Source organism: Diadema setosum, chromosome 1, assembly GCF_964275005.1.
Source record: "Diadema setosum chromosome 1, eeDiaSeto1, whole genome shotgun sequence".
NCBI lineage: Eukaryota > Metazoa > Echinodermata > Echinoidea > Diadematoida > Diadematidae > Diadema > Diadema setosum.
Genome location: NC_092685.1, coordinates 17,647,928 through 17,926,379, shown reverse-complemented (window position 1 = coordinate 17,926,379; position 278,452 = coordinate 17,647,928). Strand labels below are relative to the sequence as shown.

The window sequence follows — 278,452 nt, the reverse complement described above, 5'->3', positions numbered from 1 at the left end:
ATGGATGTCAGCTTTTCATATCAAAGACTATACACCCCTCCGTGTAGGCCTATATACTACGGCCTAGTAGGTCCTAGTCTGGCTTCCAGACCCTCTGCCCATACTATTTCGCTATCCATGATATTAACGCCCTCAACGTCGAAAACTAGTATAGTTTAAGTTGATTTTCTCGCGTTCGGCAAAGGCGGCGACTTCGTCGCGGGGCGGCGACTTCGTCGCCGCGGAGTCCAGTTGGCAAAGGGTCTGGAAACCAGACTAAGTAGGTCCCTATTTTCTTATCGTCCTCGCGGTCCAGGGTCATGACCCTGTTACGTAATGATTATGAACTGCAGTTCTTTTATTGCAATGAGGTGACTCCATGCCTTTCAGATAGGCTTCAAACATTTTATAGACCAAATTTCATCTTCAAAATGGACCTAAAATTTTATGGATCTGCCCACAGAACTCTATAGAGTTCTGTGATACTTGAATATGAGACCATTCTGAAGCAAATAATTCCACAAGGATTGGAACAATCATCCTCCAGCATTCCCACTGATTCCCACTGATCAGTTACTAGCCATCCCCTTTAAAGGGTCAACGTGCCCTCAGTCACACCCCTCCTCTGCCTTCTCCTCCTCGGACTTTTTTTTTTCTTCTTTGTATACTGGTAGCACCCCCCCCCCTCCAAAATAAGGGGGTGGCGGACCATGATATTGAACCCACCGATAACAGATCAGTGAATGAACCCCATTTTCCATAGACTCTGAACTTGGCAAAATCACCTGACAGTATACTCAGTAGTATGTCAAAAGGAGACGCGGGCTAGCCAGTCTAGATCCTGGACAAATGTCATAACCACTGGATTGACGTCTGTCAGAATTGTGGCAATGCGCCATCCTTGACTTGTAGTGTTCCATGACCATGTTTGTCGCGCTCTTCGCTTTAAAAATAATAATAAACTAAAAATTAAAATTAAAATTAAAATTAAAAAAAGTCTGGAATGTAGACTAGGTGCTCGTACGCATGTGCCGCCTTGCGCATGCCCATCTCCGTCCGCGTGCAAGCTATCCGCCATATTAGATTGGAAAGCTGTGTTGTGTGCGTACGTGAGTAAGGGTGCTCTGAAATCGTTGAGCTTTCGTTTTAACCATCACCCTCTAGTTTTTCAACAAGCAATATGTGAGTACATTAACTAAGTGATTTGTAGATGACATAGAGTCATGGCTATCAACTGATCTTTTAAAAAAGTGTTTGCAAGGTAATCTGTTCTATAATGAATTGCGTTTGAGACACCGTCTTGAGTTGCAAGCGGCTTGCATGCCGTGTCTTTACATGGTAGAGGGAGCGTCTGCACAGATCAGAATTAAAGAATGCGATGTTGCATGTCGATGTGTGAGAGAGAGAGAGAGTTGACTCTTGGCAGAACGCACCAACTGACAAAAGTCTTGAGTCTAATCTTACATACACTACTGTATAACTATGAATTTTAAGAATGGTAGCCTTTCAGAATATCTACCGTTCAAATTTATATGTTTGTAATCCTGTCTGTAGGCCTAACCCAAATGCTAACCGTTACATGTATCTTCCTGGTGGTGTTGTTTCTACTGTATGGTCATGGTTGGACCTACTACTAATCGACCGCCTAATGTTTATTTGCTTGATAAGAATATTTAACACTGAAATTCACGTAAAAAACTTGACCTACATGATTGAGAAAATCCAGCTCTATCAAATGCCGTTGTTCCCTTTTCGATTCGAAGTTTCAGTGCAAAAATATCGCCGACGAACTTGCGTGGCCTCGTTTCAGCTCCCTGCGGTAAATCGCGTTATTAGGATCGACCGCTGTTTTTGCATTGACAATGCACGTAAACCGAGTTGTATTGAACACCGTGTTGTACGAAGCTTTTGAGAAGCCTTTTAGAAACTTCCATAGACATTACATTGTGCTGTCATTACGATTCGGTGAAAATATTCATTCAAAATTTTGTCCTTGATTAAAACCATTAATTAACAGTGAATTATCGCGTTTTCCCAAACCATCCTCATCTACATTCAAAGCCAATCCATTTTTATGTGCTTTGCGCGCAGGGAAGTGCGTACTTAGTGTTCAGTGCGCGAATTATACGCGGTCAGTTTCAATAAGGGTGGTCGATATGTAGTAGGGCTACCATATACTGGGCATCCTTTCTAACGTTTCTACTGTAAACATGGTAAAAGTGGAAATTTTCGCGCATTTCGTGCAACCCGAAACTAGCGCGAAAATAAAAGCATGCGAATTTTTTTGTTTGTCACATGTTCCAACAGTTGATGACTTGATTCTGCGGAATTAAAAACACCTGAAACTCTTCTTACCCCGCCGAGCGCAAAAATATCCATTTTTACAGTAATGTTACCCTTGCAACTACTGTATATGCTGAATATTTCAAGAGGTTTTTATTTTCGCGAATTTCGTGAGTCGGGTGCAATTCGCGAAATTAAAGACACGCGAAAATGTTGACTCTGATCCTGAGGTGAATATGACGTACGCGTGTACGATCGCGAATTTAACCACTCGCGAATTTAACCACTCGCGAAATCGTCGGGAATTCCCGATTCGCGAAAATTTAGACTTGCAAAATATATGGCGTATAGGAGGTCGACAGTAAATTACCTTGGACAATCCAGGCCTCTGGGCGTAGGGATGAAGCCACTCACTCAGTCAAAATGACACAGTTTTATTTGATGAGCAGAATGGTATTTTATCATCATGTAAGAGTAAGATTTGAACAAGCCACAACATCTAAATCTTGGGTTATTGATATTATATTGCTCTCCTATATTGACTCACTGGTTTGTCCTTTATATTTAACAATATCAAATTATTGGACATGTTTGTTGGTCTATGAGGTTTATGTAGTATTCATACATTCCTACTTTGCTCCTCCTTCCTTAGAAAATGTCAAGCAGCAGAGTGTATGTTGGTAGGTTAAGCTACCAAGCCAGAGAACGAGATGTTGAGCGCTTCTTCAGAGGGTTTGGAAGAATACGAGAAATCAACTTGAAGAATGGATTTGGTTTTGTGGTAAGTATTGAATAAGAGTTGCTTGCGTGGTTTAACACTTGCTCTTTTTTTTTCCCTGGACATAGATGTGTTGATAAAAAGTTGAATGAGATCATGTTCAATGCAATTCTTGCAATCACATGTGGCAAGTGGATTGGTTGGTTTGTGGATGAACATTTTGCAATTTGAAGAAGGAGAAAGTTTGAGGGTTGGTGAAGTTCAGAGTGCATGTTTATCTCTCCCCCCCCCCCCCCCAAAAAAAAAAAAAATGTGATGGTGTAATTACAAAGATTGCATACTGCTGGATAGGTGGTGTGTGTAAATGTTTTATTACACACAGTAGTTGTTGCTACATGGGCATAGTGACTTAGCATGAAACTCTCATACTCTTATAACAGACATCAAGTTTGGTCCTTTTGTCCTCATAATAAACCCCCATCAGCCACACCCTGCCATCAATATACTTAACAATATTTTGTTAATATAATTTCCTAAGAAACTTCTCTCTGTTCTGTGCAGTAACATTAGAGAGAATGCTCACATGTCAGTGGTGTTGTTTCAAAAATACACTAAGCATAAAACAACTCCTTTGTCTTAAAACTTGTTTTCTTGCATCAGGAATTTGAAGACTACAGAGATGCTGATGATGCTGTTTATGATTTGAATGGCAAAGAGCTGTGTGGAGAAAGGTTTGTATACTTCATATTGAGTAATCTATTGATATTGTACTGACTTTTAAAAAAATATCAGTGTTTCAGGTCAGTATATAGTAATCAAGATTTTATTTTGTTTGTTTTTCATGTTATTTGTTTGTAGCAATTGTGCTGCCCTGTTGCAAAATCATTTCAACTTGATAAGCTACAAACATGTAAAATTTGGTTTTGAATTCATTGAAAGGGGATATTTAATATAGATGTGCAAGACCCTGGACTTGTGAGAACATGAGAACATTGTGGCCTTGTTAAATTGCAGTGCGATACTGATATGAGTTTCACATCAAAAACCTTTAATTTCCATATCTATTGTGTTTGTATCAATGTCTATACTGGGTCTGTTCTTCCACTGATTGGTCAGTTTTGTCAGATTTTGTGCTCTGAAATCAACATGGAATCAACTTAAGCATGTCCCAAGTTACAGCACCCAAGTCTTGGGGTAAAGTAAGCAAGACTCTGACCTATGATTGTGAGTTTCAGTACACGGATTGATGCAATAACACATAAGCACTTAATTCCAGGTCATCCTTTATATTTTAGCCAGTAGAAATGGCGCATGCAGTCAGAGTCGGTATAGAACATGGAACAGAACACTTGAAACTCCTTTGTAAGCTGCCAATCAGGGCTGGAGTGGGGTGTAGAGAGTCCCTATAGGGTGGGGAGAAGACTGGTTGAACAATGATTTAAAGTGCATGAATATATTACTTCAGTTTACATAGAATGACAGAAGATTGATGCTTGCTAGTGCATGATGGATATTAAGCAGGGATGTGTTCTATATTTTTGAAGATGAAAGTTCTGACATTTTGACTTTGTTAATGACCACTAGGCAGGATCACTGAAAGGCAACATACTGGAAAATGGTGGTCAAGTGTTGTCCATTTGCCTGAAACAAGAAGGGTATGCTTAGAAGGCTGGATAGTGCTCTTTGGGAATTGCTCACTTTTCCAAATTAACCACTTGTTGGGTAGTTTCTGGATTCAAGGGAGGAATGTGTGAAAATGACTGAAAATGACCAAATATATAGTTTTCTGTCTAAAGGGAGGATTGTACATTTTCAGTTATGTGTAAGTAAATGTGGTTTATTTGTATCTTTATTGAAACATGTAAGTAACTATTAAATTAGAGTAGCATGTAATCCCGGATATTTTGTTTTCGTCAGGGTTATTATAGAGCATGCAAGGGGTCCAGCGCGTGGCCGGGATGACTACAGGTATGGTTACAGAAGGAGAGGAGGTATTGACAAGTGAGTAGCCATTGTTTGCCAAACCGCTTGTGCCATTCCTTAATGTGCTTTTTTTCTTCCTCTTATTTTTACAAGTCATCAAGTTTCCTTGTTCCATTCTCATTTGCATGAAAGTCAGGGTGCTTTCCACCTTACTCAGATTCGGCTGTGCTCATCTTGGGCCTTCATACAAACTAGAAGCTCTTCAAGTCTGGATGAGATATGAATTTGCCAAAGTTTGGTTGAGAGATAACATTTTTATTTTTTCTTCGCGTTTTGTTCCCCCTGCAACACATTCAGGTACTTGTATTTCATTTTGAAGGAATCTTCATGTTTTGATAGGTGCATAGAAAATGATGCATAGAAAATTTGCAAAGGTTGCATAACTGAAAGAAAAAAAAAATCATGTAATTTGATTTAGCAATGTGAAGTACATACTGTGAGTTCACATCAGTTTGTAGGAACCACAGCAGATTCTTTTCCTTGCATGAAGCACTTCCTGATAGAGTCACTTGCCATGAAAGAATACATGTATTCTTTGTAAGAACACGTTACCGAGTATTGGCTATCCGTAAGTACCAATCCCTAAAAAAGGAAAACGGGAAAAAAAGGAAACAGATGCTTAGAAACTGTGTATTAGGTGCAATATAAATGTTAATTATTATTAAAAATTATTATTATAAAAGACTTGATAGGAGACTCCAGTTCTAGTTCATTAAGTGTTACATGCATGAAAGTGATTGTTACAGGAATCAGATATATTAGTTACTTGCTTTGGACACTTGTGATTATAGAACCTAATCAGTCAACTACTCTTTGGGTCGTCTTTTTTTTTAAAGTTTTAACCTAGTTTTCTGTAGAGTTCTTCAGATGCATGGTGGTCGTAGCATGTTTGTCTATTACATCTTTAACAATGATCTGCAAATGTCTTAAGCTCCAAGATGATGGCATGATGCCTCACCAGGAACTTATGCACAGAATTGTGCACAGGAGGTTCAATTGTCTGAAAAGCAACTTTATCAAGGTGTACTTTAGCAGGTATGTGGCAAGTGAAGTGCTCGGTAGGGTTTAGTAGTGAGCAGCAGGCAAAAGTACAAATGTGATCGGTCCACCTGTACTTGAGTAAATGACTGAAGAAACATGACACAGGCAATTGCTGCAGTGGGATTATGTTTCTTTATGACACCGTCACCCAGCCTACAATGGTACAAATGCATGTTTCCAAATTTGTATACTCATAAATTGTTGCAATGTGGCAAGACAATGGCAGACACCTACTCATTTGTCAACTCCTCCATGAATGACAGCTTGTTTTGAAGGCAGAGTAGAGTATTGCCAATGGTCACTCGCACGCACACACATAAAGCAAAAACAACAAAAACCACATACACACAAAAAAAATTGGACTTTATTACTACAGGATTATCATAATTTATGTATATCTTATGACAGATATCTAGCAGAGAACAACAGAAAGATATTTAGAGCTGATGGAAGTGCATCATTGATAGAGCAAAGGAAAAAAAAAATGTGTTCCCATAAGTGCAACAACTGGGAAAATAATGCAAAATGCTTAGACCAAGGCAAAACTCTACTTTGTGTTTGGTGTGAAGTGTTGTTGATATTTGTTACAGTTTTTCTTTTTTTTTAATCGCTGCATATTTGTAATAGAGTAGGATTTTTTTATCAATCTCATCTACCAGAAATCATTTTGTTTTGTTGTCTATTTCATCCTTATTTTTCAGGGTAAGAAAAAAATAATTATTATGAAATGTTATTACAGTTGCAGTCGTTGCTAAACAATTATTCATGGTGGTAATGTATAACAAGAACTTTCTCTCATTACATGACTGTGTTATACCTACAAAATGTTGTCTCCAGTTCTCAATACTTAACGTGGCATTTTCATGTGTGTTGAAAAAGTGCTTTTGTTCCATGCTACAAGTGTGATACAATATGTGATATGCATACTTTATTTGATGTCCACGCTAGCAGAAGAAACAATACTTTCGTAAAAGAGCACATACAATCAGGCTTTTCCTCAAGTTAACCCCTGTTATAGGTACTGGTAATACTACTGGAAATTTTCTCTAAGACATATTACATCACATATAGCAAAAACAAAAGTGCTGAGAATGTATGATTGTGTGCATCATGTCATTTTGTATCTTTTGTGATGATTTCATACCATGTATTGTATTTACTCCAATATCACAGGTTCGGGGGATCTAGGAGCTCACAAAGGCAAGAATTTATATTTGTATTGATGATACATTTGATTCACTTCAGCTTTGCACTTCAACTCTACCACACTATATAACATATCAAAAGCCTCATGCCACTTATCTCTTGTTGCCTGATAGGGCAAAACAGATGGTATTCCACACTGCATGTTGATAAAATATATATATTATTTAGCAAAATTACAGAAGGCATAATTTTGTAAAATGCATATGCCCATCAGCTTGAAGGCAGTGCATGAAATAACAGTTTATATTGGTAACTTTTGGGAGTATTCTTGCTGTATTTATCCAGCCTTCACACTTCTGGCTTCAAACTTTGCTCTTTTGACAACCGAGTTGATATATATATTCCACATGCATTGGCTTACCTTAGCTTTTCTCACCAAAAGTTGGTAAAGTGCTTCACTCAAAAATTGCATCATGAAGAGTGGTAAAAGAGTTGAACTAATTTTTTTTTTTTTTTCATTTTTTTTTTTCTTCTAAGTGCTGGTATGTAGTAGAATCTCATGTTGAGTTGCAAGAGAAGCCTTTTGTAAAAGTGGATATTTTCGTGAGACTAATTTTTCGCGCTCGGCCGGGTAAGAAGAGTTTCGCAGGTTTTCAATTCCGCGGAATCAAGCCACAAACTACTGGAACATGTTGCAAGCAAAAATATTCGCATGTTTTTATTTTCGCGCTAGTTTCTTGTTGCGCGGAATGCGCAAAAACTTCCACACTGCAAAAATGTCCACTTTTACAGTCTAGCTTGTATCTTTACTTACAATCCTATCTATTTATGCACATATTTATTTATTTATTTATTTATTTATTTATTTATTTATTTATTTATTTATTTATTTGCTTTCTCATGACTCATGAGTGTTGTATTCTGAAAGATAAATCTCTCGTACTCTCTCTCTCTTTCTCTCTCTCTCTCTCACACACACACACACACACACACATGGCATTAAAGGGAAGTGGCTTTAACATGCAGACTTGCTCAACTAGCTTCTTAGAAGAGATAGATTGTGATCTCAATACTAGGGAATGAATGTGTGTGGGCATTGATTTCACATTTAATGTGCCAAAAGCTGTTACATTTTTGTTTCACATGCAATACACACTAGATCAGAAAAACAATGCTGCATCATGTTGTTGGTGATGTACATGAAGCGTACTAGTGTAATCTCTAAGGACAGTGCAATAAACACATAAAGAACTTTCCACCATTAATGAACTTAAAAATTCAAGTGGATTTTTAACGTTGATGAAAATTGGCCTGCCTACGTTCATGAAGGTTTCTTTTCTCTGTACAAGTCATTTCGTAGGTAAAATCATCTCTAGTCTTAGACAGTCATTGTGGCTGTAAAAGGCCTTAATTGCTTTTCAAATGTATTTTGAACATTTTAAAAAGGATGTGTATATACATGCCTACAGTGGACTCCCGTTATAACAAAGTGCTTGGGACCAGCAGTTTTCTTTTGTCATATTGAAATGTTGTTATAACAGAACAAATAAACTATTAAGAACCTAGAGCTGATAATGTTGGAGCCTAAATTTTTACTTCGTCGTGGCTGGAATTTCGTTATAACTGTTTTCCGTATAACAGGAGCACACTGTACTTACATGCTGTGTAGTATGCTCCAGCTCTTTCTAGTTCTTTAATGTGAGCTCCTCTTACCATATCTGCAGATACGGACCACCTGTCCGAACAGAGCATCGCATTGTGGTCGAGAACCTCTCTAGCAGAGTCAGCTGGCAGGTAGGTTGATGTGTTGGCTAGTAGCATTAATGTTCATGTTTGAAATGCATCCTCTGACAGCCATATAGCAATAAATTACCTTTTCATGTATCTCTAGTGGCAGGCATATGTGTGCAAAAGAACGACAGTTGTAACAGGTATTTCTTTGAATATGAAAATTGCTGTCTTTGTGAACCCATTGTTTCTATGTAAATGCTTTTTGATACATCTATTTAGATGTACGATTTTTATCGTAAATGAACAAGTACCAGTAAACTAAAGATAATTGCTTAAATGAATAATGCTACCATATTATATCCTCTCTTCAGAGCTCTTAATGCCTTTGGAGATGACAGGGTTCTAATTACTGGCTAAAGGCTCTGGGGCTTGGCTGGGCCGTGAGGTGCAGGCTCTCTCACGAGGTCTCACTGATGTGTGTCTCTAAAGCTCGCTAAAGAAAGAGGTTGGGCAAGGTGAAGCATCCCACAACCCTTTGGGACGCCCCCTAAGCTCTGGAATGGCGTCCCAAGCACTCACACTGCGTCCCGGTTTGAGATGTAAAGGCATCTGCCATCCTCTTGGTCAGATGACAGCAAATCTGATGACCTGGTGGCAAGCTGCTAAAGGCTTGCACTGCACACATGAAGGGAATAAAGAAAATAATACAAAGAAAGAAAGAAAAAGATGTGGAATCCCCAAATCTGCATCTGGAATTTTTTGATTAGGTTGATCTGGCAAATTAAATATGCAAAGGCAAGAGCTGGTCTCGGCTCTTTCACTGTGGCAAGACACCTATGGCTGGTGGCTAAAGAGGTCTGGTTGCAAGGGGCTGACTGTCTGTGGTCCGTGTGACCGGGGGACTGGCTGGCTGCCCGGCTGTGGCGCTCTCACTGTGGCGTGGAAAACAAGCTATAGTTTAAGGATGGCCTGGTATCGGTTTGAGCAGTCCGACCAGCTGTGGTAGAAGGTATAGTAGTATGTCCATGTACAGCCACTGAAATGTGAAATGGTGTGTGGAGTGGCAAGAATGCACAGTTCAATTTTTTTACAACAAAGTCCCTCACAAATGATATGTTTGTGTGCCCCCTCATACACGCGACTCCCATTATGGCAAAGTCCTCTGGATCTGCAGGTTTTGTTTTTGTTTTTTGTTTTTTGTTTTTTGGGTTTTTTTTGTTTTTTTGAGGGGGGGGGGGGTGGCATTATATCGGAATTTTGTTAAAGCCAAACAGTAGAGTATGTAAAGATATATAGACGATAAATTTGAAACTTGAATTTTGACTTCTTTGTAAGGAGAATTTTGTTGTAACCATGTTTGTTATAATGGGAATGCACTGTATAAGATTTTTATGGGACGTCTCTAACTACAAAAATCCTGTGTTGATTTATCATGCACAGATTTTCAAAAGAAAAGATACTTAGAGACTGTACATTCTTGCCTCAATCAAACATGTGCGTATGTGTTTTTGTGTGTGTTCATGTGTTGTGTGTGTGTATGTGCGTTTGTGCCTTTATAACTAGGTTTTTCCTAGGGAATGACGGGGTAAAGGGTGTTGGTGATACAGCAATAGATGGCACTCAACACATCTTATTTACCCAACCGCATTTATGCACAAATGAGCTGAGGGCCGGCAGCCTGGATGTAGCATCTCTTCTGGATTCCTGGTTCCTGGGGTTGGACCATCACCGCCTGCAACTGCCTGAATTCTCCCAGACGTTCTCTCCCTTCATTCCAGTTTACTAATTGTCCACATTCTCTCTTGTCATTAGTTCCTGGGGATAGGTTGTGTATGTATAAATTAAATGAATTGTTCAAGTAGACTCATTTAAAGAATATGGTTTGATACGGTTACAATGTCTTCCTGGGAGATGCAGAAGGACGTATTGTTAGAGTTGCATGTTACATGATATATTTTTCTCATCTATGAACTCCCTATCGTGTTAAAGCATTTATGCATGACTAGTGTGCATGATGAAGATATTTCAAGAAGTATCGGCTTTACAGAACGAGGAAAAGTTGACTTCCAGATGCCTAACATTGTCTTGCTCCTCTTGTGTCGTTGCTCTTTGGTAGGACTTGAAGGATTACATGCGACAGGCTGGTGAAGTGACTTTCGCGGATGCTCACAAACAGCACAAAAATGAAGGGTAAGTTTGAACAGTTAACTTGCAAGAAGGTAATGTGATGTGTGAAGCTTATTGCACATTTGTGATGTAGTTGTATTTGTTGGAAAGTAATATAATAAAGGTGAGTAAGTCGTCATCGTAACATGGTACCATTTGGGAAACATTGACAAGCTGTTGTCAAGGTTTGTGACATTGCTGGCATAGATATCATGATTTCATTTGTGTTGTTTGGTTTTATTTGTTAGAGGAATACACTAAATGTGATTTTTCTTTGTTGTTTACCCAGACAAGTCACCTTCCATTAGCTTGGATAATCTGTAGCATCTATACGTTTTTGTTTTATTTGATTGGAGAAATTTGATAGTCTTGACATAAAGACAGGACCAGGACCAGGATTGCATTATAGGTAAGACATCACAGGCAAAAACACATGAGATGCCAGATAAACACTTAATCAACATTTGCAAAGTTTTGATTGTCTCTTAACAGCTCTAGCCGACATTACTCCTCTGATACTTCAAGAGTCTTGTGATTGTGAAAATGGGGGAAAAGATTTTCATCAGTGGTCAAAGTCCAAAGCGGAAGATGATATTAGATGCACTTGGTTTTGAGTGTGTGGATTCAAAAGTCAATCTTTTTGTAGTCATTCTTTACTAAGGTGACAAGATATTTTTTGACATTCCTTGTAGGATTGTGGAGTTTGCCACCTACAGTGACATGAAGAATGCAGTGGAGAAGCTCGACGGCACAGAGATCAACGGACGTCGAATCAGACTGGTTGAAGACAGACCCTCATCAAGGAGGCGGTAAGATTTGATCATCCAAGATATTTTGTCCATTTTAAGTTAAACCCTAAAGGGGCCGGGCTTTTTTGGCTATGCTCAGGCCGGGGGGGGGGGGGGGGGGGATGGATTCCGCCCCCCCCCCCCCCCCCCCCCCCCCCCCCGAGATCTCGGCCATCGGTGGCGCGATCACGATGAAATTTTGCATGCGTGAGACCTGCGTCATAATCTACAAGATTGTGTCATAAGATTTTTCGAAACAATCAATTTCTAATTTTAATTAATTAATTATGCAAATTAAGCTCAAGATCATATTTTAGCCTAATTAAAAGCATTGAGAGTCTAATTTTTGGTCTGTAAATCTGTTGCAGCATACTCAACGATTGTGCATCACAAAAACTTCCAAAATTCATTTCAATTCTTATGTATTTTATTGTTTTCAGAATTTCTTATGTATTTCTTTGTTTTTCAACTTTTGTTTTTTCTTTGTTTTTTCATTGGAAATTGTCACTGACCACTTTTCTACCATAATTAGCACAAAACTAATCAATGAAAGTGATTAATTGTAAAAATAATCAGGTTTTTATGACTTTCACGACAGAGCACTGTTTTCCATAGGAAATGTACACAAAATCACAAAATTGTGCCCGTTTTGGGGCGACATTCCGTAATCGCAAAAGTACGCGCGGACGTCGCAAATTTGGTCTCAAAAGTTGCGCGAGACTTGAACAAACAAAGTCAAGAAGCCTCGCGACGAGGCCTTCTCGCGTAACAGAATTATAGCGCGAAACGTCGGGGGGGGGGGGCGGATTCCGCCCCCCCCCCCCCCCCCCCCGGCCCTTTTAGGGTTAACCATTGAAGAAAAGAGATATCTTTGAATTATGTAGGGGGGTTCCAGTTATCCAAAGCAACATTGAGAATTTGAACCTCCACAACCTGACCACCTCCCCCTCCCCCCCAAAAAAAATGATTGGGGTGGCATGATATTGTGCTGTGCATTCAATTCTATTGTTTTTTGTTCTCCTAGGTCAAAAGGTTGAAGATTATGATCATTTGACATTTGGTGTGTGACTTGCCATAAGTAGTATCATATGTAGGAGTAGTAGGAACCTCAGGGGCTTTGTGGGAACTATGGCAAGTGTACATTATGGAAGTAAAATAATACTTGTTGCATGATTTGGCAGCCAGGAATCCAGGTTATGTGGAACACGGTTTTCTTAGTGTTATTAAAGATCTGGGCAACTCATGCAGAGAGATTCCGCATGAACCCATAACAAATGTTTCAAATGTCTCTTTGTTTCCTTTCTTGACCGCCTTAGTTCAAGGAGCCGCTCCCGCTCCCGCTCTCGCTCCAGGCACCGCTCCAGGACTCCCCGCAGCAAGAGCCGATCAAGGAGCCGCTCCAGGTCTCGATCCCGTTCCCGGTCCCGCTCTCGCAAGTCCAGGAGCCGTAGCAAGAGTCTGCGCAAGAGCAGGAGCAGATCCATCTCACCCAAGAATGGCAGCCGCAGCCGCTCAGTTAGCAAATCACCTCGTGATCGCCGCAGCCCATCGCCCATTGAGCAGAATAACAAGGGAGGCTCAAGGTCTAGGTCCCCTACCCCTCGTGATGATGATTAGGAGAAAGAAATGGGGGAAAGAAGCTGTTTTCAAGCTGCCACATTTGAGAAATCTGGCAATCTGTCATAACCTCGGGGGCTATTTTTCACTCAGAGTAGTCAACTTCTGTTTGAAGTTACAGTACAGTGAATTGGAAATGGTTGTACATCTGAATTTTGACGATTTCTTTTTTAAAATCTGTACATTTATAATGTAACTCGTGAATGTGCATGCTGAACATTGGTTTTCTTCTGGAAGTTTAGAATGATTTAAAAATCAAACAGAAAAAGATTATCATAAAAATTGGCTTTTGTGTTTGATATGCTTACAGATTTACACAGAAATAGAGGAAAGAAATCTGTAATGAAGGGAAAGTTTGTTTTGTTTTTTCCCCCAATTTTTACACATCGGTGTTACTTGTCTCGTGGGTATGTGTGACAAAGTACTAAGTTTTACAAATTAATCTCAGTCACATCCAGGCTGATCAAGAATGCAAATGTTATATATATTTGTCTCATGTATAGTCACATATTTCATACTATTCACCATTTTCTTTGTTTTTTATGCATTCCTGTGAACATGTGTGGAAAAGTGTTTGGAAGGGTTTTTTTTTTTTTTCTTTTCTTTTGTTTCACATGAAAGGAATTCTTCAGAAGATGACTTCTACTTGGACTGGATACCAGACTATCCCCAAGATCTTGTAAATTTTTTGAAATTCTAAATATTATCATTAATTGCAACAGGATTAAGTCAGTGGTTTTTTTCACAGTATAATAATATCTCCTCTTCCTTTGGCACTGAGGGATCAGCCAAAATTTGATTCAATGCATGGACTTTTCACATCACAAATGCATGGACTTTACACATTACAAAGTAGTACATGTAGTGATGAGTAGGTAAGCACTGGCATACCTGACACATTGTAATGAAAGTGGAATACTGCTGCAGGTAAATCACAAAGATCTGGCCATTAGAGATGGATTCGGATTGTACTTTGTCATGTCAGTAGATTTTAAGTGAGTTCTTTGTAAGTTTGTTCTCTTGACCAACACCAAGTAAGTAGTGTGTATTTTGTGTATTTTAGTAAAAAAAAAAAGTTTTCATGTCAAATAAAAGAGAGAAAGCACAGTTATTGGACCATTTCAGCCACATTCCTTTTCTTTTTAATGGAAAAAGTGATATATCCAATAGATGGATGGTATAGTTTTGGTTTAGACGTTACAGATTTTTTTTTTTTTTTTTTTTTTGTGAGATAATAAGAAACCTCATGAAATATGAAAGAGCATGTAATTTGAAGAAGAATGCAATGTTTATTTGATAAAAATTGGTTTTGAAATGGCCGAGGTATACAAAATAAAACAATCCTAATAAAAGATGGGACCCACCTTTTATCAGGATTGCTTTGTTTTACTTTGTTTTGGATATCTCGGCCATTCCAAAACCTATTTTCATCAAATGAACTTCGCATCCCTCTTAGAATGGTATGCTCTGTAGTATTTCATAAGTAGTTTGTTAGTACATGTATCTCGCAAAAAGTTACAAGCTCAATCCTCGTCTCCACCACTACTATACCATCCCTTTAATCATCTGTGCGTGAGTGTGTTTGCGCGCGTGTGTGTGTGTGTGTTTGTGTGCGCGTGTGTGGTGCAGAAAAGTCTAATCAAACTGAAAAATTTATTTAAAGCCTGTACTCTGCCATTCCTTTCAATTTTCCCTTTCCATTTCCTTTTATGGAGTACTAGTACAGTACCACTTTTATAACACTTGAATTTGCTCTCCTATCCAAGTTAATCCTTGATATTCTCCATAGTCGGTTTTTATTCAAACCTCTGAAGACGTTGCCAGCCATTCTCCTGGATGACTTTGTCCTTGATCCATGTAAGGCAGTCTAGTTCCTTGTATACCTGCACAAAGGTTGTGTATCCTGGAACCTTGTCTTTTCTCAAGTTCTTTGCAGTTCACACTTGTGGAGGTATTTGGAAGTCACTACATCTTTCAGTCTCTCATTTTGTTAACTCCTGGTCGTGGGTTTCCTTCTGTATCCAATCCCTTTCAATATTACCATGACCATCATGTGAAAACAAAAAAGTTTCAGGCAAATCCATAACTTTCACGACTACAGTGCCTTACATTAAATGGGTTAGTCAAATACCGGTTAGTGATTGGCTAAACACAGTCACGTGATGGAGGAACATTGGTTATGGCTCCCGTGGGAGAACATTTTTGTAATGTTCTCCCGTGGGCGAACATTTTCACGTAACAAATGACAAACGATACCTGCCTATTCCATACAATGTAAAAAAGCAGATTTGACTAACATAATATAAAAGATGACTTTTGTTGTCTGGAACATGTACAGTGCACTCCCGTTATAACAAACACGGTTATAACGAAATTTCGTTATAACGAAGTAAATCTTCTGGTCCCAAAATAATCACCATAAAAGTCTATGGTAAAAGATTCGCTTATAACGAACACGGTTATAGCGAAATTTCCGTTATAACGAAGTCTTTTCCGAGCGCCATAGACAAAGAAAAACAAAAGAAATGTGCTCCATTATAACGAAATGCGAATTGCTTTCGAAAATTCGTAGCGGAACAAGCATTTATAGCTTCTCTGCATGGGTGAACGCTTCACACCACTGTGTGTTCGCTCTTTGTGTCATGCACAGTTTCTGAGGGGAACTTGCATTTATTATTGTGATACAGTTATCCCATCACATTTCACATAGCTTTCCAGTGTATGATGAGTATTCAGCAAACATAATATGATATATATACGTGGTTTTCTTGTTTTCGTTATATATTGTATTTGTTCGGTTATAACGAAAGAAAACTGCCGGTCCCGAGCATTTCGTTATAACGGGAGTGCACTGTACCAAATATTCCACCCTCGGGATTTGAAATGCTATTTCGGGAGGCTATAAAACCCTCGACTTCGTCTCGGGACTTCTATCCTCCCTCAGTAGCATTTCAAAACCTTCAGGTGGAACATTCGGTATGTTCCCTCCCCCGCCAGTCATCATCTAGATAATGTTCTATCTGCTCCAATGTGATGAATTCTGATGTAAATGAATATTTGTAACCAGTTGTACAGAATGGATGTGTGTGTGTGTGTGTGTGCAAGAGTGCATGCATGTGAAGGCCTCCATCTTGAACAGTGCCAATAGACCATCACCAAAATGCTTTCCTAGAGCAAAAAATGTTCCATATTGGTTATTTAATCATCCATAGGAACCTACAGTATTATATACATGTACAGGATGCTCCTTTCATCTACACTGTATATAGAAATTTTGTCAAAAATAGAAATTCAGGTCCTCAAATTATTTGAATCTTTGGTGCAAAATTTCCTTACAACAAACACAGTCGTAGCAAAATTCTTGTTACAAGACACATTTTGGGTCCATTGATAAAGAAGAACATAAGAAATCTTCTTTATCAGTGGACCCAGACGTATCTTGTAACGAGAATTTGTACTCCGTTACACAATGTACATGTATCAAAATGTGGATATGCTGCAAAATTTCACGGAGAAACGCATTTACAGAGAATCTGCATAGGGGCATGTTTTACATTTCATCATGTTCAATTCACTCCCTGTGCCACACACCATTTCCAAGAAGAATTTGTGTCGGTTAATGCAAGTGTTGAAGCTGCATGATTGTAGTGTGTAATGCAGCAGGTAATCTAAGCCTGTAGAGAGTGGAGAGAGGGGGAAGAGTGGAGTGGTGATGGTATGCCTGCATAAGTAGATAAGCACCAGAGATTGGAGACTAAGTAAACATGAAACACGTACAGGTGTATTTTATAATTCACTCACCTTTTAAATTTGAGTTGATCACAACTCATGTTTGTCTTACACTCTTTTTCATCCCTTCTCATACAAGCTTGATTTTGTGATGTTTTGCACTCTCTAAACAAATCAAAAATACAGCACTAACTCCATGCTCTCAAGAGGAAATCCACTCGGAAAAAAAAAAAAAACTTCAAAAGAAAGAGAAAAAATGTCACTTCAGAACGATACAAAAATGGCAAAAAAATCAGATAAGAAATATGGAAGATACAACATTTTGAAATTTCACATTTTGTCGTAAAACATTTCTTGACCAGTCCTTATGAATATTCAAATTAGCAAGTTGACGATGTCATGCTCTCACAATTTCTTATTCATTTCATATATAGAAATGACAAAAATCTCATTTTAACTATGTAAATATAAAACTTCTCGTAAAACCACTCAAAATAAAAAAGGACAAATGTTAACTCTGATACCTTGATATGGGACCATGCTTTTACTTGTATCAGCTAAAATTAACAATTTTTCCAAATTTTATATCTAACATACATGTACAGTGTACATAAAAATTGGGAGGGTATGACATCATCAACTCGCTCATTTGAATATTCTCGAGGGTGGCGAGTTGGCTCAGTTGGTAGCACATAGTCTGCCTCCGACCCAAGCGACCCGAGTTCGAACCCGAGTCTGGACTGAGCAATGTTGTGTGTAATCATACGTCCCTTCTAGCAAGAGGCAAAACACTCTGTTCCTCGGATAGGACATAAATAGAGGTCCCGTGTGTGAGAGAGTCACAACTCATGCATGTAAAAGATCCCGCTTCATTCATTCATCACAAAGAGCAGGGTGTTTAACCCTTGTGGGCCCGCCTAACATCCAACTGGACCCCATGGAAGACCAGCTTAATGTAGCTGAATATGGGCTATCCAGCCATCTTCTCAGATGGAAAATGAACAAACAAACAAGGACTAGTCAAGAAATGTTTTGTTTTTTTTTAAATATGAAATTTCAAAATGTCACATCTTCCTTATTTCTTATCAGATTTTTGTCATTTTTGTATGCTTCTGTAGGGAATATTTTTCTTTTTCTTTCCAAGTTTATTTATTTATGGGGTGGACAGGGATCTGATGCTCACTATGTTTGTTGCTATTTAGGAATGATGCATACTTAAAAGGAAACCCAAACCCAAAGAGCAATGTGGATTGAGTGAAGGCAGCAACATTAGTAGAACACATCAGTGAAAGTTTGAGGAAAATCAGACAATCTATGCAAAAGTTATGAATTCTTTAAGTATTTGTGTTGTAATGACTGGATAAGGAGACTACTTGAGTTGATGAAATCGTGTATGGACAATGTAAAAATAAAAAATAAAGAACATTCCAGAAAAAAAAAAATCACTTTTCTAGCATAATGAAAGAGCACTTGACTAACCACTTTCAGAAAGCAGGGGGAATAATTGCTATGTCAGTATCAAGTTGATGGAATGTGTAATTTTCATGAAAAATGAATTTTTGTGGAATTCCCTTTATATTTTCTTTATATTGTCCACACACGACACCATAACCTCTAGCAGTCTCCTTATCCAGCGATTCCAACACCAAAATTTAAATTTGCTGATTTTGTGTTTGATTGTTATGCAACTTATGCCATTCTTTGTTTTTAAATTCACTGTTAATTCATGTCATTGTGGACATTGCATTGCACTCATGCTTCCTTACCTGTGTGTTTTGCATGCATTGAATTGGTACAATGTACGTACAATGATTTATGTACAGTAGTGTGACACTACTTGCATATGTCAGCATATAAATCTCATACTGTAAACGTCATATTGTATTTAGTTAATTTTTCGTGAATAGAGACTCTGTGACATTTTTGTGAGGGATAAAATTTGAAATTGTAGAGTACAGCGTACTCCCTTTATAACGAACATAGTTATAACAAAATTTGTGCTACTGTACAACAAAGTAAAAATTCAGGCCACAAAGTTATCCACACTATATATTTCTAATCATTAATTTGTTTGGTTAAAACGAGATTTTTATACAACTTGTATAACAAAAGAAAACTGCCGGTCCCGAGGACTTTGTTATAACGGGAGTATACTGTACAGTAATGAACACAAATGAATGCATGCATCATGCAGCAATCATGTCTGGATCAGAGTCAATATTTTTGTGTGTTACTTCGCGAATAGCACTCATTTCTTGAATTCACAAAATAAAATGTACAGTATATGGAAATTTTGTCTAAATAAAAATTCAGGACCCCAAATTATTTGAACCATTGGTGCAAAATTCCCTTACAACGAACACAGTCATAGCAAAATTCTTGTTACAAGACATGTCTCGGGTCCAATGATAAAGAAGAACACATGAAATGTGCTCTGTTACACAATGTAATGAAATATATCGCATATAAAATAATCATCCCAGTCTCATTGAGCAACACCTTCACAACACACTTGCTTAAAAAAAAAAAGAAAAAAAAAAAGAAGAATAAAATAAAATATTGAGGATTATACAAAAATGCTGAACTTTATTCACAGATTTACAGTGTGGCCTATGATACAACATACTTTAATGGGACAGGGTCTGATAACTTTCACATCGAACCAAGTGACCACTCTAAAAAGATAACTCTAAAATAACTTACCATTGAGAAGGTAACTTTGCAAGTAAACTGCAGATAGAGTCATTCATTTATGTCGGACGAGCTAAATCAAAACCTCAGACCAGCTGTGTGGTCTCAGGAATGTTTTGTGGTCAAGTACATGTACAGTTCGACCTCGATTATCCGGCCTCCGTTTATCCGGAAATCTCTATTATCCGGACGCATTCACGCAGTGAAGGACTTTTTTTTTTCATCCAAAAATTGAGAAAAAACAGTGACTTTCATGGATCTATTTCACTAATTTCATAAGATGTGCATGACAGGTTTCTCAATATCTAATGAGATAAAACTTGATTTTCACATAAAGATATACAGTACTTTATTTTTGTGAAGAAGGGACTACAATTTTGCGCAGGCTAGCATAGATTACACCACCGTTGCGGGGTACGCTACCTGCCTAGCTGCCAGTGCACTGGGACGGCAGCTTGGACGGCAGCTATATACACTGTACATTAACATTGTGTTTCCCATATCCGGCCAATTCGCTTATCCGGATCGAGGTCGAACTGTATGCACAAACTTGAATGCATACTGAAACAGGGTCTGTCACTTGTCAAAGAATACAGGCAATCTTGCCTAAGTTGGATCCAAAGGGAGCGCAGAAAATCCATCGACTTCCATGAATTTTGATGTACATGACAGAATTAACACATATCTAGATCCATCCAGGGTAGAATTTTTCTTTGACTTAGCCAATACAATGTATTTTGATTTCTGTGATGTTGACTAAGGAAAGATTGACTGTATTTCATTTTAAAATGTACACAGTAGTAAGGGGTATAATGACAGTCTAGAATACAAATGTACAATCTATATGAATGAATGAAAATGCTGACAGAATAGATCACGCAAACTTTACATTCACAGAATCCTATTCTGATTTGCCATTTTAAGGAAAGAACATCAGTTTATACTTGCTTCTATTCCTCACATGGTAGTCTCAACATCAGCTCTGAAAATACATGTTTGTAGAGCATCAAGATACATGGATGGTGGTAACAGTCAACTTTGGTAAAGTTGACCATACATGTACTTACCACTGTTTAAAAAAAAAAAAAAAAAAAAAAAAAATCATCAGAGGAAGGGACTTTCAACCAGAGCTTGCAGAGTTACAAAAGTGAAAGGTATTATTCTCGTGTTTGCCTTCACACTCTGAGCAGCTTAGTGGCATTTCAATTTGAGCAGCAGACAACAATGTTCAACCACTCAATATTATTGTTTTATCATTCTCAGCAGAACTTTTCAGATATGTCAATTTTATTTCCCTGGGAGGAATATTTAAACCAACTTAACATTCCAGCTAAGATTTGCATCCAACTACTGGAAAAGAAAAAATACAAGTAACATTTTCTCTCATTTATCTTAAAACAATTAGCAATTCAAAGTAAATGATGCTTGCTTACACCTTTACAGCAATTCACACATCAAAATCAAGGAAATGCAAGAGCATGATCAGGTATCATTGGTTTACATGCATGCATCTCATCAGCCACAAATAATATCCAAATCACAGAGACCCTTACATTATTACTAATATCATATTTGGGGTTTTTTGTTTTGCTGTTGTTGTTGTTTTTTTTCACATCAAGGTACTGTATAATTCTTTTTCTTCTTCTTCTTCTTTTCCAGGGGCTCTCCAAGTAGAATTAGTGAGACATGGCAGCTCTGCTTTTATTTGCACTGCCAAATACCTTCTTCTTAATTCTTATGACAAAACTATTCTTGTGGTCTTCTGGTGAATGCATATTGCCAGGTAACAATGACTCAATATGACAAGATTTAACTTCAACAGGTATTCACAATCTCCTCTCCATGGCTTCGGTAATTCAGTCCAGATGGCTTGTGCATTACCCATGCACAATCTCAAAGTCCATATCGATTGCAGTTGTGTCGGTGAAATGGTATACAAAGAAAATCTACAACCCACTAAAAGAGACGACCCATTTCTGGTCTTCATTTTGCAGTAGCCAGAGGATTCCTCAATACCAGGATAACACTATCTCCACGCAGGAACATTTTGGTGATGTAGCGATCTTTGTTGACGGGCTTTGACCTCTTCTTGCCTTTACCAGACTTTGGAGTTTCTGTCCACATTTCTTTCACATTTTCCAAAACCATGTTGCAGTGCCTGTGGATAAGATAAATAGAATGGTGAGATAATATACATTAAACATAATTAGGAGCATGTGGAAAGAATTTCATTTTACCTCTGATTTTTCAACTGTGATAACAAAATTTGGTCCCCGATATAAATAGACAATTAAAGTCTGGGAATAATCTTTGTAATTTATCTTTTTTTTTTTTTTTTAAATTCTGCAAGCATGAATTAAGAGGAGTTACAGATGCAATTTGCAGATTTTACATTTACAGGAATATGATGAACTGCACAGAAGGCCAGCAGTCGGAAGATTAGGATGAAAAAAAAAAAAAAAAATCATTCGTTGCTACATCAAAAATTTGTCAGAATATTTGCATAAAAAAGAGCATGTGATGCTGTGGTGAGGAAGTGCAGGTAGTAACAGCAATGAATGGTAAGGCACATAACTGTATCTACTGTTCAGCTCAAGTGATAAAGAAGGATGATGTCACAGCAGGAATATGGATGAAGATGACTCGCAGGATTTTTTTTCTTTTCTTTTTTTTTTTTGGGGGGGGGGGGGCTTAAAAGGATATAGAAAACACATGTTTAAAAATACATGGTGCATGTTTCCATCGAGTACAGTGTACAATGTATGTAGCAATTTGGTTAAGTACAGACCAAGAAGCATCAATAGAAATCAACATAGATTTGGACTTCAGGGACCATTTAATGATACAATTTCTCAAATTCAGAGTAATCCTTTGCTTTAAAGCTTTACAAATTCTACTCCACATCACATCAATTCATTATCTTGTCAGTAGCCCCTCAAGCATAACCAGTTTTATAATCTGCCTTTACGTATACATGCGTACAAGAAATTACAAAGCCATTTACCAAACCTTAAAACATCTGTCAATATTTCCTTTACTTGCTTTGTTATAGGGAGACTGACAAACAAAAAAAGGCAAAAAATGCTTGACTTCCAAATACCCACTTTTGAGGATTCACAGTTTGTCCACATTACGTACAATGGAACATGTGGCACATGTTGCACTGCATCACACACAAAGCAGAGAGGTAGCACTCACTATGCAGTGTACAGTTTTGTAGATAAGTTTCAGGTCTGTAGAATGCAGTACACAAGTTATAATGCACAATCTATGAATTTACATACTTGGCTGTAGGAAAGAGAGGATGTGACTGATTCTTTTCATGCAAGAGCATTAGGACAAATTCATGAAGAGGAAAGTGAAACTATGTATTTCATTCATTCATGCCTTGATATTTCATGTTAGATCATTGCACGGACAAGTTGTACACATGAACTGATATGCTGTAGTTCTTCATGCTCACCTGTCAAAAGCCTTGACACGCCCAAGTAGCTTCTTGTTGTTTCTGCAGTTGATCAGAACCTGGGTGTTGTTCTTGACAGACTGTGTGAGGACAGAGAGTGGCCCAGTGTTGAATTCTTCCTCCTCCCTCTTAGCCAGCTCTTCCTGGCTCATCTCTGTCTTGGGCTTCGTAAGGAGCCTACATGTGTAGATACAGGACAGATACAACAGCTTAAAACCATGTCGTTTAATATAATGTACAAATCTTATTGCAATATATGCACCCTTTGATGTTTCCCTGCGAGATCGCAAAATCTAAAAGAAGAATAGTCTTCTTTACAGGGATTGTAGTTTTGGTTGAGATGCGTCTTCACATTTCCAACTTATTTTTGTGAGATGAGGAGAAACTTCAAATATTAAAGAGAAGGCAGTTCCAAGATAAAAATCTAATAAAAATTTGATGAAAAGTTGAAATGGCTGAGATGTCCAAAAAGAAAAAAAAAAGGGGGGGGGGAACACCTTTTATTAGGACCACATGAGGTCATAAGACACGGGTGAAAGGATCATTAGAAAGAGAAAGGATAGGAAAAGGGGGAAAGGAAATGAAAGTAAAGATACCTAAGAGGTAAACCTGGAAAAATGAAACAAAAGGTTTGGAATACATCTACAAATCAAATAGAAAGCAAACTTACATTATAAAGGAAAGCAAGGGAGAGATGGATATTTGATCAAAAAAGCAGAAAGAAACGAATAATTAAAGACTGAATTTGAAAATGATTTAAAAAACAGCACTAAGGAGAATGATAGAATGAGAGATATGAATCAAAACTGGATGAAAGCAAAAATGAGTACGAAGGAGAGGAAGAATCTAAGATATACAGGTTGAAAAGGAAATAAAGAAGATAATATTTGGACGAAACATAAGAAAAATATATTGGAGAGGAAAGAAAGGAAAGGTAGGTGGAGTGAAAGATAACCAATGAAGGAAACAAAGAATTAGGAAGAAAGTTTAAATAGATTGAATAGGAAATTGAGAAAGTTAGACAAGAGGAACCCCAAAAAGAAATGATTAATAAGGAAAGGGGGAATTTAGGAATACCTGAAAATGAAAGAAGAAAAGAGATAAGAGAAAGAGATAAGGGGCTGCACACACACATGCTCAACCGCTTGGTATTGGTGAAGCTACTGCTAACTGCAAGACTTGGCTGAGCTGAGAAACAGGGAAGAACAATCGAATGTTAGCTTTTCAAAGACACCTTAGAAAAAGCTGCTGTGATCGCTAAATTACATTCAGATCAAATGATTGACCCATATACCCAGTCATTGGGTGTCCGGACAGGTTGTGGGACCGTATTCAAAGTAAAATAAGCAAGTCAGTACGCGAGAGTATTAAGTGTCTGGACACCCAACCCCCCATCCTACTGCATGCACTGAACATATTTAGTAGTGTGCCGATTGCTTGTGTAATCACGGAACAGCATTTTCACAAGCAATCAAGTTTTCTGGCACTTGTTAAAGTGTTCAAACTGAACTTCTATTCGACTTTGGAGGCTCAGATGCAATCATTTTTTTAGGTTACCAGGCCAGTGATTTATACTTTACTCGGAACTAACTAACGTTAGGGCTATCGCTAGGCCAAGGGTTCTAGCTGGGCAAGTTTGGGAATGTTTCAAAATCATTTGGTCGACAAGGAGGTGCGAAAGTACACTAACGCATACAATCAAATTTGAGATATTAAACAAACATGTTTGTAAATATTTCTAACGTTTACTTTAAATTAAACATGATTTTTTTTTTAAAATGTAAATTGTCCAGTTCTGTCAGAAAAGAAAACTGCCGAAAAGCGTAGATGGACTTAGCCTGACCAGACTGCTGTGCAAAGCACAGCAGTCTGACATGTACTAGTGTTTAAACGTTGTAAACGACCGTCGCTTTTGACGGCAAGACCACAAAAAATGTCTTTTATTTTGTTTGATTTTAACACTACAGTAATGAGTAATACCACCCACCTATATCGTATTTTGCTGATGGTCGAGTTGAATTTGGTATTTTGTTGGTATCCAAACCTTATTGTTGAATTTTTCAGAGTAGATTGTGCGATGATTCACAAAATCAACAAACTACCACAAACGCTCAACCCGAGGTACCGTGGTAGCATTTTACGTATGCCTGTGCGTATCGTGTGTTACGTAAAGCTTGTCGTCTTCTACGTACCGGTACATGTATTTCCGCGCGTGCTGCTCTCATGATTTGACGTCACTTCCGCTCCGACTAGCTACGTTTGAATTGCCATTCAATCAATAACACGCAGAAGATGAGGAGTGAAGCAATACGGACGCTTACAGACCTGATTTTAAGGACGGATTTCGGTGGGTTTTTGACGCAATAAAAAAAAATATGCATAGGGTAACATCCCCAGTATTCGGTCACTTAAGCTTTTTTGCAATATTTTTCAAACTAAAATAATACATACATACATCATATCTACAGCAATGTATGTGAAATATATCAAATTTCTTTAATCTCAACTTTCATTTCGTTAAATATCTCACAGAATTGCACAAAATAGCGAAATATTTCACCTTGAAAATTCCCCAGTATACGGTCATCGGCTCCAGTATTCGGTCACGCGATGTGCGCGTTCAAAGTCAATGCGTGTTCAAGGCAGCTGAAAACGCGCGCGCGCTACCTTGTTGGCGCAAAATTGCATCGGGGAAGTTGCGGCGACCGTTGGTGACCGAATACTGGGGCCTCGGCACTTGCATTCAACCCTTGTACATTGGGACACTGTATCGGCACGTACGGACATTTTGTTTTTCTTTTGCATTTTTGAGGATACCATTACACTCCAAGCTTGCGATAAGCGAAAAATCCCACGAGAGAACGGCGTATTTCTCGATTTTTAGCGCTTTTTCGGCGACCCGTACTCTTAAAACTGGGCCTTATTCGCGCGCGCTTTTGGAAAGTAGCGCCGATTCTGCACTTTTGACGGTAAAATTTGGGATTTTGGATGGATTTTTGGAGGGGGCTAAGGGAGTTTCCTGTTGTGAATGAGTGTACAAGTATGTGAATTAGTGTGATTTGCGTGTGTTGTGACAGTTGAACTTACTGGCTGGTGACTAGTGATAAGTGACCGAATACCGGTGCCTGACCGAATACTGGTGCCCTTACCCTACCGATTATTGAATGATTATCATTGATAGATTACGGGGATTCCTTATATTTTAGTTTTCCATGATTAATAAAGATATTCATGAAGGAAACGTACACCCACCGCTGAAAAATAACAACGTCTGCGAAGGAGTAACTGTTAGCAAGTTAGTGTTAGACGTGCAGCCGCTAAGCCGCTGTCGCTTCGGCTGCGTGTAGTTACTAAGATGGACTCTGATCGAATGTACACAAAATCATATGTCACATCACTCTATTTCCCACTCAAAGGCAAACAAAGCTATAACTTTCGATTTCCTTCCTTCACCCGTACCCGATGACTAGGAAGGATTGATTGACTGTTTTACAGAACAGAGCAGAGCAGAGCAATGTCCTCACACAATCACTGTATCACACTCACTCACACAAAAGTGGATATGTAGGACAACAGTTTTTGCAAACCTACTATTTTTGCTCCTATATCAGTTTTCCTGGATAAAAACAAATAATGCTGGGTAAAATAAGATTGATATCACTATATGTAACGTAAATCTTTCTTTTGAAATGAACTTACGACATGATGTCCTTGATTGAGGTCTGATTCCTAGATAGCAATTTCCTTGGCTTCGTATCGAAAACGCCGCTTGCTATTTCGCTGCTGTACAGTTCGCGGCACAAGTGTAGAGGTCAGTGTACTACCGTATGTACCAATGGGAAGTAGCTGCCGAGCGAGACAACCATGTACCAGGCCGCGAGGCGGGCAGGCACGGGTATGGGTGGGGGGTACGTGGTGGGTACTGGTGATCTGCCTCAGTAGAAGTAAGGAATCAGCAAAATGTAATTGCCAAATTTAAGATCTATTAGTGATTTCCCGTTTGTTAAGCAAAATAGGTTAATATTTTATCAATAGATATACATTTTTGTTCCAATTAAAATTCTAAATATTCATAAAAACTTAGATTCGAATTTTTTTTTGTTTAATTCATTTTTGAGTGGGTCTTTTGTTTGCAATAAAATCGAAATGTTTTACCTGAAAGTAACGTGTCCTTAGTCAATCGAGAGCTTGCGCATGACACTCTACCTAAGCTCGTGTACACTGCACTGTATCAGAACGCAACGGGTATTTTTGCCCGAGAAATCTCCCTCACTCCGGGATTCCGCGCTACGACCTTACCCCGGCTCATGAGCTCGCACTTGCTTCTTGCTTCTTGCTTGCCCTGACTGGCCCAGTGCAGTGTGTGTCGGAAAGTATTTACAACTGTAGATCTTCATCATCTAGTTAGGTACTTTACAGTATTTTTCTTCAAAAGTATTTCATAAACAAACTATAGGGGGCCTACGAGGTACAAAATCTAGCGGCCTAGCCTATTTTACTTTTTGTTTATAACTCTTTAATATGTGTCATGGTGTAAACCCCTGTGTGTGTGTGTGTGTGTGTGTGTGTGTGTTGTGTGTGTGTGTGCGCGCGCCACTATTCTGAGCTGAGATAGCAATGTAACATTAAATTTAAATTACTAACGTTTTAGAGAAAATGTAAAGCTTTTGCTTTGGTGTAAATTGCATGACAAATCTATGATTGCTATTCATTCAAATGACCAGGCAGTAATTTAGATCTAGGCCTACAGCGCGCTAGTACAGTAAACTTACTCGCTACTAACGTTAAACTAAAGGCCAAAATTCTGGTCGAGGTGAGGATTTGTTAGCCTTTCTACGTTTTGCGAGATATTCAGAAACCACTCTATGAGATGTCAAAGAGCATGCAGTTCTAAGGCCCGGGGTATCAAAAGTTTATTCGATGAAAATCGGTTTTGAAATGGCTGAGATATCCAAAAACAAGGTGAAGCAAAGAGATCCTAACAAAGTTGTGTCATGTCGCCTTTTATTATCAGCACTTTTTTGGCTATCTCAGCCATTTGAAAACCAATTTTCATCATATAAACATTGAATCCTTTTTAAAATTACATGCTCTTTCATATTTCATAAAAGGCTTTTTATTATCTCACGTGGGAATGTTCAAAACATGAATCCCCACCTCAACCAGTAACTGTACAGTCCCTTTAATTTAGTACTACCAGTAGGCCTAAAATTTACATTATTGTATAAAAGGCATGACTTCTCCACTCAAAACAGTGACAAAACTTAGAATTTACTCGCATATCTAGTAAGGAACACCCCTTGATAGTCGATCACCACATAAAATGCAAGCTACTACGTGCGACAAGAATGGAATCTTCTGGTAGTCCTGCGTCCTTCACACATGAAGATTATTACAGGCATGATTATGCAGTGCAGTTGTATAAAATATCTCGTAAATATATTGCAAGAAATGCTTTCAGTTTCATTGTGCTGTGGCATTTGGTGATTTATCAATCGTTTTGCCACTTTTGGGTGGGTTTGTGTGTATGAGCAGAGTATGCGACATTGGCACGCCATTGACTAAGTCGGGCGTGCAAACGTGGTTCATATTAAAGAGTTAATTGGATGGATGATTTCTTGTCCTTAAGTGCAGTGACAGTGCATTGTGTAAACAAGTTAACACCTGTCACATTTTCTTGACTGGAAACTGTCTGCTTCTCTTTTCTTTGACAAAACAGAGTGAATTAGACCTACAGACACTAACTTGTTAGTTTTGACTTTTCAAAAGATAAATTTTTGTTAGACTAGAGCTATAGAGTCTATTACAAAAATAAGCGGTGGGATTTCTGAAGTCAAAAATGCTCTCACCATTGCACCATTCTTGTAGAAGTTCTAGTAAAACAATACTTTTCATTACAACATTTTAAGGACTAGAGTCTAGAGTAGACATATTACCCTATATGCCATATAAATGATCATAGAGGTCTATGTAACTTTATAATTTTGGTATACATACTATCAGTGAATGCATGGTAGAATATATCGGGCACAAAATACAGAAAAGAAAAGGAAAAAACTCAAGTGATGAACTGAGCTAATATGATTTTCTTTATTTGTTTGGGTACATTTTATGTTTGTTTATTTGATTCTTTACAGATAAAAGCTGTGACAATGGTGTCCTTAAAGGCGGTGCTACTCCTTTCCTTGGCTTCTTTCTGCTGTGTCTGTGTTATTGCGGAAAAAGGAAAGAAACTGCAGATTGGAGTGAAGAAGAAGGTTGAAAATTGTACAAAGAGGTCCAGAGGTGGAGACCATCTCTCTATGCATTATACAGTAAGTGCATAGAAGTAGTCTTGTATTTTATCTGGTAAAAGTAAATGAAAAGCTGCCAGTCCTTTTTTATTTTTTCTGCATAATGAGTAACTGTAAGAGAATTGATGTGTCAGCAGATGATTTAGGTAGAAAACTGTGAAGAAGTCTAGAACGAAATAAAATACTAGGGCCAATTTTTGAGATGTAAAAGTTACAATGAAGAGGCTGACACAATGGTAGCCGTTTATTGAAAGTCCCATATAATTTGCTGGGATAGCAGACTCTTGTTATAGAGAGGTTAGATCATGGACAATGGTTGGATGTAACAAAACCGTGTTATAACAATACAATTTAAAACTACAAGGTGATTTTTCAGGTCCATAGTTGACTTTAGTAGATTCTGTCTGTCAATATTTTTTTTTTCTTTTTTTTTTGTACCCAGATGTTAAATGAAAAGCTGACATATTAAACAGTATTAATTGCCATGACTTTTGGTCGTGGACTTTTTTGGTTTTCATCTTCTTGAAAATGCATGGCAAGTAATTTTGCTTGGGTGATAGAGTATGTATATATTTTTACAAATGGACACCCCCCCCCCCCCCAAGTTTGCTATTTCCTTCATAAGTAATAGTCTGCAAGAATGTTTTGAAGATGAACTTGCGATACATTTGCTCTAAGGTAAGCACTAGGCCACTGAGTCTCTTATTGGTTATTGCGAAGAATGACTATCCAATGGTATAGCCATTCTTTATCTAGAACAATGATAATAGAGAAAAAAAGAGTGTAGTGCAGGAATGCACCTTCTGTGTCCAAGAAATCCCTACTACATATATTTTAGTCCACTCTTAGTTGTTCAGACCCACTCAGAAGGACAGGGAGTAGATAAAGCTTTTTTGTTTTGTTTTCATGATTAAAGGGAAGATAAACCCCAAGAGCAATGTGGATTGAGTGAAAGCAGCAACATTAGTAGAACACATCAGTGAAAGTTTGAAGAAAATCGGACAATCGATGCAAAAGTTATGAATTTTTAAAGTTTTGGTGTTGGAACCGCTGGACGAGGAGACTACTAGAGGTTATGACGTATGAGTGGACAACAATACCAAGAAAATATAAAGAAAATTCTACAAAAATCCATTTTTCATGAAAATTACAAATTCTATCAACTTGATATTGACATGTGTTAGGGGTAGCAATTATTCCCCCTGCTTTCTGAAAGAGGTTGGTCCATTGCTCTTTCATAATTCTAGAAAAGTGAATTTTTGTTGAATTTCCTTTATATTTTCTTTGTATTGTTGTCCACTCATACGTCATATCCTCCAGTAGTCTCCTCATCCAGCGGTTTCAACACCAAAACTTTAAAAATTCATAACTTTTGCATCGATTGTCCGATTTTCCTCAAACTTTCACTGATGTGTTCTACTAATGTTGCTGCTTTCACTCAATCCACATTGCTTTTTGGGTTTACCTTCCCTTTAATGTGTGAGAAACTTTAGATCATTTCACTGTACATGTGTACAAAAAGTGTCATAATTTTCTTCATGCCCACTCTAAAATGCAGTGGGTTTTCTTTTATTTTACCATTTTGATTGAAATTTACCATTTTCTCAAATTTCTGCAGGCATAACACAGTGTTAGAGATAATGCATTTTGGTTCAATGTTGGAAAGGTGAACATATGCATCCAAAAGGGGTTTTCCATTCAACTTATTTCTTGTTGTTTTTTGGAAGTATTTGTAATGTATGCATTAAAATGCATGCATTTTCTGCTCTGCATTGACTGTCATTTCCCCAATCACTTTCACAGGGTAAGTTAGAGGATGGGACTGAATTTGACAGTAGCATCCCAAGAGGCCAACCATTTGAGTTCACACTAGGTGCTGGCCAGGTTATTAAGGGCTGGGACCAAGGACTTCTCAAGTAAGTGAAATCTATGTGTTTTGCATCTTTACTCAATTTTATACTTGTAAATGAAATGAGGGCAAAAGCTCGATGCAAGTCTCTGCTCTCCAGCAACCTCATACACATGGAATAATTTAGTACTTTATGTTGTTGAGTGGAATTTGTTCAGGTTTCTGTATACATTTCTGAATTCTGATATGTGTTGCTGATTGGAAAGTGTTCATGTTTCTGTGTATATTTGAATTGTCATGTATGTGTGCACACTATTTCCAACTTAAACTTTTGCAACAAGTTCATGTAAACAGCTTTTACTACATGTCCAGACCAAGAGCACCATGTATGATATCCTTGATACTCTTTTGGGGAGTCAGTGACGTGTACTTTTGATCCTTAGTACTCATTGATAGGACTGTGCAATTTATTAAGTGTGATAATGCATCTTTGGCCTTTTGTTGCAGCATGTGCGAAGGAGAAAAGAGGAAACTCGTTATACCATCAGACCTTGGCTATGGGGATAGAGGAGCACCACCTAAAATTCCAGGTGAGTATGGTGATTGTATGAACAGACATGTGCATCCATAAGCTTTGTAATGTTTCTCACCTGTACAATATGCATTTGTCAGTTCTTGTGTACTGGTCTGGTATTCCATCCAACAGATTCAAGCACATGCAAATATCATATTATAAGACAAAGTCAGAAGTGTTTTTGTATATTTTATCCAGTTTTTGATTAAGGGAAAAATTTAATATCAATTTCCACCAACAAGATGTGGGATTACTCTTCCAAGAGATCTTTATGAAACTTTATGACAGACTTTCATATTGAAACAAGAGTTCCTGACTTTTCTAGTATGTATTGTACTTGTACCTGTTATATGCACTGGTATTTCTCGGCTGCCTGCCACTAGTGAAGAGCAATCATACCCATGTGATACAGTAAATCTCACCAAAGACAACGTGGCATAAGGCGACAAAGCGCACGAGTCAGAGCAATAAAAATGTTTCAGATTTTCTCTTTTATCCTCTGGTTACATGTATTGTTGACTTCCAATCAAGTCAGTAGATATTCTCAGGTCCTGTGCATATTGACTTATACAAGGTTTTACTCTACTGAAATAATTCTGACATTTGTGTAATGTGTATGTTTGTGCAATTTTGTATTTATTTGTTCTCTAATTTCTTCTTGACACAGGAGGAGCAACTTTGATCTTTGAAGTAGAGCTTCTTAAAATTACTCGGAAGGAGGAGCTCTAGACCTGTCTTTCCTGCTTAATCATAATGTGCTTTGAAAGGAACACGAAGATAGGAGCATCGCCAGCAATAATCAGTGAATGTTAGGTAGTGTAATGGATGGTTGGGGAGATAAGACAGAAGTCACATTTTATTCATGCCAGTCATTGGCTGTCTCCCTGTAATCAAGACTAGGTATTATTCAACGATGCACACTGGCATCGTTCCGAAGGTCCCTGACCAGTAAAAATCACTGTTGGACCAGTGACTTTTTCAGGAATGGACTAATAAAACAAGAACAAACTGGGTACCTACTGGTCTGATCTGCCTGTCAGACCGATAGGAAAGATGAGTTAGTGTGCAGCCTTGTACTATTTATTTTCATATGAATTTTCCTACAAGATTTTGCAGCGATTTTGTAACAGATTTTACAAGATGAGTGATAAAACTTACATGTAATTGTGTCCTATGCCAAGATTATCTCATTATTATACCTAATCTTTATTAGTGAAACTTTCTACATGCAAGTGTAATCAAATTTCAATAGCAGTGGAAGTGGCCATAACACATTCAACTACTGGTACTTTCATTAGTAAATTTGCATTGGAGCTTCTCTAGCCATGTTGCTCGTATAAATGCTCTCTATACTGTACTGTCTGTACTGTAGTGCATGCACATTCCAGCCAGGACCTGTTTGAAATAATACATGTATAAGTGGATCTGTGCCTGCTTCAACACGGCATGTACCTCTCACAAACAATGTGAATGTTTAGCAATGAAGCACAGCTACTGCTACTACTGTCACACAAATATTCAAAATTTATACTGTAATGGCCAACATCTCTGCCATAACATGTTTTAACATATCCATGAACCATTACAAACATTTGTGTGTATGTTTACTTGTAAAACAGTGTTTGTTTGTTAGGTTTGGGATTTTTTTTTTTTTTTTTTTTTTTTTTGGGGGGGGGGGGAGGGGGTAGAGCAATATGTAACATCTTACCACAAGCCACGACCTAGAAACTTTCAGAGGGTTTTGCTCAACTACAGTTAATGGGTTGCTTCTTTTTCACTGCATTTATGTCAGGAGTTTTTCCATGGCATGTGGTCTTATTTCATTCTCTGCCCTGTGCCTTGTAGATGGTCTCATCATTGTTCACCAGTGATACATGTAGCATGTGGTGCTTTGTAACAAAGGGGTACTATAATTTTTTTTTCTTTGTTGCAAATTATCCTTAGTCTTCATGTCCAAGATGACAAGTGTTCCCCCGTGAATTGGATAATGAAATTGTTTGAGTGTAATGAGATATACACTGTACTCAAACTGAAATCACTTGCCAGTTCCATTTTCTATTGTATAATTTTCAAATAGAGCTGTGTGAATGTTAGCTATGGTTGATATCATATCACCAGCAAAAACTTGGTTTGATTCGAAGGGGTCTCTTTTGTTTTTGTGTCTTTCTGTTTAAAAGTGTCATCTAAGCATGACTTCGAAGTCTTTTTTTTTTTTTTTTGCACATTAAGAGAGAATAGATTTTAAGCTTTTAAATTAGATTTGGATGGGATGCATTATGGAACTTCTAGTTTGCAATGAACGCAACTACATGTATGTACACAATGATTGTAGTACGGAACATGAGTGTATTCACTCAATTATTTGTAGACATACACTGAAGGAATACATCACAAGGTGTTTTGACGGTTGGTTGATACATGTACTGTAGTAATGTCTGTACATGTAGTTATTTGCAGAAAATAGAAAAACTGAGACACTTCAGATCATTAAACTACTGTACATGTATTATGACTGGTAGCACTAAGAAAATGATGTCATATCCATTCTGTGTGTGTGTATGTATACACTGTATCATCATTCAGGTGTAGTGTGGGTACTCATGCATGAAGTGACGTGAGAAAAGTGGTACTAAATTATTCTGTCATGACATTCAACTGGATGTGCATCCTATCAGTGTTGTAAGTCTTTGTGTATGTGAATTACACACTGTCAGTTTGTATTGAATTAAAGACATTTTTCATTGTACAGTACTGTGTGACATGATCTCCATGTAGAAGCATATCAACTCTAGTCTTTGTCAATTCACTCAACAGTGCAAGTATGTGTATCATTTTATAAGAGATACCTACAATGTACTACAAAGCACAAAAAGCAATGATATGGATATACATTGTACATGTACATATCTTTCAAGAGTATTTTTTTATAGTTGCTTATCCCTCTGTGTGGCACATAATTTTGTTTTCCACATTGTCTTTTAATTTGGTTAAAGGCAGCATTGAATTGAAAAGAAAAGTACATGTATGAACCTTGAGTACCTATAGCAGTACAATCTGGTGCTGCCTAACGCATCACACATTTTTCAAAAGAGAACAAACATACAGAAATAGAGAGAAAGAATGAAATGTGTTGTGTTGATTATTCTCGTTGCTGTCCTGTGTGTGTGTGTGTAGTTGCACAATTGTGTGTACATATGTAGCTGCTTAGTTGATTAATATAGACATTCTTTCCCCCCCCCCAAAAAAAAAAAATATATATATATATTATATATGACATATATATATATATATATATATATATATATATATATATATATATATATATATATATATATAGTCTTTAAGATAGGGTACTGAAAATACATAAACGCACTATACTGCTCACAAACTACTTTTGGGTGCTCAACATGCAGTGTTTAGGATTTTATTATCACATACAATTTGGATCTTACCTATGAAATGTTTCAAATGTGCAGGTAAAGATTATTTCACAGGACACAGTCTTCATTTTTTCCTGTACCTGTGGGACTTTTTTCAACTCGCCCTGTGTGCATCAAATAGTGCTGACGTCCATTTGAATTGGAACATACCAGGCTGCCAACTTTGAGTGAGACTTTAGAGTTAATTAACACTGTAAGGCAGGGGTGGGAGATGTTGGTCACCCCTTCCATGGTAGGGAGCTTTGACAATTTTATATTTTGAATGGTGTAATCTGGTGCATATTCGTGATTTCAACACATACACACAGTAGGTGCAGGGAAACTTTGAACTTGGACATATTGAATGAACAGATTATTAGGGATTTTGGATACATTTTTTTATTTATCTGTATCTGGGGTTCAGCATGAGATTTTGTCTATCAGAGTACATGTAATGCAATTAGAATTTTGGTGCATTGCGTGAGTTTGCAGTACTGTAATACTGTAATGCACCACAAAAAAAAAAGAAAGAAAGTAAGCACTTTCTCATGTTCATATTTCTCAGAATATTTGGCTAAATATTAATTTCTTTACATACCATGTTTTCAAAAGGAAATTTAATTAGCTATCAACCTGGTAGGTCAATAAAAAAGAAAACTTTACCCATGAGTAAACACATCTGTTTTTCCTCTGACAAGACACATTAGTAAAAATTGCAAAAATGGACAAGTCATTCATGCATATGTGCTCTTCTATAAAACAATAGGAACAAAAGACAATTCAACACAATAAGAAATACAAATCAATTTTCAAAAATCATCCTATGATCTTTACAATGTCTTTGTAGCCTAAAAAGGGAAAAAAATAAGGAAGTGAAGAATCTTCTGTCAAATACAAATTCAAATGGCATTAAAGAGGCAATATTTAAAAAAAATGGTAGAGACTTGAAATTTTATTGCAAAATACAAAATTTGAAAAGGATATTTGGTTCTTGAATTGCTCTCATGATAACTAAATTAAAAGAATAAAATTAAGAAATTCTGTCCATTTTATCACCTTTGCCGCTTACTCCTTGTGTCATTTGAAGTTTGATACAGCAGAAAATTCTTATTTCCTCTTTTAGTTTGCCATTTTGTTTTTGTTTGAGGACATAGAGATATAAGAGAACAGAAACTTTGTTTTGCTGTTTCATTCATGTCTCATTTTGTTCAGGTAGTCTTGTATTATCATTGCTATCTTGAATGGCATTAACAAATACATGACAAAATGTCAATTTTTGCAACTTTTACTTTTGTGGCTTGGAGGACAGAAACAGATGTGTTCACTCATACGTAAAATTTCACTTTGTACTACTAGGTTAATTGCCAATTAAATAACCTTTGATAGGGTATATGACAATGATTTCTATCAAAATCTATGAAAAATATTTCCTGGAAAAAATGTTTACTTTCTTCTCTTTTTTTTTTTGCGGAGTGTTATACTATATATACTCTATGAAACACTTTAAACAGATTGAGGAAAATCAGGCAATCCATTTAAAATAATGGATCCTTATCAAATTTAGTGCATTTGTATTCCATGTGCTGCTCCCTGTTGGACTCATATTTGTACATGCAGTAGAAAAAGACAATATAAAGAGAACAAGGAATTTTGCATGCCTTTTTTAATGAAAATTAATATATTTTTCCTTGACTTGAGATGTAAAAAAAGTGTCCTCATGTATTTCTTTTTAAATATTAGCTTCATCGAGTGCTCCATCAGTGTCAAGGAAAAGTTGTGATATTGTATACATGTATATTCTTCATATCATTCTCCTACACTGTACTGCCATAAATGAGTTCCCCAAGTAGAAAGGCGAGAATAGTCCATGGAATTGATGGATTGTTCAATTTTCCTCAAACTTTCACAAATGTTCATAATTATAGCAAGTCTTTTTATCATTTGATGAATGAACATAGATCTAGCTAGTTTAGGGAAAATTCATGAAAATGGCAGTTCCATCTTTATAACCCACGTGTTTAAGTAGGGCCTCGTGCATGGAAAAATGTTTAAAGAGGAATTAATCGGCATATTATATAAAGAAGCCTGTCTCAAAAAAAAAAAAAAAAAAAAAAAAGTTGACTGCAAGACGATAGATTTCCAGTCTGATTCAATGTAAATGGGCCTGCTTGATTGGCTTATAGCAGTAGATCGATAGACCAGCATCCCCGCTAGCATCAATCTCTTGGGAGCTTCTCGCCCTCCACCTTTGGTTCCAGTCGCCCATCCCCCCGACCTATCATTGGCGTGCATCAGTGCCGTACTGGCGTACATCATGCACACATTGCACGCAGCCCCAATCCACCTGCTGCCTTGAATTTTCTTGCGCAAGCGTATACCGGTTGTCACTATGGAGACGCCGGGAAGCGTGCAGTAGTATGCTCAACGCCTACACCACAGGAAGTAAGGGGGACGTTTGTTATGTTACACCGCGCGCCGCCCATGTGTGTGTTTAAAAGCGTGATAACAGTACAGTTGGTGAGCGCCTCGGAGAGAAACAACTTAACTTTACTGCATACTGGTGATATATGAAGTACGACAGATAAATAAACAGAATTGGTCAAAGGTGACGGCACAGTGCATGGGAAACTTTGGAGCCCACAAGTGGCGTTATCATGAAACTCTGGCAGACTACTTCAATCGCTCTAACGGAACATTTGTGCCGACTTCAGATACCAAACAAGATGAAGTAAACATTCAGGGAGACAGTCGCGAAACCGTCTGGGTCAACAAGCGCTACATCCCCACCGATCTCCGTAGCACCGCTCCAGTGCCGAGACACAAGTTGCTTGCACCTCGTCAGCTTCCTCAAGCGGAGCGGGGTTGGGTTCCTATGGGGGAAGCATCCCTGAGGCAGATCTCCCGAGCTAACGAAGAAAAAGAGCTCTACGTGTCACAACCAAGCACCCGATCAGAGGACTGGTCAACCCTCAGACAAATGCTGCCTTCCACAGGTCGACCGCTGAGATTCAGCCCGCCTAACTGGGGAACAGGTCATGCCTACGCACCTCCCATGATTGGTCACAGACAGACTAGATTCCCACACATCAACAGTCCAATGACGAGGTGAGGAAATTCATCTTTCATTTCCAAAGATACCTACTCAAAAATTAGTTACATCAAAAACTTTGCCCTATTCCTCATTACTGAATACAATGTACAAGGAGGGGAAAAAAAAAAAAAAACTTAATCTAAACCTAGGGTGGAGATCTAAGTAAATATATATTTTTTTTTTTAATGAAAAAGAAGTAATGATGCAGAATGCACGTTTTTGTATGCATGTACATATACATCCACAGAAAGTAATACAGTGGAACCTTGATACCATAATAAGGTCAGAACTCAGATATAGCAAGATAGTTTTATAGATTCCATTCCCTTTATATTCTTTTATTTTTATCCCTGATATCTTTAACGAGATGCTTGATAAACGATAAAATTTTGGTAGTCTCAAACAGCCCATTATAATGGGGTTCATCTGAATCTCATTTCTGGGGATCACTTGTGCAAATTTGAACCAGTCGCATATTGTCATCGCTTGCTGATAACAACTTACTCATCGACATAAATGCTACCCACTCTACTCTAGCAGAAGCTTAAAAAAAAAAAGAAATTTAAGATATAAACAATCAAGTACAAGACAGTTTTAGTATATATGGACTATGTGTCTCGAATTATAGGGAGCCAAAATCAGCATAGTGTTCAAATGATTATGACGAGACAAGTGCTTTGTAACGGATTTTGGTAATATGTGGTACAATTTGAGATATCTACAGGTATATACATGGATAAAAAGGTGCATTAGTATGAAAGTCATGTCCCTCCTCAATGTTGGATCCTCAGTGGGTCAGTATGTATGTTAGTACATTCATGTACATGTAGATGGTAGTGAACATCTGAAATAAGGAGCAGATAGCCAACACAAGAATTTTCTACGGCAATAGTGGTATGGTTTCTGTGGTGGTTGATCATCTACCATCTACCATCTACCAGTACTCTTGGAAAAAGTGATGAATGCCGCATTTGATGAAAATATACCGGGAGTGTTATTGTTTACAAGTGCCAAGAATTATCATTTCAGTTCCCAATAATGTGATGAAGAGAAGAGGGTGTTTATTTTCTTTCTTTTTCATTGAAGTTTTAATTTATGGGAAAGATAATGTTACATATCAGTCAACACATGATCATATCAGTTGTTCACACCAAGCCCTTAAAATTTATCCATTCAAATGAGCATGTTCTCTGTGATTTCGTAGTTTCTAAGACACACAGAGAGAAAGTGTATAATAAGTGATGGGAATGTACGTCTTTTGTACACCCTGTGTACTACAGTGTATACATTATACCTCCCAATACTGTGCAAGTGTACGAAATGTACGATGCGCAACATCACATTTTTACAATCCTTCAATGTCTTTCATTGTCTCCTTCAGGTATGTTGACAACATGCACACAACACATAAGCTCTTCAAGCTTCACTGATTCTGTCAAGTGCCTCATGTCGATGCAATAACTTGGAGGATATTTCAACAAGATGTCTTTCAGAACTCTGCGCGAAAAAGCCTTACTTGCTGCTTCCTTATTCCGTCCAACGTGTCATTTTGATCAATAATGGAGACAGCTGGAGTTTTGTTTTTTATCTTATGCTGATTATACAAGTGAATGCTTATAATGATCATTTTCAGTAATTTCAAACTGTCAAGCCTGTATGTACAGCAAATCATGCTACAACTTGTGTTGATGTCACCAGGAAATTGGACAAAGGTTCTGATGAAATATGTTAATTTTTTTTTCCTTTTTAGCTTATTTCTTCAGGCTTATTTCAAGATCTCATGAATGTTGACAGCCATGTATGAAGTGTGTGTGCAGGATGTCAAAAAGGAACCATTTACTGGATGGAAATCTTTATGATGGGATAAGTGCATATGTACATGTACATGAAATGATCCAGAAGAGTTAGCAACTTTGACCCACGAATATAATGTGACATCTGTTGTGTTGTATAATTCTGTCTTTGTGCTGCGTTCATACAATGTCTGTATCAAATAGGATATCTCTTATGACTTATTTGTAACAAAGAGACATTCAAGGTGTATAAAGTCATTTTCCCCCGGAAACACTCATTAAGCTTGAAGTTGTAGATCTTAGTATCAGAATTCACTTACTGTGTTTACTGTGTCCCATAAAGGGTATTACAAATAACATAAGCAACACAGGGATGTGAACCACCTACAATAATAGTAGTACATGTAGCTTATGCAATCAGCTGCATTTTGCTTGGAACACCATCAGCACTCCATACTGTAACCTTGCTTTCCAATATCTTTGCCTTTATACCATTTTGTTACACATTTGGAAGTGTAAATTTCACAGATCTTTGCATCAAGCACATAAAGAACTTTAAGTTTTAGTGGATGCTGTTTGTAAAGGAAACATATATAGTCATAATGCATCAGTCATTATTTCCTATATTGCCGACCTTATTTTCACAGAAAGTATAAAGTACAAATGTTTGTACAAAACTTGTAGTGAAGCACTGTTCAAATCTTGTGTCTGATTCTGTCATTTCACATAATGCAGATACAGTGCACTCCCACTATAACAAACATGGTTATAACAAAATTCTTGCTCCAGCAAAGTAAGATTGCAGGTGCCGAAATCATGTATGCTTATATACTTTGTTATTTGGCTATAACAAAATTTTGATATAAGAAAGGATAACTACTGGTCTGAGGACTTTGTTATAGTGGGAGTCATCTGTACCTGTAGCTAGAAAAGTAACTACACCTTTACCCCATCAGTTTTGTTACTCTTGGCAAGAACTAACTTCTGAGTGAAAGAACCACAAATAATATAAATAACAATGAAAAGGTAAGAATTTAAGTAGAAATTGTAAGAAAAGCAAGAGAGTGAGGCAATATGTATGAGCTCTGTGCATTACATGTATTTGAAGAATTCTGGTGCCTTCACATACAGTGGACTCCCGTTATAACGAAGTCCTCGGGACCGGCAGTTTTCTTTCGTTATAACGAAATTTCGTTATAACCGAATGAATAAACAATAAAAATACATAGAGTTGATAATGTTGCGGCCCTAAATTTTATTTCGTTGTAACCGGAATTTCGTTATAACCGTGTTCGTTATAACGGGAGTGCACTGTACTGAGAAATACATTTGTTGGGAGCTGTTGAATTAAGACAGGCATGCTGAACATGAGATTTACTTGCCTTTTTTTTTAGGGTCTCATTCTTTGGGATGATACAGTATATACTTTTCAGTATAACATAAATGTTAAAGGTAGTAACTTTCTTCTTCAATCCTCAGATATAAGGTAATTAATTATCAAAATGATATAAAATAACTTTCATGTCTGACAACATTCACCAACCAGAAATGACTTTCATTTTACTCACATCTACTGTCCAAAGATAAATATTTTAAAAAAAGACATCATCCAATTGTTGACATTTACAAAGGATACATCTACTTCATGAGTTGCAAGTTTGAGTCAACAGTAAAGCCTAGTCCTTATTGACGATCTCCCCATTTGAATTTTGCACAGACTACTGCCTTGAGAGACATGGTTAAGCATGCTCATTGATCTATGCAAACTGTAAAGTACACAACTTTAAAATATTTAGTGTGTGTTGTATTGCAAAAGGGCATTGATATGGGACACATAATGTGTAACAATCCAAACATATATAATGTAAATGTTCTTATGGCTAGCGAATTAGATTGGACTACTTTGTGACAATGAATATTATTGCCTTGTAGATTTGAATGCACATATATTTATGTAACTATGTAATGCATGCACCATATTTGTCTTGCCAGGTTATAAAACCTGTTTTTTGTGTTTGTGTGTGTAACCGTTTGTGCAATTGCTGTATTGTGGGACTCGCATACATCGAAATTTGATATATTCACTTCGACTTGCTATGCAATTTTACAAGAAAATTTAGAGGACATAGAAATGCTGTCATGAGCCTGATAAATTTGGTTTGTTTTGTAGCACTTTCATTCAAGTCCTTACAACGAAACATTCACACGTGTGCATCCCTTCAGCTCAGTACAATATGTTGATATTTCAGTGTGGGACTGCACTAACTTCTGCATGCTAGTTCCTCTTCTGATTCGTTTTCATCAAACAAGTCACCAAGCAATTACTTGAACTGAATCTTGTTTGCTCTAGTGTACAATGTTTCATGTATGATCAAAAAAAATAATTCATTACTTACTGTCACAAGAGGTAAGGTTTTCTTATTTTTAAGTTCATTCAGTATTAAATCATATTTTCTTCCTTAATTATATGACACTATGCATTTGCCCGAGTATGTCAAATTCATGTTCTTGTATTCAACCATCACATCGATTTTCACTTCTGATGTCAAATGCAAATGATACAGCTGTATTTGCGAATCGACCCCGAGGAGAAAATTGCTTGAATGAAAGCAGTGAAATGAAAGCATTTCATAATCCGCAGATCACCTGACATGTAGGTATGTCTTCAAAGAATAGATGAAATTAAAAACACCTTGGTCATGACAGTGACATTACCAGCATACTGGCCTTCATTTGTCTGTGCCTGTATTGTTGCTATTGTATCACGTCTTCCACAGCACTACTTCCACATCTAGCGATATGTTCTACCACACGTTGTTTGGGTGAATTGGAGTTCATTTGTTTGTTTTTCCTGTTGCTTTTTGTAAAGACCGCATTTGTCCGCAGGATGAATTACCATTTACTAGTACTACACTCGTCCTTTCCCATTCCAAAATTCACTGTTTTAAATTACAATACCAGTAATACCGAACATGCTGAAAAAATACATGATTATCTGTCATGATACATCTGGCCCATCACTTAATGTAACACCTCTTCCATTCTTGAATGTCCATTCCAAATCATAACAGTTAATACATGTACATGAATTAGACACAAAATAAGCTTTCCACTGTCTTTACTGGATAAGGATTTTAATTTCTTCAACTCATTCCATCAATACAGAGTTTAGCCGCAAGATTAAAATTACCAAAACGGCATTGAGTCACGTAGTCACTAAATTGCTACACACTTGTTTATTTTTTTTAGAAAGTTCAAACATTGTGCAGGAATCTTGTTTTGGTTCACTGCTTGTATACAATTCTTTGAATATAAATTCTACTGAAAGCTACCTATGTTTTTGATTGAACAGTACACTCACACAACACTTCCAGTTTCTTTAAATTACTGCTTACCACAGAGTACAAATATCTGTCATTTTAGTGGTTAAAATGCTTGCCTTGTTTGTACATGACAGCTTGTTATCATAAGTACATAGTTATCTAATTTTTGAGCAACGATTAAGTAGAACAGTGGCAAGATGTACAAAATTTACAAGTGATAAATGATGAGAATTCAGTGCACACAGCATCACACCTCATCTATACAAGGAAGTTTAGTGTTTCCACAGATGGGGCTGGGGGTGGTATAAATACAGCACTTGCATATAAATCTCCTTATGAACAAACAGCATTCAGAGTCTTGGTGGAAAAGCCAAGCTATTTAGACTGGACAAAATTAAGAAGAATTCATGGCGTGGAAGGGGTAATGATGAGTAGATGTTCAAACATAAAGAAGTATTATTTCCATCAAGCTATAATGTTTATCCCTTACTTTATATATAATCAATTGTGTACAGGATTTGACAGTTGTAATGCAGCCAGTCCCGTGAGTACTTGTACGGTCATTTTTCATAAATCTGGGAGCTGAGCTGTTGTTACCTACAGTTGTGTTGCAGACATTTATTCAGTGCCTAAACCATTCCGTGCGTTAATTTTCATGAACCCTGATGGATATCAACTACTGCTACCTCATAAAGTCTCACACGTACAAATGGAGACATGTGTAACTAAAGACTGTACAACACACTGCAACAGTAGCCCTTACCAACTTCAGCAAATATCGATGTTATTCTTCAGTGCATTATGTAATCAGTTGGGGTGTTTCCATCTGTGCTTGCCCAATAGAAAATCATGATTAACCAGTAGAGATGATAGCACCTGCCTCAAAAAACACTTCCCTGCAAAGTTCTTATTACCGTAAAGGTTCTCTTCAAATATTCTATTGGTAGGACAAAAATCTAGCCTTCAGTTTTGATGTCAAATTTTCACTGCCTGCATCACATCCTAGTGTGTATACACAACAATGTCCTGCAAAGTATGGATAGCTAAGGGTATAACCCATCAGAAGAAAATTCTAGTTCATTGTGACTTAGCTTTAATTTGTGCAACTACAGGAAATGAAAGAGAGGAAAGATTGTAGAGGAAGACTCAAACATCATCAACAGAATGGTCTGGAATACAGATAGCCTCATCACTGGCAAAGTGAAAGGGTAATTTCTATGATTTAAAACCTAAAATTCTTCCACAGGCATTGACAAAAACTTTGTTTGCCAGGAGTGTTTTTGGAGGAATGCTTTGACGACAGTTATCTGTAGACCAAGTATGCATGATTCTTCAAAACCTATGAATCACATGTTGTGATTTTAAATGGGCGCTAATCTAGGATTTGATGAAGACCCGGCTTTCTCTCTTCACATGAGTGTGCCTGGACAATGTTCAAGTGCAAACCTCTGACAAACTATTAAAGTACCATAAATCTGGGCTTCCCTTCTCCTTTACACACTGCTTTCTCTCTCTTTGTCCCCCATATCTCGGAAACAAGGCTCAGTTCATTAATTTGTTGTCTGATTCACTGCATACTACGCAAGAAAGTTGGTGAAAGGGGATAAGACTCCAGTAGGTACTTAATGACAAGGCTGCTTCTATGCACTGTTCAGTCATCCTTCTAGTCTGTTCACTACACACTTTTCTACACCTGTTTAATCACACAACAATCTACTACATGTATTGTACATGCTACAGCTACAAGTTTTTGAGTTGCTTTCTCACACTTGCCAATTCCCAATCATGGAATCTCGACAATGACCAGAATACCAAAGCTTTCCATGAACTTACAGTGATTTATATACATGGTTGTTACCACAGACACATGTAGCATTCATAGTTTAATATCGGTTTAGATCGTTCAAACTATTTATGACTAAGGAGATGAAAACAGAGGATATCATGAACAAGTCAAACCTGACCAACAAACCACCTCAACAGACACTACTCACAGCATATGTTGTAATTAACAAATATATGTACCATTACTTCATATTGAACAACCTCCGTACTGTCTTCATTCATCCGTTCTTGTGCCCAGTCCAAAGAACAAACAAATATATCACCCTCCAAATCCAGCCAAACTGCCGCCACTGGGTGTTGCTATCCAAAACAATGTCATTTTGTTGCAGGAAAAGCTGGATTTTCCTTGGCGGTCCTACTAGCCTGTGGACTGCAGATACCATTTGTATGGCCTTAAACTTTGCTCATACCATCAATCTCTCCTACTTATCACTGTGAAATAATGATCTTGATTTGAAGTGATCGAGTAGGATGCAAAATCTACTCTTGAGTTGGCAGTACTATAAAATGAAATTGATATTACTATGAAAAAGAAAAAAAAAAATCTGTAATTTCAGTTGAGGGCTTTTTTCCCAATAGAGCAAATAGTAAATAAACCGGAGATTGAAGTCACTTTTTGCTGCTGTTTTGAGATGTTTGCTGACACTAAATTCGATTGCAGTACAGCGGCAGCAAAAACAAATTGAAACAAAATTGAAAACACACACATACATCAACACTGGACGTTCAATACATGTTTTCTAGAGCCTAATCTTTTGTACAATAGTGGCAAAATGATAGAGAAAAGATGAATGCTGATCAAAAATATTATTTACATAGAAAATTGCACAACTTTTTCCTCTACAGGAGGAAAATATGAATAATTTGGCATGTCGTCCTCGTCATGTGGCTGACAAAAAAGTGTGTGCTTCAGTCAACCAGATAATTCATAATGAGTTACGTGTTAATGCCTTTCATTACTGTATATGACATCATTTTTATGTTCGCCTATAATCTTGATGATTAGGGCAAGTTTTAACAAATCTTTCAGCTGACATAAAATCAATAAACATTTTCAGGTCAAAATATTCAATCCCGCACTCTCCTGCCCCCACTTTACAAATTATATCCCACTTCTTGCATTTGCATGTAGAACTCGTCAAAATTTCACACTCGTATAACTTTACTTCCTTGAATCCTAAAATTTGAAAATATTACTGGCATTTTGAAGAACAAACATACCATTTCATGTGAGGTTGTTACCAAATTTGGTGATATGTACATCAACACTTTACATAACTTATTGTCTTTGTGCTCATGAAAAAAAAATGTAGTGTTTCTTCTTCTTTTATACAATTATCAACATGATGACGCAATGTTTTATTGAGTTGCCGTTTGCCACTTCGAAATCCCCTATTTTGACTAGGTTTAGATAAAATGTGAAAGAGCATACCACAGCAATTTATATGTGTATGGGCACACAGCAATCCCGATCTCTGTTCCATGTAGAGCTCATGAATGTGCCTTATAATAATTGCATTTTCGTGGGGTTTCCCCCCCCCCCCCCCCCCCCCCCCCCCGGGGAAAAAAGGCCTAAAACTTTATCAATATTCACTGGGTAAATGTGTGTAATGCTATTAGCTCTTTCCGTTTACCCCCCCCCCCCCTAAAGTTAAAGATGGCACTGAGTTATTATTTCATCTACATCTGATGAACTATAACATTTATCTCCTAATTTTCCCATCAACAAATGTGATTTTGGTGGAGAATCATAAGACATGGTGGATTTAAGAAGGAGGGTGATTTTCTTTTTTCAAGTGAAAAAAAAAGTAGCACACTCGGGAATCAAAGTATATTTACAAAATATCTATAACAGATTAACCACCAACAAAAGAAGCACAAAAAAACCTGAAAGAAGTTTCTAATGCATAGCTGAGCCGACAACAAAATCTCAATGTTGTCTTGCTTTACATAAATAGCTCAAGAACAGCATGGAAAGGTTTGTTAACCAATTTACATGAGGCTAACAGGTCTGTACAACTATAACCATTTCCTCTTAAACAGCTGACGCTTTCATTTGCAAACTTCTTAGAATATGTCAGTACAATTAATACACGCTGAATGATTAACTTTTTGTGCAATTTCACTTCAGAAATGGACAGTTTCCACTTTGCAGAGGAAATGTACATTGATTAATACATGTACAGCAATAAAAACGACTACAAAGGACTCAAACGCTCCCCTGTAATGCTGAGCACCATCTCTAGTACTCTCACAAAACAATACAATGTATACCTTTAGCGTTATCAGGAGCTGCAATTTAACATATTATAAATGATATGATACAAACAATGGCATGTGGGCTTCGATCTGTATCGTTGAAAATTGTCAAAGACTGAGTCTTGGTTGGCAGCATGCTGCTTGCTATGGACAACTTTTAAAGGGACTGCAAGTTACAAACTAAAAAAAAAATAATAACAAATAAAAATATACAATATTACCACAATATGTATTGACAGAGTTGTTCTCATTTAACGTATTAACTTCACATGTTAATTCTGTCAGCCTTCTTGTGTTCTGATGAGAAGAACCGTGTATACATTTCAAAAACAAATCTTGAATTCCTATAGATGTTGAAAATAAATTGAAATCATTATTTGCTAGAACCAAGGTCTTTATTCAGTCGCAAGTCTTGAGATTTTTTATTTCCACAGAGCTGCAAAATGCATACCAGCGTGCTACTCAACTGCAGTATGAAGCACCAAGCTATATCTACACAAATGCTAGTGTAAAGAAGTGACGTTTGCCTTTCGTGTGGTGATGACTCCATCCCATCTCCTTTCGAACACATCCTTCTCACTTCTTCAGAGAAAATATATAAAATACTTTGGTTTTTCTTTCCATATAACACGACAGACAATGTAGGATGATGTACTAATACTGGCAAAGAACAGAGCATGCCTCTACTCTAACAATAAATAGTTTGAAAATTTTCTCTGAATAAAAGAGCATCGAAGATATAATCATCAGCTTCTTTAAAGATAAATATATACAGCTACATATATTAGACTTTTTTTTTTCCTATTCGTACATCATGTCATATACTTCACTAAAGAGTCAGTCCAAAACTGCAACATCGCACAACAAACATGTACACACCTAGCTCCTTTCTTCAGCAGGTTCAATTAATGAGTGGCACAATTTACCTCATTTCTATTCCTCCCTTTTCACATGTGGTATCCATGGTACAGCATTTTTCTAAGTACCGTAGACCATTTCTCTTGCATGCTTCTGAAATTATGGTTCTCTCGAAAAGTGCTTTGAATTATGAGGAAAATGTGACATGGGACCCTGTTTGTGATCACACTGACATGGATAATCATACATTCAGCATCGATAGGTTGCACTTTCCATACTTTCAGAGAACCATGCGTGGGGTAAACAGGGCAGTGTGAACCTGCGATGTTGTCGGTGGTATTATGTACAGTTTAAAGATGATATATATCTTGCAATACTTATACCATGGCTGCCTACAGCATTAACTGCGATTATTCTACATTCCGGGTAGCACAAGTATTTTGATGTTACAATAAGGATTATCCATTAGAGCACGCTAAATCACCTTTTATGTTTCAAATACAATGCTGCCTCAGTTTTGGTATAATCTTTAATATCTATTTATATATTCATCATACTCATCCCTTGTTCTAACAAAAACAGACATTCCTTCTTCAAGCATGCCATTAGCATCTCTATCCAAACTCTCCACTCTGTTTCTGCTGTAAAATGTCACTCATGAGTGTGCTACATTACTTTAGATAAAATGCAAATTTCTGATTTCAAGAGAAATATGAATATGTGAAAGCAATATATCATTAATTTGTTTTACAGTTTGCAGTTGATATAGGTATAAATATTTGAGGCAAGAGTTGAATTGACACCTTTGTATACTCTGTATGAGAGAGACCACAGTATTGTGATATTACACGTAACTCCCTGTATATTATATGTTCCCTTAGACACTAACACATCCTGGTCAACTTCAACTGAATCTTCCCTAAATCAGCTCCATTCTCTCCTGCCTGGCTCTGTACAGAGAGCTGAGAGCCATTCTTCCTCGACAGATCAAGCATCCTGATGAGAAATAGTTACAACAGTCACTTCAAATGACATCAAATGCCTGGCCACTCTCATCTCAAAATCCTTGTCCTCTTAAAACTGTAAAACAAAGAGGCAACACTTTTGCCAGTCAAAATTTTCTTATCATTCTGGCTTCAGTTTGAGCTGTTTTCACAAATTTTCTCTCGCACGATATTGCAGCAACAAATTCATGTCGACACATTTTCTTCCACACCAAAAGATACTACTTCTAACAACTGTCCACTTTTTTCTATGTACACAAAGCAAGCGATCAATAATTTTGGGTGGGTGAAATGAATAGCTGTTTCAAAGTGCTTATAAATAATTGGAAAAAAAAACCCAACAACAACAAAACTTCCACCTGGAATGAATCATTAATACATCTTTGAAGCTTCACCATGTTACAGCATAGCTTGTAGTCATGAAATTTTTCAGACTACAAAATCCAAGAAGAAACCCACACAAACAGGGACTGGCATGGTAGTACACACAACCTCCATCACATTTCTACCCAGCACAGGGGTTAAAAACAGGGACGAAGTAGGAAAAGGAAAAGAGTCCATACCATTTGGCCCATTTGGGATGGAAGTTACTTATGTACATGATTTTTGTGATGGATTCTTCATTTTACCCTCTTCTTTTCGTTTCTTTTTCTTTTATATATAGTTTTCCTTCGTTGTTTAGGAGTATTTGAAGAATGTTGAAAACAATGTGGTCGTTGCAGGACTGCAGCAAATGTTGGATCGTCAAGAAGAGTGTTCGCTTTTGCGGCAGCCATCTTATCTCTGAGCGACGTAGAGCGATGTGGCCTGGCTTGGGTCTGCACCAGCAGGGAACAGAACTAGAAGACAAGAAAGAGAGTGAGGTTCGAAATGAAGGGAATAATACTGACATAATCAGAATTTTAGAAAATGATCTGACCATATTGGTGGCTTATCACAGATTGTTTGATTATCAATCCTTTGCTGAGATTCATACATTTTTCTTTCTTTCTTTCCTTTTATACTGTTAACTCTCCGGGTAGATGCGCTCCCAGAAAACAGAGAATAAGTCCAAACATGTTTGAACAATGTGACTGATTCATTCTGTTCCATGGTACATTTAAGTTTGTGTTCTATAAACATTTCAAGAATGACTGTCGTGAGAGAAACTAGCATAGGAACTTGAGTAATGATCATCAAAAAAAAAAAGAAAAGTCATTCCCTTTCAAGCTAATGAATGAATGGCATATGCAATTTTCCAGTGCAATGACTTGTCAAGTACAAGGCAATGAATAATGATTTGTGAAAAAGCGAAAAAGCGAATTTGTGAAAAGTTATTGTCTGCAGACAAAACAGAAGACTTGTTCATTCGTAAAATTCAAAGGAGGCAAACCTACCAACATAAAAACATTTCATTTGAATTACATATAAGGAGACAGATTGAGAAGAATATGTGTTTCAAAGATGACTTCGCATACAGTGTGTGGTCCAAATTTCTGACGACAATACTCAAAGGTCACTTTACCTTTCAAGATATAGTTTGTCAGCAAGTCAGGCACTTCTTTGCTGTCTTCATCAATTGCTTTCAAGACTGGAATTGCAAAGAGAAGAGAACAAAAGTTGAACAGCAGTCACCACCAATATCACAGAGCATAACATAATGAAAAACTGAAGACAAAGGCAATAAACTGTCTATCAAAGCTAGCTATATGAGGTTCAATCTCACTCCCTTGGATATCAAATGCATTCAGATATTGGTCCAATGTTACAGGGTGACTAGCACAACAACACAGCCCACAGGCTTTCCCATCAGTCCGGATCTTATAAAATACTTTTTTCTTTTCTTCATCATGGACGTGTTGAGTTAACGGTTCTCTTGCAACTAGAGCACCTGATGCTCTGAATTATTCATAGCATCCACTTTTTACTACCATCTAAAGTATGAGCTCTTGCCGATGCCACGAAGGTGTTATAAGATAGCCACTTGAGAGAGAGAGAGAGAGAAAGCAAGAGACTCTTCAAAGGAAAGTGAAGCTTTATACAAGGCTCATACAGAAGTTAGCATTTGTTTACAAGAGCATGATGCTCTCTTAGTCAACCTTGTAACAATCAAACTTCAATTAAAAAAAACAAACGATCATTGGTCTTCATGCCACATGAATATAATTCATCAAAATAGACCATTTCTTGTGTCAAGTCCACTAAAGCATATCCAATATGCATTTTTGCACTACATTATTTTATTTGTTTGGTTGTCTGTTGGTTTGGCAGCTGGCATTTGTTTGTTGTTGTTTTTGTTTGTTTGTTTGATTGTTGTTGGGTTGGGTTTTGTTTTGTTTTGTTTTGTTTTGTTTTGGGTTTGTTTGTTTGTTTGTTTGTTTGTTTGTTTTTTTTTGGGGGGGGGGGAGTAGGAAAGGTGAGCCAAGGAGGAGATGTTATAAATGAGAAAGGATTAATCTATCCAATTTAGGAAATTACTATAAACCTCTTGTTATAACAGTTCTATCGCTGCCACCTCTAACTCTCAGCATTTTGGCGACAAGACATTTGTCCTCAATCACAAGAGGGCAGAAATTCACACCAATACATGGCAGGCCAAAGTTTGGGCAAGGCTTGGCTCAGCATGCTGGTGGACTGTGCAATCCATTGTCTGACAAAAGTCTTCAGCTACCCATTGAATATGCTATCATACATGCAGTTTCCACGACTGGATAAAGCTCTTTTTTCCAGTTCAGTCGTTCATTTATTGAAGTTTCTCTCTTTAGTTCATTATATATTTGCAATGCTTTCATTTACAGGAATATTTGGTAGAAAATGCATAACATTCACATGATGTTTCATCCTGCTCTAGCAGCAAGAATAATATGCCCTGAAAATGCTTTTGTGATATTATTCCATGCAAGCAGTAATCGGCTATCAAGAGTTCTAACTGAATAGTGATGGCTGTGTTTTTAGCATGGGTCATGTAGAATGCAAATGTCTAACTTGTAGCAAAGTCTAGATATGGCCGATAATATGATTGAGTTGCAAATATGGGTCTCTTCTGAGAAACATTTCACTACTTACTTTTTGTGATTATCCTCAAGGTATCCAGGTCTGGTGGGGTGTCTTTGTGGTATGGTATTCTCGTTGTCAGATACTAGATATGGGAAAACAGACATAAAGGAAAAAAAAAAAGAAGAAGAAAGAATGATAACTTGTGTTGCTTGGTGTACTGCACCACACACTAAAAAATAACAGTCTTTACTATCCTTCAGGAGGAAAGTTAGCAAGGTACATTTTTGTAGATAACTTGAGGTATGAACAAACCTTTCATCTGAATGTATTAGTCCATCTTTAATGGTTTTGTGATGACATGATAATGATCATGCTTTTTCTTATTCATGAATTGTAAATTCCTAAAATATAAACTAATATTATTAAAAAAAAAACATAATTGGCACCATTATAGTGAGTATAAGTTCTAACCCATCATCAGCGACATGACTTGAGGACTCTTATTTGATCATTACGTAGGAATTCACCTTACAAGATTAGTCCTTTTTGTGTTTCTCCTTTCTCCTACCTTACTGTTTCAGTAAGGTACAGTCAAGAGGCTTATCAATATGCATTTTGCTTTTTGATTTACTGTGTATCCCTTCACTTGAAAAAAAGTACATTTTCAAAGTGAGAGTCACACCTAGTCAATAAAAGAAAGCACGCTCAGTCTTGATTCTCATACATATGACTCTAAATGCAGGAGTGAACAACCCTGGAATATGATAATACAACCACTGCCGAAGGCCGATGCGACAATCTAAACGAAAAGAAAATTCTGGTGAGCAGAGCCGCGCTACAGACGCACATTCAAACCTGCTGGGTATCCATCATGTAATCAATGCACAGCATGTGGAGTGTCCCGAATGCACGGCAACCCTTTTTGGAAAGCCGCCGAGTATCTAACTGTGGCACCTGAAGAGGGTGGTATTTGGTATCAGCCCACCTAAATGCATTAGTGGAGCACATCCGGCCTTCCAGTTGTAGGGGTAATGGGCAAAGAGACTGCACTGTATGTGATTGATGGAATATCCATGAGCCCTAAAGCCATTTCCAAGCACAGGAAACTTCACAGATGGGTTATATCACAGTTTAGTAATACATGACTACATTTGATATGTAGTGATTTTGGTAATTAAATCCCAGCTGGCCAAGCATTTATGAGAGTTAAACTTGATTCTGGGTTTATTCAAGGCATGTCAAGTTTTTAACCAATTTGTATCAAACTCACAAATAAATGAAATTCAACAATTACCCGCTTAATGCAAATTACTAGTAATGAGGAAAATTACAGCTTAGATGATAAGAAATAAAGACACTCAAAGCTTTTACTCATGTCAGTTATTTTTAAAAATAGTACACCAGACAGGGAAAAAAAAAGTGCTGACAATTTAAAACAGTTTTCCTTTCAGTAGATTTATACGCATCTAGGTCCTGAGCTTTCCTGATCATGTGATGTCAAAGGTTCAAGGGTCAATGAATTCTGGATGAGCTCACCATTCCTGGCTCGACACCGTTCTTGAGCTTCAGTTTATTGCTGAGTAGAGAGAGAGGTTGCTGCTTTGTCTTCTGCTTGCCGCCAGCGTTGTTGCCCGTTCCGCCCCGACCTTTGACCTTGTTCTGTACGCTGAGCAGTGCAGAGATGAATGTGTTCTTGGTCTCTTTCTCGTAGTCCAGGTCCTCTCTGAGGGCTAGCTGTTGGACCAGGACTTCTGAGTATTCCTTGACGGTTTGGTCTAGCTCCTCAAGCAGTTCATTCAGTTGTGCGAGACTCATATTCTTCAGTTCTGAAACGATAAGAGAAAGTTTGGGAAATAAGTCCTTGTTCAACACAGAAAATCGCAAAATTAGGGAATTTTTATTGCATCTGCATCATTGTAACAGAAACTAGAAAATCACTCAGAGAGCGCAGACCTCTGCCAAGCACTTCATTTCCACCCATATTGTGATTACCACCCTATATCATAGTCCTATATTCCCACTTCATAAAAATGATAATAATTAACGATCATCATCATCATCATAATATGGTACGCAAAAAAGAGTGATGGTGATGGTAAGTTATTTGGCTACTCATTTTTGAGATATGCTGAAAATGGCCCTATTTCCAATGACAAAGAATTCTTCAAATAGTTTAACAAAAAATTCCTGGATCCAAACAGCAATATGGATCATTACCAAACTTTATGTATCTGTTCATTGTTTTATGATCAACGTTTCCTGACAATTTCATCTCAATCCATTCAAAATGTTTTGAATTATTTTGCAAAACGAACAGACAACCAAACCAATGCCTGTAAAAACATGACATCCTTGGCAGAGGGAACAATGGTTGTTGAAATAAGGAACACATTTTGAGTGCAGCATCAGCACCCCTGCAGACTAAGACCTGCCCAATGTCATATTGTACTTATACTACTACTAGCAGGGCAGTAGCAAACTACCAAAGACTTGCATCATCTCCATGGAAATTGCATGCAGTGTGTGAAATTACTATACGATAGACAGAGAGATGCTCTCACTCAACAGTAAAGCCCAACAAAATAACCTTCTTCTTTTTTTGTAGCTGCTCACACAAAGTGATGGACAAACAGTCACTGCACTCAGGGTGTAGCTGCATCTTCAATCAATCGATGACAGTGGCCACATCAGCCATCCATCTCTGCCACAGGCAGTGCAACTTTCGCACCTGACTCACGACCGGGGAGACGGCTTGCCTACGAATCAATGCAAGCTGTGCGGGCAAAATTCAGCCGTGGGAGAAATGCTCTAAAAAAAAGCAGGAGAGGCCCAGCCAGTAAACACATACTGGTAACAGGGTTTGACTGTCTCAAACTGAATTTCCAATGAAACCTGTTGAACGAGAAAACATTACCTCATTCAATATGAGATGTCTCTCCATCTATTGAATGCAGAAAATGTCTTCTCAATCACGACCAATGAAAGAAATCTTTATTTGATGAATCAATATGAAGAAGAACAATCTTAAGTGCCTCCAAATCCCCTTCCAGCCACATGCTGATAAATCAACAAGCACAAGGAAGCATTAAAGTTGTCTAGCAGGTAGAGTGGAACACAATAGAAAGACTTTTTTTTTTAAAATCTAAATCAAATATTTCCTAGTTATACGTAACTGCATGGCAGGTTCCATCTTCACCTCTCTAAACGTGGTCTTATTCTTGCTTCCCTTCAGTATTCACCTTGAATGTCTTGCAATTTATCAACTTTCTACCACCATGAGCAAGGCATCACCATGATATTGTTCCGGTCTGATTGGCACATTGCACAGACGTACGCTATCCTCTCTCCCTACACCCCTCCCTATCATCCCCCCACCTTGGCTTGGATGCAGCCAGCGCTCTTCACTGACGGCATGCACCCACACGCTGTGATAAACTTTTCAACTCGGCGTTTTATCTGCGTCACTTCAAGAGCGCCCCACTTAATTCGCTTCTTCGGCCATGTGTCTCTTCAGTCCAGATCAATTACACTAACAAAGAGCAAGTATCCAGCAGGTCTTGGATTGTTTATTGGTGAAAGGTACCTCCCAGCTGTATTTCTACAGAAGGCACTCAGAGCCTAGATATATAAGAGAGAGAGAGAAAAAAAAAAGAGGAGAGCTGAGAGAGACAGCTATGATGCTAAAGAGGGCCAACCACCTCACGGCACCTCACGGCACGGATGCAAAGGATGCTGACATGAGTTTCGTTCACATTTAAAAGTTGAGCTCAGGTCCAAAACTCGCGTGAATGCACTTCAAATGTAAGATGGACAAGGCTGGCAACATGCGGCGAGTCGTGTCTCAAAATGCCAATTTGAAGTTGGGCGTCATGATAGCAAACATCTTCTATATTGCTTTGTTAGTCTAATTCCCAATAGCTTACATAGCAGCGCATACAATTAAATCAAGTTTGTATGCATATACTCCAATACACACTAACAGTGACCTTATAAGTCACAATTTTATTTTTCATTGTTGGAAAACTCATTCAAAAAACAAGAGTTGCAGTGAAAATAAGTACATATGTGTCATGTGTATCAGCTTCCCATGCACTGTGTTAAAATGTAGCTAAAAATGCACTGCCTACACAAACTTGTTTTTAGCAGCTACTGACACCAGTATGAACAGGACCACTCATTATGCATGTTTACCACGACAAAATGATGTTTTCCTCTTTTTCTTTGTAGTGTGCAAACAAGCGGCATGTTCTAGTTTCTCTGGCTATGTGGATTCGCTGAGATTCCCTCCAATCTTGCATAATGCCTGAACAAGGCACCACGGGCTTTGAACCACCTGCAATCTAAAACCAGAAAGCTTAGCAGCGGAAGAAACAAACATCAGTTGCATTAGAAAAAACACATCCTCTATGTTTATATCACGTGAAGAAGAGGAGCTCTGGTTCTCATTCGTTGTGTGTACCTCCTTGGAATCCTCCTGTGAACGAGGGACTTCATTAGGATGGATTCCAAGGTCTTTCTATTCTTTCTGCGTCCGTGGCATATTTGCTTTTGACGGCCTTGTTGCTCACTCCTCTGAGGGGACAGGGGAGGTTCCTCTTTGCCCAATGTACACAAACCTTGGCCTACTGTATCGATTGCACTCCCTAGCTATGGTGACGGCGGACTCGACAGATCCCTCTAATTCTGCAGGCTGGAAATTGCAATCTGCATGCATTTTGGTGCGGACCTAAAGCTTTCTCATACGGAGATGAATGTTCAGCTAAAAACTTTGAAACTGAAAAATCACGGCGGCAGAAATTGCTCACATATCGATCAACACAGTAAGCCGTCACTATAGATGTTGAAAATCCACAATTCAATTTGCACAAAGAACCCAATGGCATCATGACATTGAGTGAAATATATAGGTCTGTCGATCGCAAAGCAGCAATGGGCCCCACTGCTGATTCCATTATCACTGATTGCTGTGGAGGGAGATTAAAGCCAAAACATAGTTCCTACATGCTTGCAGAACTGCCAATTATTGCTCCAAAATGTACAAGTATGCATAAGAAAAGTGTGAAATGATGCTGTAACCAGACAATTTCAGTTCGGTACTGACAAAAATACAAAATATTGGTCAAAAAAAGGTTTGCCTGAAGTCCACAATCTCAGTGCATACCCGATCAAGGTAGCTACGTAATTTTTCATGGTGGATTATCAATAATGGACAATCGGGCCAAAGTAATATCCATCAATCTTCAGCATTAGAGTGAAATGCATGCAGCTTATTGGAAATGTGATTGCAAAGGGCATGATTGATTATCACATAACGTTTTGTCTCCTAAAATGCTGAACAGGAGGGATTATTTGGAATAAAAATTGTATACAGCAATCAAATTATTCTACACTCAAATCAAAATTATTCTACTCTTGTGATCTCAAACTACTCCAAAACAACTCATCATCCTGGCAAATCGCATCAGCCAGGTAACTTTCATGGTAGGCCCATTTGATGTATTGCAAGCAAATTTTAAATGGTGGAAGATGAATTTTGAGCCCCTCTGAGAACAATGTTTTGGCTTTAAACACCTTTAACACAGCCAGTAAAGCAAGAGAACCTTTCAGAACAGAGTAAATGCTTACGCTTGGTGGTACAATGTAAATGACTTATAATCTACTTTATTTCAGGCGTCATATATGTCAAAATTTTGTCATTTCTCCAGGCATCAAGAGCCATACTGTCCTTTGTAATGTGCCTATGGCTTTTATGTATCCTCTTATCACATCACTGTATTTGCTAGCTTGCATGCTTATGAATTGTTGCCTGTAGTGCAGCATGTTACACATGCTCAGCTCAGACAACAATGAGGAAGACATTAGCTTTATGATGCTTACATCCTGTCAATATCAATATAAACCTACTGTGCTACGCAAATGACTTGTCTGCTGCGTACCAACCATTAGGCAATCAATCTATCTATTTATCTATCAATCAATGAGCACTGCTACCACCTGAACAGACGAGGGTGCATTAGAGCTCTCTTCTTGATGGATCCCATCTCCCAGAATTGACAACAATCAGCAGAGCATTAGGTCTACCGGTTTCAAGAGGGGAAAATTTCTTGATCAGGGAAATTTCCCCTAGGTCTCAAATCTTCCAGATTAGGGTTTGGTAATGGCTTCAATGAAGACAAAAAATTTAGCAATTTATCCGCTCAGAGAGAGAGAGGGAGGGAGGTACGCAGAAAACCAATCCTCTGTAGAATAAGACTAAAGCATTCTAAAAATGGGGTGGATTGGGGTGGATCAGTAACATTCATACCACTAATTAAACTTTATGGTCAAATTTCATTTGTGTTTGATCCAAGTTCATCACGAATGGGGAATCCCTCACATTTAAAGAAAAATTAAATGTTTCATCTTCTAGTCCTGACATTGCTATCTATTCATCTTTTTGCAAGTCTGATTTTAAAGGGAAACTATATCCAAGAAGCTTCAAACACAGGCTCCTTACTATATTTAATTCTAAGGGTACATTTATAGCATACTTTCTGGGTAGAAACGTAGTTTTGAATACCATGTTTTGTGGTTTAAAATTAGCTACAAACAGTAGTTGTGACTACAAACTGGGTTTTGAAACATGATTTTGAAATGCACTGTGAAGGTGTGATTGAAAACTTGTGTTTCACAATGAAACAAGGTTTTGTAAGTCTTACAAATGGAATCGTGACTTGAAACATGGTTTATATGGTGTCATAGTTACGCATGCCCTGTTTGACCAATCTAATTACCAAGGGACCAGCTGTGCATAATGAGATGCACAATGGCACAGTCCGAGCAAGCCAGATACAAGCTCGGGACAGACTGTTATAAATGGTCTTCTGTCAAACCAAGTTTCAAAACCATGTTTCAAAATCATGTTTCAAAACCATGTGTCAAAACCATATTTCAAAACTATGTTTCAAAATCATGTTTCAAAATCATGTTTCAAAACCATGTGTCAAAACCATGTTTCAAAACTGTGTTTCAAAGCTGTGTTTCAAAATCATGTTTCAAAACTATGTTTCCAATTCATGTTTCAAAATTATTTTTCAAAACCATGTTTCAAAATTGTGTTTCCAAACCAGGTTTCCAAACCATATTCCTAAACCATCTTTCAAAACTATGCTTCAAAACCACGTTTCAAACCCATGTTTGTCGGTATACATAGTCTTATAAACGCAGCCTACAAGTTGTGAAGTGATTGTCTGTGCTATCCCATTCAGGGTTTATCAGCAGTCATGGTGTCAAGGAGGACAAAACTAGGACAGGTGATGAGGACAGTGCCTCAGCAAAGGAAGAGAGTTTTGGAGAGGAGTGACTCATTCTCCGAGTTAGGGACAAGAATCCTGTGCTTCTCAGATTCCTATGGGATGAGGATTCACAGCGCTGCATCAGGGTGGGGGCAGGAAGAGCAGGATGATTGGGAGGCACACGTTTGGGGTGTAGAAATACTGGTGTGCTAAAGACACGATGAGGTGGAAAGGCAAAAGAGACTGAAAACAACCACAAAAGATGAAATACAACAAGATGTAGCGATGTAGGTGAGAGATACTGTGAAAACAAAAAATGAAAGAGAGGGAGAGAGAGAATCATGATTTTGGAATTTCAGATACAACTTTAAATCATGCTTCACATCTTGATTTTGTACCATTTTACTTCTTTTTAATTCTTCTTAATAACAAGATGTGTCTGGTTGATACTTATTACATGTGTATCAACTTCATCATTACAGTGGGTGAAAGGGTCATCACTGTATACCAAAGTCTTTGCATGCTTTACCAATCAATTCCATGTGAGAGTGAGCCTAAAAAAGTGCTAACGTACAGGCAAAACCTTTTCCAACAACAATTAGTCACAATCACAGAAACAAAATAGTGGGAGAATGATTGATATCCAAACACTAAGCTGGTCGTTTGTTGTTTTTTTCGCACATTCAGACGGACAACAATATCTCGCTAAATGCCGACTGCGATGACTTGTTGACCAAACTGAGCATGCCCGAAATCTACCAAAATGGTGACCCTTGTCCTTGTGTTCGTGCGCAGTTCAATCATGCATGTTTTGAAATACGGGATTTAAAGAGAATCTTGAGATTCTTGAAGTGCAAATTATCATGTATTTCTAAAATCATCACAATAATTCCAAAATAATCACATGATTTATTGGGATTGAGATCACACTATTTAGTGGGATTTTCATGTCCACGATGACAAATGACAAAAATTTATTGATTTCTACCCTGGAAATTCGTGTCAGTGTGAATCCCACTAATGACTGCATGTTTTTCACTCGCTCGCTCTCTGTCTCATGCATACATACTGGAGCACTGAGCCGAAAAAAAAAAAAAAAAAAATCTATGCACACTCAAATCCTCAGAAGGACCCATTTGTTTTGTTGTTACTGTTTTCCCAGCAAAAGAAAAACAAGAGACTGTCAAACTAACAAGCAAACTGCATCTTGCTCAAGTGACGAAGGTTTGCACTTGGGAACTGGCACGTCCTTGAAATCCTTGACCTTCAGGGCAGGGATGGCACTCACCCTACACTACTGCACTGCCTATGCCTCTGGAGGCTTTTAAGTCTGCACATACCTTTAGGCATAAGTACGCTACATTTCCCTTGTATCACATCCTAATGCATCAATCAATTAAGATGAAAGGAGCAATCTTTCATGTAGATTTGATTCACATATAAAATCATCAAAAACTTTATGGTTAGTGCTCAGCACAATCCAAAACAATGGCTGTATGTGCAATTTAGACTTTGCCATCTCTGTTCCTATGTTTACCAAATATGACATTCACTATAATAGAAATCAAAGCTGTTCCTTCAAACTTCTTGTAAATATTTCAAATTCCTCCTCTTGTTTTTTAACTGCCAATTTATACACAATCTCCCCTCACTGAATCAACTTGTATTGGATTACCATTCCTGTACACCTTCTATCCATCTTCTTTCTCTCTTTCTTATTTGAAAATCAGATTTGATAAGTATCTCCCTCGATCCTTTTTCTCCCTCTGTCCAATCCATCCCTTTATTTGGTCGACTTCACTGCCCAGGCCAACAAATTATTCCATGACCTTGATTTCTGTTCAGGAACAACCGTCTTCAAATCACCCATCTACTGCGCATGCATAGGCAGCAATAGTGGCATTCGCACTGACATGACTTAGTGAAATCCTTGCATCGCGATACATATCTCTAGATTTTGCCAGGGTGGACATAAAGATTTCACTTAATAGTGCGATCAGCATCACAATCTTTTTCTAAGAAATCCTGTGATTATTTTTGGAATTATCACAATTATTTGACAAATAGCATGATAATTCACACCATGTTGACTGTCTGAAGGCTGGAGCATATAACTTCAAGATTTTTTTATCCAGTCATTTAAAACACAAATCACAAAAGCACACCAACACAAAGGCATATCCATAGTCATCGTTTCAGTAGATTTCAGGCATGCACAGTTTGGTCGACAAGTTGTGATTGGCAATTAGCAGGATATTTTTTTTCTATCTGCACAAGGTTGAAAAAAAAAAACTCTGTATTTGATCACAATCGACATCCAACTATTCTGTCTGTGTGAATGACACTAATGTGAATCCCAGTAACAATTTTAAGACCCTAGATGGCTCACTGCACTCAAATACACCATATTCCCCAATACCATACTCCTTGGAGATGCGGTGTCGTAATTCGCTGATTGCATCTCACGACAGCAGCAACCGTGTCTGGAGAATCCAAAAAGGAGTTTGCTGTCTAGATTAGATTGCTGACACACAGTCTTGTTTATTTCTAGCGTTGCCAAATTTGCGCCGTTCCAGGTACTTGCACCAACAACACGCAGTCCCCAACGTGTCGACCCGGCTTTAGACAACTCCAATAAGACGGGGAAATAAACCTCTCAACCTTGCTCAGACAAAATTGGATCTTGCCTCATATTACAGCCTCATAAGGAGCACTAAAATGAGATTGTGAGGGGCCAGGTTCAAGGTATATGCATGAAAATAAGAAAGAAGACCCAACATCCAGCTCACAAAGTGTTTGGGGGATGAACTCACAGACAAATGTTTATGGTCTCAGCAAAGTTTATGCATAATTCACTAACACTTTGTCAAGATCAAGTATAGCAGTTTTGACGAGGGAATTTATATTCACTATGAAATGAATCAACCACAAAAAAGGTTTCAAAAAATAAAGATTTGTCTTGAAGATATTCACTGTAGCAATGATACAAGTCTTAGCATGTCTCTGTGATGCTCTAAATACATGGCAGTGACTCTTAGCTACCTCATTAAAGGACAAGTTCACCTTCATTGACATAAGGATTGAGAGAATGTAGCAATATTAGTAGAACACATCATTAAATGTTTGAGGAAAATCGGACAATCCGTTCAAAAGTTATGAATTTTTGCAGTTTTTGTGCAGTCACCGCCGGATGAGAAGACTACTGCAGTGTATGATGTCACATGCGTACAACAATATAAGGAACATATAAGGAGAATTTCACAAAATTTCATCTTTTGAAAAAAGTACACATTCCCTTGACTCGTTACTGACATATGTTATGGGTAATATTATTGCCATTGCCTTTAGAAAGAGGCAAGTCAAGTGCTCTTTTATTATGCGAAAAAAAGTAAAAATATGTTGAATTTTCTTTATATTTTCTTTATACTGTTGCACTCATATGACATCACGAGCCTTAGTAGTCTCATCATCCAGCGGTTCCAACACAAAAATTTTACAAATTCATAACTTTTGCATCGATTGTCCAATTTTCCTCAAACTTTCACTGATCAATGTGTTCTACCAGTATTGCTGCATTCTCTCAATCCTTAATGTTTATGAAGGTGAACTTGTCCTTTAAATGCCTCGGAAATCCTCCATTCCGAAAGCAAAATGAGAGAGTTAAAGCTAAAATCATACAAATATCAATACTGAAATTTACATGCATCTGTCAGGAGCAGTCCTTTCACATGGAGTTCCATGGATGCCATATTGCCCACCCAGTCAAATAGTTCAAATTTCTTTACCACTGTAAAAATCCAATTCAATTCAATTCAATGCAGTTATACTTCATTTCCATAAATAAAAGGAATACATAACAATACAAAGTGATACATTCATCAAACATTAATAGAATATTACCCATGGTATGTATTATAGTCCTCCGTTAGCCCTAAATATTATTGGGCTTTTATTGTTCTTTTTTTTTTTATATTTCAGTGCCAATGCTGGCATTGGTATTGAAATGGAGTAATAGCAAGGGAATACAGGGCCCTCTGGAAAACAGTACTTGATTACTGACAGGGCCACCCTGTAAAAATAAAACGAAATAAATGAATAAATAAATAAGGGTTTTTTATTTTCTCTTTGATTTAAGTGCCAATGATAACATTGGTATCTGAATAGAGCAGTATCTAGGAGAATGGGAACCTTAAATTTCCATTTGTGTCATCTGAATGCAGAAAACATCATTATACCATGTATTTTATTATCTAATATCATATTTTTATCACATTGATATTATTGTGCTCTAAATGTCAGTGAAATACTATTGCACAAGTCTGTATGAATGTGCTTCATATTTCTCAATAATAATGATAATAATTCACAACATTTATATAGCGCATTATCACATGAAATGTCTCTAAGCGCTTTGTCTTTTTCAACTATGTATCACAGCACATACACATTTGCATCAATTCAAAACTGCAAAAATCAACTCAAATTACATCAATTTTTTCAAACATCTTCTTACAGAAGGGCTACATCATTTACTTCATTGCTACACTGCAGCCATAAATTGAAAACCATTAAAAAAATTTCATTACAGAGGATGTTATTTTCAGAGAGAAAGAACAGGCTCCCCTCCCCACCTTTTTTTTTTTTTTTTCTTGCCAATGTCATCTTCCTTCAACCAAAATGCTACAGACCCATATACCTCCTTAGAGTATCCAAAAGTGGCAAGTACTAAAACAACAGTTTTAGTCCTTCACACTTGCGGTGTGAATTCTTGTGTACATGAAGAGGTTTTACAGAGGTGACAGAAGCTTCGTCACGATACCCACATGGCTACAGAAAGACAAATAAATCCTGATGTGAGACTGGTACAGATGAAAATGGCAGAACGTTTCTGGGATGCTGCGCTTGATTATTGTCAAGCCCTCCCTCGCCTGGTGGAGGCCCAGACATGGGCAGACATGTGCAAATATTGTGCCTCGTACGACAGACAGGAACAGCAATCCCAGAGTGGGATCGCTGGAGATATATACCTCAAGGACACGTCCAATATCACCAGGCAATGCAGTTTCGACAGGTTTGATTCGTACAGATTGTTGGGGGACATCACCGACAGGTTTCAGACTTATAAAATAGCTTGTTGGCATATTACAATTTCTGAAACGTGTTTCTGAACATGATTTGAGTTACAGGGTGCACTCATTGACTCACTTCTGCCATAGAATTGAGGTTTCCAAACAACTTTCAGTCAGATTTGAGCAGATGATAAATACAGAGCTGTTGTAATTATGGGCTTTAGAAATGCCTTTCTGAAACATCAAAAAAGTGGGATCTCAAACACTTTTGAGCCAGAAACATGGTTCTATGGAGATGATAAACTCAGTCATTTTGAAACACGTTTATAGCTCAGACCTACCACACCAACTACATGAACAGGGCAATGGAGCTGCACTGTGACAAGGCCTTCCTCTTGACTCACAATAGAGATGATGAATGAATGCAACAACTCGAGAAACTCTGTCTGAAAGGCCTCTGCAAACACATTTTGATAGTGGGTATTGGAACATGTTTCAGACATGGAAAAGATAAACACAGCCACAAAGTATTCAGATACAGAAACAGGTCTCATTGGTGGCCCGTAACTGCAAATGTCATACCATGCATCAATTGTTTCTCAAATCATTGGCTTGTCAATCGGATAACTCTTAAAGTGCTTACTTGCAAAAATATCTGAATTTCAGAAGTGGGTAATTCCATGAAGTTGGGGCAGTGTCCATGTAGCATCGTGATATTTAAAAAATACATTTCAGCATAACTCAACATTAATTATGCTATACATTTATTGTTTGTAGGCTTTACATTTGCATTGAGGCCACACATTTTCCTGGAAATTTTGTGCCATTCAGACTCAATTTTGATGAAGTTATTAAACAATATGTAACAGTGTCCTGTAGCATCGTGACGTGTCCATGTAGCATCGTGATATTTTAAAATTTGGTCCTAAGAGACAAATTATGGCAATTAGCTTGACCAAAATTTGACGCAATACGCATATTTACAAGATATGAATGAGATAGCTAAATATCTCAAATTTCCTGTATACAGTTTTAATTTTAAAAGAAAATTACAAAATGTATCATGATGCTATGCGGTGTCCTTTTTTGTGACATTTGGTGGACACCGCGTAGCATAGTGACACATTGTGTAATTTTCTTGTAAAAGTAAAACTGTGGAAAGGAGAGTTAAGATATTTAGCTATCTGACTAATCTAGTATTAGTAATTATGCATATTATATCAAATTTTGGTCAAGCTAATTGCATTAATTTGTCTTTTAGGACCAGATTTTAACTATCATGATGCTACATGGACACGTCACGATGCTACAGGACACCGTTACATATCGTTTTAATAACTTCATCAAAAGTGAGTCTGGAAAATGTATGGTCTCAATACAAATGTAAAGCCTATAAACAATATATGTATAGCATAATTAGTATTGAGTTATGCTAAAATGTCACACTTTGTGCCCCAACTTCACGGATGTAGATGCTAAACCATTCAGACTGCCAATGAGCACTTTACGTCAAGCAAAATTTGATGGGGAAAAAACCTCTCAGGACTATGTCTGGCCAAACATGATTTGAGAAATGAGAAAATGTGTTCGGAAGGAGTACGATTGTAGCTTGCTTCCAGACTCATCGAACCAACTAGATTATCACGACCTGCGTTTCTGAAAACATTTACGAATTAACTCTTTTGTAAGTCTGAAAATCACTACTTCTAAAGGAGAGCCAGCTGACACATTAATTAGGCAGACAACTGCAGTATCATCACATGTATCACAGGTGCTAATCAGCACTTTCATGGGTTACTCATATTTTAGTCAATCTGTTTCAAAATTTTCATTTCTATGAATGACAGTTTCAACTTGAGATTGAGTACATCAGTTCTGAGATGTGTCATTTTATTGTAATTCAAGGTACTGTCTGTGCTTCTATACATATGATTTCCTTTGTTGGGGGTTGGGACCTGTGACATACAGCTGTATATTCTGTTGCTATATTACCCCGTTGAGGACGGGCTGATTTTGCTACAACATGTATTTCCCACAGACACCTGCCCGAAAAAACAAGGACTCGTCCTCAACAGGTTAAGAATCTTGGGGCCACATATATCCTTTCTTTGTAAAAGTTTGCCCAAATCTGTCATGACATGTTTCTTCACTGCTACTATTCTATATGAAAGACAATATTCTTTGTGGAGATTTTGAAGGAAAAAAGTCTGTTAAATGTATTCCTAAGTCAGTTTCAGTAAACTTACCAAACTGACTCAATGGTAGCACACTATAAACTCACTACACGGACTGAATGGTAGCACACTATAAAATGTCTAAGTTTTATCTGTATTGTACAACAACATCTGATGTTCCCTCCTAGCTACACTCGAACACACATAAAATTTCTGTCATGAATATTCCAGCAAATGGACTGGTGGTATTTATAAGACCATACCTTCCATACTTAATAACTACTTCCTTAATGATGCTTTTTTTATACTTCCTTTACTCCAGCAATGTAAAATGCTGGATTCTCAAGAAGAAAGACCTGATGTTACATTTATATGCACAATGGAAGATATGTGAAATAACTTTACAAATTATAAGACCTCCATTTCTTATTTATTTTTTTTATTTTTTTTTTATTTTTTTTTTACATTAGGAGTTATATATATGCTAACATCACATGTCCATCTGCTTCCCAGATTTTAAATAAATACTAGTTGGGAAGCAATCAGTTAAGAGAAAATGGTGGAAACATTTCTAAATACAGGTCAAATCATCATCATGCTACTTTCCCAAACTGCTTTTAAAATTTACCTAGTGCTATACATCAACATCTTTTAACATACATCGCCTCAATCAAAATTACCACAGGCGTATGTTAAACACCAACATGTGTGTGTGCATGGATGGATTCATATACCATTTTCTGGCCACTTGCACTTTGTAACCCCTCTAGGTATCACAACAATCTATCAAAGTGCTGTCTCTACGGGAATGCTGCCACATTAATATCACCCCCAAATATCTATCCCAGCCTGTCATCCCCCAAGTGTTCACATGAGTCCTAAAATCTTCCTTAAATGTCAGTAGACAGTACAGATTACAAGAAAAAGAATGTAACGTCAATACGCATGCTTTTTACACAATGGAGATTGTGCAGACATTTCTTTCAAGGTATGAAGATGCAATTGAACGGGGGAAATGCATTTGTGAGATCTTGATGTCTGTCTGTAAACCAAAATTTCAACCATACATCCTCACAAAAGTGGATCAAGTATCGCTTTTGCCGCATCATATTGACACTTCATCACGTACACTGGTTCCCATGGAAACAGAGGCATGATGAAGTCTTGTTTACAGATGCTCCTTGTTTTATTTCAATAAGGTATGCCAGACATCCACAAGATTGATTTGTTACAAGGACTGACATCAGTAACTGAGTACTACTGGCAATCACTGCAGCCCCCCCCCCCCCCCTTCTAAGAGTCTGTGAAGGAGCTGTGAAGTACATGAATAGTCTGGTATCATCGTGGCCTAATTCGAAACATTGTTGAAATGACTGAGCTGTATATTGTCATCAAATGCATGGGGGAAAAAACAGTTCAGCAGACAAAGCTAGAACTATGCTGTCACTATTTACAGATCTATAAACAAACATCACCATGCCCACTAACCATTTCCTACATGGCTACGTCAATGAAAATTTACATTCATGGCCTTATGTGCATTATTCCTATGTATACACAAAGTCCAAAGTTTTGCTTTTGAAATCATCTTTTCAGAAAAAAAAAAGAAATATGTGAACTACATAAATTTCCAACATTCTTCATAAAGAGAACAACCAAAATCATCAACAACAACAAAAAAATCAGTAACTTGATGCAGGCTGTGAACTATGAAAATTCTGGACACAAGGCTTAGCATACTGAGTTTTGAAGGTCACATTATTTTTCATCAAAACAAAAAATATCACGATACAGTATATGGCTACTAGCCCTCAAAATAAGATTTTTTAAAAAACAGATGTCCCTTCAGATTTTATCGCTGAACAGCCATGTGGTCGAGCTGACTACAACGCCACCGGTGGCCAAGTTCGCAGTGCACATTCCATTTTTGGTGGATGCAATAAAAGAGGATAAGTGCAGGATTGTAACTGTATCTGCGCCCAAGAGGTACATGGAAAATTGACGCCGTGTCCGAATATGAATCCACTGTGACCGAGGGTATATGACTAGACCCATCTGGTTTCTGGGCTACCAGAGTAGAAGGAATTGATTTGTTGGTTGCATCTCTCAAAAAGAAGTACATTCCCTCGGGGGTTTGTATGTTTTTTATAAAGGAACATTGGGAAAACATCTTCATTTCATATGATATTGTGGATGGATGAAGATTGAAAAAACAAATATTCGTAGGTCGTTCATGTTCTCTCTGCAACTTTTAATCACGGCAGGAGGTTATTTTATCCCGAAGCATTTGATAGAAGTAGATTTCCCATACTCAGTATTTCCCATGGCAGCAGTGTAAAAATACACCAGTAAGTAAAATACTGTAAAGCAGGAAATATTCGCAACATGAAATTCTCACCAATTGGTGCCCAGGGCCTTTTTCACAAGATTTTAATTACAAATCTTAGCTCTCCAAAATTCACGAAAATAAAATGCATGCAAACATTTCTGGTTCTACAGTAGTCTTATTAGCATGGTGATATTTGCTCACAGATACCGTTACAGAGGCAGCATGCTGAGGTGGGGTTTTTTTTATGTACATGAACATCTTTATACAGCTCAGCCAGAAAAAATGAACAATTTCAGAAATGGGAGCAAACACAAATGAAAGGGAAGTTCCACTGTGAAAATTAGTTTGTGTGAATAGAAGCAGATACTGTATACGCCATATATTTCGCTAGTCTACAATTTCGCGAATTGGGAAGTCCCGACGATTTCGCGAGTGGTTAAATTCGCGATTGTGGAGTCCTGCGCTGAACGGAGAAATGTAGACGCATACAGAGTCAATATTTTTGTGAAATATTCGGTGTATACAGTACATATAAGTGAGAGGAACAGAACAGTGAAGGTTGGAGCAAATTCTGATCCAAACTAAGAAAGTTATGACAATTTGAAGTTGTGGCCAATCACACACAAACTGGTAACTTTGTAATATAGCATGTGAGTACAAAGATTGTAGTAAGGGTGCACAAGTACAGTTGGAAATTTACTTAATGGGAAAATTAAAATATCTTACCTTTTAGTACAGAGCAAATGGAGGGTGAGCTCAATGGTGACATAACAGAATTGCCAATTTGTGTTTGACTTATCACAATTTTGAAAAGATCATAACTTTGTCTGTTTCAATCAGAATTGTCCTGTTTGCTGTCTTGCTCCTCTAATTTTTCTATTCACACAAACTGATTTTCAGGGCAGTTTTATACAATCTAGCTTTCGTGGTGGTTTTACACAAACTAATTTTCAGGGTGTTTTTTCCCCCTTTAAACCGAATCTTCAATGTAGCCTATGAACCTCAGTCGTGGAATTACTTGTAACCTTCACAGAGATGAGAACACAGTCAGCTGAAATGGAATGAACGGATAAAAACCACCTCCCCCCCCCCCCCCAACCCTCCATCTCTACTTGTATACTCATCCTACTATAATGGCCTAACTGATATGAATATTCCAATCATTATTATTATTGTTATTTTTTTTAAAAATGAAATTAAAAGAAAAGTGCAGAGATGGCTTGTTAGATACAATACTCATACACTGGGATAGGGCCGAAAGGGTGGGGGAAAAAATGATGGAGAAATGTCACGGTCTACTGGGAATATGTCTCATTCTCAGCGTTTCTCAGACTCTCCCTTTCGACCAGTGTGTGTTTTTCCATCCTCTCTGATGCTCGGAAAGGCCTGCAGGCACGGGGCCCGCTGTAAGTGATGGTGGCGTGTGCAATGGAATAGCCAGCGCAGCTCTCAGGCTCGAATATTTAAATAATGGGGGCACTCCTGTCTTCGTGTGCATGTGTGTGTGTGTGTTTGTGTGTGTGTGTGTCTAATAAGTCTGTGTATGTCTGGGTGTGTATTCTCTCTTTCTCTAGCTCTGTGGGTATATGTATTACGCACGTCTGCTGGAAAACGTTAGTATGCAATCAGTGGAGAAGTAGAAGGAAGGTGGGAGAGGGCTGAGAGAGGAGGATAGATAGAGAGGGAAGAGAAAAAAAGATGGGTGATAGTGTGGAGGTGTGCCAGTGATGGTGGACACCATGGGCTTGAAGGTGGGGAAATGGGGAGAGTGGAAGGGGGGCTGAAAATTGGAAGGGAGCGTCCTCGCCGCCGAATGCAAGATGTGACAGACCGTGACATGTGCATGTAGGACATGATACGGAAGTTATCACTGTGAGGCAGACATGAGCCCAAGCTAATATCATGCATCACTCCATCTCCACAACACAAATGCATGCGACCAGAAATGAATTAATACCTTGTGCAGTTATGTATGCACGCATTATCAGTAAGTGGGCGTTTGTGTGTAAGAGGGTGTGTATGTTTGCTGGCCCGTCTGTGTGCAAGTCTCTGGTGGGTATGTGTGCGTCTGGGATTGCTTTTATTTCGTCTTGTCTGCATGATAATTCCCGAAAGGGGAATTCCGCACCACACTCGCACTGATCATTATAAGCTTGGTTTGTTGAAAAACCACAGGAAATGTCATTAAATAGTTTTGCATCTGATACAAAATCTTTTGGCTTCATCTGACTGCAAAACAAATCGATATCAAGTAGTTTCTTCTTTCTTTATCTTTCTTGTTTTTGCATAACAGCAAAGAGTATGCATGATGTACAGTCGGGTTTAGATCAGAATTTGGTCATATTCAATTTCTGCTCGTATGTTTCGGACAAGTTTCTGGATTTAAAAGTATGAAACATGTGTTCTAATTTCATAAGAAACATAATGATACGACGCAAGTGGCCTACCATTAAAACTATAAACGTACACTGCACACAAGTCTCATTACACAAAGAAGGTAGTGAAGGAGTGATACTACATTTGGAAAAGTCATGCTGTAAGAAATCAGCAGTGCATAAGCCAGTACGTGCAAGTTCACTCCATATCGTCATGTGAGATGATCTTTTGTGTACTGCCAAAGCCATGACTATCTCATTAGTATTAGGCTCATTAGCGAGGAACAGCATGACACCTATTACTTTTCCCAGAAATCACAGTTAATCAATAATACTCAGGATTATTGGCCCCAATCTATGGATCTGTTGGACTGGTTATTTAAGTTAATAAGTCTGATAGCTCACCTCAAACAGACCAACAGATAGCCATGCAGGAAGAATCAAATATGTAGTAGTGACCTACTATAAAACTGGAGATTTTTACAATATATGCAAATATTTCACGCATTCATTAAATATGAAACTAGCCAAATACAGAAATACAAAATTCTTTGCTTGCTACAAATACATGTGTAATATCATTGTACATGTTTGATCTCGAGGTAGGAATTGAAGGGGAATAAATTATATAATTGGAAGTTTTCTTCAGGTTCGCTAGTCCTGTAATGTGAGTGAATTGCTGCTGTAGTGCTGACCAAATACAATTTACCATAGTTACCCCGTAAGTATGGATTGTGCTGCTAAAGTCTGCATAAATGCCTTGACAGTCCAAGAAATTACAATCATGCCAAATCCATCTTACCAAGCTGAGTGAAAAAAAAAAAAATAAAAAAATACCAGGTACTTGTGCAAAAATTTCAGCTTTTACATTCTCTGTTTGTATCTTTCTAAATGTGAGACAATAGCTCAGCACAACCACAGGTTAATAGCGACCAAGTTGTCATACTTGAACCTCCATCCTAACTCTCAGGGAGGCAGCCAGGAAAAAAAAAAAAAACCCAGCAAACTAGAACATTGATTCTGTGTGCATAGGCTCTTGGGGCAATGGATATCAGCAGAGCATGGCCTATGCAAAAGACGCTGTCAGACTGGCAGAAGATTGAGAAGTTTAAGATCGTGATCTTTAAGATATCGAAGTTTTGCTAGTGTGACCGCAACCTTCCCACAAAACTTCCTGCAAAACTTCTTGCAAAACTTACCTCTCCAACTAGGAATATTTCCACCTATGCCACCCCCACCAAACTTCTTGATCTTTTGTCAGTACGACTGAATGACAAAAGATTGCAAAGACTTTGTAATATTAAACTTCACAATCTTTTGCCAGTCTGACTGCACCTTATGATGACCCCATGACACACTCAATGGACAGGTGACTTGTAACCTGCCACATTCACGACAAACTACGCGTAATTTAAGATCAGTTTTGGATGGATTGATTGCAAAACTCTCAAATATGTGGGCACTGCATCAACCTTATTTTGGTACTTCAGTCACGAACAGACCCAGAAGGTCCCCTGTTGGCCTGTGGGAGATGAAATTGTCTCACATTAATACGACTGAAATTGGAAATAAATTGAATAAACTGCATGCAGTAAAGAAGGGGCAAAATTATGATAAATGTTGCCAAGACTGATTTGGGCTAGTGGTTTGATAGCCCCTATTATGTGAGACCATAAAAAAAAAAAAATTATATAGAAAATTATTAATATCACAGAGATTGAGAAACCTGGTCGTGGGAGAATGTTCAGTTTCTAACATCAGTTTGAATAGTTCGAACTTAACAGAGTGAAGCAAAATTCTGAACTTGATATCTTTTCTAAATTTTAACATAGGGCTGATGTGATGTCTCAGATATTAATATTTATATACTAAAACAACCACCGACATGGTACATGTGAATGTGATATCAATGTACTAGATGGCTGCTCTGGTATCCCATATGAATATGAATTGAAACATTAAAATTGACTATCACAGCTCACAAAATACAGACAAACACGCAAAACAGCCAATTTCAATAACCACCTACTTCCATCATCAGCAAAAACTAAACAAAATCATAAAATGAAATACCATCATCACAGACATTGCTTGCAAAGCTAAGAGCAATAATCGAAGTGGTTTACATCAACTCTGCTATCCATGGATGGAGTCCTTGAAATGCTACGCTGATTTCACAACCATGTGTAAATGCAAAAAAAAACATAAGAAGTCAGACAGAAAATGCGAGATAAGGTATATAGATAATTAGACAGCCAGCGGAGAAGAAACGGGGGAATGTTACAAACATGGTCGACTAATCACGACACCTGGAGTTTTGTTTCTGAAATGCTATGGTCTGACTTCAGCAAAACATCTAAAATCAAACTCACAAGTTATAAACTATGAAATGGGGGAAAAATTTCCCTTTGCGTTTATTGTTATACATGTACATGTAGTGTATGTCAATACAGTACATGCACTGGGTCATGTGCATTTACCAGTAATTTTTTCGGCATGAAATGATTTAGGCATGAGTAGTATGAGTGGTAAATGCATTTTAAGTTTTAGGACAAGGGGCTTTGTGTAAAATGAAAACTGAAAGGCCCAAATTCACAAGGGTGGTTTAAACCTGGTTTATACCTAGCCCATGGTACAAATTTAGACCATGGTCAAAATAGGCGTGAAATAGGCATATCTTTGACATGCGCACATCAATGCACATTTGTTACTGGACATCTGCTGGCGTACGTAATCCGTCAATGGTATTTACGCAAAGAAATTTGCATAAAGCATGGTTTGAATTTGTACCACCTTTGTGAATTCAGGCCAAAGAGATTCAATCAAAAATGACAGAACTTCAATCAAAAATGACAGAACTTCAACAAAGTGAGTGGACTAACATGGACTCTTAATGTGAAAGACAATGATTCTTGTCTTCAGGTGTTTCATAGATATGTTTCGGATAGATACCGTACTCTGTTTCAAATCTGACACGTGTCGCTTTGAAAAATATATCGATTTTAAACATTACGATGACTTACAGTTTATTATCATCGTGACCTTTCCTCAGGGGTCGTATCATATAAGGAGAAAAGACAAGAGATGGAGAGAGTGAGAGAAAGAGAAAGAGAGGGAGAGCCACATTACTCTTCTATCCTGCCCAGTCCTAGGGATACAGAATCTGTGGTTAGGCAGGCTCTAAATTAATAGCATCTCCTCATATTAGTGAGAAGGGCCCCCAGGACCCCTCTGCCTCACACTTGAAATAGATACCAGATAGAGCTTAACCCTTCCAAGCCCAAGTCATTATACTGTATCAATTTACAACTCTCCTTCTCTTCATCCCTCTTGCCTCGGATTCCACACGTCATGCTAACTGCAGGGTGTCCAGATTTCTGCCTCTTCCATGTCAAGTGGCTGGTGATGATTTAAATGTCAATTGCCTGAAAGTGAGAAGGACCGCACCCAATTTCCATTTTGTGGCAGGAGAGGGATGGGGGAGGGGCAGTGAAATACACACCTCATACAGCTCATTACCCTTTTTGAAGGTGTCGTGACACAAATTACTAAGGTTGCCTTCAATGCTGTAACTCGGAATATCAAACTCGTGTAGAAGTGTAAAAGAGCACTGAATAGGTTTGACACTCTCTGTCCCAAACGGGGCTTGGAGGAAGATGCATCTCCAGCATGCCACATCAAAGACGTAACTCACTGCATTACCCCGTTGAAGATGGGTCACAAGAATACTCAGGCAGGTGTCTATGAGAAATGCCTGTTACAGCAAAATCAGTCAGTTCTCAACGAGTTCTAAAGAAATTGCACACTTCAATACAGAATCAATGAGCCGCAGTGATTTTTATTGTAAACCATGTAAATTGTAATCATTTTATACAATTAATGTACTATCCCATATAGCAGTTGTTATTAAGAGAAAGGGAAAATACAATCTCTGGCAAATTCATTAATCTTCTGCTGGTAAACAAACCACATGTATGATTGGTCTGAAACAAATTTGAAATGTACATAGGGCTGTACGGAGACAGCACACAAACTCAGAGAAGGTATGGTTAATTGATTATAGTCATGTATATCAAAGCATGACATGAGATCACACTACCTCCACCCTCATGGAATCTCTCATCTCAAATAATTTCAAAAGCATGTCACGCCAACAGCAACATTCCTTTGCCCACAACATACATACATACATACAGACAAACACACACAGACACACACTCACACACAGACACACACACACACACACACACACACACACAAACACAAAACATAATGTATTCATAATGTGCATCCCTGGCCTCTTGATATATATTCCCCCATTAAAGGTAACAACATTAATCCACTTAGGCCTTGATAAATCATGTCTGATTTACTTCCCTTTGATGGCATCCATTTCTGGGATATCTTTCTCTTTTTTTTTTTTCTTCTTCCTCTCCCAAGCAAGATTTGACTACTAAGCAGCAATGCGTTAGCTCTGTTTATAAATTTCATTCCTCCATCTCTGATTCTCTGCCTGTCTGCATGATATGCCGGTAAGCAGCAGCCAAGACAACGAGAACGTCATACTCGCATCTAAAAACACGTCGCAGCGCTGGGGTACCATCATCCCCCCGCAAATTTACTGCGCTGCAGTCTCGTATCGCCCTGCAATTACATCCAGCTGATGGTAGAGCTTTGCCATAGACCATGGGAGTCTGAGAAATAACCGTTAAATTTGTCACTTTGGTGTTCAACTTCCCTCCTGCGTTGAGCTTAAATGTCAGTTCTCTCTAGAAAAAAAAAAAAAAATGCTATTTTCATCTTACGATCAAATCTACAGAGCATATCTTTACTTTCTTGATATGAAAAAAAAAACTGTAGGAAATAAATCAGGACTGAATTTGTATTAAATACCATAGGTATACTCCATAAAAAAAAACTCTAATCAATATTCCATTGATTACAATGTAGCTATTTGTATGCAGTTTACAGCCATTAAAAGTCTAAGTCTGCTAGATGAAGCATGCATGGATATGTTTCAATTTGACTCCACAGGCACAATGAATCATGTTTTTAACCATTGAACTCATCATGACGCTTTATAGAAAAAACAAAAAAACATTCACAATATGCTGGTAATTTTCTCCAATGTCACACTCTAGCTGCATCTCTTTTCCATTGCAAAAAGCTTATGCATGGCTACCGTAAATTTGTCTGGTGTTTTAGAACCTACATTTGGTCTATATGTGAGCTATGCCGTCTTCTTTTTGGTCAATTCATTTTAAGAAAAAGTGTGCTGATTCACATTACATTGGATTTTTTTTGTTGTTGTTGAAAGCAACATACAGTTGAACCTCTCGTATCCGGACAAGTCGGGACCGGGGCTCATCCGGATAAGGGATTTGGCCGGATACGGGAGACTCAATGCTTTATACATGTACATATACATACACATGTACTGATGTAGCCCATTGTAGTACCACATGTAGTAATGTGTATACTGCAACCTTTTCATTGTTACATTTGGGGATGTTTGGGGATGTTGAAATGTCTGGAGGTACGCAATTTGGAAGGAAATTTGATGTAATGTATGTTAATCATGTTAGAAGTAATACGTAATTCATGTGTGTTTGGGTAGGAGTTGTCAAGGAGTTGGGAATCCCCCTTTCCTCCCGTAATTATTTTTTAAAAATCACAGCGAGATTGCATCCGTATAATAGAGAGATCCGGATAAAGGGAGGCCGGATAAGAGAGGTTCAACTGTATGTTAGACCATTAAGACATACTAAATTCTCCCTTTGCATTTTTCAGCGACTGATCCATACACATACACAATGGGTGTAACATACATATATAATATGTATAATAATAAATAGGTATGATCGTCAATGCACTATCTACACACACCGTTTGTAATATGCATAACAAATGCATAATTAGCTCAAGTGCAGTTTAATTTTACCAGGGCCAAGGTGAAATAGTATTGCACAAGGGCTAATTATACATCTGGAGTATAATATTGGCTAGAATAGAGTCTTGGTCTTGATTCCAAGAGCAACTGGGTCATCATGGGGTCCTTCGTAGAGCATTTCCATACGGTACTTCTGGGCTGTTTGGGGTGACGGCAGGTGGATGGTGAATAAAGTGTATCTATAGCATTGACTTGTCTAATTTAGATACATGGCCTATGCAACGACCAGAGATTTCTTATGCAAGAATCAAAAAGTGTAGTTCAAGACTGTGAACTACACTGTATAACAATTTTGTTAGACAATGTAATTCACGGTCTTGAACAACACTGTTAGATTTCAATAAATGTCATGTGGTACCAATTCAACCAATCCCAAATCACTCACTTTCCTTATGCAAGCATATCAATGCCAGGCCATCCATGCTATCTTGGTTGGGGTTTTTCCCCCCTTGCATTAATTTCTTGCTATGTAATTTCTGCCTCACATTGTGTGTCATCACTACTATTAAAGCAATGTGTAATGAAGTGTTCATTAAGGCAGGCACATTGTTCGCCTTGACACCGGAGCACAAGGTGGGAGGAGACCTGTCAGAATTCCGCGCCTTCAAAGATAATTGATCAACGGCACAATTGATTAACACTTCTTATGTTCATCAGAGTTCAAAAAGTGGGCAGTTGTTGTTGTTGCTTTTTAACATATATCTCTGAATCACATACTGCCCAACCCCCTTTTTTCGCATTACATCAATTTCTTTTCGCCAATTACACTGCCACTTTTCTTGGTCATGTGACCATCTTAAATTGGCCTAATGTCATTGAGTGGTCTTGATGCAAGCAATTATAGTGGACCTCTGCTAGCGAGGGGAATATTGAACCTGAGGGGGGAAACTCAAAAGCAATATGCACCTCAACAAGCTGCAGTGAGGCACTATAAATAGCTGTGGAATTATTCTAAAAGTCTCGTAGGCGGTGTCTACCCATGATAATATCAGGCAAATTAACATTCTATGTTCAGGAAGACTTGATGACTATCCTTCCATCACTCTACATTCAGCACATCGAAGAATGACACACTCTTTCATTGTATCCCCAACGATACAGTTCAGACCTATCAATGGTTTTATGTGAGCACCTCATGACCAGTGAAATTGAAATACCCTGGCCCTGTCAAACATTGACTTGCATGTAACTGTTAGATTTAGGGGCCGGAGAACTGGGGGGGGGGGGGATACAGGGCCACTTTTGGGGGGTCTTTAAAAAAAGAACTGGAAAACCAAATAACAACACCGACTGATCTTGACTCCCGCAGCCCACCTCCCCCTTAAAAAATGTTCCACTGCCCCGAGATTACAGATTGCAATTTAGTTGTTTTCCCTTAAAACCTTGCATAAAAACAAACCTACATGAATGAAAGACCACAATACAAGTAGAACAGGGTCCATATACACTCAGGATCAGTGAGAATAATGATGCTTTTAATAGCATGATGTAATTTAGGTATGATAATTTGCAAGAATCTGACCATTTCACATCAATCTTCAGTTTCCATTGCATCTTAATTTTGCACATGCAAATTGCAGAAACACCTTCAGTGATATGGCTGAATACTCATAGCCAAGATCACTGGAATATAGTGATCTGTCACAGCTCCTGACCTCATCCTTAAGCGTGAGTAGAGTGACACCCCCCTCTTGAAGCATGTGAAAGCCAAAACCACATTCCAATCCATTTCCATTAAGCTTGGACACAATTACTTTTAGATTTGAAGTTGTGACTTCATGGTGGATACTGCTGGTTTTGTGGCAGCCAATTCGGGGTTATTATCGGTATGTGTGTTGCTGATTATGAAAGTGTTCATACCAATCCACCTTACAGAATACGTGCATATTTCATGTGTGTGTGTGTGTGTGTGTGTGTGTGTGTGTGTGTGTGTAGACTCACACTACATGCATAATGTATTACTCATCACAGTGCACCATTTATCTTGCATCTACATAAAGGTTTAAATCATAAATTAACCAGACAGTCCTGCAGGAATACAGCCGGAGAAATTTTCAAATCTACCTTTCATGAAAACCAGTCAAAGAAACTTAATGTAAAAAAGATACAGCACCAAACCACGTGTGGTTTCTGGGACTACACGGATTAGTAAAGCAAAATGGGTCTTGCATTTAGTGATTCAAACAAACAAGTAAAATGGCGTTCTGGAAAGACGTTCCCTCCTCAGCATGAAAAACTGAACAGTTATAGACAGTGTCTACCACTGGGACATATATTTGTCAACCTAGAAATAAAGGTTATACTCACTCACTTGGTTTTGTTTTTATCCAATCCAAACTGTATGTTTGCACAAGAATAAAGCCATGACTAAAATCACTGATAAGACCATTAGTTCATTGTATTACAATAAACAGCGCTGTAACTTAATCTCTCTTTACAAAGTGAGAACTCAGCATAACAAGATCTGATGTCACAAAATACCTGACTCAACAAATTCTTCCATAATTTGTTCCCTACTGAAAGAAATGATTTGTTATGCACTGTTTTGCAGCAAATGCTCTAACAAAATATCTTATGTAAAGAACAAAATTTTCATGCACCAAGGATGTCCTCATTCTGTCTTTTCACTGTCTTTCTGCACAATGGTCGCACGACGCAGAAACTTGTTTTCCATATTCCAAAAATAGATTCATCAGGTTTGTTGAAGCAGGATCCTAGTGACTCAGCCACAGAAAATAAACAGTATCGATTGATGCAAAGGAGATTGATCGGAGAATGTGTGGTGCTGGTGGGATGGACTTGTAATTACGCTGATTAGCATCGTGCAATCTGAATCAGTCTCCGGCCTTGGGCGATTAGCTTCCTGCCTATAATTAGCACTCAGGCTTGTAGATTTCTTACGCTCTATACGTAGCATATTATATATTCTTCTGCTTCATCATGAAGAAAACAATGAGTCTATATGAACTGACCTTGGGCTTCTCTGTTTAAAGAAATAAAAGAAGAAAAAAAAGATAGATAATGTGCATCCAGTACAATCATTACTGATTTCTTGTCATTTCTTAATTTCTAAAAATAAAGTTTTCAGTGGCAACATGGTGGAAGCTTAAAATGTACACAGCAATTGCAGAACCTGGGCCCTGTTGCAAAAGAGTTGAAATCAAGCATAAGTCAGAAAATCAAACATAAGTCTGCGAATAGCCAATTCTGATTGGCTGACACCTGACTTATGTTTGATAAGTCTGCGAAAACCCAATTCTAATTGGCTGACACCTGACTTAAGGCCCGGTCCCACTGCACTTACGGATGCAAAGAGGATGTAAAGCGTACAAAAAATCTTGCCATCCGTTGGAAAACGCTACGAATCCGCTGTGTACCCATCGCATACGTGTTTCATCCGCTCTATCCATCGAGCATCCGTCCACTGTGATTTCATCCGCGCAAAAAGTTTTAAGCTGCTTAAAACTTTTAGAACGGATGAACTTTCCGCTGTGTACGATGTAAATCCGCGACATACGAGCAACAAACGTTGTATGTCCGTGCGGCATCCCTTAAACGTCCGCTGCATCCTCTCTGCATCCTCTGGGCATCCTCGCAACTCACATCCGCTGCAGCTAAAAACGGAAAGAGGGAGGAAAGATATGGTACGCGGAACGTCTTTACATCGTTAATAGCACGTTAATAGAAAGGATGTAAGCGTATGCATCTCGTATATAAAGCATTTCGAAAGCATCCCCTCTACATCCGCTCTGCATCCGCTCTGCATCCACTCTGCATCCGCTTTTTCTGCTATGCGTCCGTTTCGCAATTATCTCCGGTAACCCCTTCGGAGCTGTCATCCCCTTCCATCCGCTTTCATCCGCTAGGCTTCCGATGAACATCCGTTTAACATCCCCGCTACATACTACCCACGTCCGTTCTATTTCCGTTCTGTTACCGCCAATTTTCGCCAATTTTGTCAATTTCTGGAGCGGATGAAAGCGGATGAAGCCATCCCCGAAAATTTACTCGTCCGCTGTGTCCTTTCTGCATACGCTTTGTGTCCGTCGGCCAGTGGGACCGGGCCTTTACATTTGATTTTCTGACTTCTGTCTGATTGCATCTTTTTATGCAACAGGGTGAAGGTCAGCATTTCATTTTTGATATTGTAGGACTTTAGAAGATACCAGCTAGAATGTTTTCTCCAATGAAGGTCTGTATGACCTGGTTTCAGTACAATGCAGCGGTAATGAGGCAGACTATGGTACTGTACTATGGTAACAAGATACACTATGTATTTCTGACACATCACAAGTTTTTCTCTGACCATCACTGAATCCATTTATAAACACTTTCAAATGCCAGAGAGGTAAAACACAATATGCAGGTAAGGTCATCCAGTATCTAGGGTACTGTGTATGTCATACTTCTCATACACCAAATCGCACATGTGAATGATAACAAATAAACACACACACAAACATGTAACACACACATTCACACAAATAGATGTGTATATATACTCTATTTTAATTCAGTTGCCTATTTTGCTAGTTCTTAAGGTTACTTGCCTGGACAAAATACAATTTTTAAAAACACAGACTGTAGGAACATTTATCTAGTGTCTCTAATTAGCAATACTAAGATTAAGCTAATTTTGCTTCTCTTTGATTGGGTTGGTCTAGCATTTTTTTTTTTTCTTTTGCAATAGCAAATGAGCATTGTAGAAAACAATGAAAAAAAAAAATGATTTCCAGTCAGGGAAAGTCTCTTTATCATGCACTCGCCTAAAAATAAAGTTCTGCAGCCCAGGTGAGTTGACAAATATATCTAGGAACAGTACCATGTGCAGGTGGTCAGGTCAGACAATGGAGTACACGTATCGCTTTAGGGGCCCTGGCAAAGTTAACATCTACTCTAGATATAAAATCTTATTGTGTGTAATTTGGCAGAAATATGCAACATATAAAGCACATAGTTGCTTAATAATTCAGTGCTTACCTTCTTGCAGTCAAATCAAATGAGACAATATGCCCCTTACAAGAAATGGAAACGCACATATAAACATTCTAGTTTTATATAAACTACACTATTAAAGTAAACTTCATGCTGCTGTATCCCGTTCATTTCTGGCCGGTTGCAAAAGGTGTCGCGTGTTCAAAATAGGCATATTATATCTTTGAGATGGGGGGGGGGAACGATCACAGATGCATTCTGATGTCACACACTTTTTGATATTTTATTTTGTTCTATTAAAAGAGGGATACAACAGTCATAGCTGTGGTCATTTTTTTTTTTTTTTGGTCAAACTACAATGTAGTCATGCAAATAGATGTTGGAACGCTGTTAGATGTCTTCAGTACTTTATGAATGTTTGATTTCTTGTTTTCTATCCTCATATTTAACCAAGAACACAAGCAATTTATCACTCATCAACGTAAAGTATGGAAAACAATCACTGAATTCAGATTTATATGCTATGAATAAAGCCACATTCTAGTATTTGCTTCTAAGGCAAAGCAGTCAAAACTCCAAGGCACATACATCGAACATGATATGAACAACTCCAGCAAGGTGGGTTTTAAAACTAAGTTGGAGGTCACTTACCGACCCCTGCCCTATAAAAATGTTTGGAGGTGTTCATCTCAGCATATCTTGGCCTTTGCTAATTGCATCCAGTGTTTGAAATAGGATCTCTCCCAGATGCTCCATATCTCTGAGACACCTCATCCAATACCATCCAACCTTAAGGTGACTGGTCATTACCATTAAGAGGGATCATACGATCCATATAGATGGCATAAGACCGAAATGCTCCTCACACGGCATCTGCCGAACCCCCGGCCTGGGACGCGGCATCCTCCTCGCGGTTTCGTCATTATCATCCAGGTCTCATCTCCATGGAAACGGGTTTTGAGAGAGATGGCATGCAGGGACCTGGGTGTGCAAGGTGTGAGGAGCCTCGAACATGTTTCACCCTATCCTTGACATTTAAATGAGCCTGCCAGGTCGTGGTGAGAAACGTGGCTGCATCGTTGAAATATGGTGGGCCCACACCAAACCACCTTGTGAACTATGCAGAAATTGCTGCCGTCAAGAACTCTTCCTACAGATGTGACATTTTATCACAGCCCTACTCACACTTTATGGTGTGTTCATGAACTTGCGCTTATTTACGTCATGGCCTCACAGCCCTCCTATAAATTCAGGCTTATGACTTCAGCAATCGCCTTTTGTCCAAAGCTTAGCAACTTTAAAATTAAAAACAAATCATTGCTCATTTATCAGAACTATGCAATAAATTTGATGAAAAACACATAATTTGTCCTTTTGATTTCCTATTGTAAAAATCAATTCAGCACATAATCTTATTTTTGCACAGGTCCATAGAACTGCAAGGTACAGGTACTGATATCAGGAACTGATTCTATCTGAACAGTGTGATTGCAACAAGCATCACTATTTCTTGAAAACATTTGAAACATATCATTCCAAAACTGTTTTCATTTCTTCATTCAGAACACTGTTCTGTTTGATGTGGCTCTACTTGCTACAGTCAACTTGGAATGACATGAGGTCTGGCTTGCAGTTATTTTGACCATGTAAATCTAGACCCTTTAAATTGAGGAAGTTTTTTGAGAAAGAAAAATGTAAGCACACTTTAAGTGATGCCAATGTCTGCTTCATGACCTCAAAGCCATCGCAAGAACATTTCTTTATCCATGGATGGCCACGCTACACCCCAGTGACGGCAGTTTTTCCTGTTCGCTGCATCGTCATCATCGTAATCCCATCATGTTCCCCCAGGTCAATGTTCTCTCTGGTCTTTCCTTGCCAGTGCCCTTCACATCATACAGAAAATCTTGTTGCCAATTTGATGACAGCATGTGCTATACAAACATACCAGGGCCCAATTTCATGAAGCTGTTTGTAAAGTTAGACAAGACTGGAATATGAAGTGCCAAAATGTGTGCAATTTTTTTTTTTTTTAGGTTTAAGCAAAGTATGCCTTTATGTCAATATTTTATCTATATTAGGGCAAATATACACTTTCAACTAAAAATTTGTGCTAACATGTAAGAATAATCACAATCATCTGCAAATTTCAACCTAAGCTATTGAAATTACTGTAGCAATGGACCGACATGTTTTAATGGAATTAATATCTAACGTCCAAAAATATCTATACGAAATGCATACAAAAAGCACAACAGTGGATGAACTTTGAATTTTTGCTGTGATGACTTGTATGATATATGTATGATATTCATATCGAACTGATAGACAAATGAAAAGGTAGTTCGAATAAAGAAGATTCATGAAGCTGTAGACATACAAATTATGGAAATGAATGCCATAACGCTGAATGATATTAAAAGATGTAAGAAAAATGTTCACAGTGACCTAAGAATGTGATACCAAGCATCAGTCATGACTATGCAAAGCCAAAAGATGATGGCCGCAACTCATAGAAATCAGCATAGAAAAAAGAAGAACTTGAAGGAAGCACTCAGAGCACATTTTTATTATGCAGATATGCAAATACTAGTATGCAGATTACAAATGCCTCACAACAATGAACTCCTCACAGGGGTACAATCACATAATTTCTTCTCTTTACATGCCATAGTCCAAGGCCCTGGGACAAACAAAGCGTGTTAGCAACCAATCTCCTCTCTGTAAGATGCCTCCAAATAGCGTTTTAATCTAATTTGAGGTGATGAGGTTGCGGCCAGGCCTGTGTTTGCATTCTAAGGTACTTTATAATTCAGCTTTTGAGAGGAGGAAGAAGTCGGCAATCCGCAGAAAGGCTAGGGAAAAAAAAATGACTTCTTCTTGTCATATCACCATCAATGGCTGATTTGGCAAGAACTCCTTTTTAACTCAGGAAAGAAGATGCTCAGTAAAGATTTACAACTTATATCAAGTCAAAAAGAGGCACTCGTCTTTTAGTCGGATCATCAAAAGAGAACAATTCTTCAAGCATATTGACTAATGTAGTATCTGTTTCCCTTTGTAAATAAAGTACACATCATATAGATGTAGGACAAGGCAATTTCTGGTGATCCAGAAACGCATAGAGGCACTCTTTGCTCAAACTGATTGGTTCATTTGGCAAGATATCTATGCATCTCAATTGCCATGACATGATGCGATGCAGAATCAATCATTTCAAGCAAGACTCTCTCCATGACACGACTTGCCTCACTCGATTTCAGTGCTACATCGGACAAAATAGCACACACATTGGGGAAAATCTTTCACAGCCTAGAAGTAATGACCCAAGAGTACTCTCTAACTTTTACATGTGAGTACAATGTAGGTATAAGATTTTCCAGAGTGATACTGTATAATTATGTCAAATATTTAGCAAGACTTATTTTTTGTATGAATTAAGTCTTCCTGACAATTTCACTAGTGATTAAATTCGCTATCATGGCATACAGGAATAGACTGGGAAATGTATGCATGCACATAGCATTCACATTGGGATCAGAGTTAGTATTTTTGTGTATTGTTAAATGAGCAAATAGCACCTGACTTGTAAAATCTGCAAAAAATGCAAACCCTGCGAAATATATAGAGGATACAGTATTCACTCGGCTCAATCCAACTTTGAACATGCTCACTCTTACAGTCTTCTCTCTCATTGTCTCACTTTTTTTTCCAGCTTCATGCTTGATCTTCTTGTTGTTTTTTTCTTTCTTTTTTTTTGGGTCATTTTCTGTCATAGTGCAGGATGATTACAGCTACTTGCACATTGTTTTTGTATATGTCTGCTTTTCAAAGAAAATGGATCATTTGAATAAAAGATTTTTCTTTTCTTTTTTTATTCTACTGAAAATTCAAACCTATGACAATTCTTGTATCTCATTTCAATGAGCTCACGATTGCATCTTACATTCATGAAAAGCCATCTAAGTTTGCTGGAAGTTTTCATTTGGCTTGTCCGTCCTAGCAACATACAATCTGTGCTTGACAAACAGTAGCTGTAGGAATGAAACTGAAAGAAGCAGATGAAATGAAAATCTTATTACATGGCAGAAACACTAATAAATCATGTTATATCACAAAACCTATTCATAAGCCACTTGAATCCATTGAAAGGATACAGAGCAGCGCTGTGTACAAACTGGACTTTTATCTAATCACTAATCCACGATTCAAGGCAATATAACACATCAAGATTTTGTTCATATGCACAAAAAGGGATTGCTCGTGAGGAGACAGCGTTGACTACCAATGATGAGCAGCGGCTGGTATCCTCATTCTGTGAGTCAACATCAATGACCCACAGTCTAGATGACACAGGTGTTTTCTCTATGTCTGTCGGTGTGCACACAAGTCTTCAGTAGATGTCTGCACCCATTTGCATCACAATATCCACCCCTACGATCTTCCAATCTGACCAAACATTCGTGCTTACAGTGTAGATGGCACGTCGAGGGGCGGGGACTACGGAGGTGCCTGCCTCTTTGGTCGTCACAGCGTTTTTTTGAATGGCGGCTGACAGGCAGTCGAGATGTGCTGTCTGTGTGTGCCCCAGCCATTGGGGGAAAGTCAGAGACAAGCCCAGATTTCACAGTCCCTGCACAGATATTGCTTTCTATTGCATTCGGGTAAACTAACTAATGTGAGTCATGGCCATGACAAACCATGGTCATGTGCTTCAGCAGAGACGCACCGCTTTCTATAGAGTGGCATTCATTTTCATTTATGATATCTATAACATCATTTGCATATCAATCACCTTCCAACCTTTTTTCTAATCCTTCCATTACATTTCACTTACAGCAAAGAAATAACTAGTAAAGTCCCTTTTCTCCCCAAAATGCCAAAAGGAATCACAGAAAAGAAGTGAAGCTGCATCATGTGTAAATTCCATGGACAGAGCAGGCCACATTACGTAAGCAATTTCACAAGTTGATAACCATGGCAACTCTTCTTAGATGCCATGATGATGCTATATTTGTTGACTACTTGGCACATAAATAGCATTCTGAATTTGATCTTGCTCAAATCCAACTGAGCTATAACTCATCTTGACTGATCTCAAACATACTAGAATTTCAGGGGGTTAGATTCTTCTTAAGCACAAAACTAAAATTTTATGAAAATCAACAGCATTTTTTTTCCATAAAATTGAAAGTGGCTCATTCATGCTCATTCTTCGAGATCTGCTTTAATTCAATAACAAATGAAACAAGGCAAATGCCAAATGATGTCTCACCTGCATATATATGGCAAATTGTGACTATAATGTTTTTCAATGTAAGTTGATCAATTGTTTGACCTTTGACCTTTCCTGACTTAACAATATTCAAACTTGACCAGCATCTTTACGTGATGTACCTGTGGTATGAGTTTTGTGGTCATAGCCCAAACCTGTGGAAAGTTATTGAGAGCACAACATATGACGTGTAAATCGAGGAAAGTTTATTGATATTTTGACCTTTGACCTTCTCAGAATCCACCAATGTTTGAGCTTGACTGGCATCTTTAAGTGATGTATTTGTAGTATTAATTGGTGGTCATAGCTTAAATCTGTGGAAATTTATTAAGAGTTCTTCACAATACAGTGAGTATAGTGATTATTGAGGCAAGTTCACTAAACATTTGACCTTTGATCTTGTTCGACTTCACCCATATTCAAGCTTTTTGGCTTTTTTAGGTTATATACCTGTGATGCGAGTTTAGTGGTCAGAGGTCAAAGCTGTGGAAAATGCCAGAGAGTACACCAAATTGTTGACAACATCAACAACGATGATACCCCCATCGCCAACGACGATGGAAAAGTGACATCTAGGTCTCGCTTCTGCTACGTGGGCGAGACAATAAGCTAGATGAAATAGGCATTTTTATAAGCAACACAGGCCAGTCAAACAGGTAGTATTTGTGAAACATGTAATCTTTATCTCCAACTACACAGTCACAACATCGATGTCGGCAGCATATCCTAGAAAAGCACAGAGGTGTGAAGCTCTCTCTTCTTAATGCTGAAAGCTCCATTCTCTTTCCTCTATAAAATTTGTGGGAATACAATAACCCGCTCCAAATATGAAACTCCATGAACATCCCTAGGCATCACATCAGATAGATATACAGGAGAGAATTGCACAGGATGATTTTTTACTACTCACTTCTTAGCTGATTCGCTTGTAGAGCGATCAACTCAAGCCTGCAGTTATAAAAAAGCCCCTACCCTTGTCACATAAATCCCAAGTGAAGCATCCATGGGTATTGGTGCACGGCAGCAAACCTCTCAGGGTATTACTGCAATTCACGGATAGCTGGTTAAAAATTATTGGAGAATTGTCACAATGGACATGATACATTATATCTGGGAAGAGAACCACTCATCATGAGCCAGGGCGATGGCGTCCCCAGCTCTGCAGAGCATTGTAGCAAATTTCTCATGTCAGTCTGTGTACAATATTGTAGAATATCATTTCATTAATGGCCTGGGTAATGCAGCTTTCATCCCATTATCAGGACGACTGGGGGGGGGGGGGTGGGGGAGTAGGACATTTGTCCTAATTGAGCTACTGTCCCAATTAAAAGACAGCAGAAATTTTATCATCAATACACTGCATGATTTTCAAGACATGGGCACACACTTGAATATCAAGCTCAAACTACATGCCCGCATGGATTGATCAAAAACAGGTTTGCATTTTAGTTTTGAGATTATATTGTTTTGAATGATCTTGTCACAAGATATGCATAAATGCAACAGCTTATTTCATCAAAAAAAAAAAAAAATAAACCCATCTTTAGCCACTATCAAAAAGTCTCTCAGCCATGTTATTCTGGCATTCATAGTTGTGTGATTGCACGCACTAAGTTCCCAATGCATCATTCCTTCTGACAGTCACATGTGTGCTCAACATAGCCACACATGAAGTAGCGATGTAGTGGTTAACTTTATGATTTTTTTTTTTTTTTCACAGAAGTCTTGATGTGTATATCATTTTACAAGTCGGCCACAGCAAGACGAGCCTTGCTCAGCTAAGACTTCTGAGAGAAGGGAATTATGTGATGATTGAGGTCAGGCCTTGCTCAGCTAAGACTTCTGAGAGAAGGGAATTATGTGATGATTGAGGTCAGGCCTAGCGGGTGATAAGGGGCTTTTTTAATACCCATGGCTACACTCTGTTGGATACTACTTAAACTCTCCTTCTTTAGCAAGTTGGGGTTCCATTTATTAGTTGTTTCATCCCATTTATGCAGTTAGGGGAAAAAAAAAAAACATGCTTCAGAAATGGTTGTTGTGATATTTTCCCATTAAAATGATGCTCCCATATATAGAAACCAAGGCCTGATTATGCAGTCGCCGCTATGTATATAAAAGGCATATTCTCTCACATGTAATTTGGTTTGGCACGAAACAAAATAGAAAGTCTGGGAGTGAAGACTAACATCAACAAGTACTGGGTGCTACAAACTACTTTACCTGCTTGCCCAGGGCTACTACAAAGCACTGTCTGACAATGGACACTTGCCGCCTGTTTAATGTGCAGTGCCCTTGCCCAAGTGCCCAAGCAGGCATATGGTTTCTGTAATGTCCTGGTAGTATCAACAATCCTTCAACTTCATAAGAAGAAGAGGTTCAAGCAGAGTATATGGAATGATCTACTACTGCATTGAAATTCCATACATCAACAAAGAGATGAGGGAGGGGAGGCAGAGTTAGGGGCAGCACTGCAGGTGCACTGCTGGGGAGGGGCTTGGGGGAAGACATGAACGAAGTGAGGATTCATGTAGGAATGTTGGTTGCCAGTTACTACAGATCTACAACAATGGAGGTGGCTCAGTCTGCATCGATGCCTGCCTGGGTGTTGATGGTGCCACATCGCTTCCTCCCAGGTTCGTTTGACGAGACGCTTCGCAAATGACAGAGACATTTGATGAGGTTAATTTATGGCAGTACCAGCATGATATGAAGCAAGGGGAAATGATCAGTACACCGCATTTTCGTGTGTGGCACATTTGATGGATGTGACTGGCATAGTTCTGTCATTCTGCTCATACCGACCCTTCCCTCACTCCCGGGCCCCAGGTGCACGGCTCGAATAGAAGAAAAACACATCACCCCACATTCATTTCGGAGGAATGAATAAGCAACGATGGATGGAAATGCAAGAATCTGGTAGGCTTCCTCTTACCCTGGGCCACCTTGCTCTCCTCGTAGCTGCTCGTTGTCAGGGACCTCTCTCGGAGGGCCTGCAGCTCACGGGAAATATTTGACAGTCTGTCCTCTTCTATGACCTCATCTGGCGTTGTGTCTGTCGACTGGAGAGTCAAGCAAAAGAAGATAGAAAGATGAATATATAGAGAACAAAGAGAGAGAGATAGAAGACCAAGACAGATAGATAAATAGCCAGAGACAGACAGAGGGATAGACAGGTAGATAGATGGAGAGATAGTGGAGAGGAGGGGATATAGGGAATTGCATACAGCACTTTTTCAAAAACAAGCATAGACAAGTGCACTTAATACGCCATTGTCATCAACCACAAGCAGCAGCATGTATGTTTAGTATTCAATTTGCATAAAAGCAAACCATTCTGATGCAGGGGCCATCTGTTTCTCTGAATTCTTTTAAAAGTAAGGGGCAATATAAGCTCATGGCACTCAAAATGACAATAGATTTCTTACCTTAAATCCTATTTTAACCACAGCAATGCTTTCAATTTGCATGCAACTTATCGACAAATGTTTTGACTCACTCATGCAACATATTAACAAATGTTTTGACAGCATCCCAGGCAATATCTCTGTCACATTGGAATGTGAAGGGTGGGAATGGTCCTTGTAATCTCATTGCAACCACTCCGGGCCTGTCAACATACCTGGAACATTTCATCAAGCTCCTCGATTACTTCGTCCGCCGTGACCACAGGCGTGTCCATGTCGACGACGTCGTGATGAGACCGGGAGGAGAGGTACATGGAATGGAGGTCGAGACACTGGGCTAGGTCCTCATCCTCTGGAAGGTCCAGGTCATCATTGTGGGGCTGCCCAGAATGGATACAATAAATAAATGAATAAAATTACCAAACCAATCAAAGGCAGATCTTTTAATCACAACTGTTGTTTTTAAAAAAAAATTTTAAAAAGACCAAAAAGACTGCATTGCACAATGAAGGCATTATTCAGGATATGGATTTTTAAAAAGTAGCTTTTAATTTTATAGTAATTTTGACTTTTTGAATTTTCACATGTATCATTTTCCTGCATCACTTTCAACTCTCTTTTTCATGACATCTGTTTATCAATTAACAGACAGCATTCTATTTTCTTATTTTTTATTCTACAACTGAAAACTACAATACAATCTGTGCTACACTTTGTGGGTGTGTACATCTATTTACCATGAACATGATTGTATAATACATATGTATCACAACATTATCAAGCTGATTCTTTACAATCTGTACTTAACTTTGTAAGTGTGTAGATCTATTCACCATTACATGATTGTATACTATGTTATCAAGTTGACGCTTTACGATCTGTATTACACTTTGCAAGTGTGTACATCCATTCACCATGTACAGGATTGTACATTACAACACTATTAAGTTGATGCCTTGCAATCTGTATTACATTTTGTAAGTTGTACATCTATTCAACATGGACACAAACATATAACACATTATCATGCTGATGTTCTTGATCGCATGCACTACAACATTTTAACATCTTATGTAGATCAAAAAGGTGTCCCGTTTGCAATTTCATTAGTGCCCTGTGTCATAGTTTCCTTGCTGCACACACACCATTAAATTGTGTCAGACAGACAGATCCATCGCTCTCTGTATCAATTTACCCAGTGTTCTCCCCTGCCTCTACGCTGAGTAAATTGAATCAGGCGTAAAGGACTTTTCCCCCTCCATCTAGTTTGTCAAAGGCATGAAAGCTCATTGAAATGCAGACATCAACTCCACGGAGAAAGGCTAAATTTATCGGGAGCGGCCCGACAAACGTGGCATGCCGAAGTTACGATATACCCCATAACAATCATCCAATGGCTAGGACCTGTCAAAACATGGGACATAATGTGAACAAACATACAGGGGAATATTTAAGACTACTGCAGATTTCAAGGCAACCACATCAATCACCTTGTCCTCCTTATTTTTCTTGCTCTGTGCAGTAATATATTACACCTTTTGTTCACTCCTACATCCTTAAACCTCTTCTGCTATATTAATAATTCTTCCTCCCTCTTCTTGTCTCTGTCTGTCTGTCTGTCTGTCTATCTGCCTGTCTCTCTCTCTCTTTCTTTTTTTATTCTTTGCTTCTATCCATACTACCTACATTTCTTGCCGAAGCCAGTTTGTCAACTCTTATTACATTACTAAACTTTGTTGAGGAAAAATTATCACACGATAACTTGTTTTGATTAGTCTCTCACAGTTTTTAATCTCTTGACTTTCAAAACTACAGAAACTTTTGATGTGGAATTCCTGAGAACTTATCTTTCATAAGCTAATCTTAGATTCTTTGCATGGATGTTTTCTTTCATCCAATCATGGTTTCACACACCTATAATAAATGTTTACATTTTATCATTGACCTGACACATATCCAGAATACATCATGCATATAAACCTTCTCCTTATTGTAAGAGACATATAATGCTTTCTTCATGAACCCTATTACATTGTTCAGAATTTTTGTAGTTATGACATTTGAAATTATGTACAAATCATTAGTTATGTGTTATATGACCATTTGCTGGTCTTGTGTTCAAGAGCATTTAAAAAGGGCATTATCAAAACATGTCTCTCCGTTGTACACTTTCTATTTCCAACATCAAAGATGCATTCAGTCACTCTATAGGTCTGAGCTTTTCCACTCCTTCCAAGGTAAATTACCTTTCTTTGTAGCTTTTAGAGGGCATTCAAAGCACTTAACATGATGTTGCATTGCTGTAAGATGCCGAGACAGCAAAAAATCTTTGAGCTTTTGATCCTTTCACATTTTTTTGTCCTTCTTAGCTAAAGGCCTCTCCCAATAATTGAACTACCCGTACTCCATCTTGAACATTTCTCAGTTGAGGCAATGCAGCCACAAAGTGACTCCATGTTTGTACAGGGCCAAAGACATACGGGGGAAACGAAGGGCGGAAAGGCAGAGGACAACTTCAGGGGCTCATAACTCTCCCTTCGTCTCTCAAATAATTTGCAACGCACGCTGGAAAGGTGACACACGCTGCATGAATAACTGATGTTGAAACAGCGTCGCTGCATTATCTACTCATCCAATGCAAAGACCTCATCTTTCCCTTGCAGAACATTATCAATGCAGATGAGTATTTGCTTGTTTTTGCCACTACTGTTGGCTCTTGAAGCACATCTTATCATGGATGTAAGCACTTCTGCACACAAATTATCATTGACTGCACATCTACACAGTTAATAATGATGGCCATTAAAATTACAATCATAGTTTTGTCATGGTGTAATTTCTGGTCTAAAACCATTGCTACCAGGAGATACACAGTGGCATCTTGAGCTCTCCGTGAAACCATTATATACAAATTCAAATGATGACATGCTTTGCTTCAGATTGTTCTTCATTCTTGAAAGACTCCCACTGCACTTCCATGAGTCTGATGATCAGTTACCACCATCTTTCTCACTATGACTTGTGCAACGTTGATCATGATATTCACAAATATCTCATCTTACTGATGGCTCTGGTCTCTCTGTGAGTGCAGGGACGCTAGCTAATCTACATATTCATGACAGCTCCTGATTTTTAGGTCTATGCTCATATCTTTCTGAAAGCTAGCACACATGTTAGTGTCCAGTGCACTGTACAACCAGCAGTTTATGAGCCAATAAAAAAAAATACCACTACATAAAAAGTGATCTGTAACTTCAAATAGGCCATGGGAAATGTATGATGAAAGAAAAAATTGCAATGCATAGAGAGAGCTCTTATAACTGTTAGATTGCCCTCATTTTCTCAAACTTTGCTGATGTGTTATACTAATACTGCTACTTATATGTATTCACTCAATCCATATTTATATTAGGGTTTCATTCCCCTTTAATACACGTACGGGTCAAGAGGAACATTAGTGGGCATTATGTGTCTTGTCCGGTGGTGTAAAGGCCGGACAAGATTCAAACCAAAGATCTCTTGCTGAAGGGACAGAAGTTTATCCACTAAGCCACAGTGCTCTCAGCATTTGAACCTCTGAAGATCATCGCAACATTCTGTTGAAATGATGCTGCAGTCTGCATTCTTCTTCCAGCCTTCATTCTCATCATACCCAACCGTCTCTAGGTGCTCGTACAAGTGAAGATGGCACCTTTGATGACGTCAGTATGGGATGCACATTGAGTTAAGACTGTACTGAGTGCCTTGCAAGAACTGTATAATCACATGACAAGTGTGCCCGATGAAAGTGAGAGAAACTAACGACTCCTGCAGCTCATCACCAACACTGCGCGATTGATTCTTTTCGCTTCCTTAATGATCTGTCGGAGAGATGGAGTAGAATGTCACTTGATTTCCGAGTAAGCCACCTGGCAAAGTTCAAATTCATGATCTTAGCAGAACACTTCATCTATTTATGGCCTTCTAAACTGGTCATGTTTGAATAGAATTACATCGCAATTCCTACACATGTATACATAATTATGATAGTGCTCTCTAAATTTGGAGATTTATTTCCTTGAGTTTTAATCCATCTTTTAAGTCTCTAGAAAAAAACTGTTCTCATGTGACTAGCATCACAGCCATGAATTTAAAATGTACCAATACCCTGAGTATCATGCTTACTATATTTGTAGAATATAATTGAGACATATGCCCTCTGCAAAATATTAGAATTTTTTGTCACTCCAAAGTGTATTTATTGGAATTCAAAAGTAAATTTTGAAGAGTATACAAAAATAAAGAACGACTTGAAACAGACTAATTAGTCTACCACCCGATTCTTTCAATCGAGCAATCGCACTATCGATATTTTTTTTTTCTCTCAAATATGTCCTGAACAATAGTGATATGCACGCACACATGTACTTTCATCGATACCTCGCTAGTGTTTAACCGATCAACATGGAACCTCAATATTATTCATAAATGGGTAATTCCATGAAGTTGGGGCAGTGTCCATGTAGCATCGTGATATTTAAAAAATACATTTCAGCATAACTCAATATTAATTATGCTATACATTTATTGTTTGTAGGCTTTACATTTGCATTGAGGCCACACATTTTCCTGGAAATTTTGTGCCATTCAGACTCAATTTTGATGAAGTTATTAAACAATATGTAACAGTGTCCTGTAGCATCGTGACGTGTCCATGTAGCATCGTGATATTTTAAAATTTGGTCCTAAGAGACAAATTATGGCAATTAGCTTGACCAAAATTTGATGCAATATGCATATTTACAAGATATGAATGAGATAGCTAAATATCTTAAATTTCCTGTACACAGTTTTAATTTTAAAAGAAGATTACAAAATGTATGACGATGCTATGCGGTGTCCTTTTTCGTGACATTTGGTGGACACCGCGTAGCATAGTGACACATTGTGTAATTTTCTTGTAAAAGTAAAACTGTGGAAAGGAGAGTTAAGATATTTAGCTATCTGACTAATCTAGTAATTATGCATATTATATCAAATTTTGGTTAAGCTAATTGCATTAATTTGTCTTTTAGGACCAGATTTTAACTATCACGATGCTACATGGACACGTCACGATGCTACAGGACACCGTTACATATCGTTTTAATAACTTCATCAAAATTGAGTCTGAATGGTACAAAATTTCCAGGAAAATGTATGGTCTCAATACAAATGTAAAGCCTATAAACAATATATGTATAGCATAATTAGTATTGAGTTATGCTAAAATGCACACTTTGTGCCCCAACTTCACGGAATTACCCAAAAACGTTAAAAACAATAAAATGGCAAGTGCCCTAATGCCGAATGGGATCCATTTCTTGTGTACACAGCACAATGTACCAATGTAAATATACACAATCTGTCATGTGAAAACAACACAGAATCTTGAACTTGAATGTCTCCTGTTTTCAGTTACCACAAAAGTGTGTTTTTTCCCCTTTTTTCTGAGCTTTCCCTATCCCTCAACTCCACTCCACTCCACTTCACATAGGAAATAAATCCTTTGTTTTTTCCTTGTGTAGTTGAATGTTTGCATTGCGACATTGGAAGAGGAGAGAACAGAGAGAGAGATGTAAATCAGACAGGCAGAGAGCGGACCAGTAGAGGAATTTCTTAATTTATCAGGTTTGCCATCAAGAGCACCAGCTCCAGACACCCCGGCGCCGTCTGAAAACCAGAGCCCGAGACTGAAAACATACACAGTTCTCAAAACATGGTTTTGCATTTCAACTGTTTGCTGATTAAAACGGATGACATTTTGACGGAGGCACGAACACACAGTGAGAGAGTGGTAGTGCCTGCAGGCTTTGGGGAGAAAAAGGGGGGCCGCAGCAAATGCTTTACAGATGACATAATGGTAGAAAACATGTTCTTCGGGTCTTTACTCAAGATGCCCTCTGAATTATGAAACATTTGCCCATAATGCTTTGCAGCACAGATTGTACAAATGAATTCAAAGCAGAAAACAAATCCATAAGGCTTATACTTACAATGGATCTTTAAACCATTATGCAAACATGAAACTAACGTGTATGAACTCTTAATTTCCCCATGGTGTATACCTAATATTCCATGTTCAATAGTCTAAATACCTCTTATAATTTAATTCTTTAATTACTGAAAGCCAAACAAATAATGAATAAAAGGAGTAAATTTTACTCTTGGATTTCATGAAAAAGCTCATTTTCAATACAACTCAGTCATGCTTTGCAGAGTTAGTGATGTGAGAGCAGTACATGTATTTATGATAAGCATTACACCATGTTTGATATGACCTTCATGCACTGTGTAGTATGCCTCCAGAATCCTTTCTAAAATAGGCATAAACTAGAAATGTCGCTATGGCGACTGGTATGCCTCCACCATAATGCATGATTCTCCTAACAGGTCTAGATAGTACATGTGGACAATGTGTGATAACATTTTCACAAAATTGGCAAAATATTAAAATGACAAGTTTGTCACAAATGTGTTGAATGTTCACCTTCCTTGACCTAGGTTAGGAGAGCATGTATTTGGGATTTAAGGACTTTAACTTGACTTTGACCCATTCATACGCTTATGCATTGAGTAATTTTCATGGTATGGAGAAAAAGTGCAATTTCTGTATTGAATAGTAAATTGTTACCATTTTCATCTGGCCTTTGACCCTAAGATTCATAAGATAATCACTGTCAGGCAGAACATGCATAAATATGTAGTACGTTCCAAGATAACTTGAGCCACTTCCGAGATATGGAGGAAAAACTTAGTTCAGCACTTTCACTTGATCTTTGACCTTTTGACCTTTGAGGCAAAAATAAAAGAAAAAAAACTTTCCAGAGAATCTCTATTAGGTTATACATGCATACACCAAGTGTTAAAAAATTAATCCTGCTGGCATTGCATAAACATGAGGGAAATAGTAAAATTTTGAAGTGATGCCCTTGACCTTTGACCCCTGATCTTTGACCCCATGAACCCTAAATTCGCTAGATAATCACTGCCAGTCAGTACATGTATATATACTATGTTCCATGAAGATACCTTGAACAATTTCCAAGGTACAGAGAAAAAAGGTGAAGTTTTAATATTTCTACTTGACCTTTTGACCTTTGACCTCATGACCAAAACTTTCACCAGAGAATCTTAATCGGGTAATACATGCATACACTAAGTTTCAAGAAAATATCTTCAGGCATTGCATAGATATGATGGAAATAGTGAAATTTTATGTATCTGACCTTGACCTTTTGACCTTTGACCTTGAGCATGTGCACCCAAAAGTTGATAGGCACAACTTCACCCCCTAATACACATACATGCCAAGTTTCATTAGGATACCTCAAAAGGTTTTGATAGTTACCCTGTCCTCAATATTCATTACGGACGGACGGAAGGACGGACGGAAGGACAGACGGACGGACGGACGGACGGACAACCCGAAAACATGATGCCTCTGGCACCACTTCGTTGTGGAGGCATAAAAAGCAACAATGTAAAATATTCAATCAAGTTTGAGCAAGGTAGCAATCTTAATCAGATATGAATCAAGTTAGCAAATTATTAAACAATTCTTAGTGTGCTAAATGGAATATCTGTTTAAAAGAAGGTTAAACTTAAATGGGGAAAAAAATGAATATCTGTCTTTTACATGAAAAATACAGGTCTACATGACCAAAATGATTCAATGATGGTTCTGGCTATAATTTCCACATTTGTGACAATATACACTTTACACCATATATTTCATGTGTATGATATTTATCAAATTAGGACTAATTTAGACAACTGCGCACGTGGTTACATTTGCAATTGAGAACCACAGTAGCAGAATGGTAAATAAATATGATTTTCAGGAGAAAAAGTAGCAATTTCCAACTTTGGAGACAATATAATAAGTTTGAAGGTTAAATCAGATAAATATCATTTTCAAATTTTTTAAGTAAGGTTATCATCAAATAGACAAACAATAAATTCCTTTCAACGTAATACTGCACTCATTACATAAGAAAGATTTCAAAAGGTAATGTAAAAATATCACACGTATTTCAAAAACAAAAGGGAAGTTTTTCAGCTGATTTAATGCTACATGTAAATATCTCAATTGATATAAAGTGGATGTGTATGATCTGTTTTTGCATTTTAACTCTTCATGTGTTACGGAAGGGATTACTCAATACGGTTTTAAATTCATACAGTTTCCTGAAATAACACTGTAAAATATGAAACATATAGGATCTGATGCATGCTTCATACACTGTCTTTTGAAGCATTAGTCAGATAAAGCATAATAGTATTGTGTGTGTGCCTGTTAGCTCGCACTGATACGTGTGCTCACGCATTACATATACTACCTCAGTATTTACACATAGAAGCGTGCCTACATTAGGGCGAAACAGCATCGCTGTGAAGCATACTGGCCTGTGTATGGCAGAGGCCATCCATATTTAATTGATCATTTCAGCATCCTTGCAGGCAGTTGTTTAATGACAATGTTATCTTTCCAGATGGATTATTGCATACAAACATGTTGTGATTTTTGTTTTTTCTTTTTGAATCATGGTTCAAAGGGATAAGGTTTTGGACTTTCACACAGGAGATCCTGGGATTAAATCCTGCATGGCATTTACGTTTGTACATCAGTGGATAATCCCAGGATGAGACGTTTTACCCACACCGTTCCTCTTGACCTTAGTGCACATATGAGCATCTGGCAATGCAGGGGAAATGGCAACATCAGGGCCCTATGGGAGAACACTGAAGATGCTCCCATGAATTGATACAAGATATTATCAGTATGTACAATGTGTAGTCTTGCTAGCATTACATTCATCGAAAGAAGAAAAAGCAGTATTATATTTTGGATTAAAAAAATTAATCCTCTGGTGATTGGTTGAAAGAGCTTCACATGATTATAGGTATTTTCAGCTATTTCAGAAAGTTGACACTCCATAAAGTACTAATTGCAAAATGACCTCATTTCTATGACGACATTTTGCAAATAGTATACTATTTGCAAAATGATGTCACAAAGCAGTTCTAAAATTGTGTGCAGCTTTGCACCGTCACTCTGTGAAATGTAACAATTTTTAGCAAAACAATAGTTACGTCATAAAAACAATCCTGACACTGCGCATTGCTTTGCACCTTAACACCCTGCATCACGCTTGTCAATGTAACATTTTTAATAAAACATGACAAGGCAGTTCTGACATCATGCGCAGCGACATGCTTCTTATGGTATGGTCAATGTAGGATCCCCTCACAACATCGCATCTACCATACGACTTCTCGCTTTGCGCTGCTAGCGCCTAGCTAGCTACAAGCCACAGGACTGTCGCTAGCTAAAGTATCGCTACTACGCGCACTGCGTACATTCTAAAGTGAGAAATGTAGATATCGATCACACGATCACGATTGGGTGCAGATCGTGGATTCCCAAAAGTACTATATCATGCTGGCTAGTAACTCTTTGCACCGCATCCAGCCGCTCGTAGCTAGCTAGTAAAACTACACCATTTTCGTGCTCTGTATAATCCTATGGCAAGAAACTTTACATGAGGGATATAATAAAAAGTAGTCTGCTGCATGTAGGAACACACAACATCTTTTTAGCAACTGTCTTTACTGGATCTTACCCTCTTTTCGACAAGCCGCAGGGTAGGCATGTGCTTCCGTCTCGTGTGTGAGTTCTGCCAGTCCAATGGCATGACTTGGCCAAGCTGGTCTGTAACCTGCTTCCATAACCTGTGTGGACATAGGCAGAAAGATGAATATACAGTTATTCATTGTAGACTACCTTGAGATTGATTATCACATCAAAATGGTGAAGTCCTGCATATGAATACTCAGTATTCATCAACACATCAAGCCACTGATAATTGATTTCTGCTTTAATACTGGTTTCTAACTCCCTGACAATTGTGAGAAAGAATCAATTACAAATCTCCCTCCCACAAATGAAATGAAAATTAATTGTATATAAAATAAATGAATTAAAAAATAAATAAATGAATGAATCTTACTCTGGTGCAAATCTATAAAACTCAGGGCAAACTAGATAAGGAAAGAGAAAATGATATGTCATTTCTATATGGATACTATGAAACATGAAATAACAAGAGGTACATGAACATGCTACTTCATGAATACATGAAACATACGTTATGAAACATATGTTTGACATTATGTGATAATGGTATGCTTTAATGATGATAAAGAGTTTAAAGAATAGAAAAAAGCAATACTATCACATGCATGACCTACAATTTTTGTATATACCATTCATGAGTTGACATCTACACTATATACAATGTACATGAAGGTCAATTCAGACATAGACCTATATATATGAAACAGCTTCATTGTAAAGATGGAACTTGGCAAGAACTGAGAAAAAATGCATTTTCACGCCTACTCAAACCAACTCCGCTCATCAAATGAGGTTTATTGAGTAATTAAAGTTTAACAACCCATATATCTTTTTCAAACAAAAAAAAAATCCAAAAGTGCAGGCTATATCCCTGAAGTAAGTTATAAAGAATATAAAAACACACTTCAATGAGGAGCTCTAAAATTGTCAAAACAAAAGCTAGGATGAAATGAAACACACTTCAACGGCTATCATGGACAACCATGATCACCACACGTCACTCTGTATTTCATTCCTGCCCAACCTTTGCTGCATTATGCATTCCCTTCATCTAGTGACGCCAATGGGGGCCATTTATCAGGCTTGCATGAATTACTGATGTGCTCTGGAAAGCAGCCCTGCACCATCTCCAAGAACAGAATTTCTTTCTTCTTCTCCTTTTTTTTTTTTATCCAGCTGAAAAAAATATACCAAGATGGATATTTCAGAAGGTCACGTGACAGGGATATCTCAAAGGGATGTGAATAGGCCCGTTCACAAACAACGAAAATCGAAATTTCAATCGCGATCCAAATTTCGATTTTTTTTTTTCCGACCGTTCATACACAGGGAAAAATCGCACTTCGCAGCAAGGAAAGAACGATCAGTGGCCAAATTGCCCATGCGCGAAACTTGCATGACCGAAGACTGACCCCGCAGTCCCAATAGAGTTTCGCATGCACTACGAACGATGGGATTAAAAATACCGATCTCCGAATCTTGATCGCGCTCACACACACGACGCTTGGCAAAATAATCGCGATTATTCTGAAAAATCGCACTAATAGTGCGAGTTGGATCGCGATAAGGATCGCGGTAATTAGTGAGATTTTTCTGTCCACACTGGAAAAAATGTCGAAATTTTGGTCGCGATAAGAAAATCGATTTTTAAATCGCACTTTTTCCCTTGTGTGTGAACGGGCCTTATGTACCAAAATATATCACTAAACAGGAATATTTCTACACAGATTTATTAGGATAGGAACACCCAAATGGGATTTTGCAAATAGACATTTCCAAAGATATACAGTAAAGGGGGCATATCTAATGACAAGTACTATGGGGAAAGATCAAAAGGTCAGGAAAAAAATATTTGGATCATGACCGTTCTTAGCCGGTCTATCACCTCCGTACACATGCCTGACATTTCATGGGCAGAGCCATATATATTTGCAGGAGGTAGATCTGCTTTTTCCAGAAAAGTTTAAAGCTACCATAGAATAAAACCAGGTGGAAAGAGAAGATGCACTTGTATACTCCCAATTACTTGGTGGTCTTGTATTGTTTAATGACTTTTTTTTCCTCTCTCCTTCTCTTTCATGTTTAGGGCCTATATTACATCAATTTCTAAGTGTGATTGGGGCCCTACCAGTGTGTGATTATAAGCACTGCTTCTTGTGGAGTGTCCACAATAAGTTCTCTTTTTTTTTCTTTGTACTAATTACTTTGCTTATAATTACAGTATGTATTTTTGTGTGTCTTTTTAGTGTACTCCTGAAATAATGGTGAATAAATTGACTGAAAATGAATTGAATACAAGCAGGGTTTTTTTTTTTTACTTTCTCTAGCTCTTTCTCTTCTACCTCTCTCTTCTCTCTCTCTCTCTCTCTCTCTCTCTCTTTCCTGTCTTTTTGTTGTTGTTTTTTTCCTTTCATCATAATTTTCTCCTAACCCGAATCTACATAGACTGATTCTAACCTGGCATAAAATCCAACATAACTGCGATATCCCAAGTGTGCATGCATAATGCTGAATGCAAAAATATTGCTGTGGGTGCATGCCAGTTGCAATATACACCATAGGCCTATCGTGCATTTGCATCATGCATGTGTTCATGGGACATCGTGGCCGATTTTGCTGTCAGGTCGGATCAGTCTATAGGCCTATGCAAAGTAACAAACAATAGACCGATAAGTTGTACTGCCATTACAAAGAAATGTTCATAAAATATTTCTGTAATACCAGAAGTGTTACATATGATATGTATGCTATCATGTAGGATATGCAATATTATTAACAGCCATAAAATCACTTACTATATAGGGTGAGTGTTTGGTATCAAAACTAGTGATATATGTGAGATGAAACAAGAATAAATAAGTGAAAGACACTATGCAAGTGTATAAACTCCTTTGATTAATAGAAAATACACCATGAAAAATGGCACAGAACAAAAAATTCTGCCTTTTCATGAGACTAGCAGTATGGATGGTTCAACTCTAAAGCGAAAGGTAATTACACAGTCATCATCTTGTGAGATTTCAAATAGGATATGGCAATTATATGCACCTTGAGCTGTGAGCTGAACAAAAACATGAATACACTAGCTCTGTTTACAACTTTAAACTGCAGACTAACACTTCACAATTATTGATAACACAGAAGCCTGGGGGGTGTTTCATCAACGTTTGAATCACCATAGTAACAGTCAGTGACCAGAGCATCTCAGCCAATCAAAACCAAGGATTTTGCTGAAATTGGTCAGCGCCGACAACTCGACAAGCGTCGATGAAACACCCCCCTGGTGGGTTCACATACTAAGCATGTACACAATGGCTTCTGTTAAACATTTCATAATTTTACAAAGGACACAGCAACACACCATAATATACCAAGTACTCATAAGTTGGTTGTTTTTTTTTTCTTCTAGTTCTTTATATATATATATATATATATATATATATATATATATATATATATACATAAATCCCAAGAGGTTCCAAAGTGTTCTAATCACTATTTCACTCAAAACCACACAAAGTAAAAACATCTTCAACAGTACGGGGCAGGTGGTGGCATGTGTTTGCTAATGCAAGGAGGTCTTCGAGTAGAATCTTGCCGATCATCTCAAACAAGACATTGTTGAGGACCCAGGGTAAAAATGCACTTAGAGCCTACCGGTTGGTATCTTTCACATTTTTGGGCCCTCAACGCTCCCACTTCTTCTCTACTCGCCCCGGGTGTGTAGCCTGTACAGGAAGGACACACACATTTCCCACAGATCTCTGGCCTCAGAGTACAGAGGTTGATTCAAAAGGTGGCTGAGGTAAATGTCACAAGTCTTGTCGCATGGAGGGCACTGAAATCTACACGGAGGGCTGCCATACATGGTGCCTCACATTTCAGATAATTCCATCATGCAATCCTGCAATCCCACCATTACCGCTTGTTCTGCTTTGTACTTTTACCCGGACAGACTCTATCTCACGACAAAAACAAAGTACAGACACCTCAAACAAATGTCAGAGTTTACAAGAAATGGGGACCACTTCAAAGCAGTACTTGAAAGAGAACCTTTTATTTCACTGTCATATCACATTCCAATTTAAGCCCAAGAGGAAATGTCTCGGGTAGGATTAATTCCCCGTCACCATAGCAACACAAGGCAGTCTGGATATCACCCCAAATCACAGACACAAGTGGGATTCTATACAACATTAGCACGGGGGAACAGTGGCAGGATTAGAAACAGACAGGCATGTAAAAGGAATCATGGCAAAAGCTGAATGTCATTTGCATGACAGACGAGTTATAGTACCATGTTTTTCTATCTTTCAATCCATCTACCTTTCTATAGATCTATCTATCAATCTTTCTATCTGTCTGTCTTTAATCTAAAATGCTTACTGTGGACTGAAACTTACATGGTATTTTCACAGCAATCACAGGCAAGTATAATACGCTAAAGACAAAATGACAGAATTTGAATGGCCTACGTCCAAGTTCTGTGCATTGTAATAATATGACTGTTGTGACGGATATGGGATTAATGTGAACCCCTCAACACAATTCATAGGTTCAAGGAAAAACTGTCATCTCACAGAAAATCCCTGCAATGCAGCCTTCATTCACAGAAAAAAAAATCATACTGAGTTTGAATCAAGAGTTTCTTTCCCTCTGAATAAAGCGATTTTGAAATAAAGTGACTTGAAATGAGACTACACGGACACCGAGGAGTTGAAAGTCAAGGATGCAAGCGGAGTGTGTAATGCAATAGACATCACCCTCACGTTGTTCCATGCAATTTGGCCTGGAATCAATTACAACTCCGTAACGCTTGCAGAGCACATTACCAGCCGAATTATATTTACAGATGTGGTGAGGATGCTTTACACTTTGGTGATCAATGACACGCCGTGCAAGCAAACTGTATTACACATTACACTTCTGTGCTCTCTGCACCCTGAATACAACAGCAGGTACATGTAATACATAGCCTTCTGCAAGAAGTCTGTCTGTGAATGTTTGCCTTTGATGTTTCTCATCAATAATGGTGAGACAGGACACTTCTAAGCAAGGTGGTTATTGTAAAAAAAAAAAAAAACTAGAAATGTCGCTACGGCGACTGGTGTATGCCTCCGCCATAATGCATGGTTCTCCTAATAGGTCTATAGTACAATGTCTTGACAATGTGTGATGACAGTTTCACACAATTGGCAAAATATTAAAATGACAGGTTTGCCACAAATGTGCTGAATGTTCACTTTCCTAGAACTACGTTCAATTGGATGAATGACTAAAAATGTCAGAGTGCACGTATTTGGGGAACTGATGATTTTTACTTGACTTTTGACCTTTTTATAAGTTTATGCATTGAGTTATTTTCAAGGTATTGAGAAAAAGTATAATTTCAGTATCAAATGGGAAAATAGCATTATCTAAACCTGGCCTTTGACCTTTGACCTCACAGTTCCAAAGAGAATCACTGTTAGGCTGAACATGCATAAATATGTAAGTTTCATGATGATACCTTGAGTTACTTTTGAGATATGGAGGAAAAAGTGCAATTCAACACTTTCACTTGACCTTTGACCTTTTGACCTTTGACCTTTTGGCAAGAAACTTCCCACAGAATATATATATCGGGTAATACATACATACATCAAGTTCAAAAAAATAACCTTCAGGCATTGCATAAATATAAGGAAAGTAGTGATATTTTGAGGAGTTGACCTTGACCTTTGACCCCCTGACCTTTGAACCATGACCCCCAACTTCCCTAGATAATCACTGCCCATTGGAACAAGCATATATACTAAGTTCCATGAAGATACCTTGAACCATTTGCGAGATATGGAGAAAAACATGAATTTTCAACCTTTTTTTTCACAAAATAACCTGTGACCTTTGACCTTCGACCCCGTGACCCTAAAATCCAAATAAAGTATTATCCCCCCAGGATATACCCTCATACCAAGTTTGATGTAAAACCACCACACGGTTCTTGAGATATCGACAAAAACAAAATGGGACTGACGTACGTACGGACGGACGGACGACCCGAAAACATAATGCCTCCGGCCACTTCGTTGGCGGAGGCATAAAAAAAATTGGTCACGAAGCAAGGCCAGCGTCGCACACACAAAAAGACCCCGTTGAATTTACTTTTTCATGTACAAAGACGGAACAAGCAAGGGTACCATCACCAAAAACAACAGGCGTCTTCGTTTTACCATAACACACCTTCATGCCAAATCTGAAGATGATCTAAGAAGAACTGCAGCCAGTAGAGTGCTCACAAGAAAATCTCTGCGGCGGACGCGGCGCAACGAGGCCAAATCCATAGTATCCTCCGAACTCTGTTCGGGGGATACAATGAGTGGATGACCTATATGTCAACACTCAGCATACTTTCACACCCCATGATAGCATACTATGCAAATGATATGCAAATGAGCCATTATGCCCATTGCATATGGATATGAAAGATTGAAAATACTGAGAAATGTGAAATACATACACTTCGTATGACGACGTTCCTCTTTAACTGGAACATTTTCTCTGTGTGTACAGCTATAATTGTCATCTACAGAAACATTCAAATCCAAACTTCAAAACTTTACCTATTCCTCTCACACTGAGGACTATAATTGCAGTCTATAATGTTCAGAACAATTGTATTCTTTATCTGGTATGTGTTTGTTGTTGTTTGCCATTTTCTTCTCTGTTGTCATGTTTGAACATGTGTTATATCTATCTTTTCATTTATAAAGCGCCATGAGCACTAAAAAGCGGACCTGTGCGCTATACAAGTAGCCACTATTATCATTATTATTATCATTGCTACTTCTACTACTATTACTACTACTACTACTACTACTACTACTACTACTACTACTAATACTAATACTACTAATACTAATACTAATTGAACTCTGCAATACATCTTGTAAAACTATGTCTGCTGATTCTTTAACTCCTTTACATGTATCAGTGTTTTTTTGTGAGTGAATATCTCGTCACTGGGGTGACAAGACCTCGTATCTCAAAAATGTCAAATGTTCAGGAGAGCAAAAAAGCATGGCGGCCAAAGTACTATAGTGAATGGCAAAGCCTTTCCTTTGACATGTCATGGTGGCTTCATTTTTGGAGTAAGACAGTTAGGATTTGGCCAAGACATCACTTGACCCATTATTTGACCATTAAGCTGAAAAAAAAAAAAATTTTGGCATTTTTGAGATACGAGGTCTTGTCACTCCAGCGACGATATGCTACTGTCATACATTGTATAGTACATGTGTGAATAATGTGCACAGCTATTAATATTTACCAGGTACCACATTTTTTCCGTTCATTGATTTCACATTTTTCACAGAGGAAGACATTCAAAACTACAGAAGCACTCTGAGAGCGCAGACCTCCGCCAAGCATGCAGCTCATTTCCACCACTGATCTTGTTCTTCCATAGAAGTGATTTCCACCCATACATACTTATAGTGCTGTGTGGTGAAAGTCGCCCAATTTCCCCAAAAAGAAGCCTTTGTTACGTCATAAACCCTCAGCTGCACGGCGCGCCTCGCCCTAGCAGAAACTAGAGCACGCACTTCAGTGCGCGCATGCAAACCTCAAATACGCGCAGCCTGAACTCCCAAGTTCATTGACCCTACCTGCCAAAATATCAAAAATCCTTCATAAATTCCTCCAAAATTCTCAGATCACTACCAAAATTTGATCATCTGTTACTTGTATCAATCTAAACCTTTCCTGCAAGTTTCATCCAAATTCGTTACCTACCTAACTCGTTTTTGAGTTATTTGGCACACAGACAAACTAACTAACTAACAAACAGACAAACCAACGGTCACGAAAACATAACCTTCCCCCTTGGCGGAGGTAATAACACAGTAACAGCAGATTTGTGACAGAAAAAAAAATCTACTTTGTCTGCAGATTATCCAATCATTGTTTTGATAGCAGAAATTCTAAAGAATTTGATAGGATTGGGGTTTTAGGTGGTATGGAATTGTTAAATGGTATTGTTAAATTCAAGTATCAGAATGGTTAATCACTTTCGACATCCAGCTGAATCCCTGCTTGGCAAACTGCTTGGCACACTCTCTTATTGCCACAAACTAGCATTAGACTAACATGAAAACATATGAGTGGGACTGCAAGGACAGCAGCAATTCTGCTTAACCCATCACCAAGGCTTCAGTTTCTGTACCTGTTCACATGGGTGAACCAACATGTAAGAATTTTTAGCTGGCAGAAATGTATCAATACATTGCTTTGAAAGTGATTGCTATACAGAATCAGAGCGTATGTGAGTTTTGTCCCGGCAGCTCATATTACAGGATATACAGTACTGTAACAGTAGTTGTTGAATTCATGTTCATGGAATACAGCAGTGAACACAGAAATGTACACATGCACGTTACGTAGAGTTGACATTTTCACATGTTGTTAGATTTGCGAATAGTACCCAGATCGCAGAATTCCCACAAATAACCCCAGGAAAACAGGTACGGTATGAAGTCTCATTAATAAAGATTGTCTTTGATGCGTTTGAGGTGACAAAAAATGATGTCAAGTATCAAAACTAAATGCAATCGTAAAATTTGCTTTGTGTTTGGTCTGTGTTGTGGGCTGCTCAGGTACAGCCCTGTCGCGATTTATACAGCAACTGGGCTGTGTATAGTTAGTGTACAGTGTATTTACATAATACAGTATTCATCGCATAATCGGGCATCTGATAATGGGGAACCTCGCTTAAATGACATACGCTTCCCAGAAACATTTCCAATGCATGTTATTTTCACTGGATAATCGGGCGGGGACCTCTGATAAACGGGACAATTTTTCTTCAAGCGATCTTTGATTTTGTTGATATCTTACACAAAAAATCTACCAAAATACCACAACAATATTTCAGAGATTCCCTATCAGTTGTCGTTTACATCGAACTTACAAAGCAAGCTTCGGACTGGTGTGTTTTGACCTCCGTCCATCCAGTACACGTACATTTCAGCTCGCTGCCCGCCTTCACTTTTCTGTACATGATTGTGTATGGCGAGCTAGATCGCTACATATTGACAACACATGTACAGTGCAGTGATCGCGGCAAGTAAACAATCAAGCCATGATGATTGAATGATTGAAGGACTTTTCATTGACATTCCCACATCAGTTCTGGGTAATCATTTCCCATGGTTGTGGATATGTATTTAATACGGAACGCCCTACGTGTTCAAGAATTCTACGAATGTTTAAGAAAGTGCTAGCTTTTAATCCACATATTTTGTGTTCGGAGAGAGGTGACAAAAGAAGAACCCAGTTGCGATTACTCTACATCATTGCGAGAATGCAGGGAGAGCTAGAGGGTCGCGCCGAGGGGTAGCGTGGTTGTGTATTCATGTACATGTACAGTACGTCAGTATGCGTGTGTGTGTGTGTGTGTGTGTGTGTGTGCACTACATGTACATGTCGTATGCCGTTAGTGTATGGTGAGTGCTCATCGCGAAATCGGGCACCCCGCTTAAAGGGGCCGTGTTTGCTACTCCCAACCTGTCCCGATTATGCGATGAATACTGTATGTGTATGCACAGGCCTGTCACATCATTATCACAGCAAGTCATGACTGCGTATAGTTAGTGTACGGTGTATTTACATATATGCACAGCCCTGTACAGTGTATTTACATAATATGTGTATGCACAGGTCTGTCACATCATTATCACAGCAAGTCATGACTGGTACTCTTAGTGGTCTCAGTCTGGTGGCCCCTGGCTGGGCCCCCTGCCTTGGGCCAGCACTTAGGCTCCTGGCCTCGGCCCGGCCTTGGGCCCCGTGAGCCCCTGGGCCACCAGGGCCCCTGGGCCACCTGGGCCACTGGGCCTGGGCCCACTTGGGCTATGGGCCCCTGGGCCTGGGCCCACTTGGGCTCTGGGCCCCTGGTTCCGGGCTAAGGCCCGTGGCCTTGAGTCCGGCCTTAGGCCCCGCCTTTGGCCCGGCTGTACTTTGTACATGGTCTATGTGAAATCAGGCTTGTCTATAACTGTGTAATTACAAATAATTACAAATAATCACAAATGATCAACAGGTCCATATGAATATATGAATATATGATTATATGAATATATGAATATATACAATGTATGTGAATATATATTATCCATATGAATATATGAATATATACAATGTATGTGAATATATATTATTATATATGAATATATGACTGTGATCAGCCATTCTGTTACTGTGTCAGATCTGCAGTCATTCATATATAGCAAATTTTATGCATGTATAAATGGCATACATTCATGTGTACAGTATGCTACTTGATTGAACCAGCCAATGGAGAAAGATCACACCATTGAACAATACTTGAAAGACATGTACAGTTCAATGACTCAATGCTTGTTATTATGAACTCTGTAGAGGTATGCAGCCCTCTTCAAATGGAAAACATACAGTTGGCTATCAAACAGAGCTTGCAAAACCATCAACAATTTATTGAGTTGGATTTGTGTGTGTGTGTGTGTGTGTGTGTGTGTGTGTGTGATAGAGCTATTTGGCTTGTTTCCTTTGCATGCATCATCACAAATTCCCAAAGTCTGAATAAAGTGAAACCAAGACCTTCATATAGATGTGCTGCATTGTAAGGTGCTGGATCAGATGGATCAGATGAATGCAAATGAATACAAAAGAACAGTTCAATCTTCACCCAATGTTATTCATGTTGTAACATTCTATCTTGTTTATCAAACAAAAGTAATACTTTCAGGGAAAACATCAGAGGTGTAAAGAGCTGGCATGTTTCTACAGTTCATAAGAGATCACCTGGTCAAAATCCTCACATTGAATTTAACATATTACTGTTAAGTAAACACCCATCACCACTGATCCAGAAAAACCATCACAAACATCATTATGTGAAAGTTGAAAAAAAGATTTTGGTTGGTTTTATACAACTTGTAGACATGTTGATTACTGGCAACTCTCCCACAATGATAATATCAAAAAAATCTTAAACACAGACATTGCAAAAAATCAGGCGCAAACACAAACACAGACACAGACACAGACACAGAGACTGACAGAGACACAGACACAAATGCACACACACACATGCATGCACACATGCACATACATACACACATTGCCATCAAACACTTTCCTTACATACACTTCAAAGTAGCCTGATATTCAGCTGAATTGCCACTTCCTCAACTTATGTGCATCTTCGGTAATACATTAATTCGTGGTACATGAGGCTAGACTTAGCCTTAACCTAAGGCTACATTCTAAAAGAATTCTAAACTTCACCCCCTAATACACATACATGCCAAGTTTCATTAGGATACCTCAAAAGGTTTTGATAGTTACCTTGTCCACAAAATTCATTACGGACGGAAGGACGGACGGAAGGACGGACGGACAGACGGACAGACAACCCGAAAACATAATGCCTACGGCACCACTTCGTGGTGGAGGCATAAAAAAAAATATGTTCACACAAAATATACTCTGCGGGGGGAGGGGGTAGATGTACTGTGTATCAACCCAAGCAAAAGATTGGCAACAATTTCAATGAAATTGAAAAATATAACTTATGTTGCACGGTAACCATCCAAATATTGATGCATCACCTCAAATGGGCAAAACATAAATAAGTAGTGTTATTCATGTGACTACAGTTACTCTTATATAGGGGGTGAGTCCAGGTGTTACAGAGCTCTGTAATTTCAAAGTCATATTATTACACAATTTCAGCAATATGAAGATACTAACAATAGGAAAAGAATTAAATAAATAAATAAGACAAAAGAAACAGGAATATTAACAGGAATAACTTGCTAGCTAGGTAACTTTTTCTATGTATGTTTTCAAAAGAGTCAACAATTTATTGTTACTGACCAGCATTACACATACTTCCAACATCAACCCTACTGGAGAGTGTATGCTGACTGAAAGTTGTTCAATGAAGTTCCTGACAGTACATTTACTTGCAATACTTCCTGAGGCAGACATTATGATCCATGACATTTGGGCACAGGTTGGTCTAGATTAGCTACTACAATGTATGGTAGTTGATGAGTTAAATATGCTCTGTATCTCATACAAGTATAATGCATATTCACTGCATCAGCATGACACGTGTTGAGCCTGAAAACCCCCAGCTCACCACGTTTAATTACATTAGAGCCAGGCAAAAGCTCACTCTTCCATGCATTAAGTAATAGCTGACTCATCCAAGCACTGTGGAGCACACACGCTTGAGCTTTGCATTATCTAGTCTAGATATGGAGCAAGTCAACATCACAACAGTCGGCGTATTGGGAAATTAACACACACACACACACACACATACACACACACACACAGACGAGCCCACACTTTCAGACTGGAAGGTAAACGGAAGCCAGTTCATTTTACATCATCCGTTTCATGTTTTCATTACTCTTCACTGCGTCTAGATGCCTTCTGTGATGCCTTCTGTGAAAGGTTGTACTTCTGTGAGTGGTGTAAGCAAACTTTCTCACAGCCTGGGGTAACACAAACAAGCCAACAGCAGAGGCAGGGAAAATCCTGACCTCTTTAAGAAGGGTGTATGGTTAGATTGTCAAGAGGTGTAGTGACACTCCCATCATCTCTCTGAATATAATCACCTTAAACACACACATACACACACACACACCTGTGTATAGATTGTTGCTGAAAAGGCGATGTTATGCCTACCGGCTGGATGCACCATGCATTTATGGAGCTGACCTCAAATTTCAGCGACAATGTTAAAAAAAGGAGGAAGGCATGCTACTTTTGATCTCTTTTGACCCCCCCCCCCCCCCCCATTATGATTCCATGCCAATAATTGAATATGCCATTAATGATTTGGCATAATTAATGATTTGGCAAGTTGCAAATCTTGATGTTTATACTGACTTGGCAATGAGAAGAAGAAATGTTCCAAACATTTTCATTTAATGCTTCTGTTTATTTCTGAGAGTAGCTTGCCTCCATGTTTGTTGGTGTTTTGTTTTGTTTTTCTTTGGTTTTTTGTAATACCCATCCACCTGCATATTTCAAACAAAGGTGGTACAGACGTAGTTTAGCATAATGTCAATCATGCTGACGGCTAGAATCTTGCATGTTTGTGTTTTAGGCACGGGCACAATTTTCATTAATTTTAATAGTCATGTTTATTTTCTCACTGAAAATGAGAACTGACAGTGTCAGTCAAGTTTTTGTTTTTGTTTTTTTGAAACTTTAATTTTGTCTTTCACAAAACTAACAAATAAAAAGCCCACAGTTCCTCCAATAAAATACTCCTTGCTTTTAATTTCTGAGCTAATAGTATTTACTGTGGCAGAAGAGCTTCAGGAAACGTAATACCGGTATACACTGTAGTCCTACTGTACAAATGTACATGTACACAATGAATTGACATGTTTGTGACAAATTGATTGATAGGCTATGGCAAATAACCTTGTAATGTCCTTCACTTTAACTTCTACTGCAATGGAGCAGGGAGGTGGGAAGAGACTGTCTCTTCCCATCTCTCTGAATGGAGCATTGCTGTATGTCACATTGATACAAGCTAAAACAGCACAAATTTCGTGCATGGCCTCCAGACTTTTTGGGCCCCTGGAAATTAAGGTCCTGGCAAATGTAAAGAAGAATGATACCATGATATTAGTGTTCTGCATCGATACTGCCAGGGAATGATTAAATGGCAAAAACAAGTGTACAAGGTCCTATTTGATCATTGCGTGGGCGATTATGCCCACACAACATACAAATATATGATAAAGTGCAGTAATAAATTTACATGAATGAAGGATGCACGTGGCAGATGGGATAAAAGATTCATAATTAAAATAATGCTAATAGATGTGTAGCATATAAGGCCAACCTACAACAAAAGACTGCTACCACAAAGTAATCAACCAGTTGAAATATATGGTAATCATTGTCATAATAATTCTCAGAGTCAATCATTTAACTTTGGAAGAAATCTAATTCTATACATCAAAATAATGATAAGGTGAATACAGATATGAATTACTGTATACGTCGAATATTTCGTGAGGTTTTTATTTTCGATTTCCATGAATTTCGTGAATCGGGTGCTTTTCGCAAATATAAAAAATGTGAAAATATCAACTCTGATTCCAACATGAATGTGACATGCGTACTTATCTCCGTTCAGTACTATGCTCCACAATCGCAAATTTAACCACTCGCGAAATTGTTGAGAAGTCTCAATTCATAAAAAAATTAGACTTGCTAAATATATTACATTATATAGAGTACATCATTGTACCCACATATGACACTACTTGTATGTCCAGTGAATTGCTTGTAGTCAAATATTTGTGACATCAATGTTGGGATTTTGAATCATAATTTTCTCTAATTCTTTCTATTCCTTTTATCTGAACAACACATCCATACTTCATGACAAACACTCACAAGCAAAATTTCTGCTTAATATCATTTCAACACGATCTGAAGGTATCTCTAGCCGAATTTACACCTACCAACAGCGCGATTTTTTAAATCGCGATATTTTGGTTCCACCGTTTACACTTGCGCAAAAGCATGCGAAGTTTGAGCTTCACGAAACATTGCGATTTTTTGGTCGGTAGTGTGCATGTGTAATTACCTCTCTTCAACACGGTAGACGAGTGGAAGCGCGGGCTATTCGCATTCACTGCAGTGCAGTCTATTTTGCTCACAGCTAGCTGGTTAGAACGTTGAGCCAGGGCTTTTTATCAGTCCGATGCACACATAAATTTGTGTTTGTCGAGAGTGCAAACTTACAGTAAAACTATATAGCTTGCTATATTAGATCACATACGTAGCAAGTGTGTAAAACTTCAGCTTATTTTGTGTAGTATGGGAAAGTTGATGAAAGTAGCATTCAGTAGGATCATGAAATTTCGCCGATATGACGAAAGTGAGAAGTGGGCTCGTTTTTTAGGACTGGTATTTCATCAGGCGACAGCAAGAACTCACCATTGTTTTACCGACACCTGTTACCTACTCCTGTATTCCACAAAGTCAACGTATACCGAGAGCAGTATGGGCACTCCCAAAATCAATGCATATCTGGGAGAACATCATTTTGTTAAGTCGTTATGAGGTGATGATACCTGGTTGGAGAACTTCAGGTTTGTTACTAGTTTTCATAATACAATATAGTTTCATCAGGGAGGTGAGAAACCATGAGCCATGGATCGGCCGTTTACCTGTACAGCATGTAACCTGTACTCTGGCCAGCGGCCGACGTACTCTCTACTTGTTCCAAAGAGGGATCGGGAGCACGCATAAACTCCCGGTGCAACCCGATACTGAAAGTCACGTGATGAAAAATCGCGATATTTCTCCAGCTTGGGTTTACACTCGCTAAACTTCGCCTCAAACATCGCGATGTTTCAAAAAATTGCACTCCAGCTGGCGATTTTTCTGGCGATGTTTCGAGGGCGTATGGTTGTAGTTGCTTAGCAACTTGCACCCAAATGTCGCGATTTTAGAAAAATCACGACTTTTCCAAGCAAGTGTAAATGGGCCTATTCTTGCTTTTCATGGGGTATTGCCTTGTTTTCACTGCATGTTTTTCCTAATAAGACCACAGAATCAAAATTTGCGGTTGCTGAATTCTTTCATGTTATAAGAGCTGTGACATGGTGCAGAGTTTTGCAGTTTTTCGTTTCACATTACGAACATTGATGTAAAATAATAAACAGTGCTCAGCAAAATGCCACAAACACACCCACATACAGAAACACTACAGAAACTGCTGCTCATTGCACAACACTCACACACACACACACACACACACACACACAGTGCATTCCTTGACCATCACTATACCATTTGTGGATGCACAACGGTTCATTCCGTAATCTAGTCATGCAGCAACCCACTGCAGGAATATTACTTATGAATTGACACTCATTACTGGAGAGCCCATGTACTGTATGTCTTGAATTATTCATATCAAACTTCACCACCATTACAAGGAGAGGGTATGGTAAAATTTTGATGCTAATACACAGTAATTGCATGAAACTGACAAAAGGAAAGGAGAAAGAGGGGGATATAAAATTGATAGCATGTATCTGCAGACCACAGAGTACAGGAAATAATCTGGAAGTTATCATGAGGGAAGGATGGATAACAGGTGTGGATAAAGTGCATCTCAACTCCCATGACACCACCATAATTTCATCCACACAGGTCACCCAGCTCAACAGGGAAAGTCGTCCTTGCTGTGTATATCATGTACAAGAGATTAATCTTCATAGTTCCGCACTGCCGTACACCATCCACAATTTAAAGTTTTGGTTTCCTCCTATGGCCGGTCTGTCCGAATGATAGGATTAATCTATATCGTATCACAAGTCTGAATACATAATGCCTGTGTAGTACACCAAGCAGTTACACATCTCACCATACAAACTTTGTGCATGTAACAATGAATCGTTTTCAGAGAGCACGCTATTAGAATCTTACCAAGTACATGGGTACTGTAAAAACCAGAAATCTTCGCGTGCATTTTAAATTCGCTAATTTCCTGACAGCCAAGATTCATGAAATCAAAATGCACGCGAAGGTTCTTGTCTACACCATCACGCATTACATGCCAGTGGGAATTCACAAAAATTTTGAGCCACAAAAAGAGGCCACTGGCTGCAATTCACACAAATTTCATACCGTGAAAATATCTTGCTTCACAGCACTACACTACCGACGTTGGTCCTCAATTGTTTTTTAACCTTTTCACACTAACTAACCTTTCCTGCACACTCATGACAAATTTTGTATGACATGACTATGAAACACACACTTGCCCTTCAATTCCCCCCCCCCTCCCTTTTTTTTTTTTCATCAGTAGCCATGGCAGCTTTCCAGTTCCTTTAAATCAAGTTTACACAAGCACAAATACGTGTACATTTGAAAAAAAGGTCTTGCCACAACATGCTAAATCTTTTTACCAGAGCATGATGAAACATGAGAGATGTCTAATGGGTGACATAGGCTGTGGAGGGTCCACTTCTTTACAGAACAGAGAGAGGGAGTACATGGAGACAAAGACCTCTGACAGACAATCAATGCTCCTTCAAAACTACTTTATGGGGGGTTTTTCCATGAGAGAGAGCATTGGGCACACATCCATGACATTTGAGAGTCCTCTGTCTAGACGGCTAACTCAATTTCGGACGTAAGTAATGGAATTCAGCCAAAGTTAATGGAATGGTAAACAACATCCAAGGGAGGGCTTGCTGGGAGCAAGTGGTGATCTGCACTATGGCCTCATTAACCTTGATTTCTGGACAGGACTTTCATCCTCTTTAATTGACCGCCACAAAAACAAAAACTATGGTGTCCAAAGGTCATTGTAGCATCATATGGCTATCACTAGTGCTTTCTACAAGTCGCTTAACTTTGCAGGGAGCTGCCCTTAGAATATAGGCAAGGTTCCCCATAAGTGAAGATACTTGATACCTCCATAGTGTAACAGAGAAAAAAAAAAGTAACAATGATGAGAGCTGCTGTGATACATTGTACTACTACTCATACTAAGACAAAAGCAAACAAGAAAACAAAGAACTGGTATTATGATTATAATTCTGAAAACAATGAAGAATGATGAACGATGAGAGATATTTGAGGAAGGACTTGTACAGATTGAGACAATAATGCTGGTAAAAATGATATTGAAAAGAATAAAGGCATTTACTTTGATCGTATCCACCTAATCAGAGTCAAGAGTTTGTCTAGACTTGTTAGAGAGTTAGGAGATTATCTGACCAGATGTTAACTAACTCTGCTGAAATATTCAGGGTAAAATGTTAAGTTTACTGTATTAGGAACAGTTGAACAATCTACACATATGAATTTGAAATGGAGTAGTATACTAAATTCTTCACGTTAGTGTTGGAATGTGCTCCACTAATTACACTACCCTTCTCTTCTCTGTGAGATATAACCTGAAATCCAAGCTAGTTTTCCTCAAGTGACTGTAAAGAAGATGTTTTCCATTCCATCTCAGCAAGAAGCCTTCATGATCTCAGTGGCAGTGATATAGGTATACCGCTGACAGATTGTTTGTCCTACCGTGAAAACCTATCACGGTTTGGGAAGTATGAACGTGTAAGAGACACAGGGAGAAAAACCAGCTGTGTCTACTCTCGGACCGAAAGTAGCACATCTCGGCGGTAGTTACACTCTTTGCCTAACTGTGATTTTTTTTCCTCCTCTATATAAAATAGAGTGCCATGTATCCAGGATTTTTATCACCACAGAACAGGGACGGTGTTTTCCTCTGGTTAAATTTGCATTCATCTAAATAAAGTTGTTCATTGCCAAAGTTATGAAATCAACATGAGTGGCGATACTTCATTTCATACCTGTTATATGTTCTACAAACATACAAGTGCTTCTGAAGTTAAAGTGATAACTGATCACCTGTCAGATATTATCCGCTTTGCTATTTGCATTATCCATTCTCTATGACCTAATACTCTTCTTCGTTTGCTTTCATTTTCCTTTACTCAAAAGAGATCGTGTGTACACATATTATCTTCATGCTATATGCTCTTTGCAGAACTGAATCTGCTTATAATTTAAAATCTTCTTAAATGCAATACACCAATCAAATAATGACAATGATTTCAATGTTTTATAGTTTTCAAGAAAGAAATTTTCATAACAGACAAAGAATTGTTCAAGCAAAAGTTTGTATGTGTGTATGAATGTGTGTCTGTGTCTGTGTGTGCATGTGGCTTTCATTGTGCAGTGAATTCCTTTCACTCCATACAGGGACAAAGGACTCCATGCAATCGAAATTTCATCATCAAGTCTTCATGGAATCAGCAGAGCTATGAATAATGTATGTCTTTGACTCTGACAATATTGTATGCTTACGGCAGGACTGTGCCCGTTCCAATGTACTCGAGCCTCAAACAAACCCAGCCGCTCAGTTGTTGTTGTTTTGGGGGTATATTCTAAGCATGCCATCAGTGAATGAGCTTGGGGTATTCAAGACATACACGTTAGCACATGTTCAAGCAATGCTGTCTTTTACAACACATCTCGCTCTCTGAGCATTATAAATAGAAATTTTCTCAAAATGACCTTCCTCGCTGCGTGGGCATTGGGTAATACTCGTTTTGTGCCAATAACAAATATATCTACGACGCATGAAGAGAGGAGGCATTATATGATGGAGTAGAATTCAAGGTTGCTCTTCCCTCCAAGGATGATGGTGAGACTGCATCTCTTTCTCTCTCCCTCCATCCTGTCCTCCCTCCTCCCCAGCTCAATTTGATTCCATTTACAGAAGAGGCAATTTGTTGGGAGGCTTTCTGCAATCTGCTGTTAAAAACTACATCGCGACAACATGTATGAAATGTTCCCCTTCGCCTCTCCAGATGGGAGACAAACATTCTGGCTGCTGTTCGAGAACTTTTTCTTTTTTTCCTTCATTGGATTTCTTCTCAATGCCATCTGTAAGAGGGCTGAGCCAGCATTAAGACGCCAAGCAAAATGAATGCACAATATCAATTTATCTTGGGGAGAAAACTGCAGTAATAAACATCCAGGTACATGATAACACACAGCCATGTAAGTGCAACATGGAATATATTTGGCAGCTTTTATTCAGTCACAAGGGGTAATGTTCAACTTAACTACAGTGTGATTATTCTAGTCTGAAAGATAACTTCAAATTAATGAATGTTTTACCATTAAATAAAATAGGATTCTAGCAACTCAGTCCTTAAATATATCATATTGATTTTACTTCAATGTTTCTCCTTATCTTAACACATGAAAACATAACTCTTCTAAATCCTCTTAAAACTATATCTATTTTTTTTTTAAGTTTATCTGCACAAACTTCTCTCTTATTCTTTCTACTGATCTTATTCAAAAGCAATTCTAATGACGACATTTTATGTAAGCATGATGTTATAACTTGAAGGAAATAAACTATAGCAAAGATGTCAACTTAATGCTGAAACCCCTCCACAACTGTCTGCCTTTATAATGCATTATTTGGGGGCCCCATCATGGATGTAGGTATTGCATCTCCTCCAAGCAGAGGGTGTGGAGCTGTGTGCTAGGGATGCAACTCTTTATGCTACCCCTCACAAAAAGAACAGCAGCTTGCCTACTCTATTCACGACAGGCCTCCCATGGTCAGAAATGCGACAGTGACAATGCATTTCCCATTCCGGCCCTGCCATTACAGGAAGCTGCTGGTGACAACACATAAGGTCATGACTTTTAAGTTGTTGTTCTGGTAAGTATTCAGGTCACTGCATATGTCAGTCAAAATAAAGGATCGCTCTTTCACAGCAAGACTGCCGTGCAAGGCATTATGCATGCTATGCAAAAGGCTTGAGCTGTACATGTACAAAGTGATGCGTGGAACAAGGTCATATCTGCAGTAGATGTTAAACAACTGAATGATTATCACATCAAGCGGTTCTTTACAAAACATGTTTTCAACAACTTACGGCCACCACAGCCAAGTAATTGTCATGTCCACAAATCGTGCAAACATCATGCCATTGCTTGTAAAACCAATAAATGACCTAAATGTAATTAGACACCTGTATTACTACATTGTACATTTGTATATTAGCGCTAAGGCAACAGCCAGCAGAATTCATCACAAGTGGCTCTTACATAAAAAGGGTAAAATCTTTGCCATCCATATTGTGGTGACAAATATGTTTTTTTCTTTTCTTTTTTTTTCACATTTAGTGTAGCTCACAAGGAGAAAATAAAGTGTACATCGCGCAGTAACAGACCCAGCAGACAGCATAATGGAAAGATAACATGAGAAACGACACACACGCTATTATCACTCAATTACACTAAGAGAGAGACAGGAACAGACCTGTACAAAGGTGAGGGAAATTATTGCCGACTCAAAACAAATTAATAAAGCATCCACCAGTACAGGGTTTACTTAAATTGAACAAAAAAGTTTTAACCAACACTTATTCTTCCTACAAATGGAAAAGAACACATGTACACAGCAAATTCATTACTTGCAATTACACATCACTCCGCCTAATATTTGGCTGAGGGAGTCAATAATCTTTCATCCTCTCCTCTTGCCTATCAAACTCGATCTCATTCACTTTCCTTACTGTTTAATTCCATGCTGTGTGATCTAGCAGTGAAATCTATTCCATAGGGGGCCCCGACAGTCACTCATTCATGCTTACTATGTCGATAGCTCATATGAGTACATGCTTGTCAATAGCCGGCTGTTTGCCTCCCTGCTGTGTCAAGACCAGCCACAGCAATGATGCATATTGTCGAGAAAGCAGCTAACATGATTCATCTGTCCTTGAATATATTTCGAAAGCTCATCAATTATTAATTACACCTGCTGATCGTGTGCGGCCGTGTCCATGGTGACGCGGTGATTGCCACTTGGGGGATACAGGGGCCAAACTCCCGCCGAAATGAGTTTTCGCGCCTTCCTGACCCGAAGCTCAATGTACATCTTCGTGTCTTGAACCGTCGCAAGATCACACATTAAAACTCTCTCGAAACAATGTACCCCGTCACGTACATGTACATTCCAGAAACTGCCCCAGCTACCATACAAATATTTTATTGTTTCAGGTTGTTTTGTTTTGTTTTGTTTTGTTTTGTTTTGTTTTTTGGTGGGGGAACTTGTGAGAGGGCGTAAATCATGCTCTCAAACAAGCAACGGTCTTATCACCCAGTAAATTGGTATTTGGTCGTATCTCACACAAGGCAGTGTTTTACAAGCATGGCGTCCACAAGATTTATGCCGCTGTAGGCTGAAATAGGCTCCAATGACTCACAGGCAATCTAAGCACAACCTGGATGTAGCCATTAAATGATTGCTCATATTTCTGAGTATTGCAAAATGCACTGCCGCCCACCGAACTACTAATACTGACAATAATGTATTGCAAAGTCTTTCTTGACGGGAAAGCAGCATAAAACCTAGAAATAACCACTATGAAATGCAGAATTCTTACAAGGGCTTATGGCCTATATGTATTGGCATTTTTTATAAAGAGAAAAATACGATTAATATGAGGTTTTTAAAAACCTCATCAGTCATCATTGCAGAATTTCATACACATTGCTCCATATTGATAAACATTTCCTCATTTTGTTCACTTGGTCACTTCATGGTGGAGTGGGCTTGAAGTTTGACCTAAATATTTACAGATCTGCCCACAGTCTCATCAAAGTTTATACCCCAGAGGTTTTGACTTCAAAAAAATTAACTGTGGCATTTGAAAACATCTTTCTTCTTTTAGAAATTACACAACACAGCACAGTGCATATTAGGCATCCCATTTTTATAACAGAATAAATTAAGCTCTCTGTCACACAAGTGTTTCCTTCCTCTTACTTCAAAAATTATTTTTCCTGCAAAACATTCAGAAATTGTGTGCTCAAGTAGACCTTTATTTTCATATGGGATCTTTTAATTCTCCATATCGCATATAGCCGATATACAGCGATATCAGCTATCGATATCAACATCCGGGTATTTTTGCAGGGAAGCTCACTTCCGGTAACAGCTTTGAAACGTTATACCCTCAATGAAAGTGCGAAGTTCCATCGTTCTTTTTCTGAACTGTTCACACATTCATCATGGATGAATTTCAGGGAATGACAGTGCCACAACTGAGAGAATTTTTGAACAGTCGCGGTGTTCCAAATGCTGTGAAACGATGACAAGAACTCGAGACACTCGCCAGGAAAGGCAACGAAGCCGTCGTATAAAAGCAAGAAAGCATCGATCGCCAACTAGCGCACCAGCATCGGAAGTACCCTTCCCAGCACATCCGGGTACTTTACAGGGAATTTTTGCTATCGATAACTGATATCGCTGGATATCGGCTATATGCGATATGGAGAATTGTAATATACATTGTACATAATCATTTTTAGCATTCTTTCTCTTTGCTAATGTTATAGGAACACCAACTCTTACACAGCTTTTTTCTTCATCATAATTTGCAAAAGAAAAAAGGCAATTTGATACATACTTAGTGATATTTTGACATTACATGATAGTGTCGACACACAGAACTATGAGTTGGACAAAGTTCATTCACATTCATGCCTGTACACCATGGTTATGAAAATGAGCCTTACATTCATGTAACACTGGTATTAGTGGTAAAACAAACATCCCCCAAAATGCAAACCATGGCACTGTACAACATAATGAAAAAGGGAAAATATGACATTTAATTTTGATTTATCTGTGACCAAGGAAATCACTAAAACCAAAAAGAAGTCATGCATGCAAATGATTGTTTCCTGACGTGCGTTCAGACCATGTGCACATCGCATTCAGGATGTTGACCAAAACCATTCAACACTTTTGCAACAATGTTTCACATGGGCATTATTCATCAGCAAACAAGCAGTCTACATAAATGCTGAGAAATGTTCTGTCAACAGCTGCAATTTGTCCACATCAATACCCCTGAGCTAACTGTTGATTGTTATTTTTTTCTAACTCTGCTTTCATCTAAAATCCACAGTGTAATCATCATCCATTCATCTGTAAATTTCTATTAACGGACAAGTTCACCTTCATAAACATAAGGAGTGAGAGAATGCAGCAATATTAGTAGAACACATCAGTGAAAGTTTGAGGAAAATTGGACAATCGATGCAAAAGGTATGAATTTTTAAACTTTTTGTGTTGGAACCACTGGATGAGGAGACTACTACAGCTTGTGAGTCATATGCGTACAACAGTATAAAGAAAATGTAAAGAAAATTCAACATATTTTCACTTTTTTCGCATAATAAAAGAGCACTTGACTTGCCTCTTTCTAAAGGCAGGGGGAATAATATTACCCATAGCATATGTCGGTAACGAGTCAAGGGAATATGTACTTTTTTCAAAGATGAAATTTTGTGAAATTCTCTTTATATTTTCCTTATATTGTTGTACGCATGTGACATCTAAAGTTATTCATACACTGCAGTAGTCTTCTCATCCAGCGGTTAAAGCACAAAAACTTCAAAAATTCATAACTTTTGAACGGATTGTCCGATTTTCCTCAAACTTTCAATGATGTGTTCTACTAATATTGATACATTCTCTCAATCCTTGTTTATGAAGGTGAACTTGTCCTTTAAAGGTAATTTAACAAGCGTACCGCAACCCTGTTCTTTGAACAACTGAAAACTAATTTAAAGGACAAGTTCACCTTCATTAACATAAGGATTGAGAGAATGTAGCAATATTAGTAGAACGCATCATTGAAAGTTTGAGGAAAATCGGACAATCCGTTCAAAAGTTATGAATTTTTGAAGTTTTTGTGCAGTCACCGCTGGATGAGAAGACTACTGCAGTGTATGACATCACATGCGTACAACAATATAAGGAAAATATAAAGAGAATTTCACAAAATTTCATCTTTGAAAAAGTACACATTCCCTTGACTCGTTACTGACATATGTTATGGGTAATATTATTTCCATTGCCTTTAGAAAGAGGCAAGTCAAGTGCTCTTTTATTATGCAAAAAAAGTGAAAATATGTTGAATTTTCTTTACATTTCCTTTATACTGTTGTACTCATATGACATCACAAGCCTTAGTAGTCTCCTTATCCAGCGGTTCCCACACAAAAATTTTAAAAATTCATAACTTTTGCATCGATTGTCCAATTTTCCTCAAACTTTCACTGATGTGTTCTACTAATATTGCTGCATTCTCTCAATCCTTATGTTAATGAAGGTGAACTTGTCCTTTAAGTGAATATTTTTGTCTTTCTTTTCATTACCTTGAAGCATGACTGCAGAAAATGCTACAAAGAACAGATAAACTGAGACTAGAATGACTTTGGAAAACATTGTTAATTTTTATTAAAGATGACCAGTATACCACACAATTTAAAGATGAATGAAACTGCCAAAACTTATAGGAGGCACTACAATTTTGATCAGATTCTTTTATTCCAAACTCTCAAATTACGTAATTCTCCTCATGCATTTTGATATCACATGTACTTTCCTTTCCTAATTTCAAACCCTGACACAAGTCGCCATTGTTAATGTTGTTAGAGTAAATCAGCTACACTTCCACAATAGAACATGTCAAGGATACAATCTTCACAGTATAAAGATATGCACAAAAGCAGGCACCCTCTCACTGTAGTCCTGATTTTAATTGCTTTTAAGTCCCAGTTTTTAATTTGATAACATCGCAATGGATGTTACATTGAAATGTAACTTAATTTGATGTGAATCTCTTAACATTGGATTATCCCTGCACTCATTTCATGCTCATATGAATCAAACACCAATTCAATTAATTAGACCTTGACTTTCCCAAGGAGATGGAAGGGGCCGTCTATAATTCAATGTACTTTGTTGGGCTTTATGTACTTTCATTCTCCAGACCTGAGAAAACTGAAACACTGAGCTTGAATGCGACACATGCTATTGTGATTGTTTACAAGGATATCGAGGGGGGGGGGGGATAGGGCTTGGAGCTTGAGAAGAAGGTCTTACTTCTTAAAAATTCATTGTCACTTGATGCATTAACCAAATTACCACTGCACAGGTTTCTGCTCTAAATGTATTTTCCTCTTTCGTCTCTTCCATTCCAAAGGAATATCAATTGCTGCGATAAAATAAAAATACACTCAGAATATGATTGGTCTTCTACCTGCATTCCACTAAATGTGAGCATGATTGTGTGTGTGTGTGTGTGTGTGTGTGTGTGTGTGTGTGTGTTTGTGTGTGTGTGTTTGTGTGTGTGTGTGTTGTGTGCCTGTGTCTCTGCAACAACTAAACATGAAAAACAATCTGCTGAAATGTCAGTTCTACCTACACATTACATTATATTATGAACATCACAAACATTCCAGCAGATGAAAATCATTTTAGACATAATCCAGGCATGACGTGTTTTACTAACTATAATCATCTCCCCTTGTACAAGGGTTACAATCTTCCAATTCAGAGAATTCTCATTCTGTCAGTTCCAAAGTGCAGTTTACGGTGGTTAATTAGATTTACGTCACTTTGGGTGAGACAATTAGCGAAACCTGATCAAAGAAACCCATCTTGCGACATCTCATCAGAGGCAGACTGCCTCGTTCACGGAATTCATCATCTTATCTTCTGCGGGATGACTCACAAGCATGAGAACCACCTTGAGGAGAAGCCACACCCTACCAAAGTGAGATGCATCAGCCTGCTTCTCGAAATGATGCCTTCCCCTCGAAATGATGCCTTCCCCATTTCACCCACCAAGATGGGGTTTATTGCATAGAGGTCCTCCGAGCAAGCGAGGGGGGCCCCTACCTTGCCAATGCTCTCAGACCACGCCGAACGCATTATAAGCCACCTCCTGGCAACGGGAGGAGAATGGCGGTGTGCTACAGAGAGAGATAGGCATTCTCCTCAGATGGCCAAGTTGTAGGTTACGACGCACGCTCGGGCTTCTCAAGTTAATGCGGGCACTGTAAATTCATGCACTCGTGATGGAGTAGCTTGTTTACGCACACACCATCCTGCGTGAATACCACTGCAGCTTGCCCCCACTGGGGTGATGCGTAAGATGCCGGCTCATTCAGAGTATTGCCTAAGCTAACGGCAGAAAACACAAAGCATGAGTAAGAAAAAGACTCTTTGGTCTGACTAACAGTCTTCATGATGCAATGTAGAGAGAAAAAACATGACCAAGCATCCAAGATGTGGGTCACACTTGTGGGTCACTCATTTTAAAGATACAGCTCACAATAAGTATACAAAATACATAATGTACATGTAGGTCACTTCCAAAGTGGCAAGCAGGCTACAAAGGTGAATACGACCTCTGGATAACCCTCCTGCATATTGATATCATAATAAACTTTATGTCACAAAGAGCTTTTCTGTGTAATATCCATCTACATACACAACTGGTACATCACTATAAATACAGTTTCATGTGTTCCATTTCATTAAAAAATATCAATGCAGCATAATTCACATGATTCAGCTAGCCTGCACAACACAGTTTTACTTTGGAAAAAGAAATATGACTTCTTTTGTAATAAGTATAATTTGGTTAAGTTGAGATAATTCATGTCAAGTTGCTTCAAAAATATACTTTGTACATCATATTTTTTACAAAATGAAAATGTATGATTTTTTTTTTTTTTTTTTTTTTTTTTTTTAACGGCTGCTCAGCCACATCTACCAATTCCTTTCCACCTCTCCTTCTAGAGCCAAACTATGGCATTACTGGGAGCAACTGATATTTCTCATCCAATAGGCCATCTACCCATACATATATGAAACAAACACCTCGCCTAGCAGTCTTGGATTTAGCTTTTCTTTCATCTGTGGATTATCTTTCCAAGTTTGGCTAAAACCTATCAATGCAATACCAAGAGAAAATTAAAATGTGAGAAAGTCACACACAGGGCAGGGGGAGTATCCAATAAAGAGTGATTGCTGTCTGTTGGGTAAGGTAAAACTCTGCAGACAGACTGACAACCAGACAGATTCCATTACTGTACAAGCTGACATTATTTTTGTGAGGGTTAAATTTTTGCGCACTTCACAAATCACTGTTGGGCTGCGAATTTATCAGTACATGAAACCATCACCACACGCTACAGTATCAGTGCACTCATGATTGCCTTGGAGTCAAAATTGTGAAAATATCTGTATGCGAAAATAACAGCTTTTACAGTAAGAGAAGGACCACTGGACAGACAACCCAAATATGATGATTTATAAAATGGGTTCAAGAATGTACAATTGTAGCCAATTGGAAGCGCTGAAATGAGTCACGTGTGCTTGTATTAATTTCTCACTAACATGCACGGCCTGACGTCACAATGTTTGCACTAGCAGTGCGCACTCAATCAGTTGTTACAAGTGCGTCGCGCGCTACTATATGCGCTGTCAATCCTGTATACAACTTCTAGTTCGGGCTGCCGGCCGGCCTTTCTTGTGTGCATAACATGTGTGGCGTATGTATACTCTTATACGTACAGTACTTATATGTGCGGGATTTCCGAGTGCGACGTGCGTAAATGTTTGGGATGAACATCTTCGGACATCTTGATCCACAAAGGTACGTGAAAAATGCTGTTAGTTTTCGACCCATTTTATAAAACAAATGATGCACAGGATATCTCGGGTATTTACAATCTCGGGTATTTACAATGTAGTGCAACATGCACTCGGCTTCGCCTCGTGCATGTTTCACAATTGTAAATACCCTCGAGTGCGCTACATCTCCACTAACGCACTCTATCCTGTGCATCATACCCGTATATTATAATTGATTGTATCTTTTGATAAAACGGGGCCCTGATCAGAATTCTACCATAAATGTTATTTCGAGGATATCATGACAATGTGACCAGAACGATTTGTTTCAAATGCTATATGATCATCTATTCTGATCAATGCTCTCTGCCCCCCCCCCCCCCTTATCTCCTCCTTCCTTCTTATCCCTACATCTATTCCCAGCTACAATTGTATCTACCCTTTGAAAAGGACACTCTTTACAACGATTGCGTGGCAGAGATGAAAGGCGGGTAGTCCAGCGCACCTGACACCCCAGGGATCAGCCAATAATCGCAGACTCTCCATATCCTCTCTACCTCACTAGAAGGCACTGCTTCTGCTCTATACTTTTTATGTCGCTCATGGTACCACATGCTTAATAGGATGTGTTTAGTTGTGATACATCTAGTCATTAATAAGGTGATTCAATGACTTGATTCCTTTATTTTGATGATCTAAGTTTTCAATCAATTTTTATGTTTTTATCTATCTCCTTCATTTACATGTACTTTTATAAGATCAGAGACAAAAGCTGAATGACCAAGACCAATAGTACTTCAAACAGCAAAAAAATAAGTCAATAGCATTTCAACACAAAATCTATTTTGCAAGATGCTGGTCAGCTGTAGGCCTATACAGTATTATTGACTGGTTTTACTGCAAGCTACAATGTACGCTCGCTCAATCTTACAAATGATCCTATGTTTTGCCACTGCGGCCTATTCAAGATCAACATGGGGGGGGGGGAGCTGAACCTCCTCACGAGCTGCTGACTTGGTCTTAATCATGCCTGGAATACTCTGTCTTCAAAGTTTAATCAATGAGCCATGGGTCATGAGCTCTAGTATAAGCAGACAGATTATTCCAAATGAAATTATATGTGCAAACTGGCAAGCAACCTGAACTGCTCTCATGGAGGGGATCGATATATGTGATTAATTAGATTGCCATGTTGCACGGAGAAGCCATCTGAAAACCCACCCCACTTTGGCTGCCTGTGGGCTGTTTGGAATGGGATACGACGGGCTCCACAGGTTGCCTACATTGCTTTCCTTGGAGTTGACGTTTCAAGGATATTCTAAATTACCTGAGTATTGATTACCTTAAATGCTTTATCTAAACTTTCCATCATATTTCTCTATAGACAAATCTATAATTGATAGCTTGCAGCAAAGCTTTGTAGAGTGAAGCACTTCATAACATTTATGCCCCTTCCAATCATTCCCTCTTATTTTGTACACCCTTAAAGCAAACACTAAGAATAGAGAATGGTCTTTATTACCACAGTGGAAAATATTTATAATGTCAATTTAATGGAATGATATCAACACTGATAAAGCTAAAAGCAGTTGTTTAAAAAGTATGCACTTTAAATATAGACATTGTGCTCAGTTTCAATCTACATTCTTCATCCTTCCACAAACCAACCATCAGACTTTGCAGGTATCATTCAGTTCATCAGCTTGCATTAAACGCTGGTGTACTCCCCTAGTCAACCTGGAGGATAGCTGCCAATCCACCTGCACTTCCATCAAAGAAAACCTCATCTGTATCTGTATATCATTGTGAGGATCTCGCGTAGAAATGAGCCGAATGAGTATCGTGCTTCAGTTGTGCAGAGAAGTGTGGATAAGAAGAGATCGGGAACCTGGGTGCACATTTGTTGATCACTTATAAGTTTTAGGGCAATAATTTGCACAAGTGTGCTATTACATGTATACCACGCCTCAGACTTGTGAGCAGATGCTACTGTACGAGCTGAAATTTTCGCGTATAGATATTTTCGCGAATTGCTACTTGGAGGACATTTTCACGTGTTGTTAATTTCGCGGTTGCGAGGGTCTTGCGCATGTTTGTTTTCGCACATTGTTATTTTCGCGTGTTGTTATTTTCGCGGTTCAAAGGTGATTCGCGAAATTCGCGAAAATAAAACCACCGTGAAAATTTCAGCTCGTACAGTATCTGGAACTAGGAAACTAGAAAATCATACGACAGATTTCAGCAAACTATCTTCATTCACAGTGCATATGATAACGATTAAATGTTATTCCTACTACCCTGTAGTTCGTAAAGTCAACACTGGTTAATAATTGTATAATGGACCAAAATAATGATTTTTTTATTCTTTTTAAATATCCACAAACTTATGGATGAGTTGAAAGTTGATGACATCATCACTTAATCTAAGTTTTTCCAAAAGTGTTTTTTTTTAAATATCATATTATCAAACATCATGAAATTTTGCTTGGTTACCAAGAATAATGTCTCCCAACATATCTTACAATAATATACCTTAGTCTTTTTTTTTAATGAAATACTAATCCCTTATCACTCAAGAATAAGCCCTCCTTCAGTACCCAGAATAACACTTGGAATCATTTCAGGGTCCGAATTCATACAAAATCTTTAGTATTGTTTCTCCCTTGATCATAAAGAAGTTTCCAGTTTTATCATTCTTAGGAAAGGAGAGGTAATAATAATAATAATAATAATAATAATAATAATAACAATAATAATAATACATTACATTTGTAACACGCTTAAAACAATGTTTCTAAGCACAAAAGGAAAAGATGAAAGGAAAAAGAAAAAGGAGAGATAACAGACAAGTCAAAATACAAGTAAGAATAACATGACATGAAAATCAGTGTGTACCAGTAAATAAACACCGTATACAATAATTGGGTTACACTCAGCACATTAACGTACATGTAGGAAAGGTATAAGCTGTATACCTACATGTTTGTACCTTTACAACATACCAGCTTACAAAAGGAATCTAATTTTTTGATAGGGTGGCAAAATGGAAACTCAAACTTTATGACACTGAGTCATTATTTTTTTCTTTAAACATCAAAATATTAAAGATACAGAAGACATAACAGAATACAAAATAACTTGAACCAGGTATCAGAATTCTGTTTCATTTTTCTCAGTGTTTTACTCTACTCTATTTAGTTGAAGATGAGCACTCATTTTACTTTATGCTGTCAGGAGGAAGGCATTCCTCTAATTTTTGTATGACAGCACTTACAAGAATTTGTTAATAAGATGGGTTTTATTTGTTTCTAAAGATGATCTGATCGATTAGGGTGGGTAGATGGTGTATGGGTTCCATGAATTAAGTGTTGTGTCATGTCTTCCCTTCTACATATGTGTGAAATGTTGTGTTGACAGGAAAGGACACAAGTTTTTTCAACTTTGCCATTACTCGGGTCCTTTATCAGTCCACTAGACCAATATGGTTACAGGTTTATGGTATTCATTAAAATGAAAAGTTTGATCAAAACTGGATCCTGTTTTGTAGTACCGGTACTGTAACTGAGTGTAGGTAACTGGTTCAATCCACAATCTGCATACAATATGATAGCTCTCCTTCTAAACACTGTTCCCCTTGCTATAAAGTTTTGAGTCACCATCTTTGCATGACAGGCACACATCTTCTTTCACATTAAATAGGTAGTAAACATGGCAGATTACGTACTAATAGACACCACAGATTTTTTACAGAAAATGTATATATTTGGCTGTTACATGTATAAAACTCTTATTTACTAGGCCAAGCAAAAAAGAAAATAGCTTCCTGTACTCGTGTGTGACAGTACATTGTACATGCATATCATCATGAGCCAGGTTTTACCCACACAGCAGCTAGCACTGTGAAGTCATTCAGAAATGTGTTCAAGAAAGTGTCAAAATTAACTTTTACCTTACTTTGGAAACTCAGATGCAAGTACTTTAGGTTGTGAAATGTTTAGTGTTAGTTTTATGCATGTTTAAAAATAATTGTACAAAGCAGTGAAAAAAAATTACGCTAGCACCTTGCACTGCGCATTGGGTGCAGATTAAAAATAGTTAATCACAACAAATAGCGAAGACGTCCCGCATTATCCCTCTCAGAAAATCTGGACAAGAAACTACTTTCTTTTTTAACTTGTCCTTAGATACCGTACTTCTTTTTCGTCTCTAAGAACCATCTCAAGATAAGTACTGTAGGCCCTAGGCCCTCAACATGGGTTCGAATGAATCAACCCATGGCCATTTATGCACTATGGACATGGTTAGGTTGTTTGTTTGTTTTTTTTTTTTTTAAACCAACTTTCTTCGACTCTCTTTGGATAGGATATGAGATCTTCAAATAGATTTGATCTGTATACATTTATTGTATAAGAGAAAAATTACACAACATAAATTTAGAATTTCATTTGTCTTTCTTTTTTGGCAACATAATTAATAACCAACATATTGTGTACTGTAAAACATGATATATTCGCGGCACGAAATTTTCACGAATTGGAGCCGACGGCCTTTATCGTGGTATGAAATTTTCACGAATTGCCACTGGCATTCAATGCATATAGTGTAAACAAGAAATTTCGCGTGCATTTTAATTTCGCGAATCTTAGCGCTCGCATAATTAAAATGCACACGAACATTCCTCATTTTACAGTATTTCACTACTTTCTGGCCTGAAAATGTTTCAATTTGATATTCCATCCAAATTGTACTGTACATCAGAACATTGAATTTCAATGCTATGCTAAAGCTCCCTAAGATGTTCTGATGGGGACACACCCCCACATTCCCCCCTCCCTACCCAAAAAAAAAACCAAACAAGCAAAACAAAACAAACAAAACAAATCCAGCATACAGCCATGTTCCTCAAAGACCCTACCCCTCTCAATTGCTTAACTCCTTCAGAAAGGTCCACTATTTCTAATTTCACTCCCCCAATCCATCCCCCTCCTCCTCCCCCAATCCTAGTTAAGGGCCCGAAACTATGCTGCATCCAGCTCCAGTCAACCTGCTGGAATCAGTGCAGTGGCTCGTGCTGTATCTATGTGACAGTCTGTCACTGTTACGAACACACATCCACACGACATCTAACACTTGTCTTTACCTTCCTTCAGATAATCAAGCAACATTGTTTATGCAAAATTAGAATCGTCGATAATCATAGAATACAGCAAACACAGACGTTTGCTGGTCACTTACTTGCAATTTTTCATCATCTCCTCCTGTGTCAGTATTTTGACGGGTGCTAAAGGCTCCGTGTTGAGGTTGTAGTTACGGAAGCATACCGCTAGCTTGTCATCGAAATTATTTACCAGATCTTCGATGGATGACGATCGCATTTCGTTGAAATTATCCGGACTTATTTCCTCCTTTGGTGACAAGACCGGCAATGCCTCTCCATTGGAATTTATGACATCTGCTGAACTACGGAAATCTATGAATTCTGGCCATTCGTCACTGGCATCGCCGTTTTCTTCGAACACAGCTAGTGGGGCTGCCATTTTGGTTCGAATGATTCACAACTTGCAGCCGCCGCACATTCTCTAGTGCAAGTACGTGGTTGATGTGTGAACTCTGGCCGGTGGGCGCTGGCGCAGGTCACAGTGTAGTCCCGCTGGATTGGTATGTAAATACGGGCAAACTTGACGTACACTAGTCTGCGACGTGGTATAATTTGTACACGATACACCGGCGCGCCTACACATACCCTGTATGTATTCAACGTGCAGGGCTATCTTCCTTTTCATTGGAAGTGCTCCATCTATCGGTAACTAACCGTAAACGGTATGAGGAATAAGTCAGAAGGCATCGAGATCATAAAATCTTACAAAACTATTTTCGCATCATTTGATGTGTGTTCTCACAATTATTACACACAACTGCCGGCTATTTCCGTCTACTAGTAACTACAGGGGCGGATCCAGGTATTCCGTAAAGGGGAGACACCTTTGCAAAATTGAAATTAACCATAACCATAACCCCACAGTTTTCCTTTTATTTCTTTTGTTTTAACCAAAAATAAAGAGGGGGCGCGCGCCCGGTGCGCCCCCTCTGTGATCCACCACTGAACTGGCAGAGGTGTAAGAAGTGTCCTCATCATGTCAGCTTTAATTTTGGATTCGTTCGGAGGAATCTATCTCGACAATTTATTCATCCATTTTCTCATTCATTCATTTATTTGCTGTCTTGTTCATACTCCTTGTCTGTACTTATATTTGTATAGCCATACTGTTTTCCCTATCCATCATCTACAAGGAAATCCACTAGACATAAGTTAAGTCAGGAAAAGATAAGTGAGTCTTGAGGGAAAAAAGGATATGATGTGCCACACCATATCGTGCACGGAAAACGATTGAGAGAGAAATGTATTGTTTAGAAACAGCAACACAAACATGAGAAAAAAATATACTGGAGAAGGGAAATGGCTCGAAAGGGATTCAGTCGGGATTACATAAAGTAATATCACATTAAGCACGCACGCATAATGAATACTATTTGTCCACATATTTATATGGCTATTATTTACTCGTCTAATTCTAAATTTCATTTTTTTTTTTTGATGAGGCGTTTCTTCTACACCACATAAGATAGAAGAATGTAGACCTATACCAAAGATGAATGCAATAATTATTGTTCCCTCGCATCAGTTCTGTTACATCCTAAAATGACTGCGATAGCGATAGATAAGCGTATAGATTTAGCTTTTATCATCCATTTTGCATATCTTGTATCGTTGTCATTACTGTTAAGTTCAATCTTTTGCAAGTAAATTTGATTTGATTTGGTTTGAATAATTCGTAAAATACATGAATACATTTGTACCATTACATTACATCCACAAATATGTAAATAGTTGTATATGATCTCCATGGAATATGACTCATATTATTTTGAGTGGGGCGCCATAAGCTATTCAAAGCTCCACTGGGATGTCCAGTAGTATACTACATTTCATTTCATTTTTCATTCCATTCATTAGATTTCCGCATAAATCAATCAGATGTTGTGTTTACAACATCTGTCAATGACAATGTATAAAGTGACCACACGTAAATTATAAGTTATAAGTTCAGTATATACAAAGAAACATTTATCTCGTACATGCAAAATCTTTACAGAAATATTATACAAAAAGTGTGTTATGCACGTTCAGTAGGTTTCACGGATAGGAATTATAGTCAAAGGAGAGAGAAAGGAAGAGCAATTCGGAGGATAATAGAGGATAGGATATCTCTACATCATGATAGATCAAAAGGTTTACGAATGTGATAATTCTGGTAATATATGGAAAGACTTGTTACTATGTCTTTACGTGAAGTATATAAGCATACCAGCATAACAATATTGCTTTACTGAGGTCAGTTAAAGAGTTAGAAATCTTATTATAAAATTTATTCAATAAGAGCTACATCTGTTGAGTTGCGTTTCCTAAAACTGAGACTATTAGGAGATGTTTTTGCATTAAAAAGGACAATCTGTTATATATGGTTCTTTCACAAACTTTTGACGTGCTATGAAAGAATTGAATGGGACGGTAATTGCTTACAGGGGAGGCATCTTCATTCTTAATTGTATATGGTTGTAATTTCAGCAAGTTTCATTTCACTTTAAGTAATTCCATTTCTTCATTATAAATCACCGTTGTGAGTAAGCAGGGAAACAACATTCAAACTACTTTGTTTGAAAGATTATGTCATCGTGACTCATCGAATCACTAAATTTAAGACAAATGCAATTATGAAACGTAAATGCAAATTCAAAGTTCACGAGTAAATACAGATTATGGATTTCTTTTATGGTTGCCATGCTTTCAAGCTTTCTTCATGTCAAGCAATGCAACCCCGTCAAACATTAATAAGAAAACATTGAAAACAAAATTCATATTTATACTCATAGATTTAAAAAAACAACAACAAAGTTACGATATTATCACGATGTCAAGATGTACCCTATACCCTCATATCTTGAAAATGTACCTCATCTTGAAAATGTATTTTGTTTGTAAAAGCTGTGTTCATGAAAAAAAAAACTGCAAAAACTTTTAAATAGAATTAAATGAAGTGAATTTTCAATACAGAAGAGGTATATCTGTACATCATCCGGCGAAAATATTAACAACATGTTTCTCAGAAAAAAAAAAAGAAGAAAACATCAAATGCCCATCATTTTTCTTTTTTTTGGGGGGGGGGGGAGGGGCAAAATGTTTGATGTATTATGATTGATGACTGCTACGTCAGATGCAACACATTCTCACATTTCTTTTGACAGAACAGGACTTACCATACATTTCCAGTTCAGCAAGAAAACAGTAACAATAGCAACCAACAAATAAATAAACAAATTAATGAACAGCGAAAAGTACAAAATTAAATCCCAAAACACAACACCAACAAACTGAATCAAACGATGCGGAACCAAGATATGTATTGACAATGTTTTGTGTTGCAAAGCGATATCCCTCCATTGTGGGATCATCTTGAGTCCTAAATTTGTTTGTTTGTAATTGTATTGTTCATCTATGAAAGGAAAAAATGTTGCTATACAGTGCAATTACGCAAGATATCAGACGATGTTCAGTACATGATGACACCCCCCCCCCCCATAAGGACAATCATGCAGACATACATACAGACGCATACGCTTATAGTAAACCATATCTGATAATAATATACAAACAAAAACACCTCTCCACACACATGCATAGACACCCCTTCTTGCATGCACGCACGCACACACACACACACACACACACACACACACACACACACATACAGGGAGGTGATCTGCTAAACCCCTCAAATAACGACCTAATATAACACATCATAGAATTTGGGTGCCGCGACTGTATAACAAACTAAACAAAGAACCATGTGCAGGAGTAGATAGAAAGATGTGTAATATAATAACCAGAGGTTGAACCATTTAAATACGCAGACCAGACCGACAGACAGACGTATACACACATACATAAAATACAATGCACACACGCACATACCCACAGCTAGAATGAAAATCTGATGTGGTCATTGGTGTTGGCCATGCGCTTAGAAATGTTTTGGACATAGTTCCTGTTCATCGACTTCCTCAGATATATATATATATTTTTTTTTTTTCACGAAAAGATGTGAATTGCAGGTAATATACATCATCATATTCATGCCTTTATTATGGGCCAAATTGAATGCGTGCACCGTATCTCTGCTTGCTCCCGAGTCCCCCCTCTCTACATATATATAATCATATACATAGTTATAATATATATATATATATATATATATATATATATATATATATATATATATATATATATCAATTATTATAATATATGCTTGTATGCATTGTATTTGCATCGTTACACACACATACTCACATACACGCACGATATATTCCTTTTATCTATTTATCTCGGAAAATGCGGATGGTCTTTATTTTCCAAAGTGACCATTCTTTGTAAAAACACACAGACACACACAGACACACACACACACATGCTTAAAAGAGAGAGATTTATCAAAATAAAAGAGAAGTAATATCTTGTCCCAGTAAAGACTCCAACCTAAAACATACTGGCATACACAAACACACAACGTTAACAAACAACAAAATAAAGAAGGCTGTAATATTGCGGCACGCGGCAATGGCCGCCAAGCGTGGGTCTACATTCATTCAAAATGTCACGCCTTCTTCGGCTGTCGCTTTCATTGATGAGTAATATGGCGTAATTCTCTCATCACACTTAACTGGTGTTAATTAACATATCTGCTAACGATTTGCTCGGCTTACACAAAGACTCGTGGTGGGGAAAATATATTGTTCTATTCATCCTCCAGGTATTCACCGTCACTATACAGATTGAGCTGAAAAGAGATGAAACTGGCCGGATGCCCCGTTCTTTTCAGCCATTATCTGTTTCATTGGGTAATTAACATGACAAAGCAAAGATTAATCCGTAGAGTTCGTTGTGACGGGGTGCCCGTTCAGCTATGCAGTAGGATTACACTTGATTTTAAACACTGAAGTTAGCCCTGTTTATTTGAGTGATAATGTACCTCGCGCGCCGGATAAAGCTATTATGTGGAAGCGGCTAGCACACACGTTGCTATCAGAGGTAACTCGCCGGGCGAACAATAGCTCCTCATTTATCGCGTAAAAGGCGAGGGACTGTAGTCGACCACATCCAGTATAGCGACAGACGGCGGGTTTGGCTTAAAGCAATGAATAGCTTGAAAAGGCGTTCGACACAAAGCTTTTAGTTTGCGACAAATTTGCATAGAACAAAAGCATGGTTTGGTGGGTCTGCGTTTATGTGCTGGAGAGTTAATAAACGCTCAGAATGCTTTGAGTGGTGTCGATTTTTTCATCTCGAGCTCCGTGGGAACGGATGCAAACCAAGTGCCATTTCTCTTCTGAATGTTGTGGCGTGAGGGTGTCTTTTCTTGAATTATACCCTAGAAAAGTCATTTCTGTTTCTAAATCTATATAGAGAAGAAACTACGTCCATTTGCAAGTGAACCATAATTACAGGTATAACTCAAGCAATCAAGGGGTATCAGAATGTCGCCAGTATTGTCCGAGAGAACGGGAAAACGTTGTCCAAGTCCCATAGCATCCCCGAAGCTTCTGAAACGTGTCCGATGCAAGAATGCGGAGGAGGAGGAGAGCGAAATCACCCGAGAGAAGATGGAACTTGCGAAGACCATCGCAGAGTTTCGAGTTGGCGTCTTTTCATCATCATCCTCCTCCTCGCGTCTCGACAAGCCCTTCTCGGAGGACATCGTCTGCTCAGGGAACCTCTACGGTGAAGAAAATGCACCAAGCGATTCGCTGACTGAGACGCTAACGCCATCGAATAAAGGTATCTTGTGGCTCCATTTTTTTTCTATCACATTTTTTGAACACAATGCATTTCAAAATTATATCGCTAACTAATAATGTGATATTGTTAAAGATCGTGGCCTGTGTTGATTAAAGATTATCTCTAAACAGACACATCTACATTGTCTACTCCATTTGAGAAAAGAAATGTTCGGCGCTGTCGCGTAAAATCATAGACCGGCAATTTATGCACAGCGAGTTTGGTAGTGGGATTATTATAAACTCCCTTTCTCTAGCTATCTGATAAAACGAAGGAGTATGCGTGCGTGTTTCTTGCCACATATCGACAAAGCCGAAAGTATTTGGATAATGATTTATAATGCAAGAGATTTCGAAGTGTATTGTTTTATGCTTTGAAAACACAATTGAGGTAAGAAAATTTATTGATATTTATTTTTATACATCCTACGAACCATTCAAATGCTGACATCCTACATGTGGATTCCTGCTTTATACGTGTTTATTTGTGTGTTGAAGATGTCTGCAAAATAACCAAAATGGACTAGGATAAATTGCTTATGAAATAGGCAACAGTGTTAGGGGTTACTAGCGTTTGTATTCAACACAGTCCGGAACGACCGAATTCGTAGCTATAAACATGATGGTCTTGTTATCGTTCCTGCACAGATCAACAGCCAAGCCTCGTCACTCCGGAAGACTGTAGCCCACCTTTCCGCCTCAGTATGGACAAAGACGCGGTAGCAAACATCACAGCCCCGTATGGCAATTCACCAATTCTTCCGGTCCGTGCGCATTCGTTATCACGCGTTGTGCCTGCTACCGATCCATCAGGTGCGGCGCCACCGGCCACACCCAGCGGCCACAAACCACCACCGTCGTCGCGGCGGCGCCGTGGCTTCACCGCGTGCGAGACGGAGCTGCTGGAAGCGGCGTTCCACATTGCCGACAATCCCGGATCCGCCACAATGAAGCTACTCGTACATCTTACCGGTCTCGAGAAAAAGAAAATACGGGTATGTCAGTCAGAAGCTTTTGAAAATACATTGTACCAATTTATCAAAAGTGCTTCACAAAATGGTCCCTTACAGCATCATATAATAGGGGCTGCAGCCCCATACTTTAGGCAAAAAAATGAAAAATGGGTATAAATTGAAAGAAAAGAAAAGAAAAAGATGGAAGAACACCCATCACTGTCGAGATGTATGTGTGTTTGGGGGGGGGGGGGGGGGGCATGTAAAGAATATTGACCTTGATTAAACCAGCCACTAACATCCCATCATATAACAAGTTTCATTTTCAGCTTTGCTCCTACAGTCTTGATCCTCATTTCTATACCCACATTTTTTTTTTCTATTGTAGGGCATCTTTTTTTACACTAAAATGACTGATTTACTACCTGTATTTTTACCTGCTGAAAGGTCACTCTAAGTTTCATGTGCATACTTACATGTACATGGCTATCCTACATATTCTTTTTTTTCCCCCTGAACTTACTGTACATGCACATGAAACTTATACATACAATATTTGGTTCATTCCAGTTTTCATAGAAATTACTGAATTTAAGTAATGTTGTACATGTATGATACATGAACTGGAGGAATACTGAATAAATGTGGAGGACATATATTTCAAAAATGCATAATTTTATGTTGTAACAAAGTGAGCTGTCTCCAAAGTTCTTTGTAAATATTTTATTATCAATGGAATTTATGTCATGTTTATGAAGTGTTTATGCTGGCAGTACAGCCTGTGAACACCAAAATTAGAATTAAAAAATATATATTTTCATTGTTTATATAGTATAGCCTAAGTAAATAAATGTAAAGTTGACGTTTAAAACTTGGTCATGTAAATGTATCAGCATCAGTATAATCATTATGGCACTTGCCTGAATGAGTTTCAAATATGTAGCTTTTACATCCTGTTGACTGTTATGATTTGCAGGGATGGTTCAGGACTAGACGTGACCGCAAAGAGCGAGAGGAGGCCAGGGCAGGAGGTTCCCCTTCCACCACCACCCCCACGACAGATACCAAACCAGAGCCCCATGTTGCAGTTCCACCCCAGTACTGGCCCGAGCCCCTCCGACACATCCATGCCTTTGCACCCCAGTGTGGGATGTACCTCACACCAGGCTACCGCTTGCCAGCGCAGTACCGGTCCGTTCCTTTTTCATCACTGCCCCCATCGCTACCTAGGGTTCACCCAGCAGGATTTGCCATGCCTCCAGCAGTCGTACCACCCGCGGGAATGGTCCCGCAGCCGCACCCAGCCTGCTCGGCATCAACTCAACCACCAGCTCATCATCGAGTGCCATCAGCAACCGTTGCCTCCAGAGGTTGTTCATGCCCTGACTGCCTTCAGTCCGGAGCTCCGCACACACGACCAGCAGCAGCAACTTTCTCACCAGCTCCGAGTGTGCCCTACCTCGTCCCATGGGTAATGGTACCCGCCGCTATCCCAACTCCTCCTAGTGGAGTCCAGTGTGAGCCTAGTGCCACCAGCCAATGATGGGTTCCTGGATGTCTCCTCCTCCACCTCCTCTTCATTGACTATCTGAAGGCAGATAACTCAGTATGTGCATAACAACTCTGAACTCTTCAGCAGAAATGTCCCTGCTGTTCTTGACATTCATATCTTTCTTGGGAGTATCTTCCTGCACTGCACCAAGATTGAAGAGACAGATTAGCAGGAAATATGTCAAATGACCATATATTTACTTGCCAAAGAACACTGTTTGCCAAAGAATATATGTACAAGTTTTGTGTATAACAAGGGAGCTTTTGATTAACTGTAGATTTCATGCAAGAGACTGTCAGCTTTTAAACACCATTAGTAATGTAATTTGTGAGACACTTGTTTTGGTAAAGAAACAGCTAATATCTTCTTCTCTTTTTTTCTTTTTCTTTTTGTTTTTGGTTGCATTTTACAAGAAGGCATTTAAGTGGCAGCAGCATGTTTCAAATGATGTCACAAATTACAATAAAAATTAGCACATGTTTGTACAAAACGAGCAGTTAAAACATTAGGATAGTGTGAACGCAGTAAGTAATCCCATCCAAAGATCATTCTGACATACTCACAAACAGCTGACTTGGACATGTGACTGTGTCACATGTCTTGTATGCAAAATTTAAAGCATACAATATGTATGTCATGTACAATTGTAGGTGCACTGGCCTGAGCACAACACCCTTGATTACTCATGGCAAGGCATGCAAGTCATTACTGCTGTGCCAACAAGTAATCATGTTTTGCAAAAACTGTCTTTTGTCTGAATACATGTGTGTTGCACTGCTTCATACCAAGATGGCAGTCTCTCTACCTTGAGTAAATTCTTCTGTTGTGACTGAAACTGTAACTACCATAATATGTGATACTGTGTTGTCACATTTGTTTGGTGTAAATCATGCAAGCACAAAAATATGTGCTTGAATTGTTAAAATGTAAATTCCTTGCACTGTACTGCAACATTCAACCACCATAATCTATCGATGTGTAATCATAAATATAAGTGAAGTAAAAAGACTGCCTGGTGCAACTAAGTATGAACATACACAACTGTAAGTAAAATCTCGTGTGAAAACTTCAGGATCTTTGAACTAATAGACAAAGGAATCGGCATACACAAGTGAGTGCGTTCATACATGTATGTAATTCGTGTTTTATTTATTGTCATAGGCTTGCCACATTCACCAAGATGTTGTACATGTAAATCATGTAGCACCATCCTTGCGACTTCTTTTACGCACTGTTAACATCACTTGATGAGAATAAATTATAGCAAAGGTGGCGAAAATAAAATGTCGGTCTTCTCTCAAATATAACACACATGTGGTGAGTGTCTATTTTTCTCATGCATCTATCTTAGTAATCACTAGCAGTTGTATACGTCCTAACATTACTTTACAATAGAATAATTGTACATGGCAAGTATAAGATCATTTTATTCACATTTAGTTAGCAATATACAGTACAATGAATCAAGTACTCCTTAGAGGATATGTGACTTTCTCACCGACAATCTGTTTGTCATCAAATTGTCCACAACTCAGCACTGTATCAACAGCTCACTCAAACACTTGTATCGTTACGGCGAGTTGAATGACACATCCACATCACAACAACAAAAACATGTACTGTTTCTGAAAATGTGCAACTGAAAATAAAAAACAATGACTCAATATCGTTAAAAATATTTCATATAGTGGTAACATCAACACCTAAGGATTATGCCTCTATGTGTATTGACATAAGATGATTCAAGTACAGAACAATACACATTTAAGGTGTTGGCTCTCTTTGCAAAGGAAGCAATTCCATACATCACTTTAAAAAAAAATGCTACATGTATTTGGACATGTTCAGGACAAATTACAACTTCATTTGTGCTGATATCATTATATAGATTTATGTTATACTTCTAGGATTTCAAAAGGTAATATTATGATGCTTGCTTGAAGGCTGATTACTATGGCTGCACTTCTCTGTAAATAGTCTTTGTTACACATTTACATTTTGTTAGACTCACCAATCTTTTGCTCCTATAACACTTAGATATCTGCAGAACTTAAATGTTCAATGTCAAAGACATAAATATTTAACGAGGACAACAATTGCAGCAGAATAATGAGACATTTGGGTAGTTACATGTGGATCATTGCACCAATGTTTTTGATAACTTCAGCACAGAATATCAACTTCAAAACACATCCCTACAGGAGGCAGTAACGCTGCTTCAAAACACATTTCTTAGAAAACCGACACTGGCTCCTTGTATGTATGCTACAAATTAAAACTCACTGTCTTCTGCATGTCACGATAATGCTCTTATTCATGTGCCATTTTGAGCATCTTTTACTTGCCCTGTACATTTATTTCCACATCTTGAATACAGTACATGTATATAGAAGCCATTCTGGCATGACAGAACATTGACAATGACCACAGACGTCAACAGTGACATTTTATTTTTGTCTTTTTTGGCTTAGAGTTAGATTACATGTTTGAGCTATGCTCAAATAGTGTAACTATCCACATGCAGAATAGGCATTTTCCCCGTATACTCACTGAAGTCACACCTGGACCCCAGGGAGCCTCGTTTACCTGATCAATAAAATGTTTGCTTACTTTCACATCATATCATAATATTGTGTCACAAACAGCAATCAAGCTCAAGTAAAAGATTTGTTTCATGACAGCAACACTAGGCAGCAGTACAGCACGACTGATCTGTGATCACCACAACCTATGTAATCAGCAGTCTACCACATACAAATTGTACTTCCATTTTGATCAGTATACAGAGATAAACAGGGATATTCTCATAAATATATTTGATTCATGCATTTATTCTGAATTCGATGTATATGAAATGTGCTATAGTCAATTGCTGACTTCCACTGGGGGCAACGGTCCAACAAAGTGTGCAATATCCCTACCTTTTAATATGGACGAGTGTCAAGAATTGGATTGACACATTTACCGTTAATCAATTTCCACAAAACATATATCCTGTAGTCAGAAAAAGCAATCTCCCACCAAAATTCAAATTCTATAGCTCCCCGAGTTGGACACTCAATTTTTACAACATCCAAATTTCATGGCACGAAAGTCACTCATGATCACCTGCCATGAGCAAGTCTTCACAAGAGCATGTCTCCATAGTACAACTCTTCATTCTACATTTTACAGAGGGATAGTTGCTGTTAAGACAGAGGTCTGTGAAAGATGATGAGGTACTTGGAATGCTTTGAGTGTACCTTGTAGATAGATAGGTAGATAGGTAGATAGATAGATAGATAGATAGACAGATAGACAGATAGACAGATAGACAGACAGACAGATAGATTGATAGATAGATAGAAAGATATAGAAAGAGAGAGAGAGAGAGAGAGTAATATGGGAAGATAGGCAAATAACTTAAGAAATAGCTAGAGGGAAAGAGAGAGAATTTAGTATTTTAAACATGCTGCCAGAAAGATGTAACTGTAGGTTATATTACAATTCTCTCACTCTCAGTACTTTCTATTCTAGCAATAAGGGACAGCATGACACCACCAATATTCAAACGCTTTCACGGCACACATTCCTTGAATAAATCTCTTTACTGTCTATACATCATATTTGACAGAGAGACTAGTTCCAGGAATTCTTAATATACGAGAGGTGTTCTTAATTTCTTAATTAAGTATTCCTGTACCTAATATGAAGCAGATCATCACAAAGCTATTCTTTATGCACTTCAGATAATACTGGGCAAGGTAGCTGGTGTTCTAAATTGGCTTACCACACACACATGTTGTGTAAAACTGCACTAGGAGCTTTCCAGTTGACTACTGCTTGTGCAAAAAAAAAAAAATAAATAAAAAATAAAAGTGGCCTAAGCACAAATTGATCCCGTAAGTTGTTCTCTAGCTGCAATTGGTCACTCTCAAACTATACACCAGCAAATTCCATTTCCATGTCAATCAGGCTATGAACCAGATTAAGTAAAGTAGAAGAAAAAAAGAAAAATAACTGGTTGATTTTTTTATTTTTTATTTTTACAAGACATGTGGCACATGACTGAAGGCACAGCACAAATGAGGAAGCACGCAATGTGATGGTAAGCCCGTGCACAAATTATGAGTGGTTATTTCAGCAGTTCTCAATGCAACAACCCAAAAAACAGGCAGATGGTTATAATATACGATGGGTTTATAGAGGGTTACACCACCGAAAGGATCTTTAAGAAGTAATGAATGTATGTACCTGTATGTATTATGGAGATGAGGATTGTGCATTTTGCTAAGACCACTGATACTTTGCACACAGCCTAAATTTGCTGCAAGAGAGCTGGGCAGAACATTTTCTGTGACAGTATACTTGTGGGGACACTGAAAAATAATCATGCAAATGATTAGCAGCAAACGGTAGACAAAAAGCAGGGGAAACAGCGAGCTTGATATAATCTTCTACGTGCTTCTTCAGATATTTGAAAAACTGACATATTCAATGCAATCATTGACGACAATGGCATTACCCTAGCACACTACCTTAGCAGCATAGTGGGTAAACAAGCTTTCCTGTCATCCTACATCAGACTAGCATTGTTGGTGAATTTGGCTTTTGTGTGTCATTGGCTTTGTTGTTGTTGTTGTTGTTTTTTCTTGGGGGGGGGGGGGGTACTTACATGACATGATAGAGAGTATGAATGTTGATTAAGTATGCTGTTTTAATAAAAAAAAAACCAGCTACAAGTTGCATATTCCAATGCTACCAACTCTCTGTTCACTGTGATGGATTGACTACGGTGTAAACAGTACATACATTGTAGATAGAGACGACAAGACTCAAGTCTGTAAGAAACCCTCACTCTTCCCTTTGACAAGCCACTTTGCCGAGTTCAAACAGCCCAACATACTGCCTGTCTTCTCAATGCAAAAACATATAAAGAAAGAAGTGCAACATATGAATCAGAGGACAGCTTAAAAATGACAGCATTAATATTATTCCCAACACCATTGCATATATATATATATTTAAAGCTCACTTTTAATTTTACTAATGAATATCTTTCATTCCACCACTTTCAATCTTTTCTCACACAACATGTAGAATACACATTTCCAAGAGAAAGACAACAATGTTAATACAGTCTCCAACCTGACGGTGTGAAAGTCAATATCCTTCCTCTTCCATCTACTCCTTTGGTACTTTACCTTTTGATATACAATATTAATATAATAGAGACTGGCTTTGAGGGGGAAACCATATTTCTTGCCTGAAGTAGAATCGTATTGCCTGAGTCAAAGACGAGGGCAAAATGATTCTAGTAAGGGCGATTAATGTCGTATCCATCAAAAGTAGCCAGCCAATATTATCATTATTAACAAAATCAGACATCTAGAGCAAACTTTGATGATCAATGTAATTACATCCTAAATGGAATTAAATGGGGGAAAAGCAAATATAATATAGGGCAATTTCCAAGCATTTCTTGCTTGCATAAAAGCATTCACGTAACAGACAAGACAAATTATTCCCATTTATTGCCCGCTATTCTACATGCAACATCCCACTGACTTTTGGCAGTGGGCAATACACAATTTTTCCCCCCACAATTTGGTGTGCTTGTCAAAGTGGGGCAATAAAATGTGAAAATTGAATAGCTCAAATATCTGATGTGGTTAATAATGGTATATAAAATCAGCTGTCACTTTCCTTGCACTTTGTCATGCAAGTTATGTCTTGTAACCTGCCCACATGCACTGTGTTAAATGAACTGAAACTTCCAAAGTCACATTAATGCATGACATAGGCTTGCGCTATTCACAACAGTAAAAATTTTGTTTAGTAATAGTGCTCTTGTCAAGCGATCACAGTCTACATAATTGGTTCTCTAAGGTTTTTTTTAAATCACAACATTGTAATGCCCCATCTACCTTGGGGTCAAATACTCTCTTGTTCATTGACTGGTAAGCGTTTTATTTTCACAATTGGAGTAAAATGACAAACCTGTATTTTTTTTTTCTCTTTCTCTCTCTTGAATATGCCATCAATATTTATTCAAACATATATAGCAACATCGGGTGTCATTCACACTGTAATATGATATTACTAAGAGCTTGAGGTACACACAAATTATGTACACCATCCAAATCTGGTAATATAATTGCAATCTATGGATGAGAGCACATGGCAAATACTACTTAACATTTACTTTTCCATTTAATCTGAACAGATTGGAGACAATGATTTGAGTGTAGTGACTGTACAGTGTATGCTGACCCTGGTAGTAAATGAGGCTGTTTAAGTTAGTCTAACATATAGACATGTAACCCTGCAGCCAGTAATGTCCCTGTTACAGGAACTATACTGCTGACAGTAGACTAAGTTTCTGCACATTAAAGCACTACACTGAGATTACACTGCTTATCTTTAGATATTTGGCAATGCTACAGCTAGGGGACATCACACACAGTATGTACGCTTGTAAAAAGTGCTCTAGGGCAACAAACATGAGTTGCAAAGTGAATGTTCACATTATGCGTGGTGATGGATTAGACTGTTACACAGTGTGACTGATAAGGAGAGTGAAAAGCTTGTCTTTGTCCTGCCTTGCATCAGTGCGCAGCCAGAACACACACTCCCATCAAACATCCTCACTGTCTCCATGGAGATGATTGCACTACGTTGGCACCTTAATCTATTAAAATTCTCATCAGTCGCCAATACTTCTCACAAAGGTTAAACTTCTACCACTCTCTTGCTTCACTAAACACGAGAATTCGACCAAGAATCTCCCGCTGTCATCTGACGGGGACCGGTCTTCATTTGGCATGTGAGCGCCACTTCTCTGCATCCTCCTTCCTGGCGTCGGGCAGCATCTGGTTTCGGACCCCGCCCAGGACGCTGGAGGTGGCCTCCGTGGCCAGGATGAGGGGCCGGATGACGGAGGGTGGGATCTGGCGGAGGATGCCCCCCACTGCGCCTGACACTCCCTTGTGTTCGTGTTCCTCCATAGCCGTCTGCATGATGGCCGTTGCCGTGTCACCCAGACCCTGCACATATGGAATGTAGGAATATCATCTCGCATGAAGTTGGTAGACAAAATTACTGTAAAAATTCGGCATTTTAATCCAGTCATTTCAAAACTCAACCAAGTAGGATGAATTTCGTGTGTTTTTAATTCCACAGAATCAAAAATATACCGGTAAAGTAGTATCACATATAACAAGCAAGGAATTCACATACATGTACTTTTATTTTATGCTGGTGTCATATGGTACGAAATGCACAAAAACTTTCACTTTTATAGTACAGTTTTGTATATAAAAAAAAGAAAAATAAGCCACAAATGTCAGGTACAATTTCTTGTTAAACTTTGATCAACTGAAATTACAGATGTCACTGGAAAAAAAACACTACACACTCACTGTGTCATCCACTGATGGACATAAAGTAATACTAAAGCAAGACACATAAATTAGAGGTTAATATATGTGAGTTTGGTAGATGCAGTCAAGAAATATATGCCAGTAGGATACTCTCATTTATGAAAACCTTTCTAATATGATAAACACGATTCATCTCCACCATAACTTGGCCATCCAAATTTTGATAAACAAATGAAAGAATCATTTCTGTCACTTTACAATATTGTGTTTTGTTATGTGTATGAATTTCATGCTGTTTGTTTGCCTGGAATTTTTCTTCTTTTTCCTTTTCTTTTTCTTTTTAATCTAATGGGGGTGGTGGTAGGTAGAGTGGGGATGGTCCTGACTTTTTCACTTACATATCTTTTTCATCCAAAATGACTTCCATTTGAGGGAAAGGAAACCTCATTAGTTAGTAATTCTTGGCATCTTGATTTAAAAATTGTCAACCTGAGCTTCTCAATCCTCTCCATAAAGAAAAATACAATATCTACTGATGCAACCTCTCAGAAATGACTTGCATAAGACATCAATGTGCCTCTGTACAGTAAATAGTCTTCCCTGTGGGCAGTATACATGTCATCAGGGAAAGCAGTGTGAAACCAGCTCACCTCTCTGACCACGTTGATGGCATTGGCCATTCCCTCCCGGAGGTCAGCTGGCTGGCGGGCCAGTCTCTGCTGACCAAAGGGGCCGTATGTGATGGCCCGATTGGACACACTGGGCCCTGGAGATACAACGTCATAGGCCGTCTCAGCTGCAACCTGAAATAGCGCCATTGAAAGTGCACATGTTAGACGCCAACAACTACGATCATATTTCTCCTTGGGGAGTGCTAACAGCTTTCTCTTGTTTACTAATTTGTGTGTAAGTGTGTGTGTGCGTGTGGTGAAAGCATTCAGTAGACCATGAGCTCTGCATCAAATATCCTTTAATGAAGCGAGAGGTTGTTTGTTTGTTTTTTTCCACTGGCCCAACGTTATACTGAACTGATACTCTCTTTCTTGTCAATAATGGTAAATGTCTCAAATTTAAATCCAACTGAAGCAAAAGTCCAAGATACTAATGGAACATGCCCTCATTAACTCTTTCTGTGCTACGTTCGAACGTCCGATTAAGTTTGCATAATTAGCTCAAACGCACAAACCCGCCCAAACCGATCGATAAAGCACTAAATTCCAAAGTACAATGAAAGCGTTTCTCGCAATTCCAGTCCTCTCACAGGTATCTCACATTTTATGTGGTGATTGACTATCAATCCCTGTTCCCTACTGGATCTGCCAGTAAATTCTCAGTTTCTGTCACTGTTTTGTGTGCAAAAGTCATGTCTCTACAATAATATGGCTACTGGTCATTTGAAAGGAAAACAATAATAGATTTGTCATACAAATTACATCAAAGCAGAGCTTAGCATTTTCTCTACAACTTTGCTCACAACACGTCGAGGGTAACAAAAATCTGTAAAGGTTGCATTGATTTGAAAAACAGAATGTTTTCCCAAAGCATGCCTATGTTGCTGTCTCAGAATAATGTGGCACACAGGGGGTTTACACCGTGGCACATGAAGAGTAAAGTACATTTCTTGAATATGAAATATTCTTTCACATGCATATGCATAAAAGATGTGGATCTAAAGCCTTATTACTAATTTTCTGCCCTTTCTACCCCCTCCCTACCCCCTACCAAATTCTGTAAAATTACCTGAAGAAGTTTCACAAATCTGTTAGTGAGCTCCACCACAGCCATCGCTGTTGAAGTGCCAAAGGAGTTGGCTCCCCGCTGGATACCACGCACTATCCTACCATCACGCTTGTACTGCTCTACTGGTAACCTCAGCAGGTCAAACATTCCCTGAACTGAAGTTGTGACAGAGACAGATAGGAACAGTACATGATAAGATGCAGTAAACACTGAGACACCAAACCAGCAATTTTGCAACCAGAAATTCACTGCTAGAACATACTATATAACACCTAAATAGATCCTTGTCATTTGATTGGTTGTTTGACAATGATCATTCGTCCCACTTCACTCTTCTTGTCATCATCCGTGCAATTGTGGTTCCATTTACCGTGCAATTTTGGATCCATACGATATGTTCCACTGCACGCACGCCGAGAGCCTGGCACGCTACGCATGTAAAATGGTTGCGTTTGCAGTGTGTGTATGCAACAGCACGCTAGCGTAAGTGCTCAGTGAGCACTCTCTCGATCTCAGATTTTCTTGTTTCTAAATCAATAAAACATCAAATGACAAGGATCTATTCTAGGCATTATATAAAACAAATAATAAATGTTTTTCATTTGTGCAATGCACAAAAAATTTCATTCGGTGAAAGATGAAATCATTGATCCATTCAACTTGGCTGCGCCTCATTGAACGGATCATTTCATCTTTCATCTCATGAAATAGTCTGTCCATTGCACTCATAAACATTCATTATTTGTATATCATTAGATATATCTCAACAATCAACTACCATTAAGTGAAAGTATATCTTTCATTTAAAAAAATAAAAAATTATAAAAATGGTAAAGGAAAATTTTGGTTATCCAATGCAACTTAGATTGATTTAGTTTGCTTATTTGTTTGTTTATCTTGTTTTGTTTTCATTTTTCCCCTCCTATTCAAGATAAAACGGCTGGAAAGCCCATATTCAGCTGCACTATCATAGTGCTGCTTGTCTTCCATGAGGACCAGTTGTCGGTATTCTGTGGACTTGGGTGGACCACTTCAAAGGGCTAAGCACTTTGCTCTTTGCGATGAATGAATGAATGAAGCAGGATATTTACATGTGTGGGTTGTGACTCTCTCACACATAGGGCCTCAGTCTTACGTCCTATTAATGTCACATTTGCTCCTATAGAAGAATCTTGAGATCACTTATTACCCATCTCCAGGTTGCAATTAGTCAAGTCATTGTGTTATGATATCATAATCATTTGCAAATCTAGATATGATATGACAAAACAAACAAGCAAATGGACAAATACAAGCACACAGCATTTCAAATTGTGACATAATGAAAATTTTGGTTTTAGTAGTCTTGCAAATGGGGAACTGCCTGATTGCATGAGAAAGACGTTTGTAACTTACACAGCTGCACAAAGGAATGCATTGGTCCCACACCTCCCAGCACACGAGGGAGCTGTGACTTTTTGATGTCCTGGGCCCACTCATTGAAGGCATAGAGGAGTAACCTGTCCACACCTAACAACCTGCATCATCATAAAGAGCATATACAGTAGAGGGTTACAATGACAAACACGAAGAGCAGGATGAAATCAGGACACATATCTGGTCATGTTTACATCATATCACTCTCAACACGACACATGGTATGGAAAAGTGCTTCATATCATATCATGGTAACACATTCAAGGAGATACATCATCTGTCTTACCTACATATCAAACTATCAAAAATGATTATAGGCCTTCCCTCCTAACACTTCTACTATATATTCACGTAGCATAAAATATTTTCTTGACTTGGATAAAGAAAAGAAAAATGTCTTTAGAGTCTGCTTTTCAGCAGTGTCTTGATGCAGCTTTCCTGCTTAAATGTAAGTAAGAAAATTATTTTAATATACAAACTAGAAAAGCACTCTGAGAGCGCAGACCTCCGCCAAGCAGTTACTTTCCATCCATGATCTAGCTCTTCCCAAAGAGATTTTTTCTCCTCACTACCACTGGGGAAAAGCTCTTTGGGCTCTTCCACAGAGATCAGTGATTTCCACCAATAGGTCTACATACTGAAAAATTGCCTGATTTCCCAATATAGAAGCTTTCGTTACGTCATAAACCTTCAGCTGCACAGCGCGCCTCGCCCTAGCAGAAACTAGAGCACGCACTTTAGTGCGCGCATGTAAACCTCAATACGCGCAGCCTGAACTCCCAAGTTCATTGACCCTACCTGCCAAAATATCAAAAATCCTTCATAAATTCCCCCCGAAATTCTCGGATCACTACCAAAAGTTAATCGTTTGTTACTAAATTTGTGTCATTCTCAACCTTTCCTGCAAGTTTCATTCCAATCCGTTGACTACTTTTTGAGTTATTTTGCACACGGACAAACTAACGAACTAACTAACAAACAAAGCAACGGTAACGAAAACATAACCTCCCCCCTTGGCGGAGGTAATAAAGGACACTGGTGACATTTGAAGACATCTATCACAAGTCACATGATGTTTTGGGCTGTTCCAAAGTTATAGATGGGGGAGAATTTGCACTAATGTCTCATATGCTGGGAATTCTACCGCAATAAAACTTTGGCAATTTGCATCAAAATGCATTGCTTTTGATATGATGCCATGAACAGATGACTAGATAATCTCCATGCACACATATACAGATCCAACTAGCTATGGTAACAACAGTAACAACAATTTCTTCCACTTTTCATCAACACAGTGAAAATGTGATAGTATTTCTCTGCCAGTCAGACTTGCCACATCAATGACTGATTACCTGTAAAATTCATATCTTATCTGATGGAGGAAAAAAACACACACAATATGTCACCAATTACCAATAAGTTAAATTCTTACCCATGTCTGTGATGCAATCTCCTCAAGGTCAACTCTGAGTGGTTCAGCTGCCCCAGGCCAACAAGAAGGCCAAACAATGTACCCTAAATAGAGTGACCACAGAGAGAAAGAAGCTGGTCATCCAGTATCAAAGCTGTTATCATCATTCATATCTTCTTCTTTTCCAGGGATGGGGGAAATCAAACAGATGAAACATAATCGTAGCAAGAAACGACAAGTAATGAACTTTTCATTCATGGCTATTATAAGATATTATGGTTAGATATATAGATGTTTAATCATACCACTGCAAATTACTTTTAGCATGCAGTATAAATTAGGGGAAAGAGTCAATCACTCTAATAACTCAAAGCTAACCTTCTGGGAGGTGTTCAAAATGTGAAATATGCTAATCTCAGTATTCAATGCCATCAAGAGCTGCACTCGGTATCATAAAACAACATATTCATAAAACAACACAAGAAGCTTGCTATTGAAAACACATTTCAGAATAATAAATATAAAATCACAAACATGATAACTAAATTCTCAAGGTCTAATTGAACAAAAAGATCCACAAAACCAATTTAGAATTCATACATCTTTGCCATCTTTATTAAACTAATAAACATCTATTAAGTTTGCTACAGCTACCTGTAGAGAATAGAGGTTATTCTCTAAGCATGTTCCTGAGTTAACATCGTAAGTTTTTTTGCAAAGTTGAGCAAAGGGTGTGGCTGCACTCACTTGTTCCATGTCCACATGTTTGCCTTCATAGTCCAGTTTAATGAGGACATCAGGTGAGAAAACAAATGACCTACAAGAGAAAAGATTCACATGGGGATGCCAATGAGTACATTTTGCGCACTTTACCAGAACAGTCATCCTAGACAGCAGGGATGCCAACCTTGAAAACAGTGGTTTAGTATTTTGAGGGCTGAAAAGGTGTATTTTTTGTGTGTGTGGAACAACGGTAATCCTTCCTTTCCTGCAATAGATTAGTGTAATAATGCTATTAGAGACAAGCATATTTTCATAAAACCTGCAATATTCAAATTCATGAAATTCTTCCGTCGAGATGTTTTCATTGCAACTGATTGACAAATTGCCCTACATCGACGTAAATAAGCACTAAATTGCTCAGTGTTTTAGTAGTAGCCATGATAAAAAATCATAGGCGTACATACTCGTGCAGGATTCAAACCTACGACCTCCTGATCACCGGACAGGCGTCATCTCCACAAGACAACTGAGCTTTCGCCTGACAGCAAGTGTTGGTTCTAATCCTAATAGCATGCAGCGGGTACTGCTTTATTATTCAAATTCATGAAATTCTTCCGTCGAAATGTTTTCATTGCAACTGATTGACAAATTGCCCTACATCGACGTAAATAAGCACTAAATTGATCAGTGTTTTAGTAGTAGCCATGATAAAAAAAAGCTTGGTGGTCTAGTGGAGATGCACCTGTCCGGTGATCAAGAGGTAGTGGGTTTGAATCCTGCTCGAGTATGTACGCTCATGATTTTTTATCATGGCTACTACTAAAACACTGATCAATTTAGTGCTTATTTACGTCGATGTAGGGCAATTTGTCAATCAGTTGCATTGAAAACCTGCAATAATTTTGGCATCTCCGAGACAGCATGGAAGGATGGTGTGCGTGTGTGTGTGTGGGGGGGGGGGGGGGGAAGGGGGTGATGGGGAGGCAGAACAAAGAAACTTAAAACAAAAGTTTTTGCTTTGGAATGATAGCAGTATATCATTTACCAGAACATTCATGAATGTAATGGAACATTGATAATCAATGCTAACACTGCATCAAGACATTTACTTATGCAATTCATGGCATCAACTGGTAAAACTAGACTTATATTCTGTGAAGTGTGTGGTACCTTTTTTTTCTAATTTTTTTTTTTTTTTTTAAATGGGGGATACATTTCCATGTCAATGATTTCTCTTGTACAAAAACTATCAGAAAGATATCAACTAGTATTAGTAAATGGACATACAGATGTCCTATCTAGAGCAAGTACTTTTTAACTTGAGAAACTACTGCTGATTAACTGATGAGGCAGTGTAGTCACACAGAGTATCAGTACCTGAAGAAGACAGGCTGGGCAGGAACAGCGGACGATGCAGCCGTTTGGCTCTTCCCATCGCTGGGAGCACCGCCTCGAGATGGGCTGCCCTCCGTCTGGTGACCGTTGACGAGGGGTTTGGACTGGCTGGAGGGGTCGGAGGGAATGATCTGGGGTGGAGTGTCGGCTATCTTGACTCTGGACGGCTTCTTGGATGGACTGGCTGAGACTGGTTTGACATCTGCTCATGGAGAATGAAAGTGAGAAGGTGTCAAGAAATGGGTAAGAACCAACCAACAATTTCTTTAGTGATTGATGTGGCTGCTGCTAATCTTTGCAGTGAGTGAAACCGATTCACTCTCCCATTCCAATGGTTTATGAAAACCTGTAAATATGTATATACATATAACACTGCTTCTGTGGATATTGTAGATACATTATATAATCAATATCACTGAAAGGACTGGCCTCCACTAGCCTGCATGCTATTGCCAATCTTTTTTGCCAAAACTGTACTTTAACTACTGACTGTTTTGACTATGTCGACGGCGTTTGGTGATAAATTTCATTACATTCCATTTCATTTCATTTCATTTCATTTTATTTCATTTCATGATGTTTTCAGCTTTACAAATGTGTGATAATGACAAACAATTGAGCCTTTTATGAAATATAAAAAGTGAAGAGACAATGACAGCAATAATCAAAGGGAGAAAATGTTGCTCAAAGAGCAGCAGTTGGGCAACAGGTTTGAGTTTAATGAGATTGTCTGACCTGGAATGGGCACTTGAGTGGCTTTGGCAGACACCTCGGTGAAGAAGTCTCGCAGGAAGAACAGAGCATCCTGAGGGCAGACCAAATAGACAACAACAGAAATCAAGGAATTTAGCTTCACTTTCTGTCATATTCATACAGGAAACTTAACTAATTTTGTCAATTCTGAATCTATAACAGATAAGGCAGGTTAACCAATCACACACAAAGTGACAATCAAACAATATTTACAATTCCATTAAAGGATATTGACTCATACAATAACATATTTTCTGCTTTATGCATGTGACTGTATAACTTTAATATTGTCACTAAAAAGGAGAAACAATTTCTGTGTAAGCTTTGCAAATGAGGTGAATCAGTGGATACTAATGTCGGAACTCTTACAAGAATTGATACTTGGGTTGGAGTGACGCGAGCCGCAAATTTTACACTCCAAATTTCAGCATCTTCTGGCCAAATGTACAGGTACAATTCTAACTTAGAAATTCACTATGTCATCTACTGTATGCACAAAAATCACATAATTTATTTCACTGTCTCTACTAAAATTTGATGTCTGAAATCAGACAAAGCACTGACCTGATCAATATTAAACCGGAGAGGCTGCAGAGAAATCCTCAAACAGCACTCCTCCATGTCCACCTCAGGATCAGGTCGGATGTGGAGAGCTTTCACCAGCACCTGCAGGTCATTAGGATGGAGGATGCAAATAAAAGAGTTTCCTGTCTTAAAGGGACAATAATACAGCTATGCCTTGTAACCATATCAGGGCAATAACCCCCTGAGGATAATTACCCCCGGCTAAATATTGCTTAGTGATAAGGTTAGAGTAAAGATAAGGATTAGGGTTAGGTTTAGGGTTAGAGTTTGGGTTAGGGATAGGATTAGGTTCAGGATTAGGATCAGGGTTAGGGTAAGGGGAAAGGTCAAGGGTACTGCCCAGGGGGCAATTGCCCTAGACCCCTTGTAACATGAGCAGTTGAAGTGCCCTCATTCCATTAACTCTGCACAGATTGTTAATTCACTGCCTTTCTGACTCTAAACTGGGAGCATCTTTATACAACCATTCATATGCCATTTGGGCATGAGGAATAAGCTATCCTCACAAATAATGATGCCAAAATGCATGAACCATGGCTCAAATGTGTTACTTGATATCAGAAAAAAATGTTTGCAAACAATTTTTTTTTTCAATGGCAGAAAAGCTATTTCTATATTTTCTAAAAACAGACACTTATAGACACTGCTGTTAAACTGTCTCCATGCAGAAATGTAAAATAATTTTCTGTTGAGGAAGTCCGATGAAATCAAGAAATGACACAAGATGTGCATTCCACATAAATTACAAAACAGATTTTGGTTTCACTGACTGTTGTATCACAAATAGACTTCCCACACACCAGTGTAATGCATTCCCCTTCCCCCTCCACCATACAGCCCCAACATTTCAATTTCAGCTGTAAACATGATATAACAGCATTAGGACTTGTCATGATATAACATATCTTTTATCATAGCTATCATTTAATATGTTTCTCTATTCATGGGATGGCATGGATGACCAAAGCACCTACCATATTTGCATGTGTCCTCTTTGGTCTGGCCTCAGACGAGTAGAGGTACAGGAACTTGTTGATCTGGGATTGGGCCAGGCGATCTCGGACCTCGATGTCGTTGACCAGGAGGATCTGGCGGGATGACTGCTTGGTGTCTGTGGGGTATGTCTCATGGCGGAAGCGAACCTAGGGAGACAAAGAAGGAGGTACATTAGCCATTGGGTTCACATCTCTCTCAATTCTTTCAATCACTTCTCTTAGTCAATATTTGAATTGATGTTGTGAGAAGAAGGCTTTCATGTATATCTATTGCTATCAGTCATTACATTTAACCCCTTTGAAAATTGGTGCTAGCTATGGCTGACAGGGCAATCCTTTGAATAAGAGGAGAATGAATAAAAAAAAAAAAACGAAATAAAGAAACACTTCCTTGTTATTAACAGGTGCTATGCTATTCTACATCAATGCTTATTGATGTGTGATGATAAATGTACAAGTACCCTGTTGTAGAAGATGGCATTAATAACACACCCAACACAGCTAATTACTATTTTAGTGGTGAAGTATTCACAAGTGGTGGTGCATTTAAGCAGAAATCTGTGGCATACATATGCACGACAAGCTACAAACTAACTGCTTATACTCTGAATACATCTCAAATGCATAGATAGAAATGTATGGGCATTGTCTCACCTTGTTCATCTGAAGCTCCATGAGGACAGAGTGGTCCCTGCCAGGTCCTCCCCTCTCTTGCCACCTCATATTGGCCACGCTGTGAGAAGGTTTGTCGGATGTTCTTCGGAGAGGGGAACTGCTACCACTCCCAGCTTGTTGTCTACAGGGGCAGTATATGAACAAAAATCAGCTAGCATATAAAAACTGCATCATATCTTTTCTGTCATAAAATGATAATGCCTGAACAGGCAGCATATCAAAATGGCATCATAACATTTCTATTGTAAAATAAGGCTTGAAACAAGCTCATGCTAGAGCAAAGAACCATACAAAGGAAGACAAAATGTCCCCCTTAAAATTGTTTCACAAAACATAAATTGCTACTGTTAAATCTTGTGGAGGCCATCTACCCACAAATTGTTTGAAAAAAAAAAGAATGTGTACTCCTTCACATGCAGAATTTCATACATTGTACTAAGGTGAGGAAATGGTATTGTCATAAATCTTTTATTGATATAATTTTCAAGATATTTTACTTTAAAGGTGTAGGTCGATGACAGAATTATTAACTCGACGCTACAAACATACACTCAAATATTACATGGAGAAGTTTTGACATTCTAAAAAATGGCAGTCTTACTATACCCTTACCGAACAAAAACATTGATATTTGATTACTAACCTTGTTTTATCAAGGCCATGTGCTGGGCTGCCTGTTCGGGAAGCTAATGTTCAAACAAAGGGAAACAAAACAGCAGAGATTAATGAGTATAATGCACATTATCTCTAGCTAGGAAGCTTCAATCATTGTACACAGATGACTTATGTGGTATAATTGTTATGCCTCTGCCACGAAGTAGTGCCAGAGGCATTATGTTTTTTTGTTTTTTGTTTTTCCTAATGATGACAAGCAGTATTTACCCCAAAATATCTGCTGTGGAGATTAATATCATGTACCTAATGACCATGGAAAGAATATTCATAATAGACCGACAGTGAAAATATGTACAGATATGGTATTCATGATAAGGCAAGCTCTGACTAATGCATTTTTTTTAATGGTATGACCAAATCTTACCTGGTCGAAGGATACTTTGGGTTGTGCCTGTTGACTGGAGATCATACCCTCCATAGATGTGCCACACGACAGTCATCTCTTGCAGGGTATAGCGCATGGTGGGCGTGGGGAAATCAAGAGGGGCATTGAGCTGATCCCCACGGGAGATGGGAGGGGCAAAGTGATCTTGGTGCACTGTAACTGAGTCTTGGTCTAGTACCTTCACCTCTGGTTCACCGCTTGTTCTCTGCATCAAGCACAGTGTAAACATGTCACTTTTCCTAACGGATATAACAACTTAACGGATGGCTGTATTAAAAATGTGATGCTTTAAAGAAAATGTTTACAAGATAAAGATGAAATGAAAACGATGATGACAACAATGACTGTATTACCTAAACAAAGAGTGAATTATTGCTTTCTGTTCAATATGATCTTATCACTATTTCAGCCAATGAATGAAATTGCAGTTTCTGTACATTAAATTCAAGATACTGCAGATGTGGATCCTTTTACACACTAATTCAATCTTTCATGTCAATGTTGTTTTTTTCTTTAATTTCAGCTTTATACTCATGGCCTTGTGGTGATTTTTCAGTGACCTAATCAAACCCTGAGAGAACCAAGTACTCACCAATACTCCCATTCCTGGATCATCCAGCACGCAGAACTCCTCATCGTCAAATATTCCATCCGGCTCTGCCCAGCTGCCACCACTCTCTGAGGAGAGGCGGTTGGAGGCGGGCCTCAGCTCGGGAGAGGAGGTGTCCACCAGGATGTCCACGTCATCCTCATCCTCCAGCCCTTCATCCTCGTCAGGGAAGAGGAAAATCTCTGGCTCGGAATCAGACTTCTGTGTGCACATGATATGCACGACATGATCTGCACAGAAATGTAAAGTACGGACGTTCAGCATTTTGTGTTCACACATTGACATCTTCCTCAGTTGCTTTACTTTTCAGCAAATGCTGTACTCATAGCTTATAATTGCTTACATATTCCACTTATTTAGACTCTTTAGCTATTCAATCTGTAGGCATAACAAAGCATGACATGTTTATTCACACATCTTCATGACTCTTAGGAGAACACATAGACAATTATGCAAGCTTAGATTGTTTTCTATGCCATTTACAAGTCATCTGTTATATGACTCAGAGAGTGGCAATGCCTTTTTTCCTCATATGATCTAGAAACCCTGACAGAGTCCATCACATCACCTGAGTCGACACGGAATCTGGCCCTATAACATAGCCAAAAAAGCCCAACCCGTTTAAGGTTAAACAAAAAAGTTTGTTAAGGTATTCCATGCCAACATTGGAAATGATGCTTTTTCTAAGTGACTTGGTCTACGCAAGCTATTTCTTTGTGTGATCATAAATTCCACAAACTGTTACATCAGGCAAGATTACGCAATATGTCGCTTTAAAAACAGGTGAGGTGCCTAACCAAATGAGAATGAAGTAAGGTCATTTGTACAAATGTGCACAATTATGAGCTAATTATGGACTGGTTTATATCTGTGCCTTGAGGAGCACTGAAGAAGCAGAAGTCTGAAGACCTTTAGGAGATGCGTCGGGTGAGGGCGAGTCTCCGGTGATCTCCTTCATAGCCTCTTCCATCAGCTGTCTCATCTGGTCTGAGTGGGTGTGTGACACTGGGCTACCACTCTTCGTCTGCTTGGGGGACGAGTCCTCCTAGATGTGGCAACGATATATATCGACAGGGAAGGAGAAAATCTTTAGCTCTGCTAGTGATAGGCACAACTACAAGGCAATCCATTGAATGATCAATTAATACATATACATGCTGTATTTTCTTTGCTGGCACATAGAAATGTGCATGTGAGTTTATTGGAATCGAAATAGATAGTGACGCTGAACAATGAACACAATAAATTGCAACTCCATCATACTGCACCAGCTACAACAAAAGGGTGGCTGGTGACAGGAAAGGCACTGCAGTGGCAGTAAAGAATTGAAACTTTCATTTCTTTCATCTTCTGTGCATAAAAGGGAAGAGCAGTTTTCATACTGAGAGATAAAATACTTCAGATTCAGTTACTTTCACAAATATCACAATAACCTAGAAATATGTTTTTGCTACTATTTTCCCAGTTCATAGGGTAATTGGTTGGCTGTAGAAATATTTTGTTTTGAAAGAATGGTCATTGCGCCTTACCTTCACAGTCACTGCTACAGGCTGGACGTCTTGGTCTCCACGCGAGGACTCTGAATGCGTTGCAAAGTCCCCATCAGAAGACACGTACAGCAGGAGCTGAGCGAGGGCGCTACAGGAGTCGGCACATGTCCGCAGATGGACCATGTTGTTACTGACCTTGAGGTCCAGTTTGGGATTCTGTACAAAAATACAAGTATGATATGCCGCAGCTTTACATTCTGAAACTAGGTCATGATATTACAGATTAAATGTACATCTTTGGACCATAAACACATACTTCCACCCAATTGTTGACTAGTGGAAAGTGTAGCAGTTTTCACGGCAAAGATACACACTAACTGTCTTCATTCTCCAAAAAAACAATGTTCACAGCATCTGGTGGAAGCAGGCTCTCTCAATAAGCTATATATGCATTGATAATAACACTGGCTTTGCCACTATAAAAGCTTTTCAGGCAAATTCTGAGATAATAAGATGATTTTCAGCTACTTTTGGTACATCATTATTCCCATTGTCATGCAACATATTTCACAATCTAATAAAATTAATGTGTGATTGATACAGAAAAATATTTCAAAGGAAGATTAATTATACATTCTCACATTTTTGTGATGAGATATCTAAATCTCAAACGTTTTACACTTACCTTCTCTTCATCATTGCTCAACCTCAGTGAAAGCTCAAGCATTCCAACATCAACAACACTCACATAATCTGCAACCAGGAACATATAATTAGGAAGAAGGGGGAGGGAAGGAGAAGAATATATCATGAGAAAAAAGAAATTCATATTCAAAGCTGGAATATGGACTTGACCATCAGAGAGTGAAGAAAAAAAAAAACAGCAAATGAGCCATTGATAGAAATTGTTGTGTTGGTGTAACAAATCATTACATACCTCATAAATCATCAACAAAATTTAAAACAATTACAAATGCAGAGGTCATTTCAAGTATTTAAAAAAAAAAATTGAATACAGTCAAAATTTTTCCTGTCAAAACGTGTGTTTCAGATTACAGAAGACCAACAAATTAAAAACATGTGTAACCATGTTATTTCTGTTTTGCATTGGTCATTGCGTTACTACAAATTTAGGCTGTGGTATTTGTAAACATCACAGGGGATGTTGATTAAGGAACATTGCAGATGCATGATAATTATGTCACAGAAATGAACTATACTCTTCATATGGTCATCATCGTTGAAGGTGGTGTGTGGAAAAAACAAGAGACCAGCGGGTCTAGCGCTCACCTGAGTATCGCAAGTTCACCTTTCACGCAGTCACTAATCTAAATTATTCACAGCTCTACTAAAATTTGACCAGGCATTCTCAAGTAGAAGATGAAAATGTACAATAAAAAAAAAAGGGCCCAACTTTTCTAAGATTCCTTAATTTGGGGAGATTGGGGCCCCCTGGGGCCCCCTGGGTGGGGCATGGTGCCCATTTTGATAAATTGAGATCCTGACCCCCTAGGGATGCTACCTGCCAAGTTTGACGAAAATCCATCATGAGGGTTTTAGGAAGAAGATGAAAATGTACAATTCAGGCCCCCCCCCCCCCCCTGCTATGAACAAACTTGAAACTACGGTCATTAATGTACTCACTCATAGTATTATCTTAGTTCTATAATTTCTGATTCTAGAGAAGATTTTTAAAGATTTCTTCATTTTGGGGGGTTCACCTGGGGGCCCCCTGGGTGGGGCATGGTGCCCATTTTAACAAATTGAGATCCTAACCCCCTAGGGATGCTACCTGCCAAGTTTAGTGAAAATGGGTCATGGGGTTCTCAAGAAGAAGATGAAAATGTACAATTTAGGCCTCATTAGGACCGCTCCCCACCCCCCTCCCCTGGGTCCCAAGGGGGGCACCCCTGATTCTGCCATGAACAAACTTGACACTACAGTCATCAATGTACTAACTCATAGTATTAACTTAGCTCTATCACTTCTGGTTCTAGAGAAGAAGATTTTTACAGATTCCTTAATTTTGGGGGGTTTGGGCCCCCCTGGGGGCCCCCTGGGTGGGGCATGGTGCCCATTTTAACAAATTGAGTTCCTAACCCCCTAGGGATGCTACCTGCCAAGTTTGATGGAAATCGGTCTTGGGGTTTTCAAGAAGAAGATGAAAATGTAAAAAGTTTACGCACGACGGACGACGCACGACGCACGATGGACGACGCACGACGGACGACGCACGACGGACGCCGGACGAAGGGCGATCGCAATAGCTCACTTGAGCCTTTGGCTCAGGTGAGCTAACAAGCAAATGTTATTAAATAGTTCGTGTCCATTTTTTTCTCACCTCTTTTCAAATTAACTTTGGATTCATTGCACTTTTCAGATATGTACAGGGCAGCATCATCAATGAGAAACCTGCGTGATAAAAATGGGAAGAAAAAAATTCACAGCATTTGAATTTCTTGGAAGAAGCTAGACTCCTTTCACAAACAGATAACAAAACCCCACTGCTGAATTATGGAGAATTAGCAATGAAGTGCAGAATAACCATGGAAATGGTGACTAAGTGACACAGTGTTTCACATGATATAGTGATAAATCCAAATTCTACTTCTTGTACACATTTTGATCGAACATGCATCTACTTGATTTGAGTAATTTGAAGTATATCTAATTTCCGTCTTATCTAACAATTCAGTAAATTTGTGATATCACTGTGAGGGATTCTCCACTATAATTGAGAAAACAGAATATCGCACTCAACAATTACAAGCGCGCTTACAAGCGCATACTTTTGTCACTCATTTTTGTAAATAACTTCGTTTCGCATAGGCATGTACACGTGTACATACACGGTGACTGCGACTGTGAGGCTACTCATTCGTCTTTCACGGAAAATGGTTGCCATTTCTGTGCTAAATTCAAGAATCTGTGAGTACTAAATCTGTTGACGTTCGAGGTGTTGTATAAAAGAAATAGTGTATGGTCTTTACTCGTGCAATGGAACCAGATTTCGCACTCGGTGAAAGATGAGGTGCACTATTCAACTCGACTTCGCCTCGTTGAATAGAGCGCCTCTATCTTTCACCTTGTGCAAAATCTTGTACCACTGCACTCGTGACCATTCACTATTTGTATACTAAATAACACCACATTTACAACATATTTTGAAAGGAATGTGGCAAATCAACTCACCTAAGTAGTGATTCCTTGGCTTCATAGACAAGGTTACTTGATATACTCAGCGACTCAAGGAGCACGAAAGATTTCAGTGGTAGATGGATTGGCCTGAAATATAAATCAAATACAAACACATAATAATGAAATACACAACATACATATTCAGTAAAATTTGCAATATTTCTAGTTATGACTATCATTCATTCTTGAGTAATGAGTAAACTTTGGCTGTAGGATTTTATGAGTCCTACAAGACAGCAGCCACTATTTTGAAACACAAGAGGGAGTGTCTCAACAAATTCTTGCCAAACGCAATTTTCAGTCTCTCGTTTTAGCTAATTATGCACAGACCAGTCTATCCTCTCTCGTAATAAGCAATCGCTGCAATCTTTGTAACTAAGATTTTTTTCCACGTTTTGTTTCCTGCAAACAAATGTACTCAATGCACAGATTTCATTGAAAGTACTAGAGTGATATGAATGTTTGGCAAATTTCTCTTTTACAGCACACAAACCAGTCTATCCTTTTCATAACAACAAGACATATCTTGTGATGACAAATTTGTATGTAATCTCTCCCCCCTCCCCCTTTGTTCCAAAAATATCAAAACTGTTGTCAACTAAAACCTACAAAAACTAAATAGAATACTGTAGAAGGGTTTGTCAGTTGGACACACTGGCAGCGCTGGTGCCATTCAAGTCACCTGTAGTCCACACCACAGCCCCAGAAGTGTGCATGAAGCTGGGTGACGACCCCCGGCATCTCGTATCCCAGTATCTGCTCGTCCACCACGTCGAAGAAGTCTCCGATCTGTGTGATCCAGTGGTGCTCGGGTCTGCCGGGGTAGTACCGAAGGGTGGCGCCTCTCACAGCCACCGCACACTCTGCTGACTGTGCATACAGAGCAAAAGAGTTGACGGGGTGCATGAAAAAGGTAAAGAACCACGTCAGGTTGGCTCTCCATGCAAATATCTATAAATGATATGTTGCTTATTAGGCTTGTATGATTCTTATCACTAAACACATCTCTGTCCGCATATGAAGGGATCCATCTTAAATAATTCGCACACTGCCAATGCCCAGTTTGTTTCTGTTTTTATAAATGGTGAACCTTCTGTAACGTTCATCTCATCATTTCTTTCTCACTAGGAGATTATAACCATGTCCACCTTTGTCATGTACAATGTATTGCTGGAAAATGCACATATGTTTCATCCAAAAGCATCCCTATCTAACAAACAAACACTTCTTTTCAAGAGAACTATTCCCATCTCTACCAACCTTACTGTGTCCGTGAACCACATGCACGATAATGTGCAATTTCAATCCCAACAGGTATACTTGGCATACCTTTACATTTCCCCCTGGATCGAAGGAGTTCCTCAGGGCAATGGCTACCATGTGATGGCTGTTCCCTCCTTTGCCCACACTCCCTCCAGCCTTGGTGGAGACTCCATCATCAGACAGGTAGACACAGCACTTCATGTGGGGAGGGGCTGCCAGGCTGCTGCTGTCAAGGGGCTCATTGAAGGGGTGAGGTACACAACCTGGAAGAGCAATAGGAAAAGCGAAAGAGACTCAATTAAGTCATCCAATGAAGTATGATTACTAATTACACCCTGTTCGATAAGGGTCTCGCTTAATATTTCTGAAACAATAATAAGCACAATCTCAACTACACTGATCCTGTTTTTAAATTTTCACCAAACCATATGTTTATTCTTTACTTTGTGATGTTAGGTAATTACAGTAATGTCCATATTTTGCTCATTTTATTTGTGGAATAACTTACAATGAAAATAAGTTAGTGATATAACATAATGGAGGGGGGGGGGCTGTCAGTAACAGCACAAACCCCCTTCATTTCCTTTGCTTCAGGATATTTCTAGAGCATCAGGTACATTCTATCTGCGTAAAGAACAGACCGCTCCTATTGACAACATACAATGCTAGATGCAATGCCATGGAGATATCACGAGAATGTTGTAGCACAGAACTGAACCTCACCATTGTGATAGAGTGCTATCCTGTTTGCCTGTACGCTGAGGTAGCTCTCGTTCTCGTCACCCTTGTAGGCCGTCACCGTGAAGAGGGAGCCATCTTCGACCTCCAGCAGACACTCCCCATGGACATCTTCGTTCGGAGTCCCATCTGGGTGCTGTCGTATACAATGGACAAGTGGATGTGATTGATCGATTTGAATGTTTTTGTTTTGTTTTGTTTCATGTGACCACTAAGAAACCAATGGATGGTAAATATAGAGTACGAAATTGTGATCTACAACCATTCATTACCATGGAAACTGGTTCTACACAACCTTACCTGGCCTGAATATCTGTGAACACTGTTGTTGCTAACCATGCTCACACCTGCTTCCAACCCAAGCTATAATAAAAGACTGTGACATCATCACTTTCGTGGTACTCTATAAGCAAGCAACTGCAGGACCAATGGCTTCAGTTCTCCTCTGAAGGACTTAACAAGTTTTGGCAAGATGGGACAATTCTGCAAATGGGGATAAAATGTCTGAGACAATCAACTGCATTCACACACACCCCCATTAAACATGGAATATAATCAGAGAGCTACTGTTTGCTTGTACAAAGGCTGCAAGTGTAAGATACATTCTATGTGACTAAGTGCCTCTCCTTAGACACATAACTAGCATTACTTTAAGGAAAGTTACACCACAGTGTTCTGGAACAGAAAAGTTCAGGACCTAAAGTTTAATGACAGCCCACTTTGTACACTGGTAACTCACTTTGACGGGCATTCCCATGGTCAGTTTCCCATGGCTGATGTTGAGTGTGAGGGACATGTAGTGCTGACTGCTTGTCCTGGCCTCTGCATGTCCACCATGTCTTGATGACCGTTGGTGCTTGAGGAATGAGGATGAGCCGTGGTCATATACTGAGTAGAACTGTAGGCTGTCTGGTTCTTCTTCATCAGAATCAGAATCTGCACAGGATTAGAGAACGACAACATTTTGACTGTTTTATAAGAAATGCACAGCATGAGAATAAAACTAGACAACTAACCAAATTAAATGAAGAAACATGAAGAAGCATGAAGAATGACAAAGTCAAGTTTCCCTATGTAGCAATTATATCCAGCTGTGACTCACTTCCTTGAACAGCTGTAACCGACTTCTACTGTTTTCAAAATTGACCCCTGAAATACAACACGGTAAATCTACTTTCAACCATATTTGTACTGTCCTCGACACCATACTATGGTCAAGTGTAATCTGAGTGTAGATCAATGGGCTCCTTACCAAACTGCAGACCAGACTTGCACATGCCGAAGCTCTCTGCCATGCTGCTGCCAGCCAGCTGGGTAGCCAGGTCCAGCCCACCGCCGCCGAGACCGTAGCCGGGGTAGTTGCTCTCCAGTGGGTCACGGGGTGTGGGAGCAGTCGGCTGCCAGAGGAGCATGTCATTGGCAAACCTGGGGCACACAGATTATAAACAAATCATTTGTTATGTATCACTTTCTGTGCCAAGGACTTAGGGCAGGGTGTATAAGGCTATGAGGTTTCCTGTACCAACTGGCATGTAATGCACACAAGGGATTATAGACAACAGGCAATGGTTTTACATGTTATTTGCAAATGTGGGACTGGGAAGATGAGGGTATCATGTTTTAATTCTGCCATGTATTTACATTCTTGAAAAATTATGTTTTACCCATGATGCCCCTCCTCATCCAGATGTACATTACATACCTAGCAATGCTAGAGTAGAAATGATGGCAGGGTTCACTAGAAGAACTGTGTGAACACAGAAGAGATTACTGTGGGTACATGAGCCCATGCCTGCAAAATATCCAAACCCTCACAGACATATCATTGATGTTAGAGCGTGGGTTTCCACTATTTACCTGCCTCCGCAACACATGTGTTGGCCTACAGGAACTCACATTTTCATACCCATGTCTTTTTATTGACCTTATGGTCCATCTCAATCATCTATTACTAGATGCACTTCATCATGCATAAGTAGTGGTATCAAAGCATGAAATCGCTGCTGTTATAATCCATGACAGTCACTTTCTTTGTTGAACTATCAGAATTTACTTCTGATGTCGTGCAAAAATAAGACAATTGTTATATGACAACCAAAGTAGCATTCCCTACTCTGCAGATGCATATCAGCACCACTAAGAAGTAAAAATTTCATGCTAGTGCTATGCAAATGCTTTCTGAGCTATGTATTTAACATTGAGCAATCTATGAGCTACATACAATTGTATATATCATTGAGCAATCTGTGTGCTATACATCTCACATTGAGTAATTTATAAGCAATAAATCTCACATTGAGCAATTTATGGCCTACCTTTCACACATTGAGCCATCAGTGAACTATATATATTACATTGAGCAATCTACAAGCTATACATCTGACATTGAGCAATCCATGAGCTGTATATCTCACACTGAGCAACCTGTGAGCTATATATCTCATATTTAGCATATCATGAGCTATAAATCTCAAATTGGGCAGTCTTTGAGCTACATATCTTACACTGAGCAATCCATGAGCTGTATCTCATATTGAGCAATTCATGAGCTATCTTATCTCACACCGAGCAATCTGTGAGCTATATAACTCTCATTGAGCAATTCATGAGCTATCTCAAAATTGAGGATTCTTTCAGATATAAATTTCACATTGAGCAATTCATGAGCTATATATCTCACACTGTGCAATCTGTGAGCTATATATCTCACATTGAGCAAGCCATGAGCTATCTTATCTCACACTGTGCAATCTGTGAGCTATATAACTCTCATTGAGCAATTCATGAGCTATCTCAAAATTGAGGATTCTTTCAGCTATAAATTTCACATTGAGCAATTCATGAGCTATATATCTCACACTGTGCAATCTGTGAGCTATATATCTCACATTGAGCAAGCCATGAGCTATCTTATCTCACACTGTGCAATCTGTGAGCTATATAACTCTCATTGAGCAATTCATGAGCTATCTCAAAATTGAGGATTCTTTCAGCTATAAATTTCACATTGAGCAATTCATGAGCTATATATCTCACACTGTGCAATCTGTGAGCTATATATCTCACATTGAGCAAGCCATGAGCTATCTTATCTCACACTGTGCAATCTGTGAGCTATATAACTCTCATTGAGCAATTCATGAGCTATCTCAAAATTGAGGATTCTTTCAGCTATAAATTTCACATTGAGCAATTCATGAGCTATATATCTCACACTGTGCAATCTGTGAGCTATATATCTCACATTGAGCAATTCATGAGCTATCTCAAAATTGAGGATTCTTTCAGCTATAAATTTCACATTGAGCAATTCATGAGCTATATATCTCACACTGTGCAATCTGTGAGCTATATATCTCACATTGAGCAAGCCATGAGCTATCTCAAAATTGAGGATTCTTTCAGCTATAAATTTCACATTGAGCAATTCATGAGCTATATATCTCACACTGTGCAATCTGTGAGCTATATATCTCACATTGAGCAATTCATGAGCTATCTCAAAATTGAGGATTCTTTCAGCTATAAATTTCACATTGAGCAATTCATGAGCTATATATCTCACACTGTGCAATCTGTGAGCTATATATCTCACATTGAGCAAGCCATGAGCTATCTTATCTCACACTGTGCAATCTGTGAGCTATATAACTTTCATTGAGCAATTCATGAGCTATCTATCTCAAAATTGAGGATTCTTTCAGCTATAAATTTCACATTGAGCAATTCATGAGCTATATATCTCACACTGTGCAATCTGTGAGCTATATATCTCACATTGAGCAAGCCATGAGCTATCTTATCTCACACTGTGCAATCTGTGAGCTATATAACTCTCATTGAGCAATTCATGAGCTATCTATCTCAAAATTGAGGATTCTTTCAGCTATAAATTTCACATTGAGCAATTCATGAGCTATATATCTCACACTGTGCAATCTGTGAGCTATATATCTCACATTGAGCAAGCCATGAGCTATCTTATCTCACACTGTGCAGTCTGTGAGCCATATAACTCTCATTGAGCAATTCATGAGCTATCTTTCTCAAAATTGAGGAATCTTTCAGCTATAAATTTCACATTGAGCAATCTACAAGCTATGTATGGCACAATGAGCAATATATGTGCCAAATATCTCAAATTGAGCAATCTGTGGGCTATATATCCTCCCATTTAGCAACCTACGAGCTATATATCTCACAATGAGCAATCTATGAGCTATGTAATTCACATTGAGCAATCTATGAGCTACATATCTGACATTGAGCAATCTACAGGCTATACTTCTCACAATGAGCAACCTATGAGCTATACATCTCACATTTAGCAACCTATGAGCTATACATCTCACATTTAGCAACCTATGAGCTATATATCCGACATTCAGCAATCTATGAGCTATATATCTGATATTGAGAAATCTAAGGGCTAAATATATCTCACATTGAACAACCTATGAGCTATATATCTCACGTTGAGCAATCCACAAATTATGTACGTCACATTGAGCAATCTCATTGCTTGCAAGCTACCTGTTGTAGAGAGTCTCCAGAAAGGCCTTGCTCTCCAGGAGTATGTTAACACGAGGTATGTTGAGCTCCAGCACCAGTCTGGAATTGGAAGTAGTCTTCTTCACGAAGTCTCTGATCTCTTCCTGATCACCAGGCATGACCATCTGGACACACAAGTGGACAAGGGCAGGAAACGTGTGAATCAGGTTACAACTATTTTGACACATTGTTACACCACATTATAAGCACCTACTACATAATGTCTTCTTTTTTTTAAATTTGTAGTTTTATAATTCTATGCCGTTATGTCTCACCTTAGTGAACATGCACAAAATGTATATTTCTAAAAAACGAGGAGACAGGTTTGAGTACAGGAAAAAAAAATATCCTTATTAAGAGCAGCGTACAGACTGAAAAGACAAGTGATGAGGATGAAAACAAGGAGTTCAATTCAAAAAGCCTCACACAAACAGAGCTTGTTGAAAAGAAGAGAAGTAATGCATGTTACTGCTGTAAGTTCATTTGATGGAAAGACTTTGAATATTGCCAATTACATGGTATACTTTTCCCTTTCTTTCTCAAATGTATGAATACAGAAATGACAGGAGGAAAATTTCTCTGGGGGGAAAAAAACAAAGAAAAGCACTGAGAAAGTAAGTGAAAATGGCGGCAGATTCAGAGGAGCTACTGCGAAAGGATGTGAAAAGAACAGACACGGCAAAGACGGTGCACAGTGAGCTCCACAGAAAGGGGAAAAACAGAAACTTCACTACAATGAGATGAAATATATGAGGGCAGAATCTGCATTCATACCTGTTCACTTTCATACATGACCTTCTTGGAGCTGAAAGGGGATGGCTCCTTGTCTTCCTGATGATAGAAGCTTCCATTCTCCCAGGACAGGTGTCCATTAGTGGGCGTGTCTGGTCCCGACAGTCTCCCCTCCTGGTCCTCTTCCAGGATGGATGGCTGAATGGCTGGATTCACTATCACAAGTAACCTACAGGGAAGGTGATAAAATTGATTTTTTTTTTTTTTTTTTTTAATGCATATTAAGAAGCACCGCATATCATCATCTTTGGTTTTTTTTTTTCTTTTTTTTTTCTAAAACATCATCATTAGCATCAGCAGGCTGAGTGTTCACTAATGATATGTGACATAGCATTTGCTCTTAAACTGAATATCAGCGTTGCCATACACTGCACAATTCTGAGGTGAAGAATAAATTAAACTGTGTGTTATCCTCTACCGTACATTGTCATGGCAACTGTAATTTATGTCACCATCACTGGCACAAGCAACACAATCAAGTATAAACATTAATGCAATCTCAGCTACTTAATGTTAAGACTCACCTTGGCCAGTTGAATGTCCTGTCTGAGTTGCATGAGCCATCTGGCCGTCCTTCACTGACTTTGAGGAATGGTACTGGTTTGTCATCTGGCTGAAGTTTCAGAGATGCTACAGGACCAAATGGAAATAAAAATGGCAGTGCAATAAAGTTACACTCTTTGACATGGCACTGAAGACAAATCACACCTTTGTCTCACATTACCCAACTACATAATGAGAAAAAAGAGTGGATATGCAAGCTGCCTGGTATGATGGTGATTGTAGTAATTCTACATCAAGTTCTTGGTCTCATTTATTCTACATCTTCTGGGTCATTTTTAGTTGTCTGGATACTAGGGTTCACAGTATGACTTGAGATTATACAGTCTTGAGACATTTGTCAACCATGCTCTTACTAACCATAAAAATAACTTAAGTCTCTTCTAGTCTCTGACCTTTGACCTCTCTGGCCTTGGTTAAAAACTTCTGAGAGCTCCTGCTGTCCTTGAGGGACGTGTTGAACTCTGCCTCACTGATCTCCACTAGAAGCACTTCACTGCGTAGCGACCTCCGCCACCAGGCTACCTCACTCATCCTCCGCAGGTCAGGGATAGGGAACCTGTAGAGTAGGAGTAAGGGAATCAATAGTGGGGATAGTTTAGACCAGTTACCACAGCAACACACATCTACTTCAAAAGCCTCTAGTTTGACAAGCATTATATCTAAATGTAGTCACATAACAAATGCCCTGCTCTCTATGAAAAAGTGCATTTATGATTGGTGTCATCAGTTTCAAACGACTAATCCTAATCCCCCCCCCCTTAAAAAAAATAGAATCCTTTGACAGCCAAATAAAGCACTCAGATATAAATCATTTGAAACCAAAACTAGTTATTAAGTGCTCTTTTATATATATATATATATATATATATATATATATATATATATATATATATATATATATATATATGTGCATGACTGTTGAATACTTCATGGAAAAAACATACCAAAGTCACTTTCCACAGAATCAATTTAGCAGCATGAGAGCCAATATGCTAATGAATCTGCATCAACATCACACATGCCCTACTAAGTATGATGTCTTTTTGAATTGGATGATTGTTAACACTTATCAACTGGATGAAAATTATGGTACAAAGAAAGCACACATTAAATTGTCTCACCTAAGAGCTACCTCTGCAGACACACATGTCACACATATACTAGTCTGCAGGTCAGATCCACTTGGCATGTCATCAAGAGCTTGCTTGAAGAAGGCCTGTTTGTTCTGAGAAGGATGAGAAGAGAGAAACATTGAGGGGCAGTTATAATACATCACCACTCAACAGCAAAATGAGGAGGGTGGCATTGCCAAATGTAATAATGTCTCATGCATATTGAATGCAAACTAGTTTTGACAATACATTGGCCCACATATTGAAATATAAATCATCAGGTTTTTTTCTTTCCTTTTTTATTTTCTATTTTGCAGTTTACAACATGAATATATCTCACAGTCTCCATGAGTTCTTGCAAATTTTGATTCAATTTCAACAAGACAATCCACTGAAAGGTATACAATACAGAACTCAAGTATAATACCAAGCTGATTTACAATCATGCATAACTAAAGCAATCATGCATTTTTCCCCTGCAAATATTTTGAATGTGGGTAACTTACAGCTATATCTATCACTGACATGTATGTCTTAAAATGCACAGAAGATAAAGCTAGCAGGAAAGATCGTTCCAATGAGAATGCTGAGTAAGCAAGATGAGGCAGGAAAAGGAAATAAAGATTGTGGAGATGTAAATCGATAGGGAGCTGAGAGAGACTGTACAAATGAAAGAAAATGAAAGACAGCAAGATGGACTAGACCACATGGCAGGGCCCTCTGACAGAACAGTGGGAACACTAAAGAGTCTAACCTGGATAAAGAAGACCTAGGAGAATTTCATGAAGCATTTTGTCCAAAAAATTTTGTCACAGCCAGTCAGATGCAAGGATTTCAGTAGCTTATAACAGTTTTTCAGAAAAAATATCTCACAAAACGCTTCCCGAAATGTCTCCCTGATCGTCCCCCTGATCGTTATTATTCTTATCATCATTATAGAAAAGAAGGTAGAAAGCAGGAAAATATAGCTGAGAGTATCATGAAGATGGACTAAAGGGGAAAGAACAAACAGGAAGAGACAAGAGAAATTTAACAAAGGATGATGAAAGGGAGAATGCCTGAAACCTACTAGACTGGTGTTTGCCTGCATGGAGCAGTAGGCATGTGGACCAGACGTATCATAGGCATAGGTTGGCTGGGGATGAAGGAGCGTATAGAGACGGTCAACCAGGGACATGTCCACCTCACAGCTGACCGTGCCCAGTTCAACGTTGACATCCAGTGTTGGCTTGACCATCTGTCTCCTCTTGGATGACTGGGTTGGTGCAAAAAGAAACTAGCAAAAATCAGAAAAATATTCCCCACAATAGCATTGGTTTCTTCTTCAAAATTACCTTAGAGGTACCTATCATAATGTTTACAGCAAGTTAATAGACGCTTGAGGAAATCTTCTTGTCATATCTCTGTTGGTACTTCCAGAAGTAAAACTGAATAAGCAACCAAAAAAAAAAATTTTTTTCACTTAAAAATGAGAAAGTTGATATTCTATCTACTGTACGACTTCATGATATGCAATACAAGAACAGATTGATAAAACCTCAATTTTCTTACCTGTTACTATTATCTGCAGCATAAACACTGCATGTTATGTGTGGATTGCACAATGGCATCCAAGAGTACACTCACCTGATTTCTGATTCTTTGAAGGTGTTTTAATTTGGTCCTGATGCCTGGCCTTTCCACAGAGCCTCCTTCTCCACTTGAAGCACTGCTTATAGATAATATCTGTTTGGGTGAAATAAAGTGCAAAGATAAAGTGTCAAGATGTGGATTACTTGCGCCATTAATTCAACTGATTCCGGTCTATCCACATGGAGCATACGAAATGGTGTGAGGCAATTACTGTGGCAGACAAGTATATTCTACATTGGAATCCCATTTTCTTTGCTCACTTTTCCACTAAGATGTATCTCTAAGTACATATTACACAGAGAAATAATTTGGTGCTCAGTTGGTAAGCATTGTAGCAGACATGTATCTCCTATTAAGTATTCAGTATGTTCCATCAAGACGTACCTTCTACTAGGTACACATTACGCAGAGAATGGATTCAGTGCTCAGTTGGTAATTATTGTAGAAGACACATATCTTCTACCAAGTACTCGGTATATGCTATAACGACATATCTTCTATTAAATACTCAGTATATGCTATCACGATGTATCTTCTATTAAGTGCTTACTATAGGCCTATGCTATCACGACGTATCTTCTATTAAGTATTCAGTATATGCTAGCTATCATGACATATCTGTTTACATATGTTTTACTCACATTGCCTTAAACTTGAATGAAGTCGTGATTAACAGAAGTGCTCAGTATATGATATCACGACGTTTCTTCTATTACATATTACGCACAAAAGGTACACATTACAAAAAAAGAGAATTTGGTGCTACATGGGGGAAACAATTTAGTTCTGCTTCATGAGGAAAAAAAAAAAAACCGACATAGAAGTACAGTAAACCTCGGATAAGTCGACGTCGAGTGAGTCGAAAATCACTTAACTCGAAGCAAAATAAAAAGTCCCGATTTTTCCCTATGTATTTTCTCTAAGAAATATTTGGATAAGCCGAAGTACGAGAGTCGAATTTCGGCTGTGTCGAAGTAAAACATTCAGTCCCTTTTGTACAAAATACACGTAGTTTACATCACTTGAGCCGAAGAAGTTTTGCCTGGCATTCTCATTACATTTAGAGGAGAACAAAAAAATCGGCATGTCGCAGAACCCCGTCCCTGACCTGCTGCAGGTATGCATGCACACTCACCGTACCGCTCCGCACGCGTATCGAATACATACACATGTATACATGTATACACACAGCACATCGATCCATACTTTATCCATACACACAGCACATCCATACTTTATCCATGTCAAGCCAGAACTCCTTGGTCAACCAATCGCTGCTTTAATATTTTAGTGACAGGCCAAGTGGGCGGAGCTTGTTTGTGCGTGCCCGGCTGGCTGTATAGTTTTGTTCAATGGAGGTGGGATGGGCCTGGGAGAGTGTTTGTCTAAGGGTTGGTTGACAGAGATGGCTATAACCTGTGTTGCATCATAGACATAGCACATGCACATTGCCACATTAGCGCAGACATTCTCAGAACTACGTTTAACTAGTATTGATACAAATTCATGTTCAATTTAGAACAAAATAAGAACATTATCTTCAAGAACAGACAAATTTGAATGCAAACACACACACGCACGCACACACGCACACACACACGCATGCAAATGTACTATAATACATGTACATAACTGTGAGTCGAAAAAAAATTGACTCTCGCGAGAGTCGAATTTCACTTAAGTCGACGCATTTTTGTCAGTCCCGAGAGCTTCGACTCATGCGAGGTTTACTGTATATCACAATCTTGCAATAGCTGGTACAAACTGTATATTATAAGGAGCATCTCTGACCTGAATGTGCTCGGCTGCTGGTGGGGCAAGGCCAGGCAGGATGCCTGCTTGGCCAGCACTCCCTCTGCTGAATAGGCACTCCTGGAGGTCAACGTTCCCAACAGACATCTCCACAAGGGTCACATTCCAGTGGTTGTTCATCTTGCATTCACATTCCAGTTTGAAAGGACTGGCTATCAATCTGAGAGTAGGGAATATGGAGAAATGGAGTAAGGCACACACACTCATGCATACAGGAAGAGCTAACAAAGCATGAGGACTGCTATCGGATTATCCCATAATCTTAATTTACAATTGATGGAATAACAATGCACATTGACATTTTTAATGAAATCTACTAAATCAATCATTTTTATACTTCTACCAAGGACCAAATTTACCAACCAACTAACAAACCAAATATTTTGGATGGGTAGCTCCTTAAAATCTGAATGGGCAACCAAAAGACACATAGCTATAGGCACCTTCAGTGCAGAGGCATATGAAATGACATTATCCAATATCATATTAATATCATGTTATTTACACATGACTTTCAGACAAGTAAAATCATGCATACCTTTTTCGTGTGAAATTGACAGATAAGGTACCTTAGCTCATATCTTGTTAGAAAAAAAAAAACAACTCTTGCACATAAAACAAATGGAAATGAGAGATTGTTTCTTGAATTTACCTAAGGTGGTCATACGGACAAGCTGCCTCAAATCGTTCATTCCACTTTGCTTTGTCCTTGGGGCTGAAGACTGCTCTCCCCAGCAAACCGAAGAAGTCGCCCGCCCGCTGAGACAGCACCTCTTCCCGGGTGACCCCTCCTCCCAAGGTGGTCCTAGAGGAAGAGGGTGTCGCCGTTGGCAACGTCGATGATGATGAGGATGAGGAGACGTTCGTGGAAGCGGAGACGATTGGCGGAGACGATGGGTCCTCGTGGAGGATGGTTGTCGTGATGCTGTGGAAGCGGATCTTGTACCGTGTCATTTCTGACGCGTCGTCTAAATGGTCTGGATAGCCTGCTGCACATATTTTGATGGACAAAAAAACAAAATCAGCACACAAATACTCACAAAATTTAGTCAGGAGAAACACCAGTTGGTAGTGCACAAGGTCAGTGAACTTTAAGTTTTGTCTGACAATTGAAGAGGTATAACTTTCCAATGTAAATGAATCATTCAAGATAGCAAATGGGCATATGAAACGCAGTTGTCTTGGTATATCACAGCAACACACTTGAAAAAGCAAATACTCAAATACTTATGCCCAAATTTCTATGGAAAACATGAAATGTAACGGCAATTATGTATCAAACAAAAACAGTCATTCATTAGTTACATAATGCATGGAGAGAGTTCATCATGCTCAAGTACGACACTCAATCCATTATTTTTATTCTGATTTTTATCTTTTACTTCAAAGCAAAATTCCTAAATTTTGATTTTCTTCATTGCCACTACAAGATGTCTGAGAGAATTAAAAAAAAAAAATGGTAACAATACTTGAATCACAACATTTGTAGTATTGGCTTACTGTTGTGTAACTCCTCCTTCAGAATGGTGTGTTTTAATGTTTGAACATACTGAATCCTTTGCTCTGTTCGTGAAAATGTTTCTGGTTAGCTAGCAAAAAGATTACTCTTTGAGCATGGCTGTTTAAAACTGGGTACTGTTTATGTCCAGGAGAGGCAGGAGGGTGCCTTGACACGTGATCCATACCTTTCTTGTGTCTTTGCTTCCTGTTAGCCGAGGGGCGCTGCATGGCTGTAGCCATTGGGGAGGCTCCTGGGCCCCGATACAGAGTGCTTCCGTAGCTCAGCCTGGTTATGCTGCTTCCTGTAGTGAATAAACGGCAAGCAACGAGATTCCTGCTAAGATTAATCTAACATAGGACATATACTTGACCCTGTGCCAGTATTATACTCTTTCTGCTGTGCAAAACACAGACATGCATAGCGGTATACTTGTATTACTTGTTTGTTTTGTTTTTGAGTAACACCAGGTTAAGAAGGACCTTTTTTGTGTAAAAATGATACAATACACACATCAACTCCCTCTTCATTTCTAGGAAAATATGATATTCAGGCATAGTGATGTGACTACAATCACACTGCTTTCAGGCACAGTTTTTGTCTGGTGTGCTCTTGACAGAGCATGTTATTTGTGTACACGCTCACCTTTGGTGGTAAAAACTTTAGACGGACACATGGCGATAACATGCACGCTGCTATAAACAAATGGGAATTCAAACTCAAATAATTGCACCACAGAAGTTAAGAGCAGAATATTTTTCTTTTAGAGGCATTGCAAAGCAACCAGACCAGGAGGCCTATGAATACTGGAATAAAAAACACTTTGACAGATGGCATATGAAGCTCTGCTGCAAAGAAACTCTGAAGAAAAGCGAACATATACAGCAAGAGTAGTGCAGTGGCTCAGATAACACCTTCATCCCGTCCAAGAAGAGCACAGTATGCATTTCTTCACAGTAATTTTGCGCAAATCAGCTCTGACTGTGCTTTTATACCGACTGGCTCCTTCAATTATGTGCAAGTCTTAAATACGCATTACTAGTCTACCTTCATATGTTATATATATTGATATCCTCTGACAATGTTTCTCCCTTCCCCCTTTGTTCATAATGAGTTGAAATTCAACTGGCAATTTTCATATTAAAAATGCTCAACAAATATCTAACATTACTGCGGTTGACACCAGTATATCCCTCTACAAAATCTTTGATGATAAGGTTATTTATTCATAGTGTGCTTTCCCATGAATATTTACTTTCACTAGCAATCAACATTCGATCTGTGATGTGATGGTTCTGACCTGTGCGACTGGTGTCAGTGGAACATGAGCTAATGGAACTGGATATGGAGGACTCCATGTCATTTGAATTTGCATACGTGGAAAGCGACATCGTACTACCAGTCATGGAGAAGAAGACTTCGTCTCCATCTGAAAATGCAAAGAGCACAGCGGGTTAGAGGATGGAGACGGGGGTAAAGACAGAGATCAGCAGAAAGAGATGACAATGCCAAAGGAATGAACGTAAAATATATGGGTATGTGACAAGGTGAAGAAAAAGGTCAAGATTGACTCAAAGTCATCTCACTTACACTGCTACAGACTAGGAAGTCTTCACTTGAATTTGAGCTCTCATTAACAATATTCACAGATAATGTTAGACCATGTTTATGTGTGAGTGTATATTGAATGGGTATTCACCATTCAATTACAGCTACTAAAATGAAATATGAGTATGTCTGTGTCCTTTCACCAAGAATGATGTAGTTCTCAATCATACTTAGAGATTTGTATACAACAGTTGAACACATATCCTTAATAACAAACTTTCAACATATTATGAACTTTTTAAGATGATTTGAATGAAACCTAAATAAGGATTATGCAAAACAAAATCCACAATCTTGAAGCTGTTATAGAAGTAGTAAGACTGGAAAATATGCGTGTTCTCTCAATATGGCTGTCAGCTGACTCATAGCCAACAGTCAGGGGCAAGGCTGGGTGACAACTGGTGAGGAAGTCCTTGTGAAGAACGGTTAGACTGGGACATGTTCTCAAGCTGTCAACTTCTCATGTCTGTTGGAACATCCATACATCAACTGAGCGAAAAAAACTGCTCCACTCTTCGAGCAATCTTGCCCTCGGATCTTATTGTGAGAGGCTGCCATTCAAGGATACCACACATGTGAAAGAAGGCCAGACGCTTCACTTTCAAGAACACATCTCGCTCTTCTGCTCTTACTGTACTTGACGGATCTCGTATGGAACGGAATTCACATGCACAAGGTAGCATGTCAGGGTAGAAGTGGAGCTGCAGGTAGCCAGGATGCAGCCAGCCAGCCAGTGAGTGATCAAACAAGTGAGGCTTACCAAGGGAAGGGTGGAAGGCCAGATCAGCGTCATCGTCGTCATCATCTTCGCCGACACCCCGCAAACCCCAGGACTCCTTCCTCAGCCTGTCCTCCTGTCTCAGGTGGTGTTCTGACAGGTGATGCTCCTATAAAACACAAAATGTTTGCAGTGCTCTGTCAAACAGCAATAGGTGGGACTGTGAACCATACATCTTTCAAATGCATAGTCTTGAATTATGATTCCATGAGACAGACAAATGCATAGGTTAGATGGAGCTTTGTAATATCAATATTATCATACGCAGTCTTAAACTATGATTGCAAGTGACATACGTATGTATAGGTTAGGTGGATTTATGTAATATATATCTTTTCATATGTAGTCTTGAACTGTTGCAAGAAACACACACAGACACACATGAACACATACATACACACACATGCACAATGTATCCGGGCAATTACCCCCAGAGGGCAATTACCCCCCGGCTAAATACTGGTTAGTGGTAAGGTTAGAGTTAAGATTAGTGTTAGGGTTAGGTTTAGTGATAGGAGTTTGGGTTTGGGTTAGGATTGGGTTCAGGATTAGGATTAGGATTAGGGCCAGGGGAAGGGTCCGGGGTAATTGCCCAGGGGGTAGTTGCCCTAGACCCATGCACAAAACCACTTACAGTAGAAATATAACCATTCTTTTAATCTTATTGGATCAGAATACTGTACACAATTCCAAACTGAGTTGAAACAAGGCTGCTACATACTGTGAAGACCTAAAGAGTGCTTATATTGGGAAGAAGCAACACAGTTAGCACAATTTAAACATTCATCACATCTTGGTCATTACCAATGGAGTGCTGCGGGGGGGGGGGGGGATGTGTTATACTAGAATGACAAGTATGATCTGTGTTGATCAGCTATGCTCTTTTTTTTATAATAAATCTTGTGTGAATTCCTTACCTGAAGGTCTGTCTCAATGCGTTTGTAATCCTCTGCCTGCATCACCTTGTTGGGTTGGCGCCCTCTAACGGTGGCCACATCAGAAGTCGCTGTATGCAGCAGTAACACACACAGACAGGGTTTTGACTTTGCACCGTGACAGTTCATTACTTCCTGAAACTCTGTGAGCATTTGTCACATACTCTCTACCCACAAGCGAAAGTGACTTGGGGGAAGTACTTTAAAACATTTAGGAAGATATAGGCCTGCTTCACTTCAGGCTAAAACAAATAATGGTATAAACAATAGCAAATGGAATAATAACTACCCAGAACTAACAACCCAGAACTAACTACCAAGAACTACCTAACTCACATGAGTATGAACTGTAGTTCAAGTTTCAGGACTGCCATCACTGGATAGGAAGATTGCAACAATCTGTGATGTCACAGCAGGACAATAACTTCAAGAAGATGAAAAGAGAATTCCACGTGGAACTTTCATCTTTTAATGAAGAGTAAACATTCTTTCCTCTTGTAACTGATATATACTGAGGGCAATATTATTTCCTCTGCCTTTTGAAAGAGGTAAGTCTGATGTACAAATGTAACTCTTTCATTACTCTGGAAGAATTAAGATATGTTAAATTCTCTCTATATTTTCCTTATATCATTTTCCTACTGTGACATCAGAAATTATTGTTTTCTCATCCAGCAATGGCTGTACCAAAACTTAAAAAATTAATAACTTTGACTGGGTTGTCCTGACTTTTCTAAAACATCACCATTGTATTCTACTAATTTTTCTGCATTCACGCAATATATATTTGGGTATCATTCTCTCAAACGACATTGATGATCTAAGCTTGGGGATTATTTGAGTTACTCACCAGGTGAGAGAAAGCCACTGAAGAGCTCTGTCAACAGGTGTACTTGTTTTGGAGACAGGAAGAAATTAATGGATGCCAGATGGATGTCCACCTCCGCCTGACAATAAAAAACAATAATGTACAGTATACAAGGGGTTAAAGGATGATTCAGTACTTAAAGGGGATGGCTAGTAACTGATCAGTGGGAATGCTGGGGGACAATTGTTCCAATCCTTGTGGGATTCATTTAAGTGTACATTATATATCTATTGTTGTGTGAAAATTATTTGCTTCAGAATGGTCTCATATTCAAGTAATGTGCAGTTTAATGTTTCCAGGTAAGCATGCCTGTACAGTGATGGGGCATTAAACTGCACATTACTTGAATATGAGACCGTTCTAAAGCCAATAATTTTCACACAACAATAGATATATAATGTACTCTTAAATGAATCCCACAAGGTTTGGAACAATCATCCCCCAGCATTCCCACTGATTCCCACTAATCAGTTACTAGCCATCCCCTTTAATACCCTATCAGGTGTACTTTTGGAATTATTTGTCTCTTCCATTGGCAGGCATTCACACACCATGAACCACAGTCAAACAGAAATCTGACATTCATATCTTTTGAAGGAGTAAGAACTAGTCATTACAATCTGAAGTGCAGATTTGGGGTAGATTTTGGTATTCTCAAATTACACAAGTTATACAAATTACTAGTAGCATCATAATTCCAGTCCGTACATACATGCATGTATGCACATATGAATGTATGTATGTAAGTTTCTCCACTATCTATCTCTCTATCTATTCATCAATCTGTAAATTTTTCCATCTACCTCTATGCATTTACCTTAGTATACAAACATATAAATGCAAAATATCTAATATATAGGTTTCTGCTCTTTAAACATGCATTTCTGAGCACTGGCTTTTATTTGTTAAGAAGAGACCATGCATCACTGTGCTGTAGTCAAAGCTATTGACTGAAATAAAAACACCCACCTTAGGCCCTGCTATATGCTCATTCTGTTTGACAGTGACCTTGAGTTCTTGCTTGCCAGCGCACTCTCCGACTAGGCAAGACCCGAGGAGGTCGACCGGAGAGTTCGTCGACCGCGGGTCGTTGAGCGCATCCATGACGCGGTGATGCTGGGGAGGCATCTCGGGAGAGGAGGCTGCATTGAGGAAGGTGCTCTGCTCCATGGCTGGGTGAGGACCGCCCACAGTCACATCTGAGGGTAATAGCAAAGGGCCAGATTTCTTTACACACTGTGGAGTTTATACACCCCCTCATGAATAATTCATATCATCAGCATCAACATCTGTATCCCATGGCAACAGAGCATGCTCACACTTCACAATCATCTGCACCATCTCAAGTCACCACCAGGGGCATTTCTTGGCTCTCTACTTTGTCTCCTGCTGCTCTATCTTGCTGTTTCTAAGGCCAACAAGGTATAGAAAATCTAAGCTTGAAGATAGAGTAAGGTAAATATCCTATATGAATATTTGGTGGCTCCTGGTCACAGAGAATGAAAGGACTTTGTTTAATCTGGTCATCACAAGTGATCTTCCAGAGGGCTAAGCCATTACTGCATGCTCACGATGCTCTACCAGTGGCTACATGATTGATAAGGTGTTTTAAGTATGTGCGTCATTATTTTTGCAAAACTTCAAATTCAGAGGCAATGGTCTCTGGCATTTCACGGAGTTAGCATAGCCATAAGGAAATAAACAGACAAGCCTTAGTGTGTGATACTGATAAACAGCTCACTACACCTGAATTCATTTTTGTCTTCTGTGATATACTGAAAAAAAAAAGTCTCCAAAAATGGGTGATTATGTCAAAATTTCCTCAAACATCCACAGATCCATGTCAAACTTGTAATTCTTGAATGTATACCATCTTGTATTTTGTTTTCATACACACAGTTACAGTGTTTGTTTGTTTTTTCCCCTAAACTTCACAGTAAATGATTGCCCATATTAAGTGTGTGTACAAAATGATGGCCAGTTTTTTTCTGCTGTGCCCCTGCATGTACTGTACATTCTTTCCACACCTAGCATCACATGCTCATTACCTGTAGCCACGCCCACATTCTCCATGGCAACTGGAGAGGATGGGGAGGCAGAAGTTGATGCCACCCATGCTGCCTGCCGCTGCTGCTCCGGAAACTCCTCGCAGCGAATCGTCACGCCCATCATCTGCAGGTTCTTGTTGAGGAAGGCCGCCGGTTCAAAGCGCGGCGGCTGAGAAGGGTCCACACTGCTCCCGAGGTCCCTTGCAGCAGCCCCCTGGGCCTCCTCGTCGAAGAATCTTAATCTGGTTGGAAATGGGGAGAGGGGTGAATGAACAACCACGATAACCTCATATCTAGTCTGTATCATGCCATCATTTCACAGAAGGTGAATAAAGTACAACATTTTAGAATCATTTGTGTGTGTGTGTGTGGGGGGGGGGGGGGGAATCCTCTGTCATACGTATAAAACTTCACATGGCAAATGTGCCATGAAAGGCAAGATAACATGGGGGGAACTCTTTCCAACCCTCCCATCCTTTAACTCACTTTTTCCCAGATGCTGTCTTGAACCAGTTTCAAAAACACATAAAGGTTTTAAAATGTTTATCATTTGCAAAGAAATCTTGACTGAGGTTATACCAATTCATGGATCAATAACAGAAAATCTAGGACAGGGTTTACGCCGTACATCTGATTTGAATTATTTGATTACCTTGACTGCCCTTGAGTAAGGTATCAAAGCTAACACTTGATACAGGCAGGAATCAAGGTTCAAGACCGGCCAGTTCTACATCTTGCCGATTGTTTCCTGTTTCTCCAAACCCTTACAAGAGATCAAAGTGTCCAGGGTGGTTTGATGTCAGGTTGGAGTACAGTAGGTGACCGCCCAGATCTTTCTTTCTTTCTTTTTCCTTCTCCGTAAATGGGTCTATGGATTACATCCAAACCAGTGTTTCTAATTACAACATATTTACCAGCTTTGCACTCTAGACTTCCAAGGCATCATCAAAGGGAAGGGCCCTTCTTGACAAGCTAAAAAATATTGACATAAATGCCAGTTTATGGTCACTAGAGGATAGCGGCTCTAGATGCAAACAGTATCATATGGGGAAGACCCTTGCTAAGAAGTGGATAGATTTTGCTTGAAATTATTTACTTCAAGCAATAATTCATAATAGACATGAATACATGTATGATGATTTATCATTACCAGGATTGGTCTCAAATATCTGGCTTTGTTTAAATGGGTAATGCAAAAACAAAACAAACAAAACAAAACAAAACAAAACAAAACAAAACAAAACAAAACAAAACAAAGAAGCAAACCTCCTCCCCAAAAAAACAACAACAACAAACAAACACACACAAAAAAAAAAACACCACATGGAAATTTGCTACTGGTAATATAATGCCAAACGTGAAGGAATTTGGATACAAAATTTGGATAAATGCTATTCCCCTATACAACTGCCATGTTACCATAGAGAAATGGAATATATTTTTAAAGGCTTTGCATACGAGAGACATTATATTTCAGGTTAATTATTATTCAATTGAAAATTTATCAACAACTGCTATTCTGGCTCTCAGATATTTTATAAACACTTTGCAACAAAATTAATATTAACATTTTAGAGATGTTGATACGTCAACGTCATTACATAAAAAATCCTTGAAATAGATAAAAGCCCACAACAGATATTGTACCAATTTTTCTTTAAACAGTTTAACAAATTTGTAACTTTCCATTGTGTCCATATTACTTGCATGTTTGTCTCTATGCCTGAATACCTACATGCATGTCTGAAGGCATCTGAGTGTATTCAGTTGATCTACATTTGGTCTCTTTTTAAAATGAATGGTTGCATTTGAGTCCTACATGTGTAGATATAGGGTGTATTTTTTTTTTCATCGAAATCAAATGGGATATATGATATTCTATCTAACTTTGGACTTCTTGCATTCCTTGGCCAGTTTTTTTTTTTAATGCATTGTTTAGGTAACCAAACAACACCAACAAGAAGTTGGCATAAAATAAGTGTCCTGTCACTTGAACTCGACCTAAATATGGAAGTTGATTTATGAATGACCATGAGAAAGTCACAGTTCAGAAAGAAAAAAAACAACCCTCTAACTAAAAACAAAACAAAACAAAACAAAAACACTGAATACAGAGGCAAAGCTGCAATAAGCAATTCCACAGACATGTGAGTTTTAACAATCAATCACGCCTTCTCATGGGAGGAGTCTGTACACTGTATTTGTTCCTCTAGAAGTCAATTACACAAGGCACGCCAATGAGGCCCACAATGCAAAGTCGAGCTCATATTACAGCCCCACAAAGAAATATCCTTCGCAGGAAAATGAAAAGTTCCTAAATTTAGCGCCACTGTGGGATTGCCTTACATTGATCATCTCAGTACAAAGGAGACATCACTGAATGCGTCTGGACCAAAATTATTTTTAGCTTGGGTTTCTTTTTTTAAGGAATACATTTTCCCACCCTGTTTGGTGCAATTTCTGATTTCATTCCCAGTTTACGCATGTCAACGGCCAAATAAGCTCACAACCCTACAAACTGCTCACTGAGGTCATTCGAGGACAAGAGATCTGGTTATGATAGGGGAGCTGAAAGACACAAATTCATTATTAGAATAGGTAGGTGTCTACTAAGCCCCCTCCTCCCCATAAAAAAAAGAGCCTCCCCATGTAATGGATGATTAAAACCTTGATAGTACAGCCATGACTTTGTGATCATTTTGTAAGAGGCATAAACTGTCTTGACTCAAGGCAATTCATTACTAGATAGTTTTCTTTTCAATGAAAAGCAAGCAAAAGTAAATGCGTATTACTCAGACAACTACCGCTATACATGTCTGGCAGGGTATTGTGTATTACTGGGTTTCACTCTATGAACATCGCAATATTCCGTGGCCGTCTTGAGATATGATAATGATGGACATGCATAACCATACACATCCAGTGCACCGTAAAGCAATTTCTCAAATCAGTATTAATCACATCCTCATGACTTTGTCACTGCTCATCCTGATACAAGTAAATAACACTATGCAGTTGTTTTTATTTTTAATGTATCATTATTCATAGTCAATATCACTGAAAAAGGCATGTTTCAAAATGCAAACTTAACCACAACAGAGTTAAAGAGTCTGATTTCATAGTTTGCCAGGATAGCAAACTTGTGACATACTGAAAAAAAAAAGATTCATTTAATAGGGTACAGTTTCCTTCAAACATTTCAAATGAAATGCCACTCCCCTTTACATCCCTCATCCCTGTCATCCTTTCTTTTTTCCTTCTCTCACGCCCCCCCTTCCTCTTCCTCCTGCCCAAGCACCTCCCCTCCTCATTTTGGTCCCCACTTGCCACCAAAGCTTCAGAGGACTGTCGACCACCCAGAGGGCTCCGCAGATTTCATTTACAGTCTGTGAAACAACATGTTTGGTATTCTTTAGCTGGTGGGGTACAATTGTTGTTTGTGGATTTTGCCCAAGGGGATGCCTACAGATAGGCGGGGGATCACAAAGCGCTTGTCCTTCACCCATTTCTATTGCACTGATTGCCGGAAAAATACCTCATAATCACCTCCCATCGGTGACAGCTCATCCAAACAGAGCGGGTAAGAATGGGAACAATGAAATTAAAAAGCCCCGCTCACGAAAACAAAGGGGCTGGGGTAAAAATTCTCATGTTCGGCTCCTCTGAAACGCATTGTGTAACACCGTGGCAGGCTCATTTCGGCCTTCAGAGTGTAGAGTACATCTTTGTTCCGGCAAACATACCAGACTCTTTTCAGCAGTTTCTCATGATCACGTTCACGACCAATCCAAGTTGTACTTCATGGCCACAGTTTGTACTCCCCTCTGCTTTGACATCAGGAGCTCTTGCCAGAAATGTCTTTTTCCCCCTTCTTGCTTCTTTTCTCTCTTCAGGGAAGTGGGGGAAACAATTTTATATTCTCTCTGCTTTCTTTTGTGGGGGTGGGAAATAGGAATGACCTTGGGTCTGCGGTGCCATAAAGTACTTCTCAATGACACTGTTGATGCCAAGAAAACCAGCCTGGGGACACATGAAATAAAAGAGAGCCTTAATGACGCATTCTAATCTCCTATAAATGACATTTCATTGAAGTCTCCATTTCACACATTAAAAAAAAAAAAGTTGGGTCAAGTTCGAGTTGGGAGCCGAGCAGCATCCTCCAACTGAATGCCATCCCACCGAATCGCTGTCCTTCGTCGGCTAATCCCATTGTTCATCAGACACATTCCAAATCTTTTCACACATTCCAAGTTGATCACGTTCAAGGATTACGGTAGCAATCTACAAAACCCTGCGAACTGTGAGATTCTATGGGAAAGCATATTCATCAAATGGCCCAACAGTAAGCGATACGAAAAGTGCAAATATATGTAAACATCCCATGACATGACTTGCCACAAGAAAATGAAACACAAAATTATGATATACATATGCCAATGAAGACATCCTGCTAGAACTTTTATGCCTGTGTTAACAAGAATGATCATGTCATCTTTGCAAGCTCAGTTTTATATATCAACAAGTATTAATGCTTTAAGGAAAGATTCAACTTTGGGATTTTCTTGGCCGTCTTCACTTTAAACCTTTAGCGATGAATCCAGGTGGATAGGTACCAATGTCATCACCTGATGTTTTTCTCCATACCCAGGTATAAGTATGATATTCTATGACACTGTTCGTAATCAACAGATCAGCTACAGCTGTATCATCAATTTGAATTATCATGTAAGATGAAACTGATGTGCATCACAGTTGACACATCAACTTGAAGTAAGCTATGAGGAACTGATAACTCATATACCTGCATACACAAACATTTAAATACAGTGAGAGTAATATTAGTTACGTTCAGAAGGTGATTCTTAACTTCGAGGATGTTAATTTTGAGGATAAGTTCTACGGGGCCCTGAGTGTCACATGGTCAATTTCGTTACAAAATCAGTAATTTCATCAGCAAATGGCCATTTTGTGGATGAAATAGATGATTTCATTGCGAAATCGACCATGTCATACTTGGCGCCCAAAAGACCTTATCCTCGAAGTTAGCTAAATCCTCAAGGTTAAGGATCTCCGTCTGAATGTAAATTTTATTTTGGCAAGTCTGCTACTTTATTTTGCTTAATTCAATACATGCTGTATCTTTGTGTGGCATCCCAATTTTATTCATTATACATTCCTCTTTTCTCAAGCAGTACCAATGCATTCATTTTCAAATTAACTTGTCTTTACACTGTAAATCAAACTTTCATTAGCCAATAAATATAGCTAGATTATTTGCTATAATTCCTCATAAACCAAATTAACCTTACACCTATCATCATAGACTTCACTTTTGAAACTTAATTCAACTTTTTGCTTGACATGTTGGCCCCCCTCCCCTCCCCCCCCCCCAAAAAAAAACAAACAAAACAAACAATAAATACAAGTGTAATGCTGACATAATGAAGACATTTGTTAACGACTATCACATTCCTGACTGCTCCAGATTTTCTGTATTGTTTGTACCAGTAGGAAGAAAACCACACCAGTTCGACAGTTCTTTGAATGTACACATGTACTTGATCATTCAAAGCATCAGTCAAACAAACCTTTAAGCTGAACATGGGCAATATGGGAATGTACATAATGAAATCTACATTTCTTGGAAGCTGCTTTGTGGGCAAGATAATCACCAAGCTCGAGTTTGTCCTACACACAGTCGCAAAATGATTGCACATGGCTGTGGGTGGTTTGTGGAGGTTGTAATCTGGACATGAAATAGCTGGCTCCACATCCAACTCTAACATCGTCTCTCTTTCTCTCTGTCATCGCTTTGAGTCACACCATCAATCAATCACTTCAATACCTGCTCAACAGTGTTATCACAGTCAGATTCCCACAGTCCAGCATCTTACTGGGGGAGGAGAAAGACCCATTTCATGGTGGGATATGGCAGGGGATGGGGGCGGGGTACACAATTGTTTGGGTACCACATTTTTCACTGGCGAGCATTCACCTTGCGATCATCATACAAACATGGACATAATCATACATGCCCTCAAGCTCAAGGTCACTAAAGGAAGGATTCAAGGAGTGCCATGGAGTTTAAGCAAGGGTGGCTCGGCGGGACAAAAACCTCACAAAAATCTTCCACTACACTTGCTTCCAAAAACGTTGGTTGATGCATGAGGAAGGGCAAAACATTGACCTCCCATTGGGAAGGGAAGAAGAAAAACAAAAACGGACAGAAAGAACAGTTCACACTGTCTAAGACAACCATACAACAATAAATATATCCAACACTATTAAGACACACTGAAGCATGATTACTGGCATCTTGTCATGAACAGTTCAAATATAAAAGTTTTTTTTTCTCAAAATAATGAGAACACTCTCAATGCAGATGTGCAAGTTATAACTGTAACAATAGCCGCATTTACACCTACTAACATCGCGATTTTTAAAATCGCGATATTTTGGTTCCACTGTTTACACTTGCGCAAAAATTTGAGAAGTTTGAGCTTCACGAAACATCGCGATTTTTTGGTCGGTAGTGCGCATGTGTAATTTACCCCTTTTCAACATGGTAGCTGAGTGGAAGTGTGCGCTATTCTGTTCCGTTTTCACTGCAGTGCAGTATATTTTGTTTACAGCTAGCTGGTTGGAACGTTGAGCCAGGGCTTTTTATCATCAGTACAATGCACACATACATTTGTGTTTCACGAGAGTGTAAACTTACGGTAAAACTACATAGCTTGCTATATTAGATCTTAGTAGTAGGTGTGTAAAACTTCATCTAAGTATGAGAAAGCTGATGAAAGCAGCATTGAGGAGGATCACGAAATTTCACTGATATTACGACGAATGTGAGAAGCAGGCTCGTTTTTTTAGGACTGGTATTTTATCAGGCGACAGCAAGAACTCACCATTGTTTTACCGACACTTGTTACGTACTCCTGTATTCCACAAACAATGTATACAATACCGAGAGCAGTATGGGCACTCCAAAAATCAACGCATTTCTGGGAGAACATTATTTTGTTAAGTCATCATGGGGTGATGATACGTGGTTGTATCACTTCAGGTCTGATACTAGTTTTCATGTACTACACCCTGTAGTTTCATCAGGGAGAGGGAGGTGAGAGATCACGAGCCGATCGAGGATCGGCCATTTAGACCTGTACAGCATGTACCGTGTACCAGTACTCTCTACACATCCCAAAGAGGGATCGGGAGCGCACGTAAACTCCCGGTGCAATCCGACACCCAAAGTCACGTGATGAAAAATCGCGATATTTCTGCAGCTGGGGTTTACACTCGCTAACTTCGCCTCAAACATCACGATGTTTCAAAAAATCGCACTCCTGCTGGCGATTTTTCTGGCGATGTTTCGAGGGTGTTTGGGTGTAGTTGCTCTGCAACTTGCACCCAAATGTCGCGATTTTAGAAAAATCACGATTTTTCCAAGTAAGTGTAAATGGGCCTATCGGTAACAATGCAACAATCTTGTCTATCTTGTTTTAAGTAACACGCACTGACAAATCACGTACTGTCCTTCAAGTGCTATTCAAATTCACTAGCTATGACAACACTTAATTTGAAGATTTTTATTTCTTTTTAAGGCAGTAATTTTCATTCAAAGACAACTGAAAATACAAAATGCCGTCCGAAACAATGCAACAATTGCCATTTCATGTGGGAAGGGGGGGGGGGTGATGAATGAAGTTTGATTGATTGTGCAACCTGTAATTAATCAATGTATTGCTTAAAACAAGATTCATATCCTGAATTTTTTTCCTCATGTGAGCTTACCTCTCTATGTGCACCTCCAGAGCAATGCCAGTGCTTGACCCTTGGGGAACGTGTTCCAGCCTCACGACAGTGTCTATCAATGTCACTTCCACCCGCATCAAGACTATGAGGGAATTAAAAAAAATAAATAAATAAAACAAACAATATTACTCTCCATGCTGATATTGATCACAAACTTTACAACTCAAGCTCATACATGATAAGGCCATCGACTGTAACAACATTCTCTCACAAAAAATATGGTGCAAATTCCGGATGTGTAGATCTGCAAACTTCTTATCATACTGAGGGAAGTTTTCAGATTTACTCTTTTAACATAAATCAAATGATATCCATGAATTTGTCTTGGAGCAGTTGTTGGAAGAAAAAAAAAAAAAAAAACTTACTTTCAAATAGGGTCTCTTCATGAGCACAGATATAAACAATGCATTACTGTGACACTTCTGACTATATAAAGTGACCAAAGTATTTTGTAATTATATGGATGGAAATATATAGAAATACTGTGTCATACAGATCTAGTCATGACCATCACTATTATACATGTCTGTAACCAGAAAAGTTTCCTATAAATGGACCCACAAATGCCCTCTGACTGCAGAGGTATGAGCATGAAAATCTTTCAACTTCACAAAATACACTGTATTCTACTAAATAGTACCCTGTGGAAAGGTCTGCATTATTTTTTTTTTCTAGAATAATACATATCATATGTCTTAATACTTGTTAATGACAGTTCTGTCAAGTCATAATAAACCACAGTTTACACTTTATTCATCTGATGTATCAAACTGCATTTGATTTCATCTTATCTGATTCCCAAATAAAATGTATATCACTGCACTATATATTTTGCTCATATTTTCTACTGAAATAAAAAGGACAAGTGGGCTTTAACATTCACACAATATGAATCACACTCTCTGTGCCCACAGGACATGAATACTGCTTTATTACAGTCTCAATGAAAGGAAAAAAAGAAGAAAAAGACAGATTCTGCCAATCCATTCATTTTCTTACCTGCCCTTCTTTTTTTCTCCCTCCTACCCCACCCCCTTCTCTCTCTCTCTATACACCTGTCTTGTATCCTGCAATACACTTTTGTTCCATCACTGCAGTGTTTGCCACGCCTTCCTGTTACCACCTTCCCCAGGGCCCAGGGTACATCGACCTTGAGTGAATGAGAGCACTTGAGCGCACATGACATGAGATTAACACTGTGTGCTTACACAGCTCGCAGGCCGCCTGTCCATCTCCGACTAAATGGAAATCCTTGAGTTATATCCACTTTTCACAAATGTTTTATTATTCATGGTCTAATAATTCGATGTAAATACAGTTCCTTTGCTTCTGCCAGATTTTCCAAGCCTTAGAGGAAAACAATGGTGTAATCCACATCGGTACATGCAGTAAAGGCACCAAGCAAATAACATGCGGACATATCAAATATTAGTCAACTATTCTTTACTTTTAAAGCCTGAAACATCAAAACTACCACAAAGAGAAGGAAATGATGTTTCTAATAATTGAAAAGGCTGATTACAGGTAAGGAGGGTGTATTACCATTCAGACAAACAGAAATATCATTGTTTCTTTCAAAATATACATGCCATACTTAAAATGTTATAACATTAATATCTCATGCACACAGGGCCAATGTATTAAAAGCCATACACTGATTATATTTAGCTAACTGCAACCCTGCAGCAATACGCACACTTCCCTTCCCTTCCCTTCCTCTATTAAGCTAAAGTTGATGAACAATCATGAATGTCAAAATGTAATTTAAAGACAAACATTGTTCTCCTCTCATATTACTCAGACAGACAACTGGTATCAATCTTAGAAACCTGAATGCCGTTTTAAAGTCTCTGGACTATTTTTATCACCCAAGCCTCTTCCTCCAAGGACTGACTGAGGACACTCTCAGGATTACACCATGCTGAGTGTGACGTAATCCCCTGCAAGACACATCCTGCATACATTGTATTCATTCATCTTGTTTAACATGAATGTGTGGGATAAGCCCTGCGAGATCTCCCTGTGGATCTATACCACAACAGACTTAGGTCATCTACAGGTCATCCCATACCAAAGAAGGGGGAAATCACACCATCCAACTCTAATCCCACCACGGTAATAAAGGGATGTAACCAGAAATTGAGACACAAAGAAAGACCAAGCCAGTTATCATCAATTTCCTCATTTGATACATATCCAACTTAAATACTGACATTATATAAACTTTCCATGTTCATATACAATGTAAGAGTTGTGCCCAGCTTGCAGCAATATGGGAGTATCTTGTGGCGGTATACTCAACTATGTGGACTAGATATATGATGGGATGACAACCCAATTCCCATTAACTAGCTTTATCTCGATCAAGGGATTTGTTTCTTTTTCTTTCTTTCTTTTTTAACTTTTATCATGTTCAGATGACCCAATCTTAATCTCATACATGTTTCCATAATATGACAATAATATGCCAAAGTACACACGTAGGTACACCTGGCAGCCCTCATACTGTGTCTGTGCCCATGCAGTGGTTACTAAAAGGACACCCGTATTTATTGACTTCTATTCTGCATGAATGTGGAATGCAAATCATGTTCATGACAAAAGGATCACCTCACAAATCATTTCAAGGGGCAAGCAGGTCAAAAATGTAAATGGGAAACAGATTTCTCTTCATCAGTTCCTCTCTAACCTCCTTTTTTCTGTCCTCCCCCCCCCCCAAAAAAAAAAAAAAAACAACCCGAAAACATAATGCCTCCGGCACCACTTCGTGGCGGAGGCATAAAAAAATATGTTTTTCTTTGATCACAATACGGATTTCCTAAATAAACTACATAACATTGTCAAAAATCATATTTATCACAAAGAAAAGTTGTCTTTCAATAGCAATGACACCAAAACAGATTGGTGACAACTTTGAGCAATGAAGTAATAGCAGCAGGCTTGTTGTAATACACTGAAATAAAATGTAATAAATATGTTATGCGCATACAGTGTGTCCACCATTCTCACACCTGCCAACCCTGAAATTCAGTAAATAGTATGAATGTAAGAAAATAGGACAAACATAGGAAATTACCATCCACCTCCCAGACATCACTATTAGCATGTATTTACAAAACAATGGGAATATAAGGTTAAATACAGCTTCTTCTTTCCTGACAAATATTGGGATATTCCTATAAAGCAGGAATAGTTAGCAAGTAATATGTATTCTGATAAAACTGGGAAGCTGCAGACCGAAAAGTTTGGGACGATTTTTCCTCGTCTGTGATCCTGGGCGTCGTCACCCCACCCTCGTTGTGTTCATCCATCTCCAATTGTCAATCATTCCTAAATGATTTTCTCACATATCAGAAATGCGACACGAGCAGGATAGGACCAGCTGCGATCCACATCTTCCACTCTTTGTTGTCCCCCCAATTAAAGGCAGAGAGGAGTGATTAAGGCGTGTCACCAAACAGCAAGACAGGGGTTTTATTTACGTGATTCCCTCACCCTCTCCGCGACCTCGTAAAGTGAGGATGAAAACAGAGAAAAATATCAAAGAAAATATTTCCCTTCCTTTGACATAACAGCAGAGCAATTCTCACCAAGGACTGGAACACTCAATGTAGGTCTCCTTTAGTCATAAGTAGGTCAAGTGAGACAAAATCTAAACTATTATACATTGAAGAATACTTCAGAAAGGTTACATGTCTGTATATTTAAAAAAAAAAAAAAAGTAGTGGAGTATGTTTTCACAGACTAAATACAAGGTTACACAGGTTAGGAAGTCAAGTCCAAGCCAATACCCCACAGTGCACAGTCACTACCTCTTACATCATCATCATCATTCTGTGAATTTGGCCAACATTGAGCAATTATGTTTTCCGATAAACACACCTGACTGTGTGTGATCATACCCTTCCCCCTGCATGCACACATGTCATTATAAATGGTATATGAAATGGCACTCCAGATAGGCAGCTGAGAGAGCTAAAGATTTAAGCTCAGTTTTGAACTCTTATCAAGTTACTGAAGGTACATAGTACTGATACTGAGAAAGCTGGAGAATTGGGAGCTGTCTTTTGGTTGTTGCTGGATTTGTTTTTGTTTTGTTTTTTTCTAATCTCCTTTTTCAGCTTACGCAAAATATCCAGAAACTCATAAAATCTGAACTGCAAATAAGGCACCCTGCTGCAAAACAATACAGAACATATCAAACTGTTCAGAATACCCACATTGTCTTTTACTATACAGCAATAGTTATCCAGTTTTAATATTTAAACTATAGATTCAATGACTGGGAATAGTACTTACCTAAGCATAAATATTCATTAACCATATTTCAGACAAAACCCTTATCTAAAATTCATTATCTGGATGCAATATATCTGAAGAATACCTATTTCATACTCAAAAGACAAAATATATTGCTATCAAATATCTCACAAAATCTGTTATTGTTACTGTGAACTGTTATCATCCATCTGTAAGGTCCTTCATGAAGATGGCATAAATGTGGAGTAATAGGCAGACATATTATGATTGATATTCCATGCATCATAACTTCTCCTTCACCTGCCAAAATTCCACTCTCCTCTCTCTCTCTGTTTTCCTCAGATACATCCAGTTAAAATGCAGGTCAAACTGACCTCAAATTGTCTTCCTTACCACTGGTCAACTGGGGAATGGTCAAACCTGGCTGGGTTCACACATGGGCCAGGGTCAAAACTCGCATGGTCTGGCAGAGTGACTGCCCAGGCACTTGGAATGGCTCCAACCACGGAAGTTCCAGCTTTTATTCCAACCTACTTAACCGCTCTTACCCACTGGAACACTAAATGACCTTTTCAAAAGCACATAAGAAGCTTACAATTGTAAGTCAGGAATAATGGCTGTGCAAATTGGGAACTCTTTTCCCACCTACAAGATTGTGCATGTTTAAGAAGAAAGTTGCATTATTTTGGTTTTCTTTAAAAAACAAGAGAAGAGCAGAACATTTGCTTTAGGCCTATCTTTAGTTTGTGTAAATCTGTCCCTTTATTATCTAAGTTGTTTTTCAGATTGCTGAGAAATATCACAATGCTTTTGTCATTTTTTTCTCCTTCCCCTACAGAACAAATTAAGTTCATTGTACCTTGTAAACACACCAGGCAGAGGTGGCACCCTAAAGACAAATTCTACAATTAGGCCTACTGTCATTGACTCACCTGAAATGCCCATCATCCTTCACTGGTGTGGACAAATTCTTGTTTCTCTGTCTCTCTGAATTTGCATCATTTATAGTTTAATATTCTAGTTCATTACTGCATTTTTTTTTATTTCTCTTATTCTAATATTGTCCTCTTTAGTTTCATGGAGTGCTACAGGAGTTTGAGGTGTTTTTTTCCTACAAATTTCCCACGTTGCAGCCCAGAAACATTTATAAATCAAATTTTTGTTATTATGATGACTTTGCCCATATGTTTCACTTCAGCAGCAACAACAAAAAGGTGCTCATTTGACTAATGGATGGAATGGTAAAAAGCTGCAAATCTTGGTTTCTTTTGACCTCTCACCCAGCATGTCAAACTGTTACCATTCTCCTTCAACTGACCGCAGGCCATATAAGGAAAAGTCTGGCCGTCCATTCCTCATTCCTCTCTGTCACTCTATCTTACCTTGCTCTATCACAGCTCCTTCAAAATATACTCTTTGGGACGGACGGTCAAACGGTCACTCAGGTATTCCAACAAGGTGCAGAGTCAGATGGTCAAGGTCTCAAAAGGTCAGAAATTGCAGAGACTGATACATTCTGCAGATCAAGCCCCATGAATCCTCATCTCCTTCCTCCCCTCCTCTTTAATATCCATCTAATTCTTGCTTTTCAGCTTTAAAGGGATGGTATGGTTTTGGTTGAGATGGGGATCCAGATTTTTACTCTTCTTTTTGCGAGACAATTAGAAACCACTTATATGAAATAATAGAGAGCATACAATTCTAAGAAGAATTAAAAGTTTATTTGATGAAAAGCAGTTTTGAAATGCCCGAGATATCCGAAAAATGAAATTTTCCTATGAAAAGGTGGGACCCACCTCTTATTAGGCCCACTTTGTTTTGCCTTGTTTTTGGATATCTAAGCCACTTCATAACCGATTTTCATCAAATAAACTTTTAAATTCCTTGGGGAATTGCATACTCTTAAAAATTTCATACAAGTAGTTTCTAAATATCTCGCAAAAACTTAAAACCTGAATCCCCATCTCAACCAAAACTATGCCATCCCTTTAACCAGTACAGTGAGCATGATACTACTCTATCAGATTATCTTCCAGCTACTTAGGTCTTCTACTGGCTGTACCTAGTCATTCAATATCTTGCCATGTTATGTGATGCAAAATCATAACTGACAAACTTTTACTGATATCAAGATCAATTACTGAAAAAAAAGGAGATATTACATCTACCATTATTCAAACCTGATACTCACAGCAATTGTGTTTAAGTAGTGAAGGCATTTTCTTCTCCGCCACAACCATACTCACATATCTGCATTACAATTACAATGTACATGTATACACTATGACATTTCTAGCCTTTTATCACAGTGTGATAATGCTGCCCTCTAAGTCAGAGCTCTGTTTCATCACTTTTATTAGCATGCACTAACATTTTAGAGCTACACATGTATACAAAAAAATTATAGATTAAGCGCATGTAGTATGCATACACAAATTAATGCATATTTGCATTACCAACACTCTACTCAAAATTGTAGACATCATACAAATCCATTAGTAATGCCTGCTCTTTGTGTTTATCTCTTGCCTTAGCCACTGAATGCACTTGAACACAATACATTCTGAATTTATATTGTCAATTTTGACTATTTTAGCATTCAACATTTCCAAGCATAAAAGCACTTGCAAAGTTGTCTATCCAGTTGGGAAAACATCAAAGTGTGCATAACAGAGTTTACTCTGCATAGCAATACCTTCGTGCATAAACCATCTTCTTACTTTGAACCTGCTTAGCAGCTTTAGAATGAGGGTGTACAGGAATGTGTTCCACTGTTGTAATCTTTAGTCAATATAAGGTGTACACTCCATCTTCTTCCACAACATGTAATACCTTACATTAATGCCTAACACTGGCATACTCTTTTATCTCTGTATAGTCTTGTTGAACACTAACACTCTTTACTTTCACTCTGTCTGATGTCATCCAATCCTAGCACTTTTTCTTCCTCACTGACATCAGCTGTCCAACACATAACACCGCTTCTTTCCTTCCAACATGAGCTGTCCAACACCAACATCTCTTCTTTCCATCCAACATGAGCTGTCTACCACTAACACCTCTTCTCTCCTTCCAACATGAGCTGTCCAACACTAACACCTCTTCTTTCACTCCAATATGAGCTGTCCAAAACTACCACCTCTTCTTCCCTTCCAATATGCCACACTAAATTTGACATATTGAGTCATAACAGTGGTGGGAGAACTCATGGTCACTCAATGAAGCTTGGAAAACAGAATGCTAGACTGGATGTGAAGAAGTACTTTTTTGCCAACAGAGTGGTCGATATGTGGAATTCTCTTCCAGAAGATGTGGTCTCGGCATACTCTGTTAATGCTTTTAAGAATAAGCTAGACGAGCATTGGAAGAATTGTGTATTTGATTACAAGTAACTACTATGCACATGTCTCTGATCTCAAGCAGTTTTCACTCCTCCCTGCCATGTGTAGGTCCCATAGATCTTTTGAATTTTAAGATACATGTTTGAATGAGATTAACCTAGGCTATCTAATTGGAAGGATCAAGAGCAGCCGAGGATACAATCCTGATTGATGAACAGGCTCTGACCTACAGCATCTTTCCGGAAAAGTAAAAGTAAGTAAATATGAACTGTTCAACATTAATATCTCTTCTTCCCCATCAACATGAGCTGTCAAACATTAACACTGAAGACATTTCTTCTTTTCCATGACTTATACTGTGTAACACTAACACTCTCATCTGCCACTCTGCCGAGCTCCATCCAGGACTTTCGCTTTTCTACTCCGTCTGATGCACATCACAAACACTCTTTGTTCATTCCTTGTGTCTCTTGGCCATCTAACACCTACAACGCCTCTTCTTCGTATCTCTCTAGTGCTGTCTAAAACTTAACACCTTTTCCTCCATGACTCTGCTCAGTGTTGTACCGTACCCCACTCATATCGCTGATGCGTATCACAAACACTCTTTGTTCGTTCCTTGAGTCTCTTGCCATCTAACACCTACACCACCTCTTCTTCATATCTCACTGGTGCTGTCTAACACTTAACACCTTCTCCTCCTTGAATCTGCTCAGTGTTGTACTGTACCTGACTCAATGGTCTGTGCCAGCAGCTCTGGTCCCTCAAATGGCTGGGTGCTCCCAGCTTCCTGCTCCCCTTCGGTTGGCTCCTGCTTCAGGCACTCCTGGGCAAGCATCATGCTGCTCGACAGACTCATGCTACTCCACATTGAGTCACTAATACTCCCAGTACCTACTTCAAAGAGTTTGAACATGAGATAGAGAGAGAGAGAGAGAGAGGAGAGCATGGGTGAGAGCAAAGAGTTAATCTTTCATATATGTGGCAGCCTTTTAACCTTTGTATTAACATGTACAAACGATATTGAAGTTGTAGTACTCAAAGACTGCACTACCAATAGTTTACATTCTGTCTGAACATCCCGCATTTCAGGAGGAAATTGAAGGTGAGGGTGGCTGGCCACAACACTGGCTAAGGGTTCTACATTTGAAGACATACAGTTTCCTTTATGGTTTGGTTTGTCTCAAAAAATCTCATGCACTCATAAGCCTACTCTTTTCTTCATGGGCAATAACAGCACAGTGCACTTTAAAGACACAACACTTCTGGAGCATCCTGCTCCTATCTACTAGGAAGGAACTGCCACCTCCCGCGGAATCATGTCAAGGACAAGAGAAAACCGGACACTAAGACCTGTCTAAATACACCTGCCATGTTAATCTGGCCCAGAATTCTGCAAAATTGTTGGCTACATAATAATACGCAGCATGCAGAGTACAGTAATATCTTAGGGAGCACTGACTTTGAGCCTCATATGATACTAAAAACAAGTGCAATAATGATAAATGATAATGATGAAAACCATAATGAATTATGCTAACGGAGACAGCAATTACAGTGTGCTCTTTAATTCTTTATGAAAACATAATAACGCCTATAAAGTATTAGAATTCAAAGTTTGTTGTTATTACTGCTACTGTTATTTTTATCATTATCATTACCTTCAACAACCCAGCATACAGTACACAACTGCTTGCCATTCCTAGCCTATCATCATAACATGTAAACAACAGCCAAAGTCAAATCAATACAGTACGGTAAATACAGACTGTTTTACCAATTCCTATCACTACATTTGTACCTGACATACTAGCAAATTCTGCTGTCTTTTTTTAATTGAACTGACATGTAATATAAATGTATTACATCTTGTGGAGTATAAGCAATGAAATGAGTGTAAGCGCAGGTGGACTGTAGCACAGGGACACAAGGCATTTGTCATTCTATCACATATATGTGTGCATGTTTACCAGTTGGCCATCCTGTATAAGCAATCCTGGGTATTGGATATGCAATCAGACACATGGTAATATCAACATTTGATTTCCTAAGTAAATAGATTTATTAACAAATTACTACACTGGTAAGGTCTTTGACATCTTGATTAGTCCACCATCTCAGGCAACCATTCAAAAACAAACAAAAGGGATGGTATAGTTTTGGTTGAGATGGAGATTAAGGTTTTAACTTTTTGAGAAATAAGCAGAAACCACCTAAATATGAAAAATAAAAAGTGCATACAATACTAAGAGGAATTCAAAGTTTATTTAATGCAATTTAGGTTTTGAAAAACAAATTGTAGCTGAGATATCGAAAAACAAAGTCAAACAAAGTGGTCCTAAGAAAAGGAGGGACCCATCTTTTATTAGGACCTCTTTGTTTTTGGACATCTCAGCCATTTTAAAACCAAATTGCATCAAATAAACTTTGAATTCTTCTTAGAATTGTGTGCTCTTTCATATTTCTAAGTGGTTTCTGCTTATCTCACAAAAAGATGCCAAGATCCACACTTATCCCATTCGGAATATACTGACCCTCTGGTGATGCTTCCTCATTCCTGTACTTGGGCTGGATGGTCAGTTGGAGCCCCCTGATCTCCACCTTGCTGCTAGCGGTCAGCAGAGAAGACCAAGGGATCTCCACGGAGATGCTCCCAACGGAGCCATCCCGGATCTCCACTGGGGTCCCACAGGTCTCAAGAAGCTCATTCAAGACCTGGAGCCCAAAGAAGAAGACGGATATCAAGAGATGTTAGCAGAATTATTGCCAACACATCAACTTTGGTTTATCAGTCATACATTTCATAATGAGTGTGAAAAGGTCATGAACACAATCATTTGAATTGACCCCTTCTCATCGGTTACACTGATATAGAGAAGGTCTAACATGGATACCACGGTATGTGTTCTAATTAATGCGTTTCCATTTTTTTCCATTTCTTTTCCTGTAATCTCTTGATTCAGTAATTTTGCTGAAATTCAACCAAATTGCCTGCAGGGATGGAGGTGAATTTTCATTTTGGATGCATTTATTTTACAATTTTAGGCATTGGGTCTGACCTTTAACCATAACAAGATAACTGAAAAGACACACACAAACAAACAAGATCACAACTCCACCATACCTCATTATGGTTGCTGTAGTTTGATTCAGTTTCATCACTTACACATTCAAAAATTACTGTTTGCCACAGTAAGTCCTGTTGCATTTGACCTTCGACCTCATGACCCAACATCCAATCAGGTCATCATGTATGATCATCCTCAAATGTATCACCTGCCATTAAAAACAACTCAGTTTTCCATCTCAAATTACGATGATTGCAAGCTGAGAACAAAATGCCTCTCACCCTGTTACCTGATGGAGGCCGACAAAACTCGGAGAAATTCGAAAGTACAATGCTGAAAGATCTTTGGCTCTCCCCCTTCATTTCAATCAGCACATTTTGACCTATCTGATCTGCATTCAATCTTCATCACTTGGCCAATGAACTTTTGTCAGTGCTTCATCTCAACTTTTGATCTCCATTTCTGAGACAGCGAGGCCTTAAAATCTAAATGACAAAATTTTCCCTCACTATGGGCACATGAATTAGAAGTCAATTTTCTAAGATTTTAAGTTTGTCTGTTTGTTTGTTTTTTGTTTGTTTTTTCATTGGGGGTTTCTGGGCAACTACTTGTACACTGCCCTAAACCTTCCAAATGAATGACCATGTCTCCAAAGTGATTTTTTGTTGTTGTGATTTTATCAATCTTCTGTTTTACTTTAGCAGTGTAAATGTTCTAAAGTGAAAGTACAACATTTGGTCTTATGACTCTACCCTCTTGGCACATGAAGGCATGAGGGGATAGTTATTTTTGTGAATGTGCTACACCTGTTTGGGAATTTCTGACATCCAATCATGGAGCAGCAACATGTTATATGTGCACACATCAGCAAATTCAATGAGTTATGATGACAAGCAATGCCACAGCTTTTTTTTTTTTCTTAAAGTACATGTACAGTAAATTTTTCTGTTAGTACTAATGACTGATCTACGTGTACACCCTTTGCAAGTTTCAATAAACCTAACCTCACCTGTGTATATTGCCACACTCAATTTCTTTAACTCATTTCTGTAGTTTATAAAGAAGGTAATCATACAATTTCACCTGGACTATTGCTGGTGTCCTATATACAACTGTACCTCAAGTTCAAGATGATTACAGTAAGGCAAAATTTAGTAATATATTACTTGTTACTACATATGACATAGTACAAAGTAAATTTAGATATAAATGTCACTCAGAGTCAACTGAATGGGCAACAAGCTAAAATTCTTAGAAGAGATAATTTCAAGATACAATTTGTAAGCCATAAGTTGCTTCAAAATTTATATGCACTACACTGCATTCTGTATTCAGCACCACTTCATACTGCACATCAATGTAAACTTTTCAAAAAGGAAAAGGAACGAAAGGCAATTCATAATGTGATTTCAAAAACAGAAATGATGCTGGGTGATGACCTTTAATTCTCATACAAGTACATCAACCTCTCAGTTTGTACGCTAGAAATTGAGCAAATAAACAAAAGAAGGATGAGGGTTGAACACTGACTAGACAGGCATCATTACCCCAGTCACACCCACAAGGATACAAGGTCAATGCCAGACCGGCTGTTGCTGTAGAAAGAATGCAGGGCCTGGCTCACTTTGTGACAGACTCACAGTGAACTCCGACCTACAGGTGACCTCCAGCAAGGTCGGAAACTACAAGCTGGCTCATATCACATGCTCTTCCATAACTACACAAGACAAGGAGTGCGTGACTGGGCAACATGGAATTACAGTCATTCTGATGGGGCAAGAGCAGAGACCTGGCAACGTCAGTGGGATAGGGCCTTCAACTTGGGCAATTCTGCTGAAAACAGCCGAAGCTCTGGAGCCAACACCTCAGCAATACAAAGAGAATTCCCACCTCAGCTGATACGCAGCAGTTCCGGTCTCTTAGTATCCCTTTGACGGTTTTCACCTTGAAGTGGCAGTATGCTTTGCTCATTACCCACATGTAGATTCCTGTTTGTCCGCCTTTGGTGTCTTATATCCTTCCTTGATGCCATACGCAGCTTAGCAAATGGGTAATCATAATATAGACAACGATGGCCTGTGTGCCAGCCAGACACAGACATTTGTGATGAGGAATTCCACTCCACAAACATGAAGAGTACAGACATGAAGGCCTCGTATCATTAACAGCTGCAATAGAGTCACATCTCCTGGGCTGACAACACAGTTAAGAATCAGCGGCAATCTCTTTATAACACAGGGTCACAGTACGACATCAATACCTTTGGATGCAATTCCACAAAGCAGGAGACAGACAGATTGATGATGGAATATATTGCACATTTGACTAACAGAACACACTCTATGTGCATAATACACAATGGGCTTTCCTGACATCAAATTTCCTCTGTACTCCTGTAGATATAAGCTAAACATGATGCAACTGAAAGAAAACAATCTTGTACTTAAAATTAACTACAAGCTTGTAATTCAAGTCCAAAATATTTCCAATACTTTATGTAAACACCACAGAGTTGTATGTTTGTATTTTTTGTGGCAACATGTGCACATAGATTTCTGAATTCATCTCACACAAGAAGCACCAAGGCAAAATACACTTCACACTTTGGTTGCCATGGTATGCCTTCCCTGAAATGCTGCACAGCTGTAAGCCTGCCTGTATGCACATTAGGCCCGTTCACACACAAGGGAAAAAGTGCGATTTAAAAATCGATTTTCTTATCGCGATCAAAATTTCGAAATTTTTTCCAGTGTGGACAGAAAAATCTCACTAATTACCGCGATCCTTATCGCGATCCAACTCGCACTATTAGTGCGATTTTTCAGAATAATCGCGATTATTTTGCCAAGCGTCGTGTGTGTGAGCGCGATCGAGATTCGAAAATCGGTATTTTTAATCCCATCGTTCGTAGCGCGTGCGAAACTCTATTGGGACTGCGGCGGGGTCAGTCTTCAGTCATGCAAGATTCGCGCATGCGCAGTTTGGCCACTGATCGTTCTTTCCTTGCTACGAAGTGCGATTTTTCCCTGTGTATGAACGGTCGAAAAAAAAATCAAAATTTGGATCGCGATTGAAATTTCGATTTTCGTTGTTTGTGAACGGGCCTATTGACATGACACACAGCCATCACAACCAAACTTGAAGCTTACTCTTCCCCCCTGCATCCCAACAGGCAAATTCACATCTGCACTATCTGTGCTGAATCCCATCTGCCCTTGCCCCTTCATCAGTTTGGCTTTATGCCTAGTGATAGATAGTAAAGTCTATAACTGACATATCTTGTCAAAGGTTATCTAATTAAGATAATGATAATAGAAGGGGGGATGATAATGACCTCTGAAACTTACTCGTTATAAAATGAAATGTGTGGATGTGATACTAGACTCTGCACAACCTCCCCCCCTCCCCCCCTCCCCCCTCCCCCCTCCCCCCCCCCCCCCCCCCATCACATACAGATGTAAACATTCTATCGCTAGTGGTCAGGTCCATAAGGTGGCCATACACAAGATGCAAAATAACGTGATCACATGCACTCAGCTTGTTATTAAAGGTCAGATGTCTAAAACTCAAAATTCCTGAGGTACAAGCAGCTGCAATGTACGATGTGATGATAGATTATGCAACCGCGCTGAGCTGAGTCTCTCCACAAGAGACATGGAGTACTCGCATCTAATTTTTCCCTTTTTATCATGACTAAAACATTGTCACCTTAAAACAAAAACAAAAACAAAAAACATTTTCAGAGCGTACAGTTGGTATTTCTTTTCCAAGCATACTTTATGTACATTGTAACAATTACAGAAAAACCTAGGAAACAATGGTAATTTGGGAATCAAGATAATGCTTGATGCTTTTCATGCACAAGTACAACCGAACAGAGTGAGCACTGTGCACCAGTACAGCATAATTTCAAACATTATTATGGAAATTAGATAGCGCCACTGGCACTGCCATTTGAGTTTTGACATTTATCTGCGATAGCCAGAATTATCATACAGCACCACTAACATCCTAAACAGACTGAAAAGTGCTATGACACTCAAGAGATACATAGCTATTACCTAATAACATGACATCACTCTAAATGGTCAGCAGATCATATCAATGAAACAAAGCTTTATTCCTCTTTTCTCCCTTTTTTAAAGTATTTAATCATCTTTTACAAAGTCTACACATACATGTAGGTAAAGCAATATTCAGGTCAGAGTACAATGTACTGTTAAAACATCCAACTGAATGTTTGTAAGTCATTAGCCAGACATAACTGTGAAAGTAACTTTAATTCTGATATTTTGGAAGACAACACCAATCCAGTCAACTTTCACCTCCATACTTTCAAAAATTCATGGGTATCCTTATTTAATTACAGGGTTTCCATGTGTAATTTAATGTACATACAACATACAAATCCACCAGGTTATGAAACTATTGCAGTTCAGAATTTAACCAAACAGTCCATTATTGATTTCATCATGCAAGTCTATCATGCTGACATGTTTCCATGGGTCAGGTTAGATCTTATTGAACATGATATACCAGAGTTCTACTGAGGGTATGACAGTGGTTACTTTGTAATTGGACAGGGTGCACTTTTATTTTATACCCTTGCAAGAATCACAAAAATGATGAGACCTCACATTTTTACCGTCTACAGCACACACAATACAGTATATAATTTGCAATAGTTTTGCAAGTCAACTGATATTTATGAGGTTAAAGATAATATAAAGTTTTGGTACCTCAAAAGTTTCCCTGAATTTCCTTGTCTTAGTTTGTGTTTCAGGTTAAAGTACCTTTCATATAACTAACACTGTGAGACTTACTCGCTCCAAAGTGCTCTCATGTCTTAGTAATCATGCAATAATGGTTTTATACACGTATTGTACGAAACCATTATTGCATGACAACTGAGACCAGCGGCGTGCAGCCCCATACGCATAGCTAACTGTGACCAGCAGCCCCATGCGCATAGCTAAATGGGGCTTCGCATTGTAGCATTCAGCATCATGACAGATTTAGTATCGCGGGTAAATATCAACTTAAAATCCAAAAATTTCTTCAATTCTTAAATTGACGGCCAGCGCATGCGCACACAAACATCTTATCCCTTCATGGATTAGAAAATTTGTGCGCATGTGATGAGTGCCAATGCGCTGGCTGTAGTATTCAGTGTATGTAGCTCTCCCAAGGTCCTCTTGACCGAGTCAAATTCAGTCATCAATTCGAACAGAAAGGAACTATTGGCAGAATCAAACGTTGCCCGAAGCCTGTTTTCAATACTTCAACTTAATTGGTAAGTCTTCAAATTGAAGAAATTTTTGGATTTTAAGTTGATATTTACCCGCAATACTAAATCTTTCATGATCCTGAATACTACAATGCGAAGCCCCATTACGCTATGCGTATGGGGCTGCTGGTCGCAGTTAATTGCATGATTACTAAGACATGAGAGCACTTTGGGGCAAGTAAGTCTCACAGTGTTAGTTATATGAAAGGTACTTTAACCTAAAACACAAACTAAGACAAGGAAATTCAGGGAAACTTTTGAGGTACCAAAACTTTATATTATCTTTAACATCTTGTGAAATACGGCCTCCCGGAGTATGAAATCATGCACTATGTATAAGATGTATCACCTTTAATAAGGTAGAAGATCGCTTAGCCTTTTCCTGAAAAATGGAAAATATACATTTGTAATTTTGTCAGTTCGGGCTTGTGGGTTCTCAATTGCAAATTAAACCACTCAATAAAATGTCTTATAAGTCCAAATTCATGACATAATATACTTGCAAAATATATGGTGCATACAGTAGATGCACGAAAAGACAAAATCTATAGTTGCCTACACTACAGCATATAATGGAGATTCCTAATCTTCAACAAACAAACTCTATGTACTCCTTGTTAATATCCTAACTGTGACAGATATTAGAGTTTGTCCATCTTTTTCTTTTGGTTTCGTATTTCAGACTACTGGCAAGCTAGGCATGAAATATGCATACAATACTACGAAGCAGAGGATATAATCAGGGAGGTGGAAGAAAGATGGAGTGTGCTCTTCTGAGTTTCCTTTGAAGTCATGCGTGGCCCCGACAGGCCCCGACAGCGTTTTTTTCCCCCTCCCGTAATCCCATTACTCACGCTCGGCGCACTGCAAGTCGTAAATCTTGTGGCGGAAATCACGACGCGAAATGCATTGTGGTCGTGGAATAAAATGGCGTCCTACGGTGTAAGCACAGGACTTTAGGTATTCTGTAAAGCAGTGGTGTAAGCAGTGGTGGTGGTTCTGGCGATCGTGATTTTGACGGAGACGAGTTTGTTGAGGAGGAATTGCTTTTAGCAAATTCAAAATCACATTGACACAGCAACTTAACGAAATTTGATTTGCAATTGAAACTGAAACTCAGAAAGTTAGTTGGGCCTTGGCTTGGAAATTGGAGGCCAAGGCAAGGGCAAGGCTCAGGACACTGTTTAATAGCGCAGCGTCACCTCAGGTACGCTGCCTAGCAAAAGCATACCTAACGTTAGTCCTAGCTAGTAGACTCTAGTATTTCACAAACTAGAATCTAACCACTGTTAAACGTTAGATTCTACTAGCTCCAGAGGTGTACTCTACTACTTTTTAATTCAATTTTTTGTAACGTTAGCATGGGGTAGAGTCAAGCCGATTACCGGTATTTACCGATGAATGATCGAGGGAGTGAGGCGAAACACTGTATACTAAGCTCTGTTTTTCCCCTAAAATATACTTACAGCATCATACATCTAGGCTTTTATAGATATCATCTTTAATTCTCTACGGAAAATTATTATAATCAAGGCTGATTTGTCTAATTTACACTTTTTAACACTCAACTTTCCATTCCAATATGTATTTACTAGTAACTCACATTCACCGAAACAACGGCAACGAACGCTGTCCCGACGCCTACGCGGCGGCCCTACAACAACCCGACGAGCACGCTGAAAAGCCCCAGCTCGCTCGGGTGCAGACGAAAAAAAAACCGCCTCGGTCTCTATGAAGCACTACTTTTACACTCGAACTGTTTGAAAACACGCCCGAACACGCTCATGTAACTTATATCATTTTGAAGATCAAGGTCAGGCCTACCTCTCTAACTATAAAAAAATTGCGGAAATGTGCGGGATTTCTCATAATCAATACAGAAACAATATGATGACATCTCTAGCGCACAAAACTTACTGCTCAGTAACTCCGTTGTTTGTGTACTGATTTCGCTGGTTCAAACGGCAATCTCCTCAGCACAGTCTGCTGAACCAGCGAAAGGTATAGACATACCACGCTACCCAATTCTTGAGCCATAAGTTGTAGCTTTCGAAGGGGGACGTCTTTCACAGAATGTAATAGACTGTCAAAATTTTGAATATGACGTCATATTGTCGGTGCCACGCATCGCTTCAAAGCCCGATTTTTACGAGCGTGTGTTTATGGAAGGCCTGGAAAGGAGATCATGTTGCGTCACTCTAGTGCGCCGGAGGGTGATGGGTGGACCGATAAGGCCAGATTTTGACATATTTATCACAGAATGAGGGTTGGATTTCAAAACGTTAATCGGTGTAAGACCACTTGATTTTTTCTCTGAGGGAAGCTCTCAGAGTGCCATCTCCATCTTTCTTCCACCTCCCTGATATAATAATGCCGTGCGAAACAAGCAGCGCCTAGGTTAGGTAAAAGAAGGGAAGCTGAAAACAAGAACATTGTTTGCTTTTGTGGGGGAAAAAAAAAGATTCCCAACAGTTTCAGATAACAACTCTTGATGTACCAAGAATAACAAATGTCTACAAAGTATTACAAGGCCAACAAATAATTTTATTTATGAGGGAGTCCAACAGGCAGCAACTATCCATAGCTGTTGTCAAGGGCTCCCAGTCATTCTGGATGTGTATGACATCTGAGGCACCTCAAGGATTGGTGATCAGCCCAGCCCTCTTTCTGCTAAAGTTCAATGACATCATCGCAAACATTCAATCCAAGATATGGCTCTTTGCTGACGACAGTGTGAGATATCAAGAAATTTGTACCAAGAATGACACAGCCATCCTTCAGCAAGACTTCCATATATTGTCCGATTGGTTAGAAAAATGGCTAACCAAAACGAATATAGCATTCATTGTCAGGAAGTGCACTTCCCTCACCATCACAAGGAAGAGAACACCATTTCAGCATACTTATGTAACTGCCAGATTTCCAATAAGTCAATACACAGGGTCGACAAATAAAAGTATCTTGGAACTATCATATCCAAGGACCTCCAGCGGAACACACGCCATCAACTCGTACAAAGGTCAGCCAGGTAAGGCCAGCAGAAACCTTGGATTTCTAAGGAGAACCCTGTCACCATGTTCCAAACTGGTCAGATTAAGAGCATACATGACCCTGGTTTTACTGCAAGCAGGAGTACATGGTGCTAAAGCCTTAAAGCCCCCCAAAAGTTCTGGTACGCCTGCAAAAGTTGTCAAATTTTACTCCAAAATGTGAACGTATGCCTAGGAAATGTGCGGAATAACGCTGTTATAACAAGATATTTGATGGGTAACGACGAAAATGGGAAATATTAACCAAAAACGTTCAGTCTCAGAACTTACCTGAACGGGGTCAGGCTAGACTCGGACTCGGGGATAACTCGGCCTCGCTTTGCTTGACGGCGGGATGAGTTGTATTGGTTGTCCCTCTGGATTGTACAGTGTGGTGTACTATGCATATAGGAACGGCCTATATAACTACATAGCGTTCTGGCTACTCGCAGTATTGGTCCGAGTTGTTACAACGCGCGCATCAAAAACCTCTTTGGCGCGCATGCAAAATTAGTGTGCGCCTCTCAAGCACCTCTAAAAACAATCAAAGACGCTTGATAAACAACAACAAAAACTTCAAAGACCGCGCGTCTCAGCAACTGAGGTGATGTGCGTACTATACTAGTAGGCTTGAGGACGCTGTCCATTTGTTTTGTACAGGATTAGCACGCACTTTCTTGTCTGCTCAGTAAGGCCTCGTTTGGTACCAAAGAGGTTATAGAACCTCTTTGTTTGGTACCCGTAGTATTATAGAGTACTGATGAAAATGGCTATCACGAACTGTGTGTAAATTGTCTGGAATAGGGTCGAGTTTTCCCTGAGACCGAGTTAGTCTGGAGCCTTCTGGAATAAAAGTCGGTCTACCGACTTTTATCATTTTTCTCAAAATACTCCAAAACGACTCATCATTCCGGCAAACCGCGTCAGCCAGGTAAGTTTCTTTGTAGACTCTTTCGATATATTGCAAACAAATATGAAAGGGTGCCAGACGGGTTCTCAAGCCCTTACCAGAACTTTGTTTTCACTTTAAGTCTGTACACTTCCAGTAAAAAGGCTTGGAAAGAGCATAAAAAACAGCTGCTCACTTTGTCACCTGCGACTATATAGAAGATCCACATCAGCTTCAGGGTTTGTCCCCAAGCGGCTGGCTGGGATGAAATCAACTACATGTACCACCACTTTGTCACCATGCGCTAGATACAATGCAACATTAGCTCTAGAGTCAATGTCCACTGTTCTAACTTCATATCCAAAGAGCCATACATCAGAAAAAGAAATCATACTCAAAGACTGTGTACCCGAATCACTAATTGATTCAATAATATGCATGCATTTGTACATAAGCTATCATTGACCAAGGGTAGGGTAATAGTGTAGAGTGATATGGCAAAACTGGGGGGGGGGGGGAGGACACATACAATTGTATATAATTATATAGAAATCTCTCCAACACTGGTCTAGCTACTGTGCAAAAGCAACATAAATTCAGGCACCTCTAAAATGGCCTATTTCACCAGCAATAGGCTGGCATTTATACCATGTAAAATTTTATATCTAACTTAAACTTATACCTCACGGTAAACTGGCACATATCCAGACTGTTCCCATGGTCTTGAAAAGACATTTTTCTTTGTTCATCTTCTTTTCACAATTCACAATAGGGTCTAGAACATCCCAGAGGCCCCACGATTATGTCTCCGAAGCTTATATCCCAGGCGATGGATCAGCGACAAGCACATGTATGCATAGAAGTTCCAATCGATGTGTAGCAATTTCATGGCGATTAAAGAAAAAAAACAAACATTGTAACAGATTGACCCAATCAACAAAAATCATCCTTTTGGACAGTAACAGTCTAATAAGCCAGTTCGTAGATAATCCACTTTGCGTATGAGCAGAAGAAAGGTCATTCGTACCAACAAGCGTGTTGATTTTTAAATTCACTGGGATAAGCATCTATGACGTTATGATTATTCAAAGCAAAATTTATAAGGAATACATGATTCATGTAGTCCTTATAAATGCTGCTTGCCAGCACATCCACCTGACAGCAAAAGTGGCATTTGGCAATATCAATAGAAAAGAGATTGTTAATATATTCAATGCAAAATAATGAAATGGATGCTTTCTTAAGTGTTAATTGACAGATCATTCTGGTCATCTGGTCTACGCAAGTTCATTCCTTGTTTGAACAGGATCAGTGTATTCAGGGAGGTGCTAGAGAAGGAGAGACAACTACTGTTCTCCTTTGAAGTCATGCGCGGCACCGCCGAGAAGTTATGCGTTCAACTACAGGTGTTACCCATGTGCTTTGACAAAAGAGAGCATCAATAATCAGGACTAGCGCTCTCACATCTAGAAATACTTACCCCTACTGCAATGCGCTCTCTCTTTCAATGTGATGGCAACAATGAATTTGTTTACCTTGAATTGGAGCAGCGAATCAAAAAAATGAGTGAAGTGCCCCTAACCGACTGAGACAAAAGAAAGGTCATTCAGACCAATGTGCCCTTGAGCTAACTCCGAACTGGCTTATTCATTTAAGGGACCAAATTTTACCCATGGGCATAATGAGTTATTAATGATCGACTTTCATCTAGATCTACAACTTGGTTACTGTAGATGTATTCAGATCATAATACAGGGCTGCACACTGGCGCCGGTCCGACGGTCAAAGACCGGTAAAAGTCACTGTCGGACCGGTAACTTTTCAGGAAATCCACAAGTTACCGGTCCGACATGACCAGTAAAAAAACAAACAAAAAAAAAACAAACAAAAAAAACAAACAAACAAACATTGGTGGGGTCAGTAGAAAGAAAAAGAGCAGCCCCGATCAGGGAGAAACAGAATGCAAGATATCGCACTGTTCAACAAGTTTTACGCAAGTTTTCGTTTATGTCTACCGGTGCAATTTGTACAGTAAACGGGATTAGTTTTGAGCACTAGCAGTCGACCAGTTATCGGAGTCGCGCTAGCTTGCGCATTTGGCTCTGCTCACGCACTGCATGCAATGCAATACATGCAAAGCATGTATACAGTGTAACTGCTTTTCGATTGCTTGCGATCGGCGGTCATGCCAGACAAGAAGCATTGATAGAAGCGCACGCATTTCTGGGTCATTTTACTCATGATTTTTAACACAAGATCGATCCGATCCCGGCTTCGCTGCAGCGTGGCAGTTATGTTAGAACTAATATACTAGTGTCGATTTTTAGAAAAAGTAAAAACACATTCGATATTCAGCGATACAGTAAATGGATCTGATTGCGTTTATTTTCATTTTCACACAGTCATTTCACAAATGAATATTTTCATTCGCTCAGAATGGTCTCATAATGAAGATAGGCGCAAAAAAGGATCACGAAATCGGCCCTTCCGTGAACGCATGAACGCATGCACAAAATGTGAAGAGATAATACTAGGGAGAAAAAAAAATCATGAAATCATGGCAGTCCCGCTTACATATTTGAGGTAGAAATCGTCCCAAAAAGGATCATGAATACGACCGGCCGCGTCGTATCTTTCAAAAGCTTATGATGTACGAAATGCGAAGAGATTATAGAGGAGAAAAAAAAAATAAAGGAAACAGTTTGGTGAGTGCATCATAAAAGATTACAGCCGAATAACAATTCATGAAATCAACGCAATCCCGTTGAAATTTGAGGAAATAATAGGCGCAAAAAGGATCTTGAATTCAGTCCTGCATGCCGTGTTGTTCATCAAAAACGCATGCACAAATGCGACGAGACTGTCGGGAGAAGAATAAAAAAACACATTTTTACCCTTCTGGTGCTTGCATTACAAAAGATTACATCCGAAGTAATTCATGAAATCGCCACAATCCCGCTGATATTTGCAGGTAGAAATAGGCGCAAAAGTATCGTGAATGTGAACGCATGTACGAAATGGGAAAAGATTAGCGGGAGAAAAATAAAGGACACATTTTCACCCCTTTTGGCGACTGCATCATATAGATTACAGCCGAATAGTAATTCATGAAAATTTGGCAATCCCGTTGGAATTTGAGTAAACAATAATAGGCGCAAAAAGAATATCGAATTCGGCCCTTCATGCAAAGTATGATTTTGAAAACGCATGCACAAATGCGAAGAAATTATCGGGAGAAAAATAAAGAACGTATTTTCAACCCTTCTGGTGAATGTATCACAAAAGATAACAGCCGAAATAATTAATGACATATCGCAATCCCGCTGATATTTGATGTAGAAAAAGGCGCTAAAAGGATCGTGAATTCGGCCGTGACGTATAGGCATGTACGCAATGCGAAGTGATTATTGGGTGAAAAATACAGGACACATTTTCAACCCCTTTTGGCCCGTGCATCATAAAGATTAGAGCCGAATAATAATTCATAAAATCATCGCGATCCCGTTGAAGTTTGAGGAAACGATAGGCGCAAAAGAATCATGATTTTTGGCCGTGTCGTGTATCTTTTAAGAACGCATTTACGAAATGCGAAGAGTTTATCTGGGAAATATAAAGGACACATTTTCAACCCATTTTGGCGCGTGTATCATAAAAGATTGCATCCGAAGTTATACATGTAATCATCGCAATCCCGCTGATATTTGAGGTAGAAATAGGCGCAAAAAGGATCGTGAATTCGGCCGTGTCGTATACCTTTCAAGAACGCATGTACGGAAGGCGAAGAGATTATGGGGAGAAAAATAAAGAACGCATTTTCAACCATTCTATTAGTTGGTGCGCGCATCACAAAAGATTACATCTGAAGTAATTCATGAAATTGCCACAATTCGGTTGATATTCAATGTAGAAATAGGCGATAAAAGGATCGTGAATTCGGCCGTGTCGTATACGCAAGTACGAAATGCGAAGAGATTATTGGGAGAAAAAAAGAGGACACATTTTCAACCCCTTTTGGCCCGTGCATCATAAAGATTACAGCCGAATAATAATTCATGAAATCATCGCAATCCCGTTGAAGTTTTGAGGAAACAATAGGCGCAAAAAGAATCATGATTTTTGGCCGTGTCGTATATCTTTTAAGAACGCATTTACGAAATGCGAAGAGTTTATCCGGGAAAAATAAAGGACACATTTTCAACCCATTTTGGCGCGTTATCATAAAAGATTACAGCCGAAGTTATTCATAAAATCATCGCAGTCCCGCTGATATTTGAGGTAGAAATAGGCGCAAAAAGGATCGTGAATTCCGCCGTGTCGTATACCTTTCAAGAACGCATGTACGGAATGCGAAGAGATTATGGGGAGAAAAATAAAGATCGCATTTTCAACCATTCTAGCCGGTGCGTGCATCACAAAAAGTTACATCCGAAGTAATTCATGAAATCGCCACAATTCCGCTGATATTTGAGGTAGAAATAGGCGCAAAAAGTATCATGAATTCGGCTGTGTGGAACATCTTTAAGAACGCACTTACGAAATTCGAAGAGTTTATCGGGAAAAAGTAAAGGGCACATTTTCAACCCATTTTGGCGCGTGCATCATAAAAGATTACAGCCGAAGTAATTTATGAAATCGTCACAATCCCGCTGATTGTTTGAGGTAGAAATAGGCGCAAAAAGTATCATGAATTCGGCCATGTGGTGCATCAAAGAACGCACTTACGAAATTCGAAGAGTTTATCGGGAAAAAATAAAGACACATTTTCAACCTCTTGGCGCTTGCATCAGAAAATATTACAGCCGAAGTAATTTATGAAATCGTCACAATCCCGCTAATATTTGAGGTGGAAATAGGCGCAAAAGGTATCATGAATTCGGCCATGTGGTGCATCTTTTTAAGAACGCACTTACGAAATTCGAAGAGTTTATCGGGAAAAAATAAAGGACACATCTTCAACCCATTTCGGCCCGTTATCATAAAAGATTACAGCCGAAGTAATTTATGAAATCGTCACAATCCCGCTGATTATTTGAGGTAGAAATAGGCGCAAAAAGTATCATGAATTCGGCCATGTGGTGCATCTTTTTAAGAACGCACTTACGAAATTCGAAGAGTTTATCGGGAAAAAATAAAGGACACATTTTCAACCTCTTTTGGCGCTTGCATCAGAAAAAGTATTACAGCCGAAGTAATTTATGAAATCGTCACAATCCCGCTAATATTTGAGGTGGAAATAGGCGCAAAAAGTATCATGAATTCGGCCATGTGGTGCATCTTTTTAACAACGCACTTACGAAATTCGAAGAGTTTATCGGGAAAAATGAAGGACACATTTTCAACCCATTTTGGCGCGTTATCATAAAAGATTACAGCCGAAGTAATTTATGAAATCGTCACAATCCCGCTAATATTTGAGGTGGAAATGGGCGCAAAAAGGATTGAAAATTCGGCCCTGCATGTCGTGTGCCTTTCAAGAACGCATGCACAAATGCGAATAGATTATCGGGCGAAAAATAAAGAACTCCTTGGAGCGCGTACATCAGAAAATTTCACAGCTAAAATAATTCATTAAATCGTCGCAATCCAACTGACCACCAAGAGCAGGTTACGCAGCAAGTTCGTGCGCCGATGTTTAGAAAAAGTCACAAACGCATTTGATACAATCTAATTTTGTTCATTATCGTTTTACACTGTAATTCACAAACAAACATTCTAGTTTTTCCTATCTTTTTTTTTTATTTCTTGTGCAATAGATAATGCAAGTTTTAAAAAAAATATTAATCTGTAAAATGTACATGGGTAGGGGGGGGGGTACGTCCATAAAAAAACAAGAAAATAAGTTTATTTTTTAGGTTGTCGTTGTTGACCGGTAAACTTTCTGTTCAGACCGGTAAAAAATGTTAAAACGGGGCATTTACCGGTCCGACAGAGACAGGTTGGACCGGCAGAAAAATGGGTTAGTGTGCAGCCCTGCATAATAATTCAATTTCTAATTTCTAAATGTTATTTTCAGGCCAAAACATAGACAGAAAGATCCATCTGTCCTCCCGAGTCTTTTATCTTTTTGACGTTATCACTCTCCTCCGTAGACAGACGGAAGTTGGTAGTACACATCGCTGTGAGGAAGCTCTTAACCACCGTCTCTATGGAAAATTGGGTGAGGTACCTCACCCTTCTCGATTGCGTCTAATTCACGGTCCTAGGTCAGCAAATTTAAGCTTGTATATAGCAAAATCAACATTTCAAGAATGCACTACACTCACCAGATTAATGAATAATCCAACATTTGGGTAGAATTTTCAACGTAAAACACACATCAACCAGCCCGTGGCGTCATCACGTTCAAACTGCAGAAACATACGAATCCATTAGCCAATCACATGCGAGGTAGTTTCTACGTGTTTTTTATTTATTAAAACACGTACCTCGCATGTGATTGGCTAACAGATTCAAAATGGCGACTTACAGTTAGCGAACGGCGATGTTGCGATATGGATAAAATTTCTGCGTTATAACCTAGTTACTGTATTTCGATTGCACAATGTGAGAAATTTACCCCAAATATTGCTGCATAAATGTGTCATATCATGTCAAACTTGTTTGAATGTAAAAGAGCTGTCTGAAATTTGGATTGATCTGTGCGCGACCGCTGGCAGCGCATCCACACAGGAGCCAGCATCATTGACTTCGGTCTGTATACTATAAGGAGGGGATCCGTGAAGCCAGACGCAATCTCCGCGGAACATTTCCCTGACGACCAGATACAGACCGATCTTTCGGTCAAGCCAATAAGCCAAAACACCACCACTCAAGAGATTCTAAATGCAAACCTTCACAGTCCCAACGCTTCACGTTTGGGCTGATAGCAGTTAAGTTGCTGCAGTTCAGTTAGTCTCCGTCCGTCCATAACTTAACACCAACAGTGAGGCTGCCAAAGTTATCAAGAACAGATCTACAAATAGGACCTAATTGCAATGTGAACTGTGCAATGCCGACCTCCTTTGAAAGTGATATAAATATAGCTAAGCACAGCTACACTGTAGGTAGTGCAGAACAAGGGATCAACACAGAGTTCTAGACCCATTCGCAGTTGTTCTAATGGCAAAATCGGGAAATAGGCCCCACCGCAGTGCGCGTGCACCCGTGCGTTAGCAAGCAAGGGTAGGTCCTAGGGTTAGGGTTAGGGTTTAGGGTTAGGTAGGGTTGTATTTATGGTTAAATTGGCCGTTAAATTAGTCGAGGGACATTAGGGAGTCCTTCCGAGAAGAAAGGGAGGACGAAAGATGCTATGCTGTGGAAATCGGCCCCACCGCTGTATCAATTTCGCGTAAACGCCGTTTGGTGGGGCCGCATTCACGAGTATTATACTGTGGAAGGAAGCCCCACCGCTGTGCTTACCTACCGATGAACGCCACACGGTGGGGCTGAATTCACGAGTATAAATAGGCGAGCCGCCGTAGTATTAGTACGGACACGCAGTGGTGGGGCTTATTTCACGAGTATGCCGTTATAATTTAATTAGGCCTAGACCCAACTATGGTCTAGTTGGTTTGATTACTGTCACTCGCCAGGAACAAGAAGAAGGTTTGCACCTGTGTGTGCACGTGCACAGCACAGGTGTGTAAAATCTGTAACCAAACACTACAGTACACGTCCATTCATTCACATTCACAACAATGGAATAAATGGATGCACTGCACTGCGTGCTGAGCAGTGTGTTGATGTTGCATGTTGCGAGCAGCAGTGCAGTGCAGTGGTAGTGCAGTGCAGTGTCACTTCGATTCACAAATCAACACAAACCTAGCTTCGCTGGTAATGGACTGAGCGTAGGTCATAGGATACACCTCATACACTTAGGACATACATGCTAACTACATATTATCCTATATAGACCCTATGCATCATAATCTGCGCTAGAATAACATACCCAGACATCTAATTTCACATCTTTCACAGTTCCAGTTCCACTGTAGATATCGACCGTCAGCTGATCGAGTGTCAACTTCTCCTCCAGGAAATTTCCAACATAACGTTGTAGCAGATACCTACAAGCTTTTTTCTTAATGTAGTCCGGCCAAGGAAAGTACCAGGGCATTGTTTCTTTCAAAATGACATAAAAATGATGAAGAATCGTTAAACAAGGCAAGGTTTCATGACTTTCACCGAGTTCTTCGAACTCCAATCACGTAGACGATGCGAGTCGGCCATTTTACTCAATGTTTATAAACTCACGTCATTGGAAAATAGGTATCGAGAGAGGGCGTTTTCTCCTTTCTCGTTAATTTTTGGCCGGTTTCTCGACCAGACAAAAATCATTACTGTCGGATGCTATTTGAAGTTGACATATTACAATATCATTTATTATGTTGCACTAGCGATGAGCATAGACTTGCGACTCACACACGAATTGGAACCAATTCAGAAATTATAAAGAAAAAAGTTAAAACCAACTCAAGGCCACACTCACGAAGTCATCGGGAAAATTCGGCTAACTCCATTATTGTCAGGGTTCAACAGGCAGGTACGAAACGTGCGAGCGAGCGGCGTTATGCGCATGTCTGTTTCCACAATGAAGAGCTTTTCGCTTACCCTGGATGTCTAATTAAAGTGGGTCTTGCTCGGCTACAAAAAGTACTAGCATGGATTTCAAAGTTGTCAGACGTTTCTTCCATCTTAACAAACGAACGTCTTTTTAACCTGAGAGCGTTGAGCACCCGATTCCACTTCTGCCAGATAACACCTACCCGCCCACAGCTCCGGGGTCCACATTCGACACACGGTACTATCCTGCTCCCATTTTTTTTTTTTTTTTTTTTTTTTTTTTTTTTTTAACGTAGCTGGCCCACGCATTCTTGAATTCCCCCCAGTCACTGGTATCCATCCTTCCTTTCAACACCGCACGTTTTCTCCTTGCCTCTCTTTATTTTATCCTTCCCCCTTTAGACCCTGAAGTCCAACGCTATTTGACTTTCAACTTCAAGCTAGCCTTACCGCGTTGTGACGGGGGAAAAAGTCAAGAGCAAACAGTGGAGGTCATAATCACGGCGCTCGGTCCAATCTTACCAAACACTTGCCTGACGTTTTATTTGTACCTCCCGCTCTGTGGGCATCTTTATTTGTATCATTTTATCTGCCTACTCTACTCAGTTAACCTAGCCTCGAGTGACCGACGCATGTGCACTTGATTTTCTCATTCCAATATATTTACAGCTGATCATAAATTTTGTTTCATTCTGTTCCAAACCGGCAGATAGCTTGCATCAACTTGATCTGGAAGAGATCTTTTCTGAGACAAAAAAAGAAGAAGAAAAGTTCAAACTCCAAAGAAAAGATGATGGCGGTGAGGACAGAAATTCGACAGCGAGCGGCACCGTGCGAGCCGACTTGCGATGCCAACGGCAACGTCCCGTTCTGCAAGTCGGCAAACAACATCACCTCGTTGTCGACGACCACCAACAGCCACCAAACGAATGGGTATGCGAATGGGACGGGGTTGTATGGCGATGGTAGCTTGAATGATATCCAGCATATGAATCAAGCAACATCTGAGGGTTTCGCTCACGCCGCAAACGGGAAAGTCCCAATCAGAGGAGAGGTTGCTGGAGAAATTCGCTGGCCAGATTTAGCGATTGGTGTAAAACTTCTTGTTACTGGAGCTGCGGGAATCGTCTTCGGCTTCGTCATGGAAAAAGGAAGAGGTGAGTTTTACCCTTTAACCCTTTGTGTTCCATATTGATTATCGGTCCATAGGTGTGTGCGTGTGTGTGTGTGTGTGTGTGTGTGTGCGTGTGAAATTTGTGCATATTTGACTCACTGGCACAGAAAGAATTCTGTTTTAAAGGTCCTGTTTACCTTTGGGAGCAGTAATTAAAAAAAATCTTCAAGATATCACTTTTCATGCATATGTGTAGGTCAGTTGTGTCACAAAACATCATACCATATATAATTTTTGCAATAAAGCCTAAAATATAAGGAGATATCACTATTTTTCCCATTAAACCATAACTGCAGACGGTTTAGTCTGGAAACATTTTGTTCACATGTTGCACATTTAACAATACTTAACATCGATTATACTGGTTCAAATTTTTACATTGTTGTTTCTATCCCTAACTCACACATGGTCATGTTAGAAATATTTTGAAGCAGTAATGCTAGGTTTTTTGTTTCATCTGCAAATGGTAAATTACGCCTTTAAAATGTAGAATAGATTGTGCATTGTTTAGAGTCTGCTGTGTATGATGCCTCTTCATGAGAAATATTACAAGCCGAAGCGATTTTATAGTTTCAAACTTCTCCAAACGCTCGAAAGAGGAAGAATTTCGGTTATCAAATTAATTAAACCGGTAATCCACCATAAACTCGAGCAGTCAATTTTAATACTTGTTCTTGTCTGCTCAGTTGTAGACATTTACTTCGTGTTTTTGCAAGTCACAATAATCCAACGAAAGAATGTAGTGTTTTGAATTCAGAATCTAACAGAGATCTTAATCTGAATTATCATCATTATTTTGGGCCAAGAAGTCTTTTATTTCCTTTGCCAGTTCCAATTTCCTGTACTTAGTATATCAGTCAAATCATGATGACGATATTTCGCGACAAACCATCAAAAAGTCATCAAATTTATATGTGATTGCTGCGCAAGATAATTTCTACGATATACTGCGACATTATTTCTTGTCTTTCCACTTATGCTTATTGCAAAATGTTCTTTTGTCAACTTCTCGGCGACAAGTATATGTTATGCAATGTGTTTACTATCATTATCCAAGTCATTGTGTTGTTTACGATTGTTACTTTGTAAGCAAACAATGTTTGAGTAGTGAGTGAATTGATACGTATGTCACAATACACATCAGATTGCTTATGTGAAAGGGGTTACCCCAGGTCCATTTTCACGTTGTATTCATTCTTTCCCGTTTCTAATTTTTGTTTTGTTGTTCCTAACAAATTAGAAGTATCAATACCCTGAAAATAACTTTGGATTGTTTGACGGGTTTGTAGAATTGCTCGCAAAGTAGATGGAGCTAAAGAATGAAGGTCTGCACAACGTCATATTGAATGTGTGTTTATTTTTAATTAATTATTTGTAATTTTTCGTTTGTATGATGTTACAGAGGAAAATGTTTTCTCAAACTATGTTTGATAATAATCATAAACAAATACAAAGAGCACGCAAGTATTCCGTGGTTTTTAAAAGAAGAAGTCAAGATGAATGGGCACGTTTCATTATCATCTTTCAGGTTTATTGTAGCAGCAGCCGGTCTATCGTGATGAAAAGTACGATGACACACACTCTGGTTGCCCAGACATACTTTAGTAAAGCACGAAAACACATTTTCCTATAATGACACTTCACACAGAATAGAGCACAAGTTACTGTAATCAGGAAGATCACGTTCAATACAGTGTGACATTCCAATGTCTCCCAGCGTTGAGTCAGCGTGTGGCTTCTCCAAAACGATCGTTGTTATTATTTGATTTTTTTTTGAACGCGTGATACTATGCGCACACATAAACACGTTCACTTTCTTTTTCTCCTTGATTCAGTTTTCTCAGTATCTAAGTTCTCAGTCTCCAGTCGAGCTATAGTTACTCCATATCGGAAGCAGAGATGTGTGTGTGTATTTTTCCTATGTGACACAATTATTTGTCTTAATTCTCTGCAAAGTTATTTTGTCCATTCCTGTAAGAACGTTATACAGTGTCTCGCTGTCACAATACCACGCGCATGCACATTCCTATATTCTTAACCCTGTACGCCAAACGTGAGACCTTGAGTAATCAAAAGTTCTGTAAACTCAAAGAGATCGTTAAAGTGAGTGAGAGAGAGAGAGAATATGTCATGTAAATGATTAAACATGTGGCTAAAATAGGCAAAATCAGTCGTAACAGAAGAAAAAAAAAAGATAATCAGAATTTAGAATCGAGTGTTGTATGAACTTCTTATGAATTGATGAATTTGTTGTGATGTTACACAATGTCCAAAGTCTTTCTTTTAGTCTCCCTTTTGATATTATCGTGAGTATATTCACATTGAAAGAGAGAGAGGGGGGAGGACAAAGAGAAGCATTGTGATTGAGCTGAAAGCGTTAGAAATTGGCGTATCTTGTCCCCCCCCCCACCCCCCCCCCCCCCAAAAAAAAAAAAAAAAAAAAAAAGATATATGCCATACGAACCTGACTATTCGCAGCTGGTAGAAGAGCAGCGAGAGGAGGAGGAGGATGAAGTGAAGAGAAAGAGAGAAAAAAAAAGAAAGATATTGATATAAATCATATTTCCGACACCACAGGCGCATGAGATTCACACTATAGATATGAAATGACAAAATTACAGAGTTTATGGCGTTAAAAAGCTAAACACTGCATTTGCTGCATCAAAGCTATATAGCGATTCCAGAGAGTAAGAAAAGAGATATAGAGATGTAGAGATGAAATATATAGATAGAGGATTTCATATTCTCTTCCGCCATCATCTTCTAGATTCAAGTCCACGGCGGGCAGACGTCTGTCACCACCGTTTTGTCAGAATTGTGGGTGAGGGGAGGGGGAAGGAAGAGCCGCGCTCGGTGGCAGCCACCTTAAATCGAATTACCAATTATTAGTTTCCACTTAAAGACGCAACGTATGAGGTCACTAAGGAGGGCTCAAGGCCATTAGTGTTTCATTTAGGCTCGTCTTGTCTCTTGAGGAGTCGCACTTTTGTCGATATAGAGGATGTGCCTTAATCGCTTCGAAAGTTTGCGATATATATATGTATATATATATATATATATATCTTTGGATGTCATCTTAAAGAGGCATAATTACTATATTAAGGACACAAATTTATGTCTCTTAAAGATACAGTTTACCATTGGGAGCAGTGATTTAAAAAATATACGAGATAACACATTTGATGCATATCTGTAGATCAGTTGTATCAGAAAACATCTGTAAAACCATGTAAAAATTTTGCAATAAAGCCTAAAATATAAGAAGATACCACTATTTTTCTCAATAAACCATAACTGGGCCCCGTTTTATCAAAAGATAAAATCGATTATAAATTTCCTTACCACACAGGCTGCCAAAGACTTATGATTCAAATCAGTTATTATAATCGATTATAACTCTTCATAAAACAGGGCCCTGTCCGCCTGTAGACGGTTTAGTCTAGAAACATTTTTATTATAACTATTGTTCACATTTTGTATATTCAACAATTACTATGTATACCTAACATTAATCATACTGATTCAAATTTTTACTTTGGCTGTTTCTATCCCTAACTCACATTTTAGAACTATTTTGGAGCACTAAAGCTGGGTTTTTGTTTCATCTGCAAATGGTAAATTATGCCTTTAACGTTTTCAACTATACCAGTATATCACATAACACCACATCATATATAAATATGCTCAACTTTATCGTGACAACGGCGATACGCCTGATAACTATAAATGTATCGAATCCTTCCGTCTAACTAAGCCATTCATCGATTGGTTATCCAGTTTAACAATTATTTCAATACCATAAATCAATGGTTCTCATACCTCTTTTGACGATGATAACTGTGTGGTTTAATCAGACGGAACATAGTTCAGTTATAGGTGAAAAGATTAACTCAAATATGAAATATCAAATGTGAAGTTCAAGTGAATCGTTGGGTTCTTATTGTATTTTCAGGACCCAGCCGTTATAGGATTCTCCTTTACAGAACGTATATTTCCCTTCTCTCGTCCCCCTCCTCTCTCTCTCTCTCTCTCTCTCTCTCTCGGTTTGTTTATAGATATGAAATAAACACGGAAGGTCACGGTTTGAGGACGAAATTTATTATAGATTGACCCCTTCTTTACCTTTTCCTCACCCAGCTCCTGCACGCATGGTGCTTATAATGATTAACAGAATGATAACCATCGGTTTAAATTCACGTGTGCGATGTGGATAGTGTAATGGACATGGATTATAGTAAAGGATTAAAAATCCGTATAAGATGATGATGACATTAATGACCACAGTATATCAGTAGTTCGTGTGACAAAAAAGGTAGATGGAACGTATAAAGGTAATTTCCAATTTGCTTATTGGTGATGTATTTTTAGGATTAAAATAATTGCTGGTCGTTCAACCTCATCCTCCATGAATTGCATGACGTCACAAAAGAAAACAACGTGCTTCAAATCAGGATATGCTTGTCCTTGACCGTGCAAATACTTGGAATTGAAATAAATGTTAAAGGGGATGGCTAGTAACTGATCAGTGGGAATCAGTGGGAATGCTGGGGACGATTGTTCCAATCCTTGTGGGATTCATTTAAGAGTACTTGTTGTGTGAAAATTATTTGCTTCAGAATGGTCTCAGTGACAGAGCGATCGTTAACGATCGCCCCGTCACTGTACTGTAGGCATGCTAACATGGAAACCTTAAACTGCACATTACTTGAATATGAGACCATTCTGAAGCAAATAATTATCACACAACAATAGATACATAATGTACTCTTAAATGAATCCCACAAGGATTGGAACAATCACACCCAGCATTCCCACTGATTCCCACTGATCAGTTACTAGCCATCCCCTTTAAGGAATCTATAAATTGTGAAATAATACATCCATCCACTCGGAGTGTGAGAGTGGCTTAGGTATAACAGCGCCAATTCTTATTTTTAGGTTCAAATCTATTTTAAAACTTTAATATATGGTGATAATGATAATGATAACATTATAAAAAGTGTAATACTGTGTATCATTTTTCTGTGTATGGATATAATCATCGACAGAATTGAGCGCATATGACTCTTTACTTTAGCAAGAATAGAGCAAAATCCTATGATACCGAACATGTTTTAAAGTATTCACTATTCATAAACCATCTATTCCCCCCCCCCCCCCAACACGGTATGAAAAGTTCCAGAGAAGTAGGTCAAGTGAGACGCAAACCTTGCAAGGCAAGGGGGCTTGAACAAACAATTTCAGGAACATTTAAGGGTGATGATTTGCTTGAGAGTGTATTCGAACATAAGTAGCTTGTCAATAGTGACAAACGGAGATTTTCTGAGACTAAGACATACAGGCATTCATCAGTATCAAAATTCATTAGTGAATAATGGGTGAAGTGATTAGAGATTAAACAGAGAGGAGAAAATTTCCGAAACATACTTATATAGGAAACGTATAGGAAATTCGATGAATGGATAAATGGAAATGGATAATGGTATACTAGCTCATTCTGCCGTTGAATTGCTCAGTATTTGAAGCATGAAATCACAGTCTTATAATATTGATGTAAGTGTTGTTTTGTGGTGTTTTTTTTATATTTTCAGCCCTTACTATCCTCAATTTTCTATGAGAGAGAAGGGAAATCGTATACCTGACATAACATGATTTATAATATATGAAAATTATGAAAAAGAATCGTATGAAAGAATGACTGACAAGGCATGTCTCACTCTGTCAATATTGCAGCTGAAACCTATATAATAAACACTTCAAATGAGTATAATAAGATTATGAACAATATTAATTGGTCGCTTCTCTTCCTTCAGCTCTCCGGACACAGTGTTTCGTCAGCGCATGCTAACTTGACATTACAAAATAGAATGTTGTGTATTTCCCCAACAAACAATAATGGAATTGCACGAATCATGTGATTAATGTAAGAGTAGCAATTAAATGAGTCTGTATGGCGTGTTCGAAAACCTAAATCACCTCAAATGAGTAAATGAACAATGTAATAGGCCGCTTCTCTTCTTGTAGCTCTCTGGACACAATATTTTGTCGGTGCGTAAAAAAGTTGTGTATACTCTAAACAAGAAATAATGGAATTCTTTGAATCCCAAACTACTTACTAAGAGTCGCGATTGGATGAGTTTGTATGTTTGAATGCGGTGTAAATGTGCAAAGTTTCGTTTTTGCTCTGTTTTTTTTTTTCTTCAGCCAGGTGTTGTCATTTGCTTTGCTGTGGTTGTCACGCTATTGCAACAACGAAATAATCCACGATGGTTTGTTTGTCAGGATTGACACCCATCAAACGCTTGGATAGAGCGTCGCTATTTTCTCTTTTGTCATTGTTCTCTGTCCCACTCACATTAAACAGACGTTGTATATAGACATGACTGAACTTCCTTGTAAATAAGTATCTTATGATTCCAAGTTTCATTTCATCTCTCTGCTGCTGACCTGATTAGTATGCTTTAAAGTATCGCTTGATGAAATAAATCAGATTAATAAAAGCTTATGCTTTAACATTAAAATGTGAAATAACTGCTTTGATTGACTTAATGACATCATGGTACATGATGCTTAATGTTAACATTCGAGGAATAGAATGGGATTGTGTATACAGGCAGAAAGTTTCTCCAGATCTCGGACAGTGGCACACTTTTTTCAGAGGCTGCATGGTGATGGGGATGGTTTTGAAAAAGAATTTCTCCCTGTTGCAAGCCGCTCGCAAACTTCTCAAATTCTGTTGCTTTCATCTCTGCTTGACCTGGACGGCGGGATTTTGTTATTCCGGTCAACACAGTCACAAATCAGATTATTTGCACTCGTATAAAGCAACTCGCATCTAATGTCGGAGATTGGATATCAATGCTACAATATATTATGCTCGGTGACATGTAAAGATTTGACTTAGAATCAACCATGTAAATCTAAAACTGATCATTTAGTTTGTATTTTGATTGAGGGATTTCAGAAGTAGGCCTACTTGAGTGCAACGTTTTCGTTGTCATGTAGCTTTGTTGGGGAATTTACTTCTCTTCGTCTATTGAAAATGACAATATGTAGCTTTGTAAGCGCTCCATCAGTCCCGGGGGGCGCGACCCAGAAGTGACTTCATCGAGTTGTATAATAACAGCATACCTCGAGTAACCGCGAGGACCGCACAATCGGTGAAGTAACCGCGACCATGATAGGTCACGGGGGTAGAGATCTGCTTGCTGCCATGGCCTTAGCCCGGTTAACGCTCACTATAAAGAACATCTCGCGGCCGTGACCGCCGCGCCACTCTCGCGGGGCAGTCCGCTATGAGCGCAGCCCTCGAGGGACAAACTACGAGAAACGTTCATCTATCTCTACGATTTCACAACAGATAACAAGTTTTGTGCAGCTGAATAGTTGAGTCAGTTTTATATTGGCTTTCTGGATTTTCTGTTGTTGTGTTTGTACCAACTCAGACACAACAGAGGAAGACTTGATTTAGTTTTGACCTTGCTCCAAATGATTTTAAAATCATGTGTGTACATACAGGATAGGGGAGAGGGAGTATGCCTGAATGTTGTCAATAGTGACGGCGTGTTGATGATTAGATTGTTTAAAGATCACTTATAGACGTAAACGATGCTGAGAGGCATTTTGGTTTCAGTGCATACCAAAGCGATCGAATCAAACATGAGTTTTTGCTGATATAACACCCCGATACACTGAATGTTTAGAAACGAGGACCATGACTTAAATTGCGGCAAAGCATGCATGACAATATAATCCGAAGATGATTATTAATTCTTATTATTGAGAACAAAAATGTAAGTAATAACATGTAAATCGAGGCACAATTTTGAATATCTCTTATGGCTGTACTGCCTACGATCGCAAAAGGAAATGAAATGTCATTGTCTTAATTGTCGGTGACGATCGTCGGCAGGATAAAACGGATTTTAAACAGAATGTATGTGACTTTATACAACAGAAGTTTAAATTAAATGCAAGTCAGTTGATGGAAGAAGATAAATTGGCAATGATAAATGGCAAATGCAAAACAAAAGGAGAATAATTTTTATACTGATAAAATTCACTGCTAATATCAGTTCAGTTCAGTTTTATTTCTACACTCCATTTTATACAATACAATATACCCACATTATTTTAACAAAATCTCTGCACAATAATAAGAATAATTTTATTTGATATAAGTATACAATATTATGTACCCAAATGACAAATCAACAGATGACTCTGTATATGACACGGGTTAGTGTCAAACCCGTGTCATATACTCGACTTGGAAATAACTCGGCTCTTTATTTCGAAGGTTCGTTATTCAGAAAATGAAATAAGGCTCGTTATTCCGAAGATTCGTTAATCCGAAAATGAAAAATAGGTATAGCGAACCTTATCTTATTTTCGGAAAGATATTACTTATGAATCTTCGGAATAACAAAAATTCGCCCGGAATAACGAACTGTAGTGACACAAATCAGCGCTGAAACCAAAAGTTGGTGATCTGTGGGAGTTTGAAGTCAATCAAGAGCGTTCTATTAGTCCATCAATATTGATATAAATAACCAGTAGGCCTACACACTAACTAGAAGGGGAATATCAGTCCCAAAAGATGTAGGTCAGAGGTGGAAGCTACAAATCCTTTTCGCCCATCGGAAGTGTAGCGAGTTCGGTCGCCAAGATACCATGTCTGGCTGGACTGGTACATGCAAAGTCGTATATAATAGTGATCGTTGCCTCCTAAAAGTTTTTTTTTTTCCTTCTCCAATCTAAATATTATGTTTTCGGCTCAGCATTTCACTGCACAATCGTGACAGAGAATAATGGTCGGGTAAATGAACTGCACCCTTACTCTGTCACGATCACAGGTGATCGAACTTGGAAAAAAAAAACCGATTTACTATAGTCTTTAGTTAAGTCTTGCCAGGACACTGGTGTCAGTGTCAAGGTATTATGTCTCTCAAGATTCCCATCTGGGGATGGCTGCAGTTTATAGGTATCATAAAGATGACAGAAATAATTGGAGTAAATTTGTGCAAGACACTTTTAAGTGTCGCCTTGGGTCGAACGTCGTCAGAGAACGACTAGTACTTGTAGCAAACAAAATGGTTGGATCAACACTTGGAATGAACAAGGAGTCATTCACCTGACGTGAGGTCTTTTAACCAACCAACCTGTCAACGCTCGACTCGAAAGCAGTCCTAAAACCCTGACCCGTGGCGAACTCACATCCCAAATTGCATGCGTTGCTTTACTAAGTTTGGGGGAAAAAAAGATTGTTGGTAAAAATAAGGAGAGAAAGGCAGACAGACAGAAAGAAAGAAAGAAAGAAAGAAAGAAAGAAAGAAAGAAAGAAAGAAAGAAAGACAGGTGGAAAAGGATGAAGGGGATAGGACTTTAAAGATATAGAGAATGAGAGAGAATGAAACCTCACAAATTGCAGAAAATCTACAAAGAATAATAGGGAGGGGAAGAAAGTATAATTATATAAGTAGATAGAATGGGAGGGGAGGGAGGGAGAGAGAGTTATGGAAAGCAAGACATTCACATATTGATACTGCAGAGAACGTAACATACAAATATCGTTTATATACCGCCTTTTCATCTCAAGCCACATATAGCGCTGTGGCACAGCAGTCATTCATACACACATGTGAAAGCATAACATAAAATTTGTAATATAAAATGAATGAAAGACAGTAAGATGCGATGTCATATAGAAAAAAAAAATGTTTATAGAGGCCAGGTATATACGACGCAGAGTAAATAGTCAATAACATGAAGATTTCAGTTTAACCATGCTGAAAATACAATATACTTACAAAGATAAAACGTTTAACATGGATTCATAAATTCATAGTATGATCAAGCATATTATTAATATCATAATTTACTATGGAAAGACCTCTACTTACAATACATACATATGCAAGTCTTATATAAAGATAACGCTAGAATACTGGTTTCTTCAACTATGTTGTGCATTGTTGGGGAGATGCAGTGTTAGGAGTGTAGAGTGTTTTTGAACAGATCACCAAGAGTGACCAAGATGAACCCATGAAATGGCGTCGCGTAGAGAGACACAAATTGACGGTCAAGGGTAAACATAATTTTGCACGCCATGCATCAGCCAACTTCTTGCAGGTTAGACATAAATCGTTTTAGGGGCAGTGCGGGCTGCTCAGGAAGAGAGTGGCTTGGACATGTCAGATCGATTCGTCAATTTTCGTGGAGACGAATTGGACAATCGGCAAACTTCGTGTCTCACTCGTTGCACAGAATTCGGGTTCGTTTTTTTTAATCTAATTGTACCTTATGTCCATTCAACGAATAATCATAATACATGTAGGGCCTACAAAGTGCATATACATTTGACATACAATCGTTCAACAATTTGGATAAGAAATACAAGTCATAGAGTACAATACAAAATTCATGAACGAATGAATATAATGAATAAGGAAAGAAACAATACATACACTGCGATGACGTCACAACAAGATATAGCGATGGAAAAGAGCTGATCCACTGAAAAGCGAAGCTTGTCGGACGTGAATCGTAATAATAATGAATATTATACCAATAACATGAATATATAAAATATTTACTTATGTCACAGTTTAGGCATCATGCAAGTAAAATGCAGGTAATACAAATAAACAAAAAACAACAACATTGTAAACAGTACTTATAGGCCCTATGTGCTCTTGGGACAATACTCGACAGATTCCGAAATTCCTACTATTGTTATGTTCCCCTTTAGTTTACGTTTATTAAACAAAATGTAGATCAACAGTTGCGATCTTACAAACACATTTATATCGAGGGTGATGATATTGATGTTAAAATTGTCATATAGCACATTCATATTTTGTCAACTTGTCATTTAAGTTTCAATGTTTTGTATGATTACTTTCATTTTGTTCTCAAATTTCCGTCCAACATTGAGTGACGTTTCTCTCTCAGGTCTAAATCCGCCTAGCAAGAAGGTTACAAGATTAGTCAATGGCCCAACATTCCTCTCTCTCTCTTGTACAGTAATCCTTTCTGCCACGTACGACTGATTATAGTAAATGGATCATACACAATATTCGCGCGAATATAGTCGCGCGAATTCTGTGTTCGATGCGCCAGTAAACGTTCTCTGCCGTGGTTGTGAGATGTTTCCCCACAACAATTGTATTTTATGGACGTGAGCCGATCATAGGCCTACGTGAAACTCTGTTGAGTTCACGCCAATTTCAAGAGTTTGTGTCGGTGTGTTTTTGTTCCGTGAATCCCTCCGTGTTCAAGCTGCATTGCATATTTTGATCTGTTTTGATCTTGATCTGCGCTTTTGTCATAAAAGATTACAATGAGTAGTCATAACGTACCATGTATTGTTATCCTTTTGTTGTAAGAAAACACCTCATGTTCTCGCATTTACAAAGTCTGTTTTTGTTTCTTTTTTATACTTGAAGACTGACATAAAATCAACTTCTAATATCCACAATAAACATTCATGTGGAAATCGGAAAACAAATAGAAGAGTGTTTTATCGCAACTTCGCTCTTCAGTTGCACAGAGGTGGAGATGTATATTGACATACTCCCCAAATTATAGTGATTTTCTTTTGTTTTAAAATCGAGTGATTTGTTCTTAAATGAAAGAGACACGGTCTCTATCATCACTTTTCTCAGAGATTAAAGGTGTATAAAAGAGACGAGTTTTAGGCTCCATGAAAATACAAACTGATATGAACGAAACAGCAGCAAAAGTAGGGAGCGACGTGACGCTTTCGTCTTACAGCTTTTGCTGTCTGACAAGTACTGAGCCATGCCTGTCCGTTGTTCAGGCATTACACAGCCAAGCTAACAAAAATACGTCACTCAGCATTACGTATCCAGTGACCGCATTCGCGCTCATGGGGAAGGGGTTGCCGCGACATTGGCCGCCAACAAGGTCATTGGAGACCCCCTGTCGGCGCTGTTCATCGCCGCATTTTACACGGCGAGCCTGGCCCACCGAAACTGGTGTGAAATCGTGCGAACCGTGGCTTGGCAATCTTGCAGTGCGCGGGATTACAACGTGAAAAGGCGGCTTTGACTGACAGCGAAATGTGTATGAAAAACCTTTTCCCGTCGCGATGTATCATAGATTAGATGTGGTTATTACACTAATCGTCTCATTACGCTATAGTCATCGCCTTTCTAACTGGTGATAGCCAAATTCTTAATTCAGCTATTTCTGTCTATGATCACGGGCGAATATTATGATAAAAGATTTAGAATATTTTCATTGGTATCATAAACTCTGAACAAAGAACAAGCTAGGAATTAATGTTTTTGTAAGAGCCTTTAAAGATATTATCTTGTCATCAGTTACTCCGAAATGGGGGGGGGGGGGGGGGTAACAAAGCATTGCCAGAAGAATATGGCAGCAAATCCTGACAGGCGGCTGGCTGTACTTGAAGGTAGGTTCAACTCAAGTATGTAGTAGGAAATGTGAACGAATCAGCCAAGAAAATCGGTTATAAGAATTTGAGTGTATGGCATATAGTTTGTGAGTATGTATGTGTGATGATGATAGGGTGTGTATGCGTGTGTTTGTATGTATGTGTGTATGTGTTTGCGTGTGTCACGCATACAGCAAACTTCGATTCTGTTTGATAAAAATCTGTTTCTGAGAAAGGGGTATGTAAGATTTTATCTCTTCTTTTTATTTTTTTTTAAATGAAGGGAAGAGAGGAAAGGAAGGGAGGAGGGAAATAGGAATCGCTGCAGACAAGATGATCATACCATGTGAGTGAAAGAGACAGGTCTATCACTACTGATGATGGTGGGTGCAGTGTACGTTTGATTAGCTGACTACAGCGGGATAGTCAAGGGCAGCGGAGTTTGTCCTTTAATCGCAGGTAGGGGGCGCGTCAGGACAAATTGATTTCAACGGGTTAACGAGCCCGCACGAGCCACGGATCGTACGTGATTATTCAATATACATCTCTCCCCAAAAGTGCTCTTTAATGTCGACCCGCGCTCTTGAAAATAAGCTGTAAGACAGTCATTCATGTATCATCGGGATTAATTTCTGCGTACGTGTAGGGAAAGGGTAGAGCTCTCCCACGTTCGTGAAATTCCGAATATAGCACAAAGCGTGATCCATGATGTAACATTGACATTCCTTGAAAATTCGTCGTGTGCGGATACCCTTGAAGCTCGGCCAAGTTATAAAATGCAAGGGTCCATGGCTATCAAAATGATTGCTTCGCGTCATGCGTGTTCTCGTTTCCAGTCAAATTTTCTTCGAAAATGTGCTCTTTCCCCGTTTTTTCAGTGCTCAACTCTGTAATGCGTTTTTTTTTTTCAGTTTTGTTTTTTCAGTGCTCAACTCTGTAACTTGGTCATCACCAAATATAATGCAAGATATATGATCTTGAGTGTAAGGATGTCTAAAGTGTTCTAAAATCTCATTTTGAAACTCACAAAAGGGGGTATGAGTCATGACACGTATAAATCATGCTCCGCGGAGCATGAATGAAAGAAATTGATGGTGCAGGCCCGTAGCCAGGATTTTTCAAGGGGGGGTGCGGTCACTAAAAAAAACGGACCTTCGGTACCAATACCAATGATGACACACACACACACACACATACACACACACACACAATTATATATGTATGTATATATATATATATATATATATATATATATATATATATATATATATTATATATATATATTCTTTGGACGGCCGAACTACAAAAGTTATATAAGAATTGTGAATTTTGACTGTTTTAATGACGTTTTAAAGTCTCGAGGAAATATGTATTTTTGTCTGTTGCATGCAATCGCGTTACGGTATTTCATCTAGGAAATAGTAAAAACTCATTTTGCCAGGAAGTTGCAAAGTTTAATTGTGTTCAAGACTCTGCGCGCGTAGCGCGCCGCAAAATTGAGAATAGTGATTTTCCTGGTGTTGTTTTAACTTTTATTTTTTCTATTGTATACCCGCGTTAGCAGGCCTGAAGCCAGGATTTTTAAAGGAAGGGGGGATTGCGTTAATTAACAAAACGGTCCTTTGATACTGTCCCGGGAGGGGTAGCGACAATTAAAAGGTGGACACCATGCTCATACATGGACTTTCAAAATGGCCCCTAAACGAGTAATGATCATATGATTTTTTCGGGCCTTAAAAACAAGTATTCCTTAAATGTTTCCTGCACCCTAAAGAAGTACTTCATCATGATTGAACAATATACCATTTTCCCAAATTTCGGCCTTTTTGATACCCTTTGATTATAATATACGCTCGTACATCACACTTTCCATCTAATCCGTGAGAAAAAACGACCCCTATACTACGCGTTTTCTTTAGCGAGTATGGTCATGGTGTCCACCTTTCAGTTGGAGTTTTCCATCCCATTGGATGCTGTTTGGAAGATGAAACATTCACTTTACTATACAGTATATCAGCCGTTGGTATGCGAGTTTGTCAAAAACGAAAATAAATAAGAAATTTTTTAAAACAAAATGAATTGTAAATGTGAATCATTTATATTTTGCCTCCTTCCGGTAGGATATTTCCAGCATTTCCGAACTTTCAAATAATCATTTTAGATTTAATAATATTAAAGGTAGTAGATCCGATTCGCAAACATCTCCAATATCAGTCAAATGTCATATTAACCATCATGCTAAGAAGGTTTTCTTTGTGAAATTTGGAGGTCAGTGAAATTCAAAAATTAAACATCCGTTAGCCATTGGAAGAAGTTGAGTGCAAATTCAGACCTCAGGCTTAGTGCTCAGATGTTTTCCTATTTGATTTGATCTGTCTTACTGTGCACACTAAGATACATACTGGAATGGTTATTTCTTATTTATAAAATTATAGTAGCATATTTGGTTACTAGCTGTCTCTAGGCATTTTCGAATTTGGGCTGCAAAGAGATCCACTACCTTTAAGTTAGAAGAGAGATAAGTAAATAATGATAAAATAAACAAACAACAAAGAATGAGTTTCTTTTGTAATACTATCTGAAAAACTTTTTACTTTACCATTTTACTTCATAGCACAGCACTTTCCATTCTCTCTCATACCCTCTTACCCATTACATTTAAATGAAATACAACTAAAATGAGTTTGCGTGCCTGCATAATACTCTTTGGAAATTATAAGTGAAAATGTTCTTAGGTTTTGGCTCACTTTAAAATGAGAACCAATAGAACTGTCACAACATGAGAAAATGTATAAGTAATAATCAACACTACATTTCCGAATTTGGCCTGCAAAGAAATCCGCTACCTGTAAGTTAGAAAAGAGATTAGTAAATAAGGATAAAATAAACAACAAAAAAGAATGAGTTTCTACCGCCGTATCCAGAACAGAGCCTGAAACGGTGCAGGCTCAAGAAATCGTTTGTACTATAATACGTCTTGAAGTACTGTGTGATACTGTTGACTCAGACTTCTACAAAGCTGTAAGTGAGAATTGTAATCCAGTCCGACTCATTACCTGAGATATTTATGAAAATATATCAATAAAGAATGTAAATTAAATAACAATGCGTCACAATGCAGTCTAACGCTCTCACAATGCTATCATACATAGGTTTTTCACTGACTGCTTTTACTCCGGAGCTCTTGCAATATTCAGGCTTTTCCTACTACAGTGCACTCCCGTTATAACGAAATGCTCGGGACCGGCAGTTTTCTTTCGTTATAACGAAATTTCGTTATAACCGAACAAATACAATATATAACGAAAACAAGGAACCACGTATATATATATCATATTATGTTTGCTGAATACTCATCATACACTGGAAAGCTATGTGAAATGTGAAGGGATAACTGTATTACAATAATAAACGCAAGTTCCCCTCAGAAACTGTGCGTGACACAAGGAGCGAACACACAGTGGTGTGAAGCGTTCACCCATGCAGAGACGGATAAGTGCTTGTTCCGCTACGTATTTTCGAAAGCAATTCGCATTTCGTTATAACGGAGCTCATTTCTTTTGTTTTTCTTTGTCTGTGGCGCTCGGAAAAGACTTCGTTGTAACGGAAATTTCGCTATAACCGTGTTCGTTATAAGCGAATTTTGTACCATAGACTTTAATGGTGTTAATTTTGGGACCAGAAGATTTACTTCGTTATAGCGAAATTTCGTTATAACCGTGTTCGTTGTAACGGGAGTGCACTGTATATCTTTGTGAGACGTAGATATAAAATGTCTCAGGTTTTCGATTATAGTACTTTCGAGGAAATTTCTTTAATTTTTATCATATATGTAAACTTGAGGCTATTAGATTTTCATCCACTTACCTCTGTTCCTGTGAAAAAATGCAAGTGTCAACCTCAATGTCATCCACGAATCGCACGTACTCGGGCGGCCAGTGGAAAAAAAAAAAAACACCGGTCACACGCGCCAAGGGCCATGGCATGCAGTGCCAATATTCATGTAATAATAGCTCGCACAAATTGATACATAACATTTGTGTTTGTGTGCATGGGGACGATCCGATGGTTCATACAACAAAAGGGTTTCGTACAATTATTTTTAACATTGTTAAACGTACTCTTCCACATTTACGTAGCATATAATGTGTCTTTATATTATAATTTTATTTGGATTGTTATCTTGAGAATTGCTAAAAACCGTTATTATGAAAAAGTGGACCTTTCAGAATTTTGGGGGGTGCGTACGCACCCGACGCACCCCCCCCCCCCCCCCCCTGGCTACGGGCCTGTGGTGTGATTCAATTTATGTCACACACCCTGGGTTAGGCGATAGCATATGAAGAGAGTGCGCAAATCCACAAACAGATATGATAGAATATGTAAATATGCTACACATCACCGCGATACATGCTAAATGTACTTTATAACTTTGTGTGTTCCATTAGCAAATCAAATTGAATGACGAAATCTGAAGTTTCTGACATAAAAAGGGGGCTGAATTCTCGTGCAAAGTAATGAACTTTTTATTCGTCCCATTCCAGAAGACCTATTTACGGAAAGTGTGACTTGAAGTCTATGTGCACCATCTATATAGGCCTACACAACTTTAAAAACGGATCAATGTATCGAACGTGCAACTTTCCGTTCGTAACATTCTTCCTCAGCCTCCGTTTCTACGAGACACTCGTATATAGAACTGATCTGATTTGCTAGCATGTTATGCACACTGTCCTTGGATGATACTGGTTTAAGGCATCATCGATATTTCAAGTTGAAGTTCAAGTTCAATTTCATTCTTATTTTCCGTATGGAAAGTCATTTCGTTTCATTTCTAATTATAATAATTTTTTTGTTTAATGTTTTATATAAAACATTTATCAAAAAAATATTATAATCGCTTCATTTGTAATCTGCCTTGATGCTCCTTATATAATGGATATCGAATTATTACTAAACTATTTTCTACTGACTTCATAATTTACTTCGTTCTCAAAATAGCCACAGAAATCAATTTGATCTATACTCTCCTCAGTTGCCTGAAAGTACAGAAACTCATACAGCGATTATTATACCCAATATCCAAAAAGTTGCCAAGGCAACCGATAATAATAATATTGTGAGGGAATGTTCTTGGACATGTAAAAAGCTCATTCTAGACGATATTATCATTAATTATGCCTCTGTATATACTTTGCCATGACTTTAGGGTCATGGAGTGGTTCGGAAAGTCCCTGAGCAACCAAAAGCAATTAGTTTCATCAAGTCATCAGAGACCAAACCTTAAAATAGTATATGTTCCCGTCTCAGGAGTCTCGGGGCCCTCTCCTATTCATCAGTGACATCACTGATCATTAAAGTTCCTCAAAATGAAATATCCTTCCCCATTCTTCTTGCCCGGTATTAAATTCTAATGTCTTCGTTTTTCTTCCCCCAATCGTTATGTCTTGGTCAATAACAAGAATTTGTTGTGATATTGATGAAGTTTTCGACTTGATCAGAAAACAAATCGAAACTAATATTACTGAGGTTACACCAGTCAATTCTTATTACGCCACCTATGTGAGAAAAGAAAAAAATATACATATTATGGTCCCGAAATACATGTTTACGGTCAGTCACCTTATTGAAATTAAAACATGCTACAACAGTTACTGTAAGGCTTAACTGTTCTATACGGCTTTTAAGGTGTAATCGTAATTCAGCGTAATTTTAACTCATTACTCTTGATAGATTTATAACTCGGGCCTGTTCGCCGACTTCTTCCTCTCAACTAGTGGTCACGTCTATTTCTAGTTTCTTTTTCTTTCTCTTTCGTTGCGTATTTCTCTTTGTCCTTGCTTTTCGTCCTTGTGGCTATCTTTATCTTTCTGTCCTGTTTCTGAACATCATTCTTTACTTCTGCCCTTGTCTCTGTCGGGATGTCGCTGTCTTGTCTCATATTATCTAAATTCTCTGTATGAAATAATCGCATGTTCACTGTCTGATAGAATGTTGCTTTGCTACTTTGTTACTTTGCTATTGATGTATTTTTTTTTATTGTTGTCTGATATGAACTTCTCTTCTCCCCCCCCTCTCTCTCTCTCTTCTGTTTCATTCAATATAATGATTATTTGTTTATAGCGCTGTTCTCTCTTCTTTATTCTTGGCTTCTCAAAATAAGCTTTGATTTATCGTCATTAGCAATATCAGCACAGGCTTTATTATGCATGCTGGAGAATCGCTTTCAACAAATGAATATTGCTATTGTAATGTTCTGTGATGTGTATAGTCGTTGACAATGATCGAATACATGACTGAGCCAATATGAAGCGTTCATATACATGTCAAAGAGCGTGTTTTGATGTTTATGTGACTAGACTTGTCTTTATACTGTAACCGTATTTTCACACATTCTGTGTTGACAACTGAAAACAATGTTTGAAGATGACTGTGTATGATTGCGTGATCGCATGTGCCTACTAGTATATTTGCACGCAATATTTACACAACGGGGTTTTAGGAATGTATGCACACAATGGCTGAACCAGTCCGCCGTATACTAGTAGGTGAATGCCCGCAAGCTACCCCATGGAGGTATTGACATGAATCATAAGATTATTGAACTGCCTGACAATTCATGTCTTGAGAAAGCTTGGGCTAGATCCAGAGAGATTGATAGCGTGTTACTATGAAGACCACTCGCCTGTTGATTGATTGTATAGAACCAGTAAAGCGAGTAAGGTTCAAGATGTGAATGATACGATATTGAAAATGAACTGCAATCTCAATTATGTTATCGATGCCGTGAAAATAATAATAAAAAAAACCCGAGCACTTGACGTGTATAATAGGTCTAGGAGCTAACATCAAATTTGGAATTCTAGATACCACTTGCAAACAAGTAAGCGGGGGAAATAATATGATGGTCGTGATGAAAGATACTATGCAACAAAAAATATACAGAAAAGGCGGAAGTTTGGGCATTTTATGCTATTATTTAAGAGGTTTCAAATAATGACTGATTAAAGTGCAATATAGTTTTTTGTTTGCGCTTAAGTCTTGTTCAGTTGAAAAGGGGGTAATGCATTTTATACTTGAGGAAAGCAAGAGAAAAGAGGGGGAGGGGAGTGGGAAGGGAAGAGAGAGAGAGAGAAAAAAAAAACCGACGAGGAGAAAGAAGGAAATATATCATTACAAAGTGCAACGCCATTCAATGCATGCATGCATGCAAGCTGTCTAGCTTTTTCGACATTGTGGTTGGAAAGTTGATTGAGGCAGAGGTCTTGGACAAATTGAAAACGTGACTGCGAATATTTATGATGAAGGTTGATTTCTGGATAAGGATGACCCGACAATCACGGCCTTCCTCGTGTTTTTCTTGGTTGTGATCACTGACAATTAAAGCTATAGACCGAATGAAAACGATGTCAAGGCATTTTTGGAGACAAGTATCCTCGTCGACATCATCTTCGAGGTTTTTGGAGGCAGCAGCACTTTTTTTTTTTTAAACACAAGCTTTGTTCGTCCCCCAACCTCCTCTTCCACATCTATAAAGACTGCGTCGAGAGAAAAAAATGCCTATTGTAACCGAAACGTTTCATAAGTATCGAAGTCTTGAATTTCATATCATAATATCGATTTCACCATATCAGGGAGTTGCTTTGAACATGTGTGTTACACTAACCCTGGATTTTTTTAGATAAATCGTGTAATTGTGAAAGTGTCTTACATAACTCTGGATTGTTCTTTTTTGATAAATCGTGCAATTGTGAAAATATAAAAATAAGAAAGAGAGAGAGAGAGTTAAACTTCAAAGGATTTCCCCGAGCAAGCCAATCAACGAGATTTTCATGCTGCCAAGGGGAGTATAATAGGGCCTTTTATAGACGAATGTCCAGGGATTATAGTGACTATAAGTGACCATGGTGTTTTTAAATGCTACAAACTAAACCATGCGTAAGTATAATTCTATCACAGGAATTAAAGCCTTATTGTTCTTGAAGTGAGGGTAATACTTTTCCTTTGAAAGTATCATCTGCTGTGTTGTGCAGCTGTTGAGTGCGTCAGGTGGGTGAGCAAAATGTCCGCCATGAGCTCACCGCGCAAGGATTGCCTGGCGGCTCCCAGACGGAGCTACTCTCCGAAGATTTTGGCTTGAAGTCACCTTCTCGGCTGATCAGAATTTAAAATCATCTCTTGTGTTAATTGGTTTCATTCGGCGAGTTGTTAGTGTTGTTTCTGTTGCTGTTGCTGTTGGGCTTTGTTCATTCTATTTCAGCTATCGTTGCTTGCTTTGTTGCTTTTGGTATGGTATGCGTGTGGGGGATACACAGTGGCAAATTGATTTCGTATTATCCTCTGGAAGAAATTTTAATAGTGGTGGCGCCAGATTATGTGGCTCTATCGTTCTTTCTATGAACATCATCGATTCTTTATGGATGGCGTTGCTTAATTCCACAAATATCTTGTTTCAGATTTATTCGCTCTGCAAAATATTTATATTCAATCACAGAAGAATTAGACGTGTATTCAAACTACTTTGAAATTGGTAGGTAATGGCAATGATAGCAGTGTCAAAAGATCTTGAAGTTATTCTAACCTGATAAGAAATCAATAGAGGATAAAATAATAGGTTGCAGCTACAATGATCAGAGTTCACTACACCTTGCTTGGGAAATCTGCACAGATGTCGAAGACCCAAATAATTGTGATTTAAGAAACACAGCAGTTTTATCGATTTGAGCGCACCTGTCGATGCCGTTTTTGTACATGCCAAAGAAATTATCTTTATTTCTATAAAAAAAAAACCCAAACTCTGAAGAACTACGCTGCCGTGGTAGAACGTGGAAAAAAAAAAGAAGATAAAAAAATATCGAGCCTTCATGGCGTTCTTGTACTTGCCTGCGTACGTGTTTCTGGCGTACTCCTACAGAAACAATCTAACAGAAAATGACAATGCCGTGGACAGAGGCCTGGATATGTCCAGGGATGCACGAAGAACGGTCATCGTCGACTGACCAGGGGCGCACAGACGGACCTTGGACAGCGCGCTCCACGTGATGGCGTAACTAGCTACGAGTCACGTTTGCATCGACCCCGTCTCGTGTGGTCGGCCAGGAGGGTCAGTCGGCGTGCTCACGCGCGAGTTCTAAGGATGCTACTGTGTGTCGGTTATGAATGATGCCGTCTGTCTTCACAAAGTTACAGTGCGGCGATTCTCTGGAAGTGTGCAATGGCGCCTTTTTGTATCGTAAGAATTAGTTTGACTACTGGGTATATGGGTCCTACTATAATACACTGTAATAATTATCAAGTTTACCAACAAGTTGTCTCCGAACTATGTACATAACTATGATGCACACAGTGTGAAATTAAGATATATATTTCTACGAGGCCCTGTCCATTTGGGTATTTTTTTTTTTCTGGAGTTGCAGTTGGTTCCACATTAGAACTTTGATTTTTCTTATTTGTTATACATGTACTAGATAGTTATATCATGTTACCCGAGGCCGTTACCGCAGTCAAGCACACTGCCTATTGATGACGGTCTTCCCCACTTGTACCTGAAAGTATCACGATAGCGGTCTCCTTCGTTCAATATACTCGTATTTCTGTCAGTTATACAAAAAAATAATGCTATATAGATCTTTTATTATCTTATTTGCATGTTTTTATACGTTTACAGCACAATGCTATACTGCCTATGTTTCTCTGCTTGCATAATACTTTTATTTGAATTCTATTCATTGCGTTTGTCATTGTTTGTATTTTTGAACTCATGAGTCTGAATTTGTATTCATTTGAGTGCAGAATAAACCAAACCAAACCCAAACCAAAATTATGATACCAAGGGAAGGGAAGAAATTAATATCCTGGCTGTAACAAATAATTATTATTGATGCAAGTCGATCGTTGAAAGTAATTGGTTATCTAGACATATTCAACGATTTCATTACCAATTCGTTCTGATTAGTAAATTTCAGCTTCAATACATTTACAGTTCAAACACACGCACTTGTTGGACCCACTACGCTGAACGAACTTAGCAACTAAGCACTGCATCTTAACGAATCTTACAACATCTTAGCAACAAAATGAATCAGCTACATGTCATCAGAATAATAATGATATTGTGTACGTTGTAATACACACATCTTCCTCACAGAAATGTGCAGATCTGCCGGTGGAGCCCTCGCATAATAATGATGTTGAATGATAAAAATTTGAAGTCTGGAAATAAATTTATTCTATGACAATCTTTGTGAAGACATACTTAAGTGCCCATGACAACGCACATAGCAACCGTTACGAGGTACGTTGACTACGAGCGTGCCGACGCCCTTGGCGACGTATTTGCGTTCGTTCCTGCCCGTACTGTCCGTCTGGCCAAGCAAAATACATCTCCCTGCTGTGTCCACCCAATGTCGTGCGCCCAGCATAGTACACTCGGCCTTTCCACGTTCGGCCTTGCGCGAGGACAAACCCGGCGCCGCTATGCAGGACAAGATACCCTTCACGAGCACCAAGCCTGTGAAGATAGATGAAGGGCATATTTGGCAGTTTGAAGAGGGAAATGAGAGAGAGAGAGAGAGAGAGAGAGAGAGGGGGGGGGCAGGGGCAGAGGAGAGAGGAGAAAAGAGATTAAACCCCGCTCTAAAGCTTACGTATCATCTGACCCATTTTTGTGATGAATAATTTGACTTTAAAAGTCATTGCTCTGTGAACAAAAACGGATTACAGTACATTTGACAAATACGAGAATAAAAGAAAGGGACTAAAATGGGAAATCCAATATGAATGGAACAGAATGATATTAATTTTTTTGAGGGGGGGTTGAGACTGTCAGGCTGAAGTAGTTATTGTAAAAATAAAGATTTCAGTTTGTTCTCTAGCTATTCGCAGACCGACTCCTCTCCTGCAAGCAATCTTGTTTGGTTTTGTATAATCGAACTAAAATACTTGTAATCCTGACTGCTGAAAGTTTTGAGATAGCCACTTGCACTCTGTGGTTTATTTTGAAATCGCTTACTTTAATGACCGATTGAGACAGACATACCAAAGGGAGTGATTTTGACAAGATTTGCCGTTCTTTTAGATCTTCAACAAAATTAGTAATGATTAAGAGTCTTGTAGAAAGTATCGCAGGTTGTTTGAGTTTACTTACTAAAATCTTAATAGATCTTATCTCCCTCCCAGACGTTTAGTTTCAGCCATGAAATTAAAACAGAGAGTAAGAAAAAGGGACAAAGTGAAATAAAATAACGCTGGCATACAAATTCCAGGAAGTTACAGAGAATGCAATTATCTATTTCTAGCAACAATGAATCACGAATGTTGCCATAATAAGCGTTGACTAACACTTTTGTATCAAAGTGCCGGATGATTCATACACCATTTAAGCATGATTGATGTGTCTTATTTCTTTACGCAAAATGTGTACAGGAATGATTCCTTGTGGGAGACTATACGAAGACCTGGACCATGACGGCGCATATATTCTTCGTCACCGCCTATGCCATGGTATTCAAATGCCAGTGTCATGGACAAAACTATACCGCTTCCTCGGATCGCAGTCATAATTCGTCATTATCGACGAATCTTAGAGTCCTATTGCCAATCTCTTCTGGTTCGCCTAGAACCATACTCATTAATGTCTTATTGTGTTATTGATTTCAGAATTCAGTAACCAAACTTTGTGCCTGCGCTTCGCTGCTTGTTCTTGAATACGAAATTTATCATCGCCTCTTGCTTTTGATATATGGAAACTTCACATAATTAATGACGTACTTATTCAACAAATCAAATCCTATATAATACGGGTATTTTAGTGAGAAATTATCAGTTTGTCATCATCACATATTGGCACCTCTCAATTTAACTACATTTGTTACAATTTAGAGAAATTAGTGGAAGCGATTCATTCATTAGATATACATAATATCAGAAAGAGATTTACCAAAAAAAAAAAAAAACACATTAATTTGAGAGAGAAACAGAAACGTTTATTTTCTAAACTTTGACGTTGACAATTTAAGAATATGTTATGAATCAATTAGCAAGTATACAGGAGACTTTTGAAAATTTGGCAATCGAACAATTACATGCAAACAACAATCAATTTGAATGAATTTTTAATCAATCGAATGAAAACTGCTTTATAAGTACTAACCTTGTAAAACGCTGTTACAATAAATATTTTGATCAATTACAATTACTACAACACAGTTCATTAAAAATACAGCATCAAACCAAAGAAATTGATTTTTTAGACTTAGTTTAACGAATTGTGTGAGCCCATGTTGTATTTTGACACGTAACGGCATGTTATCTGGCTATTATCTCAAAACAAATATCATCTTTATACTTCATGTGTTATCCTACATGGTGGGAAATTTGGACTTAATACTTTTCGCTTAAATATATCCCCTTCCTGCAATGGCGTATAAGATGGACTAATAAAAACCCTCAAGATTATTATACCCCTCTGTAGATACATGCCTCTAGGAATCAAAGTTGTATTTGTTTGGTATGTCGATACACAGACAATGTTATTATCATTTCCATTCATTTATTTCCTTTTAATTTCATTTCCAAACAATATACATGTGTATTACAAACGTTAAAAATTATATATTCCATGTAATGTAGTATCACATAGTATCACAATTATCATAGAAACGCATCAACCTATATATTCGCCTCTCTGAATACCATATCAATAAAAGTTTTTCTTCCCAATCATTCAATCAGGTACATTGATTTCCCAGCATAGCAACAACTAATGCTGCTAACTGGATTTCAAGTATTGACATGTATTCCAATTATAGAACAGGTGAAATGAATAACGCCAAGTTCTCAGGAGAAATTCATGTATATGAATTTAGGGTACATTCATGATATTCATAGCAAAGTCTGTTTTATACACTATAAGCCCATCATTTTCTTAGGATATAAACATTAGTATTTGTACTGAGTAACAGTGTTCGTAATCAATTTTGTAACACTATGGCATTACCTGAGCCTCGGCGTATCAGGTATAAGTGATGTCAACGTAAAACCGACGAACACGTTTCACTATCTTTCAGTATAGAGAGAATTTGTAAATTGATTGCTCCTTTAGCCTTGTGCAGCTGAAATTACATTCATTTAAATGCAAGGCAGAACAAAGGCCAGTATTTTGTATTATAAACGCCTATCTGCACGTGAAATGTATAATTTCTCGTCAGAGAGAGAGAGAGAGAGAGAGGGGGGGGGGGCACGTTGTTTTATGGCCAGATGCAGGCCTATATACTGCCAAATACCAGGCTGTATTTTGCCTTTAGGGGAGACATCGTAATAGTTTGATGTGTGCATGCATATTACAAACGTAAAGACAACAGGTGTTGCTCTGTATTATTATAAAGGTGGCACCTGCCGGGAGATGTTTCATCGCATAACGTTGGTGACAACTCTGTTCGCATGATCAAGCTGTTTGACCACTGTGACACAAATCAAAGTTTCATGGACAAGAGAAGGAAACAATTCATGGCTACGAATCAATTTCTATACGAAGAAAACAAAAACAAACAAACTTTTACAGTCATTCGATTCAATAGGCTATGACAGTGAAGACAATTTCACGCGCACAACAGAAGGAACTAAGATCTTTGTGGTATACATTGTATTACCAATTAAGCATTGTATGCGTCAGTATAATGTATTCGTATACCGAGTATCCTGACAGACATCTTGCAGATCAAACAGCCGTCCTGCGTTTGTTTTAAATTAGTAGCTTAGTTAAGATTTAGTTAAACTGTCGATCTATCATTCATGTTCTGCCCTCCCGCGTACCTTTGGCGTATGATTTTGTCATTTATATTTATTTCCGCAACTTACTTTATATAGTGCCCGTGAGTGGAAGGATCTTAATTACAATTGGCTGTTGTACTTGAAGGCCAATGACTCCAGATACTCTACAGGACGTCAGTTGTAATTCACAACCGTTCATTGACAAGAGTACCATATAGGGTCAATAAAACAACGGAGAAAATATCGAGCTTCATTTCCGCCCCTCCATATATAGAACTATGCAATCATTAACAGGTCAACGCAATCGAGGATGTTCTAAATGGACTTTGTAAGTTGGAAAAATGGGTCGCTTCCTCCAAAGATGTCCCTCGTGTAGATCGAAAAACTTCCAAGGTGACCACATGTCTCCTTCCTTCTTTGATTCAGAATGTGAAGGATCTAACGACTTTCACAGGTAACCACTTCTTCTTCCCCTTTATACGTTAACAGCCGCCATGGTTAGGTGCCTTTTCGTCCAGTCATTCGGAATCGACACACGATCAATAGCTACTGGCGATATATGCGTAAGATTTAAAGACACGTGTCTTTGACCTTCTCGTGAAATGTACGGTCACGTTCACAAATATGGGTGTGTAAAACAACCACACATATTAGATGGATACCATACATTGTGTGTCCAATAACGGCTGGATCTAGTCCTACGTGACGCTAAGACATGACCTAACTCCATGACACAACGGAATATTACGTCAGTGTTGATCTAACTTGATAATGTAGTTTAAAAAGGAAATAATGTCTATGTCATCTCTAGTTACTGTTTATTTAAGAAGAAATGATAAACCATCCTCTTTATGATTCACGATTTTACCATTAATATGACTTCCCTTGCTGCTTAATTTAATTTACTCTTTTACGCTTTTTTCTTCTTTTTTTCTATATTGAATCATGATTAAATCTGAGATTTTGTTGGAATAAAGCCACCAGTGACAATGACTTTGGCGTCAATGGGATAGTGGTTGTTTTCAATAGTTCAAGGAAATTCCAGAAAGAATTTTTAGCCCGAAGAAGGCCAAAATCAAAGTCTCCTTTTAGAGATCGTTCTTCTTCACCAGAAAGATATGATAAAAGTGATGGTGCAGCTCAAGATATTATCTATATAGTGTTCACATTTAACTTTGTCTTGTATTAATCTGTACGTAGAGACGCTTGTGCCATTCTGTTTTCAAAAGATGGCGAGAATTGTGTTTGCAAGTGGTTTTGAATTGAAAGTACATTTGTAATTTACTATATAATGCCAGTGCATCAATCCAGTTCTAGTCATTTTCTCGTTATCATTCACTTGTAAAGATACAAAAATGAAGAGCAATCAAATGTGATGCTTTTTATGTTTTGTTGTGTGTGTGTTTGTATCGTTGTTTCCATGGCTTCGTTTAAAAGATTGCAGCTTGAAAGACAAACCACGGAAATTGCACATTATTTTCGAGCAACAATTGTTTTTTTTTTTCTGTTTTGATTATATTCAACAATGTATTGAATGTGTTGTCAGAATTGCTCAGTAGGCCTACTCCAAACAATTTTCACTTATTAATTTCATCGCTATCAAAATGTTTGGAAGTTTCATTAAAAAAAAGACATACCTAAAAAGGTCAAGTATCGTTATTAACTGCCCTCTATTCAAAAGCACCACAAAGTTGGTGTTTTAATTGCTGATCGGCGATTGCATTGTTGACTTTTTCTATCCACATAATGCCTGCGATAAATCTAACAGTCATTGATGCTCTTCATCCATGAAGTCAACGTTTGATGTGCAAGAGTTGAATGTAATCATACCGAAGGGGTTAACGACTTTTTACAGTATACTTCCCTTTCATTATTCCCTCTCATATTGTTAGGAAGTTAGGAGGCTCGGGATGAATAATTGTGATATCACGCTTTCGCTCTTAAAGCTTCGATCGCGCGTGAAATTGCTACGTCCGATCACGTAGTCTTCACTGATTTGTCAGCCTGGTGTGCAAGCGATTCAGCCATGCTGCAGATGTTTTATTCAAATTAACTGCAGGGCAGAAATTGAATTGATATTATTCATGCTTCGCATTAGGCCTATATTTGAAATATTAGCTAACTTTTCTGAGACGAGACAAAATGCAATGGCTGTGTGAACTATATCTTAAAGCACATGACTCGAGAACTCTCTATATTATCATCCGATGACGCAACTGTGTGCAACTTTGCAGCTTCTTTATGCCGAGGGTATCTAAAAGATCGCCCTTCTGCTATACTCGTCCGCATGTCTTGTTTGACCTTTCTGGAAAAAGGCAATATGAAAGTGGCAAGAATCTCCGCAAAGTATATCCATAAGGGCGTCATCTTCCAGCAGCCTGAGCCGAGAAATTTTTATCATCATAGCCGTCGGATGTGGTGAGGGTATAACAGTCAGATCCCGAAATCTCAGAGTGGTGCTAAAAAGTTCTTTATAGAAGAACAATGTGAGAGTACATACTTACATCTTTGGAGAATGTCAAGCTCCTTTTCTTGCTTCAGTCGCCCTCTAGTTCACGTCACTTTTTGCCGATATTATTATTTGTGCATGGTCGTTCACCTCTTGATAAACCTGCCCGAGTACAGGCAGAGTTCACGTATAAACCTCTGCCTATCAATTCCTCTCCCTCTCACTCACTCTTTCTCTCTCTCTCTCTCTCTCTCTCTCTCTCTCTCTCTCATAGCCTTGACTTGAACCTGGCAAAGATATCCCCTTCAAAAAAATTCCAAATTTGATTTTGTCTTAAGTTTGGGATCAGAGGTTCAGGTACTCCTCCCTGTCGTGTTGGCTTCTTTTTCCTTCTCTGTGAAGACGTTTCCTACAAGCCGGCCATCTGTGAGCCAGCCCGTATGATCTACTGTCGTGATGAATATCGCCAGGTTTGTGGAAGCCCCCCGAGTACGTCGGCACGCTTTGCCACCCCTATCCCGTATCACACCTGCTGACCCAGGAGAGAACTCCGAAGGATGTTATATCAAGAAGTCTTACCTGACTGGATCTGGTAATCGCGGATCGGGGAGATTCTAGGAAGGAAATTCCGTACGAGAGATGTGTACAGGCGTAGAATCCGAAATCCACCCCGAGTTCATTCACCGACTCGCGCAAATCGCTCACGTTATCAACAGCATCGGATACGGATAATCTCCATTTCATAATCAGTCACTCTGCGCCCCTGTATTTTACATTTCATTTCATTCCTTCTTTTTTTTTTTTTTTGAGGAGGAGTTGTAGGGAAGACAAGGATATTTAGAGTACAATGAAATGTATACAATTATTATAGAGATTATATTGAAAGTTATATGTAAGACTGAATGTTTCAATTAGGGGTATAGTTTATGATCAATATTATGGTTTACTACTGCTCTGAGAATCATCGTGAAATCGTAAAACATTTTTCCATTACGTCAGTCTGTTTGTGCATATACGGAAAAAGCGGGACGACGTCCGAATTTGTCTCGTCCCTCAAGAGGAAGTAGTCTGATGTCTAGGTGTCACTGATTCTAGATGTGACAGCACAAAAATTAGCCAACACTTATCAAACTCTGTCATGACCTCATGAAAGTATTTCAGCGGCAAAAGCGAAAGTGTATATTATATACATATATATATATATTTTTTTATTATTATTATTATTATTATTATTATTATTTTTTAGCCATTTATTAAATCGAACTAAATTGTTTTCATAAATAATATATATTCCGGAGATCACATCATGTCAGGAACAGAAAAAGGGGAGTGCGAACGTGATTTTGAGGGATCTCTGAGGTCTCTTTTCTCCATTAGTTTCTATTCCCACGTGACCAGAATCACGTTTGATGGTAGGAAGTTCATTACCGGGGAAGCTTGCTAGAAAGACGCTCAACCAGTCGCCTCGCACATGCTTGCAGCATGTTTACGCTGCGAAGCAATCGAACTTTGTGAGAAACATCCCCCCGCATGATGGTACACATTTTACGGGAAGCAATTTTAAGGCCAAATGACACGAAAATTAATTGCACGAATGTGATATATCCCCATATTTTGAATTTTGAAGGGCATATGTCCCAAATATCGTTATCCGGTTGAGAACATTTATGTGCCCACTCAGACAGGCACACACACACACACCACGCGACGAACTAAGTGATACTCATTAAGATAATATCTGCGTAATCTTTTTCTACTTTAAACAAATCAATCTTAGTTAGAGTTTATGGTTTTGAAATCTAAGTGTGGTTCATACATCTTCCCTTGATTAGACTATTTAAAGCAACATAAGTGCATAAGCTTGCCCGACGCGACATTATAGAATTCCTGTTGAAACAAAAATGATTTTTGCGTATTAAAAACAGGTGACCAGAATGGTCCGCCAATCAAAACTTGGGGAAACACCATTTCATTGTTTTGCTTTGACCGCAATAACAAACCTTTTCTATCAATATTGTCAAATACCAGATTTGCTGTCAGATGGCCGTACTGGCAAACTCCATTTATGAGGATTAGACCAGTGAATCTCGCTAAGTAGATTGAACTCCGAACTCGCTTTTTGGTAGGAGTCTGCACACGCAAGTTTTGATGTCGCTGTAAATGAACCTAGCGTTTCAGGAGGAATCAAAACGCCTCAATTTAAGGCCAACTGCCCGCATGGTCTAAATCATATACTGCCCATTCCTATAATAATCATGTTTTCTTGACTCAGCTGTCACGAGTGTAAAGCCATTCAGACACGTAATCGATTTATGTTCGTGATAAGTTTGTATGGTGGTCAGTGATCCTAAGTTTATTGTTCGTCGATTTAGTAATTAGTTTAATGGAATATATAGCGTCGACGTTCGGAAGGTTATAATTTCATGAGCCACCACCTACCCCCGACCTTACCTTTGGTTCCTTCCTGCGACTTCTGACATTAAACCCAGTGCCACTTTTATGGTATTTATTGCAGCCATATCTGGTGCTTCATTTCATGGTTATAAAGTAAAGTTTATTGTAATTGATTCTCCTGCTGCATGCATACCTAATTCATACCGCAAGGTGTTGTTAATCTCCTTTTTTTTTCCTTCTTTTTACTGATGTTCAAGCAAAGGCGAAATTTCGCGTCCCGTAAATGCCTCCGGTTTGGAAATTGAAGGAGGGGAGAACGCACGACTTAGGCCCTAACCATTCTTTATCCAAATTGCATTTGACAGGTGCTGGAAATGCGGCTCAAATTTATGAGTTCCATTAAAATTTCGTCAGTTTATATAATTAGCTTGCAAGCTATAATATGTAATCGGCAACACGTTTTAATGGATGAAAAAAAAAGAACATCGAGTTTGATCGTGAGCAATGCTTTGTCCGCCAACTCTAGGAGATTAAATGCTGATGGGAAGATAACCAATTTGTTTATTTACAGGAAAAAAAACCGCTCGAAGGAGCAAAGTTCATAAATGTATTTTAAAAAGATGACTGCATTCTAAAGGGAGTGCAAGCAATCTTTTATCTGTGTGACACTTTCCAGTTTCTTCTCTCCCACAAATTGATTCTTCAACACAATAAATGACCCTAAAAGATAGCTTTCAGAGGTTAGTGATCCTAGCATGCATCATTTGAATTATGTGTATTGAACCTGGTATGCCGAAATCGATTTTTTTTTTGTGTGTGTGTGTGTGCAAGGTTGGGCGCAAAGAAAAGGAGAAAATTTAGGTCTACACAAAATTTCAAAAGATGCGGGCTATACATTTTCATTTTTTCGGGAACTTATTTCATTTGGAGTATTGGTTGAAGCGGGTACACAGTACATGTACATAATAGATAGTACATGGTCTTGAATGGCACTATACTAAAGTTATTCCACCATTACTGACGGCCGCGATGAATGTAAATCTGAATTTGCATTTACAATAGCCTTGGGTACTGAATGACAGAGCATGCACTATCGTTTAAGTAATAGTAAACAAAGGAAATTGATTATTATGACATTAATTTCCAATGGAAAAAAACCAACCATAATAATCTAAAGCTGTGCACTATTTATGGAAACCATGAATGTCACATGGTGTCATTCACCCCAATCGCAAATCCTGTTATGAATGATTGTGTTAAGCTCTATATACAGCAATTGAAATCAAATTTCAACTCACATTCGACTGGAAACATTTAGATTCTCTTGTTTTAATCCTCGAACAAAGTGCTCTGGGCACATTCATATTAGCACAGTGACCAACGAAGAATGTTCTTGAATGCGTTTAAGATTGCTGTTGTATCTGTTTGCAGGAATCTCGAAAATCTCAGAGGTCTATGCTATATGGACTGTCTTCGTCATGTGTTGATGGTGATGATAGTGATAATAATAATAATAATAATAATAATAATAATAATAATAATAATAATAATAATGATAATAATAATAATGATAACAATAATAATAATGATAATGATAATAATAATAGTAATAAAAATAGTAATGATGATTGTAATAACAATACCAACAATCCGAAGGTTCGTTAATCCGAAAATGAAATAGGGTTCCGTATTCCGACGGTTGATTGATCCGACAATGAAATAGGGTCCGTAACGAACCTTCGGAATAACGAGCTTTGTATCATTTTCGGATTAACGAACCTTCGAAATAACAAACCTTATTTCATTTTCGGATTAATGAACCTTCGGAATAACAAACCTTATCACATTTTCGTATTAACGAACATTCGGAATAACGGATCTTCGGAATAAAGAACCTTCGGAATAACGACTCTTCGGACTAAAAAACCTTCGGAATAACGGACTGTAACCCATGCCAATTTAGTGCACTCACTCTCAGATAGCAAAGAGTGCCACTATTGTTGATCAGTATTTAAAGAATCGAGAAGGAGTGATGTACTCAGGTGAATATTTAGCCTAAAATGTTCCCATCTTCTGTAGACGACGCGACGCCTTGTGTGTTTTCAGGTACCATGTATAAGGAAACGGAACTGACACCCTCGTCCCATGTCCTTGTGACTAATTCAATCAAGTGAGCTATCGCACCTCATATCAGTCTAGCCGACGTTATTAGCCTACAAAGATGTTATCGCCAAATTCGGAGCATTGTCGCACAGTTCATCAAAGAATGCGAGCCAGGGCATCGTTGTAATGAAAAAAGGCCACCCTACAATCGGTAGACAGGAAGTATCTTTGCTTGAAGGTGCGTGAGAATAATGCGCGCTTTTTCTCTTTTCGCGGCAGCAGTGTCGCGCAACACGAGAACCCGGTTGTTTTGGCCTCGGCTCATCCTTGGACTTTGGGGTCCCTAACAAAACGGAAAGCGATATTTCCTCCGTCTTCTCCCGATCGACCACAACAAAAAGGTGCCGAAATGTTCACCCTTGACAGCCCGTACACTCTATCTTCCCACGCGCTTCCAGCAAAGAAAAGAAAATCGCGTAATTTCCATACTCATTCACTCGCCTTTTTGTGTTCCGCTGGAATGCTGAAATATAGCGACCAAGGTGAAATTCATGAATGGCTGAGGCGAGGGGCCCTGCCAATCGCCACAGTGCTGCGTCTCAACATTGACTTTACTTGCGTTCACGTCGCAGCCCTGTTCACATTAAAAAGCAAGACTGTATTATCCGGGACTTGACTGTGATAAGATGGGATCCTGTGGGTAAAAGTTGAAGACAGTTTGCTAATATTTCAGATGTCTTTATTTTCACTCGCTAAACTTGATGTCCTACATGTCATGTATCTTTTAACTGACTTCATGGCATCACAGCTAATACATGTAGTTTAATTTTGATATAAGCGGAAACAAGAAATAATATGGAGAGGCTACAGGAACAAGTTGAATTCACTTCCATTGTGTGCCATTAGATAAACTTTATCAGATTATGATTTTATTCTGACCATCTGCTCCAGGCACCAACTTCCTTGAAATATGAGTATGTGAACAGAAGTTTGTTGCATCCTCTTTGTTTACGTCTTTTCCTATAGCATGCGTTCTAATCTATTGCTTTGTGTTAAATTTATATTAGCCCGCGTGTTGATCAGTTAGACACGTGCATGGATTGAGTGGGAACAAGGGGAATGAATGCGAAATTCGAACTGAAGGAGCAAACACAAAGATGTCAAAGTTCGTTGCATGTCCGTCCGCGCATGGTGTCGTGAAGTTGTGGGCACCTCTGACACTCTATAGTACCATGTTGATTTCTACTGATGTGAACACGACTGCAAATCTAACTTCTGATTTTTTTTTTTAAAAATCAAACTATGTATCGCAGACTTTCGATCTCTTTTTCATATACTCTGCAACCACCAAACTCCTCCCCCAAAAGAAAACATCTCTCTTGCTTTTCATGATTTCATCAAAAGTAAAGATGGATGAAATAAGCGCCATATAATGCCTAACATTATGCACTCTATACCCTGAATAATGCACAGACGCACGGGTGCTGTGCGTTATTCCGAAGGTTCGTTAATCCGAAACACACAAATTCCCTATACCTAGACGTTCGTTAATCCGAACATTTGTGGCGTTATTCCGAAGGTTCTTTATTCCGAAGGTCCGTTAATCCGAAAATGAAATAGGGTTCGCTATTCCGAAGGCTCGTTTATCCGAAAATGAAATAGGGTTCGTTATTCCGAAGGTTCGTTGATCCGAAATGAAATAAGGTCCTTAACGAGCCTGCGGAATAACGAGCTTTGTTTTATTTTCGGATTAACGAACCTTCGGAATAACGAACCTTATTTCATTTTCGGATTAATGAACCTTCGGAATAACAAACCGTATCACATTTTCGGATTAACGAACCTTCGGAATAACGAATCTTCGGAATAAGGAACCTTCGGACTAAAGAACCTTCGGAATAACGAACCTTCGGAATAACGGACTGTAACCCAGACGCACGATAGCAAGACAGGTATCGTGAAACAATCACCTCAGAACCTTTAAATTATGAGTAACGTTGCTATGTATAGATAATCTTCCAGGATTGAGAGTGCAACAAGAAAAATATGGAAGTACATTGTATGTCGTATTATCATGCCTTGGTGTACTCGACTACGGCAAGGTGTATGTAAGCGACGTTATTGTTATGCTTTTTATAGCTGAGTTTACTGTCGATGACATCACGAAAGGCAAGAAAGATTTATGAGGAGGAGCTTATTATAGCGGGTGCAGAAAAGTGAGAAATAAATGCTTAAAAAAGAATTGCTACATGTTTCAATCAAGCAATTCCTGAATTTGTGTTGTGTAGACCTCTTCACATCAGTAGAAGTCACCATGAACATGGGCCAAAGCAGAGCGAATGGAATGACGGATCGAGCAATTTGTTATGGGTCGGAGCAACTTTGGAAGGTAATAGATCGTTGTCCGCACCTTGAAAAGCGGACGTGGACTTGATATCACGCAAGAATGGAGAATCGTTTAAAATGAATAAGAGTACTTGTGGAAATGGAGGTGATATCTCCGTGCTATCAAGCGCGGCTTGCTCGCATCTTATGAAGCTAAAAGAAGACAATAATTACAAACTCTTTTCGGATGACGCCTCCAAAAATAGTTCATTCGCTGCCAGTGCTTACGTCAAGCTCAACTGGGCTGAACTTTGAGGGACGTCTTTTTCGACGAATGCACACGAGGGAAAACACGACTTAATCTCATTAATCGTTCGTAAAAGATTGTTGCCGAAGAATAGACGACCTTCTCGGGATTTCAAAGCGTTTCGTAACTGACATACCAATGATTTGAGTCTCGCACGTAGCTCGTCGCGGGGCCTTCGGCGCCTCTTTTCCTATCTGACGCATCGCTTGTTAAAATGGGCGGAGCGCCTCCATTGAGCACCTGACGGGTGCGTGAATTGCCCTCGCTTGGTCACGTGGGCCACAATCGGCATTGACAGTTAATGTAGTAAAACCACAAACATTTGACGCGTTTGATCTCCCGCCGCCGTAGCTCCCTGACTTTGTTCATCCGTGCACGGTCCGGGTTTGGCGTTGTGTGTTGGCCTTTTCCAGTCACGCATGCCTAGACCCGTGGTTGTCCTTGTTATACCAATATTGAAGTTGCAATCGTATTCGACTTCGCTTGATTGAGCAACCGTCTTTTCTACAGTTTCCAGCAGAAATTAGTTTGTCATTGTTCGATTTGATTACGACGGCATCGTTTTGTCTAAGCGGAAGAATGTAAATAAGGGGGGGGGGGGTATGTGGGGAGATCGGAGACGTACGTGAGAACTTGCACTGATTTGATACGTCTCTTTTTCTCTCGCCCCCCCCCCCCCCCTTATAGTTCTCTCACTTCTTTTCTCTCTTTTCTGCACTGAAATTTCTCGCATTTCTCAGTGTTTTCGAAGTTGTACATGATCCTGCAGCTTACACTGGCTGCATGCAAGAAGTCAACAAGTACTTTGTTCAAATCCAACACGGATTCACCAATCACATTTTTCTTTTATTGATTGACGGCTGCTGGTACACTTTCTCATTGTAGATCGGGGGGGGGGGGCTTTCTGAAGACAATGGGTCATTTCAACTTGAAGCAACATTTACTGCCGCATCACTTACAGCAGCCCAGGGGAAACATACTCGTGTCTAGATTTTGACGAAACCACTCACACAATCTAAGATATCAAAGATTAAGAATTTATAAGCTTTCAGTCGACGCCAAATACTCCTAATCAACGCAAAGCATGATTACGACACCGTCGCCGACCAGTTCGGCATTACTAAATAGTCGGCGAATACCCAACGGAAAGTGACATTTATCTTGTTATTGGGTCACGTCGGTCCGAGAAACGGTGCATAGTAGAATGCCATGATTTGAATGCAATTAAAAGATGTGACAATAAATTTGTCAGCCATTACAATCCTCATGGGTGCTTTATCACAGAAATACACAACAGGCAGCAATACTTCTGTTGAAGTGACATCTACATCCTGTTTTCTACAGTTTCCATAATCTCTATACACAAACTCGGAATGGATGCACGTCGCGAGATCGACACCCACGAGTCATACAGCCCATGAGTCGTACAGTCCACGAGTTATACAGCCCATGCACGAGTCAAATAGCCCATGAGTTTGACACTAAGCAAACAAGGCCCACGAGACCGACACATTGAGCCGCGTGAGGTATCTGTCGAACTTGTGGGCTGTTTTACCTCGAGTCGAACGCATGGGCTTCATTTGCCTATTTATAGTGTCGAATTCATGTGCTGTATGACTCGTGGACAGTATGAATTATGGATCTTTTTTCAGTGTCCAACTCGTGGGCTGCATGACTCGTGGGTGTCGGTCTTGTGTGATGCCCTACCGAAATAACTTGTTTATTTACATGCATAATGATTGTATGTATAACGTTTAATGTCTCCCGCTGCCACATTAACACTTATGATTATAATTCATGATCGCATTAAGCGCACCTTCTTAAAGCTTGTTTTCCTGATTCCTGTCATATTTTCACAGTTTTTGAACCTCAAATCATCCGGGGCCAGATGCTCTTCCAGAATTTCGTCATGTTGAAGATGTTCCTGTCCGGCATTGTGGCCAGTCTGGTGTGCTTCTCGCTTCTTTCGCTGCTCCCCTTTGCATCCATCAATTTCAAATCGGCACGCAGCAATGCGGGATGTCGAACGAACAGGAAAGGCGTGAAGGCGGCTGCCATCGGAGGCGCGATGCTGGGGTCGGGAATGGCCATGTCTGGAGCGGTAAGACTAGTAATGGCAATGACGTAGGAACAATGGGGGGGGGGGGGGTTGAATAGACAGGGAGATTGACTGAGAAGGGTATGGGAATCATAGTGTGTGTTATGATAAATGCACCATACTGTAGGGAAGATACCCAACAAGACATCCATTTCATTTCATTTCATTATTTCATATCTACATCAGATAAAAAGCATATTAAGAAGGTAAGAATTCCTATATAGGAACAATACCGGAAAAACGCTTACTATAACAAAAAGAAACAGAGTAAACTATTTACAGACAATCGAGAAGCAAAAACAGCGAATCTATAGAATTGAAGATAATCTTCATTGCAATTTTTTTTTTGTACGTTAGGAAAAAGGAATACTAAAACCTACATCATTCACATTAAATTATATTGTGTTCGACAGTCTAACAAAATAAAGATAGGTAAAGGTCTGTAGTTGCTATAATATATGTTATTGACCATACGTAATTATGTGAACCCACCCTTTGGGCCTTGACATCATAACATCATCTGATTTGCATTTATGGAGGAAATACATTGTTCTGTGAAAATTTAAAAATCTTACGTCCGATTTTGATTAAAAGTACACCTTCCTGTTTCTTTGGCTTCATAGTATTGATTAAAAGCAGCATAATAGTGGTCTATTACGTAAGAGGAGACTTTGAAGGTTGCTCAATCGTTTTAGAATGAATAATGAATATATCTCACGTCATTTGCTTACTTGGCGCGCCGCAAAGCAGAGATCCCTCTATGCCACTGAGCAAAATGCAGATATTCACTGCAATCGAAATTGTTTTTCCAAGAATGTTGAATTGAGAATTGGGGAGTTTGATGGTCAATAGGTACTACATCATATACGACCTGAAATCTCATCAACCAAAATTAGAAAATATTTTACAATACAAAAGCGCAAACCTGTAAAAGCTAAGCGAACAGACGCTCTGTACCTTTATCTATTCATTTTTTTTTTCGTGTCGGAAATTAAAGTCTTTCCCATTTCGACAACTTCTTCCCCCAAAAGAACAATCAAAGAAAACGCTGTCGGCAACAGTATACAATATTCACTCCTCTTTCTAGTACTACAAACCTTGAGGCGTTGTATTCTTTAATTTCGGGGGGAGGGGGTGAAGGGGGGGGGGAGTGAAAAAATTGCGGCTAATTCAATTTTTAGCGTCGTATCGTAGCAGTTCTCTATCATTGGAGCCGAAAAATAGAATATGCTTCAAATCGCGTCATCTTTTCACGATTCATTATTTCAAGTGATATTTGAATTCATTTAAAGTTAATAGCCCTTGTCGCCAGCAAGCTGATGTATACAACTTTTAATCTATTGAGACCCTGGAGTGGACAATGCACGATATCAACTTGCTTTAAAGGTAATATCCTTCATTCGCCAAGCGTCGGGACAGAAGGTTTACTTACAGTAGAAGAGAAATACATACATTTGAATGACGTTTATTGTCACGTCAAAAACGATTACATTGTGGACTTGAAGCAATTCTTCGAAAGAAATTTAATCATGCATGTGAAGAACGCGCTCAGCATTTAAGTTAAAAATCATTTTCATCGCTAACCCGGAAGTTTCTAATTCTACATGAAATTTGGCCGGTGTTATATTTATTATTGCCGTTTTGGCGGGACTCGAATATGACAGAAATTGAAAGGAGGGTGTCTTCCTTTAAATAGGACACCGAGATCATCACACGCTGGGTAATGACGCCATTACTCCATAATGCGTTTCGCTTCGATGAATCTTGTCAGTTGAAGGGATGCGCTGAAGATGACACAAAGGCCAGCAATCATCGCCCCTCTAATGGGTGCAGACGTCACCTTGCAGTACCTTTTCAACTCTCTCCCTCTCTCTCTTCCCTCCGCCATAGCAGAGAGAATCGTTTAAGCAGGGATATAAACACGTATAATGTTTAAGATATAGAAAAGAAAGGAAACGGTGGCTTTTTCCACAAATCAGTCAGAGATGAGGTTATGTCGTCACTGATAGCGGAACAATATCAACAGAAATCAATTTTAAGCAAGGACGTGAGATCACCTTTGCCTGATGTTCGCTGGTCAGATGAGTTCAAATCGGTCTCGTACTCTCAGTCTGATTCACACTGTCACCAAGCACGGTAATTTGCACTAAAATATCCGAGCAAATCCTCGACCTTTAAAGTAAAGGACCCATCTCTCTCGACTGACCGTTCTATAATAATGCGTGGGACTGTGCATGCACTGTTTCGTAGTTGAAAGGGAAACTGATTTTCAAAAGCGAGTTTCCGCTGACAATAAAACCACATGTAATAATTTTTCAATGGAAAATTTGTAAGAAATATGCATGGCATAGTGCGCGGTATTCAAAAGTGTTACTATCTTCATATTTCTAAAGATATCCATAAAACATATAACATAAAACATATAAAACGTATATTCTCAGAAGTCCGCAGAGAGGACGCAGTCATGCAATGTAATTCTAATCAGTACATACAATCGTGGAGTTGAAAAGAAAATGACAATAATCATGATCACATAATCAGCCTGTTTCAAGACTTTGCCATTTATTAGTAGCAACCAAAACATCAGTGGAAGTGACAACAGTTTTATTTTGTCAGTATTATTTACACATACATCAAAGTATTATGCCATTGTGACATTCGAACTAAACACTCATTTCCGTTGTTCTCATCTTTCGGTCTTTCTTGCACGGTTTTCACTGCAGTGTCCAGGGGCTACTCTTATCGAAGTAGGGGCCGGTGTACAGAACGCAGGTAAGAAGACCTTGCGGCGAGCTGTCGCTGTTCATCAGCATGTTCAGTGAAAGAGAGTGAAAGACTTCTCAGTCCTGCCACTAAAGTCGGTTACAGCACCCGCGGGCCAGCATATTTTAATTTAACTGTGACTGTGTTATTTTGTTATTTTTCTTTTTCTTCTTTTTTTTTTCTCTCCTTTATTTCTTTCTTATGTCTTATTTTTCAGTGCTTTTGTTGCGTCAAGTGTGTTTATATTTATTTTTGTACATATGTTATTATTGTTCAATAAAAACATAAAAAAAAAAGTCGGTTACAGCTCGTCATTCCGAAGGTTCGTTGTTCCGAAGGTTCTTTATTCCGAAGATTCGTTATTCCGTAGGTTTGTTATTCCGAAGATTCGTTATTCCGAAAGTTCGTTAATCCAAAAATGTGTTAAGGTTCGTTATTCCGAAGGTTCGTTAATCCGAAAATGACACAGACCTTGTTATTCCGAAGGTTCGTTACGGACCCTATTTCATTTCGGATCAACGAACCTTCGGAACAACGAACCCTATTTCATTTTCGGATTAACGGACCTTCGGAATAACGAACCCTATTTCATTTTCGGATAAACGAGCCTTCGGAATAGCGAGCCCTATTTCATTTTCGGATTAACGAACCTTCGGATTAAACGAACTTTCGGAATGACGCCACAAATGTTCGGATTAACGAACCCTTTTTCATTTTCGGACTAACGAACCTTCGGAATTGAACCTTCGGAATAACGAACAGCACCCCTAAAGTCAGCTTACCTTGCCCAACAAAGATCAAGTTAGGAACAAGTTAGGATTTGAGGATGATAGGAATCTGAATACACGAAGTATTAACAAGAAACTGTAAATTACTGAAATCAAGTAATTGCATTATATGGGACATAGATCATCAGTCATTGTCAACGAGACGAGATGATCTTTTTTTTTTCTCAATAATACCGTTTGCTTAGCGTCACGCCATTAATGTATGATGTTCTCCTCGAGGAATTTCATGTCGGTTCCATGTTACTCTACGTACATTTTACTGTACTCATTTCATCTGCTTTATTGACTATAGATGACTCATTGTTTTCATTTTTGTGTCTTGCAAAATCGGCACATTCGTATTTTGGATGTTCGCAAAAACTTAATGTCTGTAAATGCCTTGAACCGATTAAAAACTGAAGTTACCATACATGGTATTGCATCAAGTGGTATGACATCGTGAGGTAACATTATCGTGATTATGAAGTAGAAAGGGATGATATGAAATCATACGTAAATCATACGTAAATATGATTATAGTATACATGAGAACTGTAGGATATCAGATATTTTCAAGAAAATTCGAGAGTAGTATACACAGCAATGCTAGTATCTTTTCTTTGCTTCTGTTTTTATCTAGCTTTACCTATACAATAACAATAATTTCTGTTCATTTGCTGTTCAACCCTGGCAAACCATTCGGTCTTAGGGAAACTCCCTCGAGGTCTAGTTCGTTCTTCTTCGTATTTTTCCGAGTCGCGTAAGGCAAAGACATCGAGCGCCTCGCTGAATTCTTACAAACTCCAGTGGAGTTTCTTAGCATTCCCCGTAATCAGGCAGGTGGAACTCTCTTCCACCTCCCTGCTGTAATGTACGAGGACTGCACATTAATGATTAACAAATGGAAGCCTTGCGTTGTCGACCCATTGTCGATTATGTAAACCCCGTTCAGGTCGTCAGCCTTAATATAAAGTTATCTTATTCGGTAAGGACGAGGCAAGAATCTTTTCAAGGCTGTGTGATAATCATGTCAGGCACTCACTCGTTCGAGTCCCATTCAGCCTAAACTCTGCATAACCTCACAATGTATTGCATCATTACTTCCAGAAACACGGGCAAACATCATTAACCATGCACTATCAGTATCAGGATCATCCCAACGTGTCGACACATTTCACTAATCGAGGTCGCAGGGTGAAGAATCCCCTCACACCTTTGTTCGGCTTATGTAACTTGATGCATGAGTGGAAGCGTATAGATGGCTAAACATGACATCATAATTATTACCAAACATTTGAATTGCCTTTCCCTCAAAATTGGTAATGTTAAAAGGAAAGCTTGTTTCATATCAAGTTATTTTAGATAACGTAGGTGATTTTCGCCAGAAGGTTCTCGCAAAAATCCAATAGATGTAAAGAAAAGCATGTTGTTTCGATTTTGACAGTTTGATTAAAAAGAAATGGTAGTGAAGAGCCACTTTTGTGAAGATTCTATTTAAGAGCGACCGCTCGAAATTTCCACATAAGGATTTCGTCCAATATGAATAGAGATGTAGCGATGAATAGCATTTAGATTGAAGTAATTATTCATACTTCGCCCTGATAAATAACAGTTTTCCTAAATTTCAGTTATGTTTAGTATGTAAATGTTAGCTCTTCAAGTAAAAGTAAGCATCGGCGACAGTTCCTATATATGCAAAATTGTTCGACCAGACGTGTTGTATGTGAGATATCGTCTTTGAAAACAAAAAATAAGTAAAAAGTTGCCAGGGTCGATATCACTATAGATTTAAAAAAAGTCAAACTTTGTTCGGTTGTATTTACGTGCATGTCGGTGATCCAACACATTATTCTCGTATATCGCATGGGAATGAATAATCTTCTATTCAATAAGATCACCCACAACAAATTTCAGACAGCTTTTTTCAAAACGAATAATTGTAACTAATTCTTCCAGGTCTTTCTAGTAATGAACGATTTTTGGTTTTTAATTCTGATTTTTGTTTGTTTGTTTGTATGTTTATTTTCCGCAATAGGGATGACCTTTGCTGGTTGCCTGCTGGGGGCTTTGTTGTACGGCTTGACGGAGGAGAGGGTTAACAAGCTTTTAAAACCAAAGAACGAAATTACTTTCACCAAGTAAGTATGACTGAATTCCATCATGTAGATGCTTGCACGAATATTACTCAGTCCCGACTGATCAAGATTGATGAAAGCTGATTTCAAGCCATTTAAAGTGACGAACACATTGCAAAGGAAGAGCAAATGCCCTGAGATGCGCTACTCTTTCGTATATACCTTTGGGCATATTGGTTTGGATATATAATTCAGGGGTTTAGAATTTCATATTATGCAAATTCAATTTTGCATACATACAGAGATATTTATTTATTTATTTATTTATTTATTTATTTATTTATGTATTTATTTATTTATCAAACATATTTATTCAGGATTGCTTGATCAGCATGACCTGTTTTTCATCAACAAAACATAAAAATAAAAATATAAACAAAAATTCAATCATTACAAGGAATTGTCACCAGTACAAAAATCCAAATCAGCAGCAGTAATTAAAATAACAATGTCAACAGAATACAATTCATATCTTCATATTTTGTTTTTATATCCAAGAGATATGATCTTCACAAACACCTTGTCTCCTCTTACCCTTGATGTACGCATCAAGCAGTGCGTTGAGAACTGTGGAAATGACCATAGCTGAACACTTTATGAAAAAAAAAAAATGATTCATGTAGCTATTGTTGTCTTGATAAGTTTGAGAAATAGTCTTTCAAATGTCCTCACGAATCTTTCTGAAGGTGGTCGTCGATGTTGTAATGGGCGCTTTCTTAAAATTTGGACTCGTCATATTCATATTTATGATCTTCTGTAGCCACCTCAAGCTTTGTATACCGTTATTGACACATTTATGCGCTCGCAATTATCGATATTTTTTAAATGCTGATTTCGTTTTAACTTATCCAGTCAAGCATGCATTTGCAATTCATTAATTTTATTCCGTTCATAGAAGAAAACACACACACACAAACACAAGACTTTTTCTTCTCGCGGGATGGGAGGTATAATATCCAGAGGAGTGACTATCACTGCCCATGACTGTGGAATCAAGAGCATGGGACTTTTAATATTCGATCGAAATTACCCTGTGACTTATCATTTTCGTGAACGGATAGATGTAACACTATTATAAAATGTTTACAATATCATTATAGGCTTACAGAAGTGATCATTACGACTATTGTATGAAAGTTTAAAAGTTTATTATACTCAACAATCCATATTTTGGGTATTTGGGGTATCGGAGTCCAATGTAAAAACATATTTCACATCATCAATTCAATAATACGAACCGAGTTTCAAATGACTTTAAAATATACATAATAATTATGATAATTTCCTACAAAATTTGGCTTTGATTTTTAAACTTACGTAAATTCTTGTCTTGTTGTAGCCTGAAGAGTGCTCTTACAAGTGGAGGCTACTATTACATACCTTCGTCACAAAACCTATGTGGTCGTTACAACCTCTTTCAAGTCCAAACTATAAACACACGATTTCTAACCTATACCTTGTCGTCTGTCCAGAGCACAGACGAAGGAGTCTGTAAGTAACAGTGATGTTACGTGATGGGGAATAGGACGAGAAGGCGTCCTTGGCTGGTTCCCCAGCTCGTCCTGTGGTACGGTGCTTCGGGGAGTCAGGAGGACCTGCGCGGTGCTTCGACGCTTCCGCTGACCTTAAATCCCAAAGTTAAAAAAGTGAGAAATACGAAGTCACGCCAGAAAGATGTCACAGAGAATGTTAACAGACTCCCCAGAGGAATATATTAGACCTTTTTTGTTATTGTATCATGTTGTCAAAGAGCGACATATGACATGCAGATAAATAAAAAATAAAGAGTGAGCGGTGACATTTACAAGAGGCTTTGTTTTTTCTTGGTGCTTGATTCAAGATTCAAAGAATGTTATTTATTAGCCTCATGGTAGGTTTTCACTTTTCGATGGATTGATACGTTGACAGATCGTCTGATAAATGGATTGACTGAATAACTCATTCTTTGAAAAGTTGTGCGTCAAGAATGATTCAGTTTGTTTCAGAAGTCATTTTCAGAATTGTATCAATCCTTGTGATTATTAATCACTACACGCAGAGAGAGAGAGGGGGGGGGGTGGGGGCGGAGTCGGGAGGGGAGAGGGGTAGGACCAGGGAAAAGAACAGAGACAAGAAAAACATGAATATAAAGGTGTTACGACGTATTTCACTTCATTGTTTTTAAACTCACTTTGACAGTATCAGGGCATGTTGTTCCCTACAGATACCATCAACTAAAGGATTGGGATGCACCATGTACGTAGGAAAATACATGAGTGATGGGAGAAGATGCTCAGGGATATAGGCCTACACTTGTGTCCTTAAGATTAAGAGAATGAAGAAATGATAGTGACTGAAGATGAAAGTGAAACATTGCAAAGAGGGAATGAAGAGTTATTAAGACGAAAAATGAGAAGGATAGATATAATGGAAGGAATATATGATAAGAGGGATGAGGGCGAGGAGGTCAACACAAAAGATGCACAGAGTCCTGCAAATGGACGGAATGCATTTCAGAAACAGTGAGAGAGATAGATGGTGAGATGAAAAGATAGGCAAAGGCTGTTTAGATTAGAGTAGAAGGAAGGGGGAGGAAAGGGGTGATGTTATAGATCATAACATATCTCTCCTTCTCAGGTCCTCAAACAGTCTAGAAAAGTAGACTAGAATCGACAGTGACCTTGACTGAGTATCTCTCACAACACAGGGGGTGACGACCCAAGTTCCCCCTGCCCCCATCAAGCGCGCGTTCTGATAGGGCGTTGAAAGACGAACGCGAGGCGTCTGTTGGCGGCATCTAATCACATAATTGTTGACTTTTGTGAGCAATTTGGCGAGTCACTTCCTATCTCTCTTTCCCATTGTCTTACCGTGATTCTCACCTTCTACACCTGTGTGAATTAGTCTGACAATTTCAGACAGTGCTTTCCCCTTAAATACCAGAATCCTTCATTCAGCTGAAACAAATATTCTAAGTGAAGTCAAATCAGGCCAGATCAAGTTTTTGATTAGCCTTTCAGTGTCCAAGGTTTCGCAAATGTTTCCTACGCTAAGTTCATTCGTCGATGGAGAGCCATTTTTCTGATAAAGAAAAATCAAGGTCCTAATTCATGAATCATTTTGTTTGTTGACTTAAGTCATAACTTGGTAATTTGTCGAAATAAGAGTTATCAAAATGATGGCTGAACTGGGGTGGAACAGACCAAATCTTAATATCTACTTTTTGTGTGTGTGTATCACAGAGTATTGTAGGCCGTGTCCAATCAGATAAAACATGCATGGGCGTCATTGCTAGAATACAAATTTCTCAGTCTATAGAATCCATACTTTCTGCGTTAACAGAAGCCACGGAGTCTGGGCTCCTCAGACTATGGCATCCTTTAGTCTGGTTCCCAATAGCCCCTAGCCATATAGACCCAAATTCAATATTCCACTGGAAGGTCGCCGAAAATCTGATAAGACCTGTCAAGTCCAAGAACGGAAGATGATGAACGGACCGGGGAGAAAGGGGGTCGCCACGGGTCAGCAGTCGTGATGATATGTCCGAAGTCGAGACAAGTATTCATCGAGCTGGGGAGGGGTGGATACTAGGGTGACAGCTTTGCCAAGTTCTGCTGGAGTGGAACTCTTCCACCTCTTGAGGCATATCCAGTCTTCATGAAGTTTGAATCCCTCGACATCCCGTGCTTCATGGGTTAATGCTCTATAAAGTCTTCTAAGGACCTCTGTCTCGATGTCCCATTGTGATCGCGAATAATGGTGCTGTCCTTGGCTTCGACACAGTCATGTCACATTCTCCCTCGCTCTTTGGCAAGAGATAATGAAATCATGCTTTAAATCTAAAACTTTTGGACCTTATTTTGTGATAATCTTATTCACATGCTTCCCACATCTTCGCAAGGAATGGGTCTAACATTCAATAAAATGCGCATTACGTTTGCGACATGATTGTATATGTGATGAAATAATATGAAAAAAAAATGATTTACACCCGAAAACGTTCAGTCTGATATGCACGTACATCATTCGTATTAATTGGAAGAATTCAAAATATGATGTTATACATTAAAAAGATTCTCCGTTATATCATCTCTATGTCTCATTCTCTGTATCTACAAAATATGACATGAAAATCTTCAGTTACCATGTCTGTCCCTGTCGGGCTGTCTCAAACTTTTTTTTTCTCAATTTCCCATTGAATATTTGATGGAACTGACTCGTGGGGGAATGATAAACTGAAGGTTAGGTTATTTCTGTTTAATGTCGTATAATAAGCCAAACCGATCTCTTTGCCTGTTCGTCAAAATATCGAAGTCGAATTGATTTTTATCGTCTGTTCAAGACATCAGAAAACCCAGGACAACTTAGTATTTTCGTATTTATATCAATGAATTTAGAGCGCCGAAGGAGTGCTCCTGAAGCGCTCTTAACTCTGTAATGAACAGACAAAGTATGCCCCTCTCGAGGGTAGGTTCAGGTGCGCTCCATACTCCATGTTAATCACAAGCAGTCTTCCCGGGCAGACGGGGAATATGTTTTCCTTTGAAAACTGACTACGACAATGACTCCTTCAGGAATTCAGGGATAATAAAGTCCATCACGTATACATAGCATGAGCAGTCACAACCATTTTGCACTGGCAAGTTTGACAAAAACCAGGCATCATGTGCATGAATTGATTCTACTGTAAGTGAGAAAAGTGAGCACAAGTGTATTAATGCAAGCCAGTTTTATTTCTTCTTCGCAAAAACCTGCAATGGAGCGCGTTCAATGATGTTGACATGGGAAGGAATTTCAGGTGAATGGGACAGAAATCAATTCATACAAATTTAATATGTTAATGATAATGATAATGATAGGAATGATATTTACAATGATACTGCTACTACTACTACTACTGCTACTACTTTTAATAATAATAATAATAATAATAATAATAATAATAATAATAATAATAATAATAATAATAATAATAATAATAATAATAACAATAATAACAATAATGATAATAATAATAATAATAATAATAATAATAATAATAATAATAATAATAATAATGATAACAATATTAGTATTAATAACACTGATGAGAATGAAAAATCCCGTGTTAAGGGGATGGTATAGAATTGGTTGAAATGAGGATTTAGCTTTTAACCTTTTTGTGAGATGCTCAGAAACCGCGTTATGAAATGTTGAAGAGCATCCCATTTAAATAGGAATACATAGTTTGTTTGAAGAAAATTGGCTTTGACATGGCTGAGATAAGCCTTTAAGGTCTGCAATGTTGGCATTTTTCTATCAGAGCTAGGGCCATAGAAATGTACCTTTCATTATTTTGTTTGGGTGCAAGTTTATAGAACGTACTATGTCAAATAGGTTTATGAACCATGATTGAGCAAAGCGGATACATTTTGATGTCTATCAAGGTTACTCATCCATCAGAGGAGGATATCAGCAAAGCCGCCTATAGCCATCCGTTAGAATGATTTTCATTCATACATTTTTGGATATAATCCCATGGTACTAATTGGATAAAGACATATCTGAGCAGGTGTGTTGTGATCATGATTATTATTTTTTCTTCCGCTTCTTTGAAACAACGCACAAAAACACTCCCACACCAACACCCACACAGAAATGAATTAGAGGTCACGATTTAATTCGTCGCCTTTGTCTGCTCAAATCCCCAGACGAAGTTCGAGTTACAATCAAAAGCCCCCTCTCCCAAATGTCGTCTGCTGACAAGCGATATAAATCGAGGATTTAATCATATCGCTACTCTTCAGCCAAGTTATACTCAACTTGCTCCTCTATTTCTGACAGAGACAGTTTGTTACACTTTAATCATCTTTGACACTTCCTTTTGTTTTGCCCCATGCACCAGGAGCAATTTCGTCAGTCCTCAATGGTGACATATTCCTGAATACACAATACAGAGAAACCTTGACTAATCAAGTTCATCATCAATTTAATAGTTTGGACCGCCATATGGAGATGATGCAGGGATTTTAGTAGGCTTGGGGGGGGGGGGGCGGAGAGACAAACAATGGATGGCAACTGTTCCATTGGCTGTGCCGTGGTGGAGATCTTTTTTTTTTTTTTTTTTTTTTTTTCTGTCCGCGCAGTGCACCCTCGGCCGACGTGTAACGCATGATACTTTTCAATCAGAAGTGTCAAAAAGTATGCAAAGCTTGAAACATTAAACACTATTCGAAATCATAGTATATGTAAATTTAAAAAAAAAAAAAATCGTTTTTCAATCGTCGGTGCTCTTTTGTTCCTTCGGAAAGCCTACAACAATCCTCAAGTTTGTTAGAAGTTTTGATATTTATGTCACCAAAGATCTATTGTGACAGACTTAACAAAATTTACAGATGAGAACGACTGCCTGTAAAATGATCACCTCAGATCCTATGCATCACTAATAGGAATGACGTAACTGGTCACGTGACGCTCCTAAAACAGGTCTTCGTCCCCGGTGATGGAAAGAAGGACAAGTGGATGATAAAAGCGACATGGGCAGGGCGTCTTGCAGTGTGATACGGGGACGCAACTGTGACTGAGGACAAGATAATGAGCAGTTCATTAGCATACATAGACAATGTGGGCAAAATCTTGATTCCCAGGCTGACTTTGTATGTAAGCTACAACACGACGCATCGCCCAGCGATTACCTTATGCTGACTTAATTTTTCCTTAATTCTCTACTGTTACTCGTCATTATTTCCAAGGCTTCCCGAAAATAGATAAAGAAAAGACACACACGCACCAGACACACACGAAAACATAATTATACTCTGCACACATAGCGCTTGAGAGAAAGAGATAGCAGCGAGTGCTTTTGCGGTTAATTCAAGCTGACCCTATCAGGTCAAGCGTCATGATATATGACATCAACAATATTGTTTGAAGACTGCAAAATATTGAAAGAAGGGCACAAAAGACTTAAACAAGCCGAGAAGACTTACGACTGTTAGTGAAACACACAATCGCTTCCTCCATAATCATGCAAAGCAAATACGGCATGATGAATCCGTTATGTTTCTGTCATGCTCTGATAATTTTACTTATCGACTCTGTTCGGTTTCTTGCTTCAGTGATTTTAATGTCTGTTCCAAGACAATGATCAATATTTTGTTTGATTTTTTTTTTCTGTATTGCTACATTAATTTGTAGGCTGGACGAGAGACTGTCTCTTCCGTACCACAAGCTAGCCCTGCCCTTGGCCTTGGTCATCGGGATAATCTTGGCCGTTATCGAGTACTTGGCACCCTGGCGGTCCGAGCTGACGAGCCCCAATGCAGAACACGTGCCTGAGGGAGCCGCCGGCTTGTTCGCGATCAGGTCATGGCCGCCGATTCTTGCCGGTGAGTGTAAATTGACGGATACCTGCTCAGGTGGCTAATTTTAGGGTCCCTCTCTCTCTCACTTCTATCTCTGATACACTCATGTTTTTCCCCTCTGCCTTCACGCTCCAGTTCTGCCCTAGGCCCATCTTACTGCTAGATTATCCCACCTTGATTCCGACCAGACAGTCTTGCGAGAACAGACCACCTAAGCCTTGTGTCAAGTGGGTTGCCAGGTTACTTTATTATAATGGACATAACCTTTTTTTACAGTAGCATCGACAGGAGATAGATAGAGAGATGGGGTGGGGGAGGGGGGGGGGGCAGGAGAGGCCGGGAGAGTGCAGATGGAGAGGGAAAAAGCAGACTACAGCTGGGTATGCCACAGTATAGAGATTATTGTCAATGATTGTGGTAAGAAAAAAAAACTGCAGATATTCCGTCGTTTTAGACGCTGTCTTGCAATACAGGAATCTGTGTTAAACAGAAGATTGATAAAGTCAAAGAAAGAGAGAAAGGAAAGAAGAATAACGAGGATGAGAATACAAAATCAGTAAGAAACGAGTAAGAAGAAAGTTGACTGAAAAATGAATTTAGGAAAGGTAATGTCGAAAGGACTTAAATACGAGGAGAGGACGGATGTGGAGGGGATACGGAAGAAGGAACGATGGAAAATGCTGAAATAGCTAAGTCATTGTCACAAGTAGACACTGAAAACCAAGGATGAGTGCCATCTTATAATAAAAAATACAGTTACGATGTTGTGATTTCCCGACAGTTGATGATTTTTACCTACAAGGTCAGCGAAGGATAACATCATCACGCTATCCACTATCATTCTTAGTTTTAAAACCAAAGATTAAATGGAACGATGTTGATAGTTATCGATTTACTTCATCACGCATACTTAATGGTCATTGTATAAATCTACTCTCGCCAGATTAACAACATGAAAGAATTCATAAACATGGCAACTTGGTTTTGGATTAAACAAAAATCCCGTGCATCAGTTATGTTTACTAAATGTAGATGTGTATTTGACTCTCTAGTGTAGGTATCTAGATTTTTACAAAAAAAAAAAAAAAAACAAACCTTCATCACGAGCTGCAATTTCGTGTTGCCGCTCACCAATGCACTTTGTGAATACTCTTGTTATTATATCACAGGGAGCATTGTTGGATCTCTGCAACTGCCCATCGTATTAGCCGTCGATGAACCGATAGGGGGCAGCAGAGGCTACTGCACCATGGTGTCGCGGATTTTGCCGTCCTCTTTCCTGCAAGGGAGCTCACCCTACCTTCGTGCCTCGAGAACGGGGCTGAGGAACTGGTGGCAGGTGGGTTGAAGCATCAGTAGACGAAAAGTACGACTTTATCCCTTACAAACAGTTTTAGCAATGCAGGGTATGAGCTCTGCAGCAATGGTGATAGAGATGATGGTTATGATGATAATGATGGTGGATGTGATGATGCAGTAAAAACTAAACATCGATGAAGAAGATGATAATAAACCTAGTTGGTTTTTTTTTTGTTGTTATGTGATACAAACGACAATGATACTGATAGTAACTAACAATGCTTTAGAATAGATATGATAATGATGTGATAATAAGATGGAGAGATGAGGATAGAAAAATGAATGTGTGTCACTTATCTGATGGAGTCAACATCACAACACAAAGTGAGATGAAATGTTGCCTTTGTTGTTTACTCAGTGCTGAAATATGTAATCCTTGCTTTGACTGAGTGGTGACTTACAATGTATGATGACATTATAAATATGCCAAGTTTAATCAAATGAGACATTATGTCTGTCCATAAATGTCCACATTGTCCATTTCCCATACTTATATTTTTATTTTCACTGTTTGATGGACAACATGAAGTCTGTTGGAATACAGTCATGTCATACTATCAATTAATGCAAAGCCCTGAATGAAAGTATGTTTTTTTTATAGAATATATACAAAAAAAAAATATATATAGCCAGCTGTAGACCCTATCATAGTAACTTATATTCCATTTTGGGTTTGATGAATTCTAATGTTGTGATATGACATCATGATAATGATAGGAAGTGATTAGATATGATGTGATAAGATGTGGCATGGTGTGGTGTGGTGTGCAGTGTGGTGTGGCATGGTGTGATGTGATGAGATTGTTATGTATAATATGGTACGATATGATAAATGAATCATATAGTAAACAGCTGCTGATGGATTTTTTCACCTTTGCAAAACCTCACTACAGGTTGTGTACATATCATCGGCCATTGCTGGAGCTGCGGCATCGGCACTCTCATCGGGTACATGGGCGTCAACATATGGTGTGGCGCCTCTCCATGCCTTGTTAGGAGGTACTGTCATGGTCTACGGCTCACGGCTGGCTGGTGGTTGTACCAGGTGAGTTCAGATGATGTGTGTAAATATAACCAATGGGTACAATGCAAGCTAGTTTACAACTATAATTACGAAATCATTTACAGCTGTATTTCCGGAATTGTTGAACACATTGTACTGTAGGCCTACCTCTGTGCTGGCTCAACAAGATTTTTTCTTTTTCTTTCTTTTTTTGTGTGTGAGAAAACACAGAATAATTGGTGAGCATTTAACAAAACATTGATTTCAGCATAAGGTAAAATGTTTAAAAAGTAACCTTTCTTTCATTTCATCATAAGTGTGGAATTCAAACAAAAATTTTAGAATCATAATATGGAGCTCATACCTGCAATGATGCCAGGTTGAAGAGATAAACATAGGTGGTTGTCACCCCTGCAAAGAGACTTGAATTAAATGTAGAATGTAATGTAACCCAAACTAGCCATATATTGACACTGTTACCTGTGCTGAGAAACATACCTCTTCTTTCCGGCACCTTATATAATGGTTGACCAATGTCTTACAAATCAAGATGCAAAATGCTCAAAAGTAATTCCTCTGTTTTTAGATTAACAAACAAGATTATATCCTGAGGTACTGTCCTTCAGAATGTACCATAGGACATGGAAGCAGACGTGATGCTAATACATTGTGATGATCTCTCAAAATGCTGAGGCAGTATGAAGATAATTCTGTGCAAACCACATAAATTATGACACACCATGAATAAGCCACATACTCTTAACTTATGATTTCAACTTTCCACCTCCCTGCTTCATCCTATAGCATATGCCACTGTGCTGTGCTGCTGGGTTCTGTGGTAGAACTTGTGGTTTACCTTAATTGACGCCACATGGCAACTGTATTAAAAACCTGAGAAAAGGAATGCTCTTAGTGGTACTTTCAACATTGATTACCAGTGTGGTTATGATATCACCGTGGTTACACTGAGAGATGTAACAGAATGATATCATGCAAACTCTGTGCAAGTACAAAATTCCTGAAATAACTAACTTGCAGATTTCTGTTGCCTATAGTTTAAGGTTGTAGGGGGTTGCCATTCAGTAATTCATCTCTTTAGTCCTGTACTGGTCATCAAAACATGGACTATGTTCTCATAAGTAACAAATGAAGCTCTTTCATCATGCAAAAAGCACATGTCAAAAGCACCACTTTGCTCGCAAATTTCATTTTCTATTCTGTAAACATTGGAAAGCTATTGTCCCTTTAGTCCTCATCTTTGTATGTTTTTTTTTTTCATACTTTGGATCATTCATTTGATTTATTCTCTTTGAATTATTTCTTTCAAGTGGCCACGGTCTGTCTGGAATTGGAATGCTGTCTCTTCTCTCCTTCGTTGCCATCCCATCCATGTTTTTGGGTGGCATCACCACTGCTGTTGCCATGACAACCACAGGAGTGTACTGATTGGAATGAACAGATGCTCTGGACCCCATGAGAAGCAGAAAGAAAAATTATTTTTCTTTTCTTTTTCCATCTTGACTTCTACAAGCATCAGAAGGAAGATTTGAGGTGTAGATGTTGATATTACACAGATCAGATCATTGCTTTAATCTTGAATGGCTGCAAAAACAAAAAAAGAAAGTAGAATCCAATTCTCCAAAAAGGAGAATTGGAAAAATACACACTTTGATTTGATGTTAGTAA

General features: G+C 38.6%; 7 protein-coding genes across 9 annotated transcripts; 4 read left to right on the top strand and 3 right to left on the bottom strand.

The window, feature by feature from the left end:
- Window positions 1-1,040: 1,040 nt before the first annotated feature.
- On the top strand, window positions 1,041-14,563 carry LOC140234550 (serine/arginine-rich splicing factor 6-like). Of its 3 annotated transcripts, none has more exons than XM_072314590.1 (9): window positions 1,041-1,161; window positions 2,915-3,043; window positions 3,641-3,711; window positions 4,898-4,948; window positions 7,178-7,204; window positions 8,875-8,944; window positions 10,998-11,071; window positions 11,740-11,856; window positions 13,152-14,563. In XM_072314590.1, exons 2-9 carry the CDS (start codon window positions 2,918-2,920, stop codon window positions 13,450-13,452), a joined length of 837 nt encoding a protein of 278 aa, XP_072170691.1. In that variant the 5' UTR covers window positions 1,041-1,161; window positions 2,915-2,917; the 3' UTR covers window positions 13,453-14,563. The 3 variants fall into 3 exon arrangements, with proteins under 3 accessions (XP_072170691.1, XP_072170685.1, XP_072170686.1); XM_072314584.1 differs by having other exon boundaries at window positions 4,898-4,981; XM_072314585.1 differs by lacking the exon at window positions 1,041-1,161 and adding an exon at window positions 1,215-1,240 and having other exon boundaries at window positions 4,898-4,981.
- Window positions 14,564-19,740: 5,177 nt separating this feature from the next.
- On the bottom strand, window positions 19,741-27,129 carry LOC140234537 (small nuclear ribonucleoprotein Sm D2). The gene is made up of 3 exons (XM_072314580.1): window positions 27,035-27,129; window positions 23,336-23,512; window positions 19,741-22,030 (listed from the first exon to the last, which is right to left on the bottom strand). The coding sequence occupies exons 1-3, from the start codon at window positions 27,037-27,039 to the stop codon at window positions 21,856-21,858; spliced, it is 357 nt and encodes a 118-aa protein (XP_072170681.1). The 5' UTR covers window positions 27,040-27,129; the 3' UTR covers window positions 19,741-21,855.
- A 455-nt stretch (window positions 27,130-27,584) lies between these two features.
- Window positions 27,585-33,677, top strand: LOC140227799 (peptidyl-prolyl cis-trans isomerase FKBP2-like). The gene is made up of 5 exons (XM_072308198.1): window positions 27,585-27,743; window positions 29,473-29,649; window positions 31,432-31,544; window positions 31,985-32,067; window positions 32,719-33,677. The coding sequence occupies exons 2-5, from the start codon at window positions 29,488-29,490 to the stop codon at window positions 32,778-32,780; spliced, it is 420 nt and encodes a 139-aa protein (XP_072164299.1). The 5' UTR covers window positions 27,585-27,743; window positions 29,473-29,487; the 3' UTR covers window positions 32,781-33,677.
- Window positions 33,678-37,979: 4,302 nt separating this feature from the next.
- Window positions 37,980-43,063, top strand: LOC140227787 (uncharacterized). The gene is made up of 2 exons (XM_072308187.1): window positions 37,980-38,575; window positions 39,943-43,063. Exons 1-2 carry the CDS (start codon window positions 38,091-38,093, stop codon window positions 39,989-39,991), a joined length of 534 nt encoding a protein of 177 aa, XP_072164288.1. The 5' UTR covers window positions 37,980-38,090; the 3' UTR covers window positions 39,992-43,063.
- Window positions 43,064-47,210: 4,147 nt separating this feature from the next.
- On the bottom strand, window positions 47,211-134,729 carry LOC140234526 (fasciculation and elongation protein zeta-2-like). Its single transcript, XM_072314571.1, has 8 exons — window positions 134,376-134,729; window positions 101,052-101,160; window positions 91,623-91,787; window positions 90,936-91,062; window positions 54,156-54,445; window positions 52,689-52,761; window positions 51,148-51,213; window positions 47,211-50,482 (listed from the first exon to the last, which is right to left on the bottom strand). The coding sequence occupies exons 1-8, from the start codon at window positions 134,675-134,677 to the stop codon at window positions 50,421-50,423; spliced, it is 1,194 nt and encodes a 397-aa protein (XP_072170672.1). The 5' UTR covers window positions 134,678-134,729; the 3' UTR covers window positions 47,211-50,420.
- Window positions 134,730-146,559: 11,830 nt separating this feature from the next.
- Window positions 146,560-222,025, bottom strand: LOC140234515 (autophagy-related protein 2 homolog B-like). The gene is made up of 44 exons (XM_072314560.1): window positions 221,763-222,025; window positions 204,097-204,277; window positions 202,292-202,456; window positions 193,941-194,043; window positions 186,150-186,391; window positions 185,071-185,300; window positions 184,084-184,180; window positions 183,216-183,304; window positions 182,281-182,407; window positions 181,213-181,341; window positions 180,100-180,216; window positions 179,067-179,403; window positions 178,394-178,574; window positions 176,597-176,695; window positions 176,040-176,225; window positions 174,980-175,083; window positions 174,251-174,414; window positions 173,819-173,924; window positions 173,277-173,463; window positions 172,485-172,627; window positions 169,204-169,376; window positions 168,691-168,887; window positions 167,937-168,087; window positions 167,280-167,476; window positions 166,633-166,820; window positions 165,945-166,037; window positions 165,094-165,164; window positions 163,438-163,505; window positions 162,792-162,968; window positions 162,172-162,307; window positions 161,245-161,492; window positions 160,632-160,857; window positions 160,236-160,278; window positions 159,572-159,713; window positions 158,897-159,064; window positions 157,902-158,003; window positions 157,320-157,389; window positions 156,567-156,786; window positions 155,214-155,283; window positions 154,488-154,570; window positions 153,032-153,153; window positions 151,637-151,791; window positions 150,547-150,699; window positions 146,560-149,560 (listed from the first exon to the last, which is right to left on the bottom strand). Exons 1-44 carry the CDS (start codon window positions 221,928-221,930, stop codon window positions 149,330-149,332), a joined length of 6,639 nt encoding a protein of 2,212 aa, XP_072170661.1. The 5' UTR covers window positions 221,931-222,025; the 3' UTR covers window positions 146,560-149,329.
- A 1,144-nt stretch (window positions 222,026-223,169) lies between these two features.
- Window positions 223,170-278,237, top strand: LOC140237487 (uncharacterized). Its single transcript, XM_072317416.1, has 8 exons — window positions 223,170-223,533; window positions 261,179-261,420; window positions 264,141-264,189; window positions 266,983-267,085; window positions 274,238-274,428; window positions 275,574-275,743; window positions 276,657-276,808; window positions 278,095-278,237. Exons 1-8 carry the CDS (start codon window positions 223,170-223,172, stop codon window positions 278,210-278,212), a joined length of 1,389 nt encoding a protein of 462 aa, XP_072173517.1. The 3' UTR covers window positions 278,213-278,237.
- The last annotated feature ends 215 nt before the right edge of the window (window positions 278,238-278,452 follow it).

Excerpts from the sequence above, each read along its gene's own strand:
- LOC140234550 (XM_072314584.1), top strand. The coding sequence starts at position 2,918 with ATGTCAAGCAGCAGAGTGTATGTTGGTAGGTTAAGCTACCAAGCCAGA. Across the intron at positions 3,044-3,640 it reads AGAATGGATTTGGTTTTGTG|GAATTTGAAGACTACAGAGA; the intron begins GTAAGTATTGAA and ends TTCTTGCATCAG. Across the intron at positions 4,982-7,177 it reads AGGAGAGGAGGTATTGACAA|GTTCGGGGGATCTAGGAGCT; the intron begins GTGAGTAGCCAT and ends CCAATATCACAG.
- LOC140234537 (XM_072314580.1), bottom strand. Across the intron at positions 22,031-23,335 it reads CGTGTCAAGGCTTTTGACAG|GCACTGCAACATGGTTTTGG; the intron begins GTGAGCATGAAG and ends TCTTATCCACAG.
- LOC140227799 (XM_072308198.1), top strand. The coding sequence starts at position 29,488 with ATGGTGTCCTTAAAGGCGGTGCTACTCCTTTCCTTGGCTTCTTTCTGC. Across the intron at positions 29,650-31,431 it reads ATCTCTCTATGCATTATACA|GGTAAGTTAGAGGATGGGAC; the intron begins GTAAGTGCATAG and ends TCACTTTCACAG. Across the intron at positions 31,545-31,984 it reads TGGGACCAAGGACTTCTCAA|CATGTGCGAAGGAGAAAAGA; the intron begins GTAAGTGAAATC and ends CTTTTGTTGCAG.
- LOC140227787 (XM_072308187.1), top strand. The coding sequence starts at position 38,091 with ATGGGAAACTTTGGAGCCCACAAGTGGCGTTATCATGAAACTCTGGCA. Across the intron at positions 38,576-39,942 it reads ATCAACAGTCCAATGACGAG|GTATGTTGACAACATGCACA; the intron begins GTGAGGAAATTC and ends TGTCTCCTTCAG.
- LOC140234526 (XM_072314571.1), bottom strand. The coding sequence starts at position 134,677 with ATGGCAGCCCCACTAGCTGTGTTCGAAGAAAACGGCGATGCCAGTGAC. Across the intron at positions 54,446-90,935 it reads GGAGAGCAAGGTGGCCCAGG|AACTGAAGAATATGAGTCTC; the intron begins GTAAGAGGAAGC and ends TTATCGTTTCAG. Across the intron at positions 51,214-52,688 it reads CTTGAGGATAATCACAAAAA|TCTTGAAAGCAATTGATGAA; the intron begins GTAAGTAGTGAA and ends TTGCAATTCCAG.
- LOC140234515 (XM_072314560.1), bottom strand. The coding sequence starts at position 221,930 with ATGCCCTGGTACTTTCCTTGGCCGGACTACATTAAGAAAAAAGCTTGT. Across the intron at positions 184,181-185,070 it reads AGCATATAGCAGGGCCTAAG|GCGGAGGTGGACATCCATCT; the intron begins GTGGGTGTTTTT and ends TTTTATTGTCAG. Across the intron at positions 162,969-163,437 it reads TGAGCAATGATGAAGAGAAG|AATCCCAAACTGGACCTCAA; the intron begins GTAAGTGTAAAA and ends ATTTTTGTACAG.
- LOC140237487 (XM_072317416.1), top strand. The coding sequence starts at position 223,170 with ATGGCGGTGAGGACAGAAATTCGACAGCGAGCGGCACCGTGCGAGCCG. Across the intron at positions 223,534-261,178 it reads CGTCATGGAAAAAGGAAGAG|TTTTTGAACCTCAAATCATC; the intron begins GTGAGTTTTACC and ends ATATTTTCACAG. Across the intron at positions 276,809-278,094 it reads CTGGCTGGTGGTTGTACCAG|TGGCCACGGTCTGTCTGGAA; the intron begins GTGAGTTCAGAT and ends ATTTCTTTCAAG.